General features: G+C 30.5%; 7 protein-coding genes across 12 annotated transcripts; 3 read left to right on the plus strand and 4 right to left on the minus strand.

Moving 5' to 3' along the window:
- Positions 1-8,309: 8,309 nt before the first annotated feature.
- TBC1D5 (TBC1 domain family member 5) lies at positions 8,310-44,236 on the minus strand. Its single transcript, XM_067267160.1, has 18 exons — positions 44,064-44,236; positions 32,715-32,823; positions 31,157-31,262; positions 23,117-23,206; positions 22,923-22,997; positions 22,770-22,837; positions 19,729-19,831; positions 19,546-19,640; positions 19,421-19,471; positions 14,492-14,561; positions 14,251-14,420; positions 13,572-13,714; positions 13,390-13,496; positions 9,968-10,062; positions 9,716-9,885; positions 9,360-9,643; positions 9,097-9,267; positions 8,310-9,014 (listed from the first exon to the last, which is right to left on the minus strand). Coding segments are annotated over exons 1-18 (2,235 nt in total). The 5' UTR covers positions 44,065-44,236; the 3' UTR covers positions 8,310-8,687.
- A 2,031-nt stretch (positions 44,237-46,267) lies between these two features.
- On the minus strand, positions 46,268-109,224 carry LOC136972589 (protein cramped-like). 2 transcript variants are annotated; one of them, XM_067267162.1, is made up of 18 exons: positions 108,993-109,224; positions 106,393-106,697; positions 99,505-99,605; positions 97,741-97,894; positions 97,383-97,454; positions 96,331-96,379; positions 74,187-74,272; positions 71,791-71,987; positions 70,866-71,717; positions 54,926-55,117; positions 54,464-54,838; positions 52,974-53,232; positions 51,417-51,730; positions 51,154-51,328; positions 50,972-51,055; positions 47,384-47,583; positions 47,170-47,301; positions 46,268-47,091 (listed from the first exon to the last, which is right to left on the minus strand). In XM_067267162.1, exons 2-18 carry the CDS (start codon positions 106,691-106,693, stop codon positions 46,975-46,977), a joined length of 3,660 nt encoding a protein of 1,219 aa, XP_067123263.1. In that variant the 5' UTR covers positions 106,694-106,697; positions 108,993-109,224; the 3' UTR covers positions 46,268-46,974. The 2 variants fall into 2 exon arrangements, with proteins under 2 accessions (XP_067123263.1, XP_067123262.1); XM_067267161.1 differs by lacking the exon at positions 108,993-109,224 and adding an exon at positions 107,087-107,647.
- Positions 109,225-117,246: 8,022 nt separating this feature from the next.
- Positions 117,247-134,468, plus strand: LOC136972590 (microtubule-associated protein Jupiter-like). 3 transcript variants are annotated; one of them, XM_067267164.1, is made up of 5 exons: positions 117,247-117,619; positions 118,357-118,435; positions 129,684-130,084; positions 130,923-130,982; positions 133,860-134,468. In XM_067267164.1, exons 1-4 carry the CDS (start codon positions 117,589-117,591, stop codon positions 130,952-130,954), a joined length of 543 nt encoding a protein of 180 aa, XP_067123265.1. In that variant the 5' UTR covers positions 117,247-117,588; the 3' UTR covers positions 130,955-130,982; positions 133,860-134,468. The 3 variants fall into 3 exon arrangements, with proteins under 3 accessions (XP_067123265.1, XP_067123264.1, XP_067123266.1); XM_067267163.1 differs by having other exon boundaries at positions 129,684-130,082; positions 130,918-130,982; XM_067267165.1 differs by having other exon boundaries at positions 117,250-117,483; positions 129,684-130,082; positions 130,918-130,982.
- A 3,334-nt stretch (positions 134,469-137,802) lies between these two features.
- LOC136972591 (tropomodulin-like) lies at positions 137,803-184,493 on the minus strand. The gene is made up of 10 exons (XM_067267166.1): positions 184,403-184,493; positions 180,037-180,161; positions 171,383-171,542; positions 165,862-165,993; positions 165,690-165,779; positions 158,614-158,744; positions 156,853-156,960; positions 156,629-156,772; positions 148,569-148,716; positions 137,803-140,009 (listed from the first exon to the last, which is right to left on the minus strand). The coding sequence occupies exons 2-10, from the start codon at positions 180,154-180,156 to the stop codon at positions 139,981-139,983; spliced, it is 1,062 nt and encodes a 353-aa protein (XP_067123267.1). The 5' UTR covers positions 180,157-180,161; positions 184,403-184,493; the 3' UTR covers positions 137,803-139,980.
- A 5,055-nt stretch (positions 184,494-189,548) lies between these two features.
- On the plus strand, positions 189,549-200,343 carry LOC136972594 (glutamate-gated chloride channel-like). Its single transcript, XM_067267168.1, has 8 exons — positions 189,549-189,802; positions 197,322-197,401; positions 197,493-197,560; positions 197,929-198,170; positions 198,239-198,321; positions 198,405-198,548; positions 199,461-199,831; positions 199,914-200,343. Exons 1-8 carry the CDS (start codon positions 189,735-189,737, stop codon positions 200,124-200,126), a joined length of 1,269 nt encoding a protein of 422 aa, XP_067123269.1. The 5' UTR covers positions 189,549-189,734; the 3' UTR covers positions 200,127-200,343.
- LOC136972593 (uncharacterized) lies at positions 200,080-207,172 on the minus strand. Its single transcript, XM_067267167.1, has 13 exons — positions 207,040-207,172; positions 205,488-205,694; positions 205,146-205,409; positions 204,719-204,879; positions 203,586-203,714; positions 203,394-203,508; positions 202,728-202,888; positions 202,533-202,649; positions 202,399-202,464; positions 201,935-202,100; positions 201,217-201,347; positions 200,974-201,141; positions 200,080-200,898 (listed from the first exon to the last, which is right to left on the minus strand). Exons 1-13 carry the CDS (start codon positions 207,104-207,106, stop codon positions 200,521-200,523), a joined length of 2,130 nt encoding a protein of 709 aa, XP_067123268.1. The 5' UTR covers positions 207,107-207,172; the 3' UTR covers positions 200,080-200,520.
- A 3,615-nt stretch (positions 207,173-210,787) lies between these two features.
- SerRS-m (Seryl-tRNA synthetase, mitochondrial) lies at positions 210,788-228,589 on the plus strand. 3 transcript variants are annotated; one of them, XM_067267169.1, is made up of 4 exons: positions 210,788-210,833; positions 214,125-214,890; positions 220,132-220,319; positions 228,033-228,589. In XM_067267169.1, exons 2-4 carry the CDS (start codon positions 214,207-214,209, stop codon positions 228,541-228,543), a joined length of 1,383 nt encoding a protein of 460 aa, XP_067123270.1. In that variant the 5' UTR covers positions 210,788-210,833; positions 214,125-214,206; the 3' UTR covers positions 228,544-228,589. The 3 variants fall into 3 exon arrangements, with proteins under 3 accessions (XP_067123270.1, XP_067123271.1, XP_067123273.1); XM_067267170.1 differs by having other exon boundaries at positions 210,829-210,916; XM_067267172.1 differs by lacking the exon at positions 210,788-210,833 and adding an exon at positions 211,059-211,105.
- Positions 228,590-230,202: the final 1,613 nt, after the last annotated feature.

Consider the following 230,202-nt stretch of genomic DNA (forward strand, 5'->3'; position numbering starts at 1 on the left):
CAAATGGTTTCTTTATAATGCAAAAATAGTCGTTTTTTGGTGAAATATCGTTATGAAATATTATAAATAGAATTATAAAAACGTATCTCGTATCCTCACAGGCAGCAAATCTAGGCTTAATGCGTATCTAATTAAAATTAAGTTATTCAATTTTGATATCTTATTAATCGATAAATATCAAGTTACCTACGTTACGCAAGCTTTCGTTATTAAAATTCGTACGAAAAATGTCAGATGGAGCGAAAAATAACTCGCAAATTCCGGAAAACTTTATATTCCAAGATGGCGCCGGAGATACGAAATCGAACGAATTCGAATCGTGGAACGTTACAACAATTGCGTCACGCGTTACGTCATAAGATCTACGTCAGAATATTAACTAATTGCAAATGGTTTCTTTATAATGCAAAAATAGTCGTTTTTTGGTGAAATATCGTTATGAAATATTATAAATAGAATTATAAAAACGTATCCAGTATCCTCACAGGCAGCAAATCTAGGCTTAATGCGTATCTAATTTAAATTAAGTTATTCAATTTTGATATCTTATTAATCGATAAATATCAAGTTACCTACGTTACGCAAGCTTTCGTTATTAAAATTCGTACGAAAAATGTCAGATGGAGCGAAAAATAACTCGCAAATTCCGGAAAACTTTATATTCCAAGATGGCGCCGGAGATACGAAATCGAACGAATTCGAATCGTGGAACGTTACAACAATTGCGTCACGCGTTACGTCATAAGATCTACGTCAGAATATTAACTAATTGCAAATGGTTTCTTTATAATGCAAAAATAGTCGTTTTTTGGTGAAATATCGTTATGAAATATTATAAATAGAATTATAAAAACGTATCAAGTATCCTCACAGGCAGCAAATCTAGGCTTAATGCGTATCTAATTTAAATTAAGTTATTCAATTTTGATATCTTATTAATCGATAAATATCAAGTTACCTACGTTACGCAAGCTTTCGTTATTAAAATTCGTACGAAAAATGTCAGATGGAGCGAAAAATAACTCGCAAATTCCGGAAAACTTTATATTCCAAGATGGCGCCGGAGATACGAAATCGAACGAATTCGAATCGTGGAACGTTACAACAATTGCGTCACGCGTTACGTCATAAGATCTACGTCAGAATATTAACTAATTGCAAATGGTTTCTTTATAATGCAAAAATAGTCGTTTTTTGGTGGAATATCGTTATGAAATATTATAAATAGAATTATAAAAACGTATCAAGTATCCTCACAGGCAGCAAATCTAGGCTTAATGCGTATCTAATTAAAATTAAGTTATTCAATTTTGATATCTTATTAATCGATAAATATCAAGTTACCTACGTTACGCAAGCTTTCGTTATTAAAATTCGTACGAAAAATGTCAGATGGAGCGAAAAATAACTCGCAAATTCCGGAAAACTTTATATTCCAAGATGGCGCCGGAGATACGAAATCGAACGAATTCGAATCGTGGAACGTTACAACAATTGCGTCACGCGTTACGTCATAAGATCTACGTCAGAATATTAACTAATTGCAAATGGTTTCTTTATAATGCAAAAATAGTCGTTTTTTGGTGAAATATCGTTATGAAATATTATAAATAGAATTATAAAAACGTATCAAGTATCCTCACAGGCAGCAAATCTAGGCTTAATGCGTATCTAATTAAAATTAAGTTATTCAATTTTGATATCTTATTAATCGATAAATATCAAGTTACCTACGTTACGCAAGCTTTCGTTATTAAAATTCGTACGAAAAATGTCAGATGGAGCGAAAAATAACTCGCAAATTCCGGAAAACTTTATATTCCAAGATGGCGCCGGAGATACGAAATCGAACGAATTCGAATCGTGGAACGTTACAACAATTGCGTCACGCGTTACGTCATAAGATCTACGTCAGAATATTAACTAATTGCAAATGGTTTCTTTATAATGCAAAAATAGTCGTTTTTTGGTGGAATATCGTTATGAAATATTATAAATAGAATTATAAAAACGTATCTCGTATCCTCACAGGCAGCAAATCTAGGCTTAATGCGTATCTAATTAAAATTAAGTTATTCAATTTTGATATCTTATTAATCGATAAATATCAAGTTACCTACGTTACGCAAGCTTTCGTTATTAAAATTCGTACGAAAAATGTCAGATGGAGCGAAAAATAACTCGCAAATTCCGGAAAACTTTATATTCCAAGATGGCGCCGGAGATACGAAATCGAACGAATTCGAATCGTGGAACGTTACAACAATTGCGTCACGCGTTACGTCATAAGATCTACGTCAGAATATTAACTAATTGCAAATGGTTTCTTTATAATGCAAAAATAGTCGTTTTTTGGTGGAATATCGTTATGAAATATTATAAATAGAATTATAAAAACGTATCAAGTATCCTCACAGGCAGCAAATCTAGGCTTAATGCGTATCTAATTTAAATTAAGTTATTCAATTTTGATATCTTATTAATCGATAAATATCAAGTTACCTACGTTACGCAAGCTTTCGTTATTAAAATTCGTACGAAAAATGTCAGATGGAGCGAAAAATAACTCGCAAATTCCGGAAAACTTTATATTCCAAGATGGCGCCGGAGATACGAAATCGAACGAATTCGAATCGTGGAACGTTACAACAATTGCGTCACGCGTTACGTCATAAGATCTACGTCAGAATATTAACTAATTGCAAATGGTTTCTTTATAATGCAAAAATAGTCGTTTTTTGGTGGAATATCGTTATGAAATATTATAAATAGAATTATAAAAACGTATCTAGTATCCTCACAGGCAGCAAATCTAGGCTTAATGCGTATCTAATTTAAATTAAGTTATTCAATTTTGATATCTTATTAATCGATAAATATCAAGTTACCTACGTTACGCAAGCTTTCGTTATTAAAATTCGTACGAAAAATGTCAGATGGAGCGAAAAATAACTCGCAAATTCCGGAAAACTTTATATTCCAAGATGGCGCCGGAGATACGAAATCGAACGAATTCGAATCGTGGAACGTTACAACAATTGCGTCACGCGTTACGTCATAAGATCTACGTCAGAATATTAACTAATTGCAAATGGTTTCTTTATAATGCAAAAATAGTCGTTTTTTGGTGGAATATCGTTATGAAATATTATAAATAGAATTATAAAAACGTATCTAGTATCCTCACAGGCAGCAAATCTAGGCTTAATGCGTATCTAATTAAAATTAAGTTATTCAATTTTGATATCTTATTAATCGATAAATATCAAGTTACCTACGTTACGCAAGCTTTCGTTATTAAAATTCGTACGAAAAATGTCAGATGGAGCGAAAAATAACTCGCAAATTCCGGAAAACTTTATATTCCAAGATGGCGCCGGAGATACGAAATCGAACGAATTCGAATCGTGGAACGTTACAACAATTGCGTCACGCGTTACGTCATAAGATCTACGTCAGAATATTAACTAATTGCAAATGGTTTCTTTATAATGCAAAAATAGTCGTTTTTTGGTGGAATATCGTTATGAAATATTATAAATAGAATTATAAAAACGTATCTTGTATCCTCACAGGCAGCAAATCTAGGCTTAATGCGTATCTAATTAAAATTAAGTTATTCAATTTTGATATCTTATTAATCGATAAATATCAAGTTACCTACGTTACGCAAGCTTTCGTTATTAAAATTCGTACGAAAAATGTCAGATGGAGCGAAAAATAACTCGCAAATTCCGGAAAACTTTATATTCCAAGATGGCGCCGGAGATACGAAATCGAACGAATTCGAATCGTGGAACGTTACAACAATTGCGTCACGCGTTACGTCATAAGATCTACGTCAGAATATTAACTAATTGCAAATGGTTTCTTTATAATGCAAAAATAGTCGTTTTTTGGTGGAATATCGTTATGAAATATTATAAATAGAATTATAAAAACGTATCTCGTATCCTCACAGGCAGCAAATCTAGGCTTAATGCGTATCTAATTAAAATTAAGTTATTCAATTTTGATATCTTATTAATCGATAAATATCAAGTTACCTACGTTACGCAAGCTTTCGTTATTAAAATTCGTACGAAAAATGTCAGATGGAGCGAAAAATAACTCGCAAATTCCGGAAAACTTTATATTCCAAGATGGCGCCGGAGATACGAAATCGAACGAATTCGAATCGTGGAACGTTACAACAATTGCGTCACGCGTTACGTCATAAGATCTACGTCAGAATATTAACTAATTGCAAATGGTTTCTTTATAATGCAAAAATAGTCGTTTTTTGGTGGAATATCGTCATGAAATATTATAAATAGAATTATAAAAACGTATCCCGTATCCTCACAGGCAGCAAATCTAGGCTTAATGCGTATCTAATTAATTAAGTTATTCAATTTTGATATTTTATTAATGCGACATTCGTTTTTATCCTTTGCTTGTATTGGAAGCAAAGGTCGTAGTATATTTGTTTGTGATAACAGAGATTATTATTTCCTGTTCGTTTGTTGTTTTTGTATTTAAAAAGCGAAGTTTACATCTTGTTTCTACTGTATAATATCCTAAATTTTATCAACATTTGTTAAATTAATTTCGTATTGTTCCTTCATGAATTCTCAACTAATTAATAAATTTGTAATGTTTTAATGTTTAAAAAAGGAATTTAATAAACTAAATGTTTTGAATGAACGTTTCTGTATGAATTATTAAATTGGGTTGTTCAAATAAATTATTTAATGTCACTATATAAAAGTGTTATAGTTTTAAATGGTAAAATAAAAATTTCTATAAAAGAATGTCGAGTGTAAACATACCCTTTGAGTGTGCTGAATGTTTTTTGAAGAAGGGAAACATACAAGGATAAGCAGGAGATGATTAGAGGTGTAAGTCTACTAGCTGTCACGCGGACATGTGTAGAAATATTTTAGGATTTTTAAAAATTGCGATTTTAAGTTTGGACGAGGAGGAGCGTTAACGAGCCCGAAACTTGTACAGATAATGTGTACGAGTAAAACTAAAAAAGATAAAAACTGTGCAAGTGTTCGAGTGGTTGCACTATATAGTGTTCAAGTAGCAAAGTAATAAATTATATTTCATTTATAGAGCATCATAAAATATAAATTATACATACAAGCTTTGAATTTATATAAGTCATTTAAAGTATACTTTCTAATTTACAGTATTGCAATATATACACACCGTGCATCTAAAGTTTGCACACTTGCAAAGGTGAAATGTAACTTTATTCACAAGACATTAAAATGTCAGCATTAATCATATAAAGGTATGCAAATTTCAAGATAGAGATGTCCGAGATACAGAGTATCATATACATGTAAAAATACAGATACTTGTTTGGTTCCATATTAATTAAAGTGTTTATATGGAGGTGTCCAGGATGTGGGGATTTGACAGCTTTTACTGTATTTAAAAATTTAGACAAAGTTATTTATGTAGTTTTATAGTTATTTATGTAGGATTATAAGCATTTAAATAATCGAATTACTTTACAATACAAATTATTAAACGGAGCTCCTATTAGTCAGAAAGTGTTTTGTTTGTAAAGTTTAAAGCAACTGAAGAAACACTAAACATGATTTTTTCCAAACACAGTCTGTTTCGAAATGACAGTACCACTGTGAAATAATGGCATGAAAAAAGAAATAAAAAGCACATCGTGTCTGCATGGGAATCAATTCCACAATGTGTTTTAATGTCACAACTGGATGAATATAAATCTTCATAATTAACATTTAATCATCTCCTTTTGGTCAAATTTAGCATGGGCTGACATGGACTGATAAATGGTAACAAGTTATATGGAGAAATTTATCACGGATGGGCAGACAGCTGGAGAAATTGATATGATATGAAAGAAAATGAATTCGTTGACTCAAGACAGCAGCAAGATGTTTGAAGTGTTTTGGTGTGGTGTGTATTTGGACGGGCGTGGTTTGCCAAATTTAGCTTTATCGCTTGTCAAATTAATGCCGTATTTCAGCAAGTACTAGGTATGCACCTAATACCATTTGCAGAAAATAAATGGAGGAAAGTTCTTCTTAATTTCGGCGAGAGAATACACCCATTCGTAATTCAAAATAAACTTACGAGTGGTTTATGGTCAATGGCATGCACATTACGGACCGGCCCCCATGTTCTCCCAATGTTAATCCTATAGAACACAGGTTTTGTAGTTTATTAACAAAAATGTTTGTACAGAGAAATGAAAGAAATATACACCTGTGAAATCAATAAGAAACAGACAAAATAAGTAACTTTTGGCATGAAATAATGAATGCAGAGCAGAAATCTTATTAAAATAATTCCAGATAGTTTACAAAGTAATTGATAAACAAGACAAACATGTTGCTTATTAATGTAATTAATAATAAATAAAATCTATTATGTTAAATTATCATTTTGGTACAAGTATATCCTGTAAAACATTGTTAAAACTCATTTATATCTTTATTTTCTTACTGTTTTTTATTTTTGTTTTTTATGTATGAATGTTAGTGTATGTGCGATGGGCACGATTTTGTTCACTCACTCTGAAGCTTGATAACTCCTGTGCTTTTTGTCAAAAATTTCTGAAATTTTGCACGATGGTTTGTATATTAGGAGGATTGATGAGTAAAGGTCGAGAGAGTAGGAAATAAAAAGGATTGTGTATCTCTAGTAGGATCAGACTTACTCGTTACCATTTACAATTTTTTATAAAACCTGTCTCTGTCTCAAAATAAAACTTTTTGCCATTTTATATTAATTAAAAATACAGAAATTTTTAATAAAATCTAACAAATGGCGCCACACATGCAGTTTTACATGTTGCCAGTAAAGTTAAGCAACTCGTTGCTGGATTTTTTAAAATCTATTTCGTTCTTTGCGGACTTAATGCTGAAAAATAAATCGTCGTGGTCATATAGTGAAGTACAAAACAAAGTAGTTAAATTATGTATGAACAGAATGTGATAAGAATACATTGAACTTCATGTTAACATGATAATGCACATTAATATTTATATTGTGAAATAGTATTTTAAATTGTTTTACTTGAATCCGAACAATGCTACACAGCAAGGAACCCTTCTTTTATGTAATACTTCATTTCAAAAAAATGATTCTTGTGATTTATGTACCAGCAAACATGCTATAAAATAGTGAAATAGTTTTAACTGTTAATGAGGGGATGGCTAAGAAAAATTAGGGCCCGCAGTGTTTCCTGGTATGCTATAGTTTAGACAATTACGCTTCTTGGATACGACTGTACTTGGGGTACAAATTAATTTTTAAAATTTTGATATTGTAATCTAACTCACATAGGCCTAATAAAGGCCCACGTGTAATTTTTTTTATCCCCGTTAAATGTTGAATCCAATCAAAAAAATTTCACATATTGTAGCCAATTTGGTGAAAGGCTTAGCTAGGCACCAGCAATGTAAATATAAATTGAGAGTTGTTCTGTACATGTAGTATTTCTGAAATGCTCTGTATATGTATTTCAATAAACATTTTTATTGTATGAAACACGAATGATTAAATATTTGTTTTTATATCCCCTTTCGCAGTAATAAAAAATTAAGCCAATATGTCAGAAAGTAGATTTTTCGATCTTAGCAACGTTGAAAATTTTCACTAGAGGCAAGTACCCATTTAAAAAATTAAATGGATGCAGACAGTGAAAAATGTAAATAGTTATCAATATTCTAAAGGTTGGAAATTTCTAGTGGGCACAATTTTCTGCTAGAGAAAGACTTAATTGTTTAGATACAATTGTATATATAAAAAAAAAACGGAATTTCTAGATCTATCAGATAGATGCCAACTGTGATTCCAGAACCAAAAGATGGTGGGAAACAGTTGTTAATGTTTGCAAATTAAATCTAAGATGAAACTTTTAGAGAAGCAAATTGCTCTATTTTAAGGAAAAAGAAAAGAATAATTAAATTTAAGAATTAAAGTTAGAAATTAACCAATTCCAATAGCTAGAAATTACCAAATGCAAATTAAACATACAACTTTAATTGTGAAAGTTCTGTACCACTCATGTATTGTAAACAGGTTCGTTTGTTGAACTTGTTTACACTTGTGACACCCCTTTTCAGAGGCACCATTACTGTTGAGGAAGTGATAACTCCAGTGTTCATGTGAAAGTCAATGCTGAAAATATTATAATGATGTTGTATGCCTAACGGAATGTGCAACTGAATAAACTATTGATTATTTTCTTTTATTATAAAGTTTATTTTTCAACCAAAACAAAATTCGAGATGACTTCGATGTCAAAATATTTTTAAAAAATGATAGCATCAGATTCTTAAATTACTTTAATGTTTTCACTATTTAGGGATGTATGGATTACAGAATATGTTTAATAATCCTTCTTTTTTCCCTATTTAAATATAGCAACATTTCGTTGAAAAAGTTATGATCTGTCTTTTGTGAAGGAAAAAAATTATTTACACTATCACCAATTTTTTCAATTAGGTAAGATTTGAATGTATATATATTTTTATATATGTATGTATATATATACAAAAATTCAAAATAATTTACAAATTAAATAAATGGAATGTTTACAAGGTGTAATTCTACACATTTTATACAATAACTTGTTGCTAAGTTGCCCTTAAAACTTGTTAGCCTTTTGTACAATAATATTTCCTTAATAATAATAAATATCTATACTACTACTTCCTGTTTGTGTTATCATTAATGTATGATTTCGAAGAGTTCAAGAGTTTCTGAAATTCTCTTCTGGTTGTTGCGATCAGGTCTTCTTTCTCGTTCCGCCGATCTTCTCCATTCACCGATCTGTCTTGATCGTCACATTTGTTTTCTCCATTTTGCTTGTTGCCTTCTTTATTTACTTGAGGAAGAGTGGAACCTTCGACATCACTTTTCTTCACCGTTCCAATATGACTTGATTTTAGTTTATCTGGATTTGAGTCGTGCAGATATTCGTCGTCGCCTACTTCTTCTGTAAAATTCACCGTACCCTTCAAGATATCTCTAACCTGAAATTTGCAATTATCACTCATTGATCACTGCCGCCGACTAACTATTTAGAATAATTTGTAAGAAACAAAGCTAATGTACCCGTTTTAAACCCGCTAGAGCTAGCAACATCTCATCTTCGTGTTGGAGTTCTTGATGGATCATACAGAACTGAAGTCTATCTAAATGTTGGGTCATTCTATGACAACAATACTGGCTCATGGATTTCAGTTCAGACAGTTCCATTTTCAGCTGCTTCACTTCATCTCTTTCCTAAAGTAGAATTTACCAATATGTAATAAATATTTAATGTGTCAACCTTTTGAATTGCTACTTGTGATTAAAACAAAACATCGAAAACTTACTTTACTGCTTTGCCTATACATGCCATAATGATTGGAATGTTGACTCGATAACGTCACCATCTCTTTCGTGGAATTTTCTGAATTATAATTTTTGTCTTTATCCAAGTGAGTCAAACTCTGACTTAAATTAGGTTGTTCCTTTCCTATTTTGTATTTTCTGGGAAGAGTGTAGGAAGCGTTGCTTCCAGAATGACGTGAGGAATGCATTATGCTATCACTGGTCTGTCTAAAGTGTTTTTGATATTTTTCTCTATTTTTGTCGACGGTCGAAACACCCGAAACTTCTGAAAATTTAATCGCAGAGATACTATTAATGGATAAATTACTAATTATAAATGTAAAATAATTAATGTTACCGCTATCAGAACTAGGTGAAGTTGATTCTAATGTGGCAGGCTCACTAGAAGACTTCCCTTGAATGGCTTTCTCTGTACCTATTGGTAGTGCCAGGGTTTTTGGTCTTCCACCACTTCGACGAATGATGGAAGAGAAGGAACTTCCACCATGTCTGTTGGAATTTTTGGAACTAGAAGGATAAAGAAACTTCTTTTATGACAAATCTAATTGATAAGACCATAATAGATATTTAAATTGTAATAAAGTAATACCTGTAACTTTTTGGAAGTGTATTGTGTAAACTGTTACGATTTCCAGAAAGTGCAGTTGTAACTTTTAATGAATTTCCAACAGGTCGAGAATATTTCTAATCAAATAAAAGCAATCAAAAGTTGAAAACAACAGAGTTACTAAAATTAAAACGTCCAGCCGCAAACTGTTTATACAGAACTAAGTTAAACAACAACACAGCATTGAAAATACTAAATATGTGAAAACAATAAAATTAAAATTATTATGAAAGCATTTTATCCTTCTAAAACCGATAAAGTTTTGCTATTTAAAACAAAAATACTTTTATAATCTACACATTTCTATATTTTTGATATTGAATAATTTGATTTAATTCAATACAACGTTATCACGTTTATGGTTAAAAATGTATCATTGATGTAACTGATTTACTCAATCAATTCAGGAACATTGTTTAATATACAGGCATACTTCCATTTTAAACATGCATATCATAATCAAAGTTACATAAGTTCAAAATTAATATATTTATATTCTAAAACAGGGGTGTCCAAACTTTTCGCCGCAAGGGCCAGACTGGAATTGAAACACATTTGCGGCAGTCCACGTGAATATATGAATTAAAAATCCTCATTATGATTAAGGCAGCATTGAATTTTCTTTTTTACAGTTAATTACAGATACACCAATACTAAACAAACATGGCTAAATTATACGTAATTAGAAAATTATTTCATGCAACTTTTATTGGGAATGATGTAGCTGTGTTTTTTGCTAAAGAATTTCTTTAAGTTTGGAATTAAAATCTGAAACACCAATTATAAGCAATGATTGCAAATGATCATCCGAAAAATTTGCCCTTTACTCTGATTTCAGATACTTCGTCCTGGAAAAAGTTTGTTCGCACATATAGGTAGTCTCAAACATAGAAATAAATTTACAAGAAAATTGCTTTAAATTTGGAAACTCTTTTGCATTTAAAAATTTGTAAAAATCGACCAAGTTTCCTCCCTTGTATTTATCGTTGATTTGATCATTAGCTTGAAGATCAACCATTTGAAACTGACTTGAAACGTTGGCAACATTGCAGTCAAATGGATTTTGAAACAGCCAAATTTCCTTTGAATTCATGTCAAGATCAGAAAATTGGTTTTGAATTTCTTGTTTTAAATCCGTGATCACTTTTACTGCAAATGTGGTTGGAAATTGTTCATCAGTTTCTGTATTCATTTCTTCACAGCATGTGAAATGGGTAAAATTATATTCATTCATCTTACTTTCGAGCAATATCAGCTTTGCCCTGAATGCTTTGATTTGCATGAATAAATCACAAATTACTAAGTTCAAGTTATTCACGTGTGTCACAACATATGTAAAGAAAGCCAACTTCCAGAGCAACTTGGCATCCGATAAAAGTGGTTCAGGGTGATCTTTCTCCGCAAAAAATAAATTAATTTCATTTCTAAGCTTAAAGAACTGCAATAGCACTTTTCCACAGCTAAGCCATCGAACTGCAGTATAATACAACAAGTCAATGGACTCTGATTCAATTTGTTCGAGAAAAGATTGAAATTGGCGATGATTGAGTGCACGTGACTGAATAAAATTTATGACAGAAACAACTGGTTTCAAAACGCAGTTCATATTGACATGTTTTACAAATAGTGCTTGTTGATGGATAATACTGTGCAGAAAAATTAGTATTGATGCTCCTGCACGTTCACAAGTTTTTCTGATTTGCCCAACCAAACCGATGTTTGCACCAGACACGTTTCTTCCTCCATCAATTGTCACATCTTGGAGTCAATTCCAGTCCAAGATATACTTTGTCAATGTTTTTTCTACTTCTTTGAAAATATCTTCTCCAGTTGTAGTGCTGTTAACGGAGACTAATTCTTGTGTGACATTAAGTTCGTCGTCAACTCCACGAACAAAAACTAAAAGTTGTGAGGTGTCACTAACATCAGTTGATTCATCCATCGCGAGAGAATGCAGATGTGAAACACTGTGCTTTACCAGTAATCTGGTGGAGAATATTGTTCCCAATATCAATTCAACGAGCAACAGTATTACAGGAAAGACTGATCATTTTGAAAAGTTTCAACTTTTCTGGGCACAACTCACCAACAACTTCCATCATACACTCTTTAACAATGTTTCCATCCATAAAGGGTTTTCCTTCTTTCGCCAACAAATAAGCAACTTTCAAGCTAACTAAGAACAATGCTTCATTTTCCAAGTTTGCCTTCCTAAATAAATTTTGTTGTGTACACAAACAACAATGCATTTTTTCAAAATTTTTCAGTACACTGCCTGTCCTTAAATTGTGAGTAGGTTGAAGCATGTTTTGTTTCATAATGTCGACGTAAATTATATTCCTTTATTACGGCAAGTGTCATTGCAAATTACACATAGAGCTTTGCCATTCTTTGGCTGCAATTGCACAAAGAAGTATTTTACTCTCCATTCTTCACTAAAAACACAGGACTCGTTATCAACTTTTCTTTTTGTTCTTTCCATGTTTAAACCTTAAAAAATAATATTAAACTTCAAAATAATTAATTTGTAATACATTCAATATGAATTTACACATACCAATTTACAAATGAGTTATGTGCAACCAGAAGACAACAGAAGGCAACCCCAAGGTCAAGTACAGAGACGCCACATATAATGCTCTCGATTCTTTCTTTTTCCCCTCTACTCAGTAATACAAAGACAGCCCACAGAATCTGTGTACAGTATTCGTGTACCTTCGCTATTCTCCTGCCTTCATACTAATTCAGTACTTACTGAACAATACCCCAAAACAATATTTTTACGACCATAAATTTAAATAAAATTTTATGTATATATTTTTTTCATTTTTATTATTTTTAAAAATTAAAAATCCTTTTTTTTTATCAAATAAGATTTTTGCTTTTTTTTTAAATTTTCGATACACATCTTTGAAAACACGGGTGTGTTTGCGTGAAAAAAACAGTATTTTTCAAAAACCTTTGTGGGTCGGATAAAATCTCCTGCCGGGTCAGGTCTGTCCTGCGGTCCATAGTTTGAACACCACTGTTCTAAAACAAGAAATTTAATTATGTTCCACACCATTCTATTCTGTTCAATATGCTGAAGATAAATGTTTTTGTCAATAATATATCTATTAAAGTTTTTGCTCCTGAATTAAATATATAAATAACTGTGCTTATTTACTTTAAAAAAACTGATAAGATGCTGAAATCCATTATACGTACTGTACATAGTAAGAAATTAAAAACAGAAAAAACAAAAATATTAACATCAATCGCACGTTTTCAAGGCGGCACATTCTACATTAAAACAGCTTGTAGCTTGTACTACAATTATACAAATATACAGAATTTCATACATTCAACTTTCAAAAATTGCAAATTATACTGATTATGTTGATAAATATATCTTTCTTATTTACCACAGGATCTCTCAGATGAAGTGCTAATTCAATGACATAATTGACATCCGATATAGATGGATACTTCATCAAATGTTTCAAACAGGTAGTGTAATCACCTGTTAACACTGAAAACAAAAATACAAATTTGGTATTAATTGTAATATTTTAATACTTTATCCATATTTATCATATTTACTTACATAGCTCTCTTATACTCATTAACATAGCTGTAAAAACATAATCTACTAAGTCAAACGACAAACTGTCGGCAAATATGGAATCCCAGATTTGTAGGAGATCCTGCATGGGAAATTCTCGTCCAAACAACAGACGAAGCCATCGTCTAAAGAGAACATTTTTATTCTTTATATTCATTTTCTTCAGTTTTATTTTTATTGTTTATTATTATTTAATGATTACTTGTAAAAAATTTATGTTTAAAGTTGAAATCTAAGAGAAAACAGTAACACATCGCAAAAAGAAAATCTATACCCGTTAAGTTAATGACTTATTATTTAAATATTTTGTAAGCGTTGACACAAGTATATTCAAAATAAATTTCAAAAATCACTTTTTAAATAATGTAATTCAATATTTCATTTTCAATAATGCACCTAAAATTTACTATATTTTCATCACTCATCTGCATTTATATTAAAATAATTTAATAATAATATAAACTCATTCCTCACTACTTTAATATGAGTGTTTGTTAAATAGAGACAAGCATACTATACTAAGTGAAATTTGTAAAATATTTCATCATATATATAAATACATCATATTAAAGATCATATTGTATTTTTATGTTTTTTTTAAATATATTAAATCATTGAAAACAAGTTAACCTAATGGAAATATAAACTATAATACACTTACATTCCATAAATTTGAGGAGTTATTTCCAGAGTTTCTAAGTGTGAAAATAATTCCAAGTCATGGCGTCTCAATATCTGTTCATTAATCTTGGTTAATTTAACACCTAGGATACTTGTCGGACCCGTTTCTCTTGGTCGAGAAAAGGGTGCAAGAACAAACTGATCTGTATACTGAAACATACACAAGATCAATTTTATTATGTGCCTGATTTATATCAAGAAAAAAAATCAGTAACACTTACTTTATTACTAGAATATTCATTGATCAAATACCACGATTCTACTACATCCATTACTTGACAAAATATAAAACTAAAATAAAAATAAACAAATTTTGATATTTTCACATGGGATATTTAAATAATTATTAAGTGAGAAAGTAGTAGTAGTAATGGAAATTGTAAGTTTAGAAATGAAAAGTAAATACAATAGCATAATAGAATGACATTGAAACATATATGGAGTTTGATAAACAGCTCTTCTGTACATTGTTTCAATATTGAACTGCATTATGTTTCATTTACTATATTATTAATATGTTGGGTTTAGTGGGTTATACTCGGTTGACACCGGTGACTATGTACTGTACAATGCTGGATAGAGTTAAGGCATAGCAACCAAAACAAAACTAAAATTAAATAAGTGTGTCAGTGTCAGTGTCTGTATTCAGGAATTTCCTAACAATGTGGCATGTATTCAATATAGTGGCCTTCTGTAGTGTGATGTATGTATTTCTATTCAATTATAATGTTCCCAGGCTTTTGTGTAGTGTGTGTGGTATCACACCTGTAGAAGAGAGAACAACAGGTACAATAAGCACTTTATCCATCCTCCACAGATGCCTTATTTCCTGGCTGAATTCTGTGTACTTGCTAATTTTTTCAGTGCATGTGTTTTGTACATTGTGAGTGTTTGGAATGGATATATCTATAATGTATGTGATTTTATTGTGTTTATCAATGAGTGTGATGTCTGATCTTTATTATTATTATTATAATGCTAAGAGAAAGATTCCTTTTCACAAGTTAATACTAGAATCATCTACAAAATAAAAAAATATAAAACATGAGTTTAACTATACAGAAATAAAGATTATTTCAGTTGCCAATGTCTTAATTTTCTATGTTTGCAAGTGCTTAAAATTTCTGTATCTTGCAGATATATATTAATGTCAAGTGATTTTAAAATCTGAAATATTATACCCTATAAAGATTCCAGTAAGAGATAAAAAATGAATAATTATGTAATTGCATTTGATCATTCATGTCATCAACATTATTACTACATTTTAATTCAATGAATTGAAAATACAATTTTTGAAGCCCTTGAATATAGATAATTATCATATTACAAATTAAGACACATTAACTTAGATTAGAAGAGATGGGCATAAGAAGAATTTTTATACCATAAAGACACTAAAGTTATGAGAACAATATTTCAGCATTATCTTGCTGAAATATTGTTCTGAATGCAGTTAAACTAAAGGAAGAGAATGTGGTATAAGAATCTAATTAACATTTTTACGACATTCAGTACACTACAAATAATAATTAAATGTATTCTAGAACTATGCTAAATTGCTCTTGAATGCCACTGTACAATACCTAAAGGATTTGCTCTCTCTCTCCTGAAAGATACCAGGACCCTTGTTATTCAATCATTGCTGACTAAAATAAATTTGAATTTATCCCTAAATGAATAACAGTACTATTCATTCTTCTATTTCTAGTCCTGGAGCTTTTTGACAGTAAAAAAAAAAAGGTTAATGTTACCCTTGGTGGCAAGATGGCGGCCAGAGGGATTTTTCCCTACATTCTACACGGCGACGGGGAAAATTTTCCCTACATTGGAGACTGCTACGGGGAAAATTTTTTCCCTGTGGTCACGTGACTAACGCGTTTCCGGTCGCCGTCTTGGTCTTCTATGGAGACTGCGCGTTGCGCGCTGTATCGTAATAACGCGACCTAGTAACTCCTATACTATAATAAGCTAATGTAAACCATATTTTAATAGAAATAAAAACATTTTTTTACTCACGTTGATTGTCTGTCATTTTCCTTTTTTACATTTCTTCCCGAGTTTCGAACCTTGATCTTCGTTTGGTATAGATCTTCGATCCACGCCTTCGATGTCGTCAATGTGGTTGTACCCCTTCCACTCGTCGGTTATTATCAAACTTCCCGAATTGACGTATTTGTAAACTATCTAATTTAGAGTTTGTTCGGATCTGTCGTTTACCTGACAAATAAAACAGTTCCTGTCCTGTCTACATATGCCACCCACAACCCATTTCGTCGATTTCAACAACCTGCCTTTTTCGTACTTCCTTTTGCAAATGACAGTTTCGTCGATCTCGACGATCTTATTCGGGCCGCCTATTTTGAAGCTCGTCATCATGTTACTTAGTGATATCATCATTACCAGACGTATGTGATTCGACCAATCCACACTAGCTTTTCGAGATATCCCGGATGCTAAAGCCGAAATCGTAGCACCACATTCTAGACATAGGTAGTGCCATATGAATGACAAGATACATCCCCAGGACAGACGACCCACATTTGCTTTTAAAAGTTCCTTCGTACACTGAATATTTAACTGCACACGAACTGCATGTAAGACGACATTCATTTCTTTCGCTTCCGTAATGTATTTTGCATGTCTTATCGCACGTAGAACACGTCGACTCTATCTGCTGTATACCTAATTTGACCGCAAATTTGAATGCATTATCAATTGCCGGGTTCAATCCCAATTCCGAATAATCTGTTTCCATCATTTTATAAAACTTCCTGGTAGTACATTTGGCCCAGAATTCCTTCGAACTCAAATCAACGTCGCCCATGACGTGCACGCAATTTCTTTTTGTTTTTACTTGTAAAAAATATAAATTACCTTTTTAGCAATTCGGAAAGAACAGATATTGTAAAAAAAAAAAAAATTCGATGCCAACAACGAACATGCACCACACCACTGTCTTCTACACTCCCACCAAACAAAATTTGCATAATTCGACGATCTCGGCACCAACACATTACGTCACAACATTTCCAAAGAGCTCCCTCTCTCTCACACGTCACAAACGCGAAATCGCGCGTCTCCGTTTCGAGGTTACAGGAAACACGGTTGCCACGTCGAACGCAGGGAAAAAAATTTTCCCCGTCGCCGTCTAGAATGTAGGGAAAAATTTCCCCGGCCGCCATCTTGCCACCAAGGGTAACATTAACCAAAAAAAAAGACCCTTCAAGTATATATGTCTCCTTCATGCAAGCAGCTACTCAACTGAAATTAAATTCATGTTGGTCTACCATTGGCATTATTTGTAGCATCTTAAATTCATCCTACAGTTCATCCTAGTAGTTGTTCTCATTGGTATACATGTGCAAGAGTGAAACCAAAAATATTATCTTTCTAATTGGTTGAAATGCTTTTGTTTCAAGAACTTGTCAAAGATGGAATATAAGTGGTGAATATGAAAGCAGAACTGATTCAGGCAAACTTGCAAAATTACATCTGCAAGGAATTACAAACTGATTTTCATAACAGAAATGTGAGGTCCTGGATAGGTCAGAACTGTCACAAAAGTTTGCGTTAAAATTATTTGTTGTAAAGAACAAAATTTAAAAATGTTTGTAGCTAGAAACATTCTTTTTGTATGAAAATGCAACGTGAAGTCATAAACAAAAGTTAGAAATGTAAGTTCTAAGATCAATCATCTCTGGTCGGGAGATTAAATTAAACTTTAATTCTGACATCTCCTGCAATATAAGTTGGGATCCCGTTACACATAGTAATGAGTGATCAACCAGTTGGAGAGCAAGGACAAAAGAAAGCAACCAATCAGAATGTAAGTTCTAAGATCAATCATCTCTGGTCGGGAGATTAAATTAAACTTTAATTCTGACATCTCCTGCAATATAAGTTGGGATCCCGTTACACATAGTAATGAGTGATCAACCAGTTGGAGAGCAAGGACAAAAGAAAGCAACCAATCAGAATGAACTATCATGGACAGGAGATTGATATAATCCCCAGACTTCAAGGGCAAACAAACACACAGAAAGCACGCTCAGCACAGAATGGTCAAAATGCAGTTGTCTTTCAATTGTGTCATCTGATGAACCTGTGTTATCCTACAACCAGAGAGAAATCATTATCACTCTAACTCTTAAACATTTTACTCCTTCATCCTGTGGAGTTTTGCCAGGAATCTCCAGCTAACGAACACCATCTCATCACTGCCCAGGGACTGTCAACAAACGTGTCTTCACAGGAAGATGAACACAGATTAAAAAGAACTTTTTGGGACAATTAGTGCTGGCTAAGGAACAAACATATCATGTCTCTTATGTAAGCAAATCTTTAAGCTCCAATAAACGAGGTTCTTTTGTAAAGGTGCCTCATATCTGTGCCTCCACCACCATCACCCACATACCCATAACACCCTTATCCATCCTGACACAAGATATAAAATCTCCCCTACAAAAGACAAGCTCACAAATGCTCTGTTGAAAAGAATCGGTCTGCATAGTGTATAACAATGATTTAATCTTTATTAAACCTGCCTAAATGCATAAAATGTTTTCATTTTCTAATTCTCTGAATTTTTTAATTGTTTTTTAAATACTATTGTTTAAAAATTTTGCTGTAGAAAACAATTATGTGAATAAGACCGTTCGAGGCAAAGCACTATCAACCTCACCTACAGGAGAAAATAATAATCAAATTTAACCTAATTTTAACCATTTATGTATATATAAATGGAGAAAAATCTGTATAATTTTAGACAATTTTCACTTAGTGCTGAAATGTTTTTGATGAGAAGTGTATAATATATGTTTCATATACATATACATGATGTGAGATAGATGTATGCCTGTGTGTGTAAAGCATGTATGAGTAGTGTACATACACCGACACAAAATGAAAATATAGAAACATGAAAACAAAAATGATTAATCATCATTATTTATACAAGAGTATAGAATAACTGTATATAGTTAATTTAAAAATATATAAAGTACCAGAAAAAGCTCTCAGCCTCTTGAATTCAACTCTGAACTCAAAAGATGCTGAGAATTTTTCTCTTATTTTATATATTTTTAATGTAATTTCTGACCCCATCAAATATTTTTTAAACTTTTATCATTTGTATATAGCTAACTTACAATGCATCGTGTTCTGTATAAGATGGATCCAATAAAACTTCAATTTCTTCCCTAAAAAAGAAAAACATATAAAAATTATAAATATGTTAATTAAATTACTTTCTGCAAAGTATAAAGTAACTTACATTAATTTTATAGATGCAGTCTTACTAGCAGAAAAAAATGCCTCTTGATCCGAATGAAGGACATATATTATTGGTGCAAGTAATTCATGCATTCCCTAAAATTATTTCAGAAAAACATTTCAAATTATTACCTTTTTAAATCAAAAGCAAATTTTAACATGATGAAAATTTTCATTTACTTACCTGTCTGTAAGAAATATGTGGATATTCTCTAGCAAAACAGAATAAAATATTCACCATCATTTGTTGAACTTTAGATGTGTGAAAAAAATCAATTTCAGGAAATCTATTAAATAAGTTTAATAAACTTTAGAAAATACCTAAAAAAATGGAAAATACAACATACATTTTTATTTAATAAATACAGTCAACTCTGCGTAAGTTGACACCCAGATAACTAGTCACTAGTCGGCTACATAGTGAATTTTTTGTGGTCCCGGCTGACTTACATAGGCATTAATGTTATTAACCTTAAAAAATTCGGTTTACTCGACATCGTTTAACTCGTCACCACTGGATAAATCAACACACTTTTTCTGTTTCACACTTTTTAGAATTCTGATAAGTCAACTCTCCCCCCCCCTGAAAAATAAGTTCACACCACACAGCTTATTGTACGGTGTGAACTCATTTTTTCAGGCGGGGAGTCGACTTATCAGACGTCTAAAAAGTGTGAAACAGAAAAAGTATGTTGATTTATCCAGTGGTGATGAGTTAAACGATGTCAAGTAAACCGAGTTTTTTAACATTAATAACATTATTGCCTGTATAAGTCGTCCGGAACAACAGAAAGCTGACTAATTAACCTACAGTGATGAGTTATCCGGGTGTTGACTTATGCGGAGTCGACTGTATATGGTTTGAATAAAATAAGATCATCAACCTGGTTATTAATAATGCCAAGCATTCAATCGTTCATCACAAATTAATAGACTATTATTTGACAAAAAAAACAAGTCATACAGATATTCGTTTCATGTGCCTTTTATGTTATCTCATAAATCATATGGATTTTTGGCCGTGCAAGCGTTTTGAATATTATCCAGTATTTACTGCATTTATTACTTCGTAAATCATATGCTTAAAAGAATGCTTAAACTACTTCACTATCATGTTTGTATCAATAATCAATACGGTGATGCAGATTTAGTTCACCTTTCTCTAATTTTCTGAAGTTATTTCAACTAAGTTCTAAACATTTATTTTCAAAATAATCGTAATTTCCAATATTTTATTTATCTACTATGCAGATTGCTTTATATCAATGGTTTATTTTTATTGACGATAAAAATTCTACTGTAATAATTGTATTGAAGCTGTGTTTTAGAACAACTTCAATTAAGTTTGCACCAAACTTTTTGGATTTATTTCAAACAATTTAACTTCTTATATCTTAAAAGATAAAATTATTTTTAACTTCACCAATTTGAAAACAGCTATAAAGACAATGATTTTAAACTATAAACTCACATATTCTACAATATCATTTCTATAAATAAAGATTCGCATACAAATTTTTTAATTATGCTTGTCATTTTCTTAAATACTTTATCATCTACATGTACTGTAATTCACTTTTATTCTCTTATTCATGTAACTGTAATCCAATTAATATTAAAATTTAAAAAATAAATAGCTAGTTTTCATTAAATCTTACAATATTTTAAATAAAACTGAATCAAGTTTAATTTACGGAAAAATCTTTCCAATGAAAACAACATGAAATATGAAAAGTTTGCACTAAACGAATACAATATTGAAAAATATTTAATTGCAAAAAATTTAATTTTTACTATTCTAAATAATTATTCAATTACATTAGTTTACTTAATTAATTATATTCAAAATTATTAATTAATTTAAAACTTATTATAATTCTTTATTCATTATATAACTTCTTTATAGATTTTGACACACTTGAAACCATGTCGGTAATTGTCTCCTAAACACTATAAAGTGCAGACACGCGGACACTTTATAGATTTTACCTAAGAAATTATCTGAGTTCTAACACTTAACTAATTAATTGTGTAATTCAATTTATAATATTAGCATGTTTAGATAATTTCTTCCTGAAAAATTAATAATATTGGTATTTGATATAATGGCATTTGTTATATTTGAAAACTTGTAATTCAATATTACAAATTTTAAAATTATTCATTAAGTAATTAATCACTTAACACTAATTACAAAGAAATTACTTGACAAATGCAGTCTGTTTACATTAAATTTAGAATTTATAAAACGCTGAATGAACAAGTTCAAGGTCTTTAATTGATTCTACCTGATATTTAAACATAAACTGATTCCTTTATTCTTTAATCTAAAGTTTGATACTCATTAATTTTAAATAGTAATTAAAATATAGTACACTTTATACAAATAAAAATATCACACACACACTTCAGAAGTCTAAAACAGGAAAAAATAACATTTATATTAAGTATATACAGGTAATCCTCACTTTACGACCTATCTGCTTAACGACCACTCGCACTTACAACCAATCGAGTTTCGACCTGCAATTCGGAAAATCCCCTTTCTCGGCTTGAGTGTCGATCAGTGGCGAATGGTGACATGCACACTAAGCGTACTATAATAGGCTTGCGTGTACTATAATAGTCTTTTTATAAATAAATTTGAAGTTTGTTGCATAATTTGTACAATTTTACAACGATCCTATATTCCCAGCACAAGCTCCTCGCTTATTGACCAATTCACTTAACAACATAGTCGTCAGAACGGAACTTGATCATAAAGTGAGGAGTACCTGTACACAAGTAAATTTCATATTTAGAAAATATTTCCTATATTGATTCAATCTTCAAAATGTCAAATTTTGGTTCTTGTGGTACAATATTTAACAATGCATTTTACAAAACTTCAATAAATTCCTTGTAAATAAACTGAAACATTTGAATTCATACTCAAATTATTTAATATGAAACATACATACACTTTGGAATTTTTTGTTTGTGATTTGTAAAAATATTTGGTGTGCGTTAAATTTTGTCATTTGTAAAGAAAATTAATATGAAATATGTATTAATATACCAATGTATTAAGTGTATGTATTAGTTCTTTACATTGATGTATTAATGTAAAGTAGTAATGAATTTATAAATTAAGGTAACTAAATTATTTACCTTAAATTTATAAATAATTTATCTATAAGAGTTAATTCTGTTAACTTATAAAAATCTTCAATGAAAATAACTTACGTTCTAATTACATCTTGTTGTATTGTTATTTTAAGTTCACTGTCTTGAAAATATTGATTCCAGGGACTCTACAAAATATATCAGTCATCAAATTTTCGTTAATTAATTACTTATCTATTACTGCTTTATAATAACCATTCAATATAAACTCACTTTGTCCTCTTGTGAAAGTGGATTATTAATTACTAAATCAAGGCTCTCTTTCTCTAATCTTGGATTGTTATATAACTAAATTAATATAAAATGAATTACTTTTGTTAATAAAAACTGAAGTATATAAATAAATAAATGCATGAATATTTTCTGCACGTTAATATTGAAATAGTCATTCGGATGTAAAAATATACCTTATTTTGAATGTCTTGATATTTCTGACGTAAAATACTTGTTGATTTAATCCATTCGGAATGCTTCTCGGGGAGACATTCTAAATATATCTGTAATAAAATTTGTTAAACTTAAATTAAATTTCATTAAATAAGTATATAATTAAATGATTCATTTTTATAATTATATATTATTTTGCATATAAATTTTGTTGGAGTTTAACAAGACTAAATTATTCATAGCTTAAAATTTTTATAAATGTCTATAGAATTATTAATTTAATTATGCAAATCTTTTCGCACCTGTTCCACAGATCATCTCAAGCAACTTTGCTTATTCTGGAATGTTATCTCGTGCAGGTTCGAATATATATGAGCACGATATTTCAAAATTTTTAAAAAAACCGTTGGAACATTCCATGTAAAATTTAAAATATAAACAATAATAAAAACATTAATAAAATTGATTCAATAAACATATTGATCCGCTAAATAATAATTTAAGGGACGTAAACTAACATAATATATAACTATATTTTTATAGGGGATGAGGATATGCTATATGCTTGATTAAATGGGGTGTTTGTCAATCATGAATTTCCACGCAGTTGGCAAATTCGTTGCGTCTTTATAGTTCAAACATCTACCTGTTGTCCCTGATTTGTATATTTCAAATTTTTCCATGGTTAATGCTAACGATGGTGAGCGTACTTGTTGGATAACTTTGGCTTCATTCCAATTAATTACTGATCCCTCAGTTTGTGCCATTTTTGATAAGGTGGTAGTGCAGTGCCCTTTACTGATGTCATACATATGTTCTTTTAGTCTTTTGTTTAAGCCTCTGTTAGTGACTCCTATGTATTCTTTATTCAGGTCCAATTGATCATTTTCGTATGGGATTTTATAGACCCCAGAGCATTCATCCGCTTTTGTGCTATCTTTGTCGTTCCTGAGGACACTGTAGATGGTGGGTGCGCGCTTATAAATCAGCTTTGCATTCTTACATTTGGCTATTTCCTTCATTATCGTGGACAATCCTTCTCTGTACGTGAATTTAGTTATTTCCCCGTTTGCATTCCCTTTCGGTTTCTTTTTATTAGGTGTTATGTAAGAGTTTATTAGGTTTTCGACTATTGATTTTTTAAATCCTAGGGTTTTTGCAATGGTTCTAATTCTATTCAACTCTTGTATTCTGTCATACACGTTGGAGCAATAGGCAAATGCTCTTCTAATAATGGCCCTAAACGCCGATAGTTTGTAAGTGGGCGGATCGTTTGATGTGGAGGGAATGTATAGTGGGTCATGCGTGGGTTTGATATATACTTTCGTAGATAAGGAACCTTCTTTAAATGTAACACTGATATCCAAAAAATGTACTTCTGTTGTGCTGAGCTGTTCCAGTTTTAGCATCAGGCCATGGTTATTCGAATTCATCGCATTCAAAAAATGTTGTATCTTTTCGTCTTTTTTCCATACAATTAGTATGTCGTCGACGTATCGTTTGTATAAAACGATATCATCTTTAAATGTTCTAATAGTAGTTTGCTCCAACTTACGTATCACCAATTCACACAGTAGCCCAGACATTGGGCTGCCCATGGGCACACCTTTCTTTTGCTTATAAATCTTGCCATCGAAAGCGAACACTGAATGGTAACATATTAGGTCAGCCAGTAGTTTCATGTCTTCGGGGTAGGCTGTTACCCTTGGGTCTAACGTGCTGAGGGTGTCCACCAAAGCTTGAAAACATGCATCCAGTTTAATTGATGGATATAGATTTTCGAAATCCATAACTGAAGCAATTTCTTCTTCTACTAAAGATATGTTTTGGAGATCGTTAACCACGTTCAACGGGTTCTTTGTGACATATTGGTTATTCTCAATGTGCTCGGACAAATATCTATGTAGGTTCTTTTCTAGTTTGTAAGTTGGTCCTTTGTGCTTTTCAACCACTGGTCTAATCTGCTTTTTATCTTTATGCGTTTTAGCGAATCCGAAGAGTCTCGGTACACTTGGGCCTGTTACACTTGTTCCTTTGAGAAATGGAAGTATTTTGGTGATTGGTGATTTCTGTAATTTTTTGACCTTCCTGTCTAGGTTATCAATTATATTATGATCCACCCTTTCGCATTCTGTATTTCTTATATATTCTTCCAGTGTGTTGACATAATGTCGCTTATCCATAATATAATTGATAACCTAGACAGGAAGGTCAAAAAATTACAGAAATCACCAATCACCAAAATACTTCCATTTCTCAAAGGAACAAGTGTAACAGGCCCAAGTGTACCGAGACTCTTCGGATTCGCTAAAACGCATAAAGATAAAAAGCAGATTAGACCAGTGGTTGAAAAGCACAAAGGACCAACTTACAAACTAGAAAAGAACCTACATAGATATTTGTCCGAGCACATTGAGAATAACCAATATGTCACAAAGAACCCGTTGAACGTGGTTAACGATCTCCAAAACATATCTTTAGTAGAAGAAGAAATTGCTTCAGTTATGGATTTCGAAAATCTATATCCATCAATTAAACTGGATGCATGTTTTCAAGCTTTGGTGGACACCCTCAGCACGTTAGACCCAAGGGTAACAGCCTACCCCGAAGACATGAAACTACTGGCTGACCTAATATGTTACCATTCAGTGTTCGCTTTCGATGGCAAGATTTATAAGCAAAAGAAAGGTGTGCCCATGGGCAGCCCAATGTCTGGGCTACTGTGTGAATTGGTGATACGTAAGTTGGAGCAAACTACTATTAGAACATTTAAAGATGATATCGTTTTATACAAACGATACGTCGACGACATACTAATTGTATGGAAAAAAGACGAAAAGATACAACATTTTTTGAATGCGATGAATTCGAATAACCATGGCCTGATGCTAAAACTGGAACAGCTCAGCACAACAGAAGTACATTTTTTGGATATCAGTGTTACATTTAAAGAAGGTTCCTTATCTACGAAAGTATATATCAAACCCACGCATGACCCACTATACATTCCCTCCACATCAAACGATCCGCCCACTTACAAACTATCGGCGTTTAGGGCCATTATTAGAAGAGCATTTGCCTATTGCTCCAACGTGTATGACAGAATACAAGAGTTGAATAGAATTAGAACCATTGCAAAAACCCTAGGATTTAAAAAATCAATAGTCGAAAACCTAATAAACTCTTACATAACACCTAATAAAAAGAAACCGAAAGGGAATGCAAACGGGGAAATAACTAAATTCACGTACAGAGAAGGATTGTCCACGATAATGAAGGAAATAGCCAAATGTAAGAATGCAAAGCTGATTTATAAGCGCGCACCCACCATCTACAGTGTCCTCAGGAACGACAAAGATAGCACAAAAGCGGATGAATGCTCTGGGGTCTATAAAATCCCATACGAAAATGATCAATTGGACCTGAATAAAGAATACATAGGAGTCACTAACAGAGGCTTAAACAAAAGACTAAAAGAACATATGTATGACATCAGTAAAGGGCACTGCACTACCACCTTATCAAAAATGGCACAAACTGAGGGATCAGTAATTAATTGGAATGAAGCCAAAGTTATCCAACAAGTACGCTCACCATCGTTAGCATTAACCATGGAAAAATTTGAAATATACAAATCAGGGACAACAGGTAGATGTTTGAACTATAAAGACGCAACGAATTTGCCAACTGCGTGGAAATTCATGATTGACAAACACCCCATTTAATCAAGCATATAGCATATCCTCATCCCCTATAAAAATATAGTTATATATTATGTTAGTTTACGTCCCTTAAATTATTATTTAGCGGATCAATATGTTTATTGAATCAATTTTATTAATGTTTTTATTATTGTTTATATTTTAAATTTTACATGGAATGTTCCAACGGTTTTTTAAAAATTTTGAAATATCGTGCTCATATATATTCGAACCTGCACGAGATAACATTCCAGAAGTAAGAAATTGCTTGAAGATGACCTGTGGAACAGGTGGAAAACGTTTGCATAATTAAATTAATAATTTCATTAAATAAGTATATAATTAAATGATTCATTTTTATAATTATATATTATTTTGCATATAAATTTTGTTGGAGTTTAACAAGACTAAATTATTCATAGCTTAAAATTTTTATAAATGTCTATAGAATATACTTAATAGCTCTGTTTATAACATCTCTCAGCAACTAAGTTACATGATAATTAGACAGTGAACATTTAGGCCCTTAAAAGTGGTGTTTTAGGTGCTTAAAATAGGCTCTTAAATTGCCTCATTTAGGCTTTATAAACAAAAAATAGATGGCCAAAATTTGCACAATGAACAGTTAACGTACTTATCAAGATGAATTCTTTATTTAACATATGTATTCCATACAAAACAAATATATTCAGAATGATGCAAACACAAAAGTAGACAATTATCTTTATACTTTTTATTCATTCTGTTTCCCACAGTTAGCTTCACAATATATTACAAGCACTTTTTCCAACTTTCAATAGAAAAGTTGCAACATTTGTTACTGAGAATTAATTTGTATGCAAAGAAAGAGCATTCCACAACAGAGCAAAGTTTCTTCAACTTTGCTCTTGTTCATATACAAGTTTCCCACTACTTTCAAGAGCAGTAATATTATCTGCAATAAATGTAAAATGAGACTTAATGTACACCGAGTCATTCAAAATTTCCTTGGCTTTAGTTACACAAACTGCATCGTCCACTAAAGTGGCCAGAAGTTCCTTTATATCAGAGAAATGTTCACTGTAATAGTTAACAGCCTTCAGTCAAGTTCCCCAACAAGTGAGAACAGATTCTGGAGGAAGAGCAATGTCTGGGAGCATCTGCCAAATAGCTTGCAATCTTGACAGGGCTTTAATGAACATTTTCTTCACAGAGGAGATGAGTTTATTCACCTTCCCATATTCTACTCTGATTTGCTTGGCTACTCAATTGAGACCATGGGTAAAGCATGTCACATGGACAACGGCAGGAAAAAAATCTTAAGTGTTTTCATGGCAGGAGCCATGTATGAAGCAGCATCTGTTACAGCTACAAGAACTTTGTCTTCATCAGGATTAATTATCTTTAGTTCATTGTTCACAAAGGTTAATGTGAACCTAGGTATACAAAATGGTGGTGCATCCAGTAACCCCGATGGCAAGTGTTTTTAGAAAATAAATGTAGATGGCGCTGATAGTAATGATGCATTCGTATGCAAATATCCATCAAAAAATTATCGTCTGGAAACATTAGGAATAATGTGAATTTCGAATTTTGGTTACAATGTAGATGGATTATGCATGTTGTTAATTTTTTAAAGGTGTCTGTGTTTTTTTAAAATTTGTACAATTTACTCAAAGTCTTTAAAGTTATCAAGGAGGAAAGTTTGTCAATGGTAACTATCATGTTAAATGTGTCCTTAATGTGTTTAATATGTGTTAAATGTGATAAAAGTGTATCTAAAGTGTGTTAATGGTGTGTATATGAGGTAAAAATTTTTGTAAATGTTTTAAATGTGCGTATAAAGTGTGTAAATGTTATAAATGTGTTCAATTTGTCAAAACCAAGGATATGTAATAGTGATTTCCAACTCTGAAAGACAACTTGAACGACACATGGAAGGTAGGTGGCCGTGGATCGCAGGTGCCACCATCTATGGAGATGCTGCCTATTGTAGATGAAAAGGCAAGAGATGTGAATTGTAAGGCTGCAGTTCTTAAGAGGAGTAAAATTTATGTACAATACGGGCAAATTTTGTTCGAACCACTGATGTATAGAATCTTACAAGTCACTTCGTCCATACATTAATTGAATTTATAGGTAGTATGATGACATTTTTATTTTTCCTTTCTGGTCCAAGAGTAGGAAAAGTAACCAAAAGCAGGAGAAAAGGTAAGTAGCAAATTTACGTTTAAAAAATGTTTTAGTTTTAGAAAAAGTTTAAATATAGGTGCGTTTAGGTTATTGTCGACAGTGGCCATCTTGTTTGCACACACAAATGTGCAAACAAGATGGCGACCGGAAGCACTGCCATTTTGTATACGTAGGTTCACATTAACCTACACAAAATGAGCCCACTGTTTCATGGTTAGTTTTAGTCAACTGTTTCATGTAGATCAGGTGAACTCTGGAGGGTCCATCAGGATCAAGCTTGATTTATGAGGAGCATCCTGTGCTTGTTGCACGAGGTGGTATTTCTTTTCACTGGACACCTACAAAAAATATTAAATTTTACTATTTGTTGTTATTGATTGTTTTTAAACTACTTTATATTTTATATATATTAACATTATACAGTATATACAATATGTAATTTGCAGTAATATTTTAATTTATGAAAATAATTTTTTTTACTGACCTCTTTATTACAGGGGGCACAGAATAATCTTGCCATCCGACACACGTAATGGGGAATTCTTGAAGTCATTGTCGAATTAATGAAGCTTTAGATGTTTTAACTTTTGGCATTTTCACTACAATTTTATCTACAAGCAAATACTTCAAAGACAAAAATAGAACTAATCTGCAGTAGACTGTCAGGCTGTTATTCTGACATTAGTTGGAATTTTATGACTTGGTGACAAAAGACTAGGTGCCGCTAATTGCTATTTTTGGAGGGTATGATGAAGGGAGAATTTGTAATATTTTAACAGCCTTAGAATGCAGGCAGTACAATATTTTAAGACTCAAAGTAAACCTTTGCGGGAAATGAAACAAGAAATTAAAATCTTTTTAAAAATATGAAAACAGACTAAACTTTATGTTTTAGGCAAAAAGGCAGCAACGTCAAATTAGGCATTATAAAATACCATTATTTTGGTCTAAATGTTCATGAAAAGTGCTAATACAAAATCTTGGCCATGTATATGCTAAGGGAAAAAAGTAGGCATTTGCCTAAACTCCACTGTCTAATGATAATGCATTTTTGCTATGATTATATAATCATAGTTCAAATAATATATACAATATATATATATAACTTGACATAATTATATGTTATACCATCATCTCTGAATGACATTTCCAAATTTATTAGTATGCCTGAAAGAATTTGAATGCATAGTTTTGACTATATCCATGCAAATTGCATAGATTCAAGTCTGGGAATCCTGCAGGTTAATATATCACTATTTTAGCTTGAAAAGCACCCTGTAGTAATAATTTTTGGAAGTTTTTGCTGTAGAAAAATTCCCATCATCTCATTAAGGCATTCCCAACCTTTTATGACTTTCTGATGAATAGCCTTTTCTGTAGCAGCTGGAAAATGACAAGTTTATAGTCTCTGAAAGCTATTTGGGAAATTCATTAGTCTGTAGAAGATTACAATCTTCTGTACAAAAATCAGGATTTTTTTTAGCCTTTTTATGGACAGAAGTTTCATCTTAAAATATTGTAACTTCAAATCCTTAAATATGTTTTTATAGTTAATCTATATTGTATTTATGTTAGATGTAGTATTAGATTCATTTTGTCAAAACAGTGAAATTTTTATGTCAGTTTGAGGTCATTCCTGTTTTGTAATGAAAATAAAATTGTGTCAAATTATCAGAACAATATAAAAACACTATCCTAAAAAACAAATGCATCTGTTATAATCAAATCAATAAACTGATAGATCATCTTAGGCTATATTTTGACAGACCAAAACAATATCAAGTAATGAAGAACAAACACCTTTTGTATTTCTTCCAGCGCACAATTTTTATTAGAGAAAACTAACATTTTCAGCCAATTTAGTGGCCCTCGACAGGTTATAGAACTATGTTTTCGAAGGGGTACAAAAGCATTTGTTATTTATTGTAAACAGTTTCAGTTTTTGGGGAGTTTTCAAATATCAAGTGATGTGATTTAAATCTACATTACATTATTTATGAAAATAATAAAATGAATTAAAATACTAAAAGAAACACATAAAACAACAAATTCTTATATATACATAATAAGAATATCAATAAAATATAATTAATTATAATTTTTATAATATATACATACTTTTTTTAATATTAAACAACAAAATTTTTCAAATTTAACTGTTAAAGTATTCGCATTAAAGCTATTTACCCGCCAACATATGCTACGAAAATGGCTTTGTCTAAGCTGTCCTTTAAGTCCCATTGTCCGCAGCTTTCCAATACAGTTTGCTTCCAGTAACTGATCCCATTCTTCACTAAAAAATAAATAATTTCAAAACTTTAATCTCAATCATACATTAACTGAAATTAACAAATGATAAATTAATAGATATACAGTATTTACTTCTAATATTTCCTAACTAACTTATTAACCAAACAATCGCCTTAAATAATCGGGCTATAAATATAAGAGATGGCACTTAACAATCATCTACCTCTAGTAACAAATTACTTAGTATTTAATCATTAAATAGCAGATTTATAACCTGATTATTTAAGGCAATCATTTGGTTATGTATCTACATTTTTATTTAATACTTTAATTTGAAGACCATTAAAAACGATCTAAAATGGCAGCAGTCTTTGATTAACATTATATTTTGCAAGTTTAAAAGGTTTTTGTGCACTTAAATTTTCTTTAGTTATGTCGTTATGAAAATTTATGTTCCAAAAGAAATATTATAGACAAAAACCTTTAATATCAATTCAATATTTGCCCTATAAGGATTATCTCTTTATGACGAACATTTAATGACTCTCAAAAAACTATGTAAAAACAGATATATTTTACAGTGTCAACTATTCCTCGTATCTCTGGCACTATATTATTGAGTATTAAAAGTGCTTACTTCAAGAAGCCAAATCATTAATTAAATAATAAACATTTTCATCCTAATCCAGAATGGCCCCAGCTTATAACTCGCATAAAATAAATGATGCTAGTCTAAATAGCAGAATTTTTGTAAAGGTGTTACACAGGCAAATTCATATACCGGAAATCCTTGTTAATTTGAACTTGGATAGTTCAAAATGCCATTAGTTTATAACTGTTGTATTCGTTCCGACCAAGAATGTAAAAATTTACATGTTAGGAATTTGGTTGGTTCGAAATACAGCTACTGTGAAATTTAAAGTGAAAATTCTGTCTGAACTGTGATATGCTTACGTTAACACATTCATTTAGACTGAAATGCCTCCATACTATAAGAGAACAATAGATCAAGAACGACTCTAATCTGATCAACATGGCTTTGCTTTTACAGTAACACATTTTCGAGTGTCACCTTACCCATAGAATATCCTTCTTTCCTTTATATCATAAAATACAGCTAGATTTCATTAGATAAAGGACAGATTGTAAATATTTGTAAGGCTCTAGGCTAATAGATTTTGGAGAATTACTACTTTTTTGGTTACTTTAATAACAATATGGATTAAAAAATATTGGCTATACAGTGGCTACTTTCAACTTAGTGACATTTGCATTGTGGCATTTTGCAGTGGCACCTTGAAATATATTCTTTGTTAACATGTGGAATTTATGCTATTATCAAGTGTGCTGGTAAAGAATGATAACTTATTGATCCTCCTTCATTCATCTAAAGATAATATACGACCACAAAAATAACTCTGACTTTACTAAACTAAATTATAATAACGTTTCCTATTTATTAATTTAATACTGATAATTCATTATACGGACTTACCTGTAGCATTTTTCATCGTTGTTAATTTTTCCGTTATTTGAAAAATGATCGTCTGTTATCTCGCACTGAAGTATCAACTTATCGTTAATGTCCAACAATGTATTAGTCACTGAAAAAGTTTTTAATAAATTAGAATTTGAAAATAATTAATCTATAATTACATTATTATATTTTTTTATTACTTTGTTAATATAAAACAAAATTTTACTATAAATTCTATTCTGACTTATTTTAATGGTGAATGTACAGTACATTTCTACAAATCAGTCTTTTCGGGGATCATTCAAAATATCAGTAACAAACTTCACGTTATTATGATCATTGTTAATACAAGGTCTTCCAAAACACCTGCTATCATTTTAAATTATTATCTAAGAACATTGTACGTTAAAACATTAGAAAACTCTCTAAGTTTCCAATTTGCATCAAACTATTTACTTTATCTTTAAAAGTTTCCTTGCTGTTTATTGTCCAAGTTTAATAATAAAATCAAACTTTCCACCTGCATATTACTTTTAAAACTAAACAACAATATAACATTAAAAACACAACCTGTCTACAGAAGAAATCAACTTGAGTATTAACCAATGAGCATCAAACAATGATCACTTAGTTGTGACAAATTACTTCCAGTTTCTTCCTCATTTGTTAAACATGTCACCGCCATTATAAATGGTGTTACGGAAGCTTTTTCGTTCGGATATTGAAATGCAATGAAGTTTACTATAATAGTTGTTAAAAGCATGATTCTTTACAGTTAATGCATGCTATAAAAAATTAATTAACAAAAAAGCTGTTCTGCCATCTAGTGAAAGAAAATGAAATAAAAATTCACGTATACTACCTGACATGTTAAGCAAAAAGTGCCGACATCGTTAGAGAATGTGCTGACTGGTTTAACTGAAGCAACATCACTCATAACATTGTTCTCAAGTCGATTCTTTCTGTAGACAGACTACAACTTACAAGAAATATTAAATATAGTTTTACCAATAATAGTGAATTAAATATATATTTAATAAGCATTTAAAATTACAAGTCTGGCTATTTATATAAGTTAATAGAGACAACTTCTATAGGTTGAAATTTCATTTAATTATCAATTTCAGTTTCGAAAAATCATATAAAATTCAGGAAAAGAATCAGAAGTTGGCATGAATTTATATAATTTCATATTATCGGAGTGAACGTATTTCAGAATGCAGTTTAAAAATCATTCATCCACAGAAGGATACATTTATCATTGTCAACTTGACATTAAGTATCTAATTCACTTTAACAATACAATCAATACTTGGTATTCACAAACATCAATTATGAATGCATGGCAATCATTAGAAGCATTAGACAGGTGCCATTATCTGCACATGACCCTTTAGCACTGATTTCAACACCAGTTGGTTGCATCGATCGGATGAGAGAACACGTAATCACATTTCTGCCACTTTGCTTATTACTTTCTGCTTGCATTACATCGAGGTAAGTTGATTCCTAGACTTTGAGGTCTGTCGATCCATCCATCTTTCTTTAATCTTGAAAATGGAGATGATGAAAGACAAGAACCTATTTTTGAAAAATGGGTTCTGACCTGTCACTTGAAAGATTTTATTAATTAGATATAAACATATAACACGCATACAACAGTCCGATTCTTTTTTTTCCCATAATCAAAACAACTAGAAATGAGGTTGTTGGATTAATTTGCTAGATCTTCATCAGTTGTCAAAGACGTTGAGTTGTATCTTTATTAACTTGAAGTACTAGGGGAAGACATCAATTGTTTCTTTGCAAAATTTGGATTCTTTTTAGACTAGACTCAAGCTAAATAGCTTAATTCTATCCAAAAAATCAATAAAATTTTTATCAATTTTACACAAAGGACTCTTGTTAGCATCAACTATCAGTTAGTAGCATCACTTTTTCAACTCCTCGGCAGAAACCCGTATTTTAGTTTACACTTAACTCCGAGTAAGGAAACCAAGGTAACTGTTTCACGAGTCTTTTTTTAGTCTGAAATATATGCATAGTGTCCTATTAACATCGACACCTTTCCTGCTTACTTTCCAGAATTCATATTATTGCTTTCATAAAGTTTTGACATAGTATATCTAGCTGATTCTGTATTCAAAATTTTAGGATATTTTCAGTTTTATTTATTGATTCTCAAATCAATAAAGTGTTAAATCAATGAGTTTTAAAAAGTTCCAACTGGTAGCTTGAATATTACAGAAGGTATTGTACATACTTTTCTTTTAAATAATTTTGTTTTTAAAATATTAAAAGGCTAAGATAAGTAGTAGCACAGTTGCTGACTAAGAGTACAATGATTCAACATTATAACCTTGAATCCAATATTACATAACACTCATGAAGGTCAAACTACTGGCAGTCGTCACAAAAACCAATGCTAACGATTATCTATTGTATCGATATTATTATATTAAAAAAAAAAAACAATTTGCTTATTAAAATTAAGATGTTAGTTCATGCGATAAATCATTATTGATTTGAAGATTATATATTAAATCATTTGCTAATCACATAACCGATAGATCAATTTACAAGATGAAGTCAATAAACGTGTTAAAATATATTTATTGACTTATCAATGAATGAATTAAAGGCAATTATCAATCAATGAATTAAGAGCGGCAAGTGGATTCATTAGTTTAACATGATCGATCTTTTATCACTCATTATCAATGTACACCGTATTAATTTGAATTTAAGATTCATTTTTTTGCACAATTCGTGAATTTAATGTTGGGTGTGTCTTAAATTCGGAATATTTTTTGCCACTTTTGAGAAGTCTATGTGTAATAAAAATTTTACAGTACTTTCACATTACTGTATTTATATTTTTACCCTTTAAACTAAATTTACTTCTAATCACTACCCAATACTTCCTGAAAATCCAATTTTAAAACTCAACGTACAGTACCTTAAATGTAGTAATTATCAAATCTATAATTAACCTGTTACGATATTAATTTGATTGACAAAAATTTTTTTTACTTTGCCTAATTAATACATAAACAGGATGATGATGATGATAAACAACACATCTGTAAATATTTATCTTAATTTATACAGTAAATTAAGATCAAATTCTAAGTTTTTTATCTTACAGATAACCTTTTCATATAGAGAATTCAACACTCCTATATTTTTTTATGATATTACAAGCTACGAGACTTCTTCTTCTTCTTACATACTCTTATTTATTTATTAGCATATATCAAAATAAACATTTAATAAGTTCTTTAACTGCACGTGTTTGTTAATCGTTTCTCTAATTTCATATTAAATCATCTTTGAGTAAAAATTTATTTTTATATTAATGAATAATTATGTCGGTTCAGTTCAATTCGAGATTTTTGTTGTTAAAAATAATTAAATTCCAAGAAAAAATTTAAAGGTTAATCGCTTCTATTGATTTCTCAATCAATCTCTTAATACAGTACTTATTATAATTAATTTTGCTTATTATTTCTTTATAATTTTCCATTATTATTCAAATTATTTATCAAATTAAATAATTTTTATGTTATCAATCATTACACGAGCGTTAACGGCAATCACAGATTCTTAATATTTATCTACTCCGTAAGTTTAATTTCGTGTTAATTATGCTTCGTGTAGAATTAACTATGCAGAAAATATACCTAATCAGTAATTATCTTTGAAATTCTTCATAGCTGTTATGATTCAATTAAAAATAACTGAACATCTGTCGTTATGGCAAATGCATTTAAAATGACGCTCATCAACATCGTAATTTAGAGTAATGGGAAACGCCTAAGACAAGAGAAACCTTCATTTAGCTACAAATAGAAGGAAACAAATGAACGTCATTGAAGAAAATGTCAAAATGGTTACGAGTAATGGTGCATTAACATATAAAATACTTTCGTACAACACAACAATCTGCTAATTTTGAAACAAAATTACAGTTTCAGTTAGTAGAAATCTACATAAATAGGTTTATAAACTTTATTACCATCTAATGACCATATTCTTAAATTTACAAATGGCGTAAACTGTTGTATAAGACTCGTTGCTATAGAAACAACATACCAGTTACGAAGTAATGCATCATTAAAGATGATAACCTTCATCATTGAAACAAATATATAGAACGCCTTAATGTATATTACATTTGATAAAACATTAAATCTTTTCTATTACGAAATTAAAATATATGCTCTCCACCTCAAATGAGTAGTGGCTTGCCCCTGTACATCATACTTTTCCTTTAACGACAGAGTCGTGCCGGTCATCAATTAACTGCTTTCAGAGGAAAAGATTTGAATTGAAATAATGTGACTTTCAGTTTGCATCAGAAGTTCACATATAGTAAATCGGGGCCTCCTGCCCCTAAGGTTTCCATATCTGGTCTCAAATTTCATCTAACTAACTCTATTCTTGAGATTAAGGAAAGATCAGACGTCAGATGGACAAATGACAGTGGGAATTTATAGGTTTATAATTTTTTCACATTGAAGCCAATGATCATTATCAGACTAAAATTTCTCACAAACCTTCGTTTATATTTAAATAATACAATACATATCTAATTTAATTTTTTATTATGGTATTATTATATAAACTTTTATATATTATTACATTAATAACTATTATATTCAAAATATTTTGTTAAAAGTATCTCACAAGGATCAATATTAGGTTCCGTTTCATTTAATATTTCCGTACGCAACACATTTGATTGTATAAAACCTAATAATGAAATAGTACCACCAGATTTTATTGAATATTTGTGTTATAACATGCTAATTAATTATAAAGATATTAGGTAACTTAAGGTGAAGGTAGGCACAATTAAGCCGTCATCTTATTTCTAATTGTTAAATTTAATACGAGCCGATTAATTTAGAATATTCTGGAGTTAGGCTTGAACCTGCAGAATTTTGAGGAGTAGCTAATTTAAACTTTAGCCCCTTCTAGTACCGAAGCAATGCATTTGAACACTAAAGGACTTTTAGGATCACCTTACAGTGTAAAAATATTTTCCCATTGCTGTGTAGAATGTAGGGAAAAAGAATTTCTCCTGTCGCCGACTTTTCTACTATTACAGGTAACATTAACCGACAAGCTGCCATCTTGGACTACCTAGGTGCATTTTAACCACATATTTTACATGTTAAAACTATTTCTACAAGCAAATATCACTACACTTTTCAACTACAATCCCACAATACAGTCTAAAAATATCTATTTATATTTACATATACAGCACTTTACTATATAAATAATGCATAGCCTAAAGGTCTATATAATAATATATTAATTTTTCGATAAAAAATTGAAAATCTGATTTTTTTTTTTACATTTTCTTACTTCAATTTATATTCTAAATTTCATTTTTTTTTTTAATGCAACATATTTGGGTAAATAACCTAAAAATAAATTGAATCTATCAGTCAAAATTCTGAACAATCCTGCATTTAATAGATCAATCGGATATAGGATTATTCTCTACTCTGAAACAACAAAATGTCTATACGACATTTCTTACAAAAGAAATTTTAAAACTGCAATCTTATATATAAAGTTCATGGAAACTTGCTGGTATAAACAAGGATGTGTATGTTGGTTTATAATAAACATTTGTTATAAAATTTAATATAAAATTGTATTATCAACTTCTGCGCATGAATGCGCATGTCCATCACAATTAAAATTTAAATTTAGAATATCTGAAAAATAAGAATTCATTGTTTTTCACTTGTATTATTACCTTGAAATTACTTTTACATTAAAATTGTATATATTTACAATTTTACCATAATAATAATTCCATAATAAATTCATTTTGTCGTTAATTTAAAAAACGGAAGTATCGTCTTTAAAGTAAAAATTAAAAAAACTCTGTATGCATAATGTAGTTACATGATTAGAGAATATTATACAGCCTGTATTGCAGTCGTGTATTTATAAATCATGTAAAAGTTACTCGCTCAGATTAAACATGTTTATAGGAATGAAATCATCACCACATACACAAACTGAGTGGCCAAAAAATTAGAGACATCCTTTATTTGAAAGTAAATCAGTCCGACAGTGATATAGAGTGAGGTAACGACGCAGAGTTGCTTATATAAGGTATGCTCAGCTTCAGACAATGTAGTTATCATGAAAATTAATGTCAAAATGAGTGAGACGAAAGATTTAAGTGACTTTGAACAAGGGATGATCGTCGGTGCAAGAAGAGTTGGCGTCAGCATCTCTGAAACGACGACTCTTTTAGGATTTTCTTGCCCAACAGTATCTCGAGTGTTTAGAGAGTGACATTTGAGAAAAAAAAATCTTCAAGCGATAAGGACAATTCTGGTCAAAAAGACTGGTGAACGAGAGAGGTGAAAGGCAATTAGCACGCAGAGTCCGCAGCAACAGAAGGGCAACAACATCACAAATTACAGCTGAATTCAATGCAGGTGCATCACAAAGCATATCCCAATGCACAACAAAACACACTTTGCAAAGGATGAGCTTTAGCAGCAGGAGACTATCAAGAGTGCCTTTGGTATCACAGAAAAATAGAAAAAGGTGCCTGTTGTGGGCCCAGGAATGACAAAATTGATCACTTGAAGACTAGAAAAAAGTAGCCTGGTCCAATGAACTCATTTCCTGCTCCATCATGCAGATTGCAGGATCAGAATATGGTGCAAACAGCACAAATTCATGGACCCCTCCTGCCAAGTGACAACTTGGGCTGGCGGCAGTGGAATTATGGTGTGGGGAATATTTTACTGGAGTACACTGGGTTCCTTGATATTTGTGGCCACATCTCTGAATAAAACAGCTTACCTCAACACCGTTGCTGATCATGTACACTCGTTTATGGCTGTAATGTCCCTGATAAAGATGGTCACTTTCAGCAGGACACTGCACCTTGTCGCCACGCTCAATTGGTCTCAAATTGGTTTGAGGAACATCAAATCATAGTTTAATCATCAATCATGATCTCAATTCTACAGAGCATTTGTGGGACGAAATCAAAAGATCACTTCAAAATTTTTAAATGCCACCATCCAATCCGACAAGAGGTTTAGGTTGAACAAACCCAACTTAGAGCTGCCATTATGTTAGCATGGGCCAACATTCCTCAGCAACTGCATCAGCAACTTGTTGAATCCATACCAAGAAGAATGTCGGCCGTGATCAGAGCTAAAGGTGGACCAACTCGTTATTAGAGGGTGTCTAATTTTTTGGCCACTCAGTGTATATTATAAACAAACACATTATTAATTACAACTTAGTATAAGAAACTACTATTAAAATTCATAAAGTTCTAGAAAATATCCATTATCTTATATTTTCTTTCAATATTACTTACTTTCATAGGTAAATTAATATTTGTGTAAATATACAATTATCCTTAAACAAACAAACTGTATTTGTTTGTTTAAAGTACACTTTATATTTACTTTAAGTATATATCATGTTTACTATCGATCATCAGATCACGTATATATATAATTACTATAATTATATTATATAGTTAGCATTTATACATAAAGTTATATAATAATATAGTAAATTTAGAACACAGTGAAAATATATTTTAATAATTTTTATCAAATGTCTGCATGAATTTGAATCTTCAAAATTCACAATTAATATGTATTTTTGTATTAAAAATTTAAAAAAAATACCTATAATAGTTAAATGTATGATACCTTGTGCCAAACTGCGGCTAACAAGCCATACATGGCTCTTAGTGCAGCTTCTTTATATTTATATAAACTTTGGACATATCACATATACGTATGTAATATTTTTGTAAGTTTTCTGACTATTATGTATGTGGTACACAGTGTCACAACTTGACCTTGAACAGGCAACCAAAATCTAAAGGTACATTTAGAAAGTTGAACATTTAACAGTAAAGTTACGGCTCATATCGTGACAAGGTTTGGCCATTCCCAGTATAATATACTATTTTTATTTTACAATTGGACATTGTATAGAATTAATAACATATAATAAACTTTCTAGCTTAAACTGTCATATTATTTTCTTCATGTTTTATACAAATTTGACAAAATTTATTTAAAGATATGCAGCCAGAAAATTTCAAGTTTGTAAATAAATTATTCATTTATATTTTTATTTGACAATATGTTTAAAATAAAATGATTTGATAATTTACGCTTAATAATTTACTTAAATAATATACTTCAGTTAATAATATACTTTTTAAATTAAATTTATGTAAATGTTACGAAATACATCTTCAAACAGTGAAGCAAATATATCTTCAAATGATAAATTTATATAAATAGAGCATATCAAAATTGTTTATTACTTAATCATCATTTGATATTTTATCATTAGCTACGATAGCAAAAATTGATTTAAAAGAAAAAAAAAACATTAATCATTACAATCTTTTACATGTATTTTTATCATAATGTATAGTAAATAAAAAAAAAGGTACTTGACTGTAACAACCAGAGAACTTTTCCAGCAAAGGATTGTTTATCTGACAAACATTCTCAATGCAATTTAACAAGTCTGCCTCAGGTCCACATAGAACTTTCTATCATTTTAAAAATGGAACACAACTTCATTCTATAACACTTTTGGAATTTAAATTATAGAACACCAGGTTTAGATAAGATATGGAACACCAGGATAGGACGTTCTATATGAACCTGAGGCAGACTAGTAAACCGAGTTGAAAACATCCATCAGATAACTAACTCTTTGCTGGAAAACTGTTCCGATTCTTAAGTATTTAAATACATTCCGACTTTCCATTGTCGTACTTTAAATAAAACTTTATTTGATGTATTTTATTTTAAAAAACTAATTAGGTCTATCTACAAATTATCTAAAACAATTTTAAGCACTTTTAAATTCAATTATTATTTATATGGTACAGATGCAGCTCTGAATGAGGTGAGTAGGACCTTATCACAGCTGCAGACCTTGCTCTTAGGAGTAAAAAAGTCGAAAGGAACCAATGGTCTATAAGTGACCCTTCAAAAGATATAGCTCCTGAAATCAGCTTGTTAAACGTGATAAGCTTAACGACAGAGCACACAGCACGACCCAATTGTGCCACGGTAGTAGTCGATGCAAAGGGCATTTTTCGTTTTATGAGCCATCTCTAGTAATGTGGAAAACAATTGATTTTTAGCATTGTTTTGAAAAAAGTCATGGATTTTTTCACTTTTAAATTTTACCATATTTTTGAGGGCCTTCAAAATTGCAGATAGGCTGACTTAAGGGGGACTGTATCTCATGAAGAGTCACATATAGAGTATTGGTTACTTTTCTACTCCTATGGGCATGGTTTACAGCTCTAATAAGGTCCCAACCACTTCATTCGGAGCTGCATTTGTACCAAAAAGTTCTTATTAATTCACACAAAAAGTCTATTAATGGCCTTGTTAGCTTTTTGATATGTGATTAAGTGTAGGCTATCATTTATTTTCATATTTAGAATTTCATAAATTAGTTTTAAATATTGTTAATAATCATTAATTATGGATGTATTGTTAGAAAACCATTGAAAAATAAATACCTTAAAAACACTAAAACTATTGATTATCTTTATTTTGTATCAGCATTCTTAATTCAAATTTAAAAACAATTCCAAATCTTTAGTGTGTGCTAAATTCCAACTTTGCTAAGATTATCACCACAAAAACTAGATAACATCTCACTGAAAGAAAACATGTATAAATTTGTTTGCTTTTTTCATTATATTATTAAACAGGATTTACTAATGACCATGCAAACATATTAATTAATTTTTTTAAATAATGTTAACATCTACATACGTTGAGTCTATTCAAGTGAGTCACTTTATTGGCTTTGATTCAATATGGATGATACAATTTTAATTCTGCCAGACACAACTGCCAACATGTTGAAGTCATAAATCACAATCACATGAGAAGAATTGAAAAATGCTCTACTTTCCTACACTTTTTTAATCATAATTTTAGCAGAATTATGCTCAAATATCAATATCTATCCACCCAAAATCCAAAATCTAATTATGATAACAGACAAATCAAACCTAAAGCATCCAAACATTCCTTCTTATAAGCAAATTATTATGAATATAATAAGCATTAATTCAAATATTTCTCATATTTATTTTCTCGATACAAATAAAGAACCCAAAGCCGTTAAATATTATATTAGCTATACACAGAGCCAGATTATCCACTAGACCCACACTTAAAAGCTGTAATTCTTAACAGTCCCAAAATTGAAGAAAAATAGACAATATATCATAACTTGTAAATAATTCTATAACCATAATTTACGACAGTGGTACTTAACCGGCGTTCCACAAACCTGCCTCGGGTGTTCCACGGGAGAAAAAATTTTAAGTTTTTATTCCAATATACAACATATTACCATATTCATAGACAATTCCTCATTTTTATTTTATTCAATACATTAATTAGTTTATAACTTCATTGTTTCCTGATACAGTAAATATGGAATCACTTACAAATTTTTGAATATATAAGGATGAGACTATGCGGCGAGTGAAAATATGTGGTGAGAAGAGCAACAACGTTTTACGCTCTCTGTTTCTCACTGTCCTCTGTGTGGTTGTAATAAATGAGAGTAAAAAACAGAGAGCACGAAATGTCATCACCTCTTCTCACCGCATAATTGAACCCTAATGTTCTGTATAATAAGAAGTGTACGAATGGCATTCCACGGCATCAGATAAGTCAAGAACCACCAGTTTACATCATAAAAACGCACGGAAGGAGGCCAGAAGATCTCGATCCAGCCATTCGTAGCATACATCTGTCCGTATCAACAAACATTAAGTTTTCTCTCAACTGTCAGACAAACAAAAAGGAAATTTAAGAATTATTGAAACTTACACTTAAATTCATCTTCAAAATCACTTCATAATACTATATATGGTAAAATTCATGGAGTATAAAATTCCAAAGGATGTAATAACAATATTAAATCTGATATTCATACTCAAATATATAAATACGGATTAAAAAATTGGAATTTAAGGTAAATGTATTATTTACTTAGAGATCAAAGATAAACATTTCAATCAAAACATGCAAATATTAAAAATAAACATAGATTTTATTAATCTAGTCCCATTAAAATTAATAATTTCCATTCAGTTTACACATTTGAGTAGGTGTTACCTTTAGGTCATTTACTCATATATGTGTGTACGAGCCAATTAACTAAAAGTAACCGCTACCGAAAATTTATTATCTTAGCTAATTAATTGCCGTTTTCTTTACAAAATAGCTTCATTGATAGCTTTAAAGCAGCAAATGTAACAAAAATATGTCATATTTTACAACTAGCACTTACTTTTTCCTATGGTAACGTCGCCGATTGCTCTTTAAAAAAACATTATTTTAAGAATAATGAACTCGTACCCCCATTCACACTACTCATATAAACAAGTCACTGATCAACGACCCCTGCCGGTCGAAATTAAAATTCTCAAAAATGGACGACGACTTTTGTTATTTTAAGAATTTTTCAATCGATTCGAATTTCTTTTTTTTTTTTCTACCTATATAATCGTATACACGTAATTATTATTTTATTATAATGCTTCCCGCAATTAAAAAAATATAATATATATATTTAAATGTTAAAGTAATAAAATATACGTTACTGAATTTACAACTAAAATTTTTATTATTAAGTGTAAAAAAATTTCGTGAGTCACGCAAAATATCAATAAAGTGGTGGAAAATAATACTACTAAAATCAATGATGTTGATTAACGTGAAACAATATTTTTTTTTTTTTTAAGTAGAGATGGCGTTGAGGTCGAGTCGACGTTCAAAAAAGTCTTAGCCAGTTCGGGGATCCTCCCAGTTTAGTTTACGAACGCTCTGAAAATCTCCATAATTTGCCAAATTATAATTTTGTTTTTTTTTTTTTTGCAGAAAAATAAATTATATTTAATTTCGAAAATCTTTAGCGTTAACATTTCAATAAACATACAGAAAAAATTCATTATATCAAAATTTGAAATTAAATTACTATTAATTTTCTTCAACAAGTTGTAATCTTGCTAAGTGCTTTAAAGGAAAATGAATATAATCTTCTTTATGAAAAGCATAAAAATATTTTGAATATTTGTGTAAACTTTATATAAAATAAGCTAGCAGTTTAAATGCGGAACAATAACTGACTTATGTACCAACAATACATTTAATACAGGATCCTCCAAAAAGAATGCTACCGTTTTAAATTACCGTATGTTAATTCTCACCCGAGAAGTATGCAGCATACACCAATTGATACAGTAACCGTCCGAGTTTCGTCTCCGTCCGTGTTCGAACGTCTCGTCGCTCACTACCACCAGAAAGTGTCGTAAACAAAAATGCTAACTCTGCAATAGAGGAATTTTGTGTTCTGCAGTTTGCAGAATTGGAATTGCTCGTAATTTCACAACACGAGTAATCTGCAGATTTAGAACTGTGGCTGCTGATGGTGAAGGGATAATGCTGTAAGCAAGCACGAGAAGAATACAAGTATCGGTTGGATGTGTGCTGCACAACACGAGATGAATGGAGAAATTGTAATGAACAAATGTGAAACTTGGACAGTTTTCCTAATAATTAACAATAACTTAAAGTGGTAGAATTCTTTTCAGAAGACTGTGTGTGTATGCAAGAGATGCAAATATATGGAAGACAGATACACATTGATGTTTTAATTTTACAAATTTTTATCTAGAAATTTATTTATTTGTTATTTCTGATGATTTTTTAATAGATATTTATTATTAATCCACATGTAAACACAACCTAATTTATCAAAAATCTGTTTCTATTTGAAATGTTGAGAGTTTATCTTAACAATTGCTGAAGGTGGGAGAAAGTACTCTTTCGTATATTAAATATATTGCCGATACAGAATGTCCCGAACGCTGCAGTTTAATGCATATAATGAAACAAGGTATACAAATCTTGGTCAAATACCGAATTTTTCAACTTCAATCTTGATTTTGCTTAATATTATTCCAAAATTTTATGTCACACTTTGAAGAATATCTCTCGGAACGACGAATATTTCGCACTCGATAGCTCTTCTTTGAACTGGTTTCGTATACTCTATCCGTGATATAGGTTCGTGTAAAGAAGCCTCAAGGATTCAAATATGGAGAATATGCAGGCCACAATGATTTCTGTATTGCAAAGATTGTTAAATTTTATACCAAACATATTGAACACATTGTAATATGAGATTTGCAGTTCTGAACACAGATTTGAATGATATTTGAGTAAGATTTGCATATTTAGCCACTAAGTTATAATAAAGATTTAACTTATTAGATTGGTCAAGAAGTATCCTGCGGTTAAGTCGATTATGCCGAAACGTCTAGAATCAATTTAAAATTCGTTAAAATCTATATTTAAGCCATGAATTTGACTTTGAGTACCGACTTTGAATTCTAAGTAACAGTACAAGTAACAGACAAATATAGAAAATTTGTCAAAAGGTTTTATTATTATTATTATTATTATTATTTGTTAGAATTAAAATCTTAATCCTTTTGTTCCTTTCTTTCAAATTTTTTAATAGCAAAATTTTATGTTCACATAGTCAAACATAACACAACATTTTACAAATTAATAAAAACATTTACGAAATTCGTTTTGCCCAAAATATAAATTATTTTATGATACAACGCAAATGTTTCTTAGTGAAGATTTCCATGAAATATGATGAATTAAAATTATGATTCTGAGGTAAGAATCTACGCATTGTTTTTTCAATTTGAAATTTGAGTATTAGAATTTCTTTTAAAAGATCCTTTAAACTGGTTTATATATATATATTTATGTATGTATATATAGTAAACAGTATAAAGTGAACCAGGTGCTTGAATTTTATCATAAACATTTTAAAACTTATTTTCTTTCGTCGTTTAAAAGTAAATTATGTTTAAAATCACAACAACAGTCTTAATCAGACAAATACAAATTTACACAAAATTAACATTCGTATATTTGTATGAGCTTTGGTACTGATAAATAGTCGCCAATGAGGACCTATATAATAATTATACTGTACATTATAAAGAAATGTTAGGGTGTGAGCTATTTTATACATTGAGATGAGGTGCTAAAAGGCCCCTTTTAAAAGTTGGTGGATTGATGCAATGCAAACTATGCAGTGTTATAAATATGCACGATAGTTATCGCTTCGACTGTCTATGTACAAGATAATATACAAAATGTGAATTGACGTCGAGACGTCAGGTCGATTTGGTCTCTGCGGACGATGTGGAGGCAATTTGTGCAGCCAGATCGGCAAATTTTGCCACGTAGTCGACGCTGCTTTCATTCATGAGGCACTGTAATTGTGTATCAACCTAAAAAATACAAAAAATTTTATTTTTTTCAAATCTTAATAAATATTAATGAATCTTATTGTAAAAAGAAGTACTTACATCAGGTGCCAACCTAGCAATTGGATCCAAATTTGAACTGTCTGTTGTAATGTTAATGGATGGAACTACGGGTGTCGGTTTACATGGACTCTCCAAAGTATTCAATAAGCTACTTAAAGAAAAATCAGCACTCTGAAACAAAAAGAGATTTATTTTTAATAAAATGGGAATAAAATATCGGCCTTGAGTTATTTTATTTATAAAATATATATACTTCGCCATTAAGCCAATGATTTTCGGGCACCGGCGAACATATCCTGAAATGGCTCGACGAAGGAGGACTTTGAGGTGGTGTAGACTGACGAGCAGCCACAACCGGATCCCTACTTAAGCAGGAGGAAATACACGTTTGAGTGCTTCCAATGTTCTTCTCAATCTTATTCGAGGACAATGAACTTGGTAAACCAAATGCAGCTAAATATAATAAAGATAGTAAAATGATATCCATATAAATTATATTTTAGCATATTAAATGTTTAAAACATTTTATTGTTATTTTAGATTTAAAATAATAATGATGATAATTAGCAATATTATAATACAGGGTGATTGAAAAGTCATGCACATGTGTATTAGAAATCAATTTTATTTTGTAAGGTTAATATACAAAAATACAGAAGGTAATAAAATCATCATTTATAATCTGATCTTTAAGAAAAGCAAAATCAGATCGTGTTATTCCAACATATGGCACCTCATTCATGAGTGAACGAGGACACCATGAAAATCAATGCTGGCAATCGCCATTATTATTTTCCTCTTTAGTTCATCTATTGTGTGTGGGTTATTTTTATACACTGAAATACCCCAAGGAAAAACATCTGTGGGTAACAAATCTGGCAATCGTGGGAGCCACAATCCTTTAGAAATAAGATGGTTGCCACAGATCATATCACACCTCAATGAACAAACCAATACTGCAGCCAATTTTATGACTTTCACTCAAAAGTCAGAGTTTTTATTAATAGTCAGTAGTCACTATAGTGTCATATTGTGACATAAGACATAATAAAAATAATTTAACACAATTTACACAAAATTAGAACTTTTTGGATAATTATTTAATAGGAAAGTTTTTAAAACATCAATAATTTCATATTTTTTGTTACATTCAGCAGTTATTCTATTCATAATTTTATAAACAAAAATCATAAAGGTATTTCTTTTTATAAACATAGGGGCATATGACTTGTTGTCCATAACTTTATTGACATTACATAATTTTTTTATATTTTTCTATTATTAACGAGTTAGCATGTCTTGACACTGACATGTTTAGAAAAGGGAGTTTATTATCAAATTCATCTTCAATTACAAATTTTATATTATTATCAAGTCTGTTAGCCAACATTAATAACTGTTTAAAGTTAATCTCTTCGGTATCATATAGTATGAAACAATTATCTGTTATAAAATTTAATACCTTTAATGTTGATCATGGATGCATTAATCTAAATCATGCTCAGATCTTGCGCCTATTACCAATCTCATCGGTATTCCAGTTTTCTGAGTATATAATTTTCCATTAAATGATATAAACAGTTATATTTTATATCAACTAGTAATCTATAAGATACTGGTTGTTTGTGAATACAATGGCCAAAATTATTTATACATTTTGTTTCTTCTTTTTTAATAACCATTTTAGTTTCAAGTTTTTTTAGTTATAATTTTCAATTCTTTTTTAATTTGTTAATTCTTCATACGTACAGTCCCTCAAAATACATTGGATTGTTGATTCATAGTTTTGACAATTCATTATTACACTTTGTTTAGATTTATCAGCCTTTAAAATAATTAAGCTATTGTTTTTTGTTTGAACAGGGATTTCTTTTGGCTTTTACTGATACTGTGGTTTTTCGGATATGTACTTCTGTACTTTATTCTCAATACCAGTAAGATCTGCTCTATCAATGTTGTCACGGATATACTCTAATTCCATGGCTATTTTGCATCTTGGTAAATCTATTTGGATATTATAATCTGAGCCTTTTACTAACAAATTTTTATATTATCGGGAACTAATACATATGATTAATACATCTAATTATCCAAAAAGACTTCTTGAGGGTTGGCTGAAACAAATTAGCACTTTGATGTGTGTGACTTTTCAATCACTGCGTATTTAAGAGTTATCATAGCATCGTTCGATTTCTCTGATTAAATATATATTTCAGTCATTGATATAATATTAGAAAATTACAAATCTGTAAAAAAAATTACAATATATGCTGCAAAACATAGAAAACTTTTAAGATAATGGTAAACAAGCTTCTCATAAAAACTGAAAAAGGTTTGAAACAATCTGCATATGTAATTTATATGCATATAAACTTAATGAAAAATGATGTCTGTATTTGTAAGATCATTAGTATCGGATAGGCAACAACTATTGTGTAGATTTATTAAAATATTTCTACAATATTAATTAATATAATGTGTTAATATAATAACACAGTGTTGTAATAACTGATGTATATAGAAAAAATTATTCAATTAAAATGGCTGATGATCTGAAAGGAGGTAAGAAATACGAAGAACTCAAAAAAGTGCTCAAAATAGATAAGAAGGGAGGGAGAAATTTGTGTTATAAGGACTGGCTACTACAAGCAGAAGATTAAAGAATAAACTTTTGGGGCAGACTGTACAATATGCATATACATACTACAGTTATTTATGTACAGTAAAACTTATTAAGCTAACAATACTTATTTTCAATAAATTACAAACACATGAAGTGAAATATTTAGGTCATTCAATTTAGAAGACCAGACACATTGTCAAATTACACAACTATCACAATGTGTAAATTTCAACTTACAGACAATAATAATTGTTTAAATATGAATAAATGAGTCACATATAGTGAATTCGTGAATATAAAAAAATTTATTGTATATTGTTTTTTATTATAAGAATATGATTGTATATTCATTCTTTTATAGAAAAAGCATACTTGACAGATATTTTAAACAATGAAATTTATAAAATATTTGACTAGACATATAGCTCAACTCATGTATATATTAGTTTCATTCATCGATAATTAAATAGCTGCCAGTTTACTACGAAAGATAACAACTGCATCCAGCTTCAAAAACATCTAAAAATTATTAAAACTTGTTATTCTTGATGGATACCAAATTTTCATTAATGATTAAATGACTCAACAGTTAATGTGGCAGCCTACTGTTATGGTGGAGCCAGAATCAAACCCAAACAGGTTGAAAACCCAGGAATTTTTCAGGAGTGGTTTGTCGGATACATTTGTCAGAGACCCCAGTCCTCGTGATTTTGCTCTCCCATAATGGATTTGCCAACAAAAGCCGTCTTAGTGCATGCAGGACAAAGAGTTTAACAAAAAATTTTAATTAACAAATTGAATTGTTTTTTATAAAATTCTTTTACAATAATCTATCTGAATATATTATATGCTTCTTAAAATTGAATAAAAATTGAAGTATAAAAAGCAATTACATTGATTCTTTGGTTTAATAAAGAAGCATAGTAAATTTTTCCGTTCATACTTCTTTTAGTAATTTTAATATGTTTCTTTAATAACTAATACAGTTTTGTATTTTCTGTTCTTGATTACCACAATTAAATTTAACGGTCTCTTCATAGAATGAACCATACACGGTTTGATAATTTGTATACCATAAGATATATTAAAAAAACATCATCAAAATTAAAAATTTAATATATTTCACTTTGATTAGCCTGAATAAATATCATAATTTCGTTCTAATATTTAATCATATTATCACCATAACCAACAAATCGCAATATGTCAAAATATTACCTGATAAACTTGAATCTGAATTCTCATTAAACCCTAATAGATGCCCTGAACCAGGTTCTGGAATTGATTCTGTTTGTAAATTTGCTAAAAAATCAATTTAAAAAGATACTTAGAGGATAAAGTATTTAAAAAATATTAAAATTTTGATTTATTTTATTTAGTAGTTTATTAATCATAATTACCTTCACTAAGAGAAATGTCTAAAAGTGATGAGATATCCGGTGGTGATGTTGGCGTAGGTGAAGATGTATTCTCCGGAATAGAGATTTGTGGCGGTGATGAGCTGCAAGTTGTTGTGATGCATATATTTGACAAAGATGGATTTTTGGCAGTTGATAATACATCCAATGGCACATGCTTCAATAAAAAAATATAATAAATTATTAATTCTGAATTATTCTTCAACTAAAATTGAATAATACAATTATATACAGTATTCATTTACCTGAATAGTTACAGATGATGATGTACTAGAAACAATTGTACTTATTGGGGAGTTACTCAAAGTTTTATTTGTTGTTTCGTGAGATGCTGCGGTAGATTCCGAAGTAGAGAGAATCGTGGCAAGGTCCGAAGTAACATGCTGCACCGAAGTAGTAACATTAGATGCTGTAGTTGCCAATGTTGGTACAACTGTAGAGGTAGAAACAACTATTTGGGCAGTTGATATGTTATTTGCTGGTAATACCACATTGCCACTATTATTTCCAACTGTCTTCAATATGGGAACTGGTATGGGTTGCATATTAACAGGTGTACCTGAAATATTTATCAAACATTTCATTAAAAAAACAACTATAAATGTATATTTTATTATTATTAACAAAATTAAAGAGTTTACCTCTCGTTCTATATATTTAAATTTCACATTAAGATCAAAATAATTATTGATTTACTTTCAATATTAATTTTTCTGACGAAAACTTGACAGAAATATCAATTTCTGTCAAGAATTTTGGGCCACAGGGGGATAACAAGGGGAGAATAAAAAAAGACGCAAAAGGAAAGAGCAAAGAAAAGAAGTGGGCTGTCCACGATCTCGAAAAAAAAGAATTAATGCTTTAGCAATAATAAGAGCAAATTATCATTTAAAACAAATGATACAAACTATAATTTAATAAGTAAATAATCTAAAACTGAAATTTTGCATAACACTATTTAAACAATTTAGTTTTACTGAAACAGTTGCATGTTATGTTTGTTTTAGATTGAGATACGATGAGATAACTGAATATTCTATTAATAAATTGTGATGAAGAATGCAAGACTGAATCAGTTTTTATATTTGTCAATGAATACAAAGCACAGCAAGAAAATAATACAAATGAATTGAAATAAAAATTTTCAACAAACACAGGAAGAATGTATTAAATTAAAATCTAATGTAAGTCATGCCATCAGTGATCATCAGTTGAAATTATGTGTTTGTTTCATTTGAATATACTTTGAAAATCTGTCTTGATTTGTCATTTTAAACTCTAAAATCACATATTTTAACATTAAATTTTGAATAAAACTGGGAATAAATGCCAACAAAAATACATGAAATGTTGTGAACAACTTATAAAGATCAAACTTTACAAGGTGCATAAACATTTCATTAGTTTAAGTAGTTTCAAGGAAAAAGAGAGGAGAATAAATATCATACTGGATGACTGAGAATGTTTAATTAAGAATCAGTGGATAGTGTATAATTTACTTAAAAAGGATCGTCAATTAATACTCATAATAATGGAACATGAAATGAGTGTAAATAAGAAAGAAATAAAATCTATAATGACAAAAATAGAAGTTAAGAGAGAAGTTTGTACCAATTCACTCATAGGTTGTGTGATTAAAAAGAAGTCATCATTTCTCTGTACACTCATCTAACCATCAGTTTGTTATTAAATTGCATACTTCATAGTGTAGGTATAAAGAGTATAAAATTTTAAAATACAAAAATAAGATCACAAAATAATAAGAAATATACAGTACAAGTAACAGACTGAATAAAAATTACCTGTCGGCAACAACTTCACAACTTTCTTTGGTTGTGGAAGAACAACTTTATTGCTTCCAGCACCCCGATTTGCCGTTGATGGAATGACTGCTGTAATTGGAGTGATTTGTGAACTGGAAGGCACTAAATGGACAACTGTCATAGGTTGGGAACCGTCGAGAGGCCCTATGCCTCCACGAGGTAAAAGAGGCCTCTGAACTACCAACGGTTTACGACTTCTCATTCTGCTGCCTCCTCTACGTAATGTCGGAATAAATTTCTGTAAAAATTAAAAATTTTGTTACGATAATGATTTAAATGTTATTGCCTATTTGATAGCAATGCAATGCAAAAAGAAATTTGTGAAAACTTGTTTATACAAATCAACTATTATTTTCATTTCTCAAACAGTATTTTCAATTTTTTTCATTTTAAACATATGTTTAATTGTTAAAAAATGCTTTTAGCTGAAAGATATCTATGAATTTATTGCTTGTAGTGAATTTCTATTAATTGTAATGTAATTTGCAATGATTTCTTATGTAATTCGTAATGTATCTAAATGATAACTGATTTCTACGACTAATATATGCAGGGTGTCTGAAAAATTACTATGCAATGGGAAAAGTTTAGATAAAGTTTCACATACAGTATTGCAGTTTCTCCTACAACAAATGCTGGAAATGTCTCTCAAAGGCCACAAAATCTTAGAAAGTAAAGTCTGGAGATCTAGAGGCAGATTATGTGATTGGCAAAGAAGCCTTCCAAAACTGTGGTCCAAAAACCAGAATGTCTGTGAGCAAGCACTAACACCATCTACCACAAAGTGGAAGCACAGGATGTATGACTTATGGGTCTCGTATGCAATGCTGTACGTATAATTTTAATGTCATTACAAAGTTCTCAGTTCACGGCAACTTTGCGGACACCCTGTATATTTAATTTAAATTGGAATGTTGTTTAAAAAGTGTTTTTCCAATCATTAATCTTACTTAATTATTAACAATCCAAAAGAAGGAAATGTGCTTTTTATTACGATGTATTTAATTATATTGTTCATATACTTTATAGTGATGATTATTTAATTATAATCTATTTCTAAAAGAAATGAGCAATTATTTATTGTGACATAATCACAATGCCAGGCTGCAATTTCTAAACGTATGTTTAATAAATTTTTAATTTAAAATATATGCTTTCCACCTCAAACTAGTAGTGACTTGCCCCTGTACATCATACTTTTCCATTCGCAATAGAGTCGTGCAGGTTATCTATCTAACTCCTTTTAGAGAAAAATGTTTGAATTAAACTAATGTGACTTCCGTTTTGAACCAAAAGTTCACATATAGTTAATTAGGGTCTCCTGCCCCTAATCTTTCCATATCTGATCATGGCTTTCATCTATCTAACTCCATTCTAGATTAAGGAAAGACAGAGAGACAGTTGGACGAACAGATAGACGACAACAGTGGGAATTTATGGGATAACTGAAATAAAAGACAAAAACTTACATCTAGCTGCTCTCTAATATCGTCGGGAGATGCAATAACAGGTTGCTTAACTGTTCGAGGAGCCGTACCGACAGGAACGACAAACACGTGCTTGTCTGCTTGGATGTTATCGTTTGCAGAGGATTTGGATGTCTGATTAATATTTGTTATATTGTCACCCATAGTTTTGATTGCACTTTGACAGTTATTCGTCGTTTCCAAATTTTGCTCCGAACACTTTTGGCTGGCATTCTTAATATTTGAAGTTTGATTTCCTCTAACACCCGATCTGATATTTGGATTTCTTGTAGAATTTCTTGATGTATTCGGCTTTCCAGCAGAATTAGCATTGGTTGATCTATTGTTATTCCGACAAGTTGGAGATAGCGGTTCTTGCTAAAATATTATTAAAATTTTTGAATTATAAAAGATTAAGTTTTGGTATTCATTTTCATAGTTAAAATTGTCCATTGTAACACATACCTGCTTTGTTTTAAAATCATTAAATGTTGTCGACGCCATCTGAAGCAATTTTTGAAGTACGAGAGTTAAATTTTGAAGTTTCTGAACATTTTCGGATAAGACATTTTCATTTTTTGCATCGGTCAAAGTTTTCTCATCTGCTGCCGGTTGTTCCCAATCGTATTCTAATACAATTTTTTCAGGACTTCCCAACTGAAATAAGTGAATTATCATTTAATATCTTAATATAAACTATTTTTTCAGATATAAATTTATAAATCTAATTTGCATATTACTTTGAAACTGGCAGACTTTTCACTTCAATGAAATTAAAATGCAAGAATCTAATATCCGGCTTAATTATTTTAAATCAAAATTTCATCTCACATATTAAAATAATTAATTAATTAAATTTAATTTATAATTTATAATTTCAAACACGAAAAACTGCTTATTATAATTCTAAAATAATATACAGCAGAGTCTCTGTAATCTGATATACATCACACCAGCAGGTGTCGGATTACAACATATTGTCAGATTAATGGATTTTGTATGCATGTACAGTACATATACAGTAAAACAACATATTTGGTTCACAGGTTACTTTATCATATTAATCACAACTTGTAACTGTTTTGCCGACCACATATGCAATAAAGTAGCAACTAACAGTATACAAGTACAGATATACCTCGCCTTACATCAGTAATTGGTTCCAGGAGAGGCAACGTAAGTCGAACAATGATGTAAGTCAAATTTACTTGTGTAGTTACGACGTAAGTCGAAACTACGGTGGAAAACCCCAATAATGAGTACTCAAAGACTGCATAATAAGACGACAACACAGAAACACAGACGCTTTCATGTTTTGTTCTCTAGGATTTATGATGATTATATTAACATTTACTGTAAATGTACATATTTTAATATGATTTTATGTGCTTTTAACGCTTTTCTAGTGATATTACGACTTCAATATTTGTGGCGACAGATGTAAAGTCAAATAAAATGACTTAAACTTGATTTTTATTTTTCCATATACTTTTTTGACAAACGACATATAATCGAGAATGACGTAACTCGAGATATACCTGTACATTAATCTCTCTCTCTGTTAAATATATCAAGTTGGTACACAAAAATTTCATTTGTATCACCCGCAGCGGGATGTCAGATTATTGGACACGTCAAACTGGCACATGACCGACTATAGAGACTATCATATCTTAATTTCATTAAAAAAAACTTAAAAATGTGTGAAGTATTTTGAACTGCGTATTTTCTATGGATTACTATTCAAGGGCAGTTACTGTTCAAGGGTGGTTATTATTTCATTTGCACGTAACTCTGTGATGTCCATTATTAATAATAACATAAATATTTATTTAGGAAAGCTTGATTTATAAACAAATTATAATACTCAAAATGGTAATTGATATCTTTCTTTATAACTAGTGTTATACTAGTAATAAGAAAATAATTAAACAATACATCTACTGCATATTGTAATTTTACATCTCATATTCTATTAATAGTTTTATTTTTGTTGCTTAAATATAGCATCTAGCTACTTGTAATTTCCCTAAGTTTACAGAAATCCTCAATAGTATTCAAGGGAAATTATTATTTCAAGCTTTAGAGATAAGATGTGATTACTATTTGAGAGTGGACATTATTCAATAAAACCTTTGCTATTTAATCTTAAATAAACTTAGACTTCGTGTATTTTATTATCAATTTTTCTTTGTTATCGGGCGGCCATTCTGGTGGACCCAGATTCGAGTCTGAGGTAGACGAGAAATTTTTGTGGATGACTCAACTTGTCTGTCACCCACAAGAGCCAAATTATCGGGCTAGAGTTGGCTATAATAAATAAATAATTAATATAGACAATTTGGCACTAGAGCTTGGCGCCTAACGCCAAGCTCTAGTGCCAAATTATTTTATTTATTATAGCCAACTCTAGCCCGATAATTCGACTCTTGTGGATGTGTAGCTTTGTAACGGGTTAGTCGTTATTTATTTATGTCTGTCACCAATCATCTGGTTACCTGATGACAACCATGTATGATGAGCATGAAAAATGCTCTTTCCAGGATCCCTTAGAGCAAAAAGTGTTTTAAAAACTATTTAACAAAATATAAACGAATATTGGGTTGAGTCACCAGTAATGTCATTGTATCTAAATGTCGTTTTCCTGCTATAGCCTAACTTGTATTATATATCAGTCAGCTAAAGGAGTAATTTTTCTAATTACATAATGGTTTTTGATTAGCTTATAAGATCCAAAGTATGTATTGTTTTATGAATTTAAAATAAGTAATATTGAAGTAACAACAACAAACAATATATATAGTGTGTATGGCAGTGAAGCCTTAAATGTCAAAAGCTGTCAGCATGGGAGATTTCCATATTGAAGATGAGCCTCACTCTGAATGACCTTCTGGCTTAGAAAATTCTGCAATTGCTGAAATAGCAAAAGACTGACCAAAACTTATGTCGGCAAGAAATGGCAGATAAGTTCGAATGTCCCAATCGACAGGCATTAAGCAGTTGCACCAACTACGAAATATAAACAAGTCACGTAGGGTACACATGACTTTACTAATCAGAATCATCTGGATCAATTATCCACATAGTTTTGCTTTATAATAAACAACAGCAAATCTCGTTTCTGGACAGAATAGTAACCGAAGATGAGAACGGACACTATATGCTAATGTAATTCATAAAAGACAATGGTTACATCCAAAGGCTATTCCAGCTCTGAAACCAAAGCATGATCTTCATTCCTGAAAGTTATTGCTAGGAAGGAAGTGGGATATAAAGAGAATTTAAACGAAACAGTAAATGCTACATTATACTACTGGCAATTGAGAAAAACTTTGTGGAAAACTCCAAAAGAACCCTTCCATATTTGTCAGAAAAGAAGGGCATTATTTTGTTATATGATCCCATGTTGAATATTTACAACATCCACATAAGAAAAATAGAGAAGTTTAATTGAAAAGTTCTTCCAGTGCACATAACCCAATCTGGCATCTACAGATTATCACCTCTTTCAATCCTTTTGAAACAGTTTTCACAGGAAAACTTTTCAAACTAAGCTATCCAGAAGCGTGTAAAAACTTTTTTTTGAATCAAAATCTAATAATTTTTATAAGACAGGCATCAAAAACTTTGTAGATCTACAGAAAAATGTCAAATCTAATGACGGACACTGTATATTGGATTAAATATATATATTTTTTAATGTAAACCAAGTATATTTTTATTTAAACTTAAAAAAATGACAATACTTATGACTCAATCCAATAACGGAAACAAATTATGTGAATGAATCAAAATAACAGTAAAAGACAAACAATGCCAGTATGTTAATGAATATAAATGAATTATTCAATCATTTAATTTTAATAATGTAAAGTAACATTAAAAACTTTTTATACTTAAAATAAATAATTGTAATTTATACTAAAGATAATTAATAAGAAAATTGTTAAACCTTGAAGAAAATCTAATTTTATTAAAGTAACCCAAGTCAATGTCCATTCAATTCTCGCTTATTACATAATATTTAAAATGGAAACTTGATAAATGCAAACAAAGAGCTCAAAGATTATTTAATACTCTTCATAGATATTAAATAGTCTTTTATTCACTAATTTTGAGTTATTTCTCATTGTCAACTGCTTAATAATTATTATTATCAACAAATTTTTATGATTAAGTATATGAAAAAGTTAGTTTTATCCAAAAAAATAAAAGTTTAGGAATATAATACACTTGTTATGGATATTTCTTGAACTTATATGGTGTTCCAAAAAGAATGCTACCATCTTAATTATTATCTGAAAATGTTATAAAATACATTAAAGCATTGGAATACTATCCAAGTTTCACATTTGTCCATTACAGTTTCTCAATGTGTGCGTATCGTATAACATGGCGCAAATCAAACCAATACTCAAATTCTTCCGAAGCTTGCTATGGTATATCCGTTGTCATTCCTCCCACAGCAGCTGCAGTTCTTTGGTTCCTGCAGATTGCTCATTATGCACATTGACAAGTGATTCCAACTTCACAAACCACAAACTTCATATTAATTCACAAACCACAGAAAACAAAAAGTCTTCCCTGTTGCAAAGTCGCCATTATCATTTACAGTGCTTCCTGCAGACAGTAGACAGATGTTTAAATGCGAATGGAAGATTATCGACTGGTGTGCATTGTGTACTTCTCGGATAATTAACAAAATCACAGCAGTTTAAAATGGTAGTATTCATTTTGGAAGACCCTGTACATCCAATTCAAACTGCTTCTATTGGTGAACCAGTTTGACCTACGAAAAGTTGCAACAAGCCTATGGGAAACACTCCTTATTATGAGCACAAGTTTTTTGGTGGCAGAAAGCATTTTTTGGAGAGCCTAGAAGCAGTAGAAGATGAACCTTGCTCAGGGAGCCATTCAACATCGAGAACTGCAGAAAATGTGGAACCTGTTGCAAGGTAGGACCGTTGACTAACATTGAGTGCTTCAAGTCAGACGGGATATTGTTGACACTTGGATGCTCCACCATGACAATGCCCCTGTCACAGATGCTATCTCCATCAACCAATTTTTGACAGAAAAAAAATTTCTGTAGTTTTCCAGGCCCTATCTGCCTGATCTCAGTCTGTGTGACTTTTTTTGTTCCCCAAGATCAAAACCCATTTGAAAGGATATCATCTTGGTACTGTCTATAACATCCAAAGGAGCGTAACAGTGTTGCTGCAGGCGATTCTAGTTGAAGCCTTCAGCACTGCTACGAAGACTGGCAACAATGTCTCCAACGATGTATAGCTGCCCAAGGGAACTACTTTGAAGGAGATAACATTAATGTATAAAAGTAAAATAAAATTGTTGCAAAAAAAATTAGTCTCGTTACTTTTCTACCACACCTTGTATGTTTCTTTTAACAAAGCTTTGATGGTTTGGGGTCTCATCATATAAAGTTAATAAGAGAATATTAATATAGTATATTCTCTCAAACTTTAATAATCTGTTGTCTTCTATTGACTTCCACTTCTTTTCTAAACTTATGATGATGGGTTTACAGATGAAAACCCTATAATTTTCTATAAAGTTTTTAGACTTTATAGAGATTTCTAGCATAAAAAACAATGTAAATTTAACTTAGAAATATAATTACAATAGATACTGTTAAGTCTACTAACTAGAATATATGTCATTATATAAATTCATAGCTTAGTCTAAATATTATTGTCAAAAAACATGTTAATACATAGGATTTTCAAAATCACTACATGTCATAGACTTATCTGAACATTTTTCAAAGAAGATAATTCATTAACTGATTACTTATAAAAATATTTTAATATCAAGTCATAATGCAAGTGAACTGTAAATGAAATTAGAATATAACTATATTGATAAATCTTTTTTCTGGCTGGCAAGAATGGCTAAGGCAGTTAAGACATCCTACAAGAGTTGTAGGCAGTTAAGACAGCCTACAACTCTGGGAGATATGGGATCAAATCAGTGCAGGTCAAAAATCCCAAAATTTTACCACAGGGGTGGTCTGTCCCGAGTACACCAAGCATCTGTCCTTCACTACACACCTTACCATTATGGGCCTGGCCAAATCTACAATAAGTCTGAAAAAAAAAGACCCTCTAGTGATATATAGACCTCCCGGAAGACATTCCCCCCTGCGTAACATCGCACATCAGAGAAGTCAATGGGAAACTACTCTGGTTGTAACTTCCCCCAGGATACACCTTGGCGCCTTAACTAACCACTTATTAACCTGCACCAAGTGCTTGCCAACATCAGGATTTCTGATATGGCACACAGAGAGAGTGATATATACTCCCAAGTCACAAAATTTGTTGCCAGTCCAATACTTGAAATCCATTTTACAATATTACTTATGACAATTTGACAATTTTTTAATTGAAAATTACAATGGTATAACTATTAATTTAAAAATTTGTTTTAACAACAACAAAAATTCAGATTAAACATATTATTATTGACACACAAAAACCTTGTACATGCTAAAAATCAAATTTTACAGCAACAATGAAAGAGGATTAATATTGCATATACAGTAGACCCCCCTATAACAAGGTAGATAAGTTCCGTGTTGTACGAGTCACTTAAATACATAAGCCAATCACAGCCTGGCACACAGGCTGTGATTATATGAATCCGTGTTGTATGAGTCACTTAAATACATGAGCCAATCACAGCCTGTGTGCCGGGCTGTGATTGGCTCATGTATTTAAGTGACTCATACAACACGGATTCATATAACACAGAACTTATATACCGTGTTATGGGGGGTCTACTGTATTAGCAGATAAATTTCTCATGTAAAGGTTCATTATAAGTTGTAACCATGTAACTACCTAGATTTACTATTGACTAAACTCGGTAATGGAAAAAATAGGATTTAGTTGTTTACCAGATTTCTTTGGCAGTGTGGACCGTCCAATTATATACAAGCTTATTAACAAGTAACAGGCAGCCAATTCTATTGGTCGAATATTTCAGAGATTTCTGCAGGACATGTGTACTCCAACAGGTGGTGAAGGTTGTCCAAGTTTACAAAAGTTAGCTTAGTTAGTAGGATTGATTGTTTATTGACATGGAAAATGAGAAGATGAATATAGAATAAATAATTTGTTATTATCAATTCTATACAGAAGTTTATTAAGTATTAATAGGTTATACTGTTGGATTTATTATTACAGGAAATAAGCTCAAAAAATTTTAAGACAGTCCAGTATACTGCAATGTACAGTGTTCGATGACTTGTCGGCTACAGTATTGCAATGACTTCCACTATCAAAAATACTTCTTAATTATAATTTTGTTATAATTATAATTTTTCTGTTATCAAGAAATTTTATGCAGTTATGAGTTATGCAGTCTGAATTAGCAGGAGTTTACTACAATTAAATCTGCATGGTTATTTATTTTTTTTTTAGAGTATTCCCTCTGTCTGCTATCAAATTTTGAATTATGTAATTTCAATCTTTCCGAAATGATACTAGCAATGAAACGATGACAGGTTTACTAAACTGACCAAACTTAAAATTCAACGCCAAAATAAGCGACACATTACTAGAATTCAATGTTTTTGATACATTTGTAGACCATCATCAAGATACACACAAATTTGAGGTGGGTAAACATAGATTAAGACGATATATAAGCAGACTGAAAATGATGATTTTTACTAAGATGTCACCTGTTTTAGTGTTGAATTTTAAGTTTTAGTGCATAAAGTGATCATTTAAACATAAAATGAATAATTAGAGAGATGAATTTTAATTCATTTTTTAGTGGCATATCCAATTTAAGTGCTTCCAGTTACTAAATGTTTTGCTTACTTCACTAGTGATATATTTTGCTTATCAACTGGATGACTCTGCTTAATATAATGATCATACACAGCCAATAGTTACGAGCAATATTATTCTCAAATATCCTCAAAGATTTTGACGACATTCGGAATTACATAATATATTTTTCTCTATAACATTTGCATCTATTAGATTTGCAACCAATTTTGCAGCAGCATTGACTATAGCTTTGGCCTCCAGAAAGTGATGACATTCTTGCACATTATCTAAGCACTTTCTGCACTCGATACATCTCCAACAGAAATGAAGTTTTCTTTACAAACAGTTAATTGGTTTCTGGAATATAATAGGTTTAATATGCCACATTTGGTACCCAGTTTGTATAGGTTTTTATCTTCGATCGTAACAATGACAGTTAATATGTTTTTTCCATCACTGCAGGCTCCATCTACAATCTTACTGTCACCAACATTAGCTGTTGGGTATTTAGAATGCGATGTACCAATCACTTTTTCTGCTTGCTTCTTAAGCAAGAACATATGGCAATAAAAAGCAATGGCATTAGATACGAAATTTCCCTTGTTTTAGACACACTTCTTCTATTTTTGAATCACCATGTTTTTTATTCGTTACCAACTCTATAGTACTAATAACATCCTGGTTTTTGGAAATCAGCACGGTTTGAAAGGAACATTCTGTTTTTTCTGTAAATTATAAACATCTCCCTTGTAATATTTTTATATTTTGTACTTCATTCTTTTTCCGTATGGTTTCTGCCATTGCCAATAGCAATATGGGCATTGTGCAATGTCTGAAATATTTCTTCAGTGTGAATGTAACATTTAATTAGGCGCAATTAATTTTCCTATTTCTCCAATAGATACATCATATTCTTCCGACAAATTTGAAGCTACTTTGATTTTTTACACTCACTTTTATTGCTGATTTTGTAAAAATTTTGTAAGGAGTCAAAGTCCAATCATTATTTTATGTTTCGGGTGTTGCTTTTGGTTGTTATTTTCTTTTTCGGGGACTCTTTTGTTTTAATTAAGGATGGAAACTCCTAAAATCTACTAAATTCAAAATTAAGACCAACAAATATATTATTTACATAAGTGACTGATCCCGTAACACTTAAATGTGTAAACAGAGAAGTGCAGAATTACACTTGTAAGCAGATAAAAGAAGACACACCCATTCAATGGTGTTTGTAGCTCTCAAAAGTCACCTTCCTTAAAGTGAATTGTCTGGCATTCTTTTCATAAAGTGGTCAACTTATAAGAGATATATTCTTTATTTTTATTTTCGATATTGGGGGAGATTTAATTAATTGTACATCCTGAACTGGGAAAAAAGAATTTCTTTCATTGATTGTTTGTTTTTTGCTTGTACATAATTGATCTTGACTTGTTTTGAATATTTAAAATATATATTTTATTACTAACTTCTTGTTTATAATCATTGTTGTTTATTTGTATATATTACTGTTCAACCTAAAATTATTGTGGATACTTGCTTATATAAATGTTATTTTAGATCATTGTATTTTCCTTTCCTGTTAAGTCCAGGCCTGGTATTTGATTAGAACCCTAATTATGTGTAATTCCACTTTTTTGTGTTGCGCAGTACATTACAATTTGACTGTTCTCACCTTTTGATATTATTAATTCATTTTAGTCGTTGTTGAAGCGGTTATTCGTATCACTTAATGATGGCTCTATAATGATTAAGTGATACGAATAACTGCAAACAAACTAAATATCCAATGCAGTGCATTTGATTTTTAGTTTGAATGTAAATGACCAAATGTAATTTTACATCACAAGAAATTCTAAGGAGAGTTTGGCACAGGTAAAAATAGCAACGGTCATTTATTCGGTATTGCATGCATTTTCCTCGCATAATAGGCTGACCAAATTTCGTTGACGAGCTTTCACTGATGTTCAATTCTGTCCATTCGTGACAGCAATATTTCTACTGCATTTGAATTTTATGGTTCAGTTCACAATCACCTGCCTCTGGACAAAAGTTCTTATTCATGTAAAAGACCCAATAAGAATCAGATACGAACTATTTACTCTTGAAAATGATGCCATAATCAAAGCTATCTCCCTTGAAATAGGCACAATTAGTACTGATCAAGTGCCATCTCTCAACACAATGACTATAATGGTTTATTACCAGTTCACTATTCAGTAAAACTGTATTCATCACAAACTACAAAACAACCACCCATACGTTTAAATGCAGTGCAAATTTTACTTTTTCTAACGTTTTTGGTCATTTTAAATACTCTTCCTTGGGATAAAAACCAATTCCAATTTAAAAATCAATACCAGCAATGCGATATCCAGTCTGTGGAAGGCTCTAATAGATGTGAACTTAAAATGTAAAATATCATATATTTTATATATGTTATCTGCTAAGGTCGTGTTTTTTCGTCATCTTGTTTATTTTTTATATATTTATATTTAAATCTGACACATACCTGTTAATTTTCATCATCTTTGTTGATTTATGTTTGTAATCTACGTAGAAGTCCAACACGTGCAGTTAAACGACTGGGATTCTAAAGCGTTAAAATTTCAAAATGCAAACTGTTCCAGAGGACTTATAAACTGCATGACACCATATTGAACGCTACAAAACAACAAGAGGGAAGGAAGGTTGCTATTGTGTTACAACCATAAATTAGCAAGATTTGTTAAATATGTAATAAATTAAATCAGTTTTCCATCCTTTAAACTAGTATCTTAAAAACTGGAGGTTGTACAGATTATTAAACAGGCATTTATTTTTCATTACAATTTTTAAAACAGGGACACAATTAACTACTATTATCTATTTTAAACAAGTTTTGTGTTTGTACTTTAATTTTGGGCACTGGTATATGTTACAATAGTTATATCTGTAGTGACAGTTTTTCTTATCATTACTTCCTAAACAACACAGTAACAAACATTCAGTTAACATTTACATCATATTACTTATTATAAGTAATCTACAGACAATTTAAAACAAATAAGAGGATGTGTATAAGTTATATACAAATACTAAAGCACTTTATACATGAAAATTGAGCAACATTTATCCACTGCAAGCCTTATGCATTTCCCTGCTTTGTGGTACGTAAGGCCTGTAGTGAATAAATGTTTGCCCACTAGTATTCTAGAATAAGAACTCAACACCTTCATAAGAAAATTGAGCATCTGTCACAGGGGTCCTGTAATCAATCTTCACAGATACCGAGGTACAAAAAGTACACATCCAATTAATAATAATTCAGTTTTTAATTAGCAGCATTTCGTTTATTTTTATATTTCCAACAGGTATGAAAATGTCAGTCTAATTATAACAAATACTTATGATCGTGAATCGTCCTGAAGTGGAACCAAACACGTTGGCTACACATCTGCATGTCAAGCGGGTGTTGTGGGTTCTAGTTTCGCTTTGGGCCAATTCTTCTCTTCCAGAACCTTCTCAATTAATTATTATTTATGATAATGCTCACAAGAAATAAAATGCATTTGAACTACAATTTAACATTTTTAATACCAGAACAAATTATACAAAAAAATTATTTTGTATATTTTAGCTTAGACAAATATCTAACGATGCAAAACATTAAGGTACATATTAAACACGTCAATAACTGGTATATATTATTTAAAATACACCAGTACACTAAACCAGATAAACAACAAAAATATATAATATAATGAACGTTTTTGTCCTTATCAATTGGACATCTTCAGGTTACATAAGCGTATTGAAAAGCAGAATACGAAAGCAAATATAGAACTCAAATTTTTAAATGGTCGAGGTTCAGGTGTGTACCACGAAGTAATTTACTACAGTTTGAACCGTGCTCTCCATGCCATCGACAGATTGTCTGATTGACAATAGTCCAATTTTTCACGGCTTTATAAATTTCTAGAGATAACAATTATTTTAAACATGCCAGATCTGCTGTGTAGTGCAGCAGTCTGGTATCATCGTAAGAGATCAGAATGTCGTCATCACTTGTGTGTGTGGCCAGAGCAGAGTATATTTTTGTTGTTTGTTTAACTGGTTTGATGTACTGATGTTTTTAGACATTAAGATACATCTTATATATAAAAAAATATAAACATCGAATAACCCAATTCTCAATTAATACAAAACGATCTGCCATATTGTACCAGGCTATACTGTAACCATAATAACACATTTAATAACTAGATATAGAATAATTTTACCTAGAGGCAGGCAATTAAATATTAACTTATTTATAATCATTAAATTTATTACAAGATGGCAACTTAATCACCTACCTCTGGGCAAAACTACTCTATATCCAATTATTAAATGTAGTCATAATATAGCGTATTTATTTACATAACGTCAATTCTCGATAATTGTTACATTTAATAAATTTATCGACATTAATCGATGCTGCTTAAACAGGAAGTTATGGTTCCGACGTAGCTTATTTTACGACCATTTTTATACACAAAATAATGTAGTAGAAACTAACAATTTACTTTTTTTTTCTATTCTGTAAGATTATTGGCCATCTTCAGCTTATAAAAATGTTATGAACAAATGATACAGAACATACTTTGAAACTGGAACATAAAATTAGAACAAAATTATTTGAAAATTGTTTAATATTTAAAATTTAAATAAGAATACAGCGGAGTTGCATATAATGCAGGAGATATGTTATGCATTATAGGTAATCACATTGTCGAGTTGTATGTTATCAGATGATTTTTGCAAGTTTAAACCAGGCTTAAAAGACAAAAAAGAAAAGTATACCTCTGGACAACAAAATTAGAATTTTGCACGAATACTAGTCACAATTTTTTCATTGTGTTATACAAATTTCCATTATAGGAGTGTGTGTTTTTACGGGAAGTCACTGTACTGTACTTTTTATCCAAAAAAAAAAACTTAAGTAACCAAGAAGATACTTTATTTTAAGTAGTCTTTTTAGTCACATACCAACATTTGTAGAGTTTTAAGGCATAACCATTGAAATAGGAATAAGTTAACTCCTAATTCAATTTTAAATTTTATTCTAATTTTATGTTTTTCTGTAATGAGTATAATTCTCGTCGACTTTAAGATATGTTTGAATCATTTACAGTCGAATCCGCATAAGTCGACACCCCAAGGGGAAGTGGAAATGTGTCAAGTTATCCGATGTGACGACTAATGCAAAGTTGGAAAAAAAAACCACAAAACTATTGTTACAATTAATAAAATACAGTAGTGCATTATACAGTAGTATAGGCTTACAATACATTGTGTCCTCCATTTACAATTACTCTGTAGATGAAAAACTGAAAAATTCGTTTAGTGTTGTTTGTTTCGAGCACTTAACTGTCTCGACTTTCTTTTTCAACAATCACGAACGCCTTTAAAACATCATCTTCGCAATTGTCAATTGTTGGCAAGTAATGTCTAAGGATTCTTAATGCCTCTCGCATGAGAAAATGCAAAATTGGATTCTAGTGTGATGTTGATATAGATTGTATATTTTCTTTTTGTTTATCTGTTATTATTTTATACATAAAAATACATAAAATGTTAAGGCATTTTTATTAATATGTATATGTATGTATATATATATTAATAATATTAATATATTATTATATTATTAAATATATTAATTATATATTAATAAATAAATTGACTCCCCTTCCTGAAAAAAATGAGTTTGCACCACACGTGCGGAGTGAATTCATTTTTTCATGAGGGGGTAACGACTTATCGGAGTGTGGGACAGCAAAAGTATGTCAACTTATCCAGTGGTGAAGAGTTAAACGATGTCGAGTAACCCGGAGTTTTTTAACATTAATGCCTACGTAAGTCGGCCGGGACCAGAGAAAACTGACTACTTAACCGATGGTGTCGAGTTATCCAGGTGTCGACTTATGCGGACTCGACTGTATTTTAATTTCTTTGTAAACTGAAGATGGCTGAAAAGATTACTTAATAATCAAACCTCCATTCATACTGAAAACAGTTATAGTCAGTTTATTTCTGATTAACTGTTTTTAGTATGTACAGAGATTTGTTTGTCTATCAATGAAGTCATTAGCATTAGAACCTAAAATTATTACTTAAAAATCATATCTGTTTTTTTTATTAAGTACAGTAAAATATGTGAAAACCAAAATCATACAGTATCAAATTATTTTTTTCTTTTTTGACAGGTTCTGGTTTTTAACAGATTTTAGTACTTGTTTTCTTTCTTCATCTTTACACTACACCAGAGAAATATTACATAATTACATTCAATTCTTGTAGTGAAATCACTTTTGCACACACAAAAAATTATTACTAGGTTTAATCCAAATTAATTCAATATGATTCCTACTAAAGATTGGAGCATTCAAATGCAAGAATTGAGAACAATTGCAAGAAGTTCTTGTTGTTTCCAAGAACTTGTGCTAGATATTTCAACATTTCTTGGATGTGATCTGTACAAATAGGCGCTCACATGATGACGGACAAGCCAATTTGAGTGCCAAAACTAGTATCTTGCTCTGAAGTCAGAAATTCTACCAGTTGTAAGGGTAAAATTTATACATTTTGAAAAAAAACTTTATTGAAAATCAACTCAACAGTAATTACAGTTCAGTCTTTTAGGTAATCAGCATCAATATCAATCACATCTTTGCTGCAAACTTTCAATTCTGTCAGCATAGAATGACTGAGATTTTTCTTTGAAGAAAAAGTCTCAAACTATTATCATTGAACTATACATTGGCAATATGATTCGGCAGGGTGCAAAATAAATGGTAATCGGTTCGTGCCAAGTCTGGGCTGTAAGGTGGACCGGACAACCTCCCTGCCCCAACTGGCCAGTTTCCGTAAGGTCATCTTTGTTCTATGTGCTGATACATTGTAATGGCAGTATCAGACTTTGTCAATTTTTAAACAAAGTTCTTTGATCTTGACATTCAAATGATCTAGTTGTTCACAGTACAGTTCTTTCATGATAGTGATGTGAGTTGGAAGCAGCTCCATCATAATAATGCAGATCATTGCCACCCTCTGCAAATATCAACTCTTTACTATTTTCAACAGATGATTAATTGACTTTGTTCATCCATAAACACTTTAACAAATACTTTGCAGATGAGAGCCTTTGAGCCTTCGTTGCATTGCAGCCACTCTGTAGTGATAGAGTAACAGCACGCAAATGTGTTATTTCAAAACTTTCATATTGTCAGACATCGCTGATGCATCTATTTCCAATGAAATATATGATGAAACACCCTTTGGATACTCTACTTATATATCTATGTTGAATATTCTAGAACATTTTTTCCAATTGTTTCTAGAAAAAACTGAAATGGCTAAATTTCACCTTTAAAACCTGATAATCACATTACAGTAATACAGAGATCAGGCTATTGTGTTATCTGGCTTCACAAGGAATTTTAATTTCTAATCAATCATTTACTACAATCTCTTTAATTATCAACTTCTTAATTATCTTGTTTTAGAAACTTGGTATTAGTTACTAATTACTCCATACAAGGCAAATTGGCAGCACTGTGTTATCTTATTCCTGTTGTTTCACATGTTATATTCATTGCTTATTCTTGAGAACTTGATTCTTGAAAGTTCTCAATTCCTAATATTATCAGATTCTATCCTTGGTTAATTCCAACAAAGACCTTGTGTCCCCTTGTCACTTGACTCTTGTTTCTAAGACATGGTTCAAAATGATTCTTGAAATAGTCTGATACCAGAGCATGGTAATATCTGGGGATGATTTGTTTATTTGTCTAGAAATTAAAAATTAAAATTCCATTTGTTATGTTATGTTCTTTGTACCTAAAAACCTCTTGTTTCCATGACAGAAAAGTTTCTGGCTTTTAGCAGGATTTAAAGTACATAATCACTCCTTTCTGAAGATTTTTTTTCTATTTAGGCAGGCTCCTGTTTTATTCAGGTTCTATCGTAGACAGGTTTTACCGTAGTAAATTCCTGATTCACGAATTCAGCAGTTTTATCTTTAAAGTTACAATATAATGTCACATTTCACACATTTTCATATGAAATAAAAACATATACAACAGTTTGGAAGGAAGACGTTAATACCTAATAATGTTCATTTTAACGTTTTAGTGTTTATTAACATTGAAGATATATCCAATAAAAGAATAACTGGTCAATTCCATTTTAAATAAAAAAAAATTGTTTAAAACAAAGCCTCAAGATCTTAATTATTATTTAAAATACATAGAATCAAGAAAACTTTTAAAATTAATGAACAAATGCAACCTGTAGATTATGTAATAAGAATTAGTTTCCATTCAGAATAATAACTGGAGAAATCCATGGAATAATAGAAATATTTCAACGAATTAGACGGAAATTTGGTTTAATGCTGTTTGATCCAGAAAATGTCGAATGTTGAATGTATTCTGTCAACTCCAAAAATAAGAAATTTAAGCATCCCTATTTAAAAAGAAACAACAACATATTGCCTTATGTTTTAAGTGAAAAATATAACTTAATTTTTGAAGGAAATGTGAAGTAACATTAAATAAATAATAAGAATTACTTCAAATATAACTTACCATTAAATATAATTCTCCTACAGTTAGCATTCCTATTGTTTGTTCGGTCCAACCTTTGCGAATCGTGTCGATCTTTTCTTCGGTCAATATATTATTTGCTTCACAATGATTTTGATTCTTTGGTACATGATTGATGTTATTTACAGGTACGTCACTTTCACTCGTAGTTGCTGTTTTGTCTTCCTTTTCTTCTACATTCTCCTCTGTTTTATTGGACGAAGCCAAGCTAAGTAATTGACCAAGAGTCAAATTGTTTGCATCTTTTTGAGCATTTAGATAAATTTGTTCAATACTTTTACAGTTTTTATCTATTGCTTCATTTATTTTAATATTATTGCCATCTTCATTATGAGATACCTGTTCATTACAGTTTTTCACAGAGGAATTCTCATTCATTGAATTTAACATTCCCTTTAACAAATTTAACGACCGCTGTGCCTCAAATGCTGGATTTTCTTCTTGTGCATTTTTCTCTGGAACATTATTATTTGTGTTATAAATACTAGGTTTTTCTTCTTCATTTGATTTATCTAATTTTACCATTTTATCTGAATTGTTCGTTTTAACATGTTCTTTATTTACAGGCAAAGATGCTAATTTTAAATCTGACTTATTTTTTAATCTTCCTGGTGTTTTATTTTTCTTTAATGATTCTTTTTCTCCTACATTATCGACTGCAATATTCTTTTTATAATTTTCAAGACAAACGTCACCACTTGTAGTCACATCTGATGGCGAAATTTTAACAAAAGAGATGTTGGCATTTTGCCTAGGCCTAATATGTAATAACGGCATCTGTTCTGTACTTGTCAACACTGACGAATTTGTAACTCCTGACAAAATTTGCTCTTTCTATAAGTAATTAAACTAAATTAGTTTACTTTGTGTATTAGAATAAAAATTTCAAATAAATAATTGTAAATACCTGTCTTAATCGATACGGTTTCCACCTCTTTTGTAAATATTCGAAAACAGTTTTCAGATGTCTCTGTAAACTGAGTTTTGCACGAACTCTTGGATTTTGAGCCAAACTTTGAACATGCAACCAAGCTGCATTATTGTGAGGCCTAAACTCTACAACAACTTCTTTTGGCATCTTCTGAATTTCTGGCTCTTTGGTATCTGAATAAAAAACGGTATATAATAATAAAGCTGTTATTTATTTTGTATGATTATTTTATTCTTATACATAATAATTTAAATTTCATAGTCATTTATTATTAAAAACTATATTTATATTAATGTAAATACACGATATTTTCTTGTCTATTAATATGAAATTCATTTTCTTACATCGAAGTAAGATATACAGAATTCTTAAAAAAGTCAATAACTCTCTATAAACTTTTAAACCATCTGTCATAGCACCTACAGAAAAGTGACCACGTGCAATCCATTGAATGTGATTTTAGCATCCCTAGTGCAAAGTACAGAACTAAAGAAAACTAACTCAAAACAAAGATAGGTAGAAAAGCAACAGAGATAGGCAAAATGTCCAATTACAAAATGAAAAAAAGTTGTTTAATTAGTAAAAAAAACAATACTTGGTTCAATATTTATCAGAAACACTTATAGGAAAGAGCAGAAAAGACTAAGAAAATAATAAAAATTCAGGCACCAAACAACATAGACATAATTCAAAGTTGATACAGCACAAATGCAACTAGTATGTCAAGTATTCTGTCCACAGTGTTGAAACATTGTACCATCGACAATGATGCACTTCTGGATTTGAAAAATAACCACATCTTGAACAGCATACAACAGGGATTACAGAATTACAGACACTGTTAATGCATTTAATTTTGCTCTTTCCTGTACCAATGCTCAGTGTTCAGTGTTTCTGCTGAACCAAGTATCATTTTGTTCTAATTAAACAATGCTGTTTCATTCTGTAATTGAAAATTTTTTGTCTCTCTCTGTTGTTTTCTGAATCAGTTTTCTTTACTTCTGAATTCTGTCACCTAAAGTCATGTTAAATAGACTGCACAAGATCACTTTTTAACGAGTATTTTATAACAGAGAGAGAAATGTATTTTTATTCACATGTTTAGAAATGAATCTCATGTAAACAATAAAAAAAAAAACTTAGTTATCGTTTAATTATATGAATTGTTATTATTAAAAACTATATTTATATTAATGTAAGTACACAATGAAACCAGAATATATGTAACAAATGTTTGACATACCGTACATGTTACATAACATATAAGTTATTTAATAAAAATAAAACCAATAATGTAGTAAAATTAATTTATTCATAAAATGTTGTTTTTATTTTATGCTAAAGTGCAAAACTTTAGGAAAAATTTTATATGTAAAATTTACGTTAGGTGCGTGCGACTTTCACATGTTTGGTCCACTAAAAAAAAAGCATTGCGGGATCGACGTTTTCAATCGGACAGAAAGTCGTGGACACCGTTCGAAACTGGTTTCAATCTCAGCCAAACTCTACGAATGAGGTATTCACCGCTTGCTGCAACAGTGGGACAAGCGCTTGTGTAATTTTGGTGATTGCATTTGAAAATAAATAATGGCTACTGTTCTGTTTTCATTTGATCCACTCTTATATTTTTAGACCCATCTAAAAATTCTCTAATTACTCTGGAAACAGGGGGACCTAATTCTTGCATTCTGTGAAAACGGGTAAGATTGGCTATAATGTGATAATCTTAATCTTTGCTATCGTTACTTTTTGCCCGAGCAACGCCGGGCTTATCTGCTAGTTAAAATATAATTGTATAAAAACAGAACAGCAATGAAAACAAAACAAACAAGGTAATAAACCTACTGTAATAAACTGTTAAGAATAAGCTTATAAAACTGCACTGAAATTTGGTGATAAAAATCACTAAATTACAGACATAAAATGTCATTGAAACTAATGAAAACAGATGCTGGGAACAGAGTCACTCCTAACTTTCCACTTTTACTAACACAACTTGAGAATTTTTCACAAATGTACTTCAAAGAAATTTTTAATACTAAGATTATTTAATTTGAATATCACAACAGGTACTAAAGAGCATCATTAATTTTAGTGGATCCAGATAAAGAGAATTCGTGTACCAGAGTTTAGCCATATATGTAGAAGGACATAGAACTGATAAACATTATCTATTTCGTGGTTATTTGTATTGCTTCTCTACTCTGTCCTTAAAAAAAACTAAAAACTTAATTTCAAAATCATCTTAGAATCGAGTGTTTTAAAATTTAAAAAAATACAGTAAATTAATATAATGGAAAGAAATGGAAAATTAGAAGATAATTTAATCAAGAATTTTCTATTACTTTAATGAATGCAATTTTAATAATTACCTTCAACATTGTTTAACTTTTTTAATGCTCTGCAAACAGGTGTTTTGATTCTCAATTTTTTCCCTCTGTATTTGATAAAAGTAACTCTAAAAAACAAATATATAAATGCAAGATTATTTCATCATACACCATGTTTTAACAAGTTTATAAATAATATGTATATATGCATAAATATGTAAATACATAAATATATATTTTACAGATAAGAATTTTTTATTATAGAAAAATCAATTGGTTAATTTCCTTGCCTTAATTAACCTTATAGTTACTCTGAATATATTTTGTTATACAAAATAAACTCTCGCAAAAAACCTTTTTAAATTTCAGCCGTATTTATTACCAAATTCAAACATTTTCGGTCATATTTAATGACCTTTATCGAGAATAACGAAAATCAAATTCTGCTAGATTTGTATTAACGATACATTCGTTTTGGAACGTTTCTTGAAAGGTCATTAAATATGACCGAAAACATTTGAATTTGGTAATAAATGCGGCTGCAATTTAAAAAGGTTTTTTGTGAGAGTTTATTTTGTATATGAAATGCAGTCTACAGAGAGATATTTTATTATATAAATAAAATATTACAAATAACATATAAATAATATATAAATATTATTTTATATGTTCATCTACATACATAATATATATACATATAAAACAAACAGCTAAATTTTTATCAGGCTACTTAAGGCTAATTAATGACTGCATAACTGGGCTAGAGGTAGGTCACCTTGTGTTAAATTTAATAATCATACCATGTTAAATTAGAAATAAATTAATTTAATTTACAATATACTGGAAGAAAAGATCATTCTGGAGTGGGACTCAAACCCACAACTTCTGCTTATTGCGCATCCGCATTGCCAGTTATGCTACCCGGACCTCTGTCCAATCTTTGCTTTCGAGCCAATTCCATATCCGCACAGTAAGCAGTAGTTGCAAGTTAGAATCCCACTCCGAGCCGATCTTTTCTTCCAGAATATTCTAAATTAAATTTACTTATTTCTAATTATTAAATTTAACAAAAGATGGCTGCTTAACCACATGGCTCCAGCCATATTACTGAATAATTAATTAGCCTTATGTAGCCAGATAAAAAAAAAGTCTGGCTGTTTGTTTGATATTGAAATTAATTACAGTAGGACCTCATCGTGTGTTCCAAGACCCTTTGCATAAGCAGATATTCTCAAACAAATCTCATGAATTATAAATATTCCTGTACTAGCATGCCTATCACATATTTTTTTAACACAAATATAACATATATATATTTAACACATATTTTCCATTGTTTTTTTCAGATTGGCAATAGTGTAAACCTGAAACCACTTGTGACACAGTCCTCATATGTCAGGATTCTACTGTATTGGCTCAGTTAAATATGTTATTACATGCATAATATTTAATATGAACAAAATATTTTTTGTAATAAAAAAAAAAAGAAATCATTTTAAAAAATAATAATTATAAAATTTCAAAAATAACGTTGAAATCTAATAAAACATTTTGCTGTAGAAAATTATTGAATTTTCATTTATAATCCTTATATAATCCTTAAATATAAACCATGTTCCAGAGAAACATGGTTTATATTGGATCGACCGAACGGTCTATACAAAAAAGGATTAAGGAACACAAATACGACATCACCAGAAAAAGATGCACCACCGCCCTGGCAACATACACATCCCTGATGTAGAGGCCGACTTGGACAACACTAGCATCATAAAGAAATGGACCATAAGGGGTCTTAGAAACACTAGAAATTTACAAGGCAAGCAAATCGAGAGACTGAATAAACTTCGAGGAAAGCAACACAATATCACAAGCGTGGCGATACGCCTGTGAAGACCATCCACATCAGTAAATATTTATTATTCCCCCAATGATTGGCCACAGCATTAAAATATAGTTATGGGGTACAAGCATTCACATCTTTATTATCAATACATTAATGATTCAAGCAATTTGTATTTGAAAACGTTCAAAATTCTTGGCATTCCGCAATTGAAACAATTTTTGAACCTGAAGCAGATCTAGATTAAGGATCGAAAACATTTGTTCATCATTATCTTTGAACTGTACCGGAAATTCTAAAGGCTTAAAGACTTAGAGGTGATGCTTATTGGTACCGGTATTTTACCTAGAAAGTTGTATAATCCTTAAATCCTAGTATTGCATTTTTTAACACCATCAACTGCTGTAAATCACTGAACTACAATTTGGCAATAATAATAAATTACAAATAAATTTGGCCCTAGAGGGAGGCGTTAGGTGCCATCTCATATTAAATTTAATAATTATAATTTAATTAAATAATTTTAGACTAAACTGGAAAAAAAATTGGCCCGGAGCGGAACTCAAACCAGCAATTGCCGCTTACCATGCCAGTTACGCTACAGTAAGCGGCAGTTGCAGTACTGATACTCAAATTCTTCCTACTCTTGCAACGGCATAGCTGTTGTCGCCGCTCCAACAGCAGCCAGAATTCTACGAAGCCCCACAGTCTGTATTCTGAGCATCTACAAATTACTCGTCTTGTACGACGACAAATGATTCAAACTTTGTAAACTGCAGAATGCAAAACACTTTCTCTGTTGCAGAGTTGCCGTTTTCATTTATGGTACTTCTTAGAAACGGTAGATGACAAGACATTTGAATGCAGATAGGAGATGAAACTCGGGCAGTTACTCTATCAATTAGTGTACATTGCAGACTTCTCAGATAATAATTAACATAATTACAGTAATTTAAAATGGTAGCGTTCATCTTGGAAAACCCTGTATTTAATTTATTACATTAATTATCGCTGATCAAACTATTCTAAAACAATTTTTATAAAAATTTCTATTTTATTATCAGCAGATTTTGATTAAAAATAATGTAGACTTTAAGACAGTATAAGGTTTTATTTTTCGTATCACATATAAATATAAAATATGCTCTTATATAATTTTAATCATAACTACATGGTGTTTAATTCTGACCATACGGAAAATAAGTATTTCATAATATATCTATACAGATTTTTCGACAATTTTCATACTAATGTACAGTCTACTGAATTTTTCTAAGCTGGTAATAGACTAATATATAACTCCACTAAAACCTTTAAAATTATACCAGCAAAAATAATTTAATTTAATGCAAAATGTTCAAATATATTTATATTTGAACATTTTACATTGTAATTATAATGACCTGACGCAGGTCCTACGGGAATCGAAAATGTTTGTTGTAACGTATCTAAAATTAAATTATTTTTTCTGGTATAATTTTAGAGGTTTTAGTGGAGTTATTTACTATAATGTACGATGAATAAATTGCCATTTTTAACTAATAACAATTAACTTTGATTACAATAGATCACTTCAATTGAAAAAATTGTTAATTATTTAAATGCAAACTTAAAATTAAAAGATAAAAAAAAAAAACAGATTTAAATGATTTAAATATTCTGGCTTAAGTCAAACTTTCACATAGAGTCAAATTTAGAATACAGAACAAGGTTATCCAAACAATAAAAAGCAATTATGAGATCCTGGGCTATAGGTTGTTAAATTTAAATAGTGATAATTATAAATTTGCTAAAAAGTAATGAAGAAAATAAGATTTGGCTGAAGATAACACTTCTCCTCAACTGACTTCTCTTCAGGGCGAAACAATTCACCCAAGGAAGAGATGGAAAAAAATTGGATTGGACAAGGATGATATTTTCATCCAATATTGCCTTATTTGGAGATACCTCAACAGTGAAAACAGTTGAAAATGTATAAAAGAACCAACAAAAAGAGCAGGAAGGTTGTCGTCGTTGTCTAATTCAGCAGTCATCCCTCTGTCTAGTCCTGTCAGCCACCCAATTCTTACAAAATCCAATCACTGCCCAAATTAAAGGAAGATGAACTTGAACCAATTGTGATCATTAATATTATGAATTATTACAGAGTCGTCAGTAGAAGTAAGAGACATTCCTCCCCTTTTCTAGAATGCCCAAGTCAGCCAGCAATCACTGAACCTCGAGGACCCAGAAATTTAGCTCAACCCACAAACTTTATGTTAAACTCTCTCTCCCACAGATGTTAAGCACGAATAGATTATAGACTATAGTCTGCTAGAATATAGTAAATACCCCTATGGATAAATCTTATGATGTCATATTTATGGTGCATGTATCTCTGGCTTACGTAAAATTAAATGTTATTTGTTTTATTGTTAATTCAGTAGTTGAGTGTCGTACTTCCAGGCTTTCCTGTGTCTCTAAAATTTCTCTCCTTCATCCCTTACTCCAGAAAAGTTTTGCATACACAGCTACTCGGGCAGTTTGAAGGTTCCTGTGAGCCGAAAATCACAGGTGGTGTCAGACCTGGCCCAAGGGGCACAGAAGTCCTGTCCTGTTCACACAATATTCCTAAAAATATCTTCACAAACTGAACTTCTCTGATAAATAGAACATAAATTAAAGAAAAATGAGAGAAAAAAATTTTATTTTCTCTGAATGGAAAGCATCCAGATCTATTTCTAGAAACGAGGTTAAAACTTGTACTTTTTTAATGTAGATCTAGTAACCCTTTAATAATACCAATATCGAATGTCATTACACTCCTCTTCTAATGATGGATTTGACATAGAAAAGCAGATATTTCTGTTAAAGTAGGATGTAGTGGAAGTAGAACATGATAGCTTGGTGCATTGCCAATGCATACTTTGGCTCGGCACTTTGGCATGTCAAAATAAGATGAATAGATTTTAAGGTGCCAATTAATACTATGAAATTACCAGTAAAAATACGTATTATCCTTCTTATTATATACATTTCTTACAAAATAAATACAGCAATTAAACTATCTTAAAATAATCAAAATTAATCAGAAATAAAATACTTAATACTATACGGAAACCAGTGACTTCTTTAGTGTTAAAGTATCTCATTTCTAATTAATCCAAGCATTAATAGAGCCATTAAAAATCTATAGTGAAAATATTACTGGTAATAAAGAACTAAGAAATTTCTGCAAAAAATAATTTGCATTATGTACTCAAAACAAAAGAACACAGGAGTTTCTGGATTTTATGAAACTTTGTTTATCCAAAAGACTCCTAGTCCTATCAAGTTTGGTTAATCAAATTTTCATTGTATATAATATAAAACTTATATAGCCAGAAGCAAAAGGTGAGTTATAAGCCCAAAATGCTTTCCTAAAATAAATTTACAGATTATCAATGTGCCTTTTGACTGTGAATTGTGAATGATAAAAAAAAACAAAGCAAAATAAAAAAAAAGCAAGCAAAAAAACAGATCTCTTAATAAACAAATAGTATTATTTCAGGTTTAAACCTTACCTTATTACATTCATGAATCTTGGCCAGGCAGTTGTGATGCAAGGACACATCTATATTAATATGTGAAGGATACAGGTTATACGAATTTGATGGAATCAAAAGCAATCTCAGGTTGCCAGCCATATAATCTACTTATAAACTCGAGAGACATTCGAGTAATGTGCAGCACTTAGAAAAGACTTATGAAATTGCATCTATCTATAGCAAAACTCCAAGATCCATAGAAAAAACTGTATTTAGATCCCAGATGCAAACTAAATTCACATTTTGCAATAACATGACGAAACACTTAATTTTGCTTTTGAATTGGATTGGATTGGATTGATAGAAAAAAGCAATGCAACACGAGTGATCTGCCAAGGAAACATCTACCAAGAGGACCTTCTATGGAATGCTGGCCCCTATTCAGTTGTTACACATGTGAAAGTAAACCCAGAAAACTCTGTGTGGCCAGCTCAGTGGTCAGGTGCAAACCCATGACCAGCTACCAGATTTTGGTGGCTTTATCCACTCGGCCACTGGCGGGAGCAATTTTTCTTTTGTCTCATCGTCGTTCCTGAATAACACAATTCAGATATCAAAATTTATAGCTTATTTACTAATAAATCGGTCATTTAATTATTTCACAATCACAACCTTTAAAACTTTAACAAATCCATTTATTTAAAGATTAATATATAAATTTAAGAGCTTCATTAAATTCATAATAAATACTTCACTAATAAAGAATCAATATCCATTTGTTTAATCAACTTAAACATTACAAAAGAATGTAGACTTTGTTTTAATTATAATTAAGACATCTCTTATGTCTAGGTCTAACAATGCTTTTTAACTCAAACAAAAATCTCATATCAAATACGTCGTTACCATTTTACTTTACAAATATAAATAATGAATCCATATTAATATAATAAAGCAATACTCCTGTTAATTCCTGTATGTGTGACAATCATATCATAGAATACAGTCCTTTTCAAAATTAAAAACACGCCCAACTTTTTTCAATAACAAAAACATTAACAATAGTAATGTATTTATTGCATTAGTATGTTGTTTATAACATCAATTTAAACATTTTCTGAAATTTTTAGAGCTATCTGACAATTACAAAAAAAAAATTATCACAGATTTTCAATTTTTGATTGTTTCAAAAGTATAAACATAGGTGCATAAAAAAACAATTTGTAATGTCTCAATATTTTGTAAGTCAACCATTTGATTTAATTAATTCAAATACTCTATGGGTGCAACTATGCAGACGCAAATTTAGAGCGAGCGATTTAGTTTTCGCAAAGGAAACCCATGCACAAGCGAGAAGCGAGAAATAACGCCGGCGAGAGCGAATTTCTGGTTCTCGCACATATCTGACAGGTTTTGATATTTATCGCATCTCGCCTCTTCTCGCTCGCACGGAAACTTTGCTCGCTCGCGTCTGCATAGTCGCACCCTATCAGGGATACATTTTACTAGTTTTTGAAGTTGTTTTTGTTTAATATTTTTCCAACAATCCACGATAGCTAATTTCAATTCATTTACAAGTGTTATATCGTCTGTTTTGGCCAACAAGACGACTCATAATGTCCCAAACACTCTCTATCGGGTTCGTATAAAGGCTCCATGATGGCCAATCAATTACATTAATTTTTTTTCAACAAATATCAATTTTTAGTTGACTTTGATGGATGAATGGCAGCATTATCCTGCTGGAATTGCCAGTTTTTTGCCCAATAAGCAATCCAAAAGTTATTAAATTTTGATACAACAGTTCTTAATACTTTTCTGAATTACTTCTACATTCTATAAATACTGTCTGTTTTATCCCCCATCCAAATCCTGCCCATACCATCACAGAGCCCCCACTTTACCATCTGTTCATTCTGACTTCTTTGTTCTTCCTCAAATCATGCCAGAAGTGATGATTATAACTGTCAGGTCCATCCAAATTCCATTTTTTTCATCTGAAAAGACTATTTGTTTCCACTCCTCTTTCCATGCCATCTTGTCTTTGGCTTACTTTAATCTAGCTGTTTTATGCAATTGTGTTCATTTTGGTCTGGCAGCCATTTTTGTAAATTTGGCATTTTTATGATTATGCATACAGTTTCTGGTGAAACTGCAGTTGACAATGTTAAATGCTGATTCTCTGACAGACAACTTGTTGACTGTCAGTAACCAAAAAACCTTTCCTTCGTTTCTAAGTGTAAGGAGTTTAGGCTTTCTGCATTGCTTATTTTTGCCATAAATTTCACCCCGAGTTACTCACAGCACGTGTAGATCAATTTACAGCTGCCGAAATCTGTCTTAGAGATTGTCCCGCTCCTTTTAGTTGGTAAATTTCCAACTCTGTTAGTGTTTTTCCACGAGGCATTACAATCAAAAATTGAAAATCTGTGATAATTTTTATTGTAATTGTCAGATAGCTCTAAAAATTTCAGAGTATGTTTAAATTGGTGTTGTAAACAACATACTAATATAATAAACACATTACTATTGTTAATGTTTTCGTTATTGAAAAAAGTTGGGTGTGTTCATAATTTTGAAACAGACTGTAAATAAATATATATAATTTTGAAATTTTATAATTATTAATTATAGAAATAAATCTTTTTGTCTATAAACAAAAATATGCTTTCTCAGCTATTATTTATTACTAGAGAAATTCCCTTGATGAGCGCAACAGACTACTTTCTACAAGAAAGCTGAATGTCATACGGTCAGTATGAAACTTTAAAAAAAAAAAAAAAAAATTATATATGTAAATGCAATAAATATTACAATGCTTGTTTCACAATAATATGACAGTATTTTGGTTAGTATTTTATCACGAAAGCAGTTAAAATATAATGGCTCGTCGTATCATGCACATACAAACATTGCTACTTCATTCACAGTTTTCATATTTTGTTTTTTAACAACAAATAGTGAAAAATAAACTTCGTTAATTTTTTCGTGTGTTATTTATTCGTGTGTTGTCTCAAATAACACACAAAAAAATATCTTTAAAAATTGTGAATTAGCATGTCACAAAAAACTGGTATGCTCAACTGGTTGTCAATTACAGTTTGTATTCATCTATAAACTACAATCCTCTATGAAGAAATTCAAGTCATCTTCGTACAGATCAACTCCACCACCGCATTTAGTGCACGTTACTATATCTCCTAAAAGTGCACATCAATTCATGCTGTTGAAAATTTCTTTAACAAAATTTATATAGCTAAATATAGATTTTTATAACATTATCGGGTAGAATTGTGGACTCGAAATACCTTTTCCGGAGTTCCTCAAATTTATTCGTGTTTTGATTCTAGGTGAAAAAGTGAATTATCTTTTGTTAAAGAGAAAACAAACACCAGAATAAAGCATTATTACTTTACCTTTATAACAAAACTTCAATTTGTTTAATCTAATTTATAGTACGATTGATGTAATTTTAGAAGGAAGATTGTAATGGGAAAAACCCACATTTTGTAAGCCAAAAGAAAACTAGAGATATAAAAACAACCCGAAACCCAATATTTCAGTAATATGCCAAACGACTGACAGATTAAATATTATTAAATATTAATTTAATTATAATTATTAATATAAATGCTATAAATTTAGGGTTTCTGTAAGAAATTTAATGTATATATATATATATTTTTTTTAAATTTATGATCCTATCCAATTATTAATATAATAGCCTAAGGTTATGTTCTACATGACAGCATCCAGCAACCACAGGCATTAACGTGCTACCAAGTGGAGTGGATATAAGCATACTTTGTAGTCACACAATTACTGGGCCACATAAAATTATCCATAATTTTACTGGTCTGCAATGAGCAAAAGGTTGAAAATACTACAATAAATTATTATTATAGAAGTTTTTTTTTATTAAATTCATAATTACAAACAAAATGTTATTTCATGCATCAGAACTGCTTATTTGAAAAGAGATAAAAACACTTGTGAATGTCTGATTATAATTTGAAAGTGTCAACAGAAAATCACCAAGTATTTGCCATAGTGTTTGTCATGTGGCGAGCACATACATGATTAGGATTGAACACAACAGTGACGTGCCAGCACAGTGACCGTTTGGTGCATAAACATCGATAAATATCACACATAGCCAATCAGAGTTTCATCTACGACACGCGATCTGTATTCTGTCAATCATACAAGTGTCGTACATGAAATTCTAATTGGCTATGTGTGACATTTATCAATGCTTACTGCACTGTGCCGGCACGTCGCTGTTGCGTGTAAATCGACCCTTATTTTCCAAGTATCAGTTCATTGTGGGAATTACAAATGTTTGTCTGAAATTCGCTCCCTTCAATTTGGCACAATATACCAACAAGAAGTGAAAACAGGAAACACCAAATATTTGTCACAAGTAAATCATCCGCACTACTTGATATTGGCCAAATGTTTGCTCGACATTTAGCAAATACCGAATGTGCGAAGCCACCTTTAGATGTTCTGATAAAACAAGTTTCGTTCATTACTTCTTAACATAATACATACAGAGATTATTATTAAAATATAATTATTTTTGTTATATAAAATAATTGCATTATTAAAATAAAATTAATATTAGAATATATTACTAATTTTTCATCTTAATGCCTTCGATAATTGTATAATTTATTTATTTTAATTATTAAATTTCATGTTGTTTTATTCAAAGATCTGTGATGATAAATCTGAAAGTGAAACACAGTAAATTTTACATAAATAAATGTTTCTAAGGTTGCTAATGTCAAATATATATTCTGCATCATTAAGAAGTAAAAGCAGCTTATTCTGGCATGAACTATACGAAAAACAGTTAAATTCTTCTATAATAAACCTAAATTTCCTAGATTTTTCATCGGTTAATCTTTTACTAGCATTTTAATAAGCAAAATTTGCTCTAAACAATAAATAAAAGTCATTTTCTTACCAGAAGTTTATTAATTAAAATTCGGAAATCTAATTTTTAATTTTAACAATATCCAGAAAAAAACTGTTGTGAGATTGCTTGTGAAGAAGCATAGACATTAAAATTAAGCCACACTGAAGACAATCAAATTTCCTACCGTACTATGAAGCACATTTAAAACTTCTATTACAGGATGTCTGAAAAGTTATTCAGATACCCTATAATAGTTACTGGACAGTGAGAAATATGTAACGATTAAAGTTGTAAGTACGATATTGCATAGGAGACCTGTAAGATGCCCATTTAGTATCAATTGACCATTTATACGTATGGTATTGCAGATCTCGTATGCAAAACTGTATGCATAATTTTAATGGCCTTAGAAATTTCTCACCACGTAGTAACTTTCTGGACACACTGTAGTTACTATACATGCATAGTAAATATGTACATGTAGTAATTGGAAGTACTACAGAAGAATTTATATGTAAAACCGATAAATAAAATACATAAATCACAGATCACAGAGCACAAATCAATCACTCTACCTTTTAGACATTCAGCATAACTAAATATAATATGTTATAATACAAATGAAAACAATATTAAAAACTTCCACTAAACTCTCATCCTTCAAAGACCTGTAACATTTACAAGCCAACTACAATTAATTACTGTAAATAAGTATTAAGCACCATCTCTTATTACATTTCATAATTATAAATCGTGTTGTTTGCACATTAAACATCATAATACCGATTATTATGATGTTTAATGTGCAAACAACACGATAATCAGTGGCGTAGCTACATATTCAGCGCCCCGGAACAAGTAGAATCGGTGCACCCCTTGTCCCTCGGAAGAGGTCTCGCGCAATTTATTTTGAAAATTTAATTTTAAAGCATATATCTAATTATTTTAATTTAAAACCTTACTTAACAATTCATTTGAGATTCGAGGCATTTCAACAATAAGATATTCAATTTAATAAATACAAATATAATAATAAAACAAAATATAATTCTTCAAGTACGGAGTATCTAATAACATTTACTACATTTTTTTTTTTTCACTCTGCCCGTGGACACTAAGAGGGCCTCTTTTAGTAAGCCCATTATGGGTTTGGCCAGGCCCACAATGGGACAGCCAGGTGGTGAGGGACGGGGCTCGACATATCCGCACGAACCTCTCACAAAAAATTCCTGGGGATTTTTCAACCCGCCCAGATCCAGGGTTCCCCAAAGCGTTAAGTTGCCACCTTGACCACTCGGCCATCTGGCCTTTTTACTACATAGTATATAAACTGTATTGACAAAATATATGCAAGTTTAGTTTCGTAACAAATACATGATAATACAAAAACTTCAGGACTGTTGTTTTCTCGCTTTTTCGCTTGCAAATCGATCAATCACTTACTCCAGATCAAGTTGACAAGTTATTGTTTCTTCAATTGTTGTTATAGCCAGAGCTAAGACGATGTTGTGATATGCTGCTTTTAAATAAGTTTTGATTAATTTTAGTTTTGAAAAATTTCATTCTGCTGTCGCTGTCATCTCCCGTAAAGTTAAAAAAATATGGCATGCTGCAATAACGTCAGAGAACCTATTGAAACTGCTATGTGAATTAAAAATAGTTCAGCTACTTCAATTATAGAAGTAATTTCTTTTGCCTAACTATAAAAACACATTTTAAATCGAAGTAGTCGAGGTCCAGAACTAGGCGAAATATCACAGATATGCAGATTCTAAAAATTCCGATCTTTCCAGATTGTTTTTATCAGATGATGCAACAAGATATGCAGGTGATACGCACTTAAAAAGTGTAAATAATTGTTGAACAGATTCAAATCTAATAGTTAATTGTTAACTATTAAATCTAAACTTTTTTACAAATATTTTTACAAGTTTTTATTTCGCCCTTTCTAATTTGGCACCCTCATAATTCGTGCACCTGGAGCATTTTGCTCCAACTGCTCCACAGTAGCTACCCCTTCGATGATAATTGATTGTGCACTTAATATGTGGTTCCTTCAAAGGAGGTGAAATGGGAAATTGATACCAATCACTTTGTTCTGTGAAAAGATGCCACTCATGTGGCACTGCTCTCTCTCCAAATGATGGGGAAAGCACCCCCAAGGACAACAATGTACTTGGGGGTGCTCTGATTTCAATGCCAGCAATAGTTGGCTCAGAAACATCAAGTCACAACTCAGATATGAAAACATCAACATCTGAAGGCAAGTTGTTATCCTGCGATAACACTGCTGCTTACAAATTTGAGGAAAGGTTCATGAAACTCGCAGAAAGTAAGGGATAAGTTATATTCCAATAATAATATTTACAATGCACATGAAATGAGGATAAACTGGAAGGTACAGTCAGTTTATCGTCATTTTCCTGCAAAATCCCAAGACAGAAATCTGCAGCTCCTGGCTTTACAGTTAAAAAAGAGTTAATCACATTAGTTTGTGCTCGAATGCTACAAGTGTTTACCAGTTGAACTTACACATTGCTATTACTGGTAATTAGAAAGTCTAAAAAGTCTCATTGTTTTAAAAATGTAACCTGCATACCATACCTACTACTTACAAGACAAAAAATGCATGTATAAACCTTAGTGTACTAGTCACAAAAAAGATCAAAAACAACAGCTTTACCAGACAACTCTTTTTAAAACTAAGAAGACTAGATTCTAAATCAGACTTACCAGAGTCTAGACTTTAATCAGCATTACACATTGTCATTAAAGCCTTTAAATGCACTATGTTATATTGCAATTATGACATTTGTTTAAAAAACCATTTACTCAATTAATTATTGCTACATAGCAGTAAACAACAACAGTATATAAAATGTCAGTAACTTGTAACTAATATTAAAAATTGTCAATTTTATCTTTAGCAATAGTCAAAAGAGACAAGAGTGAATCTTATATTTTGACATCATCATCAAATAGAGAGCCCTTTGGCACATATGATGTGAAATGAGGTTTATAATGGAAATGTTGCAACTTTGGCAGACTTAAAGGATTGTATCACACAGCGTGTGCAAAACATCACTGGAGAGCAGTTGTGGTCAGCTGTTCATTGCCTTCAAATTTTACACCTGAACAATATGGAACACATTGAGCAACATTCCTTACACATTAGTACAGAATTGTCCATAAATGACATCCACACTGGAATGGAGAGAGGGGATTATGACAAGTCAGACAAAGGGAATTGAACTTCAATGGATGTCCATTTTATTTCATTAAATTTTATTACTTTATGCACTATTTTATTATTATAAAGCGATAAAGGTTTTGAGGGAATTGAGTTTTGTTGGACGTCCAAAGTGGAGAGAGGTTATAGAAACTTAAACAAGCTATGACAATGGAGGGGGAGTAACAATTCCAAGAAAAATGAGGATGTAATTTATGGACAGCCCCTAAACAGTCTCTACAGAAAGCATGTCCCTTGTAAAATGAATAAATGCATTTTCATTGTGTTTTTGTTGTTTTGTTTTGTTTATTTTCCTGTAAATTTTTCTTTGCAAAATCTTTTCCTGCATCCTCTGCGTAATCTGTATACAAATTTTAGTGTCAGTCCACTTATTAGTTACAGCTAGAGTGTGCTGTAATTAGAGAAACTTTAATCATGACTGCCCCATGTAACAGCCAAGTTATAAATTAGATGAAATACTTTATTTTATTTTTATGTTTTTAATAATATGTTAATAAAAAAAAATATAACATAAAACTAGTTTAGAGCTTAGCAATATTTTAGCATTCATCACTTTTAATTTATGATGTTACTGCCAGAATATACATACACAGATACTCATTAACATAACAATACTCATGTGTACGTATTATAAAAACTATACATAGTATATATATAGTTATTTCAATCAGATATTATATATTTAATGTAATATAGTAAGAAAAGTTCTCTATTATTATAATTAATATTACTGTAACAACAAAACATGATTACTGCTGTATGACGATCATAACGACAGCAGTATAAACACAAATGTTTTTACATAAATAATGAAAAGACAAGTCATTACTATTGCATTATCAGAATTTTTTCTTATTAAATTAAGTATGAAATAAAGCTAAAACAACTTAGTTTTAGATCTTGCATTTTAAACACAAAAAATAAATTAAACTTAAAATTTAAAATTACAGAAGTAAATGAATGAATAACTAGGATAAAGGATCAGTCGTATCTAATTAATAAGTTTTTGTAGTTGGGGCTCCTATCGGTAACAGGCAACAGAATTTGGAATCATCGTATTTGTTACGTAATAAAATTATTACTTAAAACTTTACATTTTGCAAAATGTTTAAATCATTTTAAATTTTGATCATTAATTTATTCCTAAACTTTCAAGTAATAAAGTAATAAATTTAATTAATATATTGAAACTACGCTAATGAATTATTTTTTTAACATATTTAATAAACTTAGTTTTACTGTTTCAATGTACGTAATTACTTACAGTAGAATCTCATTTTAACAGATCAATCGAACCACCAAAAATCATCTGTTGTTCTGAGAATCTGTTATATTGCAAACAACAGATTTCCTGCACACCCAAGAAAACAGTCATTAACAATAATCCCTACATATAAGAAATACATGTAATTATTTAGTCTCTTGACATCTCTATCCTTTACTCTAAAGAAACACTATGTTACAAGTGCATACATGTATACTACAAAGCTGATGGAAACTGTGTAGCCTAAAAAAAGGAAAAGTACAGTACATATGCTCATTAGCACTTCACTTGACTTCATGATTTGTTAAAAAAAACTCATCCATTATGGTTTGTTTTGATGTCGCTTTCCTGCCCATTGAGTACAACCAGAAATAGCTTCCCAACACTACAGGTACTCCTCACTTTACAACAGAGTTCCGTTCCGACGACTACGTCGTTAAGCAAATCAGTTGATAAGTAAGGAGCTTGCGCCAGGAACATAGGATCATTGTAAAATTATACAAATTATGCAACAAACTTTAAATTCATTCATAAAAAGACAATTATAGTACGCGCAAACCTATTATAATATGCTTAGTGCACGTGTCACCATTTGCCACTGATCGACACTCGAGCCGAGAATGGGGATTCCCCGAATTGCAGGTCGAAACTAGATTTGTCGTAAGTGCAAGTGGTCGTTAAGCAGATAGGTCGTAAAGTGAGGAGTATCTGTACTCAGTTTGCTATAGTTAGCAAAGTTAGCAGTGTGAACTGTGACGATTATGCACATATTTTGCACATAATCATCATTTGTTCTGCATGCAATGTATTTTTTTTAATTCAGTACCCAGAAACACTCAAATATTAATTAAACATTGAAAAAAATGTAATATCTACAGTAATTTGGCTAGAAAAAAATCCAATATTCCAAGTTACAGTTCCACCAAAAAAAAGTAAAATTTTGATTCGGTGAGACCTGGGAAAAATCCATTATTCCAAGAAATTTGTTGTTCTGCCATCTGTTAAAATGAGATTCTACTGTATTAAACTACACAACTTCCTATAATATGTTAATTTAAAAATCTAATGTAATTCACGTTTTTATAAATGTAACTAATGTTATCAATATACAAAATTTTATTAATAAATTTTTTTATAAAAAACTCAAATTGTCATCAATTGAAAAAAGTGTTTATTGATATCCATAATTTCTTCCACTTATACAGGTTAAAATACAGGATGTTTCCCTCAAACATTCGCAGTTTTAAACTTCTGTAAAATCCATTTGTTTAGATATGTTAATAAAATGTGTTGGCGAATACTCCAAGTTTCATGTACATGCATACATTTTAAAGGGCCATTGTCACTGCAAAGTGGTAATCTGGACCTCCACTGCCACACAGTTTAGATCACTGGGGCTCCACTTCTTGGTCTGTCCGATCACCTGACATCATCTCCAACTTTCTCTTTGTGGGCAGGTCAAGGATTGTGTGTATGCTACAAAACTGCCAGACATTACAGCCCTGTATATATTGCAAATGCCACTAACAGTGTGATTCCTAACGTGCTGGCTAAATCAAGAAAATATGTGGAAATGTACTAACTGTTTAAACTACTGTACTCATTTTTATCTCCAAAATTAATCCACAAAACTAGAGGAATTTGAGGGAAATATCCCGTATTTTTTGTACTGTTTGAACACAATATGATAAAATCTGAAATAAAAAATACATCCACAAACATCACAAATAATAATTTACAAAAAATATTCTTGGTGTACATTTTGACATTACCGAAAATATTTAAATACAGCAAATCCTCATTTAATGTTATTTTGTTATAACATTATTGAGTAAAGATATAAGTATATTTGTAATCATTTACAATTACTGTTATCTATTTTTTTATAAATAGTAAAATTGATTACGAGATGAAAAATAAATGCTGAAGGTTGCGAACACAATCCAATTAGAATAATATTATCTGAATTATATTTTGTTTGCATCATTTAATCTATGGTAAAATTGATTTTGTTATACATCATTTTGCTTAACATCACAGTTTCTAAGAGCCTATTGACAATGTTAAGTGAAAACTTGCTGTACTTTTTACATCAAACAGTTCGGATGGATAAATTTCAAAATAAAATTCTGAAAATTAAGTGAGTGAATCATTTCCTTTAAGTATTAAATATGAATAAAAAGATTATTTCAAAATTAAAACTGTTTTTTAGTATTTTATTATTCTACCAGATACTAAAAAAATTTCTGTAATATTTTCTATTTAAATTCCAATCTCCATTAGAACAGAGTATAAATAGAAAACGAGCAATTATTTATTGTGATGTCGTCACAATGCCAAGCTGCAATTTTTCGTCCCAATGCTCAATTTTAGTAGTTTTGCCCCTGTAAATCATACTTCTCCTATTAACAATGAAGTCTGCAAATGCTGGTTATGCATTAACAATGCCGGTTATGTATCTAACCCCATTCAACAGAAAATTTTTTAATTGAAATAATTTGACTTCCAGCCCAAAGCGGAAGTTCCTATACAGTTAATCGAGGCCTCTTGCCCCTAAGTTTTCCACATCTGGTTTTGAATTTCATCTATCTAACATCATTCTTGAGAGTAAGAAAGGAAAGATGACGAGACAGACGAATGACAGTGGGAATTTATTTATAAGTCTACAATTTTTTTAAATTGCAGCCTAATAATTAAGCCCTTGATTAATAATTAACATTTTTTATATTGGTAAGTATTAATATTTAATGAAACTTCTGTAATAGATTTTTATTTAAAATTAATTTCAAGATAAAATGTGATCCAAAATAATGGTGTAAGTTAGTAGCAAAAAATAATATAATTATGAGTTTCAATTTTTCCATTTTTCAAATTTTTCAATTTAGATTAAGTAAACACTTCTGTATTTATACTTTTGGTAATACCTTGCATAATAAATCCTGTGAAACAATAGAAATTTAATAATAATTATTCTATAATAAAATTTTTCTCATTTAAAAAAACATCGCATCCATTAGATGCTGATTCAGAAAATCTATAATGCTTTCAATGTTATTAACAATCTGATTAGATGCTTGCATTCTTGATATGGGGTGACAAGCATCTAATCTAATACACTCCATATCTACGCAATTCATAATAATTCTTTATATAAACATTAGTTATAAATATATCAATTACAGTATATAAAATTTTTAAAATTTTATACATTTTCTGTGTTGCGATATCAATATTTAAATAAGTGTTCCAGCAGAATAAAATACCAAGATGTAATGATTAGCACATGACACTATTACCGTATTTTCCAGCATATAAGACGACTTTTTAACCCAGAAGAATCTTCTCAAAAGTCGGGGGTTATCTTATACGCCAGGTGTTGTTTTATAGGGCGAATATATCCCAAACTCTATACTTTAACTGTAAAGGCCGGGGGTCGTCTTATACGCCAGAAAATACGGTATTTAATGAAATTACAAAATAAAATTAGATAACTTTGTACAGGGTAATTATATTTAAATTCAATAATATATTCAATGCTTAAAAATCAAAAATTAATAAAGATCTTATTAAACCTCAAGTAAAATATCACAAAAATTTTAACCAAAGCAGCAAACTTTATGACATTAATTCAAGAACAAAGTCTTACTTTACGATGAAACTATTAAACTAATTATATTTCATAGAAAATGTTTTTAACACTCAAATGAAATTATTTCTTCAATGATAATGAGCAAAATGATCTTCTTCAAAATGATCAAAATGATATCATTCTTATCACTTTCAAATTAAATATTAAAGAGAAAAAAAATTTCAAATCCAATAAAAACTGTTTCTTTAATTTTTATTCAATTATTGGATTGAAAATAATAATAGTCAGTGGCATAGCCAGAAAATATATATACAGTAGAGCGTCATTTATCCAAATCAATTGGGGACTGGGGTTGTTCGGATAATTTATTTCTCGGTTAACCGATTACGTATGAAAAAATATATTAACCTATCCCATGTTGAAATTTTTCTCCGTTGCATGTCGCTTCGCATTGAATTTTCGTCGATTTTAAGTCTAACAAAAATTTTTATAATAATAATAATCGTGGCTATTGTACCGTTAAAAATTATTTCTTTATTTTGTACAAACAAAATAAATATATTGAAAAATGTAAAAACAAAACAAATTACACTTTAGAAGTTAATCTAGTATCAAAAACATTCATTTCAGCATGACACAGTCTGACTGGAAAGCTTTCGGTTAACCGACATTTCAGTTGATCGGCTTTCGGATAAACGACGCTCTACTGTATATTTATATATATATATATAAATATATATACTATATTAAATATAAAATTTTTGAAATAGTTACAATTCCTAAAGCCCTCTTCATTACTGAATTCAATATATAAATGGATATTCTAAATATAAATATTGATCAAGATACTGTCCTGAATAACTTAATTATAAAAACATTATGATATAATTCATGAATAATTTAAAGGTTTACTCAGTAATATTACATAATTATAAACTTTGCATATAATACTTTTGCCTATTTACAATTGTATAATAATAAATACATTTTTTGCCTACATAATATACTTTTAAAAACGACTTTAAAACTTTTCTAATTATTAAACAAGTGGATACAATATTTATTATGTTAATTAAATATTACTAATTATTATCCCCAAATAATAAATATTTTAATAAGTAAATATATTTTTATAGGTTAATACAATCTATGTCGCGATTTAATTACAAAATTTCCTTAATATACCAAGTAAATCGTATGCAAAGTACCCTATTCAACACTATCTGGAATAATATTTAGCAGCTCAAATGCAACTGAATCTGATTTAGTAGCATTTCAGGACATGGAAAGACATTTCCATAAAATGAATTTGTATCAAAACTCACCTTTATGGAAGTTTTGGCAGTACACACAATGAAAAATCAGTTTATTTTGCATAAGCACATATGTTGCAGCCAAGTTCTGAGTATAAAAATGGCCACAAATATTGAGTATCATTCTTATCATCTACAAAGACCATCATCTTGCTGGAATGTGCATTTCTTGTAAGACTGTTTTAAATGACAATGGTTCAGGTGCACTTTGAGAATTTCACCACTGTAAGAATTTATGCCAAGAACCACAGACTAAACTGTTGAATGATCACTTGATTTAATAAAATTGACTTTCTGGAAAATTCAGATAGTTGAGAATGAAAATTTATCATTTCATATGAAGTAAAGATGTTAAACATGTTACCACAACAGTTGATTGTTGAACAGTTATTGATTGTTAAACAATCAATAAATAATGTTGCAGATTATAGTGCATATGTAGACTCTAGCAGTGTAGAAGATGCAGAGAAAGTTGGTGATGCTATTCATAAGATTAGACACAAGTTTCTTGCTGATAACTTTACATTAGCCAAATGGACATGGATGTATTGTGGAAGATCTTGTGGAATGACAAAGCACATTTTTACCTCAATGGAACAGTGTACATCCATAACTGTTGCATTTGGCACAAAAAATAATAATGGCCACTGCACTTGCTTAAAATTATAATCTAGTGTGGATTCACAGACATATTCAACCTTGACCATTCTCCTTAAAGAAACTAGACAACAGGTTGTGACATTTTTTGTGATGATCCAAAGATATTGAGAGATGCTGAACACTTTGTCATATGCTCATACTCCAATTGCAACAGCGACAATGTCTTGAGTCAATCACTTTCATGATAGATGGAGACCTTTCCACATATTGCATGCTACATGAAGTAATATCAACCACTCCGGTTATCTGGTTCTTACGTAAGTGTGTTTTTGTATTGAATCTTGGTGTGTAAAGAAGATTGACTACATAAAGTAATTTTGGCAACAATTTACTGATAACATTATGATTAGATGTGCATTTTATACTGTCTGGCCACCTCATTAATCCATGTAACTTTTTGATTGTGTTGATATTTAAAATGTAGTTTATCGTAAACATGTTGCAAATTAGAAGACACCATCATACTGTATGTGAGAAGCATCACAAAAGATCAGTTATGGTCGGCCATTGAAAACACTACACAGTTCATTGCCTTCAGATTTCACATCTTCAGAATGAACACCACATTGAACAATATCCACTTGTATAGTGTCTTATACAAATAAAACGTCTGTTGCTTGCAGTATCAAAAGTACCATAGTGGTGAGTATTTTTACAGATATGTCCTAAAATATTATATCAGATGTGGTTGCATTTAGATGCTAAGAATCTTTCTAGACAACATTGAATAGGATATTTTAATTATAATCACCTGGTATGTTAGAGTAAATTTAATTTTAAGAATAATTCAATACTGAAGCATTCTATTGATTTCTGTAAACAAAACACACAAAAAAATTAATCTTTCACATGACAAAAGAATTAAAGAAAATAGAAAATTTTCTTAGGTCTATATTAAATCATTTTTAATCAAAAACTGGTACCGGAATATTATAAAAAGCTCTTATATATATTATGAATTCCTGTTATATTATTTTTAGAAAACTAAAGATCAGAAAAGATTTCCTAAATATTACAGAAAGTAACTCACTCCCATTGAACTCATGTTATATTAGTTTTTTTAAAACAGTTAAATCTAGCAAAATTCATATATCTCTTCTTTCATATTATTATTATAAATTATACAGTACTAATATGAATAATATTCTAAGTAGCTACATGTTTTCTCAATTTACAAATTTTTAAACACAACTCAAAAGCTAAGCTTAAGTTTTCAAATTAAACATGATTGAAATCTTATATAAAATTACAATGCACAATCATATTAAAACAATCCCACAAATTAATAATTAACCCTCTGATAATCAACCAATAAACATTTTAATTCTATAATATCTTAAATTCTTAAATAACAAAATAAGAGAAAAAGTATAAAATCATTCTGATTTAAAAGGAAATATTTAATATTTTCTTCTATATGTAAGATATACAATCAACGTTTTGATTTTATACAACAAAACTTATTTTTCTATTAAAATTTTGTAATGAAAGTTTACAAAACTTGGCACCATTAACCAAAACAATAAAACCAATATAATAAATCTCAGCACATAATACACTGCTAAAGATTAGTTAAACAAAAAATATTTTAATCAAAAACATTTTTGACCATTGTTCAAAAATTTTGTATATTTAAGTCATTTTTATATGAAAAACTTTATAAAGAAAGTATTACATAAACTAAGATGTATACTTTTGAAGTAGAGCTTTTATATTCATTATCATTTTAATATTAAAATTTAATAAACCAATTAATAAATTTTGTTTTAATAATAATACATATATATATTTGAAATTAATTATTCTTAGAAATCGAATAGGAAAAAATATAACTTACCCATTAAAAACAAGCTCATTTAATTGCTGTCTATTTTTTTCACTCAGACCTAAATTTCAAAAGATATATTATCAATTTAATGCAATAGCTTTATTTTACTATACAAGAATATCTAAGAATTGTTCTGTATAATAATACAGGGCACTGCATTTAAATGAAGATAATTTGAAAGCTGTATCATAATATACAAATTACTTGTATGTAGTTCAAATTTTGCTAACATGGCAAAGTAAGGTAGATATTTCATTGCACAGTTTTGTCATGCAACAAAAGTGGAAATGGTAATGACCATAGAGCAATACATTAAGTGTGTTCTTTGGTATGCATAGTTTGAGTATGACGGCTGTTAAACCCAAATTTTGTGTTTATAGTTTCAGGAAGGCACCTAAGTACAATTGCAATGCATTGGTACTGCACGTTTGAATTGTTGTCTATCATAAAGCCACATTCCAGTGGTTATAAGCACAATCCCGAGAAAAAAACCTACATTTCCACTGCATTTGTGCTTACTTAGCCCAAGGAAAAAATCTATGATGGTTGTTCTTGGAGTTAACTGTGCCATACACACCATGTCAACACAGTATTCAACATTATCTGAAAATGTATCTGTAGTGATTATACAAACTGTAAGCAATACAAGTATGTTTTTTCCAGTAATGTCAAATGTGCATTGACATGTTGCATGTGGCAGAGTCAATTCAAAAGACAGTGCCATTTTCTCTTTTGCCAGGTGACAAACCTACCAATCTGCTTTATTTTGCAGCTAAACATAACAAAGGTAGTTTTCGTAAACTACCTTTATTATGTATGCTTTCGCATTATCTCCATACATTACATATTTATTATATAATTTACATTACATTTTATATAATAAATATATTAATTCTTGTAAGTAATATATACTACATTATACTAATATAAACAAACTTATAGCACTTTTTCAATGTATTTTAAAATTTGTCTTCAGATTAACAATCAATTTTAAAAGATAAAAATAGATAATTAACGTGTGTAATGTTTAAAAATTTTAAGTTTAAAAAGTTAATACTTACAACCACCAATTTTTTTCCTTAACTCAGCATAATTAATAAGACCATATAATTCTTGAGTTTGTTTTTTTACATCTACAATATAAAAAAAATTACTATTTTATTCACTGCATTGACCGAATTAATAGAATGTAACAATTGAAAAATTTAGCTCTGAAAATAATATAGTTTCATCCATTAAAATGTATTTTATTGTTTTAAGACAATTCTAATTATTTTATGTTAAATTTGTTTAACCCTTTAAAAATATGCCATCCACAATAAAAGGATAAATTGAATTATTTTATATTCCAATTCTAATTATGCAAAATTGAAATTATTATTTATAACTATGTAATTAATACAATAATTTAATATTTACCATCGCCTATGTCCAAATATTTAGATATTTTATGCCACGTTCTGTAATAAAAATGGCGCACTTGATCTTTATTCTTAATCATATTGGGTGGAACTCCTTTTTTCCTACTTCTCTGTGCAATGTATGACTGAATACTTTCAAAATCTTTCCCATACTGTAAATATATATATATATATAAAAAATATGTTATGTTTTATCAAAGTTTCATATTCAGATATTATTATACATTTAAGATTTAAAAAGAATATATTTTTTTAATAAATTTTTTAAACTAATGTAAAAATTATTATTCACTAGTAATAAATTTTAAACTCAACCTGAATATCTTGGTAAAAACAAAACACGTCACTTATACTTATTCCAGAACACAAATGTTAAAATTTGTGTGCTGGAGTAAGAGTGGTGTGTTTTGCTCCTAATTAACAGTTCCAGCTTTTGTGTGAGTTTATAATATCTTAGTATGTAAATAATTACAAATGCTCAAACTGCCTGGGTAAAAAATTAAAAATATAATAATAAAAAGTATTTGCACTTATTATAAGAACATTTTCAGTTCTATACAGTTTTTATACAGGTACTCCTCACTTTACGACCTATCTGCTTAACGACCACTCGCACTTACGACCAATCGAGTTTCGACCTGCAATTCGGAGAATCCCCTTTCTCGGCTCGAGTGTCGGTCGGTGGCGAATGGTGACATGCGCACTAAGCGTACTATAATAGGCTTGTGCGTACTATAATAGTCTTTTTATGAATAAATTTAAAGTTTGTTGCATAATTTGTATAATTTTACAACAATCCTATATTCCCGGTGCAAGCTCCCCGCTTATTGACCAATTCGCTTAACGACGTAGTCGTCGGAACAGAACTCGGTCGTAAAGTGAGGAGTACCTGTATAACAATGCCTTCTAAATAAAACTTATATTGTAGTAGACACATTCAATTTATTATTATTATATATCAATTGAACAACTTTTGTAAAAAATCACTATAAGAGTCTTCTGAAAATAATTCTACTATTTTAAAATATTTTAATTATGTTAATTATTGTCCAAGAACAATGTAATGTATATTAAAAAGTCCAAAAACTGTCCAAGTTTCACATTTTCCTATTATAATTTTTCAATGAATGCACCTCATGTCGCACACATCCGACTGACAATCGAATTTTTCCTACACTCACTACAGCATATGTTATTACTCCCCCAAGCTGTCACGAATCTACAGCTCCTGCAGATTACTCACACTGTACAATGACAAGCAATTCCGACATTACGAACTGTAGAGTGCAAAATGTCTTCTCCATTGCAGAATTACCATTTTCATTTATGGCACTTCCTAGAGGTAGTAGACGACAAGACTTTTGAATGCAGATGGGAGATGAAACTCAGACAGTTACTCTATCGATTGATGTACGTCGCATCTTCTTGAATAATAATTAACATAGTTACAGTAATTTAAAATGGTAGCATTCATTTTGGAAGATCCTGTATAAAGAATAAATAATACAGATATAACTGAAAATATCTCTAAAATATGCATTGTCTTCTTAACTAAGCATTTAAGTGGTTTTTATATAAAATTTAAAAATCATTTTAGTTATAAATCAAAGTGACATAACAATTCGAGGAAAATGCACCTGAATTACGTAACATAGTTACATAATTGAAATTAACAGTAAATATACACACCGATAAATTTAAAGTCGAAAAACTTTCTACTACATTCTCAAACAATAATAATGTAAATTATAACACCACTTACTTCACAGAGAGCTTCAAAGAATGCATTTTTATCTTCAACACTCCACAATTCCCATGTTCTTCTTGTTTTCAGCTGATCTTGTTGAATTGTTTGTTTTGAAACTGTAAATAAAGTATTATTTTTATATACATTTCAATATCGTATGTATAATTATACACAAGAAAAATATAATGATAAATAGTGATAAATATTATAAATCATCACATCTATTTATAAAATACATTTGTAATATATTAAAATTTAATTATTTAACGATGCCTTCTTTAATTCAAATTTTCTTTTATTTAATTAGATGTAAAAATGTTAATATAATATATACATTCACTGCTTTGAAAACTGGTTGTAGGGAATGAAAACACACACACAAATACACCCAAAACCAGTAAAAGGATTAAAAACATTTACAAATACGAACGTTTTCTTTCATTTCTAACAATCGTCGTACAGACAAAAATGTTTGTAACAGTAAATATTTTTAATCCTTTTACTAGTTTTGTATACATTCGTAATAAATTGTAATTTTCTTAATAAAAAAACTTTATAATTTTTAACTTAACAATGATTTGAGAATCAGGATGAAGAAACCACATTCTTAATACTAAATTTATTCATTTTATATGCTGTATTCTACTCGTATTAAATAATATACATTTTACTATGTATTCAGTCTAATATATTTAAATGAAAACATTAAGCAAATTTTCCCAGGAAAAAATTAAGATAATAACTGTTTACACAATAAAATCGAAAAATAAAAGTATATATATTATATAAATACAGAGGTTTATAAATTTTTAACAGCCTTTGGACCTTCAATAGCCTCCTCTACTTCACGAATACGGATTTATAAATTTTTATATCTGCGGAGTCGAGGAAGTGAGTTATAAAGGTAAAGAGATTTATAAACTTTTTAAAATCTATAAATCTCTTTACCTTTATAAAAAATTATATACATTATTATTAATAAGGAAGACCTGTTACAGGTTAATAATAAAGATTGTGAAGTTACTTGAGTTAAATACTTTTATTTATTAACAAATTCTAATTATTTAATGAATGTACAGGTAGAAACGCTACCGTTAAATTTAAAAATTAATATTTTAAAATTATTGATTTTTCCGTCCGATGCCAAGATTATTAATAATCAAATTGAAGACAAGTCTGCCCTGATTTTAAAATTAATTTTCAATCTAATTGAGAAAATAAACAATTTAAAATGAGAATTTACAATAAAAAAAACCCATCAATTATAGTTTTCATACATTTAAACTTGTAATAATTGTAATATCATAACAGTTATAATAATGTATTGGTTAAAGACGTTCTACATTAGAAAATGAATAAACATTTGAGATATGAATCAAGTTCAAATCCCTTTCGAGCGAAACAAATTTAAATATTGAAACAATCAATACTTATACTGATAATTTTCTACTTTCGAATGTATTCAATTCAAAAGAGAAAGATTCCAAGCCGAGAAAATTTCAAAACTGCTCCCATTTGTGACCTAACATCTTTAACAGAAGGCTTGTTTCATTTTTAAGTTAATAAGAAGGAATAAAACATAATGATTTGACTATCTGTACACTTATAACACGGGTCTGCATGTGATATTTTTGCCGAATTATATGTTTTAAAGATCGGAGATTCTAAAAATGACTTCCATTACATCCCATCAAGTATAGGTTTTTTGCAAAATAAAAACAAATTTTTGATAAAAACTCTTATTTATTACAATGAACTAAATATATTATATTTTCTTACAACTAATCAAAAAACTGTTTCTGATATTTATACACAATTTTAGGTCTATTCTTTTTTCTTATGAAACCTTTTCTTCTCTTTGATGCTTCTCTGAACTTGTTTCCGATTTCCTTCTCTGGTTTCTCAATTGAGCATCCAACAGTAGTCAGCTAACATATTGACATCCCATTTTCCTTGGTAACGTCTCCCGATATCAAGAACATCCTGGTAAAATCTTTCATCCCATTCTTCACTGTAAGCTCCCAAATTTTCGGGAAAATAGTCAATTTGGGAGTGTAAGAAATAAACTTTCAAGCTCATCTTGCATCCTTGAGCTTCATACGCTGCCAGCATGCATTGTACAATGGTTTTGTAGTCAGGGTCCTTAGTATTCCCCAAAAACTTATGCACTACATTCTTGAAAGAGTCCCATGCTTGTTTTTCCTTTTCTCCATTGTTTCCAAAAAGAGGGAATCAGATAAAAGTTTTCTTATGTTAGGGCCAGTGAAAACTCCCTCTTTTAACTTGGCTTCAGACAGTTTCAGTAACTTGGAACACAGATATCTGAAACAATCCCCATCTCTTGGCAGTGAAATGAAAACAAACTGCTTTATGAGCCCCAATTTAATATGAAGAGGTGGTAATAACACTTTTTCTGGGTGAACCATTGTCGTATTGATGACGTTTTTCTCACCGGAGGTTAAACTGTCTCGTGGTGGCCAGTCAGTTTTTGTCCAGTGCAGCTGTCTCACTCTACTATCCCATAAACAAAGAAAACAAGGATATTTTATAACCTCCCTGCTGACCCAACAACATGGTTAGTATTTTGAAATCTCCATAAATCATCCATTGATGCTCTTGATATCTGATTTTCTCAAGAATCGTAGCCAAGTCAGTATGAACCTAATGTTCCTTAGGAAGAGATGCAAATACATTTCCATTATGCAGCAAGACTGCTTTGAGGCTAGTTTTAGATGAATCAATGAGTATGCACCATTCTGATGAATCATATTCTATTTCAACACACTTCATGAGCCCATGAACATCATTACAATACACCAGATTTCCCTCTTTGGAGAAAAACTGAGTAAATTCTCTCTCTCGATGCCTGTACCACAAAAATGAGGTCCCAGATTATAGCAGGTTTTTGTTTTTTAGCCTTGATCCTAGCAATTCGGCTGCATCTTTTGAAAGACCTAAGTCTCTTACTAGGTCATTGAGCTCACTCTGAGAAAAAAGTTGAGGTCCTTCGCCAACAAAAAATCTGAGCTAGATTCGTCCTGGGAAGCTAATGTGTCCGAGTCCTTTGACTCACTCAGGATGTCATCTAAATTAAAAAGTGGCTGTGGAACTGGTATTTCAGAATCATGGGACACTGGACGAATATCTGAGTCAAGGTTAGGGTAAAATATTTTCTTTTTTACTTTTTTGTATTAAATCCTTTAACATATACCGAACAGAAGTAGCAGTTGGTTGCGTGATTTTTCTGTTCACGTCATATCATAGGAATGCCAAAATGAAATGAGTTTTTCTTACCCTTAAACCACAAACGAAGATCTTCCTTGCATCTTCTACACACCTTATGCAAAGCCCATGCTTTGTCTTGATCTCCAAGTTTCAATTTGAAACATGCAAAATAAACTTTCTTCACAAACTCACTTATGTTTCTTTGTTGACTTTTCACCGTGTATTCACCACAAACATAACAGAAACTGTTGGAGAAATTACACAACCTAAATTTTATGCTAAATACAAACAAAAACTTGAGTGTAACAAAAAAAATTGACGAGATTGAATTTTTTTGGTATTTTTTTCATTTTACCAAGTTGAAATCTATAAGAAAATGTATAAAAATCCTATGCAATTTTTGCAGATCTGTGTAGTTAAATCTTCTTGTATCTTCTAAATAAATCAATAAAATTTTATGTAAAATCATGTAATGTAAACTTTGAAAGATTTTTTTATTAGACTGGTGTTGCTGTGTATTGGCATGCCAAATTGTGCATGAAATGTAAGATAAGCCCAAATATCTTGTATATTCCACACATACTAAAAGTCGATTTATATCTTATCATTTATAAGTGACGTGTCAAATATGTTTCCAAGCCAGATTTGGCACGAGGGCCGTAGTTTTGGTACCACTAGACAATAAATAGCATATCTTCGTCGCAACCTACATCGAATGGATGCTTCTAGATCGATGACCCTCGCACTAATATGTCAGGATACTTAGAAGAGGAATTATATCAACAGGACAGCAATATCCTGACGTACGTTATCGAGGGGGTCATCAATAAATAGCATAAATTAAAATCACATCAACTGTAAAAACTATAATTTTGAATAATTTTACACAATTTTTGAACTGAATCTTATTTATTTTCGTCTTCACCAATACATAAAAGAATCTAAAAATAAAATTTTAACAAATTAATTCTCCATACTTTGAAACGTCCAATTAAAAATTAAACGCAGAACGATTTCACATAATTAAAATTAATTTTTTCTTTATTGAATAATAATAATAATAATGTATTATTTAGTTGCTATAGCAATAAGACCTTTTTAATAATTAAAACAATGATACAATTATATAAAGATTATTATTATTATTATTATTATTATGATTTTTTAAATCAATTAATTAAAAATAAATTGATAAATGAACTTTTTACAAAATTTCAATTATAATTATTAAAATATATAATTAACAATTATGTAAATAATCATAGCAAAATTACAAATTTTCTTTTAACTGTTTCAGTAATATTTTCATGATTAAATTATTATTTTTAATGAAATCTTCAAACTAAACGTGACAATTGAAGACCGAAGATTCTTTGTAATATTCTTTAAAAAATTTAAATATATTAACATAAAAATTAATAAATAATGACTTTTAATATAGAAGAAATTTATTGATAGAATACATAAATAATAGTGAGATATATTATGGTCTATTCTCTAACTATATATAGTATAAATTATTAAATTTAATTATTTAATTGTTCAAAAGCATTTTTTTTGTAACTTAGTGTACATATTTTGGAAAACAAAGCATCAGTGTCGACTCAAAATACAACGGCCGCTGTACTACTACTTAAAGCAGGGCCGAGCAAACTCGACACGACAGGAGCCATCGGGATCGTGCGGTAGATTTTCTCGGTACGATGCAAGTATTTGAAATTCTGCTCCTTAAATGTTTCTTATGCCGCCCCCTTATGGTGCCACCTCTCTGCATCATAGCACGGCACGGCCCTGGGAGCCATATATTGCCCCGTCAGAAATACGAGAGCCACATTCTCTATTGAAACTCTATTATTATATATAATCAATATGTATTCCCATTTATTTAATTATTAAAATTAAATATAGGGAAGCAGCAGTAAGGGTCTAGAAGAGCTGCGTGGCTCGCAAGTTGCCGTTTGGCCACCGTGGACTTAACGGCAAGAGAAGTCGGTATTCCTGGAGAACTACGCATTGTCTCACTCTGGATGTATACTTTTTTCTAATTAAATTAACTTTTGAATACAAATATATAATTAATAAAGTGTGCAACAGTCATATTATACAGCTGTTTGATAATGATTTTTATTGTGTATCCTATTTGTTTTGATGCATTGTCATTTATGTAGATTGAGTTTTTTAATTAATTAATATCAGATATATTAATTGACTATACAATGATTTTCAGTATAGTGATTTATTATCGACTTCTTACGGTCGATTATACACTTTAATCAATGTAGATGCATCAAAAAGATAGAGTATTCAGAAACACAAAGAAGTTATAGAGCAAGGATAGATTTAAGTATTGTAACTCATACAAAACTAGGTGAGAGGAAAGGTCAGCTACCTCAAGTAAGCTTCTGATCTTAATGAATTAGTCTAGGAATCAAACAACGTAATAAATAAATTTAAAAAGTTTTTCAATTATATATTAACAACGAACTCAATTAAGTAGATTCTTAATTAAGAATGTGTTGAAATTAATTAAATTCTCCCTATACATATCTGTGGATAATTTTAAGAAAAATACATCAGAAACAAGATCAAAAACTTGCATGATTAGTATTGATTTTTTTCTATTTTTAAAGCTTTGTTCATATGCTAAATTATATGTTCAATCAATCTTCTAAATTCATCTTAGAATGATTAATATAAAACAATTGGGTGATATAAAAGTTTAAGTATATGTATAGTATTATAAAGTTTAAGTTAACCATCTTTACGAAGAAAGTGCTTTTTAAAAGAAAGAGAAAATAAAAATTTCGGGTTTCTATTAATATCCCCGTCCTCGTTAATTCAAGCTTCGTAATAAAAAGTTTAAATTAGTTTGAAAAAATTCGATTAGAACCCTTTACACGCATGTTTAAAGAGCTAACTGCTATACATCAACCAAAGCCAAATATTATCAGGCTAGAAACGGCGTATCGGATGTAGTAAGAATGTTTGAGCTAACTGCTTTTCGGATCTATCAATATCATTTAGAGCAAAGTATTTATCTAATACAACAGTTCATTAATAATTTATCATTGTTATAAATAATTTACCAATGATATAAGATAAGTCAAAATCCAAAATTTGACAAGGTACATTTAACATTCGGCCATCCACATAAAAAGTTAAACGAAATTAATTACCGTTACCTCCGATCGTATTAAAACAAGTAAAATCCAGTAAAATTTTTTGACCAACTTCATAAAAAATGCAATACTGTTTACGATTGTCTCGGATTTCGTCACCTTGACAACCGGATGGGACAAAACAAAGAAAAAAAAGGTAATCGCATTCAACAGATTAATGCGACTTATATACACAAACCAATAACTTCCATTTAGAATGCCGTTCTACGAAGAGGGACGTTCACCCAACTTAAATCCTTGGTAAACATAAAGTAATCACTTAATTAAACAGATTCAAAAGCAAATATCGATTCCATAGTTAAATTACAACGGTGGTCCGAATGCAAATCACCGACAACAATTCTAACGTCGTTATGGGAGCCCGCATGCCGCAAACACCGACAACTTCGGTGTTAGACCAACGGGACACGGGATTAAGACGGAGATGGAAAGTTATCGAGCAGAGACGTAACTAATTAAATTCCTACTTTAGTAAGGGAATAAACGAGTAAAAACTTACCATTCTTTTTAGCAGCTAGCTGTGTTTGTGTAGCAGGAGGGCTAGAATCTCTTTTCGGTCTCTTCGATATTCTGTTGCTAGTCCTCTGGCCCAGGGTGCAGCTTCTACTGATCTTGTCGGGCGAAATACCACTCTCCTCTTTACTGTTATCGGTATTCTGTACGATATTCGTAACTCTAGTACTGTTCTGAGTTCTACTACGAGTGTTACTCACACACTGACTGCTAGACAGTTCTTGTCCGGCCTGATTGGGTTCGCTATTGACCTTAACATCATCATTACCACGAATATCGGACGTCATGATGCTAGAAAGAAAATTGTTCGATGAAAACGCGGAAAGATTAAACTTGGCCACGCACGTCTACAAAACAGTATATAAAGGCGATTTAAACGTATTAAAAAACCGAAACGATCGCCGACCAATTGCAAAACTAACAAAGATGGCTGCCACGAGAACGTTAAAAAGGAAGCACGATTTAATAAAAGTTCGAATAGGGATTTTAACAGTCGCGTGCGATAATTTAAACGGGGGAGGACGATTATCAAACGAAATTTTTACAGTTTAAGCGCTAGAGGATAACAGCAGCGAGAAAAATGTATTAAAGACGCGAGTGCTATCACGGCGAATATGGCGGTTGACGAAGAGAGTGCGACGACCAACAAAACCACGATCGGAAAAACTGCAGATTCTTACCCATCTTCCGAACGATTTTCATCATGTCCGGAGCACGAACCAGCTCTTTTACGCTTCACCATTTGAACAGCCTACGTTTAAAAACGTTACTCGTCCATTGATAAGTCCTATGTCAATAGCCAGCACATACACAGGCTGTGTGTGTGTGTCTGTGTGTGTGTGCGTGTGTAACTATGCCCGCAACTCTAACTTTGCTACTCCAACTCAACCTGTACCATTTCCCATGCAACCTCAAGCCCGTTACTAAACTATCATCATCGTCATTTATCGTACATTAAACTTATACGCGTCACCAGTTTCTTATTATTCGCCTGGAAACTATATAAAACGCTCCCAAAGTACTGTACGTTGTAAAATAAATAAATAAAGCAATAGGTAGAAAAAAAAAACATTTCGTTCTAGTTGACCAATAGGAAAAACTTTGACTTATTTTGCTTCTCTGCCATGGCCCAATGTCAGTTTATGCTTGGTAAAGTATTAATTTGTTTGTTTATCGTGTTTTTCACTCTTCTAAACCTTCTCCCCTGTGTTTATCTTTCACCACACTGAGGTGAATTGTTGCAAAAATGAAAAATTAAATACACTTCATTTTTTTTCTTTTTTTTGCTTACTGCATAAATTAGCTTGTATAATTTATTAACTTGTATAAAGTTTTATAATTAATTTATTACATCGCTTGATGTAAATAAAAGACTTTTGTGCGGATGTTTCTTGGTCTTCTTTCGTTAAACTTGCCCTACTTTCTGTTTTGTGTTTTTTGGGATGCACTAGGTTATGTGAGAGTTATTGCATGTTAAAGTTTATATATTCATTAAAATTCTGGCTGTTTTCCATATACTCATTTGGCGTTAGTTTTGTAAATTTGGGGATTTTCTCCGAAGAACAAAACGGGGACGACGTAAGCTTAGTTTATGCCTATCGGTGTACGGTACAGAACTCAAAATTCTATAGCGTAACGGGGTAGATTTAAAGGCAATTGAAGTATATCTAAGCCTGCTCTTTTGTATAATGTGACGAACTGTTATAAACGAGCACTCTCGGACTTTAAGGTGTCAAAAAATCCATTGTTCTTAATTACTTAACGCAAATTTTGAATGTTAAAACTGGGTGAATTTGAAATTCTTATTGAATATAAAACAGAAACTATTATAAAATATCAAGCAGGAAATGATACATATCGCTTGCATAATGCCTTCAAAATGTTCTATTTTCCCTTGAAAATTAATAGAATATACCAGAAGTATGAGTAATTATCAGATAGAATAAAGAAGAGTGAATTCCAATTACTCATCTGTGATATATTAGAACAGATTCATAGTGGAGCACTGTTAATTTTGTTTAAATAGCAAGTACATTTGCTCTAATAGTACTTATACAATTATGTAAAAAACATGTTTTGCTACTGATGTGTGCACAACTGATTAACTCTCAGATGAATGCAGTTAACACTTATGAGAATGTAAACCTATACAGTTATCACATAACTGAATATATATGTGTGTTATTATACACAGTTAACATTTATACGAATATGTAGTTCGGCCTACATCAACCTGGCAGCATGTAGTCGGTGTGTATCATAAACAGCATGTAGTCGGCACGTGTATCAACACTGTGTAGTCGGCATGTAGTTAGCATGTAGCATCATCAGCATGTAGTATTAACACCGAGTAGACAGTATGTAGTGTTAACAGCACATTGAAAGTTGTAAGCAGGTTAATCCCATAAACACCAGAGCATATAATTTATAAATGAATGGTGCCTTCCAGCTAGTTTCTCTTCTTGTTGATGTCTTTAAATGTGTACATGTGAGTTTACCATTGAAAAATACTTCAGGCTTTTTAAATAGGGGATCTGTCACGTGATTAAATGTCCACTTAAAAAGACACATTTTTCATACATTTACCTTTTGTTGAACTCACAAATGATGCACAGTTAGGCCTAAAAGGTATCCAACATGAAACATAACAATGATCACAGATTATATAAAGCACGAATTATATTAAACATGGCGTGGTTATTTAACTAAATTAAAGAAAAACACGTTATAAATCCGTAAAAACTTGTATAATTTGTAATTTGTTACATTTCTCCATTCCCTCTTCTGTTTACTAACAAACCGGAATACGTCATTTCCCCCTTTACCCTATTGGCTGATTTGCGATGACGTGTAACGTTTTCCGTTGTCGTAAGCTCTTCCGGCTGACGTAGGTGAATCGTATTTGATTTCGGTCCTCAAGCGGTGAAGATAGGTAATATAATTTTTAAAATTAATACAATACATTTTTTAAAATTTTTATATAGCTTATTAAAAATTTTTGATGTCATTTAAAATAATAATTGTAATTTATGTAAATTTATAATTTTTTTTTTATGAGTGTGTTAAATTATCTGTAATAATTCTGCCATTCGAATATTATCGGTATTTTTATATAATATTTAAAAATGGCTATTATATATAGTGTTATGAATGAAATAAAAATGTATTTTAATAATAATTATGCACATGCACTAACTTTATTCAGAAAAAATTGGTACTCCTACGTGCGGTCTACTTGTAGTCTAGTTTAACGAAGGAATAATATTCTGGTAATGATTTTAAATTTTGAAATCTATAATCGATAATTCGTTAGCAGATAATGTGCTAAATATACCCTCAATCTTTTTAGAAGTTACTTATTATAATTCGCAAGTTATAATGTTTTGAATACCGCCGGTGTTGCTATTCTTTATTAATTACCTTATTTTTATAGGACCATACGAAAAAAGCCGAAGGAAAATAATAAATTTATGAGTTACGAAAACTATTATTAACATAATTTTTAAGGATAAAATAAATCAAAATTAATTTCGTGAAGTCCCGCTGCTACCGTAACATATGTTTCTGTACCGGTTATATAGCAATGGAAAACAATAGTTATCTTCCCGAATTGTAACATTAATTATTACTTAACATAAAATAATAAGAGTTTATTATGATTCGTGATACAACTAATTCTATCTTGAAACGGATTCTTGATAAGAATCTACTCCGAATTTTAGTCACGTGTATTTTCTTGAACCATGATTCATCGTTGAAAGGTCATTCTGCTCTACCTTCGCATTAAAAAAAACCGCTTTTCTTCCTTCAATGGATAGATCTTTTTTTAAATATTTTTTTACAGCTTCTCTAAAGATTAATAACTTGTTAAATATTTAAATTTCTTTCCGCGTATTTATTTCAGATCGAAAATTATAATTGTAAACATTTTACTAAATCTTTTAAAATAAACATCAAATTTACAAGAGGGCGCTAATAATGAAGTTTTAACGCCCTCTTTTGACATTAATTTTGATTTTCTACCAAACGACTATTTTTTTTTTTTTTTTTTTAATTACTAATTCGAAATATTTCTCCGAGATGGCGCATCATGTACTATTTCTAGCATTTTGTATATTTTAAATAATTAATAACAAATAATTTATTATAAAATTCTAAATGAGATAATTTTATATTTTTTATATTATATATTAATAATTAATATACATTTACTTTATTCATAAAATACAATTACAACTTTTCTACATTTTTTAAATATACAAATTTTCTATTCTGATAATTAAAATAAAATAAAATAAAATATTTAAATAATTAATTGATCTAAATCAATTTTTAAAATGTGATATAAAGTACATTTTATTATTTAAATTAAAAAAATAATAAATTGAAACTACGCTCACCAGATGGCGGTTTCTTGTTGTTTGATAGTCTCCATTTTAGATTTAAAAAACGTTAATATTTAAATTTTTAAAAAGTCATTAAACAAATGTATTTTTATATTTATATTCTAATACATGAAAAATACAATTTATAATTTTTTAAAATTAATTTAATATTCAATTTTAGGTAAAATTTTAAACTTAAAAAAAAATTATTAATTATATACATTACCAGGCAAATGGCGGATTAACATATAAAGCCGCCATTTGAATGGAAAATCCCACTTACACATTTAGATCTTTTGTCGAATGTTATATTTATATTAAAGTAAATTGATCCTACATTTTTATAGAAATCAGTCATTTTAAAGCTATTTTATAAGAGATAAATTAAATTTCGGTATAGATCATAAGGATTCATGGATGAGAAATCCCCAGTTTCTCGTTTCTATCGTAACGAGTCGGCCTTCACGCTTGACTTCATAGCTTTAACTTCCATAGATTAAAGCGATAAAAATCAGAGAAGGTTAATAAAATTCTGCACGTATTCCCCTCTTTCATTGATATTTAATTACGTGTATGCGATGAGGAAGCGGAATATTACATAGTCGGGAACTTATATGTATCTTTTGTATACTGTTCAGAAAAGAAGGTAAAGTAAATAGTTTAACGTACAAAACAATACTCCTTGATGGGTTACAAGTGAACCGCATCCGAGTCAAGCTTGAGTGAAGAGCAAGAACGTCGGCCGGACAGGAAGGCTGCGATCTGCGATATTTTTTAAACATGTTTACACGATTTAGTGGAGTTTCCGGTTAAACTGTATCGATGCAAGCAATTATTTCCGTTCGGTAATGAAAGAGCTCCCCTGAATATCTTACTTAAGCTTCCTAGAATACAGTAACAAAAGTAAGTGAAAGCTGAAAAGCACGCTACATAATTTGCAAAGCGAAAGACTTAGCGGATGCGATTTCCTAGAGTGAAGTCAAAGGTCGAATAGTATGCATAGCCAAGGGAATAAGACAAGTTTTTATGGGGGAGAGTACAGTTATGTACCTACTACAGCAGGGTATTTACCTTTAAGATTAGGAGGTATTGGCTAAAATCCAGGGTTTGGTATTTTTGAACCTCCTCCCCCCCTCTGCACGGTCTAGCGATTAAAGTTTTCGACACATTATTAATCTTTCTTTAATTACTTCTGCTGAAATGACATTTTAAACAATTAAAAATGTTAAAAGTAATTAAATAAAATGCTCTTAAGCTATAAAATTATATAACGTATTATTATTATTATTGCTGTTGTCAACTTTTTTTTTTTTTTAATGTTTCAAACAAGCAGAAACGATGATCAGGTTCAATGTCCCGTTTGAAACACTTCACGTTGAATGGTTTGTCACCTCATTACTCTTATTCCTTCCCCCTTTCTTTTTAAATAATTATTATTAGAAGATTAACAGTACAAATATAAAACGACCAGTTAAGCCACTTCGAAAGTTCGTTTGTCTGTACGTTGCCCAGAAAAAGCGATGGCTTCCTGCTACTTTCCTAACAACTAAAGTCATTTCGAGTGCCGAATAACAAGAAAAGATATAGAACAAAGGACGTTTTCAGTCATTTGTTCTGCCGTTTTTATGTAATTTACGACTGTAAGCTGCATACATTTGGCTTCTGCAAGCCGTAAAAGTGCTTCTTATAAACGTTCTTAGGCTCTGTACATTTTAAAAATGACTAGGACATAAAGTACACGCTCATTATCACCGAGATAAGACTGGAAGTATGGCTTTTATGAAGATAGAAAAGTCTTTAATTAGATCTATACTCGGTCAGTACGTCGCAAACACTCCATAAATTATTTTCTTATAGAGTTTTACGTCTTCCGAATTGTTAGAAAATACCTATTTATTAGGTTATTATGTAGTAGAAAGTGTAGGGGGGATCGAGCCACTTCTCCATAAATTATACCCCAGTTAAATGGGATCTCACTGACGGTGGAACAAGTGGCCAATTTGCACGGTTTCTACGAATTGTGCCTTCGGTAAATGACAGTAAAAAATGTCAAAATGCAGCTGTTAAACGCGTGTAGAAGTGTTTCAAACATTTGCAAACACACGCATCGCCTGGTAACTTATTGCCATTCTGGAATACAGGTTGAGTGACCCAAACGACTAGACATTCCAAAAACGGGTTTTTAAAAAAATTCTTGATATTTTGGTGCTTTCACAATCGAATGAGCTTCGGACAAAGGCACTCATCCGCAACTGGCTCATAGAGCAGAGTTCGAATGATAGCTGTCTGCCCTTCTGAACCTCTTTGTCCTCTTTCACCTTGATGTATGCAGAAGTAGTGGCCATTCCAGGAATACGCTTTCACAATCGATTAAACGTATTAAATCGAAACTCCTATATCAGATGGGGTTTCTGTGACTTTTTCGATCGAAGATCATCAGCGATTTTGAAGGACGTCGGAGTAAACATTAAATATAGAACAGATGCACAAACACAGGGCAGTGTAGCACGACACACCAAACATAAAATACGGCACACAACGTAACGAAACGTGATATACGACACTTAAGCACGTCTTAAATACCGGAGTAGACCGTAACAAAACATAAAGTATGATATATTAAATACATACGTAACACAAAACACAACTTAGAGTACATAAAAACACACAGAATATAAGAAAACACTAAACAAAAACGGGACATAAGCATAATAGTCTACGCAACACAGACGTCAGCATACTACACACACAACATAACACAATCGTCACACATATATCACAAGCGTAACGGAGAACGCCAACAAATAAAAACGTCACAAAAACAACGTAACAAAGCCGTGTTCTGTATTGTTAAATTACTTCCCAAACGTTTTTTTGTGTATACTGTATAGATTCTATTGTGTTTCATACATAGAATACAACACAATAAAAGCTGTTTATTTTTGTATTTTCCAGACAGAAAACATAAAAATAAATACTTCACACACACACAGACAGACAGAATACTCACCTTTATCGATAACAGAAACCGGGGAGGAGTTTATAAACCTGGTATATTTTTGACAAGTGTACTGATTTATAACAACAGTAAACAAACACGCGATGAATTCGGATCGATTATCAAAACAATTCGTGCCCTTTTTATAACAAGTAGAACAAAGGATTTTGATATTTTTACTGCATTTTTTTTTTTCTATTATTATTATAATAATAAGAGGTATATGTTAATGTTAATGTTTCCCTACGGAAAACGGGTCGCATTCTCTTATCTGGAAACCTTCTGTTAGCAACATCGACCTTGATTTTAGATGATGACACGTTACAGAAAATCGTTTATTGTTCAACAACAGTTAGTGTACCAAGCAGGGGCACTCCCTTATTGCCTGCCTGTATTAACCACGGTTGTTTTGTCACTGGAGCGAGGTTCCTGCACTTCTGTTCAATGCTAAATCACCGAAAAAAATATATAAAAAAAACGAATTCATAACTCGAGTTAATGCACTGTAAGCTCGATAATTCGTTAAATAATTATATTAATGTATGGAATCTTGTTTGCCGATTCGCACACCCGGGATGTTTACCTGTTTTTGACACCGTCCATTAAAAAATACGGATAACGTTTCGTTATAAACAGATCAAAATTAAAGTTTTCTGCAGCTCTTTTCTAAGTTAAGATATCATCTGTTAGGACGTTCAACCTTTTAGTTCTGTACTAAAAAAAGTCATGTGTTAGATCGATAATGTAGATATTTATTGAAGGTGCTTTTTAAACGGTCACCTCGTTCTTCTGTATACAGTTTGCTACCTTCTTTGACACAGTCATTCAAAGAAATTTCTTCTTATCAAAGGCAAGTATACTCCTTAATCCGCTTCCTCTTTAGATTAATGATCAGAATCCGGATGTGTATTGAATGGCCAACTATGGAAGGGATGATTAAAAACTGTGTGTGTGTGTTTTCTTTCAAAACTTTTCTATGTGCTTATGTCTTAGATTAACTTTATGAACTTCTTATCGATTGAAAGAAACGTGCCACAGGACCAATCGTGTTAAAACTTTAATTAACACAGCCTATATTCTCGTCTTGAACTGTGGATTGGATAATTGCTAGCTCGGTCTCAAAGGAGGTTCCTGCTCTTTTAATTGATCTTGTTAACGTTTTTATTAGATTTTTGCTTTGTTTTTCCGTTCATTTTCGTCATTAGAAAGATATTTGCTTTTAAAAGTTTTAATAATTATTGTTTTCAAGTGTTAAAAGTGGATGCGAGAGGATGCGGCGCGACTTAGTGGATGCGTAAAGATGCGGCGCGACGTAATGGATGCGAGGCGAATATTTGACAAAAAAAATCGTTAGCAGCTTCCGTTTCCGGTTTTGTTTCGCTTTGCCACACAAAAATGAAACATCAGAAATGCTTTAATCCATAAAACAACGTAGATAATGACGTAAAACACTGAAAAACTAGTGTTATTTTAAGCCAAACACCCGAATTTTCGGGTGTTTGGCTTAAAATAAAACTATCGATTTAAAAAAAAAACCGAAATTTTGATCAATTCTTTCTTAAAATGGATTCATTTATGCTTAAAAAAACATTAAAAAATCAAAATAACAGGGGTAACTGTTATTTTAAGTTGCTTTCCCCCTGTAAACCGCCGGCATTTAGAGAAACTAGTGTCCAATTTTTCTCTTATTGTTCGCTACAAACGATCCCCATTCATAAAAACTGCAACGAAAAGGAAAAGAGTTAATTATATCTATTTAACAAGGGTATAATTAACCGAAAGGCCTCAAGACAAAATAAAAAAGAAAATAACCTAAAAGTCTGTCATTTACGCTCTTGTTACTTCTTGTAAATTCGATTCTATAAAGAACACAAAATACAATTGACATAAAAATATCCTTCATTATGGTTCAATAGAAAACTCGGTCAATTTAGAGGATTCTTTTTAAAATTTTCTATTATAATCAACGTATCTAAAAACCTCTATCTGAATAGGAAAGATATTCGATTACTACTAGAATCCACTGTACACCACTAGCATTTTCAAATTTACAACTAGAACCTAATATATACCACTAAATCCTATAAAATACAAGGGATTGTTATCATAAATCCTCTGAAATCTAGAGGATGTAGTAGTAATCTGATAGGAAAGTTCTTAGTTTACTACTAAGTTAGAATCTACTCCACACTACTAACATTTTCGAATTTACAACTAGAACCTACTAGATACCACTAAATCCTCTAAAATCTAGAGGATTTTAGATATTACAAGAATTCGCTATAAACAACTTAAATGCTCTATAATCAGAAAATAGTAGAATTCTCTAAATTCTAGAGGATTCTAGTGACTCTAGAATCTCCTAGATATTGTTAGAATCTATTAAAATATTACTAACGTAATCTAGAAACTAGAATGCATTAGATATTAATAGAATATTTTCTAATCAATTCTAGACTTTACTGTATACCACTAAATCCTTTAAAATGTAGAGGATTCTAGATATTACTAAAGTCCCTAGAAACAACGTAAATGCTCTATAATTAAAATGCACTAGATACTACTAGAATTTTCTATTTACAACCAGAATCTATTAAGATACTACTAAAATCCTCTAGATTCTAGAGCATTTTAGCGGTATCTAGCATATTATAGACATCTCTAGAATCTTTTAGACATCTGTTAAAATGCTGCTGAAGTGCTTCAGAGCTAGAATGCATTAGAAATAACTAGAATATTTTTCTAATTGAAGCTAGCATCTACTAGATATCACTAAAATCCACTAGACACAACTGGAATCTGTAGATCCCATTATCACACAGTTTACTGCAATAGCTGATAAGTGTGTCCCATTTCTTGATAAGAGAATCTGTTACAGATTCACTACTCTAGTAAATTCTACTAAAAATCTTGTAATTTCTCGTAAAATTTGTTTACTAAACGAGGAAATTTGCAAGTTTCCTCCCCCCAATTATCCAAGGAAATTGAAACTTGTGTTACTTCCCTACTGTTCTGCTTATCGGTTACTTGTACGTGGAAGTCGAAATTGGTGTATTGGTGTAAAAAAACAATACGTTTTAATAAGTTTATAGCATTTAAAAAGATGGTATCTCGTTACACCCCACGTATATGCCAGATAGAATGTCGATAATCACGCGAGCTACCCCCCTCTCACCTATATTAACCTATGCGTTAGACATATGTAGGTGAGGGACAATGTACAGAATCGATAATCAATATACGGCTTTTAAATACAGTAGGGGTGTTAGGAAAGTAGATAATAAGGCAATGAAAACTTAATATATACATCTTTAAGAGTTTATACGCCCACATTATTCGGGAGACAAGAGCACACGTGAACATTTTGCGTGTTCTTATCCTTCCTTACCGATCCCACTTTTTTCTTGGTGTGTGCGCGCTTGTGAGAGGTTCTAGCCAATAGTTTGTGGAGAACAACAAAAATCAATTCGGCTCCTGTGACGTCACGCTGGGCTTCTGCAGTGCGGTAGCGCTCGTCGATAAGTCGAGTGCAACAACCTCAGCTACTGTCGACCCTCTCGCAGGCCGGGTCGTCAGATATATCTGCTGTTAAGATCTGGTGTGGTCAACACGCGCCTTTCACAGATATGCCAGGTGAGGCATGCCACGTGTTTAAAACGTTCTGCGTGCTACACCGGAAGATCTGAGTTTTCAGGTATGTAGAAGGCCGAGCTCTGTTGCAACAGCATAACACAACTCCCTCTCTACAGCACAGTGTATCCGGCTTTCGTCTGTTATCTTGGGCTAAAAAATAAGCAACATGCCAGAGCATAAAGCACAGAAAAAAAGAGGTATATTATATACTCTTACGTGTCTTTAATTCTTATTACAATTGATCGAGTAGTGTATACACCCCTAAACTAACGGCACTTTGTAACGTTTAGAGCTAGCGTTACGCCATTAAATCTAGTGTTTTAAAATTAAATTTCACTTGTGTACTGCCGCGTGTTAGCTGTAAACGTTGCTAAGTGTGTTTATATAAAACCTAGTGTTTGTAGTGATTACACACCTGACACCTGTTCCCATAAACGGATATAAAAATCCACCAAAAATAATACGAAAATTTAACACTAAAAATGACGTTCCCAACGCCCCAGACACCAGTTTTAAGTGTTAATTTTAAACAATCGTTTAACGGCTAAAGCCGTGTGTGTGTGTATTACACAATACGCTAACAGATAGCGCTTATCTGTATCGAAGAAAACTAGTATAAATCTATAGTAAACCCCCAAAAAACCTGTAATTAATCAAAGAAAAGTAGAGAAAATGTAGTGTATTGACCTCGTATAAACATTTACTTTAAAAATAAAAATAAAAAATTGTAGAGAAGGCGACTTAATATTGTCTATATGTCACGGTTGGTTAAAGAATGCTCGGAGGCCTCAACTACCCAGGATGCAGGTGTTGTGTGGCCATTTAAAGGTTTCCTGACTGTCTACACGGCTTATAGGCAGCTTTAGCAGCTGGCTAGTTATTGTGTAGCGCGCCTATTGCCTACTTCTTACTCATACGTTTCTACGTTCTACAGGACGAACGTTGGACATAAGCATGGCTCCAGTATACAACTTTCGTCATGTCGAGATCGACAATATTGGAAGGGGAAAAAGGTTAGTTTTTAATTGTAATATTTCTTTCTTCTCTGTTTTATTAATTATTTAAATCTCCCCTCTTATTATTATTTTAAATTAACTGTGAATTTTTAATTAAAAACCTGAATTTTCTTTTGATTTTCGCGAGTCGAGTGTGGAATTTTGGAGGTTTTTTTTGGTGTGCTTTTTATTTAGGGTTTTTGGGGAATTTTTCTATAGAATAGGGTAAGGTTAGTTAACGTTTTTAGAAGGCTTTGTAGGGAATTTTTTCGATGATTTATTAATGAAATTTGAATAAATTTTACATGATTTTTGGGGTTTTTTTTTAAAGCATTGTATTAATACTTTACTGTGTTACGTTGTAGAACACTTTTACGTGATTTTTATTAGGGGTTTAGACTAGTTTTACGAGGAATTTTATTGAATATTTGGACAGTTTTAAGGATTTTATTTTAGTATAACTTACACGTAGAACATTTTAGGTATTTTTTAAAGGGGGATCCGACATGACACTGTAGAAGAATAGTTTAAATAGTTTGATGCTCTACTTGTATTATTATTAGCGGGACATTGTTACAAATTTTATTCGTAATTAACGATGGGTGTCGACTAGTTATAGACAAATAAAAGAATTTCGACCCAAATAATCATTGTTTTAGTCGTCGTTTGATGCTAGAATATATATATATATTATTTTTTTAGATGCTAGAACGGTTTTCTAACGCTCTCCAGATAACAGTTCTGTTAGATTTTAATCGAGATAAACCCTACTCCAGACAGACGAAAACCTGTTCTATAACAGAGAAATGTTCGGGTAAAACGTTAGAAAGCGGAGACAAAAATTGTGCCAATAGTCAAAATCTTTCTGCATCTTTGAATATGGCCCAAAGACCGCATGGTTGCACAATATTAAAAATTCAAAGCAGCCGCACAGACGTCCTTGAAAGCGTGAAGAATGAACCATTATCTATGCTGTTTCCATCTCTGTATGTCACCAATAAGCTATATTCCATTTCAGACACTCGAAAGAGATGAAAAAATACCCTTCCCCCCGCCCAACTGCCCAACTACTAGACTACTTTTTCGACCCTCTGAACTAGAAGAGGCTCCCCAGATGAGTCGTGCAGTCTTCCCCCCCCCACTTCGAAAGTGGGCTCTGTATAGAGGAGGGGGGGACGAGAAAATTCCCAGGCTTCTCACGAAACACACCTGACGTCGACCTTCTTTTATAAGCAGAGCGAGGAGTGCTATACAACCTTTAATATATATAGAGGCCTCGAATGGGCTACAGACAGACAGATATACAGATTACATAGGCCATTTTTTATTTATTTATTTATATATTGTTTCTGTATAGAATTGCTATTGCTCACGCCAGTTACTGATATATCCCTGTGTTTTCGGAGCCGTAATGGTGCCGTTTGTGTATGTAACGACAATAGCGGGGTCACGTGACGTTATTGGAAAAGGGGATTGAATAAATTATTGTATTTTCTCACGCTTCGATAGTGAGAATTCTAAACGAGGAAGTGTAATATTAAGAAGTAATTAACTTAAAGAATTATCAATTATTATTAAGAGAAGGGGAGGAAAAAATAATAATAACAATCCTTTAAAAAATCCCCTTTTCTCTATCATGCTGAACCAATGACACTTATCGAGTTCTTATTTATGTCGTAATTTGTAGCTAGAGCGTCAGTTTGTCTGTACTTAAAATTATAATATATAATGAGTTATATTGTCTACTTACGTTGATAATAGTGATCGAGAAGTGAGCGTGTATTGTGTGTTTACGATATACGGGAAGAATGTCTGTCTGTTTGTCTGCCTGTCTCATAAAGGCTTTCAATATTTAATTTTTTGTTTGCTGTTTTATATATTAAATTATCAGCATAAACGGATAATACGATATATTTATAAAAATAAATTGTTTTTTCTTCTGGTTTAAATTTTAAAAAAAAACTTATTTGTTTGAACAGAAAAATATAATATTTGCCTCGTTTAAATGTAAATATGTATATATTTTTGGAAAGAGACAAACAACCGGACGTACTTTATATTATAATTTTTAATTGAAACAAATATTTTCATCTATTCTCATCTCGAAAACAATACTTAGTGTTTATATAGGTGTTGAACGTTGACTTAGAGATTAACAGTTAACTATAAATAAACAGAGCGTTAGTTTGTCTGTCAGCATAAAATATAGAAAGTTAGATTGTCTATTTTTTTTTTAATTTACTAAACGGAACGTTAGGTTGTCTGTTCGTGCAAATAATTAACATATATAGAACATTGTTATTGGAATATAAAAAAAAGAAAGCAAAATAAAAATAAATAAATAACATAATGCTTTATATAATTATTTACAGACAGACATCCGAACGCACTGTATCTTCTAATAAATAAATAAATAAATAAATAAATATATATATATATATATTTAAAGACAACTCAGCTTTCTATATTCTATAAATCTCTACTGACAGACAAACTAATGTTCTACTTATTACAATTATTTATTAAATACAGTTCAATGTTCAATATACACAGGTATAAATTAATATTTACAGAAAATAAATGAAAGAACTTAAAAATTATATTGTTTAATTGTCTGTAGATGAATAAAATATATATATATATATAGAAATATTTCGAACGTTTGTTTGTCTGCTTTCTATAGAAAAATCAGAACAATATAACTCATTGAACTCTCTTTTGTGTATTTAATTTAAAAAATAGCGCAAAAAATATTCATAAAATAATTAAAATTAATAATTATTATCAACGTTTATTAGGTTAATAGGCTATTAGGCTATTAATAGTTTTCCTTGTTTTATTATTATTATTTTTTATATATTGTTTAAATAAAAATTAAGGGAAAATATTTGAAGAATTACGATCGTTAAGGTTGTCGTGTTATTTTATGACAAGTAGGTTGTGTTCAGATCACTTTTTTCTTGTGTTTTTTTATGTTAGAGTTTCGGTGTCCTCGTTCAAATATTGACTTGTGCATTCTTCTTCACTGCATAAACAAAGCAGAAAGAATGTCAGGTTGTCTATCCGTCTCATTTAGAATTAACCTACGTAGCACTATCCAGTGAAGAAGAGTGCACAAATAAACTAAACCATTATTTTTCTCCCACTCCAACAGAATTAAAGTCTCTTGTAGTTAATTAAGTTCTGGTAAATTTACTTAATTTTATAATCTAACGTGACCGAAAAGCTAAAGAGACCATTAAATAAGCAATTGAAGAGGCGATTTATGTTCTTTTTTCTTCCATTCTACGTCGTGTATTTTATTCCCTTACATTACTGAGAATAATCTATGTTCAACGATTTTAAAAAGTTAATTTAGATTTTTAAACAAAAGAATCATTTGTTCCAAAAAATTAATAGAAAATTAAGTAAAATAATCTGTTGCAGAAACAGAAATTAATTAATTACGTAAATTATTTCATTTCTGTTTTTTTTAATTGAACATTTTATTGAGTAATTAACAAATTATTTAATTGTCCATTAAAAATGTTCAATTTTACACATGTAAATAAATTAACACGTTAATTTTATACGTAAAATGATTAATTTTCAGTTTCTGCAATTGATTATTTTTTTAAAACAATTAAACACGTGTTAATTTACCATCTGTTCAATAGAAAAATGTTCGGTTTCAGAAATAGAAATTAATCTGTTACGTAATAATAAACAAAATGAACACGTAAACTAATTAATTTCAGTTTCTGTAATTGATTATTTTTATAAACAATTAAATCACGTGTTAATTTCTTATCTACATTTAATTGTTAAACAAAAATAGTCAATTGCACGAATAAAAAATTAATTAGTTAATTAACATAAAGAAAATTAACATATTGTTTAATTGTTACGAAATTAACATTTTTTTTTTTTTTTTAGTGTATTAACTTATAAATTCCTGTTTCTGATTGAACCTTAAATAATTAATTGTTAAACAAAAGTATTTAATTGCAGAAACACAAATGCAACCAGTTTCTGTTTATTTCAAGTGAAATGAACACGTTAAAGCTGATCATTTTTATATTTAATTGTTACGTAAAAATAATAAATTGAACACACGAAATGATGTTAAATGATTAATTTCTGTTTTTGAAACTGAACATTTTTGAACTTGAGGACCATGAAACGTCGAGAAATGCAAAGAAATTTGGGGAATTTTTCAGTGTGTATGGTGTGTTTGTGAGGGGCACGATACTGTTTAACCACTTTGAAGCTTAGTAACTCCCGTACGTTTTGCCGAAAATTTCTGAAATTTTGCAAGGAGGTTTGTGTATTAAGGCCATTAATGCTATTAAATTTTGGTGGTTAAAGGTCAAGGGGGTGGGAAGATATAGAGAGTCACGTGTCATATCTCGAATGTGGTTATAGTATTTAAAATAAAACTCATCTCTACCCTGAAAATTAATATTTTCTTCATTTTTTAATAATTAATAATATACAAAATTTTAAATAAAACCTCATAACAGGTGGCGCCGCACACAATTTTAATATTTGGCCGGGAAAGTCACGCAACTCATTGTTGTATTTTTTTATTAAACAATTAAATAACGTATTAATTCCGTTTCTATAGTAACTAATGCATTTTTATTTGTGCAATTGATCAATTTGTTTAATAATGATTAAGCAGAAACAGAAATTAAACAATTAACATGGAAACAAAATATAAATTTCAGTAGAAACAATTAAAAAATCTCAGTTTAGAAAGTTGGAATGGACAGTTGCAAGTAAGAATACCTTAATTTCTGTCAAGTCTTCTTATTATTTATTTAATTTTTCATCAGTTAGACTCGAAAAGGATTTAAATCACGCAAATTTAATCCTTCTCAATCCGACAAGTTAAGAGTTTAATTAAATTACCATCCTTCTATCACGTTTAGAAAGGATTTTTCAACGTTGTAAACAATTTTCGGTTAGTAGTTAACGCCCATGATTCATTAACCAGTTGGGATTTTACGAATTTCCTGTTTAATATCCCTACACAGATTGAAGTAAAGATCATTTTATTACTGTTTCTGTATTATAAAGTTCGGACAGGGGTTTTTTTTTAATGTTTTAAAAGGTCATTCACGTTTCCTAGTAAGTTATTGCTGTCATAAAGGAGGAATAATGACAACACTTGTGATGGTGCATCCTATCGCCGTTTTGTAATATTGTTGTAAATTGAATTTTTTGATCATTATACGCTTGCCAAATAGAGGAAAATTATGAATTTTAGAGATAAAATCTAAAACAAAAAAAAAAATTCAGCTTTGAATGATAATTATTGTTTCATTTGCAGAAATTCATCAATACCATAAAATGAAATTAAGTTTAATTATTAACCACGTGTTCAGTCACAACAGAAATTGATTATTTTTTATTATTAAACCACGTGTTCAGTGTAACAGAAATTGATTATTAAACCACGTGTTCAGTGTAACAGAAATTATTTTATTATTATTAAACCACGTGTTCAGTCTAACAGAAATTGATTATTAAACCACGTGTTCAGTGTAACAGAAATTATTTTATTATTATTAAACCACGTGTTCAGTCTAACAGAAATTGATTATTAAACCACGTGTTCAGTGTAACAGAAATTATTTTATTATTATTAAACCACGTGTTCAGTCTAACAGAAATTGATTATTAAACCACGTGTTCAGTGTAACAGAAATTATTTTATTATTATTAAACCACGTGTTCAGTCTAACAGAAATTGATCATTAAACCACGTGATCAGTCTAACAGAAATTGATTATTTTTGATTATTAAATCACGTGCTCAATTGTAATAGAAACTGATAAGTTTTGATTACAAACCAAGTGCTCGATTGTAACAGAAATTAATTAATATAAAATTGAAATTAAAAATTATTTAATTGATTGAATTAACTCGATTTGAGCAATAAAAATTTTTAAATTATTCTCAGTAACTGAGTTCAAAATAAAAATTTAAAAAAAAAATTGAATTTTTAAATCCAATTTTAAGCAAATATTTTCTATTTTAAAAATTAATTTTTTTGCTCGGTTTCTATGCAAAAAAGGTTAGCTTTAAGTGCAATTAACCGTAACCTTTGTTCGGTTAATTGCAAAACTATAATTTAATTTTTTTTCTCTCTGCTTTATAATAATAGAGAAAAATAAATAAAATAATCGTGCAACCTTGAAAGAAATAGAAACGAAAATGCTATTATAGGAGCAGAATTAAGTAGAAAAAATAGCATTAAAGTTTAATGAAACTGTACAAAACAGTTATCCGTAACGGTCGAACAAGGATAAAGATTATTCCCTTCGAATATTCGAATAGAATAATTTAAAAAAATAAAATAAATAAACTTAATTCTCAAAAGAATATTCTGATCGATAAAGCTGCTGTTACTGCTTCGATACGTGATTGTAACAGCGACTATATTGAAACAATACACGTAACAATTTAAAAAAAGGGGGCCACGAAAATAGTTTCTGTCATTGGAAATTCAACTTTTTATCGCATGGCGTATCGGAAAATCGCTTATCTTCTTCAACGATGTCTTTATAAACATCGATCTTCATCGATCATTATTCATCACGTACAACTTCATCTGTCGTCAGTTTAAACTCTTTATTATTGTTTTTAATTTAAATCTTCATCGATTTAACCTTCATTTACATTAAAAGAATAGGAAAATAAATAAATAATATTGTGAAACGGTTTTCGTTTCCCTTGAAGATATATAAATAAGAATAATTGGCCATTTTGTTACTCTTCCATTAAATTCATTTTGGGGCTTTGTACAATGAGTTTCCAAGGTTAAAACACCCTCCTATTCATTGTTACTACTGGAAAATCTTTCTAGGAAAGCTAACTATTAATTAAAGTGGAGGAGAAACAGAAAAAAAAAAAAACTCTTCTATGCAGGTATATTTACTGCCATTCCTGGCATATATCTATTGTTTTTCTTACCATAAAATATTTCATAAATCATGTTTCATGTGAAGAACTTATATAATTATTAAAATTATCCAATGATATTGTGTAATATTTATAGAATAATCGATTTTAAGGAACGTCGGTGCTTGTGTACATCTTCATGTATCATGTGTCTGACTTAAATTTATCAAAGTAAATCACAGATTTTTTAGAATTTGGAAGGATTCCAGATATGTTTACACGTTTTCTTAGATGGCTTCGGGAGATATTCGTCACTTATAATTACTTATACGTCTTCTTAAATATTTCATATATCGATTTTTATGAGGGTCGTCCTTCTAAATATTGATCTTTCTAGCAAACAACAGCATATATATATATAAGCTCCGGTTTGCTTGTTTTTTGATTTATTAGATATAAAATTGCAAATTTCGAATTCTAGTAAGGGGATGGCTTACATATTTCATTAATTTATTGTTTTGCACGTTAAAAAAATTGAGTTTTTACAGCCAAAAATCTGTTAGATCTCGAAGAAAACGCGTATGTTAAACACGTTTAATTGTAAAGTTTAATGTATAAGATACGTTTACAGGTGGTATAACCTGTTATTTTATCATCGAAATCCGTGTTTTTTAATGCTAATTTTTTTAAAAAACGGGTCACAATTAGTCTTTTTTATATCATAATTGTGCAGTCTAATTTACAAATATTATAATTTTTACATAAATTTTCATGGAAACTTACGCCATTATCGTCAATCAGTCAACGTACTTAAGCTGTGTGATAATGAAAGTTTATCTGATATACTGTTAAATGGCTTCGTATCATATAAACGAACGATATTACATGAAATTCAGAAAATGTTTAACTATATTTCATGAAAAATTAACCAGGATTTTATAATTTTTCAAGCGTAATCGCGATTTGGATGTTAGATTATAAAGGACTTGTTGTAAACGGAGGTAGATTCAGGTACTTTAAGGGGGTTTAAATAGGGTTTTTACGTAGTTTAGGATTAAATAGAATTTTGAGTAAAAATATGGATGTTTTTTGAGATAATTTTAGACAGTCTGAAGTAAATACGTAGCCCTATATAAAGTCAAACCTCAGAACAACGGCCACCGACGAAAACATTAAAAAATGGTCGTTTTTGAAGGTTATTTTGTATGCATTTCTGCTCATGAAGTGGCCTCCGTTTAGGGGCATCCGTCATTGGAGGTTGGCAAGGAACTTGTCAATTGAAAGTAAAGATAAATTTATCTCCTTTCAACCCACGTAAGTAATCATCGTAAAAGATCATCCGAATAATTAATACATAAACAAACAATCAAGAATAGCAATGAAGTAAGTAAATTAGGAAACAATTATCCTGTCCAATTTTTTAAAACGATAACAATTGCAGACAATTAGATAACAAGAAAACATGTGTTTGTATTTAATTAAATGCCCTTTTGTAAAAGTTATAACAATATTTCACAATAGCGTATCCTTTGTGTAATCGCCTGTTAAGTGCCACTCCTTGACGATAAACAATTCCTAGAACACCTAAAAAAAACACATTTATTTCCTACCCTTTTCATCGTTTTTTTTATGAATTTAATTATTACGCTTCATCACAATTAACCCCCCCCCCTTAATTGCGTTCGTGTAGGAAGTGTATTTTTTCCAGATAATTTTAGACCCTATGGTGGTACTAAACTACAGATTTCGAGTGTTTTGAGGCTCTAAACCTGGTCCAAATTTGCAGATAAGCTGCAGTTTAATGAGTGTCTATAGCTTAGGGCCTCATATTTTTACACGTATCATTATTTAGTGGACGGAAGGGCCTGTTATGTGTTATTAGGGTCACGACAGCCCTGCTCTTAAGCAGTGAAGCGGTAATTTTTAGGTGTTTTGGTGGTTTCTAACTAGGGATTTCACATTTTTATGGGTCGTTTTTGAGGTGGATTTGAATATTTGAAACTTTTCAAGTACAGATTTCGAATCCTCTATGGGGATTTTGGGTACTTTATGGAATATTTTTCGGGTAATTTTGGTTATTTTAGGGGCTTTTAAAATTTGGAAGTTCGACAGTTGAAGGATTTAATTGGAATTTTGCGTACTTTATGGGTATTTTGGGGTTTCCAATTAGGAATTTTTAGTATTTTACGGACATTTTTTCAGATAGATTTACGTATTTTAGAGATTTTAGATGGTTTTTTTAATATATATTTTATGGTCATTTCAGAAGAGAATTTTTAGATATTAATAGAGACTTCTAAATAGGAATTTTGCGTGCTTTATGAATATTTTTAGAGGATATTTAGAGGATGAATAAACATTTAATCAGACCGAATTTTGGTGCACGTTGCAAAATTTTAATTATTCTTCTTCTTCGAAATAAAATACGGTGCTTTGTTGTAATTTAAGCACGCCATCAACACGTGCACAACTCGATTACAAGCATTAAAAAAATCCCGCTTTTAACGATCGTTTCCTGCAATTGCTGAAGTATGCAATCCCACGAAACAAATTTTCGGGAGAATTTAAGGAAGAAACACTTGCGATTTTATTTTTTATTTTTTAAAAATGTCCTTCCTTTAATATTTTAAAATAAAATTTAAAAAAAAAAATAAATAAAAAAACACACTCTAGACAAGTATAAAACTATGAACGTTTCCCGTTTCCCATGGGAAAAGGTAGAACAGTTGCAAAATTGAATGCACATAGATTTTCAAAAAAATAAATTGAAAAAAAAGCAGGGAATGGTATTCAATTTATCATTTACGTTACTCTTGTGTGTTTCTACCTGAAAATTGTACGTTATTTTATTTATTTGGCCAGTTTAGTAATCATTTCAAAATCAGCGGGTTGTCGTCAACAAGTACCTCCTTCAACAGGGGGCCCCCCAAAACAAAATCTTTCATAAGAAACTATTTCCCCCCCCGAAAAGTGTCTGAAATCCACACTATACGTGGGGCCCCGCCGATTTAAATTCGCTATAACGCGCCACTGTTCAAAATCTATTACTACCCTCATTGTAAATAACTGTTGTTGCTCGATATTGTTCGATTTAGTGACAATTACGTGGCGCCGTATCGAGAGGTTCGACGGCACACTGCGGTGTTCTGTAAAGAAACAATGCCCGAATTTATTTAATTTCGTGAAGAACTATCCGATGAAACAGTTTGTAAGAGAATTTGAATTGAAAATCGTGTGGTATTTTGTGAAAATTTAATATTTTAGATATGGTCGTCATCCATATCTCTCCGTATAATGGAGTGGGATACGGATGATGTGGAAGGGGGGTTTTATTTTTCGTTATTTTGAAGAGAAACAATTAAGAAAGCGCATCCGGAAAATGTCCAGCAAGTTTTTATGTAGATTCAAATGATAAAAATAGTGTAATTTCACAGTGAAATGTGTAAAACAACAAGAGAAAAGAAGAAGAGAAAAAATAAAGAATGGCGCATGAAAATCCACTAGGGTCATTCAACTATTAATCGACAAGCATTAATGGTTGAGTGACAAAGAACGGAACAAAGAATGGATTTTCAAAATGTCTTCAAAGATGAAGAATTACTTCTAAAGAATCGCCGTCGACAATTGTTACACATCGATCGTTTCGACATATTTGTATTAAACTGAGAATTTGCTTAACAATTTCTGGTGTCCTCCATGCGTTAAGCAAGAAGAAAAAAAAAACAACATGAAACATTTGTTCCTAATCTCGTGTATCTTACACTTCACTAAAGCGTGAGAGTGGAACATAAAATGTAAAATTTGGGAAGAAAAAAGTCCGTTTTTTTATATTAAAAAAAACTTGTTTCCCTCTTCAATTTATGTAGAGGATGAGGAGGACTTGTCTTTGAGGAACACATACAGTTGAGGATGGGTAAATTTGCATGCGCTTTGGACGAATTGAATTTAAATTAAACTAGAAGGGAGGAAATGTGTTTTAAGTGAAACACGAGTAGGAGGAAAGGGGAAAGGTTTAGATAAAATATGAGGTTAGAACCATTAATAATTTTAATGGCAAGTGGCAGGAAAAGCACAGTGTAATTCGAGTGGATGAGCTATTCTGTCTCCTTGTTTTTAGTTGTTAATGAAGGAATATTAAGTGAAGGATGAGGAAAGATGAGGAATATTAGGGATATTAAAGGGTATTAGATGAATATTAAGGAAAAGATGAACGATTAGAGTACAAGGAGAAAACGGCACACTCGAGTAAAGTTCTGGAACGAGCACGCGAATGTCACGTGTTTTTTTTCTTCTTTTATTGAACAATGCTTAATTCTGGATCTATTTTTAATAAGAAATGCTAAAAAAAATTGATATTTTTGTCTTTATTTTGCTGTAGGATCGTCACACCACCCAGTGGTAGACACAGTGGCATATTCGACAGTACCGATTCCCCTCAAGAAGATACGCCACGCAAAGTAAAGAACTACAGCCAATCCAACATATTCAGCCCCATAACGAATGGTCACACTCCCCTGGAACATCGAAAATCGAAGAATTACATGGAATCTCGCATATTTGGAGAAAACAATGGTTACGACACCCCCAAAAGGGAACACGGCAGTAGGACCCCGAGCGCCTGTTCCACCGACAGTTGCAACAGTAGCAAGTACAGTAACACACAGTACAGGCTGTTCGGTCCACCAGAAGGTTCGACCCCACGAAAAACCGTGGACAGAATGAAGTCCAGCATCTTTGAACCGTCCGAACAGAACCACTCTCCATCTCCTCGAAATTATGGTGAGTTGCAGCAGCGTGTGTACAACCCCCGTACGCGCAACAAAAGCGGGTATTGTATGCGTTAAAAACCGGTGTTTTTATCCGGATGAACGTTAAAAAAAAACGCGCCTCTGACGCAATTCCGCAACACCCTCGTAGTTACAAAGCGTGTACGCTTCGACACCCCCACAGTAATTTCTAAGAAGAGGAACGGTGACGTAGTTAATTCCCGTACACAAAAAAGAAATTACAAAATAAAAAATAAAAAAAACACGCTATACGCGGGTCATCGTGTAACGCCATTCTTGCAGAGAATAATGGAAGACAAGTCACGATTTTGGGTTGAACTTGGATTTGTGTGTTTTGCTATCCTCGATGATTCTCCGTCCAATATGTACCATTAACGGGTGGTACAAGTTCACGTACAGCGTGCTAGGACTTTTGTATAAGGTTAGACCCTACTTCAGGGTCATCAACCGTCCTTATTTCACCTTATTTTAAGGCAAGAAATTGGTTGTTTCGCTTAGTGTTCGAGCGCAACCTTGATAACAATGTTTGAACAATATGCAATTACCGCCATTAAAAAAAAAATGCAATCTGTGAATTCGAAACCGTTTAATGTTGTTTAAGTGACCCATATTTCCTCCCCCCTTCTTTAGATTACAAATACAATAAATTTTAAAGCTAAAAAACAGCAATTGTTAGGAGTTTTAATGGCATTTCTCTTTGATAATTCCGTCACTGACCCCATTTTGTTCCTACAGAATCGATAGAAAACATACAAAATCACAAGGTTAAACTGTATTTTTTTGATAATTTACGTTATTTTAATTTAAGTTTTTTTTTAAATAAATTGCAGTGAGACGAAACCCGATAACGGGAGACATATAGAAGTAATCGATAATGTCTGGAATTTTAAGTAAGTGTATTTTTATAACCGTTTACCTTGGATTATTATTTAAATATAATTAAATTTCTAGAATTTATAACTTGTTAAAATTCCATTTTTTTATAAAAAAAAAAGGTCACGAGTTCTCAATTGCCTACATTAAACACGTTTTAATATGCCACTTACACAGGGTCAGCGGGGGTTAAAACCGGTGACAGAAGACAAGATCCTGTCAAAATATAAGATAATTCCCTCAAAAAACAGGAATTTCAACTAATTTACGAGTTTTTAATCACACAACAATTAATTTTGTGGCTTTTTAATTAAAATTTATTAAGTTTACACGCATTTTACATCAGCTGCAATCCCCTACTAACTTGTAAGATGCGTGCCACCAGTGTCATTCTTCATGCTAAATTAATGATCTTAACTGATCAGTTTGAAGGGGGTGAAGGCGAGGAGAATTGCATAGTAAAGTGCATGACACATGCCAAATTTAGTAGCTGCAAGAGCAATAAAAATCGGCTCTATAATAAGAATTTCATAGAGTATAATCATGCATAAATATAGAATTTGAAGGAAAATAATCTGGCAAAATGGTAGAGAGTAAACCTCAGGAATAAACTAATTCTTATTTTAGTTTAAATATTTTAATTTAACAGAACAAATTAGGTTAATCAGGTCCAAATTTGCATATGTGATGAGATGCAGCTTAGGGCCTGGTGTTTGAGTCTACAGCGTAGGGCCTCGTCTTATGAGTCTGTAGCTTGGGGCATAGTTTTGTGAAGGGAAAAGGGCCTGTTATATGTTACAGCCATAAGCTTAAGGAACTAGCTACTACATAACATTAAATGCAGGGATGGATGTAGACCAGCCTTGCATTTAATGGAATGGAATATAATTTGAACTTGTGTGTTGAAAGTAAATGTAACTTTTAAATCTTAAAATATCCAAATATTTTTATATATTTAAATTTAAATATCCTTCCAAATCTGCCTAGATTCATAGAGATTCTACAATTAACTAAGTTTTACTAAACCGTACTGCCAAATTTCTTATTACAATTGAACGAGTAAGACAATTTTATCAAAGATTTATAATGTTTTACTTATAAATTCTATATAAAAATGGAGTTTACAAGCTTAAAATCCAGATTAAGCATTGATAATCTGGCTTAATCCAATTGGTTTTATCTTCAAATGATGTAACCAGCATCCAAGGATGAATCAAATGTTTTTGAAGGGGTCAGACTGTTGTGTGTTAAGAGAAAATATAGTTTACGCACTTAAACTGAGAAGAGTAGGAAATAAATTACTCTATTTAATTAAAAATAAGTAAATGTAAATTAAGAGAAATTTAAGAATGATAAAGATTTGGTGTGCTTCTTATAAATTTCTTGTAATATTGCCGAAGTGAATTTTAGAGTATATTTGAGAGAGAAAACATCATAGAATGTCTCCAGATACCTCAAAAATGGCTATTTTCTAAAACTTTCTTCTGGATTGTGAGCTTTTTGTAACTCAAAATCCGGCAGAAAGTTTTGGAGAACAAACATTTTTGACCATCTTAAACATTCATCATCATATACAAGACTTCTGTAGTCTTTAAACATGATGAATGAATGTGATGAATAAGCATAACTAAAGTTCAAGACTACAGAAGACTTGAACCTTAGTTATATTTATTCAGTTAGGAAGATTACAAGTTTGAATTTTGTTTTTGTGAAGGATTAATGCAAAATCGTGATTTAAAAATACACTGAATTTCAACAAAAACAACTTAAAGCTTCTAATCTTCCATTAAAGTTAATAAAAATATACTTGCTGATGCATAAAAGGCACTGTTTGACAAAGAAAAAAAAAATGTATTACATTAACTTGATATAAAATCTGTATACTGTATTTAGATCCATTCATTAATTATGTGCACAGTTTCTGATTCCCTCCCTCTAATGTACGGTACATAATGTACTTTTGTCAAACCTCCTCCCCTTTAATTACGTGTACAATAGTCCGTGTACCCCCTGACATTAAAGATATGACAAAAAATATTTTCAGTTTTATAACTGATAGTTTATTCACGTGACTAGAACAAATTCGTATGCCACTAACACCACTAAAACAAGCCCGCATACACAATGCATCAGTCCCCCCCTCACCGTGATGTACAGTACAATGATACGCAACTCCCTTTCCATTATCCCGTACCCTTAACGTACAGCCCTTTGTATTAATATCGGTAGCAGATCCCTGCCTTACAGCCACTCACTTTATGATACTGCTTTTACAACCGATATATATATATTATTATGACTAATGCTCTATATTTTTGTTTCAGTGTAGTATTATGTAGTTCAAACTATTTCTAGGAACACAACATTGACTGTATAGGAAAAAATAAGGATGAATTTCCAAGAAGCAATTAGGCCATAAAAGCAGGAATCTATTATACGTACACATATATACATGCAGTACATTCAGATTCCACCTCCAGTCTGAAATTTTATGCATATTACATAGCTTACTTTACAGCATTGTTTTCCCATATATTCACTTATAATAAGCACAAAGGATGTTTCCTGTACGAAACCACATTGAAAACAAGTCAAAATAATATAAAATTGCCCAATATTCTTCCAGAAAAGTCTCTTATACGATAGATTAACAACACGTCACCTAATACAATTATTTTATATAAACTCGACAGAATTGAAACAGGATCCGAGCCATATTTTAAAACTGCGGATATAAGAAACAATTGTAATAAAAGAAACCGAATTTAACACCTTCGAAAGACAATACTCTAACATAATTAAAGTTCAGTTTGATTTATCTCACAAATTCTTTTTTTTATGGTAAAATTAACTTTATAATTTATTATAAACTAACTAATAATTAAATATTTTAGATTTCAGATGATGTAAGAAGCTGATTTTCAACAAAACAAAAAAAAAGAAGATAAGTTTAAACTACTCTAAAAAACAAAAAAAAACTTCATGTTAGTCAATAGGAGGAGGAAAGGAGAAAATTTTTTTAATAGCACAGTAATATAGAGAATAGAAGTGATAAATATAAGTGATATATTATAAAAAACAAAAAAATATTCTATCTTAAATTCAATTTTCAATATATATTTTATAACTGTATCCACAAGTATTGTTTGGGATTAAGCTCAATATTTACAGTCTACAATAATATCCTAATAATTAATTATATATGTAGATGTTTGAAGGAAAAGAAAACCATGTTTAAAACCCATAAAAGTATAATTTTAAACAAAGAACAAATCCTATATAAAAAAAAAAAAGCATTTATCTCTGTCATTTGGTTTGTTTGGTGCTTTCATATTTTGATCCAAGTTAGTGAATTCTTTTTGTTTTTTTTCTTTACGCTTTGCTCATTTTTTACGAGTGGAATATTTTTTAATGTAGTGTTTAAGGAATTTTTCATATTTTGAGAGATGTGCTCAAGTTTGTAAGCGTTCAAGCTATTTCTTCCAATAAAATATTCATAAGGACTTTTCTGTGTTTTTTGTCATGCGTAAACGCCGCACGCTCTGGAAAAAACCTTAGCGAAATTTGGAAGTGGCCGACGTGGTTCTCTCCGTTTAGTCTTGGCATTAAAACGAGATGATCCTGTCAAGAAACGTTCGACGAAAAGTTGCCGTCGGGTGGAATATGCCGCATGTAATCATGCAAATAAGTTAATTAACAATTCTAACTACAGAAAAAAAAAATCCGAAGTTGATGTGGCTGATTCTACTTCATTCGAAACTCGAATGAGTAACTTTAATTAGGCATAAATACAAAAAAAAAAAGTATATATTATCTCCTCCTCTTGAACTTTCTGTTAGCATCGGACAAGTACCAATCGATCAAAACCAGTACGTGGACGTAACTGCTTAGTTTTTAATGTGACGTAAAAACTCAAGCTCAGTTTTAGCAGTGCTTTAGCTTATTATTACCACGCCCTGTTACTCCTACATGTTTTGAATTGTTTAAATAATTTTATTCTTAAATATGGTTACTAGATACGAATAAGCCACACCTCGGTTAGAATTTCGAGTCGGACTTTTCGTAACGGATTACGACGCTTCTTCTGTCTGTATAATTTAATATGATGATTAATAAATTTAAATATAACACTTTAAAGAACAGTTCGTTCAACTCTGTTTTTTTTTTTTTTTAAAACGCAATTGAAAATTTATGACGATTTAATTTTATAAGAGACGACGAAATTATGACTATAAAACATTTTATAGCTTCGGAATTATTGTCATCACGCAGCCTAAATTTAGATTCGACTCATCTTAACAATTACAAAAGTTAATTTCCCACAAAGACAAACCATAATCTCTCGATTTTATGTCAGACAGAAGTTATTTATAGGCGCGATGCATAAATTACGGAGAGTTATTATAAAATATTAATTTTATGTTCTTTATAATCTCTAAATTTCCTTTATGGATAAATTATTGAGTGAGAAAGAATATAATAGAATTAACAAGCGACAGGGAGGATAATTTGACCACGAGGCAGAAAGTGTCCGATTTTTATTAAACAGGCAACATGTTATTTCGACATATTAAATGTTTGAGCGCGCAAAAACTAGAATTGATTTACAATACCTTCTTTGATTGATTATTACTATCAAAGATACAGTAAAAAATACATTGTTAAATGATTTATGTAAGGGCAGGGACAAGCTGAATTATTATTAATAGTTTTTTACATGCATGAATAGAGAACTATACTTTGAAAATAGATTTTTAATTAATTTAACATAAATAAAAGATTATTAAGAGAATTATATATAAAAATACTTTCTTATAAAAACTGAAAAAGCAATACCGAGATCATTTTTCTACAATATTTCAACAACAAAACATAGAAAATTAAGGAAAGTTGTTAAAGGAAAAAGTCTCTAATTATAAAAAAAAATTATATATCACAGCTCTTAAAACTAATAATTTACATATTAATTTATTTTTATAAACAGTAATTAAGAGGTAAAATAAATCAAATCTTCTATTGCCAAATAAAAGTAACGAAAAAGAAATTTTTTATTAATATAAAACAAAATTTTATACTCAGAAATAATTTTATATTACTGTTTTCTATATAATGAATAAATTTTAGGATTCTTAGAAACCTATAATTTTTTTTATATTAATTTAATAATAAAAATACAACATTCAACAACTCTAAACTGTTTTATTTGAAGTAAAAACACTTTTCTTCTCTCTCGATAATTGTGTATAGCCTAAAAGTAGCGAGGTCGAGGCCGAAGTTTTAAACACGAAAATGCGTACGTCAGACGTTCGGCGCTGCTTTCCTGCAAGCCTAGAAGTTTGACAATGGCGTTTGGAATGACGAGCATGATTCGATTGACTTTCCAAACACCATTGTCAAACTTCTAGGCTTACAGGAAAGCAGCGCTGAACGTCCGACGTACACGTTTTCGCGTTTAAAACTTCAGCCTCAACCTCGCTAGTGTTTGATTAAGAAAAAGTTTCTGTTCCATCAACCTTTTTCTTACATAATTATAATGTACTAAATATATTTAGAACATTATAATTATTATATTAGAATATTTAGTACTAATATATAATGTATTAGCATTTTTCTCTATCTAAAAATAACAATAAATATGCTCTTATGTCATATTGTTTTTGATTAACTGTCAAGATTCACTAATCTGTTAAAATATTTAAAGTAGATAATTTTAATGTATTGAAGAAACTAATATGGCATTGTACTGATTTAACAATTTTAAAAAAAGATTTAAATGTATCATTTATCATATTTAAGAAAGGAAGAAATTTAATCACCTGATGCATTGCCTAGTAATGTGACTTTAATACAACTGTATTAAAAAACGTCAATGATTTGCTTACCCAGCCATATTAAAGCCATTTTACTAGGCAATGAACCCATTACTTATTTTTTAATTTAGAAGTAACAATACCAAATTAATCTAAATAAAGTATAATAGTTTCATCATTACCGAATAAAATTCCAAAGAAACAATTCTGCTTAAAGTCCTTTCCTTTGATCATTTCAAGTTTCAAACAGAGATAAACCTCAAAAACACTCATTTATCATCTAATATGGGATTTCTATTGTTTCTTTAATCAAAGATTTTTCGGATTTTTAAGTTATATTAACAAGTATTCGAAAGACGACGATTCAATTTAATCTCGATTGATGTATTTTATATTTAAAATACTAAATTATCATAAATCTTTCTTGTGAGGAAAGAAATGTTTTCATACTCTCGTCTGTGCATTGCTACATAACCCTGCAGATTTATATCAACTAACTTTACGAAAAATTGAGGTTTTTCTTTGTGCGCATAAGATACAAGCACGTAAAACTTCAAAGACATTATCAATAATAAATATTTCCTTTTTTTTCTTTTAACCGACATTTAAATCACAGAAATTTATCTCTAGAAGAGAGACAGACAACCACGCATCTCTAGAAAACATCGGACAACTTGTATTCAATACATGTATGGAAAATGTATGGAAAATGTGTCTTCAAAAGATACATTTTCCAATTTATGAGTAGTTTTTAGTAATAAGAAATTACGCAAAATCAAATTTAATCATTTAATTAAGAAACTATCCATTATTATAGCTGTATACATGTTAATTTTCTTTTACTTTATTAAATTGATTCTTTCAAAAATTTGAATTATGAATTTAAAGCCAGTATGTATAACTAGACTATGAACTTTTTTCTGTATTCCAAAGGTGGAAACTCATTATTTTGGTTTACTGATATTTAAAAACAAAGTGAATAATAGGGAAATTTGATTATGTCTAAGAAAACAGACGTTACATACGATACTTTGTTACTTTTTTTTTTATTGCATTTATACATCACATTGCTGTTTTAATTATTTCCAAAGTGCAATTATTAAAAATTCTTAGTTGTTAAAGAAATTAAGCGAGCTTAATTCCGCTTTAAAAAAATTAAATATTTATGAAACAATGCATTGGCAATAATTTCACATTTATTCTTTTTTTGACAATATCTCCAATTGTTTATCGATTACAAACATTTAGCATTCATTGGTTATAAAATATTTTAAAACCAACAATTTATATCATAAAAGCATTTCTTTAAACTTATACTTTAAGAATTCAAATTTCAAAAATTCAATAAAATGTCAAATCATCTACAAGAAATGACATTTCAGAAGTCATTGCTTAAAGCTGTTAAGCTTTTGTACCTTTATTTGACCTTCAGTATTAAATTTAAAGGTATCTTGACTGTGCTTTTTTGTACGGAGCATTCAAAATCTAGAAGTGTATAAGCTTATTTTCGAATAATATACAATATACAGTTTCAAAGACAATGCTCAACAGACGTGTTTCAACTTCCATGTATTTTGCAAGGAAAACGTCATATTTCAAACTAGTAATTGACCTATATAAACATCTCAAAGCTCGACACTACGATGAAACCAAACAATCGCCAGGTTTAATTCTTGTTAGTTTGCTGCTGCTGCTGCTGCTGCTATTAATAATTACTTTAATTAATTTTAGTATTTAATTATTAACAGTCGCTGTAAACTAGCCCAATTTAAATCTGGCAATCATTTGGTTTCGTAGCAACTGGCAATCTGATTTTACTGGACACAGTTGCTTATGTACGTTCTCTTTCATTCCCTATACTTTCGGACTCACTGATCATCTCCAAAAATATTTGATTAATGAATCTGAAAGTACTAATGTCTGAATGACTACCTACACCAATAAAAGCAGCAGTTAGTCACTCACCGTGTTTTTTTTTGTTAGAGAACACAGGGATCACTGTCTTTATTGCCATCTGTCAAGATGCTGAATGAAAAGAAAAACAGTACTTTGTCTGCAAACATACCTGAAGGTCAAAGGAAAACATACCGTGCATTTTCTTTGAAAATATATGCTGTATGTTGTTTGAACATAAATTTATTCTACAATTCCAGATCTTCCATCTGTCTTGCATATTTAACCTCCAGCTTTAATTTGAAAGAATTCTTTTTTTGATATCGTAACCTTTTATGTTCTTTGTAACATTAATATGACTTGTAACTAACTTCAAGCCAAAAATTTGTAAGAAGACCTGTCGTAACTTGGAGATCAAGAGACTGCAATTTCTAGCAATCATATTTAAGATCAAAGGCAACTTATAAAGACTTGGATAGTCCGAAGAGAACGTTAACGGATTATTTTTGCATATCGACTGACAATATCCTACACGTAAAATATTAAATTTACGAAAGGTACAAAAGCTTTACAGACGACGATAAAAATATTTACATACTGGGTGACATTTAGCGTAATACTTACTAAATTAAAATCACCAACTCAGTAAATAAGAAGTGCAGTTTATAATATATTATAAGAAATGTAACTATACAGTGTATGTATTTGTGTGTATATATAAATGTAAAATCTAAAAATACGACAAAAAAATTATTTTCTTTGAAATGATCCCTTCGATCACAACGATATTTTTTTATCAATAAAAAGAAAATGGAATTGTTTTTAATTGTACAATAATTATAAAATTCAAACTGGTTATATAGACTAACAGTGTACAACAATAAAGTACTTACTACCTACGTTACCGACAAAAAAAATCCTCTCAAACATGTTTAACAATATATAAAGTGGAATGTAATTCCAATTTAATTCTGCATTAAGCATTTTCTTTGACCAGTCAAAATTCATTTTATATTTATATATATATATATATTATACATTTAATTCAACATTTAAAATTTAAAACACGTTACGATCCCTTTGGTGATTCGATTAAATAAAAAAATTTATAATAATAAGGTACAAAATATTTACCAAGAAAAAATTGTACATAATTCTTCACATTGTTAATTGGTCTGTTTTGAAAACATCAATACTGATTCAATGGCAGCGATAATAATTATTAATGAAGATGTTAAGTTTGTAAGACCTGATTCGGTTTAGGAAAAAAAAGTAAGACATTGGAATGAAGTCGTCTTAGTGAACGTTCTTCTCATTCGCATCCAATCCTTTTCAGCCTCACTGGAATTAAATAATTTTATTTAAAAACATTTTTTTATTTTATTTGTAACTTAAACTACAAATAGAAAAATTAATTAATTGCCTTAAGTTCTATTTATTTAAAATTCTTTCAGAACATTACATTCTACATTTAGAAACACTTCTAAAACATTGGTTCTCAAAGTTATTCAATCCACAGACTACTTAAACAGAGTTGCATATGAACAACACTACTTTCGTCCATTCGTATTCTGTACCTATCATCTTAGATGTGTGTCAAAATATTTTGTGTAACCGGCAACCTAATATAAGAGTGTGATATAGACGCACATTATCCTACGGGCAAAAAGGGCAGTTGCCTGGTGTTCCAAACCAATATTTTATAAACTCATTAATGTAGCAAGAATAACAAAATTTAAATTTGGTGCCATATCTGGGAACACTAGATTGCTGGTGTGGATAGGCACAGCGCAGAAGTTGCATTAAAAAAAATAAGTGAGGATATCAGGAGATTTATCTCAAAAAACATTTGAAATCAATAGTGACTTCAAACATTTTTTTGAGGGGAATCTCCCCTAATACAAATTTTTCTGAATCCCCCATAAAGCTGTAACACATCACTGACAAGATATGAAGATTTATAGTACAGGTACTCCTCACTTTACGACCTATCTGCTTAACGACCACTCGAGTTTCAACCTGCAATTAGGGGAATCCCCTTTCTCAGCTTGAGTGGTCAGTCAGTGGCGAATGGTGACATGTGCACTAAACGTACTATAATAGGCTTGCGCATACTATAATAGGCTAATAGCGTACCATAATAGTCTTTTTATGAATAAATTTGAAGTTTGTTGCATAATTTATGTAATTTTACAATGATCCTATATTCCCGGCACAAGTTCCTCGCTTATCGACCAATTCATTTAACGACGTAGTTGTCGGAACAGAACTCGGTCGTAAAGTGAGGAGTACCTGTATTGCATTTTGGAAAAGGACTAAGTTATTCCACAAAAACACCCAGTGCATGCTCACAGACCACCAGTGATCCGCAGACTGTACTTTAAATATCACTGTTCAAAAACATTGTATTATTATTATTATTTCTTTTAATTTTATATCTGAAATGATTCTAAATAATGTGTAATTAATTGCAAACATTTTCATTGGAGAGTATAAGAGAGAAAGCATTGCTGAACTTTTTATAATGAATAATGAATACATCGATAAAAAGTTGCAAAATTTGATATGCAATTTTTTTTGCAGATATTTTGGAGCACCGAAGGCCCTACTCAAATTAATTATGATAAATATAATCAATCAATTTTGAACGCTTAAAACTCAGCCCTGCGAACACCAAGAGGGCCTTTTCAGCAAGTCCATTATGGTTTTAGCCAGGCCTGCAATGGGGTGGTCAGTTGGTGAGGGATGGAGCCAGGCATATCTGGACAGATCCTCAGGAAACTTCCTGGGATTTTTTTTTTGACCCATCTGGATTCAATCCCAGATCACCCAAAACTGTAGGTCCCAAACTTGCTGCTTGGCCATCCGATCTCGAACATTTAAACAAAAGCAAATTTAAAAACATATTGTATAATTGTTATCTTAACATGCAAAAGATTTTCTAAACTGTATCTGTAGAATTATCCATTGTTAACAACTCTTGTCCGACTTAAAACATCAATAATACATTTTGCTGAGAATTCATGTGATAAATTTATCATTATTACAATTTCTCACATGAATGCAAGTAGACAACAAAGGGCACTCAAATATTTTACAGCTGTAATATATGATACCATTTCCACTACAGTACAAAGTTATTTTCAGTAGCTATTCCACTAGTTTCAGTGTTCATGTCGAATTATAGTTCTTTACAATTAATCATGTATTTGTAATATTTAGGGAAAGATAACAATGTAATTAGTCAGCAATCTCTTATAGTATATGCATCACAAATACATGATATCTGATTTGGAAACATTTGTTTTTTAAACAAACAACACAACACATAGGCAATCTGTCAAGGGGAATGCTTCCCACGGGACTTTCTATAGGAAACTGGACCCTATTTAGGCGTTACGCATGAAGCAAATCCAAAAAATTCTGCATGACCAATCTATTGGTTAGGTGCAAACCCATAACAGACTACCAGTGTTTGGTTGTTTTAGCCCCTCTGCCACTAATGACACACTATATTCTCAAGGAAGCTTCACGTCACTTTTAAGGAATCCAAAATCGGCAACACTTCGTCAGCAATAACAAAGTTCCAAAAAAATAGAGAAATACATTCACAGGTGTAGTTAATGAACATAACTTGCCAAACATTTTTTTTGTTTAGGAGTAATTTGTATTAAACCTTTACAAAATTACCTCTCTGATAATTTCTGTAAATTACAACGATACACTAGACACTGTGATAACTTAACCAGACTAATTACTACACCTTTAACGGTGGGATTTTTAAAGGAATGCTGATGTTTTGACGCTTAAAAATGATGTATTAGTCAATTCAAAATACAGGAATTACAAAAATTAATTCTTGTATTTTAATTAAGAAAAAGTAACTTTAAGGAAATCATTTTCATTCTTAATTAATAAAGAATTTATCAAATATATTAAAAAATTATATGAAAACTATGCACTGCCAGAATGAATTTTTAACAAGCAAAGCACGCAATTCTAGAAAGCAAATAAAATATTTAACTTCTAAATAACTTAAAAATTTAAGAGTTAAAGTTTAATGTTTTGGAAGTAATTAAATTTCTAAAGATGAGACAGAAAGACTCGAAAATATTTAAAAATTTAGTCCAATAAAGCATATTACTTTTGCCTGTATAATCATGTAAGCTTTCTGAAGATTTATAGACTGCAGCCTTAACTACTTCTCTTAAAAAATAATGCAGGTGAATATAAGTCAAAATAACAATAGCCATTCTTAGAAATAAAACCAAAGAATTAATTTATTTAACAACATTAACCAGCAAAAATGATTGTTAAGTTTAATCATTTTATTAATTAAAAGTTCGATCAATGTTACCTATGGTTCCAAGATGGCGGCTCGCCTGATTCCAACAAGGAAACAGTGGGGACGCACGTTCTAACCTAACCTAACCTATTCTAATAATTTTGTTGGTAATAATTATGGTAATTTAATAGAATAGGTTAGGTTAGGTTAGAACGTGCATCCCCACTGTTTCCCTTCTTCTATTTGCTGGAATCGGAGACAAGCAGCCATCTTGAACCATAGGTAACATTAACCAAAATTTCTTTGTTCAATAATAATTATTGAATATTAAACAATGAGATTTCACTTTCAACTTTAGAACCTGGGCGAATGTTATCCAATAAATCAAGACTTTAATAACAAGTGTAGTATTTAATACTGCATTGTAATTCTATATAAATATCAAAAACTGATTGTTCTCTAAAATTTCACATAATACCTTTTTTGAATGTTAAAATATTTATAAATTAAGAGTTTTTCTATGTACGAGAGGTATGTAATTTATTAGCGTCCAAAATATTTCGAAAGATAAAAGCAAAGAAAAATACACAGTATAAATTTTAATTAAACTAAGAACTTAGAAGTACTTTTATTTATAATTTAACCGAAGAAGCTTAACCCGAAGACGAGTGGGTTAGCTTGAAAACACCTAATACTTATCTCTGTATTTACGTTACAAAAACAATATAATTTTTAACAAGGGAAACATGAAAGCTAAACTGATTGCTCGATAAAAAGCTTTAACTATTTTAATCAGTTTATTATTTGTGTTTTACTTGATGTTGTCATGCAGTCAACATGCTCCAAAACTATAATTTTTATCTGAAGAAGTTGTTACATCTGTTATGTAATAAAACTTCAAAAAATAATGTTAAGCATACTAAAGACATCGTCTTACAAGTAAAAAATACTCTAAATATCATAACTAGGGCCACCGAGAGGAGGGAGATGAGGATATTTTCCAATACCAGAAAAAAACTTAAGGGCTCATAGTAGTTCCTACTCCTATAAATTAATGTTATTGTTATTAAAATACAATCTTTAAGACTGCTGTTTATTAACGAAGAAACACACGCTACGTATTTCCTTTGTTAAAAACGAGCACTCTCTATCCCCACACCCCCGTACTGAGTTCTTAATGGCCTTGCACGCAACGATTATATTACAGACAACGTAATATATATATAATTATTAAAAATTTAATTAATCAATTACTTTAAACTATTAATAATTAATTTTAAATTAAATTAAATACTTAATAAGTAAAATGTTATTAAATATTTAGTGCATTATTGCATACGTTCATCTCACGTTAGAAAACAAACAAAATATCTTAGAATACATTCTTTATAATTACATCATTAAAAGATTATTTCAAAACTGCTTCCAAAAATTATTAATATAACAATTGAAAAATTAAATATGCTAAATTAATAATACACACACAAATACATTTTTGGTATTAAAAATTTAATCATATTCCATGGCTGAAAGGTTTGTATTTATTACCTTTTTAAAGAGTTCAATTTATTTTTTAAATTTAATTAATTAAAAAACAGAGAGAGAGAGAGAGAATTTTAAAATTCTGTTCCGCAAATACTAACGACCAATACACACAACATTAGCCGCAGGCTTAACTAATCCTCTTTCTTGAACGTCGGTGTCAAAAGATCAAGAGAGACAACTAATGGTGCCATTTATTAATGCCGATAACATAACCATCACAAGTTTGGTCAAGTCAAACAAAAAGACCAGGTGGTGAGAAACAGGATCCAAGGTATCTAGGTCAGTCCACTAGCAATGGACTGGCACACCAGGAATTTCACAGTAGGCCATTTGCTCCATGGCCATTCCCATAATATAGACCTATATTTGGTATATATTTCCTGGGGCAGAATTTGTTACCACAAACCATCCATGAAAATTTCTAGAACTCTGATCTGGACTGGAACACGCATCCTTCAAACTGGCAAGCTGATGCCTTTATCACTTCAGCTATCTACTTATTCCTTATTTATTTATTGTAAAACTTTTAGTTCAGTATTCAGTTTTCACTTAAAACACCGCAAAAATGGGAAAATATTTTAACTCGCGCACATCCTCTGTACCAATTCCAGCAAGTACATTTATTGAAAATAAATGTTTTAATGATTAAAGCATTAAGCTCATTTTATAAAACAGAAATTTGATATTGATTCATTATTATTCTAACTTTTACTTAATCAAAATGTAATCGTAAGCAATACAAATTCGTAAAATTTTGTTAGCATTTATTTCACCAAGAAAGTTATATATAAAGTAACTTATAACAATTAAAATCAAATTAGTTTGTTATCTAAACACACTATTTTAAAAGATAAAGGGAGGAAATGTAAAAATACAATTCTCTTTTTCGCATTTTAATTAAATAAAAAGAACAAAAGATATTTTGTTAATACAACACAGAGTTTATAGAATGTAGTACAGGTTGAAAATGTGAGAGAGATGGTTGGATGACTAAGCAGCTATGGTGACAGCCCATCGCTCTGGGAGACCTGGGATCAAATCCGGACAGGTCGGAAAACCCCGGGAATATGCCCAATGGTACATCCGAATACATTTCACTCCATCCCTCTCCACCCAGCCGCCCCATTGTGGGCCCGGGTAAACCCATCACCTGTCCGCAAAGTAGAAAGTGTTTTAAAAAAATGAGAGAATTAAATTAACATTTGGGCAACAAAAAATTTAAATTGATTTGTTAAGAATTTATATGTTGAAAAATTATTATATTTTGACTGAACTGAAAAATTCTTTAAAGATTTATAGTTAAACCAAAGACAAAATTAAATGTTTCTTTAAATACATTATTTAATATTAATTTTATAAAAGAATAATTATGTAATAAACAATAGATATGACAAGGGTTATTATTTTAAAAATGCTCCTTAACTTCTAAATAAAGTTCTCCTTTAATATAAACTAGGATGAAAATAATATTGCATTAGATTAAACTTCAAATCAGATTATATAATAATAATAATCTAAAAGTTTATATTATATTTAGCTGTGTTTTTCATTGTTTTCAATCAGCATCCCTCAACTGCAATTATTTATGGATTAAGGAACATTAGCTCTAAAATATTCCAGCATTCAGCCTTTCCAAAAGCTTTTATTTTTTATAAGAGATTGGAGTGAGTTCTTTATATTATAATTGTTTTCATCTCATTAGTTTGAATATGCTGGTTATTTAAGAATAATCGCATTATATATAATCTTTCAATAATAGCTAGTTAGTGCTTATAATACAGTAAAATCTATATAAAATGAAACCTGAATAAACCAGAAATCTGCATAAATAGAAAATCTCTTTGTTTCAAAGAATTTTTTCACATTATATTTTACTATAAGCCAAAAACCTGTCCAATGTAACAACGTAAGAGGTTTTTAGATTGAAGGTGGTAATTTAGCCTGAATAAAGTGTAAAAATAATATTCCACTTGTAGACAAATAGGTAAAATTATTACCACAGAGCATATCCAAACTATATTCTTTTCATCTGTTTCCAGAAATGCTATCAATATAAACGAAAAGCAAACATTTTCGGCCTTGTTCAGGGGCCACTGTCAAGATTCTATAGAAGATTTTTAACCAAACTTTTGGAATCTGGAACAAGCTTTATTTAAACTAACTAAACTATTTGGGTTTTTCAATCAATGTCATTAATGTTCAAACACTTAAATTTAACACCATGCAATGATTTATCACAGAAAATTATAAGTTATGTTTCACAAATAATAAAATAAAAATAAAATGTATTGCGGAACGTATAACTGTCTGCATATCTTTGTTCCTAAAACTTCTCTCTACATATAGCACCGTCTACAAGCACTTTCCAAGCATTGAAAATTATTTCTGAGTCCTTATTGTTTATGCATCTTTCCTTTTATAAATTTCCCATGCTTCCAGTATTCTCAGCCTATCTGAGTCTAGTATATTTTTTAATCAATTTGGCCTCTTCTCATAGCACCAACACCCCAACTGCAAGAGAGGTTGGTTGTCTTGTTCTTTGCAATGTTGTATTTATGTTCTGCCAATCTTTGTGTCAAAATAATATGTTTTTAGATATAATCATATTAATTATGAATAAAATTTTATGTTCAATAATACTTTATAAGTTCCTATGCTATCTAATCAATTGTTATTGAATTTATTTCTAAACAAAATTATTTAAAAACATATTTGAGAATGACTGGTTAAAAGATTGGAGCGATTTGACAGGACAATGCAACATGTGGACAATCTAGCAAGGAGGAGTGCCTTCCAGAAAGACTTTCTATGGGAATATGACCCCGTATGTTACATGAAGAAAATCCAAAAATCTCCACAACCAGCCCATTGGTGAGGTGAGAAACTGAGACTACCTATTAGTGTTCAGGGGTTTTATTCATTTGGGCACTGATGGGTGACTGAGCTAAAAGAATGAAAGTAAGACATTTGAATTTCACACATTCATCTGTAACTGGATGGTAGAGCAATATTTCTCATGTGAATTGTACTACATACAAAAGAAAATTCACTGCACAGACAGCAGACATGGACTGTAAATTATTTTAAAAAATTATCACTTACAATCGTGTAAACAACCTATTAAGTTTATAAAGTACTTTAGTCCTGAAAGTGATCAAATCTGCAAAATATGCAGTAAAAAATCATAAATGGATATAAAATATGCTTTATTGAGAAACCTTAATTTGATCTACTTTGACCCAATCGTGTTCACGTCGAAATTTTAAGCATTTAGGAAAGCATTTACAGCATTTAGGAAAAGGAAAAGCATGCATGTGCATACAAATCCTGCAATTTATTTTTGATTAACCACTTAAACATCTATTGACTAAAGTAATTATATAAGATGCTTTTCTTCCCAGGCAATAAGAGCATAGGAAACATTTTGCATAATTGTTACGGATTAAATAGAATTCACAATGTGATAACTGAATCACAAAAGACGTCCTGTAAATTCCAGATCATCCAAAAAATTTCCAAGGATCCAAACTAGACTCAAGAACAGGCTTCCCACAGAGAAGAAGGTATGAGCAATCTGGTAGTCAATAATTCAACATTAAAAATGCACCATCATCATCAAAGAATACAAACCCTGAAATTAAAACAAAATTTGTTCTATTTCTTGAGTTTTTGTAAAAAGAAGGCTTCTCCAGGGAGTCAAAAATGTTAGTGCATGATTGAAATACCCTGCTGGAAACAGTGAGTAAGGTTTTAATTTTAAACTGTAAGTAAATACGAAAAAAACAACCAAATATTAACACAGCCAAGCTTATCTGAGGCATAATCACAAGATATACGATGATTTAAGAGACTTAAACCTTATCCATCAGACATAAGACTAATAAAAACACTAAGACCAAGTTTACGCACAATACTAGCAGTTAGCAATTAAGTAACAAAGCAAGAGTAACAAATGTTGAACATGCGAGTCCCAAAAGTAACAGATCTGCACATCATTAATTTGCTTATACTATTGTTATTAAAAATGGAATGTTTGAGAAAAGATTATTATAAGAGAATTAAAAACTTACAGTTATCATTATTTTTGGATATGTGACGAGTTACTCTTATACGAGCATCCGGAACCGCCAAACTGAGACCCAAACGTAGTAAGGAATCATTCTGTTCTATTAGTTTAGCAATTTCCATTTCCACTTTGTTGCCTAAAACTTGTACTGCCTAAAATAAATATTTAATATTCATAAATGAAAAAAAAATGTATAACTAATAATAATAATAATAATAATATACAATAAAGAATATAATAATAAAAAATATCTACTTATAGAGTTTTTAAATAAACTACAGAGTTTTCTAAGTAAGATGTTCAACAAACAATGCGATTAAATTAAAGTTAATAGATCAATTTAGCATAAAATTTAATAAACTGTATATTTTACTGATGTTTAAACTGTTTTACATAACAATGTTCTATTGTATTAATATTAAAATAAGTTTAAATCGCCATTAATGTTAAGTGAAGTTAAAGTATAATGAACTCGGTGGTCGTTATTGTTAAACGAGCAAAGAAAAATCATTCATAATTTTAATATAAAACCGATATTAAATCTAAAATACTTAAAAACATATGCTTAAAATTATTTTACATTAGTGTATTTACATGATAAGGAAATGCATGAAGATTTTGTTAGTGAAGATTTAAAATTTAAATTAAATGACATTTAAAGTAATCTTAAAACTTTCTTCCCATTAATGATCTAAGTAAATTTAATGAGAAAAGTCAGTTGCAGAACAAAACCATCATTTGTAGGTCATTCGCATCCCCCAAATCGATTTGAAAGTGTGATCATTACTTTCTCAACTTACATAAATTTGTCTACACAATCATCTTAGAAAACAAAGTCCATTAACAAGACCAATAAACAAATAAAATACATTATATTAATATTTATAGAACATATGTCATTAAAATGTAAAATGTGAAAAATGAGTACGGACTTATTGTAATTAAACTTCATTAAATATTTCTCTCTCTATACATGCATATAGAGATAGAGAAAATACATGAAAATTTCTACCTAATTAATAATGCAAAGTTTTCCAAAATAAATGCTACCATTTAAATTACTGTATGTATGTTAACTATCCAAGAAATGTGCGATAAATTCTAATCAATACAGTAAGGGTGCGACTATGCAGACGCAAATTTAGAGCGAGCGATTTAGTTTTCGCAAAGGAAAACTATGCACAAGCGAGAAGTGAGAAATAACGCTGGTGAGAGCGAATTTCTGGTTCTCGCACATATCTAACAGGGTTTGATATTTATCGCTTCTCACATCTTCTCGCTCTCTCGGAAAATTCGCTCGCTCGCGTCTGCACAGTTGCAGCCTAACTGTCCGAGTTTCATCTTTCATCTGTATTCAAACATTTTGTCATCCACCACTTCTAGGAAATGCCATAAACAAAAATGGCAATTCTACAACAGACATTTTGTGTTCTGCAATTTGCAAAGTTGAAACTTGCGCAACATGAGTAATCTGCAGAAGCCGTAGAATCATGGCTGCTTTGGGAGGAGAGACAACAAATATACCACAGTAATCATAAGAAGAATTTGTAATCTGTCAGGTGTGTATAATGCAATACCAAGAAATTTTAATGGGAAATATGAAACTTGGATGATTTTCCAACATTTTAATGCAGATTACAATGTTCTTGGGAAATAACTAACACAATCAGAATAATTTAAAATGATATATAAGAATTTTGAAAAAGAATGCTATTTTTAAGCTTTTATCCATTAAGAACGTATAATTAATATTTTCATTTCTAAAACATTTAAGAATCTTGAAAATAATAATCTGATAAAAACAAACGCTAAAAATGCATGTGAAATAATATAAAATCAAATTCATTAGATGAGGCCTGAAGCTTTGTGAAAAACAACTCGAAAGATCTTGACTAAGGATTGTATTTTTGTTTCATCTAACTTGAAGATGTCTGTTTACAACCAAAGAAACTTTTTGTTTTCTTTAAAATATATCCATTTTTTGCCAGTTATTGGTGTCTAGGTGTACTTATTACTGCATTATACCAGTACTATGGTAGTGACTGTGATCTTAACTAACAATAAACGTAAGTGATTCCATGAAAAAAGTATAGATGCGTTGACTTAGATATATACAGGCACTCCTCAACGACCACTCGCACTTACGACCAATCGAGTTTCAACCTGCAATTCGGGGAATCCCCTTTCTCAGCTTGAGTGTTGGTCAGTGGCGAATGGTGACATGAGCACTAAGCGTACTATAATAGGCTTGTGCATACTATAATTGTCTTATAGTACTATAATAGGCTAATAGCGTGCTATAATAGTCTTTTTATGAATAAATTTGAAGTTTGTTGCATAATTTATAATTTTACAACGATCCTATATTCCTGGCGCAAGCTCCTCGCTTATCGACCAATTCGCTTAACGACGTAGTCGTCGGAATGAAACTCGATCATAAAGTGAGAAGTACTTGTAATTAAGAATTGGGGCAAAAGAAAATATCTGATGTATTATCACTAAACTGCCACTTAAAATTACTCCTAATTAATAAACTGATGTAGTCAGACAGTCAAGCAGTTAGGTTGGCAGTATATCACTCTAAGGTCAAGGAATTGAATCAAGACAAATAAAAAAATGCCACGAAATTTTTGGGGGTAATTTGTCCGGATACGTCAGGCCCCATCCCTCACCACCCGATCACTCTTGTGGACCTGATCAAATCCGCAATGGACTTGCTAAAAAAAGATCCTTTTAGTGTCCAGAGGATAGTGTGTGTTTACCAAAACATTAATAAACTGAAAACCCATTACTTAGACTATTTAGAAACTTATTTTCCTTTTCACAAGTGACTCCATTGTTATCAGAAAAAAATGTGATACATTAATAGTTCAAAAAATCTAAATTTTTCTGTTTTGAAGCTGAGTTTACATTGACATTAATACTAATTCTAAATTTAATTATAATTCAATTTAAAAGTACAAATTGTATTAAGTACAACCTAATTTTTATATTTTAATATACATCATCACACATTAACAACTACTATTACTTTTTTATTTCCATAAAAACAATAGCAGTAATTATGTGAACAAGTCAAATACAAAGTCAAAGAAAAAAGAAATTATTAGTTGATTTAAAATGCTATTATGCAAATTAATAATATTAATCTCACACAGAATCAACCAAGCATATGAAGATATATTATATATTATTAAAATAATGTTTTTGTAATCTTTTATTGTATTATTATTAATTTCTTTTTAATAGTTTTAAACTGGATAACAAAGAAATTCTATTAACTTACATAATAATATACATTGTTATTTATATATATTACAGTCATATTATTTAATTTTAGTTATGCTTGATTATATCAAAAATTTAATGCAAATGATTTTAGCAACCTGCTTAATTATAATAAATTGTTTGCATTTTTCAGAGCCTATTGGAGAGTAAAATTACTGTAAGAATATTTTTAAAACTGTTTTCTTCTTTGAGTGTGGTTTTATTTGAATTTACAGTCTCAATATTAAATATAAAACTAATAAATCAATACATAAAACTGCTTACTCCTTGAAATCAAGATTATTTATTAGGAAACAACAAGAAAATTATCATATGGGCGTTAAACTACGTACAAATATCGCTATTAATTATAGCGATATTTGTACGTAGTTTATCACCCATATGATAATTTTCTTGTTACTTGGTTATCCAATGATCAGCGTGAAGTCCGACCACGTTATATTTAACTTATTAGGAAATGTTTTTGGCATCTCTTCAGACCATCTTTGGCATATTTATATATAAAAATCAAATATAGAACAGAGTTAACAAACAGAGCATTTTTTAACAATAACCTCAGTCATGAAATTTTAGAGCCAAGAAGTAAGATCAAAACATTTCATAAATATTTTTGATATCCAGAAAGCATTTTTGTTTTTCGTCCTTATTTTTTTATGTATTTTTTTTTGTATAAAGTTCATTGATTCTAGAAAAATGATGAAATTATTTTTTAATTATGTTAAGATTCCTAAAAGCTCATTCATTTATCATCTTTAAAATAAAAATAAGATCCTCTTAGTCCAAATTCATAGTTAAAGGATAAATTATTTTGATTTTATGAATTTTAGAAATTTTTTTTTTTTTATTAGAAATACCTACCAATCTTTTATAGCTTTGCTGTTACTACTTAAAAACATAACACAAATGTTTTCGGTTTTCACAACTTCTAGGGTCTTCCTCGGGTGTTTTATAAGTTTTTCTGGTGTGACTCCGAACTTATAAAACACCTGAGGAAGACCCTAGAAGTGGGTCGAAAACATTTGTGTTATGTTTTTTAGTAGTAACTGCAAAGCTATAAAAGGTTGGTACGCGTATCTGTAATTATCACTTTGTTTGCTAGATGGATTTATTTTTTTATTATTATTTTTCCTTAATACGTTTCTGTAAAGTGTTAAAATTCAGTTAGCTAAATTTAATAAAATATTGCACAAGCAAAATATTTTATTAGATTTAAATTTAGAAAGATTAATCAGATATAATTGCAATTTACTCAAAATTCTTGTAGCTAGAGTAGAATCTGTTTATAATAGTGATGATAACCAACTGACAAGATTCAGCAGAGTTACAAGTTATAGAGATTTGATTTTATTGATTCTTATATTAAAAGGATATGTTACAACATTTATATAATAGAAATTTATTAATTATTATTATTAATTAACAGTAATTTATCCAGTGCTGCTGCTTGCCTGCTGATTTTGCAGTACAATCTTTATACTGATATATATTTTTTTAATTATACTTATTAATTTAAAGTATAGTACTCTGAGCAAATAACATTTGAAACCAAAAATGCTCAAATGATAAAGCTGGATTAACTATCATAATAATCAGGTAATTCCACTGTTAACTTAGCCTTATCATCTGATCATTAGAATATTCAGGTTTGATTCTTAATATGTATTTAAAAGTTAATATACAAAGCACTGTTTAGAACTAATATCAATCATATGGAGTGAATCAAAAGAAAAGGGAACTATCTTCATCATATAGGTTATTGTAAGCAAAAAACTTTATATGAACATGGGTATTATTCTCAGTAGTTTCAAAGATACAGCTGTACAGAAGTTGTTTACATATAACAATAATAATGAATGATGTGTGTTACATTCAAAACAAATGCTAAAAAATTTAATCCTAAACATCAATACATTTTACAACTCATGTCTAAACATCACATGCCATTTCTGAGTTAGCATTGATTACCATTGTGTAACTCAGAGACAAAACTGCATCTCCTGGAAACAGGTATTGGACATACTGATAGTGATAAGGATATTAAGACAAAGTAAAGTTCTAATGACTTGATTGTAAAGGGTATTGAAGTTTAGGATTTGATTTTTTATCATTTGTTTTGAATGTAATACACCGTTCGCACCAAGCATTTCAATCTAGATTGTGGCCAAGGTTGGCGACTATGCCATGGTGCGACCTCTCTCGACTTTTTCAATCTCGATCGACTCAAGAGAGTTCTTGGAACTAGATCCAGTCATAAGAGAGATCCCACAATTCCATGCACACAAGAAAATACAAGATGGTTGCAGAACACATGTCGAGCTATCGACAGAGAAATAAAAAAGATATTTGGAGAGATGATGACATCTGTCTATTATTAGATATAAGGCAAGAAAGAGTATTTATTTCTAACCAAAACTTCCATTTTGTTTGTTGGTGTTCGTGACTTACTGCATAGTTATGTCAGTTTTATCATCACGTGTAATCGCCATGTTCTTCTCAAGTGGACTGCCTGTGTAAACAGCACGATGTTTGACTGGTGACAGTCACAATCCAGATTGTAGGTAAATCGAGATCGAAGTGAGTCGTGGATTGTGTGTGAACATAGTATAACACACATCATTCATCATTATTGTTATGTGTGAGCAACATTCATACAGCTGTATCTCCGAAACTACTGAGAATAATAACCATGTTCATTAAGTTTTTTACTTATTTAACTGAAGAAAATACCTATTATGCAAGTTTTTTTTTTAAATCAGCAAATTTTAACTTTAATAAATAATTGTTAATATTTTTGGCCATTTTTAATGAGTTTTTTTAGGCTGTTCTAGAATCTGAAGCTTTTTAAATTTAACAGAATACCATATATGACATAGAATCCGAATCATACCTGAAATGTGAAAGTTTATGAGGATTGATTGTAAGTTTTTTAAAAATGTCCAGCATAAAATTAATCTAATAAACAAATATTTTTACACATCTCATAACAATAAGATTATATACAAGTCACAACAAAACGAGATTTATAGGAGAGAGTATGTGACTTACATCAAAAGGATTTCATACCAAGATCTCCATACTTGTGAGATTGCACCAATATTTTTGAAATTTATAGATTTTCCTCTAAACACTGATTTACGTATTTCGAGTTCCTCCAGCTGTCTTAGGCTATGTCTACTTCATACAGGTCTTATGACTTCTACCTTCCCTCAACCAACTCCTCCAATGTATAAACTACCAAGGTAGAGGGTTGTCTGTTTTCTTATGGTGTACCCATCTTTCCTGATCCTAGTCCTTGAAAATTAGGAAATTGATCAAACACAATAGCATAGCAAAAAGATCTAAACTGTATGAAGAAAACAGAAGAGCGCAGATGCTATTTAAAAACTATAGCATCTCTAATTAGCAAATACTATAATAATACCAATGCCAATAAGCATAGGAAAGTCAAGGAAGATTATAAGTTTTTAAGTCACAATAGATTCTAAAAAGCATTCATAACAAGTTCATATTGGCCCTGAAAAGAAACGTGTATAGAAGGAACCCCCACCATTTACAAGCTGTTAATGAAAGATAAGGATTGGATAGATCCTTTAAATTTATCTGTGTGTATACAGTATCTATTATGAACCACAAAATTAGCCAAAACCTTGAATGTATTAGGACTGCTTCCGAATCTCTGAGGACCAGAATCAAGGAACATAAATATACTGTAAGAAAAAGATAATCCTCTAAGGTCTTGATAGCTTATGCATCAAGTTGGTCAAGGTAAACTTGAGGACAGCCTGAGACATTCGGAGGAGTTCAAAATATATAAATCAATGAGAGGAAAATCTATAAATTTCAAAGGACTTCGTGTAATCTTGTAAGTGCAGAGATCTTGGTATGAAGTTCCCATGAAGTAAAAAGTCATGCACTCCCTTCATATAAACCTTATTTTGTTGTGAATTGTGAATAATGTTATTGTTGAAAGGAATGTAAAAAATATATTTCTTTAAATTTATTAGATTAATTTATGCTGGACATTTTAAAATGGCAACAAAAAATGTTAGTAATCATTGATTAAAGTTCCAACATAATTCCAGCCATATGTATTAATAAACCTCAGTTAATAGGTTAGAACACAAATAACTTTAAATGAAGTGAATGCATAGAATGTTCCAAAATAAATAGTATACAGGTATACCTCGCCTTACGTTGGTAATTGGTTCCAGGAGAGACAACGCAAGTCGAATTTACTTGTGTAGTTATGATGCAAGTCGAAACTACGGTGAAAAACATCAATAATGAGCACTTAAAGACCGCTAAATAAGATGACAACACAGAAACACGGACGTTTTCATGTTTTGTTCTCTAGAATTTATAATGATTATATTAACATTTACTGTAAATGTACATATTTTAATATGATTTTATGTGCTTTTAATGCTTTTCTAGTGATATTACGACTTCAATATTTGTGGCGGACGGATGTAAAGTCGAATAAAATGACTTAAACTTGATTTTTATTTTTCCATATACTTTTCTGACAAACGTATAATTGAGAATGACATAACTCGAGGTATACCCATATATACAAATTTTTACACTAAATGGAGTTTAATTAGTCATTCTATGTTCTAACTGAGGAAGACCTATGAACAACAGTTAAAAATGTTTTTGCTCTATTAAAAAGTATATTGCTGGGGTTACAAGGCGTGTTTTTTTATTATTTTATTTTTGAATTTGTAAATTTAAGTATTCCAGACATTATTCATTTTTAAAAAATTAAAATCTTACTTGATTGGAGGCTCTGAATTCCAGAACAGTTTGATTTGGCAGTAGAGCAGCAATTAGATTGCAAATCATTATTCCAGTTAAGTAGTTAGACTCGACGTTTAACGATGTTAATGTCTTATTTATTTTCAAACACTCGACCAAATCCTAAAATTAACAAAAAATAAAATTAATTCAACATAATATAACAACATTTTGTTTACGCACTCTATATTTAAAAAACTTACCTCGCAATTTAAATCATTTAAGTCTGTATTTGCTAAACTGAGAGTTTCCAAGTAAGTATTGTTTTGCAAACCATCAAACAGTCGTTTAAACTTTTCTTTTGAAATATTCTGAAATTTAAATAATCAATCCGTATTAAATAAATTAACGTAATTATCAATCTAATGATTTTTGGTATATCATTTACTTTAAAAAGTCTTTCAAAAGATTGATAAAAAAGAGATTTTCAATGGAACGTATAAAAATTTAAGTTAAAATTCAGTTATAAAACATAAGACTAGTGAAAAGCCGTGCGTTTTTTTCTTCCAATATCTGTATTAAATCAGAGACCAAGACTTTACATGCTTTGCTTATAAAGAAAGAATAAAAATAGCAGTGTTTTTAAAGTCTTGGTCTCCGATTTTTAATACAGATATTAAAAAGAAAAGAAAAAGATGTGAGGTTTTTCACTAGTCTTACGTTTTTTCCCCAAATTTTAACCTAACAATTTTTAATCAATTTATATAGAAAACATTTATAAAGTCCCTACCTATCTCAGTGAAATAACAATTTTTATTGATTTTTATTAAAGAACATCATAAAAATGATTATGCAATATGCATTCAAGTGCAAAATTAAAGATATTTTGAAAGAAATAGCATATTCTATAATTTTGGCACCTTGGCACCATTGCTACACTTAGACTAGTAAAGCAATATCAAACATATTTTCAAAGCATACAATAAATTCCGTAGTCCAAAACAGTAATCCTGTGCAACTACAAACGCAACATGGACAGCGAGTAGAGAAGGAAGTACAGCTCATTTCGTGAACCTTGACCAGACTGTAAAGATGTGCAGTGACGGGGACCAATCTATTTACTTATTGAAGGAAATGTATTGTTTGACCAATATTCAAGAAGGTCACTAACTAATGAGCATCACTTGGCAAAGATATATGAAACAATCCATACTTAATGCTCAATGGCAGTAACAACATTGACAAAAATATGTTTCTTTTTGTTTCAAGTTTAGAAATTGCAGTGATGAAGACATATCAAATCTTTAACAAAAGGTAAGTATCTCTGATTTTGTTTCAAAATACAGTTTAACAGTTCATTATCTTCGTGCAAACATGTCTAGAGGTGTAGATAATGTACGAAACAAAAATTTTCGCAGAAGTGTTTATACTAGTGATAAACTAGTATAAACACTTGAATGATAAAATATGACATAGAATGATAAAATGAAGTTTATCTTCATTTTATCATTCTGAATGCATATACACATGTACATGGACATTCTAGCATGTTTTAAAATATGTTCAGATCTTATGTAGTCCATATTTTAATGTACTTTTGTAATTGACATGCCCGACATATCGGGGACAGATCACCCCTAGAAAAATCCCTGGGGGTTTTTCACCTGGATTCAATCCCAGGTCTTCCAGAGAAGTAGGCCAATGCATTAACTGCCTCATCCATCTGGCCATCATATAATGCCAAATTTAATAAATCGATATAATTTCAATTGTCAATCAAAAATTTATATAATTTATTATGAATCTAACTGATTATACAGAAATGAAAAAAAACATGTAATAGTTTATTAAATGATTTATTTTCAATAAACTAATTGGCATGACTTATTTTCACTGAATTTCTGAGATAAAATTAAGAACATTTGGTCATTATAATAATGATAAATTGTTGCATTTCATCATTCAACATAAACAACAACAAATTATTTAACTGTAATTAGAAAAACATTGAAAAAAAGGCTTACTTTTATATTGTTCCAATTAAGTGAATTAAGATGAGGATCATTTTTTGTAACCTGTTCCAATGTTTTGTCAACATCAGTGTTGTTGTCTGGTTCGAACGGAAGAACTTTCGGTTTTGTTGAACGAACTACGGCTATATTTCAAAAACAAATTACATCATATAAATAAATATAGCACAAAATTGTCTTATAAATATTCATAATCTATTAAGCATTTATGACCAAAAATTATTATGGATTATATTATTACAGTGGAGCCTCGCTTAACGAGCATAATTCATTCCAGAACTTTACTCGTAATGTGAAACACTTGTTAAGCAAAACAATTTTTCCCATGGAAATTAATGCAAAATATGATAATGCTTTCCACGCCAAAAAAATACTCAAATACCATATTTACTTGCATATAACACAAGGTTTTTATTCATTTTTCACTGCTTCAAAAACATAGGTCGTCCTATACATGCGAACGAAGAATCCTTTGCGTTTTGCAATAATTTTTGTGAACCATGTATAGTTCATGGTGCCATTATAGCAGAGTGCTATCAAGGTCAAGGTGAATGTCACTTTTAAAAAGATGATCCGAAAATAGCTGGTCACTTAGCAATGATTATAAATGTAGTTATTTCATGTTTGTTAAATTGGTATTTTTAATGAATATTTGTACATTCTGAATCGTTAAAAATAAACTTTTTCCTGTCACGTGCATTATAATCTTTTGGTTTTGCTACGTGGGTATCAGGTGCGTGGAAAAGCAATCTTCAAAAGCTGATAGCAGTCATTCAGGAAATGCAGTATTTTAAATTCGCTCGACGAATCAGGGGATGATGCTTTGTGGAGTAAGAGCGAAAAAGAGGACAACTGTATCGAAGCTTCCGAGAGTGAGCCCGAGTAGACAATAGCATCGAGAAAACATGGTTGTTTGCCTTAATACGTGCATTTGATGATAATTTATTTGTGATTAAATGAAATAAAATTAGAATTGTATAAATAAATCTAATTTTCTGTATTTTGATCTTTAAAGTCACACCTCATCCTATATGAGATCGTCTTATACATGATTAAATATGGTATTTTATGTATAACATTTATTCAAAGAAAATTATACAATATACATTGTTAAGGAGCTTGAATCATCATCATCCTTTCTTCTCACACAGAATGAATCAACCTGGAATTGCAGAAAACAAAAAAAATTACAGATAATAGCATGATGGAGCATGCGCACAATCCAGGACTTCCCCTCTCCTCGTCACTTGTTATGCAAAAATTCGTTCGTTAAGTGAGTCAATTTTAAAAAATTTGATTTGCTTTTAATGCGAAACACTTGTTATGTGATGTGCTCATTAAGCAAAGTTCCACTGTATTAGATTATTATTAGTGATGTAACGAATATTCGGTTACTACACGGTATTCGGCCAATTCAGCCTATTTTTCACTATTCGGCTGAATACCGAATATTTAAATCACTATTCGGCCGAATACCAAATACCTAAAAACAGGAGTAAGAAATAACAAAAACACAGTAAATTAATCATTTTTGTTACTTTTATTAATGCTAAACATTAAACTATAATTATTAAAGTTAATAAAAAATAGCATCTAACTCTAGTATTAAATTATTTCGTAATTAAATAATATTATAGCCTTTATCTAGTTCGATATCTTATGGCATTGATGGCGTGTAGGTTAGAATGTATCGGGCATTAACGTTATTGTTTAGTTAATTATATTATATTCGTATTCGCGTATATTTTAATATTTATACGCTATATTTGAACTTTTCCACAACTGGGGAGAAACTAGACCATATTATGTCCCCACTAAAGTATATCCTTAGGGTACCATTCAGTCTACAAATATGTAGTAAAAACAAAATTTTAGTGTTTAATTAGAGTTAAAATAATCGATTGCAAATAAAATAACTTATAAGTTATAACTTACATCTAAATACCAACACCTGCCGAATCATAGCAGGCTATTTACGGCTATTACATAAATTATAAACCAATTTGGCACTAGAGGTAGACGTTAGGCTCCATCTCATATTAACTTTTTAATAATTATAATTTAATTAATTAATTTAAATAACTTAGACCTAATGGAAGAAAAAATCATAGTGACAGCGGGCCAATAGAGAGCACGGTGCGCGATCTTTGCCATAATGCGGTTTGCGCGCCAATTTTCATACGTGCGTTAATCAAGCCGAATAGTTTGGCCGAATATTCGGCCATTCGACAACGCTCCTGGCCGAATATTCGGTATTCGGCCACGCTCCTAGCCGAATATTCGGTATTCGGCTGAGGCCGAATATACTATTCGTTACATCACTAATTATTATATATTAATTATAGAATGCAATAATGTGAAAGTGATGATATAGCATGCAATGTGATAGATTTACACACTACTATTGATCAGTGCACTATTAATAACCACAGTATGACTACCTTTACGGTACAGTAAAAGTTTACTTCTTAAACAACTGTCTCTAGAAAATTTATAATTCAAAAAGGTGATTCTCAAATAAATTTGAACTTTAGTTCTTTTTGAATTACAAATTTCCTGAGAAGGGGTGATTAAGAAAACTGAAAATGTTCAAAATAAACTTTTACTGCACTGTAAAGGTAGCTGTAACTATGGATTTACACACACACCGAATATTAGGATAAAGTCAGATTTAACTAAGAAAGGACAGATAGATAAAGCCTATTTTACTTGAATTTTCAGTAATGAAAGAATTTAAGTGAAAATAGAATAGGTTTCTATAGAAAATAATATATGTTCCATCATCCCTCTTCTGTTCAAGTTATTAAAGTTATATTTATCAGGTCAGTCCATAAGTTCGTGCGTATTTTTATCAACAAAAAAAGCAGCAAAAATTTTTAATTAAATTTTATTTCAATCTATAATGCATTCACCATTATTTTGTACAATTTCTTGGCATCTCGATGGTAGCTTTTTAGTCTCGTCTTCGTAAAATAATTTCGATTTTGAATCAAAATATTCAGAAATAGCCTTTTTTACATCGTTCTCGTCCTCAAAAGTTTTCCCTTTTAAATATTCTGCAAACTGCAAAAAAGATGATAATCGCTGGGAGCAATATCTGGCAAATACGGTGGATGAGGTAAAATTTCCCAGTTGTAGCTTTCGAGTTTCTGTACAGTTATTTTTGCAGCGTGTGGTCTGGCATCGTTACGCTGCGAGAGAACCCGCTTTCTGTTCACTAACCACGGTCGATTTTTTTTTCAATTTTTCATTTAAACGCCCTAATTGCTCACAATACATTTGAGCTGTAATTGTTTGATTAGGTTCTAACGGCTCAAAGTAAATTACACCCGACATATCCCACCAAACAGACAAAAGAATATTTTTTGGATGCAACCACCTTTTGCAGTCGGTTTTGGCTGCTCGTCGCCATCCATCCGCTGTTTTTTTCTCGTCACATTATTATAGAGGATCCATTTTTCGTCTCCGATAACCGGCTTACCAAGAAAAGGTTCTAAAGCAATACGGGATAAAAGAGGAGTGCAAACGTTTACACGTTGTCGTCGGTTAGCTATTGACAGTTCGTGCGGTATCCATTTTCCTAGCTTTGGAACTTTTCCGATTTGTCGTAGGTGTTTATGAACGGTTCCGTGGGATGAATTTAAACGTTCCGCAATTTCATCAACTGTTAAAGATGGTTCTGCTTCAACTAGTGCAGAGAGAGCATCGTCATCGAAGTCGACGGGTCTTCCAGTACGAACCTCATCCTCCACACTAAAATCGTTGTTTCTAAATCTTTCAAACCACTTCCGCGCAGTGCTTGCACTAATTACGATTTGATTATGTACAGTATTTATTTTTTGTCTGCATTTGTAGCATTCTCACCACTTAAAAATAAAAAGTATAAAACGTGTTTTTTATATTCGTCGGTTACTTCTATTTTAACGAAAATAAACAACTGAAATGTTCACAATTCTGAACAGTATTATACGAACGAGATCCAATTTAACACTTCGGTGTAAAAATTATCACATCAGACTGACATTTTTAACAGCAAACAAGATTTTTCTTAAGGTCATAAAAATGCGCGTGGACTTATGGACTGACCTGATAACTTTGCTTTTTCTGAAACCGTGCCTTCTTTCATTTGTTAATCTTGACCACACAACTAGGTGTACAGGTAGACACTAGGCTTTTTGACATCACTCTTTATTCTACAATATCTTAGGCGCTGATACAAGTTTCGAGCAGATGAGCAGTGTATGCCCAAAATGTGTATTGGTGCCAAAGATATTGCAGAATAAAGAATGATGTAAAAAAGCCTAGTGTCTACCTGTACATCTAGTTGATTGGTAAAGATTAGTTATATTTATTATAAAATTTGTTTTATTTTTACAAATGTCAATGCTTACAATTTTATACACTTTAAATTCATGCTTTTTGGCATACTTGTATATTTATTGATTTTTTTAAACAATTATTTCAATTTTAATAATAATTTTTCATCAAATACTTTTATTCTCAAATCAGGCCATCCTCACCATAAATCAAAGCCAGAACAACAAATACAATATTTATATAAGTTTTACCCCTCATTAAAAAGTCCTATTGATGTTATAATGACTAAGAACTTTTCTATAAAATGAAGAAAAAAAAAACCTTAAAATCTTGTAAAATTTATTGAAGACATTTTCATTCACTACAAATGTTTGTTTGCTTTTAATCAGTTTTGTTGGTTTTTATAGTTAATTTGTCCAGTTAGAACTTATATAAGAACTTCCTTACACATAATATTGTGAGACACGTATTAGGCCTGTCCAATGTTAAATTTTAATTATTTCGAAGCCCTCTCGGGAGATAACGATCGCGATCCACGATAACGATCAAGTTTCGAAGGATGTACAATCTTCCGCCGTCAAACTCACTTCCCTCCTTCTCAGGATCCGACCTGAGTCACGGAACTCAAGTCACCATCCTTGATCGCGATTGGTGATCGTGGCGGAAGGGACTTAGAGTATAAATAGGGGGGAGATCTCTAAGAACGGGGAGCTGACGTCCGAAGAAGACGAACTGCCCGGCGACACCGTATCCAACTCGAAGGCCAAGTCGAGACGCCGAAGTCACCGCCAACAAGCCAATCCTGCCGCCCACCTGTCGCTCCGCCAGGAAAACGCCCGAGTCCGACGAACATCCTCGATCAAAATCGAGCACCGAGAGGTATGAATCCCCTAACAATTGTGAGCTCTCTCTCTCCCGCGATTAGGGACGGGATGCGTAGCGTTTCTGTAGTAGTTCCTATGTTCCAATAAACCATTATCTGTGTTGTCCTGTTATACGGATATTGCCTTCCTTTATCGACGACTCCACACACACTCCTCCACTCGACCTGACAAGTAACTGACCGATCCCGACAAGTCGGGATATCGCGCAAAATTAGCCATCCTTGACAGTGGGGCGGGTCTTGCCGACCTATTCGCCGAGAACAAGGAGGTCCGACTTCCGTCCTACCTCCCGGCGTTTCCCACAATATCTTTAATTATAACACTACTCCTGTAATGCCACAACATGTAAGTGTTATAATTATATATTAAATGTTGGTGTGAAGTGGAAACATATTATAACATAATATCTTAGTTGATCTCTTATTAGTTCAGCACCAATTCACTTTTTTCTTCTTGCCTACTGAATATTTTTTAAAATGCTGATCAGAAAGTTTAATCAGAATTAACCAACAGGATTAAACACTGACCGGGATAAGGATTTAATGCTGTTGTCCTGATTAGGGTTTGAGTCTCAGTTATTTATTTATTTTTTATTACCAGGACTTCAAGGCATTTTCCTTGCAAGGCAAGTCCTAAAAATTTCCAGGACTACGTAATTTCAATTAAATATAATTGTAATTTTAGTATTATATTCTACTATATTTTAGTATTATTCTTTAATATAAGTTTTAAATTAAAATAAAATGTGCATTAAATATCTATTATTAGCCTAAATTTTTATATAGGCTATCAAATGGAATTTTGAATAAATAAATACACTTTTGTATCACGTTAATAATGAATGCCAAACTTATTTTTCTTAATTTTGAAATTGTCAGTCTCGAGTTGTTTCTCCCAAGACGTAACATTTGAAAAATTTTAAAATTTTCTGTGAATTTCTATGACAGAAACACTAATAATGATTTAAACCTAGTAAACAGAAGCAAAAATTTTCTGTTTGCTGCTCAAATTCCTAAAAAATAACTAAATAGTACCATTTCTCTTCTAAATATAATTGCTAAAATCAGTGTTACAGTGAAATTAATCTTTTTATGTAATGTATAAAACTTACTATAATTGTAAGCTGTTTGCTATAACTTCACGCATGCTTCTTCAAGAAATGTGTTTTCAAAAGCAATAGTCTCTCCTAATAATTTTCAGAACTAAATTTATAATAATTAATGGATGTTCACATTTTTATTAGGGCACTGCTATTGCTTCCCCAATGAGACAGATAACATAGAGGTATACGTTTTGTAATGTACAGTAATGACGTGGCCACTTTACCTTTTTTGTTTCGTGCGCAAAGTTACAGCAAACTAACTGTAGACGTAACAATCTTTTTTTACCAAATGTAAAAGTTTTATAAGAATTATTCCAAATTTTCTATGATAAATATAATTTTGTGAAATATTATAAAATTATAATAAACTTTTTGATACTTCAACAAATATATTTATTATGTTGAATCCACTGCATCCTAGATTAAAAGGTAAAATATCATTTTAGTATAGATTTTCCTAGACATTTATATATAATTATATATTAATATTAATTAACATGTATGGTTTTAGATGACAAGATGTTTAAATACAAATGGAAGATGAAACTTTGATGGTTATTATATCAATTGGTGTAATTCTTAAATAGTAAATAACATAATTTCAGTAATTTAAAATGATAGCATTCATTTTGGAAGACCCTATATATAACAACTATATTTATATGTTAAAATTAATTTATTTATTTTTAATATGAAAATTCCTAATGAAAAATATATAAATAAGTTTAAACGATATGATGATTAATTTAAATGAATAAAATACAAACTTTCAAACTTTTCTCCGGTAACTTGTTTTTGATTTAAGATTGAAGCATGATACTGATCTTGATTCAACATGCTGTGTAGACCCAAAACAGCTATTATTAAATAAAAAAAGAAATTACTTATTAATGCATTCTTTGTAAAATAAATTTCATTGTTTAAAAAGATAAAATTTACCTGCAAGATCTACTAATTCAGATTCTGTGGCAGTAGATAAAGCTTTCTCGTAATCGTCATCTAAATCCAATTCAATTTTTATGTCGTCGTCTTCTTTTAATTTAGGTTCTACTTTTGGCTTCCAAACTTTTCCTACAAACATGATTCTTGTCTTAATGTTTCTATATCTATTTAATATTATTTTATAATTTAAAACTAGCTGTTACCCGCAACTTTGCCGCGTGGATTTTGCAAGCAAACACCATTTATATTGAGTATTTCAACAATAGTAATTGTTATATAACACCTACCGCTGAGAATGATGAGAATTGCTGAAAATCAAACAAAAAACTGCATCGAAAATAGTAGAGTAGAAGCCATTCTTCCGGTTAAGACTTAATACTCTCTCTCTCTCCTTTCCACAAGGGAATTTCAAAAAAAATCCCTTCTTAGTGTGCGTTTCCATGACGTATCCTAACTGTGTACCAAATTTCACCACTTTAGGTTCAGCGGTTTGCTCTGGGTGATGACGAATCAGTCAGTCAGGACAAGTAATTTTATATATATAGATTACATTTTCTTTAATAAATTATCTCCTGATAGATATTTCATCCCAAAATTAAGAAAAAAAATATATACTCAAACTTTGATATGATACCATTCTTGTAAAGTGTCAATGAATATGTACTTGCAAACAACAGTTCTTCCCCATAAACATTAAATAAAAATCATTATTATATTTTAACGAAACGTTAATTAGATCACATTTGCAAATTTTTCTTATAATTTTGGCAGTTCCTATTCAAATTTATGTTTAGTTGGATTAATAAACTTCCTATTTTGCTTTAGACCAATCCAAAAAAACCACTTGTTGGCTTTGTTTATTAACGCATATCTACTGTCATTCCAAAATTAATTAAAACTTGTCATTTTCTTCATAATTATCAAAAAACTATTTATTGAAGAGAAAAGAAAATATATTTTTACAATAAATTATAATTGATCTGAATTGCATTCATTATGTATTCATTCAGAATACTGTTCTATAACGTATTGAAAAAGTAAGATTTTATCTAATTACTTCTATTGAAAAGATTAATCTCGGATGACCAAGATCTGAAACAAAAGATGTATTTTTTGTTAAAACAATCACAAATTATAGCAGTTGTTTTAACAAAAATACAACTTTATCTTTTATTATAATGGTGCAAACATTATTCTGATGCAGAAAACTCACTTGTAAGATAGATAACAATAACTTTTTTTTTTCTCTCTGTGACAATAATAAAATTAAAAACTGGAATTGATAGATACAGATAAGTGTGAACAATCTGTTCACACTTATCTGTATCTATCAATGATATGTATCAGTAATTGTCGTATTTTTAAAACCTAAAGCACTTAAGTTATTCAGATGCAGGGATTTACAATTATAAACACAAAAATAGAAGTAAACCGAATTGCTTACATTTAATTAAATTGAAACTGACGCTGTACATTTTTCTGACAGAATTATCAGCCTCCCAATTAAAGTAAATCCTCGTTAATTTGAACTTGGATAGTTCAAAATTCCGTTAGTTCGTAACTGTACTTTTGTCCCCGCTGGGGTTAGAGATTTACATGTTAAGGGATTTCTACTTTGAAATTCTATCCGAACTGTGATACAGATCTCGGATGACCAAATCATCCGTGTTAATTCATTCATTAAGACAGAAGTGCCTCCATACTATAAGAGAACAATAGACTGAGAACAACTCTAATCTGGTCTGTATGTCTTTGCCTTTTCAACAACACATTTTCAGGTATCTTATCAATGCACTACCATTTTTTTCTCTTGTCATAAAATACAGATGGGATTTGGGATCACACGATTGGGCTACAAGCATCAGACTGAAATATATGTAGGGCTCTAGGCTACTAAACATGCATTCGGATGACTTACTACTTTTTAGGATGCATTTCGAGGAATTTTGCTTTACTTCTCACCAGATACGTGCTGTTTACCTGCAGTTTATTTATATTATTATTAATAATAATTTATTAATAAAAATAATGTTCCGTATATGTAGCCTTATTCAGTTTGCTTAATTAATTACATCAATTATGTGGCATTTGGCATATCGTCCAGAAATATGTAAATCTTGAATACATATTTTCCGGCATATAAGACGATCCCCGACTTCCACAGTTAAAATATAGAGTTTGAGATATACTCGCCCTATAAGATGACTGCCGACTTTTGAGAAGATTTTCCTGGGTTAAAAAGTCGTCTTATACACTGGAAAATACACTAATTTGAAATTTGAAATCGTGATTACTTCATCCCCTGAATTTCGAACTAATGGCAATTTCCTATACTACCTTCTACTATATCTTCATAAGAATAAAATCTTTCTAGCAAAGGTTGTTTTATTGCTGCTATATTTCAAGTATCTATTCTAACAATAAAGATACAGAATTTCTTTTAATAATCTCCAGACACATTTTGAAGATCTTGTATCAGCCCAAAAGGGACAAAATTCTCAAATGTGTGTCATGCTTTTTGAGAAAAGAGAGAAACACTATAGATCACATAAAAATTCATACTAAAAAGTTTTAATTATAACTGAACTGATGGCCATATAATCTGTTTTAACTGGCCTGTATGGCATGTAACTAGCAGAAAATATTTAAAAATTACAACTAAATATAAAATACAAAGCACATTCAATGGAAAACAGTAAAAGTGCCCTTAAAGGCAGCGAGAGTTCCATGGATAATTCTCTACAGTTGGAACAGCAGTGAATACCACGGAGAATCTTCCACAGAACTGTGGCTGTTTTTAGAACCTTAGAACCCTACTTGCACACCTATGTGAAACTCGTATTGATTGGTTTTTGTCAAAAACTGGGCAACACTATACCGCTCTTCCTTGATGCACTGCTGGAGAGGCACCGCCATTTTATCAGTCCATTGTCTTATGCTTTTGGCATCAACAGTGTTGCCTCTGAAAGGATGAGTAATATCATAGTCAAAACTACTATGATATTACTTTAATGGCACTTTTCCAGTTTTGTATCGAACATGCTTCGTTTAATAATTGCGCAGATGCTTGTGTGTTATATCCAAAATGTAAACATTCCATTACCTTTAAAAAAATTAATCAATTCTAAGAAATTTTTAATTTAAAAAAAATCTCGAGAATTACAAGTGAAAACACTCTTTAATTCCGACTTCGACAGACTTGAAACAAGAGAAAGACCAGTAAACTATTCTCAGTGATTCTTACTTTATTGTATCCATATATATATTTCGCTTTACACAGCCTCTTCAGTGGATATCACCCTGTTGCATTGCTGGTATTTTTATAATTCATCAAACAATCCCAGCATGCATCAATGCATACGCCGGTATTTAAATTTATACAATTTGCATGTTGTTTTATACAATAATGTTCTATAATACGTCGTTTTTCGCAATTTTTTACTTTATACAGTATTTTAATATTGTTTCGGTCAATAATACAATTTTTTATGCTGCAGTGCTGTTGCCACGGGGATTCTATTCTGTTTAATCTAATTGCCGCCTCATGTTCTTTCAGCCTCACTTCCAGTTTTCTTCCTGTTTCTCCAACATAGTATTTCCGTTCTGTGCATGTACACATTAATTCATATACAACTTCAGCCATCTCCAAAACGTTTTTTGGTTGTATCTCCTGTACTTTATTAATCAGACAAATACCTTTGTTTAACTTATTTCTTTGTTCGCCTACTAAGTTAACAGAAAATAATTCTTTAATATACAGTTTATATTTTTCATAAAAATTTGAAATATATGGTATTTTAATATATAAATTTTCTAGTTTTTTATTTTTAACGTTATATCTATTATTAATATACATACTATGCCACTTATGTATAAGCTGCTGCGGGTAATCATTTAATAGATATTTTTTAAAAAGGTTCTTAATCTCAATATCAATATATTCTTTTAGAGTTGTTCTATTAAGTATTTTCTTTAGTTCCATCAAAAAAACATTTTGTTTTATTCCTATAGAGCAATATGATTTATAATTAATTACTTTGTTGTTATTGCATATTTTTTCGTACTTACGGAACAACAATGCTTCGTTTTTTCTTGTAATTGTTACGTCTAAATAATTAATTTCGTAACTTTTCTCTTCTTCATAAGTAAATTTTATATTATTATTCAAACTATTTGCGTGATTCTTGATGTTTTCGGCTGTGAACGTCATTCGAGTAGTACAAAATTAGTATGTCATCCGACATATCTAGCGTAAAAGACCTTTGCATGGCATCAGTGGATGAAAAAATCTTCCAGTTTCAAGGTATTGTCTTTTATGCTAGATATGTCGATGACATACTAATTTTGTACGACTCGAATGACGTCACAGCCGAAAACATCAAGAATCACGCAAATAGTTTGAATAATAATATAAAATTTACTTATGAAGAAGAGAAAAGTTACGAAATTAATTATTTAGACGTAACAATTACAAGAAAAAACGAAGCATTGTTGTTCCGTAAGTACGAAAAAATATGCAATAACAACAAAGTAATTAATTATAAATCATATTGCTCTATAGGAATAAAACAAAATGTTTTTTTGATGGAACTAAAGAAAATACTTAATAGAACAACTCTAAAAGAATATATTGATATTGAGATTAAGAACCTTTTTAAAAAATATCTATTAAATGATTACCCGCAGCAGCTTATACATAAGTGGCATAGTATGTATATTAATAATAGATATAACGTTAAAAATAAAAAACTAGAAAATTTATATATTAAAATACCATATATTTCAAATTTTTATGAAAAATATAAACTGTATATTAAAGAATTATTTTCTGTTAACTTAGTAGGCGAACAAAGAAATAAGTTAAACAAAGGTATTTGTCTGATTAATAAAGTACAGGAGATACAACCAAAAAACGTTTTGGAGATGGCTGAAGTTGTATATGAATTAATGTGTACATGCACAGAACGGAAATACTATGTTGGAGAAACAGGAAAGAAAACTGGAAGTGAGGCTGAAAGAACATGAGGCGGCAATTAGATTAAACAGAATAGAATCCCCGTGGCAACAGCACTGCAGCATAAAAAATTGTATTATTGACCGAAACAATATTAAAATACTGTATAAAGTAAAAAATTGCGAAAAACGACGTATTATAGAACATTATTGTATAAAACAACATGCAAATTGTATAAATTTAAATACCGGCGTATGCATTGATGCATGCTGGGATTGTTTGATGAATTATAAAAATACCAGCAATGCAACAGGGTGATATCCACTGAAGAGGCTGTGTAAAGCGAAATATATATATGGATACAATAAAGTAAGAATCACTGAGAATAGTTTACTGGTCTTTCTCTTGTTTCAAGTCTGTCGAAGTCGGAATTAAAGAGTGTTTTCACTTGTAATTCTCGAGATTTTTTTTAAATTAAAAATTTCTTAGAATTGATTAATTTTTTTAATGTCGTATTAACCGATCCCATTGCTTTTATTATTTATTATTTATTTATTCCATTACCTCTTTTAACACCAGGCTGATATGGTTTGCATTCTGGCCAATCTTCTTGTTCTTTAGCTGATGTTTCCAGATATTCAAGAAGATGCTTTCTATCTAATGGTCCAGTCGGAGACTTATTAGTCTGCTCGCGACATCTTTCCGAAGGTGGAAGCAATGAATCCTATTAAAAAACAAAGCTACGTAAATTTTTATATTAAAATCAAAAGAAAAATCAAATTTACTACTATATAATGCACAATATTTTTCTGAATATAAATTTTTTGTAGTATAGACATGCTACAATGTTGTAATAGTAGTGAGTATACTGTATAGTAATCAAAAGCAGGATAATATTTTATATAATAATTTAATTTTCTACTTGTATTTAATTATGTGTATTATGTTCATATAACATAAGAAGGATAATACTAAGACGACTCTAGATTATTTTGCGTTTATCTTCAAATTATGTAAATTTTTAATGAGAAATATATTATGCTTAAGATTACGGAAAGATTATTCTGTTTAGAAGAAACCTACAATAAGTACAATTTATTGATTTATTGAAATAATTACAAACTTGCGACAGCAATATTAAATTTCAAAAAAATACTTTAAACTGCCTGCTGTAAGTCTATCTTCTCTCACAAAATATTCTTTACTGGGAGCTTTATATTGGACTCCATACAAGTTGAACTGTCCTCCTTACATTTGATTACTGAAATCTATTCCAGATTTCACAAATACAAAACCCGTCTTCAATGCAAACACTTTAAAACTACTGCTTAAAAATAAAAAACACTTGAGCATAAACAAACAGTGGACATCAAAATCCAAAAGTGCCAGGGAAGTTTGCTTTGTGTTTCGACTATTTTTGACTTTAATAAAACACATTTTTGTGTTTAATTTAAACTTTGGAATGTTGGTCAGTATTTCATTAGAGTAATTGATGAAAACCGCGAGTTAAAATTGGAAAATAAAAGCTATAATTGTTAATTTAATGCACAATATTTAATGTGTTTCTAGCATAATGATTCAAAGTCATTTCTTAAAATGATTTAAATCAATAAATAATCCAATTTCAGCTTACTTTGACTCAAATAAATTAGAATTGCTCATTTTGCTGACCTTAAATTTTGATCTTGTTAAGCTGAAACCAATGTAATTTGAAAATGTTTAGCTTGTGTTAATTTGTTTGATATTTTTTGAACTACTTTAAGTTCAAAAGAACAAATTTAAATCAGCAGAATAAACAATTTAATCTATTTCAGTCTCAAAGAAAGGTTAAATTGGATTTTTTCATTGTTAATGGCTAGCGCACAACAGTCTTTAATATAAAGCACTATAATGCTACAAAAGCCCCCTCACAATGCTACATGCTGTGTGCGGAGCTTCATTTGTTTAATGCTGTATTGAATTTTCTATATAATATAGCATTATAGCACTACATTTTATAGTGGCCAATGTTCACCAAATGTCAAATAATTTTTAAAATTTTGCATATTTCTATGAGGAAATTTGACCTTCAGTTGCACACATACTGTAAAAGACTAAGTAAAATAACTCATGTACATTAAATAAAATTTGAATTCTTTTTCTGCCACATCCTCTCGTGGATGGTGCCAATCACATTGGCTCAGAACGGTTTATTTTAATTAGAATTACTATTCACTTGTGTAAATTATACCGTATGTTGAACATGAAGTCGATTCTTCAATTAGAATTGAATGTACTAATTCATAATTATGAACAAATGCTAAAATATTGTAGGTATTTATTATTTTTTATAAATATTCCAGTTATATTAGATTAATTATTAAATAATTCATTGTTTTACTGGTTTATAAAATGAAATTTTTCTATTAATTAAATTTTGGAATTGTTTCTTCTTCTAAAGATGAGCTCAGCTGAGTAAATTTTGCTGCTGGATAGATGGTCAAAACAGTTAAGACATCAGCCTACCAGTCCGGAGGAACCAGGATCTAACCTGGGTGATGGTCTGTCCCAAATATGTCAGGCCCCGTAGCCTCACTACTAGGCCGTCTCGTGACGGGAATGGAAACAAAACCCTCTTAGTGACCACAGGGCAGAAAAAGTATAATTAACTTGCTTCCAAATATAAAAATGAATTATTTTTGTTATTAATTTGAAGCCATATTATTATTTCAAAACATATTTAGATTATTTATACTACAATTTTAACATTAATTTTTTTAAAATAAATTATAGGCAGCATTTTTATTTTGACTAATAATACGACTGTCACTCGGTATGGAAAAAGTAACATTAATCATATCCCAAATTGTTAACACACAATTCCTTTCTATTATTTAAGATCGTTAAGATTCTTATCACTACTTCTGTTATGTTGAATTGATGCATTGTATTGTCTAAACCGTATTTGTTTGAGAAAGTTCAGCATCTTACTATCGGTGATTTATCTTAAAAAACACCTTCAAAACTTTATTTTAAAATGTAGCAAGTTTATTTGTGATAATATTTATTATTTTTGAATTTAGGAGATCATTTTAACATGCTGTCTTGCAACTCTTATTTATCAATATATATCTAAATTAAGTTCTTAACTTCATATAGTTAATCTTAAGACAAGACATTATAAATTTAATGTTAAATATTTAAGATGTTTTGCTTAATATTTAAATAGTGTATATTTGAATTAAAGTATATGTAAATAACTGTATTTAGTTAATTACTTTCAGTCAAACTACAAATGATTCATAGAAATATTAGTGTACATATTGTATACACTGTATAAAGTATTATATATATCTTAATATCACGTTTAATAATATGTATATTAAACAAGAGGTATTAAGAACGCTACTATAGAGGTAAGTAGCATGACGACCAAGCATTCGTAGTAATTCTACCTTTTAATCTATTCACTATGAAGATTGCAACACACTGTCAATCACTTGTAGGACATGGTTCAAAATTGACACTAACTTTCAAGGACGTTTTATTATAGTTATTTGTTACTTCTATTCTTCATTGCCCATGTGGGTGACATATATATTTTCTAACTTATAATTTAAAATATCATAAATATAAAAAGTGCATACAGTATTTTACTTTTGGGGTTTTAATGTTCAGCATTCTCTACACTTATATCCTTTTTCTTGTTCTTAACCATTGAATTTATAATGTTTGATATCTTAACATGAAGATGGCCTTTTAATAAGTACATTAAACAGAACCATTATAATCCAATAAATAATTTTAATGTATAATTGACAAATATTTTTGATCTTACACAAGATCTACTTCAGGTCGACAACATTCTAAAATTGGAATTCACAGAACTAACTATAAATTTTTAAATAATTAATTAATAAGACTGAAATTGTTTGTTATTAAATACTGTTTTACTGTTTAAAAGGTCGTGAGTGTAGTAGTTGCTTCTACAATCGTCTTTTTATTTTACTATCTTATGAAATTGTATTTTGCAAATGAATATAAAGAATTTTCGAATTCTAATAATTACATACAATTCTACAAAACAAAATTTAAATAACTACTGAAAATACTTTTGCCTTTCTCAAATTAACTGTAAGAAGAGAAACAACTCTGAAGGATGAACTAACAACTGCAGTTACTTGGCTATATTAATCAATACGTCTTAAACAGTGAGTAAAGTTAAAAACACTAACCTTTATCGACACCGAAATTCCACTTTCGGCCGTCCAGGTCTGCAATAACAACCCGATTAATGGCACTTTTGGCATTAACCGGGTTGAAAATGTAAGGGTTCTTTGAACTGCCACTCTCAAAGGTGCATTAATTCGAATCTCAATAAATTTTAATTTTTTGTTTGCATATCATTGAATTGTGTGAATTAGTATGATTAAAAGATCAATAAGAAAATGGTATATAAATATTTCTATAGTATAATCAATGACATAAAAGATAATCCAGTACCAAAGTATTATATTATTTCTAATCATCTTCTAAATCAAATCCTGAATGCAGTGTATTTTATTAATTTTTAAAATATAAACAAACACATCTTATATTTTAAAACATTAAAAATTTTTTTAAACCTTCCATATTTCTTTGTTTAAATATCATCAATTATTCCTTATTAGTACAATCCTTGAAAAAAAAGGAATGACAAAGGAACTACCTTCATTAAGAGATAATATTTTTTAGTGTCATTTCTTTATGAAAGATGTCATTTGTATTTCTTTTTCTATCGTCTATCTGATAATAAAAGATATAATTATCCAATACGTATTTAACTTACAATTGTTTATTCTTTTCGTACGTCCATTTAAATATTTGTTTATTTAAGTAAGTTGACAACAAAATATATAAATTGAAAGAAAAACACCTGCCTTTGCCTTTGAAATTTCCAGTCTTAAACATCGAATATTTAGCCAAACACGGCTAAAAATCGAATTCAAATATAGCTGTAGTTTGAACGGTCACATTAAAGCAAAACAATTGCCAGGTCTGGATTAGATCGGGCTATATTACTACTACTATTAATAATTGAATGCTGTGTAATTTGTGTCCGAATCTATAAAATATAATAATATAGCCCAATCTAGCAATTGTTTGGCTTTAAAATTTAAATTATTTATGGACTAGAATTATGTAAATTACTAATTCTATTAAGAGAACTGTGTAAAGGTAGGTAGTCAAATTGATTATTTTAGTTCATAAACACAATCCAGAATTTAGATTTTTGGTTGAAGATTATAGTTTATTGTACGGATGTTCGTCAATATGATATTCAATCGAATTCACTCCGTATTTTGGTAAACGTCAACCGTAAAATTCAATTCCAGTTATGTTTACCATACGTTAATTGCATGTTAATTATACATATAGTCCCCATAAAGAGGTAATCTTGTCAGTTTCTTTATAAACTGTAGATATTATACAAAATAAACTTGATAGAAGCAAAGAGAACAGCTATATTTTGATTTATTATAAAATTATTTTAATAAATTTCACAAAAAATGTATGTATTTTTAGTTTAAAAGTAAGCAAATTTATTGATGTTGTAACAACTGCAAGATTGTATCCTACAAACTTTTTTCCTAAGGAGTCATTCCTTAACAACACATTTGATGACGAGTAACGACCTTTTTTCTAAATAGTCAAAAGTTAATATGAGCTTGGTAAAAGAAAAATGAGGTCGTCGTTATCGTTAAATGAATCAGATCATCATTTTAATTAAATGTAGACTCTTAAAATTAATTATTGTCATTATTATTATTACACTTCTTTTCTCCTAAACTGCAAACATTTCTTGTTTGATATATAGAAAATGCTGTAATAATAAACAAAAAGACAAGATATATAATTTGTCGTTGAAAGAAAAAATTAACTTTTACACGGAAAATTCTCCTCCTTAATTTAAAAATAAAGAGAAATTACAAAATTAATTCTTATTTTATAAATATGAAGACATTTTTTTCTTTATGAAAATTTGGAAAATGCAATCGTAAATTGATGATATTCAGAGATACATATGGGAAAATTTATAGATACTATACTATTAATTTATATTATATATATATTATATGGATACTATACATTAATAATATATGAGAATTTATGTATTACATAGTTGGCTTTTACCAATTATTTAAAGACCAAGGAATACATAATTAATGTAAGAAGCAACAAACATTTAAAAAAACATGTATTATACTAGAGAAATGAATATTTAGAATATCTCTCTCTCTCTCTCTCTGCGTGCCATATCAGATTCCTGACGTCGGCAACACCTGGCATTGGTTAGTAAGGTGGTTAATAATGCGCCAAGGTATTTTCTAGGAAAAGTTATACCCAGAGTGGTTTCCTGTTGCCTTCTCCGGGGCACGATGTTACACGAGGGAAAAATGCCTTCTGGGAGGTCTTGTAAGAGAAACTGGCCCCTATTCAGGTGTTACAAATATGGAGAAAACCCGGAAAACTCCACGTGGCCAGCCCGTCCGAGTGCGGCGCAAACCCGCAACCGAACTCCCGGTGTTTAGTGATGGAACCGCTCAGCCACTGGTGGGTCATTTAAAATATAATAGCTTAAATTTTAGCAAAATGTTACATAAAATTTATAAATATTCCAACGAGCAAAACAATCTTAAAAAATTAAATAAAACACTTTAACTTCTTAATAATATGTCATCTTCATCCAGCAGGAGTCTTACATTTTAATTCATTTAATATTTTCCAATAGTAAATTACACACAAACAATTTATATTTTTGTACTTTACTACAAATAAATGTTTGTTGTTTCTCTTGTATTTATTTTTATATAAGTTCTGATTACTCTGAAGACAAAGAAATTTGTTTCTTGAAAGTTCTAAATAAATTAAAATATACAGTATGTCTCCTGGAAAAAGACCACATGTTACTTTAAGAATTAAATTAACTGAGTCAAAACATAATTAAAAATAAAAGATTGTTTACCAACACAATTAAGAAACTTAAATTTATAAAAGCAATGTTGTAAACAAAATTAAGAACAAACAATATAATTAATTTAAAATATTTAAGAGAATATTTTTGCCTACTTATCTCGTGAGATGTGTAGGCTTTACATCATTTCATTTACTAAATATATAAAAGTGTAGGTGGTTCTACGTAATCTTTAAATTTTCGTCTTTATTCAAAGTACAGTTCTCGTTATTAATTCTAAATTAAATGGTACCAGTGTTATATCAATAATTATAGTAACGAAACATTTTCAGATTCTAGATACCTTCATCTTAGAATTATTTTTAGTCTCTTGAATAGACTAGAACAATCAATGCATTCATTTTCTTTAATAATTATTCATATTTATAGAATTAAACATTTAATTTCATTTTATATAAAATTAGGATACTATTAACACACTGTTCTTATTCGTTTGCATGCGTCAAAATTTCTAGTGCTTATACATAGCAGGTGATATTTCTTGTTTTCAATGCATGCAATTTGAGCTGAGATTATGCTTAAAGCAATAATATAGTAACTAATTTTGGAAAATCAATTCTTTTCAAATATACAAATAAATATAGAGTATAAACATCCCAAAACCTGATATTTTAGTAATGACTGCAGCATTAAATTGGGCTACTTTACCACTATTACTTGTAATTAAATTCTAAATAATTTGGTACTAGATGTAGGCGTTTAAATTTAATAAGAGATGGCACGTAACGCCTACCTCTATTATCAAATTATTTATAGTTTAATTAAAATAGCAGCAGTACAGTAGCCTGATTTAATCTGGCAGTCATTCGGCATATATGAATATAGAGTTGTTAAGCTGGAGTTTAGACTGAATTATCAAGTTAAATTGTTTAAAACCCTAGGAATATCAACCAAAAATCGAATGATGTGTTTGTTTACGCTTGTAAACAGAACTGAACTAATGCATAAGCTTTATATGCATTCAAAATCCCATCTATAGGAGTTTTCTATTGATATTCCTCAAGAATGCAATCCGATCGGAATTCCAAATGTATTACAATATTCACCAACCTGGACTATTTATTTATTATTTGGACTTATTTATTTATTAAGTCCATTAATAAATATAACTCTTCCTGCTCTGTGAGAACCAAAAGAGTCTTTTATCAAGTCCTTAACCATAAATATATTAACCTAATTATAGTTAATTTAATAATGTTTTATGATTTTTTAGATAAAGTTCATAATTTTCTCATTTTTTCAAAATTTCCCTTGCTCTGATCTCCCAAAATACCTAAACTATGGTCTTACTAGACAAAATTTTTGCATTTTGTATGGATATAATGTTATGTTATTAATATTTATATGTTTTGACACACTTGAAACTGTGTCGGTAATTGTTGTTGTCTCCTAAACACTATAAAGTGCAGACACGCAGACACTTGGCAATCTTCATCTTAAGTTTATATCAACTGAAATAAACTTAAGATGAAGATTGCAAAATATCTGCGTGTCTGCACTTTATAGTGTTTAGGAGATAACAATTTATATGTTTATAAATAAAAGTGTAATTGTACAGATATAAATATATAATAAACCATAGCCTAATTTCTAACAGCTAAACACTATTTTTGGGCTAGAACTAAGCTAATTATTAATTAAATTACTAATTAGCTTAATTATAACCTTAAAATAATCCAACTCAGAATATATTAAGTATATTTTGCATCCCGTTAAAATATTTACATACTAAATACTAGATGAATCAGTAAAAATATTGAATAAATTTATACGAAACATCAAAATCCTTCACCTTTTTGAACTTTACACTATTTTATTAATTTCTTTACAGGATATGACTTAACCTTTTAAACTTAATAATTCAAATAAATTAATAAATTATATCATATGATCAAGTTTGCACGTTTTTATGTGGGAAGTGGTCGTTTGATTCCTCATTCATTCTACTTATTACACCTGACTGACTGAATGACCTACTTCTTTTTTGTGTACGCTCCTCTCACATTGTTAATAACATCTAAAGGAGTAGCCTAATAAAAACAGGTCTTGTAGCGTGTCCTAAATAACGTATCGTTCTTCATATAACACTTACAACACTCGAGAATATTTATATTTTCATTAGTTTTTATCTCGGGGAATCGTATTTACGGTGTTAACTTAATAATAAAGATCTCCCGACAAAAGTTAGAGCAAATTATCATTATTTAAGAAGCCGAAAACTTACATCGGGATCCACTTCGCTGCTAAGCTGCTCTAATTCTTCTGCAGTGAGCTTATCTAACAATTCATCAATATCGACATCCTCGTAATCCTTCAGATCTTTTCCGTATAATTTGGTCGTCATTATGCCTGTAATTTATCACATAAAAAACATTAAGTTGACACTTAAAAAACAATCTAAATGGCTAAATTTAGTTCAAAAAATTAATATTTGCACAAAATTAACCAATGTTAGATTTTTTTCAACAGATCTTAAAAAATAATTTATCGTAAGGTTATTTTATAGATTTAAAAATTCAAAAAATGAATTAAATTACATCTTATATCCGAGGAAAAGAGTAAATAATATCGAATTACCAACTTTTTGAAAAAGAATAAAAATAATATACAGGAATGCACCACTTAACAAGAGGGATACATTCAGAGAAATTAAGTGAACATCGGAGTGTACTTAGATACGGTGTAGTCTACTACTCATGTACGCTATATCTAACAATTGTAACACAATGATAAGTATTTAATATGTATCTGAACATATTTAAACAAAGAAAAAAAATAAAAACAGCTATGAATTTTTCAATTCTATCACAATCTTAAGAGCCCCCTGTCGTTAATCGGCACACCTTAACTGTAATGTGTTAATATAATTTACTATTTTGTAAAATCATCTGAACTCTTCACTTGTTATATGAACAATTATGAAAAGTATTTAAAAAAGTAGATAAAGTCATTATTTAGATAATTAAACTCTTGAAGAATAATCAGAAAAATTAATTAACAAATTATAATGTAGTGATTTCCAGTATATTTCGATAATTATTTATTTTAATTAGCATTTAGCGAGCTCAAATTACTACAGAATTGTAACTGTTAGTATTGAACTGAAGACATTGAAATCAGTACAAATAAGTGAATAATTATGTATATGCCAACAGAGATTTAGACTCTTGATAAATGTTTTAATTAATGGAACTTATTGTATAGCAATTAAATCTATTATATAACTTCTAAAATGTTCTTATTTAACAACATATTGTTCAAAAACAGATCAGTAGAACAATTTATCGACTTTTTAAGATAGAAAAAAAAATCATTCAGAAGGAAACAAATCCTTATTTTAAAAATAAATTAATCCCGATTTAAAATATATATCTTAATTATTAATTAATGTACATTTAAAAATTCTAAACTTTAACGTTTAATTTCAAGAATCGATTAGTTGCAGTATTTAATTTGTACAAAGATATTACTTTCGAATATTTCAATTTGTCAGGACACTTAAATTTATAAACCAATGCTTATTGATTAAGAAAACTCATTCAGTTTATAGAGAATAATGGCGTTACGTTACGGACAATAAGAAAATTTTAATCAGCTTTCAAATGGATAAACTTTGCCTAGTTTTATATTACAGACCTTTTAACAGAACTTTATTAAATAATCTTAAGTAATGAAAAAAATCTGTACAGTTTTACTTCAATAATTTATTATAATGTTAATAAGTTCTATTAACAAAGCAAAAGCTCAAATGTATATTATCGTGACATTGTCACAACGCAGGCTACAATGTTTAATCACGTTTTAATTTAAAAAATCACATGACTTTAGTTTAAACCAGAAATTTGTATATAGTTAATCAGGACCTCTGACACCCGAGCTCTCCATATCTGGTCTCAATTTCCATCTATCTAGCTCTGTTCTTGAGATTAAGAAAGGACAGATGACAGTGGGAACATATAGGTCTGCAATCTGAAAATTGCATCCCAATAAAGTTAAGAATAGAAATTAAGTCATATATATTATTTATATATATAAAGAGAGATTCATAGTATTTAATTTGTATTTCTGGCATGCTTTATAGCTATATATGTAATTTCATTGATGTACTGTACCAGTAAATATTTAAAAAAACACCTCCAATTTTTAAAGTGGGTCATAATTATAAACCAAATCATCATCCTCTGCTGTTGCTGCTTATTCTAATACTCTAACTTATATCCTCTATCAGTTGCAGTAACTCATCAAAATTATCATTTTATACATTACAAAATTCCATGTTTTTAGATATCAAAGAGTAAAGTTAATCTTATTTAAAGTATGTAAACATTTTTTTCCCTATAATAATCTGCTTAACTTATTAATATTAAAAATAATTTTAATGAAAATATTTCAGGAAAATTCACAGTATATTCTTGATTCCAAAAGTAATAAATACGAAGGAAAAATATCATAAATATAACTCCAATAGGAAAACCACAGTAATATTTGAAATGTTCTTGATCCATATTCATGATAAATCAGTAAAATTAATTCACGAGGCTCAATGAACTCACAAAAGAAAAAAATTCATAACCAGATTCTAAACTAAGTCAAAATGACAACACATCGCTTATGAAAAAAAATATGTAATCATGTTATTAATATTTCATTGTCAAATATATTCGCAGATAAAGTTTTATATTATTTATAATCTATTAAATGCTAGATTACTTATTGACTTCCATAAAAATATTCAAAAATCATTATAAAAACTGTAATTTCACTCAATAGTGCCTAAATTACTTAACGTTAAGCGTCGCGATAAAATAACGCGTCGAAAAATTACTTTTAAATATGTTTGAAAATAAAAATTATTTAATTTAGCATCATTTATAATTAATATTTTTAATTATTATAATAAAAATTAGTATCTTTCATCCAGTTTCCAAATACAATTATGCTTTCCATTAATAAGGATATTCGTGAATAATTCTTTTCTCTAAACATATAATTATATATTACAGAAAAAGAAAGTATTTTAAATATGATCGACTCAAAAATATAACTAGTTTTTATCTAAATTCTGAATATTCCATGTTTACTTGAACTTATCTTAAAAATAAAATGTCATGATTATTATAAATTACATAAATTTTCCTACTAAACAAAAACATACACGCAAGACGAGAATGATACGGGGAAATTACTTCTAATTTTTATCAGTTTTCATAAATATTTTATTAGTAAACAAATTTATAAGGATTTAAGTCACATCAATAAAATAATCTAATATATTTTAAATTATTTATAAACAAACACTATAAAATCTTACGTCAACTTTTAATTCACCTGTCGTTGAAGTCATTTGGACGCAGGCAGAAAAAAAAATCCAAATATCCTGATTCTAATCTCCAATATAATCATTGTAATAACTGCTTATTATGTTCTTATATTATTGCTTCTCTGACTGTTGTTAGTTCTCGAAATAAATAGTTTATATGATGATAAATGATAATCTATACTTTATTTAATATATATATTTTTTTATTCATTAAGTTTAATTCTTCACGAGTCAATTGATTTAACCTGTATGTATGTGTATACACATATGTATGGTATATATATATAAATATACACACATACTTAAATATTTAACTTAGTTATGAAGAATTTTCCTTTGTAGCTATGTTAAAATACACATATATCATATCTAATCTTAAAAAAATAAATTATAGTATCAGTGGACAGTACCGTTGTGTAATTTCTAATATTCGAATTAACTTAATATTTTAAAATTATTTTATTCTGTAAAAAATATTACATTATAAAATAATGTAAATATTAAGGTATATTTAAACACGCTTATCTGCTCGGAGTAGGAAAACTCGAATATTAAATATCATCGGCAATATTTGCACGACGAAATCTAAATATCTTGTTACTAATATATGGCAATAAATGGCAAATTCCAACCTCTTCTACTCAAAAAATAAGTAGCGTCGTCGATTAATCAGAGTATCAACCTACAAGCGAGCAATGACCCAAAGTCGGGGGACGTTCGGGTGTCGTTTGTTTATTATTGCCGGCAAATGGCAAGTTTGCCGCGCTAAAAGCTGTAATATTAGTTACGAAGTTAATAATAGGATAACAGGAAATATGTTAAGTTCTCTATATAGCAGAGCGTTAAATGTTTTTGTATATAGAACAGCAGTAAAAAAAATTTAAAGTGTATTATTCAGAAATTAATTGAGAATTTTATTTAAAAAGTCAAACTGATGTATTGAAAATGCACGTGGTGAAATTGATTAAAATGATGTGAAATTGACACATTGAAATGTAAATATTGTTTATTGTTTACAAATAAAACGTAAAATTCCACTTTATCACATGAATAATTCATAAACATGAGCAAATGGTCTACTACCACTTTAAAGTGGGGACATTCATTGATTAAAATGAAACCACGCCCTGCAGCACATCATGTACTTGTCAGCACGTTGGTAATAAACACAAAAATCTCGTTGAAAACGAATAATTACATCATTTGCGATAACAAATATTGCATCTGCACTTAACAAATAACCTCGAATTAATAAAATTGTATTACTCACCTCTCGAAAATTGAAAAGTGGACCACAGGTGTGCCTCTCGCTCGATCGTCTACTTACAAGTCTGTTCGCTCCCCCTAGCGTCGTTAGATGGAAACACGGAGATACTCTATTACTCAAGCCGATTAATTTTTGTTTAAATAATAATTTTAGTATTTTTTTTTCTTCTTAATAATATTAAACTAATAATTCTAAATAAATTCTAATAGACGATATATTAATTAATTCGAAGTTTATTTCGATAAATTAAAATTACAAATCATGTTCGCTTACGTTACGTTAAAACAAACGACGTTAAGCCTAAATTATGTGAATATAAAATGATTTAAAATTTGACTAAAAATTTAAATAAATGGCCAAATTAATGTAAAATTTTTGTTTTATTAATAATAATAATAATAAAAATAATAAATTTAATAATTATAATAAAATTAGTAGCATCGCTCGAAATTTTTTCCAGGCAAATGGCCGCGTACTTGATTAAAAAAAAAAAAAGGAAAAGAAAAATTGCTGAGAACAAACATTTATTTAATGAAAAAATTGATTATTTTCTGAATTGTTGTTTATGTGTAAAATTTATTTTTATTTATCTCATCTAAACTACTTACAGTAAATTTGTGTGCAATAGCATGTCCTCCCGAAAATGTACAAAATAAAATAAGACACGCTTTAAGTTCTTGAAGAATTTTTATAAAAACAAAAGAAAAAACATACTTCAGTAGTCAATTTTATCTTCAAATATTGTAATTTCTAGTTTCATGTTACATATTTTATGTTTAATATTCATATATTCATACTATTAATATCAAATTTTCATACCGGCAAATGGCGTCTGAATTTTATATTCAGTTTGCATGTATTATTTTATTTGCTATCAAATTTTTTATTATTATATTTAACACTTTATATCAACTAAAATTATTATATTTTTATTTATATTTGTATATTATTTTGAAGTTTTGATACCATTCACTAACATTCTCGTGTTTTTGGCAGTAGGATGAGATCGCAGCAACTTTATTAAACATGAAAACAACGATAAAAATGATTGCAAAAAAATATAGAATCGCGTCAGTGAAGCTGCTCACATTGTTTCAAGTACAAAAAAGGGCATTAAGTTGTGTGCATCTCTGCTATGTGATGCGCTTGGATACATCATTTTTAACTGCGGCGAATAACGTGCACCAGTTACGGATTACAAGCGTAGAAGATAGTGATGCACTCCAGTGATTTAGATTCACCCCAAAGAATATATATAATTTTAAATTTTATTTTAATACAAGTTCTTTAACCACTCCTGTGTTTAGTTTATCGTAGCAATTTGTGATTTATAGCTGTAAAAAAATGAAAAATTACTTTAAAAAAAAGAAAAACTGTTATTAAATATGATTTTTCTTTATTAAATTAAAAGACAAAAAAAACATTTTGCTCATTTTATTTTGCCATAATTACAGTAAACGTTTTAAAAATATTTTAATAAATGGAGCAAAGAAACTCTTCAATTGTGATGTAGAAATTTTTAATTGTGATTAAGTTTTCCATTATTTAGTTTTTGTTTTATTTTAAAAAAAGTAATTACATAATTCGAAATGATACAAATAATTAAAAAAATAAATAAATAAAAAGAAAAATGATTCTATCTACTTTATTTAAAATTTTATCCGTCCGTAACGCTTTACGTCTAAAATTTTACTCTTCGAACATATATTTATATATAAATAAATGAAATACTTAAATTTTCACGTTTATTTAAATATGAAAAGTGCTATTTGCATTGTTTTTCGCTATTTTAAAACATAAGTTGTGTTTAGTTTGATACGCGATGCGAAGTCGCGTCGCGTGTGATATAAAACGAAAGTAGTCAAAATATTGTAGAAATTTTAACTATTTCACAAAATGCCTCATTAAAAAATGTTTCAAAATTTTTCGTTAATTAAAATATTAAAATTTTTTAATATTACGGTTGAGTTTATTTATTATACTCGTGACACAACTTCGCGCGCGTTTCCTATTAAAATCTCATCATTGTATTTTAATTAATAAACGTAATAAAATTATAATATTTTTACAAATAACTAAAAATAAAAAAATACTAAGTGAAGAACTTTTATAACGCTATAGAATAATAGAATCTTCTACAATAATTTTTAATTGTTTAAAATCAAAATAGAGAGCGACGTTAAAGATGAAGCGCCACATCTCGTCATTAATTCACAAATAACTTATATAATTTACAAATAAATATTTAAAAGAATCATAAAAATAATAAGCATAATATATTATTTTATTTAAACTAATAAAAACAAAATCTTAAATTAGACATTACGTTATAAAATTGTTTTTAAATAAAAAAAAAATAAATAAATATAAAAATTTTTTTAATCGATGACGTATATTTTGAAATTTACTAATTACTATTATTGCCGTTTGATGTCGCGTTTACGTTGTATAAAAATGTGTATTGACGTATGTAAAATGTTCTTCCTCTAATAGTAACAATGAGAATGAACTATCAATCAATCTTGGCTGTTAAGTTTGATGGCTTCTATTCAACTTATTTTCTCATCTCGGTTGAGTAAAACTAATAATAAGAAAATAAAATAAGATAAAACAACTCACCTTGCAACATAATAATTTGCATTTGTCGCTTTTTGTTGGATAATGATATCGATTTTCTTATCGTTTTAACTCTTTACTATGGTTTCTTATGGCTTAAAGTAATTAAAAAATAAATAAATATATTTTTTTATTAGAAATATTCTCTGAATGTTCATTTATTATAAGATTTAGAAGTTTTATAAAAAATTTTCATATTTTAAGTAGCGACGACGGAGAGAGAAATGTAAGAAATTAATGAAAATTTGCTTGAAATCTTCAATAAAATGCTTTAAAAAATATAATAATTTATAAAATAATTTCAAAATTGATGAGATAATTATTTTAATTAATGAAAGAACCTCTGAATACGTGGGAAAATATTTAAAATACTAGTAAAAACTACCAAAAAACACATAAAGTTATCAAGTAATTTATAAAATAGCTTTAAAAACTGCTGAAAAAACCAATAATTTACCAATTTTTTATATATACTTGTTATAAAAATATCCAATTTTATATGCTATATACTCTTTAAAATTACAGTCGAACCTCTGAACGACGCCATTTTTTTTTTTTTTTTTTTTTTTTTTTTTATCAGGACCGCTATATAGAGGTTAATTTGTATGTACTTTAAAAAGAAACATTTCTGAGAAAATGGCTGTCAATTGGAGATTGGTCTTTGTTGGGAGGTGGCCGTTATTGAAGGTTCGCTCGTATTAAAAAAAAATAAACAAAATACACCAAAATAATCATAAAAATTTCATTAAAACCATTAAATAATTTATAAAAACTATTAAATTAATAATTAATTACAATTTTCTTTAACTTTCATTTGAAAATACAATAGGTCATACAGTAAAACCTGTGTAAGCCGGAATCTCTCCGTGCCCAATTGCTTTTCGTTTTTGCAGGTTTACATCATATTTGGCTTCCGTTTTCGCAGGTTTTTAACTTATTCCCCTTCCGTTTTAGGCAGTTTCTACTGTAAATATTTAAGTATTAATCCTATAAAAGTACAGATGCGAATTGAAAGTTTTTCCGGAGTAAATATATAACTTTGTTTATTATTAAATTATTAATAATCATTTTTTAAAATAAAAATTTAATTTTTTTAACATAAAAATGTATTTTTGTTTGTTAGAATATGTAAAATGTTCGGCCGTAGTTTTGTTAGAAACATGAAATATTGTTGACATCAGCCGAGTTTTCTACAGTTTTTACATGAATAATAAATTATTTTTTTACACATTTTTTGACATTTTTTAACGTTTAAAAATAGAAAATTTAATTTTCTATCTTTAAAAATATTTTAAAATTCGTATTTTTATAATATAAAGAATAATCCACTTAATAATGTATACCCTTTTTGTATACATAAACAATGGCTTTAATTTTATATTTTCTATTAAATTAAAGAGCGAATATTAAGTAATTTAATTATAATTAATTATTACATAAATGCTTAATTTTATTATAGATATATTTAAGATTTTTATAGAGATTTTAAATGTCAAAATTTAAGACTTTCTTCGCATAAGGGTAAATTAAACTCTCTTGCGCGCTTTTATGAGTAGAAAACCATTAAATAAATTAAAATGAAACCATAAAGTAAAAATATAATATAGCTTAAACCATAAAAGTTCAAAATACAATATGTATATTTTGATTTTTTATGGTTTAAGCTTTTTAGCAGTAAGCAACCTGTCAGTGGCGAACGATCTGAAAGCAAATAGATAAAATCATTAAAAATAATAATTTTATCTGAATAATATATTTAAAAATATGAAAAATGTTATAAAAACTTTGTAAAAGATACGAAAATTTCTAAAATTTACTGTTATTTCGTTGGAAAAATAGAAGAAAATTGAAAATGTTGTGCGGAAATCTATCAGAAATCCCACAAAAATATACGCAAATTTATGCAAAAATACTATAAAAAATTGTAAAATTTATATTAAAAGTTGATTGAAAGTTGAAATTTTTAAGGAATTATTAAATTAAAACCGATTTTTTTTTTCTTGTGAATTTAAGTAAAAAACGAGTAAGGAACTGCGACACGCGAACCGTTTTAGTAATACTGTTTTTCATCTTTACGACCCCCCAAAAATTATAAAATTGATAATAAACTTTGAGAATTTAATATTTTTATTTTTTTAAAGTTTTACTCCATTAATTTTTACGAGTTTTAATGGCATTAACGCATTAACAATTTAATCGTTACGCAATAACAACGTTAGAACTGAGACAATTTTATTAGCTAAATGTAAGCATGGTTTATTTTTTATCAATACAATTCAAGGACATTCGGGTCTTAAATTGTTACGCAAAAATATGGAATAATATATAAAATAAGAATTTAGCTTGAAAAAACTGTTAGAAATTCAAAAATTCCAGCTAATATATATATATATATATATATATATCTTTTTACAGGTGTTTTCTTTCTTTAACTTCTACAGGATAAATAATTATAATTACCTGATTGAAAAGTAAACTTTTTCCATATCTGTCAGCGACTGAAAGAGACTTATCATGCAAAGAAATTAATAAATAACTCTCAGATATCAACAGCGCTTCTGAATTATTAAAAGACACGTCGTCACGTGTTTCGTATTGTTTTCCACCCAAGCTGACGTCACATGATCAAATTCTCCCAATCAATAGGAAAGTGCTGCACGACTTTCACACCGTTATACCCGTCACTAACTTTCACTTTTCAGCTGCATATCCAACAAACATGAGCTTGGTTTTTCTTTTCAGTTTCCTTTTTTTATTTTCTAACCTCATCGCCGAGCAACTGGAAAGGTAAGTCGATTTCTAATTTATACTTTATCAAGTTGGGTTCGAACCCACACTCCGCAGCTTTCATCTTAAAATATTTCTCTATCGAATTGGCAGTTTATAATTACAGTTTAAAGGTTTCATATGTAAGATTTAGATCTTAAACTCGCTATTAGATTTCATACGCATCGAAATATTAAGTTAGTTTTTTACATATTTATGAAAACAAAAATGCATTTTTTTTCACTATTTAATGAAAATGGATACGTTATATTTTTGAATATTTTCAATTTTTTATGCTGTAAATTACGTTTTAAAGCTCAAATTTGTTCTTTAAAACACCATTTATGCAATTTTTGAAGTTGAAAACACTCAAAATACATTCAGTATTCAGCATGAATAGATGAGTATTAAACATATTCAAGCCCTTATAAATTGTCGTATAAATAAAATTTATCAGTTGAGTTACTCTTTAGGAAATTATCCTTATCTGAATAACGTTAAAAAATAATTTAGACATAAAATTGTTTAATTTTTATAATTTTGTACTTAATTGCTTCAAAATGGCGTTGTTTTGAAGGAGATTATTAACAAAGTTTAGCATTACATCAGCAAAACAGAGAAATTAAACTTCGAAGATGCATTATTTCTCTTTTAAATTCGTTTATTATCATTATTTTTGTCACCTTGATCAAAACAAACGAGAAGGATTTTTGCTTTCGTCTACAAAATGTAAATCATTTTTCTAACTTTGCATATCTTTAAGCTGGAAAATTTACGGTTAAAGAAAGATTAAAGTGGAATTAAATAGTTTTATGTGCCTAATCTTTGACTTGACGTTTCCTTACTTATGATAAATAAATTTTTCTTAATTGAGATTGTTGAAAAAATAAACTTACGTAGAATTCTCGTTATAAAAAGTTATTAAAATTTAATAGCTAATTAATAAATAATGCAATTACTTGAAGAAATATATTGTAAATATATATCATACTTTTGTAATTTTAGTTAAAAAATGATAATAAATAAAAACATTTGATGTTCTTCGCGATACACGTGTGAAACATTTTAAAAGAAATTAATGACGGTTGATTGGTTAACGTAATTGACACAAATGTATCTAATTGGTTAAGTCGTGTATTCAGTTTATATTATTCCAACCAATCATCATTAAGAGCGTTAATCTGCAGCCAATTAGCTTGTAAGATCTTTTATTTCTTAATGTCACACATTCAATGCAGTTAACTGCCTATATTCACTATTTAATTAAACCATTTCTGCAAATAATTCGATTTATCGTAATTTAATCGTTATATAACTAAAGAAAATTATTATAAATAAAAACACACATATACAATCAAACCGCTAAACAACGACCACTGATAGGAAAATAAAAATGGTTCTTTGGTTCGAGATTTCAAGGTTTTTACAGCTTAAACATAATTCAAGTAATAATTTCTTGTGTAATTTATGGCTTGAGATACTAATTTTTATATTTTTAAACTAGATAAAGGTCCAATTTCTCGTTTTTATGCCTTTAGATATAACTGAATGACTTCTATACAATTAAGGGCAGGAAAAATCGAGACCTAAAATCATGAAGAAGCAATTATTTTCAAAACTAGGCTAGTTAGACGTTCCTTATTACACATAACAAAAAATTCAAGATATTATAAATGTTGCAATTTAACCTTTTGGCCTTTCTCACTTCATATATAAAGTGAGAAAGGCTAATTATGCAAATCTATATAGTAACTCCTAATTAGTAAATTGAATAAATGTATGAAATATATCAAAGAATTAATATATTTTAGAAAAGATTTTATATATTTTAGAGACTATTTTTATATATTTAAATTAATGTTTGAGCATAATTAACGGATTAATTAACAGGAAGCTTTAATCCGTTTATCTCTCTCATCGTTATAAGAATAGATTGGTATTTTGTACTGTACTGTACATTATTTATTCTATATTTAATGGATTTTTTAACGTTGACGCCAGGTAGATCGATTGCGCAGCTCAGGCAGTTGATCGCTTAATATGCCTGGACGTCCTATCTGTTAGCATAGGCGTTTCAGGTGGACTGACCCGATTTCCGCCATAATAGGGGCGAGGAAATCGAGCTGGAGGGACTTACCTGTGCAGTCAAGCGTGCTACAGGTTGACAAGACTAATCGCTCATCGCTTGCCTAGCACTGGGATCGAGGCATCGGTCGTTTGTTTTTTTTTAATTGTAAATTTCCGTCACTGATCATCAGAAATATAATTTTAGCTGTTATTTTCATACGTTTCTTTCCTTATAACGTTTTATTCGCGTTTATTTTCCTGTAATTTGAGACGATACAGCTTTAAAATAAACAGATCAGGTCTCACTTGCCAATAGACTATCTCAACTTTCACAGATTGTCGTCGGTTCCTTTGTAATCGGAGAGGAAAAGATCGTGTGTCCGTGTTAAGTGTTTATTGCTTTTGCGGTAATCTGAGTAGAGCTGGAGAGGTCACTTAATAAACCGCCAAGTGTTTTATTATCCTTTAAACAACTCCTCCCCATTTGTTATTTTTAGTAATCAGAGAAGGGTAGATCGTGGGTCAAGGTCGGTGAAAGTTTATTGCTTTAGCAACAGGGTGTCATATGAGCTGCCACCCACTCCCACCCTTAATGACAACAACGCCTAAGTGTTTCATTACTAAGTAAACAAAAGCTCCTTTCTCTGTCAGAAATGGGTCAAATGTCAAGGTTACTGTTTGATTGTATTGAAAACAATGTTGTCCTTGATATTAAGAATCAGTTTTGTCAGAACTGTTCACTTTTAATACCTTTTTTTATAATTTATTTCTGCCTCGGTTATAAAATTGTTTTTATCATGTTTTAAATCCGCGCGTTTTATAATACACTTGTATAAAGTAACGAATTAAAATTGAAATGCACATTTCATTGTTTCATAAAATATTTATTGATTATACAGAGTTGAAGGTTGCAAAAATGTTTCCATATCTCTACATCTTCGTTATTACATATATATGAATAAAATATATTGCCATTTTATAAACAGATCTTATTGAATTCAATTTGTTTTATTTTCTTGTATTTATATTCGTATTGTATTCGAATTCGCCATTTTATAATTTGTAAATATGCACGTATCACATTATATTTCATTCGTTTAATTCTATACTACTTATGTAAAAACTATTTTTATATCATTTAATTTCCTTTTATATGTTTTAATTAGTTTTTTAAGCTAATGCGACCTAATCTACGAATGGCAGCTTCCCACGCATCACATAGAATTCTACGGGGAAGCCATCATTGCAGGCGTAAAGTTGCCTCTGTAAAGTTGTTTATCTGGGTAACATACCGATCAGGAATCCTTTTCGACATTTTAAAAGAAAATAAATATACACACTTGTTTAAATTTTTAATGAATACTTTTTTATTTTAACAAAGCTATACATTTTTCTGAGCACGATTTCGATAGAAGCCTTCTAATGAAGAAGTTAACATATTGGAAACAATCTGAAGATGTTTTGAACTACAATGACAATATTTATTCTAAATGGCGTAATTAAGAGCGAGTTTTGTTAACGAGTTGTTTGTAACTAGAGTTAATAAATGTATTTACTCATTTCTAATCTGATTGTTTTGCAAAGAAGTCATAAAATCGTTGCAGAATTAAATGTTATAATACTTATTATAACTGTTACTTGATATTAATGTGCATTGCTGGCAGATTGGTCGCTTACATATATTTGTGACCTCTGATTGGCGATTCTGATATAGGTCGGTAATGATTTACGGCCAATACGCTTTATGCAGGGTGTGACCAACAATAATGACCAATCAAGCAATTAGAAGAAGGTGTGGCTAAAACCATTTAACAAATCATGTTCAAGGAAATTTTCCAATGTTTTATTGGATAATAACAAACCAATAAACTTCGTGTTTTGTCTGTCAACTTTCAAAACTTAATCAGTAAGCAATACAGTGGTGTGTTTGCGAAAAGGGGAGGGGAAATAAAATTCAGAAAGAAAAAGCGATTAGGAAAGAAACGTAGATGTGGAAAAAAACAAAAGCATGTCACCTTTATAGTTGAACCTGTTTACTTAGAAAAACAAATTGGAATCTTAAAGAGTGGGTCTTCGAAGCAACACATGAGTCCCAATTTCCTGTCGTTGCTCTCCAATTAATTTCTTTTCTATATCCAGGTAACGGCAGACTAGATCAGTTGTAGAGAAAGAACAATGTTCGATATTCATCAACCGAATTGTAAGAATAAAAGTTTCATTACCTGGTTTGACATTCGTAGCATTACAAATCGTGTGTTTGTCGAGTCAACTCAGAACCCGAAAATTGATGATGACGATAATGCGATGTATCGCTCTCAATTATGCCATTTAGAATAAATATTGTCATTGTAGTTCAAAACATCTTCAGATTGTTTCCAATATGTTAACTTCTTCATTAGAAGGCTTCTATCGAAATCGTGCTCAGAAAAATGTATAGCTTTGTTAAAATAAAAAAGTATTCATTAAAAATTTAAACAAGTGTGTATATTTATTTTCTTTTAAAATGTCGAAAAGGATTCCTGATCGGTATGTTACCCAGATAAACAACTTTACAGAGGCAACTTTACGCCTGCAATGATGGCTTCCCCGTAGAATTCTATGTGATGCGTGGGAAGCTGCCATTCGTAGATTAGGTCGCATTAGCTTAAAAAACTAATTAAAACATATAAAAGGAAATTAAATGATATAAAAATAGTTTTTACATAAGTAGTATAGAATTAAACGAATGAAATATAATGTGATACGTGCATATTTACAAATTATAAAATGGCGAATTCGAATACAATACGAATATAAATACAAGAAAATAAAACAAATTGAATTCAATAAGATCTGTTTATAAAATGGCAATATATTTTATTCATATATATGTAATAACGAAGATGTAGAGATATGGAAACATTTTTGCAACCTTCAACTCTGTATAATCAATAAATATTTTATGAAACAATGAAATGTGCATTTCAATTTTAATTCGTAACTTTATACAAGTGTATTATAAAACGCGCGGATTTAAAACATGATAAAAACAATTTTATAACCGAGGCAGAAATAAATTATAAAAAAAGGTATTAAAAGTGAACAGTTCTGACAAAACTGATTCTTAATATCAAGGACAACATTGTTTTCAATACAATCAAACAGTAACCTTGACATTTGACCCATTTCTGACAGAGAAAGGAGCTTTTGTTTACTTAGTAATGAAACACTTAGGCGTTGTTGTCATTAAGGGTGGGAGTGGGTGGCAGCTCATATGACACCCTGTTGCTAAAGCAATAAACTTTCACCGACCTTGACCCACGATCTACCCTTCTCTGATTACTAAAAATAACAAATGGGGAGGAGTTGTTTAAAGGATAATAAAACACTTGGCGGTTTATTAAGTGACCTCTCCAGCTCTACTCAGATTACCGCAAAAGCAATAAACACTTAACACGGACACACGATCTTTTCCTCTCCGATTACAAAGGAACCGACGACAATCTGTGAAAGTTGAGATAGTCTATTGGCAAGTGAGACCTGATCTGTTTATTTTAAAGCTGTATCGTCTCAAATTACAGGAAAATAAACGCGAATAAAACGTTATAAGGAAAGAAACGTATGAAAATAACAGCTAAAATTATATTTCTGATGATCAGTGACGGAAATTTACAATTAAAAAAAAACAAACGACCGATGCCTCGATCCCAGTGCTAGGCAAGCGATGAGCGATTAGTCTTGTCAACCTGTAGCACGCTTGACTGCACAGGTAAGTCCCTCCAGCTCGATTTCCTCGCCCCTATTATGGCGGAAATCGGGTCAGTCCACCTGAAACGCCTATGCTAACAGATAGGACGTCCAGGCATATTAAGCGATCAACTGCCTGAAGCTTTAATCCGTTTATCTCTCTCATCGTTATAAGAATAGATTGGTATTTTGTACTGTACTGTACATTATTTATTCTATATTTAATGGATTTTTTAACGTTGTAACGAAGAATATATTAAATTTGAATAATTTAATACATATTTTAGAATTCAGTTAGTATATTGTTGAACTTATTCATCCAGAAAAACGATTTCTCTTACGGCTCGTAACACAAAAAATTCGTAACCTTGACACAGTATGAAAAGATTATCTTCCATTAAAAAAATAAGCGTACAGAGCAAAGGGAAATGAAATATCGACAGGTAAATGCATTTTATATATTATCATAAAGTAGGAAAGTAGGCATGACCCCGCTACCGCATGTTATTTAAATAAAAGCAGCTGCTTGTCACTATCGATCTTTCTCAATGTTACATTTCCATTAACAGCATCCGGTGCTTAGAGAAAACTTCTCAAAAAGTTCTTAACTGCACAGTTTCTGGTCCGAAATGTTCTCGTTTTAATGACTATTATGGGATACGCATCGAGTGGATATAATTAACATGATATAGAATAGAAGATGGAGGCATGAATTAATATTAGAAAGTTGGGAAAATCATATAAAAGATCTCTGTTGACGGTTGATGGTTCTGGGTGAGTTATTGTAGAATATGAAGTAGTGCCATATTATAAGGGATAACAACTGTGTGAACAGGTAAGTGATGGAGATAGGAGTTGAGGAGATAAGATGGAAGAACTGTACAGTGATTGCTGTAGAAAGGAGTGAACATGTTTAAAAAGAAATAGTAATTTTAACAGAACACAAATAGAGCTGAAGACTAAAAAGAAGAGTAAAGATTAATAGTTGATATAGGGTCGAATTTACTGCGACTTTAACAAATAAGATGCTCTTCTTAACCACCAAACAATAAAACATAGAGTGACCGTTTGCGGAAAATTTTCCAGGGAATGCAAAGCTTGAAGAGAAATAATTATATTAATAAATTTTTATATAATTATTTAATTGTTTTAGTTTTTTGGTTAATGTTACCTTAGGTGCCGAGATGGCGGCTCGTCTCTGATTCCAGCAAGGAAACAGTGGGACGCACGTTCTAACCTAACCTAACCTATTCTAATAATTTGGTTGCTAATAATTATGGTAATTTATTAGAATAGGTTAGTTTAGGTTAGAACGTGTGTCCTACTGTTTCCTTACTGGAATCAGAGACGAGCCGCCATCTTGGCACCTAAGGTAACATTAACCAGTTTTTTAAGGACAAACAAAGCTTCCCATGGTCGAGGTGCAAGGTTACGCATCTCATTCACTTTTACGATAATTTGTGGAACTTTTTACTCATCCAGGGGAGAGAAAATGTCTTGTTTTCCCCGTCTGCAGACATCCATGGCACAGTACATTCCAATCCCAATTAAATAATCAATTTCTAACCAATCTTCTTTTACATTTTTTAAAACGTGATATTGTAGCATCTTTCATATATTGCAGAAGACGACATATATTTGGATCTTATTTATTTAAATTTTATCAATTTCTTCTAAGATTATTGTTTTTTCTACAATATTTAATAATAATTAAAAGCTTTAATATTTAATTTCTTTCTCATTTTAGCATTATCCCAAGTCACATGGTCATGTCAAAAATTTTGGCATCTTACGACAAAACTGAAGCACCACCTTCTACTGAATCCGGTAAGAATTTTAATAGAATGTAAAAAATATGTGTATATATATATATAAATTTTAGAACAAATTTTGTACACAAAATTCACAAAAATTACAGAAGAAAAGACAATTATTCATGTTAGCTTGTACGTAAACAGCTTGGCATCTATCAGCGATGTTTCTATGGTATGTAAGATTATTTTTTAACGAATACAACGATTAATTTAAGTATTTAACGTACGTAACATACTAAATTAATTATAGAATATGACTTAAATTAAAAATAATAAAGTTAAATGTCATTAGAGTATTGATAATTCTGCCAAATACTGTTAAAAGTCTCTCATCTATATGTCTATTAAACTGTCACGCTAAGTTTCCTTTTTACAAAGTTAAAAAGGAAACTTTTAAATCTCCTTCTGGCTCCCTTGATTGGTTTGGCAGCTTTATTGATTCATAAACAACTCGATTGTTATACAACTTTTTCTATATTAACGACAGTTCCGTGCGTGATACAAGAACAAAACTCTTCGTATGATGTTCTCTGTCTTCAGGAATATTCGATCGATGCTCAGTTTACGCTCTCTTGGGACGACACTCGATTGACCTGTAACCCCGAAAATCAAGAGAAGAAGACAAAATGCCCGAAAAAAAGAGACATAAGAGAATATTTTAATAACATATGGACACCAGATCTTCGCTTCCTTCATCTGAAGAAAGTCGACTTCTATCAAGAACCTTTCCCAAACCTACGTTTGCTACTAGAACCCAATGGACGTATCATATACAGCAAGAGGTGAGCTTAATTTTATAAAACTACACACTCTTATATACTTACAATAACTAGAATTTTTTCTATTATAGATTAACTGTGACTCTAGAATGTCGCATGGACGTTCGTCACTATCCTTTAGACACTCAGCGATGCCCTCTGATTCTCTGCTCTTGTAAGATGTCAAGCGTTCAATTTTTTAAAATATTAATTAATAACTAATTTACATTCTTACAATTAATTTAAGAGGATTTTTAGATTCGTTAACAGATAAAGAATTGGAATTAGTTTGGGATGAAAGTACAATAGGAGTGGAGATTTATCCGGATGCTGAGTTGACGGAATTCGAACTTCTATCCCCTGTTAGAACTGGGATTAGAAAGTTACACTACAAGGGAGCTGGTAAGAAATTGCTTTATTTTAATAAATAACCAACAATCGAATGCATATTTTTTCAACTAGAACGGGATATTTTTTCTGCCTGCACGCAATCTGTTACTAAAAATAAATTTAAAATATTCAAAATTGTACAATGAACTTTAACTTTCTAAAATAAAATTCCAACGAATTCCTATTCTCTACGTGCTTATCTTTGTATATTAATTAATAATTTTACCAGATTAATTAACTATTAATATATTTTAATTAAATTATTTACTAATATTAAGTTAAGTAATATTTAATTATTGTAATTTTAAATGAATTCCTTTAACGTTGTTTTAATGTCATTTTTAATTAGTCATTCATTAAATGTAATTTAAATGAAAGTTTTGTTATTTAATTGTTAATTTGAGAATTTTTTCCTGGCCAACTTTTCATTTTAATGGGCCGAAGGGCTCTGAAATACATGCTTTGATACCGAAATAATGCGATTTTTGTTAATTGTAAGCTGAATTTTTTGGTTTGCAGATGATTTTATGCATTTGTTATTGTTCTATTTATGTTTCTTTACTTAAAAATATAATTTTACTCAACTTTTCATAATAATTTTCAGTTTTACTAAAACTTCTTTCTGTGAAACTGCTTTTTTTTTTCATACATTCCAAGTTAATTTCATGTTATTTTATGCGATGTTTTAAGTTAATTTTTTTGTTTTTCAGTTTAATTTTATGAATTTTTAGTTACTTTTATTTCATTTTTACAGATTTTTCTTACATTTCTTTGGTAATCTTACGTAATTGCTACTTGTAACATATGTTTTTTTCTTCGGTACGATCACTGATTGTACGCAATTTTAAGCATGTTTTTATCTAGAACATCCTTCAATTATTTTGCCACATTAACCTTCGTAACGACCGCAATTATCTTTAATAGATGTAAACGGACTATTCAGTTGTGTGAATGCAACGTTTCGTTTCAAACGCCAGAATAGTTATCATTTAATGTATTCGTATATGTTGACAACCTTCATTGTTATCGTGTCCTGGATGTCGTTCTGGTTGGATGTTACTGCAGTACCTGGAAGAGTATCTCTGGGAGTAACGACTCTTCTTACCTTAACTACATCAGCAGGAAACATCCGAGAACGTCTACCTCCAGTTGCTTACGTAACAGCTATAGACGTATGGGTTGGATTCTGTTCATTCTTCGTCTTTACCGCCCTACTAGAGTTTCCACTCGCTAATTACATAAGTAGACGACCCATTCCTAACCCAAATTCTAAGAAACGGTTATTCGTCGTTAAGGTTAGTTTATTTTTGGCGTAACTTTTAAGTTAATTACTGCTTAAATTTCTTATTTATTTTAATTTATTTGTGTTTCCACTAGAAGCAGTTACAAGTCAAGGATGCAACCAGTGGGAATTTACATGTGGTTGCTTCGGAGCATAAGGATAAAAGCGAGATTCCTACAGCGGTTGAAGAAGCTCGTACTTTAGATCGTGCATGTCGTGTACTGTATCCATTACTGTTTATCGTTTTCAACAGTATTTACTGGCCATATTATATATCGGCAGCTAAACTAGACGAAAATAATACATGATTTCGTTAGCTGTACTTCGTAGGGAACTCGTGTAGAGATTAGTCGAGTCGTGAGATAATTCTATTTTCACTAGATTTAGTATGAATATATTTATCTTTAGATGAATGTATCCTTTAATTTATCACTCAACATTATAGAGAATATGTTCATTCTGATATTCCATATACTTCTGTTGAAATATTTCAAAAATAAATTACATAAAACATGATTTTTGTCATTCGAGATACAGTTATATAAGTTATAAACCTTACTACAGTAGTAAAAATAATTATTTATTAGTGTAAATAAATTACAGAAAAAAAAAATTGTTTAATGATATTATTTTAAATATTATTTTCTGTATTGTTACACAATATAAAGATATAAAAAATAAACAATGTTTAATATTGAATTTTTATCTTTTAAAATATCTGAATTTAACAAATGTCCCCCCTGCTCCTAATGACATCCCAAACAGAAGCAATCCCACGCTTAAACCTGCCATTGTCCCTTTTGAATGTCCAGTAGACCTATCTGCAATTTTGGGACGTTCAGTGACTACTTTTTTCGTAGGGGTAGGCTTAATTGTTTTTGAAGTTGGAGTTAGAGTAGAAAATCTTGGTTTGAGTGAATTAGTGATGATTATGTCACCTGTAAATGTATATTCTGTTGTTTCTGTTTCCTTTTTTGTCGATTCTGTACTTTTTGTAGGAGGGGGAGGGGGAGGGGGAGGAGGTTTCACTTTTTCATATTGTCTAGTGAGACTATATTTGACAGCTGTTAATGTCAGTGGCTGTAACAGAATAACAAAAGAAATTAATAATAATCTGTATCTCTTTACGATAAAACACGAACAGAAAATGCTTACCTGAGTTACATTTTTCACCCAAATCACAGATAAAGAACCGGTATTGATAAAAGTTTCTAATGTTTTTATGGCGACTGATGATTTAACGTTATCATTAACAGTAGTTGGAAGCTCAGGATGAAGATCCAGGATGTAAAATTCGATAAATAATTCCAATTCGACGATTATCTGTAAAAATTTGAATTTATACATGAAAATGAAGTGTTTTTCTCTTAATAAGCACGAAAAAAAGAAGCAACTCACAGTTCGAACTCTGGTTATTCTCATGGATGAAGGTGCAAGGCTAGTTCCAGAATAAATGGCTTCTTTCCAAGCGCCGACGAAATCAGCATCAATTGTCAAATTGCTTAAAATCGTTTTGTTTTTGGCGTTTACTAAATTAATGGAAATTTATATATTTTATCACTTGTTAAAAGTTTTCTGGTAGTGAAATTAAAGATTTTAAAACATTGTACAAAGCAGTGGTTCCTAATCTGAGATATATGCACCCCCTGAATTGCCAGACCTTTTCTCTGGAAGCGTGCGACCCTTGAAATTACAGATATTTCTGAAATCCATTATTAATTTGTGTTTGACGCCAGTACTATTTTGAAGGATCTCTCTTAATCTTTTAAGCTGTAATTAAGGCTAGGTCAGAGAAAACACGAAAAAATGGGGCGATCTTACGCACTATAATGAGTAAACTTTAAAAGTTTTTCATAAGTGTGAAAGCTCATATTAAAATTTCGTAGGGTGTGAGAAAAATAAAAGGTTAGGCCAATTCTAATCTAGAGATTATCTATAAAATTTGATTCTTGATTATTTGTGAATATAATAAAGCTACACATTATAAAAGCTATAAGGATAGAATATTGTAGTAAGAAGAAGGAACAATTACATAGACGTTAAACAGTTTGTTTCTTTACTCTTAAAATATAGAAAAAAAAAAACTAAAAATAAATCTATATTAATATAATCTTACATTTGACTTTAAATCTCCATGGCTGAATTAATTCTGGAGCAAAGCATTGGCTTATATCGAAAGCTACTGTGTTGATATAATTAGATGAACGGTAGTTAAAGTTGTAAAAACTATAAGTTAATTTATATCCTAAAGTAAAGAAACTTTCATCAACAGTAAGAGGACTCTGTAATTGAATTTTAAAAAGTTAATTAAAATCATATTTTATTTGCAATTCTTATTTAAAAACGTTTTAAACTTATAACTAACCAATGTATGATTAACAAGAAACGAAATAACCAATCAAGTTCAAATCAGAAAAGTTGGACATCCTCTACAAATCTTTTTGAACTCTGATTGGTTAGTATTTTTACGTATTCATTACTTAACGGTTTAGATTAATCTTATTGGTTAATTTGCATTCGAAACTTTATAAGTAGGCGTATTAAGAGTTAATTGTATTTATTATGCATAAATTAATATACCTCAATAACTGTAATGTCTAAAGAGACAACAGGTAATGTATTAGCTTGAAACAGAACTGGATTGCCCTGAAAACAAAATTTTATATAAATAATTAAATAAAATTCATTTAAAATAATTGTAATTTTTAAATTACTGTTCTCTCTGCTATGCACCACTCCCACAATGTTGTAACAGAAGAGTAATGTGGCCCTGGTGGCCATTGTCTCCTCACTCCTTGCCATAATCGGCACGGTATACCTCTTTTCACACTCTAAAAAACATTTTTTTTTTTTAAATTAATTAACGAAGCAAAATGTATAATTTAATAATTTCATAAAATATAGTTTACTTCTCCCATATAAATGTAAGGGATTCTTCCAAAAAAATGTTGTAAATCCAATTTTGAAAGCGAATCGAAATCATATAATGTTTGTTCGTCGAATAACATCTCTCTAATTGGCATTATTTTACACTTCATATAGTTTGTAGGGTCGATATCGTATATAATTTCTACATAAAATTTTTAAAAAATAATAAAGATATAATGAAGAATAAATTCAAATTTTAAATTAATACGAAATAAAATATTATTTTAATTTAAAATTTAAAATTTCAGTTTGATTCTCATATGACAATCAAGACACGCCTAATTCTGCAAATTTACATTTCGTTAACCAATAAGAGAAAAGAAAATTCCACGTCGTATAAAGCTCTTTCGCTGTTTCTAATGGCAAGACCAAAAAATTAGTTTTTACTGTCTCTATTCTGTATAATCAATACGGGACGGTTCAAAAGTCAATTAATTGCGCGTTTTACGGCAGAATTAGGAATTTATGCGTGTCTTCAACGCATTGTAATTCGTGTATTGAGCAAAAACAAAGGTCTGGTTCTGTAGTTTGCAAACGACAAATTTAGTTATGGAATGATTAATTGACTTTTGTACCACCCTGTATATATACTCGACGTATAAACTTATAATTTATTATTTTTTAATATAGTTTTTATAAATTCGTACGTTGTTCGTTGCTTGCGATACGAATTTTCGTTTGTTTTTTCTCGTGCGGTTGCACCTCTTGATTAAGTGGATCTAGTCGAATTTGAACGAGTTTATTTTTTCCATCCACCCACATCTATAAATAACATTTATGCATTAATATAAATATATAAAAATCTATTTATAGTTGAATTAATTGCAAAGGTTACGTACATCTACAGTACCGAACATACGAGATTTTGGCTGTAGGTATTCAATACTGACAGAAAACGCCTCAAAATTCATGAAAGTAGGAAACGGCCTGGCTGAAACTCTGTTAGTGCAATGAATACCTTGTTTTACCTATTTAAAAAATATATATAAATTATGTTAAAATTATATGAATAGTATGAAAAGTTTAAGATAACATTACAGAAGTAGACACATAATTTAATAATCAATCACAAGTTTTGATAAGATAAAAATTGAAGATATCTGTTAAATACTTCATATTTATTTAATAATAACCATACATTTTCTTGATGGTTTAGGATATGCGAGGCCCTTTTTATGTAATTTTATACAATGTAAACTTCTGTATCATGTAACACTCGATACTGTACAAAGTTTAGGGTCATAACTAGTTCTGGATTCAGAGTGCTGGACCGAGACTAAGTGTGTATCGATAAGCATATATTTATACCTGTATGGGCCTCTAAACAAAGCTGGATTTAACAAGTCACAGCTTATGATCTTATTCTATAAGGTTAAGCTCAAGGGCTTCTCTCTACAAGGCTAAGCTGGGACCTTACACTATAAGGCTAAGCTTAGCACTGTGGTTCAGGCAATTGTCCTTTTCATGACAATTGCCTAAGCCTCCACTAATAGAGGGTCGAAGCCAATCTTTTATAAGATATTTTCTTAAAAAAATTTCCTGGAAGAAAAACGTCTGAAGTCAACACTGTATTATACATGGGGCCCTAATTCAAATTCGCCTGGCCCCCATGAAGTTATAACGCGCCATAGACTTAAGACGTCACTCTACAAGACTGAGCTTAGGGCCTTACTTTACGAGGCTCAGAACCTTACATTTTTAAATATAAATTATTATTTAGTGGAGGTCAAGAACCGCTTTGACGATAGCCTACACCAGAATCCAAATCCAGCACTAAAATCCGAGATTCCAAGCGAAAGCCTAGGTTAATTGTGCCTTAAAATGCCATTAATACTGCCTAATATATAATACTCGGTATATTTTCTAATTTTATATGGTTTAATGTTTCTGAGATAGTTTGTTTGTACTGTGTATTTATATACATTTATATATTAAATAATTTATCATTAAATATACTTAATTAAATGTCAACCTGTAATGCTTGCTTATTAAAAACATCGCTCAGAAAGTAGAAAATGCTAATGCTGTAATTATGTTTCTCCTCTAGTCCTGAGGTCAGGTTTACAGACGTTCGACGAAATGCATATCCTAAAGGCCTCAGCAGTTCTTTCGAAGGACCAAATGCCTCTCCGTCTATAAAATGTACAAAAAAATTGAATTATGAGCATTATCGGTATATAAATCTTCACAAAGATCTCTGTTATAATTCCTATTAATTAATTTTTCTTTTGTAAATAAGTTAATGCATAACCCAGAGAGGATATTAACAGTTAAGAGATGTAATTTAAACATACATAGCTGCTTAAAAGTCAATTAATCGTGCTTTTTCGCAAGAAATTCGAAGAATAGAGCGATTCAGTATTTACAACGGTCAACTGACTTTTGGGTCGCTTACTAACCTGACCAGAATGCATCGATCTCTATGGTATGTTTGAATTTTTTATCCAAACTTTGATAATTGAGTAGATAAGTCCATTTCTGAGCCGACACGTCCCTATAAGTTACGAGTGTCCTATCTGTGCCAGGTTTCAGGTTTATTGGGCGTAGACCCCAAAATAATTGCATGAGAGGAAAAAATATTTTATCTTCACTAACTTCGTACATTTCTAAATCCGGTGGGCCATGAACTTTAAGCCATTCTTTCGGTTTATAAGCCCTACAACCTGTTGAAAAGTGGATACGAGTGAGTAAGGAGGATCTATTAACTTTAAATCGTATCAATTTAATGATAAAATAAATACCATCGGCATCGTATATTAACGATTGATTTAACATCATGTCTTCGTAAATCGTAACATTCATAGAATCATCATAAAGTGTAAAGGATGATCTTCTAGTTTTAGAATCGAAGTTTTCTTCACTCATCATAATTACATAATCTCCTTCTTTAGTCGCCCAAGATATTTCTGTGATGGCATGATAACTGCTTTCTATATTTGCTGGCGGATCTGTAAGATTTAATAATAATATAATTAAGATTATATTTAAAAAAACACTACAAAATAGATCAAAATTCAGTTAATTTCGCATTTACAAAGGACTATTAAATAAATGGGAAATTAAATTAAATACTCCAAAAATACCACATAACAATGAACAAGCAAATAATACGAAGTATACTGCTTTCCCATATATCAAAGGCCTATACGAAGAAATTAACAAAAAAATCAAAAAACTAGACTTTAAACTTGCACCGTCATACCAAAAACTGTCTAACAGATTAAAACACCTCAACCCATTGAAAAACCAACAAGCAATAACTGAAGCTAAAAACGTAGTATATAAGATCCCTTGTACTTGTAATAATAATAAGCACTATATAGGAGAAACAAAAAGAAAATTGGGAGTCAGATTAAAAGAACATATAGCCGACTTAAAATATCATAGAATAAATTCCGTTTTTCATGACCATTGTACTTTAAACGGTTGCAAAATAGATAAAGATAATGTAGAAATCCTTCATAAAGAAAAAGAAACATATAAAAGAAAGTTTAAAGAAAGCATTGAAATTATAAAAAGTAAGAAATGTATAAATAAAAACTTTAGTATAAAAATAAACGAAAATTGGCTCAGCATATTATAAATTGGAACTAAGTAAATTATTTCTATATAAACTAAAAAGTAAATTATTTTTATGTAAAATATTAAAATAAAAATTAATGCCTATAAACAGAAGATTGCCACGAGGTGGCCCATCTACCACATCACTATGTAAATGAATAGAGTCATACGCAACAAAACCAATAAGAATTCGTTTGTACAACAGAATCTCTGGCCTCGATGAAAAAGATCGACTAGATGATAAAAAATTAATTAATGTACAGAGAGGTTTTAAAACAATTTTATGTTTGCAAAAATCTGTGATTTAAAGTTGGCTGAAGAGGGGCGTCAACAGCCCGAAACGTGTACAAAACTTAATACACGTATCAACTGAGGAAAACTTAGTGATGAAATTTGCCATGTGTCCGAGAAAATACACCATATAGTTTGTGTTCAAGTTGCAGAATAAGCACCGGCTCGGTTTCATAAACACTACAATTTACAAAGGAGTCAATTATTTCTATCAGAGCGTTGTAATATATCATTTTTTAATACGGTCCTTTAAATTATATTATCCAAATTTAAGTAGTTTTGGTTGTATACCAAAACTACTTAATAAATTATTAAAACAGAACAAAGATAGATCTTAATAAGCATAAAGCTTAATTGTTATTTAAAACATTAATAAAATGTTTACGTTAAATCTACATTTTAGATTGAGAAAATGAAAATAAATAAATAAATAAAACTTACCCACTGCGTATGTTAGAGAAATACATATTTTAAATAATATAAATATATTAAAATGCTTATACTTCATTTTATTAAAGCTAATTGATTTGGTTGGAATACCAAAGCGAACTTAATACACGCCCCTGTGTATATAGATAAAGTGAGACAAAGTACAATAGTTTGATATCAAGATATAGATCGATACCAATTTCCGTTTACAGAATATTAATTCCTTCGTTAGTGAAAGATTCGGCAAATAAAATTGATAATTTCTATAATTTACACAGTTAAAAACATACTTCAGGAGTTGGACAATTGATCTAACTTCAGTTCTCTAAATTAACTCACATTTCTTAATTATTAAGTAATAGGGCTTTACTGATAGGCCCTACTGATTTGTCACTTGTGATCTATAACAATAATAATAGATTAAATAAGCTTCAGTTTTTTTTTTTTTTTATAACGTTATAAATTAGCATCTAAAAACCAAGTTTTAACGGGAAAAAGTGTCGTTTAGGGCAGGCCTGAACACAGAGGGAGCTCCAAAATCTGTTTTTGTTTGTTTTATTGATTTTATTCACATATTTTATGGCTTTGAAAGTGAAGTGAGGCCCACCTTTATGACAAGTCCAACAGTGACGAATATAAGGATTGATGGCAACATATAGGGGTGCCTCCCGGAAGGACTTTCTACAGGAAACTGGCACCCTGTTTAGGTGTTACGTGAAGAAAATTCGGAAAACTTTCACGCGGGCAACACGTTGGTCGGGTGAGAACTCACGACTAAAGTTCAGTAGTTTTATCCGCTCGGTATGCATGAACAACTGGTGGGCCCACGCATTCAGAACCATCTCCACTCTTAGATTCTGATTCAAATATAGAAAAGAACGTAGAAGAATTGGAAAAATATTGCTTTATTTTAAGTCTTTTTTTTACATATTTAATTATAAAATATGCAAAAATACACACGAAAACGTTCTAATTAATTATATAATATATTAAAAAAATTACAAAAATTCATTAATCAGAAGTAGGCCCTATCATAGGAACGTCCAGCAGAACCTTTCGACTCAGAAGGGGAGCTTCAAAAGCATTATATATTAAGAAAAAAAGACTATGTTGTGTTTATTTAAAGCACAAACATGTATTTTTAAGGCCCTATTTAATACGCAAGAGCATAAAAGACATCAGCGAGCCTCCGTCGACCTCCGAAGGGCCATGGTTATAAACTAAAAAATGAATCGAATTGTACTGGAAATTTCTTAAAAACTAAATTATAATCCATTGGTAACGTTTAGACAAAGAAAGAACTACAATTGATGGATGTCAGATAACGAAATTACTTGAAATTTAAGGGGAACAATGCAAAGGTTTGAGATTACAATCTGCTTCGAGTCACGAAATTGTAATCCCTCATTCACTAAAGTCGTAAAATTTGATACTTAAATGTATGTTGACTCCAATAGAAGGTTACATTATATCGAATAACTTGATACTTGATAACCTTGTTAATGATCTTCAGTAACGGATATTAACCTTGTTAAATAGGAAATCTGTATCACGGCATCCTGTTTTTCCGGGTCAAAAATTATACAAATTATAATTAATTTTTCCAAAATTGTAATGGTGTATCTACTAGATTCAAGCTAGTTTTGACGTTTAATTTTAATATATGAGGCCTGTTCGAGGTTGAATTTATGTATAATCTGAATAAGCTACATCTTAGGGTCTCGTGCTTTTAAACTTATTATTTGCGGCCGAGGTCGATGGTCGAGGCGATATTTATTGCTCTGGAGAACTCGAGATCGAATTCGTGAGAGATTTATCCCAAATTTATAGGGCCCCGTCCCTCACTACCCGGCTGCTCCCATTATGAGCCTGGTCGAACCCACAACGGGTATGACTAGAAAGGGTTTTTTAGTGTCCTCAGGGTAGAATGATTCAAAAATGAAAATAATAATAATAATAATAATAATAAATACAGAAGATATTCATATTATAAGTTTCAAGTTCGTCCGGATATATTGAACCCCGTCTCTCATCCCATTGTGAAATTGGTAGAACTCATAACGGACTTGCTAAAAAGGTCCTCTTGGTGCCCACAGGGAGGAGAGAGTTAAAATAATAATGCCTTAAAATCTCTATCTTCTAAAAAGGATGCCAGAAGCTCAACGAGTTCAAGATTTTCAGTGTGCCTGTTGTTTGGAGATCTCAGATAGTATCTAGGCATGCCTTGAAGATGTATCTAGTAGATACATCGTTTTAGTGGTGCCGTGACAGAGAAATATGGATTGGTATGGACTGATAACGTGTGGTCTTCAGCAACAAATCCCAGGTTTGTTTGGGAATGGATGACTACCGAGTTAGAATGTGGAGGACCACTGGTGAATGCTTCATTTCTGTTGGAACACACGCTGCTCCCAATGCACATGCAGGGCCGTCGAGAGCTTGTATGTATAAAGGCCTAGACTCGACCCACTCTTGCCTCTTACGTAAACAGGCTCCTATTATCTCATAGGATTGTCTTTAGCTTTTCGTTTTTCGGATAATGGAATACGTAGAATGTTTCTATATTAATAAAAACATCTTAACGATTTTATTTTGTATTAGTAAAAGTAGCGTTAAAGGACAGGAATCACTAAAAATTCCCAATCTTCCTCTCGACGGACCAGAAAAATGGCCTTCTTAGTGTCCACAGGGCGGAAAGAGTTAAGATAGAGGAAGACATCAGAGATCAGAAACTGAAGAAAGAGTGGATAAAATATTAATTTGGAAGAGGCTTATTAAAAAGCGGCGATCCGGTATAAAAACATTCAGAAACGAGTTTCTTAACTTTCCCGGCAACATTTAAAACTGTGTGTTGCGCCATCTGTTATGATATTTTATTAAATATATAAAAAAAACTTTTTTATTTTTAATTATTATAAAATGACAAGAAGCTTAATTTTGAGGGTAGGGATGAGTTTAATAAAAATAAAAAATTAATTTTTAAAATATGAGTTAACATTTATAAATTATGATGACGTCATTCCATGAGAATTTTTGAAAGTTGCCACTCACTCGAATATTAAAATTATTATTTTTATATATTTTTTGATAAAATAATACATTTTACAAATTGAAGTAATATAAATTATATAAGATAAAATTATGTTGTAGTTAAGTTGTTGGAGCGAGTCATTTTAAGCGTTTACTTGAACCCACGCATTTTTCCTTAAAAGTAATCTGATCCCACATTCATTAACGGGAGAAGAATTTCCTGTTTTTTTTTTATATTTATTTTTTAATAATTGTTGACCTTAACAAAACTCCTACGTATTATACGTGATAAAAAAGAAAATTAACATTAAAGAATTATTTATAATATTTAAATTAATTTCACGTCTTCATAGACGATTCATTCGCCATCTTTTGGAAAAATTTGAAATTATTGTATTGTTTCCGATTTTTAGAAACGATATGTATTTTATATTTCTATTGTTATATTTCTTATCTTATTATAAGATTAAATAAAAGTAACTGATAATATTTAATTAATTTATGATTATTTAAAAGTGTTATCAGTCTTATTCGATTAACTTATGTCACGTGATATTGTTTAACTTTTTAATTTTTAATGATTAACATACTCAGTGGATAAAAATAAAATAAAATAAGGCTATTTTATAAATAATTAATTTGGTGTTATTAGTCAATATTTTTTATACTAACAGCTTTTTAAAATTTATATATTTTATATATTCACTTGGGGCGCTGATACCGCAAATGACGTCACCTACAAAAATGGTGGTTGTTTAAATGTCTCGGGAGGTAGTGTAGGTGTTTAAAATGTATTTAGTATTTAGTTTTAAGCTCATAATTAATGCTATGAGTTAAATCAACCACAAAGTTTAACTAAGTAATATTAAAGTGTATAGTATGTTGATGTTTATCTTAAATTTGGATATTTTCTCATGTCACGTGTCATAATTTATATATCCCTAAATGCACGTGACATGACACGTGCATTTAAGGATAAGACAGGAACTATGAGGATTTCACTACCCCAGAATTGTAGATTTACTGTACAAGCAAAGAAGTCAAATGGGTTATAATTACACCTCTGAGACAGTTGGTACCTTATCAATGCTGCAGACCACACTCATAGGAGCAAAAAAGTCAAAGGAACCATGCCTCTGCGTGTTATCCCTTGTGAGATACAACCCCAGAAATTGGCCTTCTTCCAGGTCGCATGCAATCAAGAATCACATTGCTTCACTAAGACTATTGTGTTTAACTATTTAGCCCATTCAACTATGCTGGCTTTGAGTAACCCATTTGACTGTTTGATGTTATTGTCGCTAACTCTTGAACACTATAAAGTTCAGACACACGAACACTTGGCAATCTTCATCTTAAGTTTATTTAGTGTTTGATGTTATATAAAACTTTAGTGCTTTCTATCACTTGCACCTCAGCACATGACTACATGCTCTGTGTCAGTCAACTAACATGGAGAATAGACAGTAGTACTGTTACGTGGTAAAAGCTTGATATTTGGAGGTGACTATCTCACGATAGGTCATGTCTACAGGTATGGTTTCTTTGATGGTACAAAAGCAGTTGGGATCTTATCAGAGCTCATAGGAATAAATTTCAAACAGACTGATTTGGGGGTTATATCTCATGAAGGGTCATGTCGATCATTGGTTCTTTTGACTGTTTGGTATGAGTTAAGGAAAGGGTGTATACTGTTTTTTTTTTTTTTTTTAATTACATAGGGGTAATTAGGTGAAATTTGATGAGTGGCTGTGGTTCTGGGGCTAATTGGGATGGGAAGGACATTTTTTCCTACTGCTCTATTCTCCATGCTGTCACTCGCACCTTACAGATGGAGCAAGCTCCCATACCTCAACTACATAACATCAAAATACTCAATCAACAGTCAAATGGGTTACTGGAAGCTGGCATAGTTGTGGCTTACGTTAGATGGAAACACAAAGGCTAATCTTGTCAGGAAAAGCATGCAAATGTTCTCTTCTTCACCTCAAATCACCCTTTAACCACCACCACTCATTACATTTTATGTAATTACCTCCTAAGTAATTAAAAAAAAAGCAGTAAATACCCTTTTTTTTTTAATTCACTCTGACTTTTTTACTTCTATGGGTTACACTATGATAAGGTCTCATCTGTCTCATTTTTTTCATAAGAGAAAGAGATTAGAATTTAATAAGATTGAGTTTGGTATTTACATTTGTTATCGATTTATGCGGTTTTAATAGATTATGTTCTTGTTATCATTAAGTAAAAATAAATATCCCCATAAACATTAAATTGATTTCTCATATACATATAGTATGTTAAAAAAAATGACCAGAAAGGTTATCTAAATGATATATTTTGAAAGATGTATATTAGCTATTCATGTTGTACTAAGTTATTTATTTTTTCTTTATAAATTAAAATTTTGCTGTTGAAAAATGATCATTTGAAGTTTCTGAGTTGGAGGTTTCATGGAGTGCCAATATCTCCTCTGTGCTCTGTTTCAGGTCGTAGTGCAACTGGCTTGGTCTTTCAAATTGTCTATCCATTCCCTCTGCAGTCATCCACGTGTGTTAATTTTTCCACAATGATTAGCAGCAGTTGTCCCACTGAACCCTGTAGAACATGACCACCGTATACCACTTTCTTATACGTTTCCATTGCTAGAGACCTACTACTACCGACGTGTCAAAATTTTTCAGTTTGAAATTTATTTCTGCAGCTAATCTTAATCTTTCATCATGTCTGTAAAGATGCCAGTGTGCACTTCATCTCCTTTGTTACTGTCCATATCTTACAATTATAAGAGTAGGGCAGGCCACAGATAGCATCTCGTTATCTTTAAGAGCATTTCTGCTGACATAATTTCTGTCCTGTTATGTCTTTGAAATACAGGTAACACAATTTCATTAAGTAAGGACAGTTTTCTTAGAACGTGCCATTTATTTCGGTGTAATATGGTTTCAAAGACTAGTTGATTAGTTTTATAGAAGACACTGGCAAGGAGCTTTTAAATTAAAATGATGTGCATCAATAATATGTTCATTGAATCATCTCTAACAGTTGTCAATTTCAAAAGAAATAATTGTAGAACTATTGGTTGATATTGACTGTTGTTGCAATTTTTGCCATTTATCTGCATTAACATCTAGAAAATACAGTAGGATCTTGGAAACTCAACTTTCAATAATTCGATGTTCTGTAAAACTCGTGCTGTTTAAAAAAAAAAAAGATATGTTTAATGTAATTTTTACCTCTAACTTAACACTGGGATCAAATAACTTATTGTTTTTTACTGGCAACATTTGATAATAGCATTACAGTAGAGCATCGATTATGCGACCCCCGATTAACCGACCGCGTTCTAGTCGGCAAATTCAAATGTCCGCTAGTGATGTGGCACCACAATATTTGGTTATGTCTTGGCTACTTTAATATTATTTTTGTTAAATTTTTTCATGTTTTAGCTGGCAGCACTGGCTCGACCATGAAAGGGAGGCTAGTATTTAAACCAGGCCTAATACACTATACTAATAATGTATTTTTTCATACTTTTTGGTTATCAGACTTTTCAGTTATCCGACCAACCTCAGTCCCCAATTAAGTCTGATAATTGATGCTCTACTGTATATCCATATGTTAATGAGGAATGTAACCCCTTTTTTCAAGTTATCACTACAAAATGGCATGACATAAATGTCACTAACTTCAAAGTAGTCAATGAATAGCCAATGTATTTAAAATTAAAATTTAACTACAAATAGAAATAGTCACCATTGGTACATAGTTAATATGTATATGAGTTTGCACATATATAAAGCTTCAAGAAAATTCTGCTATCACTATGCTATAAAACTCATCATTTTTGGTAACTTGTCATGTTCTCAGTCCACATTAAGTCAAGTTTGTGAGACATCACTGTAGTTATGAGTACTTTTTGCATTCAGGAATCGATTTTAAGGTCCAATTTATTAATTTATTACTCTAGAAAACTATAAAGAATTTTTATTCTTTAGATCTTACACTTGCAACTTTTGTATAAATTAATAAAAAAAAAATCAATTACATATTTTATTTTTCAGGTGTTTCACTTGTGCATTTTTTCATCTAAGACTGGAAAAAGAAGACTTGAGTGAGTTTTAGTTTCATAATTCACTTGGTAAGATGCTTCAAAAATACGTGTGGCGCCTAGGTAGGAGGATATCATTTTTTAGACATCCTGATCTCTGTGCTTCATCTAAGATACTTAATTTTAGAATTAAACTCTGTCGTAATAAAACTGATTATGTATTTCCACAACTAGAACTTGATTTTGATTATATATGCAATCCAACAAATACAGATACGATCAGAGAGAATATAAAAAATCGTAAAGGTGTTGGCGATATTGATAAAATTCTCAAATTGAAGCAGAAAGTGGAAAATTTGAAACAAAAAGCCGAGCTCGACGTTTCGGATAGAAAATTATTAAAACAACTGCAGGACGAATTATTGTATGAAGCCAATAACATACCGAACGTCACTCATCCCGATGTACTAAAACGTTCGGACGAACCCGTCGAATTGGAGTTGTTTGGCAAAAAACCGAAATTTGATTTTGAGCCCGTGCAGTTTCATTTAAATGCCAAGAATTTAGGTATTTTAAGAATGGATTTTTTAGGTCAGTTTTCAAATGAAAGAAGTTACCAGTTTAAAGGACATTTAGCAAAATTAGAACAGGCACTGATAAATTATTGTGTCGAAAGATTAGTGAAGAAGGGTTTTGATCTGGTTTCGGTACCAGATATTCTACATCCCAAAATTTTAGAAAGATGTGGTATGATTACAGCAGGAAATCCACATACCCAGGTAATATACTTATAATTTATTATAATAATATAATTATTTATTAAAAATACAGGGTCTTCTAAGAAGAATTCTTCCATTTTGAATTGGTATATATACTCGTATTATTGTAATAATGTTGTAATGTGCATTAAACATTCAAAAACTCCAAGTTTCATATTTGCTTATTACAGTTTCTTAGTGTTTGCACCGCGTGTTGCATGGCGCACATCCATATAATGCTCACATTCTTCCTGCACTTGCTATGTTATAGCCGTTGTCATTTCTCTCACAGCTACCATAATTCTACAACTCCTGTAGCTGTAGAATTGTGCTGTAGGGGCTATATTCTGCAGTTCCTGCAGATTACTCATGTTGCACATTGATGAATGACTCCAACTTTGCAAACTGCAGAACACAAAATGCCTTTTCTGTTGTGGAGTTGCCATTTTCGTTTATGGCATTTCCTAGAGATAGTAGATTACAAGATGTTTGAATGCGGTTGGGAGAAAAAACTTGGACAGCTACTCTATCAATTGGTATATATTGCATACTTCACAGTTAATAATTAACATAATTACAGTAATTTAAAATGGTAGAATTCATTTTGGAAGACCATGTATAGCTATGGAAGATAGTTTTTAACCTTTCTATACAAATGCAAGTTGTCAGTATTTTTCTATAGGCTCTTCCCCATCTAAAACTATGTAAAATTGTTTTTAAAAGTTCCTGTTGCTTCAAAATTTTGTAAAACTTTCAAGACAGAAATCCAAATTACATTTGCTGTGGCATGAGAAAGACATACTAAGATGACTCCAAATTATTTTTGTGTTTATCTTCACATTATATGGGATATTTGAAAGGAAATTTTTGCAATTTCCTTTCAAATATTCCGTACGAGGGATGTCAGGATGAAAACATACTGGAGATATTGGGGATTCTTTGTCTGGAAGTACTTAGAAGAAAAGGGTATGTGCCACAGAAATGAGTTACTTGTCTGAATAATGCATGAAGTGCAAGACTTGTGTCAAAATGCTGCAGTACTTCTAAGGGTCTATCAGTCAATTATTAGGAGGTATGAGGTATGCATTGTATGATGTAGTATTTTCAGCATCTTTTTGAAGGTTGTGTCTTGATTTTTTTTTACTTAATTTTCATTGTAGAACTTGAAACTTCATCTTTGTAATACCTTTTCCAAATACCCTGTATACAGGTATACCTCGTCTTATGTTGGTAATTGGTTCCAGGAGAGGCGACGTAAGTTGAATTTACTTATATAGTTATGACGTAAGTCTTAGTTTCGACTTACGTCGTAACTAAATGCCAATAATGGAGGAAATGCCAATAATGAGCACTTAAAGACCGCTAAATAAGACGACAACACAGGAACACAGATGTTTTCATGTTTTGTTCTCTAGGATTTATGATGATTATATTAACATTTACTGTAAATATACATATTTTAATATGATTTTATGTGCTTTTAATGCTTTTCTAGTGATATTACGACTTCAATGTTTGTGGCGGACGGATTTAAAGTCGAATAAACTGATTTAAACTTGATTTTTATTTTTCCATATACTTTTTTGACAAACGACGTATAATCGGGAACGACGTAACTCGAGGTATACCTGTATATTTTTTAATAAATTTTTTGCTTTGGATCTTTATTGCTATACACTTATATAAAAAGTTGTCAGGGACACTGATCTCAATGTCATCTCTTGTTCACTTTTTAATCAATTTTTAAAATATATAATTTTAAATATAAAGTTAATTTTTCCTGCTCATATTTAGAGTCAAGTGATAAATTTATTTCTTCTAAAATAGTTAAGTAGGATTATTCAAAAGGAATAATCCTACTTAACTAACAAAAAAGTGAGCAATTTGTATGCCAATAAACTACAGAAGTAAATGTTTTAAACTTATCAAGCTGTTCATTGGCACTCCCAGTGGTTTTTAATTTTACAATTAAATTTATAATTATGCTTACTAAGCCGTTCGTTTGTTCGTTTACGTGATGGCTTGCCTCTACTGAGCCTTAGGATCATCATCACAATGTTCAATATAATATAATTATTTTACTTTGCAGATCTGTCATCAAAGACATTAATAAATTTGGGAACTGATGTGCTCATTATAAATTATTCTGTTATAGACAGTAGTAATAATATAAGTATTTAAATGAAATAAAGACTATAACAATAATCAATTGGAATGTGACTTATTTATGCTGGAGTCAATAAGATATAGGAAAACATTGACGTTATCAAACATTGAGACTAAGATGACGTTTTAATTTTCCAATGCTGAATTGCTTAAAACAATTCATGAATTATTTAATAATATTTAGAAGGATATATAATGCTTTCTTTGTGTCTTATTGTAAGAGCTGCCGCAAACTACAGGAAGCGGAAGCTAGCATACACTCGGTCGCACTCCAAAGCCCCACCTTCTTTTCCCCGAGGCTACGAGCTATTTTCCCCGCTCACTGTTGCTAGCGTGACTACTCTGTCTGTTGAATTCTGTTAACAGCAAGTGTTTGCTTGTATCACTGTGCTAGCAAAAGGATAACCGCAGGTGTGAAGAAAGGGGCAGGACCTTTGACATAATCGGACATGCTAGCGTTTTGCTGTCGCAAAGCAGTAGTTTTCGGTGGCTCTAACATATATTAGACTGACAGTAGAACGGCAATTCTTTAAAGTTATGAAATACAATCTTATAGAAACAATCAGATCAATTATTACATGTTGATGCAAAGATAAAGCAGTTAATCAAAATGATGTTGACAATTTTCATCCTTTATTTCAATTACATCATTCTATAGTATAATCTGGTCCTATCACATTTTCCTATGGAGATGCAAAATTTTCTGTGTGACAATTTTTCTCATTATTGAATTTCTTGTGATGATAAAACTTTGGTTCATTAGGTACTGAAGTCATCAGACTTTATCCTCTTAGATGTTTTCTATTAGGTTTTCATGAAAGATTTGGTATTTGCAACTTTATCTTACATCTGTTATTTATGAGAATTTATCATACAAGATGGAGAATGGCAAAAGTACTATATGAATTTGATTATTGCATGGCACATATGGTAGCTTGGTACCTGTATTGAAGGAATGTGACACTTAATTATAAACTTTGATAGATCTCTTTTGCTTCTATCTCATTTTTTTAATCTCAATATGTAATTGGTTCAAACAGTATTATTTTCAAGGAATTATCACATCCACAGACTCCAAAAACACTAGCCAATCAACAAGTTTATTTCACCCAGGTTCATTTCGGAAATTACAGTAGAGAGTCGTAAATCGGCACCCTGGTAATCGGAATCGCCCTTAATCGGCACGATTTTCAGTTGGACTGTGTCGTGCTGAATCGAACGTTTTTGATACTAAATTTACTTCTAAAGTATAATTTTCATGTTTTTATATTCTTCAATATATTTATTTTGTTTGTACAAAATAAAGAAATAATTTTTAACGATACGATAGCCTCGATTATTATTATAAAAATTTTCGTTAGGCTTAAAATCGACGAAAATTCAACATGAAGCGACATGCAACGGAGAAAAATTTGAACATCGGACAGATTAATGTATTTTTTCGTACATAGACCGTAATCGGAACAAATCCCTAATCTGAACAACCCCAGTCCCCAATTGATTCCGATTTTCGGTTCTCTACTGTACAATATTTCCCTCTTCAGTGTGTTTTCTTTCATACATGCTAAACGAGGCACAATTACTTTTTTGATACTCTAGTAAATACACAACAACAACATTAAGTTAACAATTTACAATTATAAATTTACTAAAACATTAAAATATTTACCTCTCACAATTTTTCAATTTTCCCACTGTTTTGACCGCTTTCATGTAAAATTAACTTATTATATCTTTAATTATTGTACTATCCGTGTTATTTTCATTAACCATGTTTCATTAATTACAGTCCTTGCCATCATTTGTTTCTTCTTTTCTTGTTCACCAACTGTGAACAGAACTGTCAGAAACCAATTCTACAACTGATGCAAATCCACTCTGTCATTTTCATACATTAACAATAAAAGAATTTGTTTCTAACTGTTTTTAAGTGTTTGTATATATTTCTCTTCATTGTATTCCTCTCTGAACTATCCTTAATGTATTAAGATTGATCTGACATCTATTCTTCATACAGCATTTAGCAACATTTGAATTCTTGTAATCATATTTTATTGCTGTAACATGTTCCTTGATTCTTTCGTGCAACTCTCTTCCTGTATCTCCGATATAAGTGGACGACTCTTTACATTCACAATTAAATGTCTTTACATTCAGGAGTTTGGCTTGCATTCAATTTGATATCCTCTTGATACCTATTTTTAGCATAGGGAACAGCCAAAAGTCACTCACAAGTCAGTTCTAGTGAGCACAGTGTTTGGATAAAGACATGAAGTTTTTTGTCGGAAAGGAATTGCTGGACAAATGTGTGACTTGGTACGTTACTGTGATTCAGAAATTACCCTCTCTATCACTTTTTTGTTTTGTCTGCCATTTCCTCCGAATTACATCTTTCAACCTATGCAAAACTTGCATGTAGAAATTACCAATAACATTGTCCAGATGATATGTCCATGGTGCACCACACTGTCCTTGTCAGAGAATACAATAAGCCAGTGGCATAGCAAACGTAACTGGCGCCCGGGCATGACACTTTATTGGCACCCCCTCCAGGAACACATATAGTTTGTCTTGGAGACCATTTGGGCACCACTCGCAGAGGGGTGCTCGGGGCATGATACACCCCCTTGCCCCCCTTGCTATGCCTCTGCAATAAGCATCACTTTTTTTTTGGATTTGATGAGGTGACTCACCAGTTCTTGCTCCAAGTGACTTTTGGCTGTTTGCTACATCAAAAACAGATCTTACGGTGACATGTATTGCAACAATGGAGTACTTCCAACAATGAATGATCTGTGGAGTAAGTGTACACATGCTGAAGGGTCCTACTTTAAAGGTGATGAGGTAAGCACTTCTATATATGCTACCATTGCAATGCAATACCAAAATTCTGTAAATTTTTTGACTGCCTGCGTAAAATGTCAAAGCTGTCAACGCCATTTTGACTAACCCATTTACATTTTACAATTCAACATTACAGAAGACAAAAATAATTTAAATTCTTAATGTAAGTATAATTTGATCAGGAAAATTCTCCGAATGCATAAGTATTGATTTTGTAAGTTTAAAATAAAAATATGACTTTAATATTTTCAGATTTATCATATAAAACCATCACCGATTGGAGAAGCCAGCTTATCCGGAACTGCAGAAATGGCATTAGCAGCTTATTTCATGGATAGTAAACTTTCCTATGAAGAATTACCTCAGAAAAAGGTGGCTGTTAGTCGATGCTTCAGAGCCGAAATCGGTGGTGGTATTAAATTGGAAAAAGGAATTTATAGGTAAATTTTGATTTCCTTTCAAAAAGACATTAAACATGTAAATAATTTGGAAGCAAAATAATATTTACGTCAATATGATATAAATACAACGGTGTCTGAAAAGTTACTGTGCAGTGAGAAATTTCTAATGACATTAAAGTTATAGTATGGCATTGTAGATGAGGCCTATAAGTCAAACCTCCTGCATTTCCATTTTGTAATACATGGCATTACTGCACACTTAGGGACATTTTGGTTTATGGACTACAGTTTTTGGATGACTTCTTTGCCAATTGCCTAATCTCCTGTGGAATCTGGGCTGCTAATTCTTCTTGTACAGCTACACAGTAACTTGTCAAACACACTATAAAAAACAATAGTAACATAAAACAAGGTATAATACAGAATAGAGAGTGTAAGAACTTGTAAACATACTTATAAGCTTTTTACATAAAATAACTTAATAATAACTGCCAAGAAAAGATATTTTATTGAAGTACTAACACTAGAGTTGCCAACTTTTTAAAGTAATTTTGTATTGTTTTTTTTTATGCTTCTTTTAATGAACTGAGATAAATAACTGTTGCCCAAGTAGGAACGACTGTAATAAATGTAAACAAACCTTATCCAATTTAAAATTTTGCAGTATCCATCTACTTTATGATAAAAAAAAACTAGTTGGAAAGCAAGAGTTTTAAGTTGTAAATTTACTTTGAATAACATTTTGTTTTTTGCAGAATTAGAAGGAATAATTTACAAGAACTAATCAAAATATCTTCCAATGATGCAGACATTTTTATTTCTTATAAAAACAATTCCATCTCAAGACCCATATTAAAAGTTTAACACAAAATAAACGTCTTCTAACTATTAATACTGGAGTGATTAATAAGCAGTCCCAAACAAAACCTTTTACCAGTGTTGTACTTGATACAAAAACCTACTAACGTTATCGGCCTCCACCAAGGCCTTTTTCAGGAGCTGAACTGACTGGAATCTCCCTTGGACTGTTAGAATGATGCTTTCCAAGTAATAAACATTATACGTATCACATTTCACCCCTCTGCCCGGCTCCTCCGCACCCCCTCCTCCTTGCTCCTGGTACCTCCACGCATGCATGGAGGTACCTGTTCAAAGAATTCAAATGGAGCCAGGCGGAGGGGTGAAACATGATACGTATAATGTTTATTACTTGGGAAGCATTATTCTAACGGTCCAAGGGGGATTCCAATCAGTTCAGCACCTGAAGAAGGCCTTGATGGAGGCCGAGAACGTTAGTAGGTTTTTGTATCAAGTACAACATTGGTAAAAGGTTTTGTTGGGGACTGTTTACTTAATTAAAAGTTCAATTTTTACATATTGAAAAATTTTTAAACATTTAAAATAAAGGGTTTCCATTTGATGGGAGGTTTAAAACTGGTTTCTGATATTGTTTTTGATAGGCTGAGTCTTGAAAATAAAGTGTAATTTGGAAAAGGTTTACAGAAAATTTTGACACTAGAATCCCATCCCTAACAATAGAGTTATACTATACCTTGTATGAATGGGAAAAAAACACAAACATTAAAATATTAAGTTTTGTTTCAGACATAAAATTTCTTAGCTATGTACTGTAGCAAATGTAACTATCAGAATATATTATATTACATGAAAACTATATGATTAAAAAGAAACTGATAAATAGAATTTGCTGTAAAAGAGAGGATAACAGGAGGATAAAAAATATTTAATATTTTGGATTAAGAATAAACCAAACTATCTTTTGGCATTAAAGTTGTTTACTTGAAAAGGTTTTAATTACAAATACTTTCGACATTTTGAAAGGTTGAAAGTATTTGGTGTTGTAATTAAAACTTTTTCAAGTAAACAATTTTAACAGTGAAAGATAGTTTGGTTAAGTGTGGCTTCTTCAGAGAGCATATTTTTATAACATATTGGATCTGTAAACTTTAACGTTATTTTAAATCTGCATTATATAATGATTTATTTTTATTATAAAAATTAAAGCTCATTTATAGTACTAAAAATGTTTACATAATATTAAAATTTCTATTGAGTTTTATGTGTTTACTTTTTTCCATAGGGAGTCATGTTGCTAGCTGTGAAAAGAACTATTGTATCAATAAAAAAATTAACAGACTAATTATACAAAACCAATAGATAAAATATATATTATTAGAAGTGTACAGTAAACAATAAAAAATTTTTTTCTTAAAATAAACAAATTTTCTGAGTGAGAAAAATAACCAATTTTTATTATACTCATGAGAGGGGTTGGTACTGTACTGTACATGCTGTTTGCAGTATAGGCCACTTTAAGGTATTTCTAGCAGTGGATGTGTTAAGTAAAATTTTATGTATTTATGTTTCTTCTAAAGCAGGAGTTTCCCTAGGGTTCCACTAATAAAAATTTGGGGTTTTACAATAAAATCCACCGAGTCTAGTGATGTATGAATGTGCCAATGCAGATTTGGGACGTGAAGTATAATTGTTCTAGTCTCATATCCTTATACGAGGACTTGATCCGAGACTATACATGTGCTAAAATTATTTAAAGATTTATAAACAGTGGGGTCTCATTATAGGTAATGGAATGAACCAAAATTGTGATATAATGTTTGACAACGTAATGAAAACCATAAAAACAATAAAACTTAAACTAAAGCTAGAAAATCATTCAAAAAATTATAACATTAAAAAGGATCCAACATATAAATAAAAATATAATCATTAAATATGTATATATGTTACTGTCAATGACCGATATTTGGCGAATGTCGACATTCTTCGGTAAATGTCGGCATTCTCACAGTCGTTTTGCGTATGTACAAAATATTTGCTAAATATCATTATTTCTCGCTTACACTGACAAATATCGACATTCAGCATGCACTTATGGTGAATGTTGAATAAAAATATTTTTATTACGTTAAGACAAAAATGCAACTTTTTAATATGTCAAAATAGGAGAAAGCTTAAGTAACAGCACATTCTAAATCATTAAAGAAAATTATACAATAATGAACTTACACATAAATTATGTAATATTACAAAATTTAATAATATAATAATTAAACTAAAAAGTAAGGCGATCACAAGAACAGATGACTTCAACGTCTGTTACACACATGTCCGGTCTAAAAAGTGGTGACCTTTCTCTCCTCTCTCCCCTGTCCAAGCTTTTCCTTCCCCTTCGTGACCCCTCAGTTCTCCGAATTCTTGACTATCGCAGATGTGGAGTTAATGGGGAGGGGTGCTAATGAATAGCAGATTTTAAACTCTGCTTACACCCCCCTTCTTAGCCTTGTCATCACCCCTGCGATGATACAATTTTATATTGGTAAGGTGAGCTATCTTTTTAGTTCCATTTTCCGTTCTATACATCACATTTTTAGGAATGTTGTCGTAGTATATTATTTTATCGATACGATACGGTCCTTTAATGTTCGGATGTTTTCCCCTCATACCACTCTGAACTAAAATCCAGGATCCAACTTTAATATTTACCAATGGTCCTGCATGCTTCCTATCATAATATTTTTTGATAGATTCTCTATATTTCTTTCGTTGTTTTTCGATTCGCTCCTTTTCATACGATTGTAAATCTATAATTCTGAATTCGCTGTCAGCCTCCAGCTTAACAACTGTTCGTTGCCATTTGAATAATGGAGAGCAACCTAAAAAAGAGTTGTAGCTTCGGTTTTCGTGGCGAACTGCAGCATCCAAGCAATTTTTCCACCCACCTTTGAAATCTGGATAACATTTAAGGAATTTCTTGAGATCCCGTATCTTTCTCTCACACACTCCGTTCCCGGCAGCATGATAAGGTGATGTGGTTTTTAATGTGATATTCCTGTCTCTGGCCCATTGCTTGAAACTGTCCGATTTAAAGGTAGATCCGCAATCGCTGATGATAGTAGTTACATTATTGAATAATGGTAAATTATCCAAATAACGGATGATACTACGCACATCCTCCTTCATAGCTTTAGCATAAGTTATCCGTGTAGCTTCGTCTATGACCACTAGAAATGATTTAGTCATTCTTACCCTTTCACTGCGTTTCTGAAGCTCCGCAAAATCAATGTGTACTGTATTGAAGGGTATTTTCGATTGTGGGGGCAAATAGAGTTGGTCTTGACAAGGTCGGTATTTAAACTTGATGGATTGACATACCTGACAGGTCTGCACGTAACGTTGGATACTTTGTCTCATGTTAGGTCACCAGAACCATACCCTTAACTTGTAATAAGTCCTCCAAAACCCATCATGATCCCCACTGTCCGCATCATCATGATACCGCTTCATAATGCTGTTTTGAATATTTTTCGGGACAATCAACCGGCCATTCTTGGTCTTTTTCCACTTGTGTTTATCGATTTGGTGGACTGGCCTCGATTTTACGCGGGGATCATTATGATCTGTGACTAGACAATGATCCGATTTTGTCTGAGGGATCAGTAAACCCTTCCTTACTCGTTTTTTTGGACCATTATCAATTTCATTCACGGAGGTAAAACTTCGGTTATCATGAATATTATTCCTTTTTTCAATTTTCCTCAGTACAGAGTTTTTTGTAGGTACCAATTTGCTCAATCCGACATGTAAGTTTTCTTTGTCGTTTAAATTGTGTTGAAGAAGAATAGCTTGCATATCCGCTGGTAGTTCACGTATTACCATGGTGATAAAGCTTTGTTCCCCAATATCCGGATATGCAAGTTGAATACACCGTTGTTTTTCAAAATAATATTCCAATAGTGAACCACCACGATATTCCCACATATCCGCTAATATGGAAAGTTGGATCCGATTCTGTCCGAACGCACTAAGAAAAGAGTTTTTCCATTCCTCCCAATTATCACCGACCTTATCTAATACTCGAGAATTGTACCATTTCACGGCAATTCCTTCCAAATAATTTCGAAGGTTACGAATCTTTTGTTCGTCTGTAATCCAATTGTGAGATGCACACGCGTGTTCGTATGAAATTATCCAAACACGCGTTTCCTCCGATTTCCCATCATATTTTTCTATGTTGATCGTATCGCGAGATGAATTTAATGACATTTTTTCGATGGTTTGCCGAAAAGAGTTCATAATCTTCAACGTCTCGGCTTGTTGGCTCATGTACAGCTTTTGCAACTGAACCATTTGCTCCAACACATCTGACTTCAGGTCAGACGAACTGTCCAAGGCGACCGATCGTATTAAAGTTTTGTTAAGATAGAGCTCACCTTCTGTCTCCGATAATGAAATAGATAGTGTTCGATAATTCGTCATCGTCTGGATAGCAGTTTGAAAAACTGACGAGGTCGAAATTGCGGGATGATTTTCGATTCCTTGAAATTCTTGGTCGATTTCTGTCCATTCGTTTTCCCCTTCTAGTTGATATCGGGAGATAATGTAGGAGTCTTCGGTCTTCTGAACCAAAAATTTAAAAAGCATGATTCTACTGTATAAATACAGCTGTGTACTGAAATCCTGTCGACTGCGCCAATTTGTAATATTATAAAATTTAATAATATAATAATTAAACTAAAAAGTAAGGCGATCACAAGAACAGATGACTTCAATGTCTGTTACACACATGTCCGGTCTAAAAAGTGGTGACCTTTCTCTCCTCTCTCCCCTGTCCAAGCTTTTCCTTTCCCTTCATGACTCCTCAGTTCTCCGAATTTTTGACCATCGCAGATGTGGAGTTAATGGGGAGGGGTGCTAATGAATAGCAGATTTTAAACTCTGCTTACAAATTATGTGATTAAAGTTATACAATCTTATTTATTGCAACAACTTAAACTGTTGTGGCACTTTGAATTTCACTAGAGTCCTTTGCTTTTACAACTGCATTTATTCGTGGAACACTTCTTTTTGTAATGACAGTGTGTATAGCCTTGCCCTCCACTTTTCGAATTAGCTGCAGCTGCTTCTCTCAGTGATATTTCTTGAGAAGAAATCTCATGTATGGAAAGTAACTTTTCTTTACAAATTATGAACTGATTACATTATTACATGATTATGAACTGATCTGTTAATGGTGTCTTTTATTCGGATATTGCCGACGCCTTACCGACGACCCCTCTCATCCTCCACCACTCGACCTGACGAACTGATCCCCACCTCACGGGATCAAAAGAACAAAAACGCCATCCAGTGACAAAGTGGGCAGTTTCCACCAAACCGTTCCCAAGAAAAGAGGTATGACTTTGTCCTACCTCCCTTTGCCCTACCAAAGGATTTGGCAACAGACTCACCTCTCTGTCGACATCGGCATCTCGGGTGTCGTTTCGACCTCCACCAAAGCATATCTGTGCTTGTCGACATACACTGGCGATTGTTTGAAAGTATAACAATATAATAAAATATTTGGTCTTTCACCCACGTATTTTGTATCGGTTGACATTCACCGGAGAATATTGACATTCTCTAATTTTGGTCTTTCACAGTAACATATATATATATAAAGCAAAATGTTTGTCACCACTGCACACAAATAACATAAATTTAAAAATAAATTTGATTTACAATTTGAAAATTTCAAACTTTTAAACAAGTTTTTAAAAACATTATTTTAAATTTCAATAGATTTGATTTAATTAATTAATTTTGATTTTATTTGTAAAATAGGGCTGGCTGAAGTACGGTAAAAATACGTAAACAGATAATGAAAATCTTCTTTACTCGTCATGTCCAATCACCAGGAACAATAGTTTGTTCCTGGTGATTGGACATGGCGAGTAAAGAAGATTTTCATTATATGTTTACGTGTTTTTTTTGATTTTATTGTTAATTGTTTTATTTTCAGTTTTGTTGTAAAGTGGCTACCTAGTATGCTTTAATTTGTTGATATCTGCAGGGTGCAATGGGATATATTCCTATTATTATAATTATTGTTTAAATCAGGCTGATCAAGTTTATATTGGGTAATTTACCACACAATCGAGTGAGGTAGAAACAAGTTTCAACACTCTTTAGGGAATAAATTATAAGGTTTTTACTTCTAAACCTCCTTGCCTTCAGTTAAAAGGCCTGATCCAATGGAGACAAATGACTTTCCACCAGTTACCTGTGCTTACACACTATTTCTAGTTCTTTTACATACACATTGCATTTTTGTTTGAATGTTGCATAATGGCAAATAGAATCCAAATTTTAATTCAGTTTAATGTTATAGTTGAAATGGTAACAGGATGAACAGATTATGACGATTGAATATGAATAGACATGGTTATTTAAAGTACTGATTGCATTATGTTTAATTTAAGGAAGATGTAATCAGATTTGACATATTTTTAATTCATTTCTTCCCCTCCGATACTACTGTCAATTATGCTGCAATTTACTCTTCTGCAGTTGTCAAACTGACAAGTTTCTCTTAACATTGAATGTACGTTGCTATTGACTATGAGATGTATCCTGCTCGGAAATATCAAAATATGTATGTTAGAATTGAGAAAGTTCAATATTATGTAGGGTGTGTGAAAAGTTACTGTGCAATAGAAAAGTTTAAGAATTAAATTGATTATGAGTAATTAAGGTACTTATTTTACAATAGGTTAAGTTACTGTTTATAACTACTCAAACACCTTTTCACTTATTACTTTGAGTTGAAGAATTAAAATTAGTAATGATACACGTAATAATTTTTTAATATCTGTTAATTGTGTAATTTAAATTATTGATGCATATTAAGGTAAATCTTATGTTTATAATATATGAAATTTAATCTGTTTTTAGAGTTCATCAGTTTACCAAAGTGGAAATGTTCGGTGTGACGGCTAATGAAACAAAGTCTGAAAGCGAAGAACTTTTGAATGAACTTCTTTCAATCCAAAAGGAATTTATTTCTGATTTTGGACTTCACTTCAAAGTATTAGACATGCCTTCCGCAGAACTCGCAGCAGCTGCTTACAGAAAATACGACATAGAAGCGTGGATGCCAGGAAAAGGTTTATATGGAGAAGTAACTAGTGCTTCTAATTGTACAGATTATCAAAGTAGAAGGTTAGGTATAAAATACTATAATAAAGATAATATTTTGAGATTTGCTCACACTGTGAACGGTACCGCATGTGCCGTACCGAGATTGATTACGAGTATTTTCGAAACGCATCAAAATAAAGACGGAAGCGTAACGATACCAGAAGTTCTTAGGCCGTATATGAATGGACTTGAAAAAATTGATAAAAGTGCCTCTTCAGAAATAATGTATTATATGATGACTGAGAAGAAATTAAAAAGACTATAATATTTATACAAATCTTGTGTCGTCATTTTATTTATGCAGACTATAACAATTAATTGCGTAGCAAATTTTTATTCTTCCATGGAAAATATTCAATGAGTTGTTATATGTTAGAGTTTACAAGATTAAGGTGCATTTACATAGTACTTTGTTCATATAATGATATATAATAATATAGCTGAATAAAATAATTTTATTTTTACTCATTTATTAACTGAAATGAAAACTGTATAACTGTTTAATATATAAAAAAAAACTGTATAAATTTTACAGTAACTAAGAATTGCATTCTACATTGTATTATACAAATTGGCATTCAGTAATTTTTAGGTTTAATATGCAATTTCATTTTAACAAACAGATAAATACTAGATAATTATTTTCTCATGTAAAAATATATGTATGCACAGATAGAAAATATAGTATGAAATACCTCGTTCAAGATAATTGCTATTTTAAAGATCAAAGTGAAATTCAGGCAACAAAAATTACTTTTTATTCAGTAACATTTGTGGTCATTCTAAAGTTATCTTCAACTTGCAAAGAATACAAATTTGTCGTGATTGGTTTGTATTCTTTGCAAGCCGAGGACAATTGTAGAATGTCCAAAAACGTTACTGAATAAAGAATAATTTTGGTTGCCCGAGCTTAGCAGTTTGTTCTATTAACTTAAAACATGGTGGAAAGTTTTACAAATATTCATATATATGAAAAAGACTGAAAGAAATTTCTCAAAAATTAAAAAAGTAGCTCTTCTATTAGCTGTTGTAAAACAACTATTATATCATTAAAATACCTTATTTTACTGGCAATATATATACAAATAAATAAGAAAAAGATGATGGAAAACTGATGTAATTTTGTCATTTTCGTTACTCTTCCAATGTCTGACAGGCTAGCTTATAGAAAAGAATGTAACTGAGTGGCATTAGGCATTAGTTCATTTCTGTGTTGTGTGTGGTGCCATCGTCTCTCGTTTCTCAAATTTTCCATCTTATTTATCTATGCAGCGAATGCCACAACATCCGCAAAACCAGTTTATTGCAGTACATTCTATTGTGTTTTTATACATTATTCATTATTTATAAGTACATTTTTCTTATTTAAGGACATGTAACAAAAAAATTGCGTTTTGGGGGATCCAGAACGGATTAATGGCATTTCAGTGGGGAAAATTGATTTGACATGTGAGTAAGTTCAGTTCTGTCACAGAATGAATTAAACCATTAAGTCAAGTAAATTATTACTTTCAAATAATTTATATGCTTTTAAAATATTAAGCGATTAAATGTTACGGTCTGTGTTAACTTTAGAATGACTTTTTATACCTTTTATTAAAAGGTATGACTGTATTAAATTGATTTTTTGATAATTTTTAAGATTAAAAATAAATTTTCTATAAAAAGTAAGCAATTGTTTGGATTTATAGAACATTAAAAAAACAGTAAAAAATGGGTAAACTATAAATAAAAACATGTTTATAACATATACAGAATCTAAAAAAGAATGTTTGTATATTTTTCCAATATAAAAAATTCTATTATGAATACAATTAACTATTTAAAGAAATTCAAAATTACTTTAAAAGCACATTCATTAAGTGTTTTCAAGCATCTCTCACCTCATCTTACTCGTTATATGTACTTTTGAACAAGTAAATGA

The sequence above is a fragment of the Centruroides vittatus genome, unplaced genomic scaffold (genome assembly GCF_030686945.1).
Source record: "Centruroides vittatus isolate TY-2023 unplaced genomic scaffold, ASM3068694v2 contig_298, whole genome shotgun sequence".
Taxonomy (NCBI): Eukaryota; Metazoa; Arthropoda; class Arachnida; order Scorpiones; family Buthidae; genus Centruroides; species Centruroides vittatus.

Bases quoted from the DNA above. Each gene is read 5' to 3' on its own strand.
- SerRS-m (XM_067267169.1), top strand. From the start codon at position 214,207: ATGCTTCAAAAATACGTGTGGCGCCTAGGTAGGAGGATATCATTTTTT. The intron at 214,891-220,131 runs GTAATATACTTA...TAATATTTTCAG, and splicing joins CAGGAAATCCACATACCCAG to ATTTATCATATAAAACCATC. The intron at 220,320-228,032 runs GTAAATTTTGAT...ATCTGTTTTTAG, and splicing joins TTGGAAAAAGGAATTTATAG to AGTTCATCAGTTTACCAAAG.
- TBC1D5 (XM_067267160.1), bottom strand. The intron at 23,207-31,156 runs GTAAATAGCTTT...ATTTTATTACAG, and splicing joins TTCGTAGCATATGTTGGCGG to ATATATTTAGAATGTCTCCC. The intron at 22,838-22,922 runs GTGAGTTTATAT...TATATTTTGTAG, and splicing joins CACTTTCACAAGAGGACAAA to AGTCCCTGGAATCAATATTT.
- LOC136972594 (XM_067267168.1), top strand. From the start codon at position 189,735: ATGAGCTTGGTTTTTCTTTTCAGTTTCCTTTTTTTATTTTCTAACCTC. The intron at 189,803-197,321 runs GTAAGTCGATTT...TTCTCATTTTAG, and splicing joins ATCGCCGAGCAACTGGAAAG to CATTATCCCAAGTCACATGG. The intron at 197,561-197,928 runs GTATGTAAGATT...CTCTGTCTTCAG, and splicing joins CTATCAGCGATGTTTCTATG to GAATATTCGATCGATGCTCA.
- LOC136972590 (XM_067267163.1), top strand. From the start codon at position 117,589: ATGCCAGAGCATAAAGCACAGAAAAAAAGAG. The intron at 117,620-118,356 runs GTATATTATATA...TACGTTCTACAG, and splicing joins TAAAGCACAGAAAAAAAGAG to GACGAACGTTGGACATAAGC. The intron at 118,436-129,683 runs GTTAGTTTTTAA...ATTTTGCTGTAG, and splicing joins AATATTGGAAGGGGAAAAAG to GATCGTCACACCACCCAGTG.
- LOC136972593 (XM_067267167.1), bottom strand. From the start codon at position 207,106: ATGAAGTATAAGCATTTTAATATATTTATATTATTTAAAATATGTATT. The intron at 201,348-201,934 runs GTAAGATTATAT...CCATTAATTTAG, and splicing joins ATGGAGATTTAAAGTCAAAT to TAAACGCCAAAAACAAAACG. The intron at 201,142-201,216 runs GTGAGTTGCTTC...AAATTTTTACAG, and splicing joins GAATAACCAGAGTTCGAACT to ATAATCGTCGAATTGGAATT.
- LOC136972591 (XM_067267166.1), bottom strand. From the start codon at position 180,156: ATGACGACCAAATTATACGGAAAAGATCTGAAGGATTACGAGGATGTC. The intron at 165,994-171,382 runs GTAATGGAATAA...TCATGTTTGTAG, and splicing joins TCAGCCTGGTGTTAAAAGAG to GAAAAGTTTGGAAGCCAAAA. The intron at 165,780-165,861 runs GTAAATTTTATC...ATTTAATAATAG, and splicing joins TGAATTAGTAGATCTTGCAG to CTGTTTTGGGTCTACACAGC.
- LOC136972589 (XM_067267161.1), bottom strand. From the start codon at position 107,148: ATGGTGAAGCGTAAAAGAGCTGGTTCGTGCTCCGGACATGATGAAAAT. The intron at 97,455-97,740 runs GTAAATATTAAA...TTTATATTGTAG, and splicing joins ATATTTGGACATAGGCGATG to ATGTAAAAAAACAAACTCAA. The intron at 74,273-96,330 runs GTAAGTTATATT...TTTGTTTTTTAG, and splicing joins AATGAGCTTGTTTTTAATGG to AGTTACTTTTATCAAATACA.